We start from the raw sequence: 243,793 nt of genomic DNA, 5'->3' as shown, positions 1-243,793 counted from the left end.
CGTCGGCCGGGTCGCGGCGTCCTTCCTCCGCGCGGTCTGGGCGCGGAGCGGGCGTCAGGACGGCCCCGCGCCCCCGCGGCCGGGCCCTCGGGCTCCCCGGCGCGCACACGCACCTGCTCCGGGCGTCCGGCCGCCGCCGCCGCCGCGCTCGGGCTTCGGAAAACGGCGCCTCCGCGGTTCCCGCGCCGCAGACGCGCTTCCCGGCACCGGCGCCCGCCGCTTCCGAAGTGGGTTACGGGAAGCCGCTGCGGCCCCGGGCTCCCGCCGCCCACGCCCGGACGGCGAGCGGAGGCCCCTCCGGGACGCTCCGGGACGCGAACCGGCGAGAAGCCGCTGGCGGGGACGCGGCCGGCGGCGGGTTTACGCGTCCGGAGGGTCGCGGCAGCTCCTCGCCCAGACGCCGGCCCGGACGCGCGGCCGGCGCGGGAGCCTCCCCGCCCACCTCGACGCGGGGCCCGGACGCCCGACCCGAACGCTCGCCGCCGGGACCCCGGACGCGGGACCCCGGACGCGGGACCCCGACCTCGCCTCCGACCCCAGCCCCCCGCCGCTCCCCGCCGCTCCCCGCCCCCACGCCCTCCACGTGACAGAGCCGGAACCGTCACTTCCGGCGGCGCCGATCGCGCGCCTGCGCGGCCGCCGGGCCCCAGAGCGGTTGGCAGCGGCGCCGCATCGCCCACGGCCGCGAGTGGCGGGCGGCGTCGGTCCGGCTGCGGCGGCGCCGCGGGCTGCGGTCTGGGGGCGCGCGGCCGGAGAGGTCCAGCCCACTCCCCGCCGGCCCGGCCGCCCCGCCCCTTCCCCGTCTCCCTCCCCGGCGCCGCCCCCTTCCCGGCCCGCGCTCCCGACGCGCCGAGGGGCAGCTGGGGCGCCCGGGGCGCTCGCGGAGGCGGCGGCGTCGCCCCCGCGCCGGCCCCGCCCCCTCGCGCCCCGCCCCGGCCCCGGCCCCGCCCTCCCCGCCGCGCTCTGCGGGAGCCGGGCAGCTGCAGCGGAGCCGCGGAGCGGGCGGCGGGGCCGGCGCGGTGCGCTCGCGCGCGGGATGTGAGGCCGCCGGGCCGCAGCGCGCACGGACGCTCGCACGGGCGAGGGCGGCGACCCCTCGCGGACGGCCGGCCGCGCGCCGGGCCGCGGACCCGCTCCCGCGCTCGCCCTCGCGCGCCCCGCGCCCCCCAGCGCGCCGGCGGGACCATGAAGAAGTTCTCGCGGATGCCCAAGTCGGAGGGCGGCGGCGGCGGCGCGGCGGGGAGCTCGGCCGGCGGGCCCGGGGCCGGCTCGGGCGGCGGCGGCTCGTCCGTGGGGGTCCGCGTGTTCGCCGTCGGCCGCTACCAGGTCACCCTGGAGGAGTCGCTGGCCGAAGGTAGGGGCGCGGGGGCTCGGCCGCAGGTGAGGGGGGCCGGGGCGGGGTGGGGCGGCGGCTGGCGGCGTCCGCCCGGCCCGGGGCTCGCCCGCTCGGCCCGGGGCTCGCCCGCTCGGCGCGCTCTCCCCGCTCCTGCCCCGGGCCGCGGGGGCCGTGACGAGCGGCCGGGCTGGGTCGGCCCCGCTCTCCCGGCCGGGCTCCGGTCCCGCGGCGCGAGGGGTGAGCGGAAGACGCCCTCGCGGGCGGTGCGGGGCGCGACGGCGCCGGGGACCCGCCGAGGGGCCGGTCGTGCGGGTCGAGGCTCGGCCTCCGCCCCGGTCTCCGCCCGCGCTGCGGGGTGAGGACCCTGCGGACCCCGAGGTCGAGCCGCGGTCGCGCCGCTGGGTCCCCGGGGAAGCCGGCGCCGCTCTGCGCGCTCGTGTGCGGCCGGCGCGGTCCCCGCGGTGGGTCGGCGGGAGCCCGGAGCAGCGCGTGGGCTCGGAGTCCGCTCGTCCCGTCCGGAACCGGCGTCGGACCGCGGCTGTTCGTGCCCTCGGGGCGTCTCTGGCGCTGGAGACGGGGTCGGGAGCGCGCGCGGACTCCGGCCCGCCCGGCTGCGCGTCCCGCCCTCGTCACCGGTCCCGGGCGCCGGCGGCCGATCGGGGCTCCGGCGGCGGAGCTCGCGCCGGGGAAGCGCCGCCCCGCGCTCCGGTGTGGAGTTTCCCGTGCGAGCGGCGCGCGCGGAGGCTTCCTGGAGCTGGAGCGTCTCCCGCGGAACCGGACCGGTGAGGACCGGTGAGGACGCACGGCGGGCGGTCGGCCGACCGACCGTCCTTCACGCTCCTGGTTGCGAGAGTTGGAGGGAGCGGTTCTGGCTCTGAAAGTCGGACGCTGCTGTGGTTTGGACGCAGCAGACGGAGATTCCACTTAGGCTTTCTGAAATGCCATAAACAATAATGCATTAGTGCAAAAAAAAAATCTGAAGGTTTTTGTCTATAAAATATTTAAAGAGAAAGAAATGCTGACTTATTCGGGGATGGGTGTCGTTTTACAAGCCACTGCCTCTAGTGAGGAGCCAGGCACACCTTGGAGGGGGGAGAAGGAGCCTTAGCTTTTAGAGGGATGAATATATGTGGTCATTGGTTTTGATAGATTTACTGCATGTAAAATTTCCTAGTTCTTTGTTATACCTGGATGTCAAATGTTGGTTTAGATCGAGTTGTGGCTTTTAAGAAGACATGGCTGTTAAGTTAATGCTGCACTTACACTTTGAATTGTAGTGACTAATGGAAGTGTGGCTTGAGTAGTATTACAGTCACTTCATTTCACAAAATCCCAGATGGGTTTTTTTTATAAAGTGGAAAGAAAACATTGACATTTCATCGAACTAGATTTTGGATTTGTGGCTTCTATCACTGCCCTAAGCATATCCTATCATTACCCTAAGCAAGTCATTTTCAGGAAAAGTTAAGTAATTTTGGAAAATGAAAATAAGAATTTCAAAGGGAGTGTTCATTCAGCCACAAAACATTAAAAATCAGTTAAGGACTAATGTCACTGTTAGAGTGTTCTGCTAGCTTCTGCTATAAATTTTGCCATTTTTCTTGGGAAACTCCGTAACCAAGTGCTAGGACGAAGCAGGAGCTGAAGAAGCTGTTTTGGAAGGTGGGACTTCCCTTCCCGACCCTCCAGCTCTTGGATTAGACTTTTATTTCGTAGTCGTTGGATGGGAGGGCAGACTTTCTTCCCTTGTGTATTTCTTTTCTCTTTACACATACAACTGAAATTACCCGTATTCAGTTTACTTTTTTATCCTGACAGTTTCTTCTTACTTCAAATGCATAATATCCTTTCTTTTCCAAATAATTTAGACAATTTAGACAGGATGTTTAAACACAAAGTCTGGTTCATACTCAAGAATGATCGTTCAGTAATTGACAGATACATGTGCTGAATTACAAGGTCAGGGCAAGTGGTGTGGAAAGGCATTAAAGTTTAGAGTACCTGAGTTGGGCAGAGGTATACCATTTAGTGGGACAAGGAATAAAAACAAAGACCAAAAAATGAAAAAATGAACTTGGTAGGCTCCTTTTTTTTTTTTTTTTTTTTTTTGCTTTGGGTCCTTGTTGTTTAAACAGGGCCAATATTGTAGGTGCTGTGCCCTGCCCTGAGGTGTTTTTGCTGTAGGCATCTTGTTCAGAGTGACCTCTGTAGTGTCTTTGAGTCTTCAGTAAATCTACTGTTGTTTCTCTCTGTCTCATATTCTCTCTCCTCTTTCTAAGTATAGTTGTTTGTATTTACATACTTGCCTCTCATTGTTCAGAGTAGTTGTGTTTTATAAAGTCATGGGGCAGTGAGTAAGTACTGAACCACTGCCCTTTAGAAATACAGGTGTGCGGTCCTGCAAGCCCCTGTTGACAACATTTTTGTCATTTTTGTTTTATGTGGGTTTCTGTTTAAAGATCTTTTTTAACATATATTGTTGACTCATTAAAACTGAACTTACGGCTTACAGCGCTGTAACTCATTTCTAAATAAAGCTTATCTAAGACACATTATTTTCTCTGTAAGGAACAGTGCAGCCTCCTTGAACTTAGGAATACTAGATGACACTTTGGCACTATGCTTGGGCCATTTTAAAAAATGAAATCAATAAAAAGCACAAAAATGAGAAAAACATGGCACTAAACAGATTTCAAAAAGGGCCCTTGTTTATAAACAAGGCAGAAAGGTATCTTCTTGTGTCCAGCCAGCCTTCTCAGAATTTTCAGCACTGTGCTTATGTCTGCAAATGATCTTGAAAATGCCATTGTATTGATTTTTGGGAATACAGATAAGTTTTAGTGACTACGTGAATTTACAAATATGGAGTCCCCAAATAGTGGCAATCTCCTATGTATGTATGTGTATATGTATGTATACATACGCACGCATAATATTTCTGAGTATAGATATTAGGTCACATGTATACATGTAAGTACATATTTATATATTATATATTTATTTAAAGAAATAAGCAGATTCTCGGATATATACTTATGTTGTATGTTTAAACTGTTGGGAGTAGTTTCTTCTCTGAAATAGGTACTTGTATCATTGTCTCTAGTTAAGCATGTGTATGTTTGAAATGCTTATTACACCTTATACCTTTTTAATTTCTGCTCAAAGTTTAGAGAACTAATACCGTGGAACACTTTCATGTTTTTTTTCAAAAACACTTTCGTCTTTTCAGGAGTGCATGCTAACTAAATCCAATTTGGGCCTATAGGAATCTGATAGAGCCATATGTAAATTTAAGCTTGAAACAGAGTCAGAGTGTCAAGCATATGTATTTCAGTGTACTCTTTAAATTCTAACAAAACATAGGACTGGCTTTTTGGTCACATGCTAGTCAGAGCATTTAATGTTGATTGATAAGGTTCTCAATGTGTTTGGTTCTGTGTTGTTCTAAATGTGTTTGGTACAAAGTGCTTAAATAAATGTGGAACCAGGGGACTGCGACACTATCATAATTTGTTGAGGTCATCTAATTATGAGGTTCTCGGGTCTGGATAGGAATGGTATTTTGCATACAGTTTCACGGGTAAGGATGAGACTTTCTGTCATGGGCATGGGGGTTGTTGGTGCTGTCAGTGCAGGTAACGGTGAGACCAGGAATTTGCTAGAGAGTTCTGTGGAAGGAGCTCAGTAGCTCTCCGGTTAACTGCTTAGATTAGGGTCAGTTAATATAGGCTAAGTGTTAGCCACTTCTTACTGTTAATTTTACAGGAAGGTAGTAAAATACATTTGATTTTGCCATGTAAATCAATCTGAAAATGAGGGATTTAAGCATGATACTTCATAAGCAGAAATTGTCTTGGCTTCCCAGTAACTTGTAAGTCAGTTTGTGAGAGGACAGAAGGGGAGGATTTAACAGAAATAATGACGAGTCTTACTGCCCTGTAACTACTTATGAAATGCCTTTCGTGTGCCAGGCTCTGTACTAGTCATTATTTATACAATGGAAAATGAAACAGATATTTCTCTGTCCTTGTGGAATTTCCAGCCTAATATAGAAGATAAAGGTTAAACAAAAAATCATCAAGTCGTGTAGATAATTTTAATAGTTGTCACGAGAAGAAAGCATAGGGTTTAGTGAGAAAATAACTGATTCATTTTATACTGAAGGATCAAGGAAGACCTTTTTTGGTATTTTGCCAGAGATATGAAGCATGAGAAAAATTAGGTAAAGGCAGTGTGCGAAGGTGTGAAGGTGGGGGTGGTGTGGGGTATGTCACAAACGGAGAAGTCTCTGTGTGAGGAAGTTTCAGGAACTGAAATATGCCCAGAACTGGGGAATGTAATGATTGAATCCCTTTGGAGGAAGGACCAAGATGATGTTGGAAAGATGACCAGGGTCCAGGACTTTAGGATTTTAGGTTTTATCTGAAAATGCAATGCGAAGCTACTGAAGGATTGGGGCAGTTATAGGCTCTGATTTGCCCTTTGACAAGATCATGGTGATTGCTCTGTAGAGACTGGTCGAGAGGCGGACAGATTCGATGGCTGGTTAAGATGGTGGCAGTGGGAATGGAGAAGAGTGCTCAAGTGGGAAGACCTGGTGATAGATTGGGTTGGGGGAGGGTATTGTAGGAACTGGGAAGAATGACTGATGCAGCTCTTGGGCTTGAGGTACCATTTGCTGAGATGGGGAAGAGGAGAGAAGGAACAGACTTTTTGTGGGGAGGGAGAAGAGTTAGGAGGACATCCAGGAGTTCCAGACATGTGTAGTTGAGCTGTCTGGGAGGAAATCAGCGTCAAGTGGGAAGCTGAATGTGTGGTCTGGTGCTCAGCAAAGGTGTCTGGGTTTAGAGAGAGGTATTTTTTGGTAAGTGAACATTTGGCTGTTATTGAAAGGCCCGGGAGAGGAGAATGTAGGGAGAGAGTGTAGAATGAGAAGGCTCTCGCTGAAGGACTCTGGTAGAACACTGGTCTTAAACATTAGTGTTCATCAGAATCATTTGGGGGGGCTTGGTAAGCCCCAGGTTCCTGAGCCTGAGCCCCCACGGTTTGGTTCTGTATGTCTGGGTGCGGCCCATAATTTTCATTTCTAACAACTTGCTCACTGGTGCTGCTGCTGCTGGTCCAGAAACCATACCTCAAGAAGGGCTGATTTAGAGTAAGCAGGAGCTGCAGGAGGTATGAAGAGGGCCCGGAGAACACGGTGCTTTGAAAAGGAGGGAGTGACTTGTGTGTCATCTTGATCCCAGTTTTTGGCCACACACTCACAATTACTCATGCTTAGTTATTATTATTATTTTTCTTTCCAGATTTTATTTTTAAGTAATCTTTACACCCAACTTCGGGCTTGAACTCAATCCTAAGATCAAGAGTCACAGGTTCCTTGGGCTCAGCCAGCCAGGCGCCCCGCCCCACCCCAGTTCTTAACCTACCTTCTAAATCTGAGCTCTGGTTATTTCCTGATAATACTCTGCTCCAGCCACCGTGTGCCATTCCCTGTTCCTTACCTATCACTACCTTTGCCTGTGTAAGCCTATTCGCCTCACTGCTAGTTAGGATCACTCCCTTCTTCCTATGGACATTTGTAGCTATTTTTTTTTTTTTTTAATATTTTATTTATTTATTTGACAGAGAGAGAGATCACAAGTAGGCAGAGAGGCAGGCAGAGAGAGAGGTGGAAGCAGGCTCCTGCCGAGCAGAGAGCCCGATGTGGGGCTCGATCCCAGGACTCCGGGATCATGACCTGAGCCGAAGGCAGAGGCCCCAACCCACCGAGCCACCCAGGCGCCCCCATTTGTAGCTATTTATTTGCTTTTTCCTTCTTATCACATTTAATCTTTTGTCTTGAGATACAATTATGTAAGCACGTAGAAATACTAAGGTGGTTATTATTCCTGTCTCATTTCCCTTAACAGATAGTAAAATTCTTGAGGCTAGAATTACTATTAATTGCTTTTTAAATCACACAAATTGCCTTGTCATATTAAGGACCTTCAAATTCTTTACAAAGGAAACAAATTTTGACTTAAAAAAAATTTTTTTTTTTAAATGAACACAGATGGAGTTCTTCCGTAGAATTTAAGACCTAATTCGCAAATTGAAAAGCACCGAGGGAGGGCTCTTTAGTTCTTGTCCCATCAGAGGTCTTCTGCTTAGGTCAGGGGACCCTGAATACTTGTGCGAAGACAGACTTTTTTCTTTTTTATAAACCTGCACATTCATGTTTACAGCACCTTTATTCATCAGCCAAAAACTGGAAACACGGATGCTTGGTTGGCTCAGTCAGTTAAGCTTCTGTCTGCTTTCCACTCAGGTCATGATCCCAGGGTCCTGGGATTGAGCCCCTCATCAGGCTCTCTGCTCGGTGGGGAGCCTGCTTCTCCCTCTCCTTCTGCCCCTCCCTCTGCTATGTTCTCTCCCTTTCTGTCAAATTAAAAAAAAAAAAATCTTAAAAAAACAAAACAAAACAAAAAACTAGAAACAGGAGGAGTCAGCATCATGGTAGTATAAGATGTACCTCTTTTTTTAAAAAAATGTGGGATTTATTTTTTTTAATTTTAATTCCGACATAGTTAATATACAGTGTTTTATTAATTTCAGGTGTATGGTATAGTGGTTCAACAATCACATATAAGTGAAGACAAACTTTTGAAGACAGCATTTAAGGCTAAGTGTTATTTTAGTTAGCCTCCTTGAAACCGCAAAGGAAGATAACCTCAATGTCCTCTTAGAGTTATCTTTCTCTGTTGGCATATTTTTCTTTATTTTGCAAAGGTGGCTGAATTTAAAGAAGGAAAGTATCGTTACATGCAGTTGTGTGTAATATAATTGGTTTTTGACAATGAGCTCTTTGAGGGCAGGTTCTCGTTTATCTCCGTATCTTTAGTTTCTGTCCGCAATTTTGTTGTTGTTGTTGTAGTTGAATTAAACTCTCAGAAAGCATCATTTCCTCTTTTATAAGATGGAGTTAATATTTATTATGAAGAGTAATAGTAATATGTGCTGTTAAGCAGATAATGTAGGATAGTACTTAACAGTGCATGCCAAGTCTTTCAATAAATGTGGGCCAGTTTTAGGTTCAGATTTGGTTATCAGCTTTCTGTGAAATCTGCTTCTGGATTTGTGGTAATTTGCTTGTAGAGTAGGTATTTATCTTGAATTTATCTTGAATTATAGTTGTAAACATTTTGAATTATTTTAATTAGATAAATATTTTATGTCATTAGCAATATATAACTTTTCAGTTTCAATCAGCTATATAGAATTTTTACCTTGATAGCAGCATACTCTTTGACGATGAGATGAAAGTGATTTGTAGCAAAAGACATTACATAGACTCTGACACGCTTCGCTTGTGTGATATGTTATCATTGTGGGGATAGTTCTTTGGTTGTAATTTTGATTGCTGTTTTCTCTAGAAGTGGCAGTTTTATTCAAGGACACTAAAGCAATTCCCAATTTTCAATATTTTGAAAAAAGTGTGGAAATTATGCATTTATGTCCAAAAAAGTGCTAAATTGCACTAACATCATATTTCTTTGCTTTTAGCTACAGTCAGCTTTGTTCGGTTAATACTGACTTTGTCATGCTGAGCAGTTCAGGAAGGTTGACTTTGGTTATTTAAAAAAGAGTAGAAATAAGTTAATACTTGTTAATACGTCTTTCCATTATGGGATCTGCAGGAGGGAAAAATAGAAAAGATCCCTGAAGTTACTCATGTTACGGAACATACTGCGAGGTGGAATTGTTTGTCCTTAGGTTGATTCTGGACCTTTAGTGTGCTTTACTATCTTACTTGTGCATTATCTTGTTCTCTTTAACTCCTTCTCTACCCCCTTTTTTGGGGTCAAAATTTGAAGTACATCATTTATTAGAACCTATTTGGTAGCTATCAAAAGGATTCAGGGTTTGACTTGGAATTCTGAAATTAAGAATCCTGAGTGGTGATTTCAAAGCTATAGAAAGGTTTCATCAGAAGGAGCTGTGACTGTTTATTCTTTGTTTTATCCTGGATCCATCTCGTGAATCATCCATCTACTCACAAGTCTACTATTTTTAGGAAACTGAGTTGGGAAGTTGAGTGGTTAATGACCGAACTGTTTTAAGTAGTTGGGCACGTAGTTAATTTGGAGAGTCCTTTGTCTGCGTGTATCATCTTTACAAATGAGGTCAGTCAGCATATTTCTGCTAACCGGCTCACGTCTCTCTGCAGGAAAGTGGTTGTATTGGGCTTTTACACAGATACTTTTATTTTGGAATTTTTGGTTCTTGTCTTGTAGAATTCCAGTAAAGTTTAAGGGCATAGTTTGGGATGTAGCCTTTAGAGAGGCATTTTGCAGTGAATATTATTAAAAAATATGAAACAGTTGTTGCTGCCGATTTGCCTGTTTTAACTTTTCATTAAATCTTCAAAACGGTGCCTTCTTGGAGGCAGCTATTAAAAAAAAAAAGGGCAAAACTTGGAGCTGGGCCAGCTGATATTCTGTTACGCTACTGACTTGCATTGTGACATTTTGATTTCACTCTCCTTAAGAAAAAATGAAGTGGATAAAAATGAATCTGTAACATCTTTTTCCATTTTAGCATTCTCCCATTCTGTTTGTGTAATGGATTCTTCCTGCTTCTCTGATCTGAGAGGAGCTTGGGAAAGGAGGGATAAAGATAACAGTTTTAGGACCGAGACCATAATGAAAGGATTATGTGTGATAATCATGCATCTGAGTTCTTTGACAAGTATAGATTAGCAATTTATTTTTTTATCCCACAGTATACAATTATTTCTTAATCCTTGTGAAAAAGTCCTTTCTAGGAAGTTGCCTTATTTAGTACCCTTTAAGATAAGGGGATTGGTGCTCAGATAAAATCCTGTGGCATTTCAGAGTACTATTTAGTTTCAGAGGATATGCCACCTTAATAGATTCTTTTATCATTTTAATCCTTTGTGTTCTCCAAGTGACTCATATTTTGGAGGGTATCTGGAGGTAAAGAAATTTTCGTGTTTTTCAAGTTTTATTTTGGAAAGAATGTATAAGGAAGAGCTACGACAGTACTTTGTCTTAAACAGTACTTTCTCTTAGTTCGTGGATTGAAAGTTTACCCGTGCAAATATGTGAAGAGTTGGCGACTTTTGTTTCCAGTGCTGTCAGTTCTAGTTTGGACCCTCCCCCCACCCCCGACCTTTTTAAAAAAATATATTTTTATTTATTTGTTTGACAGAGAGCACAAGCAGGGGGAGCAGCAGGGAGAAGGGAGAGCAGGCTCTCCCACTGAGCAGAGAACCCGACGTGGGCCTCAACCCCAGAACCCTGGGATCGGACTCCAGCCAAAGGCAGCCTGCTGAGCCACCCAGGCTCCCCTCTAGTTTGGGGTCCTTACTAGCTCTTACAGAATTGGGTTTTCACTCAGACTGTTCCTCCCCTTTTATTTACCAAACCACCTCTTGTATTCCTCCCAGTTTTTCTTCCTGAAGTGGACTTCTGATCATTTGCCCAACTCATTACTCTGGGATTCAAGGCCCCTGTGCGGTGGGACCCCAATGCCCAAATCATTACTCTGGGATTCAAGGCCCTGTGTGGTGGGACCCCAATGCCCAACTCATTACTCTGGGATTCAAGGCCCTGTGCGGTGGGACCCCAATGCCCAACTCATTACTCTGGGATTCAAGGCCCTGTGCGGTGGGACCCCAATGCCCAACTCATTACTCTGGGATTCAAGGCCCTGTGCGGTGGGACCCCAATGCCCAACGCAGGTCTTAATCTCTCTCTCACTCCAACCCTAGGACTTGACATTTCCTGTGCTTTACTCTTGCTTTGACATTCCTGTTTTTCAGTTTATGTTGTTACATTGCCTGGAATGCAGACACCTGCCTCCCCACTCTATTTTAAATGTATCTTGTAGGATACAGTTAAAATACAGTTACTTTCTTGCAGTCTTTATTTTTCTATGAAACCCCTGTGTGCAACCAAGTGAGGGTAATCCTGCCTTCCTCCGAGGCTCTGTGTTGTAACTGTTGCTCCTATTGCCCTTACTTGTGGCAGCTTTGTTCTGTTCGAAGACAATGTGTAATACAAAGTTTCCTCTACTGCAGGATTAGAAGTTCCTTTAAGATTTGACTTGTATCCATCTTATCTCTTATCTCTTTTCTCTTAGGGTGCTGTACTCATGTAGGTATTTAGTACATTTGTAAGAGATTAAATTTTTGAACTGAAAAGCAGCCAGAGAGGCCTGTAAACATTTACTATAAAACAATTGGAGAACAACATACTTGACATATCCAAGTTTGGTTGATGCTTGGGAGTAGGTTGGCCCCATTTTTCAAGTTATGTCCTTTTACAGAAACTGAAATAAGTAGAGATATTTGCTGATAATACAGGTACAGCATTATCTAGATGAATGAAAAAAAAATACTACCAGATTTATTTCTGGATTCCTGGCCTGTTTCATTTCTGTAGTTATTACACAAATAGTCTATCTTTGTTTTGTGGGTACTGCGTTGCTCCTCTTACTAGGTGTGACTCTCCACAGTGTTCTAGCCGAGTTCCCTTGACCCATGTCGGCTTTAGAGAGAGCCACTACTGTGGGACAGAGAGGATAGACAGGACTAAAGTATGTGCTCCAAATACCTAATCTTACAGTGACAATGTTGGAAATGCTCAACTGGCTATGGGTTTCTCTTGAGAGGTTGATAGTTACCAAGGCTTAATGGGAGAACTGCTGTCTGAGAGAAAGAGAATGAAGAAGAAGGGGATCTCGTATCCTCAGTGCCCTGGGGAAGAAACTACTCGATTATGACCTTGCGGGACCCCTCTAACTAGTATGTCTAATATTGGAGGTGCTTTTCTCAGTAGAGAGACTTCAGTTTTCTTTTAGATTAGGGAATTTGTAAGCCTGGCATAAGAGACCAGAGGGAGCAAACCAAGGCTTCATGCAGTTCTGTTAATAACTAATCATTATCACCCTCGACATTCTGTTCCTTCTTTGGTTTGGGAGAGAGGTTTCCAACACACCACTTCCCCTGTCTAATTGCTGTGTTTACTTATTTTCCTTACTTTTTTTGTGCCTGGGTTATTGTTAGAGCTGGCTGGAGCTTTTTACACTTTTAAGTATTCTCTTTTGAATGAGATTGTGTGTGGTTGGTCTAGATTTTACTACTCATTCTGGAATCATTAAGATATTAGTATTAAATAATTTACATATAATATAGTAAAATATTTTACTTAATGAATATTGTCAGGACTCTTATTAGGGAGTGGGATTATGCATCACTGGCCATGACCCACTTTTTCATTCTCTTGCCTGCGTAACAGAATCTCTCCTACTGAATGTTAATGGTCTATTCTTTGTATATAAAAAAATGATGGCACTGACTCATGATCAATAGGACATAGGTTTTGAGTTCTTTTTCCAGAAGTAGGATGTGTATATGCTCTCTATACATAGGCCTTTAATGATCTCTTCTCTGATCAATAGGAGAAGTTTATAAGATAGTTTATTGGTGTTGTAAGCAATAATGAGATCTGAAGAGTTTTGTTTTGTTTTATTTTCTTACCAGCTAGCCTAGTTCAAATCCTAGTGAATAGTTAACTGTTAATTTTTTATCTTTTAGCAAAATATCGTTTGTATAATCCAAACGAGGAATTCTAAGGATCTCAATTCAAATTGATATATATTTTTAAAATATACTGAAACTAGCTGTTAGGGGTGACAACTCAAGAAATGTTACAAATCCATGAGTTTTTTTGTTTTTAAGTATATGTTGTGTTTGTGTCACTTTGCTGATGGTACTCTGTCCTTGCGCAGTATTGGAAGCGAGTTTGCGAGGTGCTGTACGAATCCGTAGTGTTCAAAGTAGAACGGAACTAATGGCCATATGTTGTGGGGTCAGTTCATTGATTTTTGTTTTTTGGAAAACTGAATACAGGGCTGAAGGCGTTGGGTGGTGTACACGAATCTAAATGAGGGTAAGGTCTTCTTGACTTCCTTCAGAAAACATTTTGAAATATTATTCTAACTGGTATTGTTGGATTAACAGTCTTTCTTTTAAAATGCTAGTGCATCCCAGAGTCACACTGTTAGTGTTGTGGAGGGAGGAATTTAGGTCTTGTGACTTCAAACTCTTTCCACTACATGTGGCTTCCTTAACTGGCTCCTGTGCACATACAGGCATTGGCTTTTGATTGCAGTGGGGACTTTAAGGAGGCTTAAGGGACTGGGGGGCTTTTACTGTTCTGGAGGCAGCTGGAGGATTCGTGGGTGCCTGCAGGGGCTGAGGTGGAAGGCGGTGCTCCCAGCCAGCTTGGAGTTAAAGCTTTCCCCTTCGCTTTTCCCTGAGACCATCAAACCATGCGGTGCAGTTGTTTAGGACGTCAGGATTCATTTTACAAAGTTTAAACAAAATTTTTACAAAGTTTAAAATCGCAGTTATCCCCTAAATAAAATTGCAGCTTACCCTAAAATGAGTCTCTTGTCTCGGCGTAGAAATGTTCATTCGTAAATGAAATAATGTATTTGCGAACTGTAAAGTAAGTAGCATAAAGTTGCATGACTCTAGCTCCTTCAGTTGAATGTACCATGGCAACATCTAGAACTGCTATAAAACACGAGGAAAGTGAAAGAAGAGACGAGCTGAATTCTTATTCTCTACTTCCTTCGGTTCCTGGTTCAAACTTAGGAACTTTAAGGCTTAGTGCTGTCATGTCAAATCCCTTTTTGCATTCCATTTAACAAATTTGTGCTACATGTATTTAAAATAAAGAGGAACAAGGTTTTGGCAGATTTTCATATTATTAGATCATGGTACAAATACATTTGACTTACACCTGGAATAATGATCTTCTGAGTGTTTGCAGGAGAAATGAGTGCCTATGGCATCATTAAACAGTTTTCTTAAAAATGACATGACAATGCTTCTTTGATACATATGGCATATTTTTATACACATACAGGTGAAAAGTCAGAAGAGTTCTTGATATATGATTTAAAAATATTAAAATTTCTAAATTTTTTGGTTAAAATGCTACAGTTATTCCTGTCATTATCAAGAAGCATATATCTAGTGTCTCGATTTTTCTGAGTAGGAGAGCTTTTTAAAATTTTTTAATTTTATTTTATGTTTTAATTTTTAAAGATTTTATTTATTTATTTGACAAGGAGGAAGAGGAGAACAAGCACAAACAGGAGTGGGTTGGAGAAAGGGGAGGAGGAATGGTGGAGGGAGAAGCAGGGAGCCTGCTGTAGGGCCTGTTCTCAGGACCCTGAGATCATCACCTGAGCCGAAGGCAGATACTTAACCGACTGAGCCACCCAGGTGCCCCTAGGAGAGCTTTTTTTTTTTTTTTTTTTTTAAATTGAGATATAATTGACATAAACAGTTTCAGGTGTATAATATAATGATTGCATCTTTGCACAAATTGCAAAATGATCACAGTAAATCTGGTTAACATCCATCATTCATTTTTAGTGTAGTTACAAATTTTTTTTCTTGTGATGAGAACTTCTAAGATCTACTCTTTCAGCAACTTTCAAGTATAGAATACAGTATTAACTACAGCTGGCATGCTCTGCTGTACATCTTGAAGCCTTAGAGCTTTTTTGTATCAAATTATACCCCCAACCCCATTCTACCTCTGATTATGTCTCTCCTTTACTCCCAACTTCAGAGGCTGTGTCCCTGATTTATCTAATCTGCCCTGTTTCTTTCTCTATCAACTATCTGATTTTTCTTGTTTTCTGCTTGTTTTTAAAATTCTTATTATATCTCATGTCTGCTCAGCATTTTTAAGCCTATTTGTTTCTCTCATCTTAAAAGGTCAAATAAAAACAAAACTAGAACTAAGTGATCTTTTATGTTTCTTTTTCTTTTCTCCCCCCCCCCCCCCAACATTAATTGGCTTTTCAAAAAGAACAGGCTCAGTAATGGTTCTTAAAATACGGCTTGTGGGCCCCAGGAGGAAGGATTCCCCAGGGCCCTTCGAGGAGTGCTTTCAGGTCAGAATTATTTTCATGATGCTACCAAGACATTTTACACTGCATTGGCATTTGTGTTGATGGTCCAAAAGCAATAGTGGTGGTGGTAAAACTTTTATAATATCTTACCACAAATCAAGACAGTTTGCACTCAGTTTTTTTTATTGTTTTTTAAAAATTAATTAATTAATTAAATTTATTTTTTTAAAAAAGATTTTGTTTATTTATTGAGAGAGAGGCAGTGAGGGAGAGCATGAGGGAGAAAGTCAGAGGGAGAAGCAGACTCCCCGTGGAGCTGGGAGCCCAATGCAGGACTTGATCCCGGGACTCCGGGATCATGACCTGAACCGAAGGCAGTTGTCCAACCAACTGAGCCACCCAGGTGCCCCTGTTTTTGTTTTTAAAGCCAGTTTCCCTTAAGAATATCCTGGATAAAGGTGTAAAAACCCTATCAATCTTGGCTGCTTGAGTACATCTTTTTTTTTTTTTTTGGTTGTGGTAAAGTGTGTATAACATAAAATTTACCATTTTTATCATTTTTAAGTTTACAGCTAAGTAAGTGGCATTAAGTACACTCACATTGCCATGTGACCATTACCACTACTGATCTCCAGAACTTTACTTTCTCTAACTGAAACCCAGTACCTATCAACCACTGTTTCCCATATCCCTTTTCCCCCAGCCTGTGGTAGACACTGTTTTACTTCCTGTCTCTATGAATTTGAGTATTCTGAGTGCATCTTATAATAGAATCACCCAATATTTCACCTTTTGTGTCTGGCTTATTTCACTTAGAAATAAAGTTCATCCATTTTGTAGCATGTATCAGAATTTCCCATTAAGTGAATAATATTCTGTTGTATGTATATATCACATATTGTTTATTCATCCATCAGTGGGCACATTTGAGTTGTTTCTACCTTCTGGCTATTGCAGATGTTGTTGTGAACATGAGTGCACAAGGATCTTTTCAAGCCCCTGCTTTCAGTTCTTTCTAGTATATATCCAGAAGTGGAATTGCTGGCTTATGTGATACTTCTGTGTTTAATTTTTTGAGGACCTACATTCTATTTTCCATAGTAGCTGGATTTTTATTTAAAAATTCCCACCAGCAACGCACAAAGGTTCCAATTTTTCCCATCCTCACTAAAACCTGATATTTTGCGTTTTTAAACTTTTTATGAAAGTCCATTCTAATGGATGTGAAGTGGCATGTCATTGCAGTTTTGATTCATATTTTCCTAAATATAAGTGATATCGAACATCTTTACATGTTTTTATTATTGGCCGTTTGTAAGTACACATCTTTTTAATGTATGAAGAAGCGGGAAGTGTACACAAAACACGTGCTGCATAATGAAGTATGATAGTATAATGGAGGAAAAGTGTGTGGGTGATTGAGTTGTGTCCTAGACCAGCTGCTTTTACATAGAACACTATTTTTATTTGAAAGAATGACTGACAGACTATGATTCATTTAGATCTGGGTATTTGGCAGATATTTTCACTATTAAGTAAGGCTGTCACTTCAAGGAAAACACCTGACAGATGTTATTAATGATGGAATTTGAGCTTTCAAAAAGAAAATAAGAATTTTGGAAGACTGTATTTGCCATTGTGGACTTGACAGCTTCCCATTACATAGGCTTTTCTGAGGAGATAGATGATAATGTTATTTTCTTTTGAAAAAATTGTGTAATGGAAGATCTCTTTAACTTAATGAACTGATATAATATTTTCCAAACGTATGATGTTACAAATGTACAGTACGAAACTGACCATTGGATTTTAGTTTAACAGTGCGAGAATTTAGTGATACTTGCAACTAACCTTTAAGAAACTACTGTTTTGTTTTGCTGTAATAGCGAAGAAGAATATCTGTACTTATTTGAAAAGACTATTAAGATACTTTTCACCTTTCCCTCTGTGTATGCGTGAGGCTAGATTTTGTTCATATGCTTTATTGGGCCCAAGCATATGATAGGAGATTTACTGCAGAAACGATTATGAGAATCCTGCAGTCTTCTCCTAAGGCAAATATTAAAGAGCTTTGCAAAAATGTGAAGCATGCCATTTTTCTCTCTAAATTTTTAAGAAATAACAACTATTTATTTATGTTGACAAGTCATGTCTATTATTTTAAATGAGTTAGTAAAGATTTAAAAAATTCTCAGTTTTAATTTCTAAAAATTTATTTTGGAGAGAGAGAGTATAAGTGCATTTGAACGTAAGCATGGCACGAGGCAGCAGGGAAGGGAGAGGGTCAGACAGACTCCACACTGAGCGCAGAGCCCAACGTGAGGCTCGATCTCACGACCCTGAGACCATGACCTGTGCCAAAATCAAGAGTCGGACGCGTAAGCAACTGCACCACCTGAGTGCCCCTCTCAGTTTTAATTTCTAAAATGGTAATATGGATTGATACGACCATAGGAGCAAAAGCTCTCTTGGGTCTGTGATGGATCCTGAGCCCAAAGGGCTCAAGAGTTGCTGGATGGTGTATAGTTTAGCAAGACTGTCTAACACAGTCCACTAGCTGCATGTGGCTACTTCTTGAAATGTGGCAGGGCTGAATTGGAGTGTGTCACATATGTAAGATACACATGGGATTTCAAAGCCTTAATGTGAAAAAAGGAATGTAAAAGATACTATTAATATTTAATATTGCTTACATGTTGAAATAATAGTATTTTGGTTGTATTGCATTAAATAAAATGTATTATTAAAATTCACCGTGTTTGTCCTCTAGAAAATTTGAAATTGCTTATGTGTCTTATTACATTTTGTTGGACATGTATCGGACAGTACTTGTCTGGACTGTGCAGTTTGTATGGACGCTACACTTCGCAGTTGGGGTAGTTCACCTGGGGTTCATTGACAGCCATGTGCTTTTTTCTTAGGCAGGGGTTTATGGCTTTCATTGTATTTCCAAGGGACACATGACCACAGTAAAAGTAGGAACCGCTGTAGAAACTGGAGACAACCTGTTAGAGTTGCTGCTTGTAGTTACTTGGGTACTGTTAGTGGCTTGGATCTGGGGCAGTCTCTTTCTCAGTGGTCGGCTGGGCAAAACCTGCAGTGTGAGGGGTGTAGTGAGATGCATTCTCGGCTTCTCGCGTTGGAACTCTGAATGTTCACACAGAGATGTTTCTATAGAGGGGCATGAAGGCACGACAGCGCTGTTAGAATAGAGTGCAGGTTGACCTGAGTACCTCATCATCAGATGGAGGATTGTTTGTGAGGGGAAATACTCTGAAAGCCAGAGTGTGGATAGGAGCTGTCAGAGCAGAATCCACTACAAATTGGGGGATTTCCTACATGTCATGTTGGGAACCGTGATCGATTGAGGAACATTTTTCAGTTGAGCATTCATAGAGGTTGCAAATAAAATGCATATTATTTGGTTGTACAGTATAACCAATACAAAACATGTATTAAAATAAAGTAGTAATACATTCCAAAGATGAAGATACAGGGTGCTTGTTTACTGTGTATCCCTAATCCTCAGTGGGATGATATAAAGGAGCCACGGAATTGGATTTGTGGATTAAGTGGTTGCATGTTTTGCTTGAGTTACATATGTGATGCTGTTTATGGGATAGATTTCCCGACGAATGTTGTCAGTTCTTATCTAGAAAGTCTTCCTAAAACAGTGAAATTTCAGGGCCCGCTTAAGTGAAAAAAGAAGGCTGGATTGAGGGTATATCAAATATAATTTCATTTCAACCCTTTGCCACCTCAGTGACAAGTGCCCTTACTGTATTGTTCATCACAATGTGCCACAATATTTTTGTTTTTCTCCTCCCGAGAGACTGTAAACTCATACATACCGTGTCCTACTTAAAATGTGTTCCAGAACCTAGCACAGCCACTTACTAGAATTTGTTGGAGGGGCACCTGGGGGGCTCAGCTGGTTAAACATCTGATTCTTGATTTTGGCTCAAGTCATGATCTTGGAGTGGTGAGATGGAGCCTGCTTAAGATGCTCTCTCCCTCTCCTTCTGCCTACCCCCAACCCCCACATGTACTCTCTAAAAAAATTGTTGGGAAAAAAAATAGGAAGAGCCTCTATCTGATGGTTAGCTAATTGTAGTTCGGGTGAGATGCAGGAGTGTGGTAGCTGGGTGAAGAGACCATAGGAGGCTGTCTGAGAAGGCGGATGATGGATGGGTCTTGGAGTTGCAGAATCCCAGACCTTATTGAGGTAACTGGGAAAAGTTTAAGATGTAGGTTTCTGTTTTTACCCTCACGAAGCCAAAGAGTCCCAAGAAGAGGTTAGTATAATGCTGAATTTGGGAAGAAAAGACAAATTTAATAGCAGTGTGTAAGAATTGGCTAAAATTTTGGTGCTTTTCAGTTCTGCTATTTCTGGTGAGAATGAAACTGTGAAATGGGTGAGAGATGATTGAGACCCTAAGACCCAGGCTTATGAATGGAGGAGTTTTGAAATGTAAGAAGGGGAGAAAAAAGTAGTTAATGCAGTTATGGAAAAAAAAAAAGAAAGCATTAAACATCTAAGATCCGACTTTCCCTATAGGAAAGAAAATGCGGATAAAGATGTCATGGCTGGAAATAAAGGAAAATCAAAAGATGGCGACTTCCTGCGGTCTCATGAATGGGGGTGATGATGCGGGACCCTTGGGGCTGGTGCTAGAACAGGGAAGTTCAAGAGGAATATGAATGTCCCTTTACTTGAATGGCTTTTTTTTTTTTTAAAGATATATTAATTTTTTAAAACATTACCATTCTGGAGAGCCTTATTCTTTAACACACTGGTTATCAAACTAATAAGTATGTAAATCATCTGGATGTTTATTAAAATACACACTCCTCTCTGCTAGATCTGGATGCAGCATGAGGTTCTGCACTGGGTCAGCTTTCCAGGGATGCCAGTGCTGCTGTTGCCACAGGTCGCATTCTCCTCTAGCCAGTCTCCTAAGATGGGGAGAAAAAATACCCCCCAAAGTGGTCAGATCAGTTCATGAATACAGGTCTCCCTTGACTTATGATGGGGTCCCATCCCCCCAAACCCATTGTAAGTTGAGGATATCATGTTAAAACTGTAATACACCTGCCTCCTGAATGTCATAGCTTGCTGTGCCTGCCTTAAACGTCCTCAGAACACTTGAGCATTAGCCTCCTGTTGGACAAGATCATCTAACACAGAGCCTGTTTTATGGCAGAGTATTAAATATTATGTGATTTGCCAAATACTGTCCTGAAAGTGGGGAAAAAAAGAGTGGCATGTAGCGGTACTGGAGGGTTGTGGGTGTGTCGGCTGTTTACCCTCATGATTGCCTCGGCTGACTGGGAGCTGCGGCTCTGCCATGGCCAGTGGCAGGAGAGGGTATCGTGTCACATACTACGCGCCGAGGAAAAATGCACAGTGCCAGGTGGGATGTCTAGTCTCTGCTGAATGCATTTTGCTTTGGCACCATCGCAAAGCCGAAAAATGGTTGAGTTGAACAAGTAAGTCGGGGATGGTCTGTATCTGCTTTGTTAATGGCCTTCAGGTCAGACTTTAGTAGATAACAGGACTAATGCAAAGGTTCTTAACTTCATACGGTGCTTATTGAAGAGATTCCTGGACTTGAATCACAGAGAATTAATCCTCGGTTTAGAGAAGGGTCCAGAACACTTCAGGTTTAATAAGCATGCCATAAAATTCTGCAGTTGAATTTAAATCGGCATTACATGAAGACTCTGTATTATCTCGGGACTGTAGGTGAGGAGAGGTCCGACCTGTTGATAGTATTGTGTGTTGCTTTCCAGGAACACACTGTGTCTGTCCGTTTGGTTAAAACTTGTATGTTTCTTAGTGAAGTTTTTCTTCATTTCGGTCCTGCAACTTCATATGCTTAGTCCTGTGTGCTCTATATTATATTGTAAATGGATTGTCCATCTCACCAGTACAATTTTTTTTTTCTTTTGATTTTTGGAGAAGATAATTTGCCTTTACTTAGGAGTATATTCATAATACTTAGGCACGAGGAATCAAAGCTATAAAAAGACACGGACTCTGTGAAGATCTTGCAGTTTGGTCTTTTTTAAAGAACTGGTTTCCCCAAATGCAGGTAGGTCAGTAGAGGAAAAACAAATTAAAGTTATAAATGTGAGAATGATAAATCCTTTAAGATTTTGCTTGAAAGAAACAAGGGAAAGGGACCTAGTACTTCCTGAGTGCCTGTGAGAAAGTAGATTGTACTGTTTCAGAGGCTTTCTTATCTTAATACATGGGTCCTTTAAAGTCAAAGGGGACAGTCCATTAAATATTTTTTAGGTTATGGGAATACTTTTACAAGTATTGTTAGCATATATAGAACTGTACCAAGGGAAGAAATAACTCATCTTCTTTCTTTGCATAGCTTATTAAAATTGCATTTTTATAAATCATTTCACTCTGAAAAGAATTTGTTCTTAGAAAAGCTATGATTATGTTCTTTCAAAGGTATGACTGTTTCTTGTAGTAGTCTCTGAACAGAGCAGTGCAGGTGGGCAATATTGTTATTTATTTGTTTTTTAGGTTAGTTTCAGGAGTAGAAGTTAGTGATTCATGAGTTGCATATAACACCCGGTGCTCCTTACATCATGTGCCCTTCACCCAATTATCCCCAACCCCCCACCTCGCCCCTCCCCCACGCATCTCCCCTCCAGCAGTGGTCACTTTGTTTCCTAGAGTTCAGCGTCTTTTATGGTTTGCCTCCATCTCAATTTTCGGCTTATTTTTCCTTCACTTCCCCTATGTTTATCTGTTTTATTTCCTAAATTTCATATATGAGTGAAATCATATGTTATTTGTCTTTCTCGGACTTACTTCGTTTAGCATAATACCCTCTAGTTCCATCCACATCAATGTAAATGGCAATATTTCATTCTTTTTGATGGCTGAGAAATAGTCCATTATGTAGATGTGTATATATATATGTATATGTACACACACGTGTGTATTTATGTAAAGAGGATGTGATCTATGTATATATATATCTATAGCTATAGTTATATCTAGTATCTTTTTTAACCATTCATCTGTTGATGGACATCAGGGCTCTTTCCATAGTTTGGCTGTTGTGGACGCTGCTGCTATAAACATTGGGGTGCACATGCCCCTTCAAATCATTATGTTTGTATCCTTTGGGTAAATACCAAGTAGTGCAATTGCTGGGTCATAGGGTAGCTCTATTTTTAACTTTTTTGAGGAATCTCCATGCTGTTTTCCAGAGTGGCTGCACCAGCTTGCATTCCAGGGAGACAGTATTTTTGAGGAAGTGGTGCCTGGAATTCTCTTACCAAAGAGTTTCATTGAAGTTCTTATTAACTAAAAAGTGCACAAGACCACTGTCATGTTCTTTGAAGTAAAATATATTCTGAAGTAAATCTACATGTCTTAAAGATCCACAAGCTGAATGAGATTACTACAGCTTGCAGTTATCAAGCACTGGGTATCAGTGCTTTTAAGACAGAACTTGTTATGTTTTAAGTGGTACTTGTTTTGTCTGAAATTGTAAGTGTCTTTTTTTTTTTTTTTAAATTCTTAAAAGATTTTATTTATTTATTTGGCATACAGCGATCACAAGTAGGCAGAGAGGTAGGCAGAGAGAGAGGGGGAAGCAGGCTCTCCACTGAGCAGAGAGCCTGATGCGGGACTCCATCCCAGGACCTGAGATCATGACCTGAGCTGAAGGCAGAGGCTTAACCCACTGAGCCACCCAGGTGCCCCTATAAATGTCTTTATAGACCATTCTAACAGGTAAAAATATCAGTGGTGAATATTGTTAAATTATTTTATATAGACATATTTTGATAGAGACTTCCAGCTAAGAGGACTTTCTCCTGTATTGAAATTTAATGTGGAAGCCCGTTACATAGACATTTTAAGGACCAGAATTCAGAAAACATTCTGTTGCATGTTTCAATGAAAGTAGTAAAACTTAATTTTCTTTGGAATTGTGTATTTTGTTCTGAATCTAATGAAAGTTGTATACATACTGTACTTCTGTTTGGTTGGATATTCTTGTACCGATGCAAGTATTTATGTGTACGTGTGTTTAAAGAGCTCTATGTACATTTTTTTCTTTTTTTCAGTGTGATGGGCTTTTCTATAAAAGTACATAGATGTTTTTAGGGCTGTATCTAGTGTTATCTCTGAGTATCAGAAGATTTGACCAAATTCTTCCTTACTGAGGTGCTGTGGTCATATTGTGTACCACGGATGGCTTAGAGGTACGCCGAGATGGTTCCTCCCCCGCCCTCAAAGTAGCTTCACTGTCGTTGGCGGTGGGGGGCGGGTCCCTGCGGGTTATCTCACACTGAAGGTGGACTCCCATCATTTTCCCCTGGGACCAGCCAAGTAGTTGGAGAGCATGACTGGATAGTAATACTGGAGGGTTTTCCATTAGTCGGACTAAATCTGTACTTCTACTAAAGTACAGATTTGATCAAAGGAGTATTAAGCCCGGGGAGTCATGGAAGCCGGGGAGAGGGAGAAACTGTCCTGGGCCTGACAAACCTTATGAACCCAGAAACAAACGTGAGCTATGTGTGGGAAGGAGGAATCGCACAAGCTACTCTTTCTTGTTTGAGTTTGGGGACATCAGGATAAGCTGATTTGAAGCATTGTAAGTGCGCTTTTCTTAGTCATACCCAGAATGTTTAAATATGTATTTGTTTTCTGAGCCAAGGCTTTGGTATCAGGCCTTGAAGTAATAGATCCTGGCTCTGTGCTGGTCCTTTGGCTCTGGGCTGTGATTCTTCTCAGTGGGCCCCCGCTCTGCCTTCCGAAGTCATCACAGAAGGCGCTGTGTTTACTTGGCACGCTGAGGACGGTTAGCCGGGGTGCCTGCATACGCGCCAGCGGGCTGGGCCGCTTCGTGGTAAAGGCCAGTGCCAAGAGGAGTCCTGTCCAGTTCGCACTCTGTATCTTCGGTGACAAAAAAAGTTTGTCTTACTTGGGTTGGATATAGAACTTTGTGCTTTGTACTTCCTCATGCACATTCATTTATGAAGTTTTTAGTGGTTTTTGTTTGCTAACCACAGGCTGTTTTGTGTGATTTTAATTCTTCCCTAACGAACTAAATCTAGAATGTAGTTATGTGGGCGAGTTGTTTGGTGTCAAGGTAGCTTAATTTCCAAGTGTTCTAAAAAATGGGTTTTGCTTTCTCTGATGATTTCATGTTAATATTTTAAATCTGTATCGCTTGAACTACAACTGTTTTCAGAACTTTGAAACAGCTGTTTTTGTTTAATAAGAATATAATTTGTATTATAAAGTAAATATCTAAAATAAAAAATGGCAGACAACTTACTTGTTAATGGACTGTAGATTGAATCACCTTGCTTACATATAAGAATTATCTAAATGTAACACATATTAAAATTGTAAACATGTTTGGGGGGATGACATATTCTAAAAACTTAGTGACTCAGTGTATTTCAAAACAGTTTTTTGTTTTATTGTATGTATTTTATTTTTATTTTTATTTGTTTGACAGAGAGAGAGAGACAGTGAGAGAAAGCACACAGTGAAGGGGAGTGGGAGAGGGAGATGCAGGCTTCCTGCCGAGCAGGGAGTCCAGTGTGGGGGTCTGGTGTGGGGGTCTGGTGTGGGGGTCCGGTGTGGGGCTCCGTCCCACTGTTAACCTCCTTGTCACTGAAGGCGTTGTCGCCCCGGAGTTTGCGTCCATTTGCACTTTAGTCCATCAATAAGACATGCTTATTGTTTACAAGTCATGTTTAATAGCGTAGTTCATCATCGTTTCTTAAATGTCAGACCTGCCATCTCTGCTCACCTGTTTTCACTTTGACATCCCTTTAAAGTTCCTTTTAGTAAAGGTCATTTTGTTAACCTGAACATTGTTTTTTCAACTTCATTCTGGAAGGCAGATAGTTTTTTTCTTTCAGTATTTTGAAGGTACTATTTTACTGCCTTTTAATTTTCTTTTACTGTGGACAAGTTGCTGGTTACTCTAATTGCCTCTGTGGGTAATCTGTCTTTTCTCACTGGTAACTTGGATATCTTCTCTTTGGTGCTCTAGTCTTTCACTGTGGTGGTCTAAGTTTGGCTTTTCTGTTATTTTATAGTTCTTGGTTTTTCTGAACTTGGTAATTGACATGAAATTGATGATGATGAAATTGTCTTTCATCAATTTCTGGAGAATTCTCAACCGTATTTATTTTAATAATGCCTCTTCCCAGTTCTTACAGTTGATAGATGTGTATGAAATCTCCCCCCTGTATCCTCCAAATCTCATAACCTTCAGTCCCGTTTTCCATCTTCGACCCTTGGTGCTGCACTTCGGTCCACATCATGGGCATCACACTCTGCATTCAGAGGCGTCTTCCCAGTTCTCTTTCTTTCCCTGTGCCGTCCTCTGCTGTTTACCCTTTTCAGAAATTCAGTTTGTGTGTAAATTGCCTGGCCAGTTTTCTGTTTTGAGCCTGTCAATTTTGATAACCTTTTAATGTGTTTCTGTACTTTCAGTTTCTTAGAATATGAAATACAGTCTCTGATGTCATTTAACAATTTTTAAGATAGTTTTCCTATATAAATAGCTCTGTTTCTGAGTTTTTGTTTGTTATTCTGTGGTCCTTTGTCTCTATGCCATGATAATGTATCTTATCAGAGTTTATAATTTGATAATTGGTAAAGAGACTAACCCCACTCCTTATTCCTTTTTAAAATTGTTAGCTATTGGGGTGCCTGGGAGGCTTAGTGGGTTAAGCCTCTGCCTTCGGCTCAGGTCATGGTCTCCTAGGATCGAGCCCCATGTCGGGCTCTCTACTCAGTGGGGAGCCTGCTTCCCTTCCTCTCTACCTGCCTCTCTGCCTACCTGTGATCTCTGTCTGTCAAGTAAATAAATAAAATCTTAAAAAAAAAATAAATTGTTAGCTATTGTTAATTTTTTTGCACTACCGTGCGAATCTTAGAATCAGCCTATACAGTTCCATGAAAAACTACTAGGATTTTTATATGGATTACATTGGATTTATCAAATAATCTGTGAAAAGTTAAAAACCTTATAATATAGAACCCTCATTTTCATAAAGAAATTTATGTATATGTATCTTTAGCTTTATTAAAGTTTCATAATTTCTCTCATTAAGTCTTCATTTCATGTACCTCAATTGATTCCTAGATGCTTTTGTTGTTGCTGTGGTCATAAATAGTATCTTTATTTTTTTCTGTTTTTCTCTTGGTTGCTCTTGTCTAGGAATGCAATACCTAGAGAATTATTTTTTATGCAAATCTGATGAATATAAACCTTTGCTTAAAATTCTTCTATGGTTTCCTCATGTTTTGCAGGACAAAGTTCAAACATCTTAACATGATGATCTTAGCGATGATCTTTCATGATCGAAACCATCTCTAACTCTTTACCATGCCTCATTTTAATATTTTGTAGCCTGTGCTTCAGCTTAATGGAGTTAGTTGTAGTTTCTTGGACATGTCCTGATTTTTTAAAAAACAAGAACTTTATTGAGATAGAATTTACATATCCTGGAATTAATTTAATTTTTTTCTATTACCTATGCTATACTTTGATCTCTGTGATTTACTTGTTTTGTAGCTGGAGGTTTGTACCTCTTAATCCCCTTTGTCTGTTTTGTTCATCTCTCACCCACTTCCCCTCTTGCAACCACCAGTTCTCTGTATTTAAGGGTCTGTTTGTTTTGTTTTTTAGATTTCACATGTAAGTGACATTATAGGATATGTGTCTTCCTCTCACTTCCTTCACTTAGGGTACTACTGTCTGGGTCCGTCCATGTTGTCACAAATGGCAAGATTTTATTCTTTTTTATGGCTGAGTAGTATTTCATAGTGGGGTGTGTGTGTGTGTGTGTGTGTGTGTGTGTGTTGTCTTCTTTATCCATTCATCTATTGATAGACACTTGGGCTGTTTCCATATTTTGATCATTACATATTTTGGGTGTTGTAAGTAATGCTGCATTAAACACAGTGGTGCATATATCTTTTCAAATTCGTGTTTTCATTTTCTTTGGGTAAATACCCAATAGTGGAATTACTAGGCTGTATGGTAGTTCTGTTTGCCTTTGATCATTCTGTTTGCCTTTGGGTTGTCTTTCTTATTGTTCAATGCTAAGAGTTCTTCATGGATTCTGAATACTAGATCTTTATCAGATATAGTATTTGTGAATATCTTCTCACGTTCTTTGGATTATCTTTTAGCTTCCATAACAGTGTTCTTTGAAGCACAAAAATTTTAGATTTTAATGAATTCCAATTTCTTGTTTGATTGCTTGTGCTTTTAGTGCCATGTCTACAAATATGTTGCCTAATCCAAGGTCACAAAGATTTATATACCCATGTTTTCTTCTTAGAGTTTTATAATTTTAGTTCTTATGTTTAGGTCTTTCATCCATTTTGAATTAATATTTGCCTATGGTGTGACCTACAGGTCCAACCTCATTCATTTATGGGAATACCAAGTTGTCCTAGCACATTTTTTGAAAGACTATTCTTTCCTCACTGAATCGTGTTCACTCTTATTGAAAATCAGTTGACCATGAATGTGTGGGCTCAGTTCTGTTCCGTAATCGGTATGTCTAGCCTTATGCCACTATGACACTGTCTTGCTTGCCTTAGCTTTGTAGGTAGTTTTGAACTTGGGAAATAGGAGTCCTCCAAGTTTGTTATTTTCAAGATTTGTTTTAATTAGCTGTTTTGTTTATTAAGTTGTTTTGTTTCGTTTTGGGTCCCTTGCATTTCTATATAAATTTTAAGGTCAGCTTGTGCAGTTCTGAAAAGAAAAAAAAAAAACCAAAACGGATCTGATAGGGATAGTGGAGGTTTATGTTTATTTGTTTTATTTTTAGATGGGGATTTAAGGGTATTTGAGGAGTATTAACTACCTTAATTTGCTGTTTCATTCTATGAATGAGGGATGCTTTTCCATATATTCATTTTTTAATGTCTTTCAGTGGTGGTTTGTAGTTTTTAGTATGCAAATCTTTCATCTCTTTTGTTAGATTTATTACTGTCTTACTATTTTTGATGCTATTGTCAATGGAACTGTTTTAATTTCTTTCTCAGATTGTTCATGTTAGTATAGAGAAATACAGTTGTTTTTGCAGTAATAAATGGGTATCCCATAACATGCTAAACTTGTTTATTAGCTCTGATAGTTTTTTCTTAAGGATTTTTTAGGCTTTTCTATGTACAAGATCATGTTATCTACAAATAGAGATAATATTACTTCTAATTCAATTTGAATGGTATTTTACTTATTTTTCTTAACTACATTACTCTAGCTTAAATCTTCCACACAATATTGAATATAAGTGGTAAAAGCAAACATTCTTGTCTTACTTCTGATTGCAAGAGGAAGGCTTTCAGTTGTTCATCAGTGTGTATGGTTAGCGGTGTGTTTTGGTAGATGCCGTTTATCACATTGAGAAAGTTTCTTGCTATCTTAGTTTGTTGAGTGTTATCATGAAATGGCACAACTTTTTCAATTTTTTTCCTGTATTTTTTGAAATGGCTTTTTTTTTTTTTTTAAGATTTTATGTTTTGACAGAAAGAGACACAGTGAGAGAGGGAACACAAGCAGGAGGAGTGGGAGAGGGAAAAGCAGACTTCCTGCTGAGCAGGGAGCCCGATGTGGGGCTCCATCCAGGACCCTGGGATCCTGACCTGAGCCCAAAGCAGACATTTAACCACTGAGCCCCCAGGCACCCTGATCATGTGATGTCTTTATTTTTTAATTAATTAATTTTTGGGGAAAGATTTTATTTATTTATTTGACAGAGAAAGACACAGCAAGAGAGGGAACACAAGCAAGAGGAGTGGGAGAGTGAGAAACAGGCTTCCCGCCAAGCAGGGAGCCCATGTGGGGGCTCCATCCCAGGACTCTGGGATCATGACCTGGGCTGAAGGCAGACGTTTAATGACTGAGCCACCCAGCCGCCCCATGGTTTCTTTATTAATATGTTTTATTACATGATTGATTTTTGAAGGTTGAACGAACTTTGCATTCCTGGGATAAATCCCACTTGGTCACAATGTATAGGGTTTTTTTTTTTAGTTGTTGTTGTTGTTTTGTTTTTGTTTTTGTTTTAGTTAACATTTTTGGATTTGGTTTGCTAATTTCTTTTTTTTCTTTTTTTTTTTTAAGATTTTATTTATTTATTTGACAGAGAGAGATCACAAGTAGGCAGAGAGGCAGGCAGAGAGAGAGGGGAAGCAGGCTCCCCCTGAGCAGAGAGTTCAGTGTGGGTCTCGATCCCAGGACCCTGAGAACATGACCTGAGCTGAAGGCAGCGGCTTAACCCACTGAATCACCCACCCAGGTGCCCCCATAAATGTCTTTATAGACCCGGTTTGCTAATATTTTGATGATGTCCCCATCTGTATTAATAAGGGGTATTGATCTGTAACTTCTTTTTTTGTGATATGTTTGTTTCATAGAATGGATTAGAAAGTGTTACTTCTATTGTTTGGAAGAGGTATGAAGGATTGGTGTTAATTCATCTTTAAACATTTGATACAATTCCCTAGTGAAGCCATATGTTCTTGGGCTATTCTTTGTTGGAAGTTTGTGTGTGTGTGTGTGTGTGTGTGTGTGTGTGCGCGCGCGCGCACGCGCGTGTGTTTTTGGTCACTCAATCTCTTTATTGGTCTAAATTTTTAATTTCTTGAATTAGTTAGGTATTTTGTATTTTTGTAGGGATTTATTGATTTTATCCAGGTTATTTAATTTGTTGGCAAAACTTGTTTACCCTGTAATCCTATTTATTTCTGTAATGTTGGTAGAACAATTTTTCCTTATTAGTCTTTCTGTTTCCTATTAGTTTTTCTGTACTCTAAGTTTTATTATTTCCTTCCTTCTTTCAGTATAAATTATCTGCTTTTTCTAGTTTTTAATATGGGAAGTTTTTTGGTTTGAGATCTTTCTTCCTTTTCATTGTGGTTATCTGCAACTATAAGTTTCCCTCCAATAACTGTTTTAACTGCATCCCATAAGTTTTGGTATGATGTTTCTTCATTTTGATTCATCTTGGAAGTATTTTCTCATTTCCTTTGTAATTCTGTCTCTGGTTCATTGGTTTTTTATGAGTATGGTCTTTAACTTCCACATATTTGTAAATTCCTCAAATTTCCTTTTTTGATTTCTAATTTCATTTCATTGTTGTTGGAGAACATTCTTTGTATGATTTCAGTTTTTAAAAACATATTGGGACTTGTTTTATGCTCTAACATGATCTTTCCTGGAGAATGTTTCATATGTGCTTGATGAATGTGTATTCTGCTGTTGAGGGGAGGGCTCTACAACTGTCTTCTGGGTCTAGTTGGTTAGTAATGCTCAAGTCTTCTTTTCATGTTGACCTTCTGCCTACTTGTTCTATCCATTATTGAAACTGGGGTATTTAATTCTCCAACTATCATTGTTTAATCGTCTTTTTCTGTCTTCAGTTCAGTCAGTTTTTGCTTCATGTATTTAGGGCTTTTTTGAAGTGTTTATGTGTTTGTAATTGTTACATGTTATTGATAGATTGACCTTTTCATTATTATAAGAATGCTTTTCCTTGTTTTTGTAATTACATTTGTCATAAAGCCTCATTTATCTAATACTAGTTTAGTCATTCTGGCTCTTTCTTTGGTTGCTGTTTATATGTTGTATAGTTTACCATCCTTTAACTTTCATCTCTCTCTTTTTTTTTTTTTTTTAAAGATTTTATTTATTTATTTGACAGAGAGAGATCACAAGCAGACAGAGAGGCAGGCAGAGAGAGAGGGAAGCAGGCTCCCCGCTGAGCAGAGAGCCCGATGCGGGACTCGATCCGAGGATCCTGAGATCATGACCTGAGCAGCGGCTTAATCCACTGAGCCACCCAGGCGCCCCAAACTTTCATCTCTCTTAAAAAAATAATTTCTGACTCTTTATTGATACTCTCTACTTGGTGAGGCATCATTTTCATACATTTGTTCTTTAGACATGATTTTTTATTAGTTCTCTGAACATATTTGTAGTAGCTGATTCATCGTTTTTGTCTGGTGTGTCCAGCATCTGGGTTTCCTCAGAGGCAGTTTCTCTTGACTGCTTCCCCTCTACCCCTAAATGGGCCATATTTACTATTTTCATGGCTCATAATTTTCTGGTGGAAACTGGGCATTTTAAATAGCTTATTGAAGTGACTCTGGAAATCAGATTCCTCCACTCGCCAGAATTTTGTTTTTGCTATTTGTTTAGTGACTCTCCTGTACCGATTCTGTACAGTCTGAATTTTTTATGGGAGCCACTCGAGTCTTTTCTCAGTTCGGTTAGTTGTCCGCTCACAACAGGACAGGTCTTCCCTGAAACCTGCAGCCCGCGCGTGTTCGGCTGTAGCTGAGGGGCCCTTTCTGTGTGTGCGCATGAGTTCAGTGCCGCGGGTTCCAGCTTTGCTTTAGCCTTTACTTTTCTCGCTCAAGAGTCTCAGTGTCACCCAGGGGGGAGAGGTGGGGCCTTCTCATCTTGTCTGGGCATACGTTCATCCCTTCGCATGCAGACGGCCTTCTAGATCCCCGGGAATGTGTTGGAACTTTCCAGCGTCCCATATAGATACTTCATTTCCAGATTTCCCCCGTGCTTTTAGCCGGCCTCTCATTATCCTGACTCGGCTGGCGGCCCAAGACCGCCGCAGGGTTGTGTGGTTAGTTGCTGCTGATTGTTTTCAACACAAGTTCTGGTGATCGTGATTTTTGCACATTGAATCTGAGTCAGGTCAGATACATTGAATCTGAGTCAGGTTAGATACAGAAAGCTCCAGAGAATGGAGCTTTTCCAGGGAGCTTCCTGACAGGTCTTGTGTTTTTTTGGTGAGGCCAAGCCTGTTTTGTTGATGCCAGTATCTGCTGGTTTTTGCAGTTACTGTTGTTGTAAGGTGTATTTTTTCAAGACTACCATGGAGCTGGGAGAGAATGATAGGAACAGGACAAGTTAAAATGTCGCAAAGCTCACTGTTTTTTACTGAGATTCACTTTGTTTTGAATAGAAGCTTCTCAAATTGTTGCAAACTTTTGGGTAGTTTCAGAGTTGTGAAAAAGTTGATTTTTTAAGTTTTTTTTTTTTTTTTCCCCATTAGGAATGAGATCATAAGTGGGGGGAGGGGCAAAGGAAGAAGGAGGGAGAGAGAGAAGCAGACTCCTTGCCAAGGGTGGAGCTGGGTGGGGCTCAACACAGGGCTCTATCCTAGGACCCTTAGACCATGACCTGAGCTGAAACCAGCTGAGCCATCCAGCTTCCCTGAGTTCACCTTTTTGATAAATACGCAAATAAATGAGTATTGTTTTGCCAAGTGATCTCTATTAAGAAGCTCAGTTTTTGACAGTTGATAAAGACATTTCTTTTAACACATTTTAGAAGTCATTTAAGAAATTTCTATACCATCTTATAAAGTACACAGCTTTATTGATCTGTTGTATCAATTTCCATATACTTTTTTTTCTTCCTCCAAAAACCTTTGAAACCCATCAAAAACTTTGTTTTCTCTCTTCATTTAATTTGTTTAGGAATAACTTATAAGTGTTTTTGAGATTTTGTCCAGTCTCAAAAAGGGGGAAATTTCCCATGTTGTAGTTACTGAAAAGAATTTATGATGGTCTTTGTAGTCTGTTTCAAACAGAACTATGTTAAATTATGGCAATGATGTGAATAATCCATGTCAGTAATTTTGGAGACAGCGTTCATATCTGAGTGTCTGGGCATATAATACCTATGAAAATATATAATTCCTTTTGCTTCATATTCTAAAGTGGATCCCAAAGTGGCATTAAGGATTATAGGACGCTCTCTGTGGTATTGTCCTGCTTTATCTTATTGCTACCTGATACCCCAAACACAGGAGTATCATTGATGGTGTCTGAGTTTCTACCTTGGAAGCATTTTAAATACATAGTTCTCAGTTAATAAGGAATTCATGATATTTACATTCCTATAGAAATAATCTCGTTAATGTTGGCTGGCTTCCAAGGGCTGATCCAAAGGCTAATGTAATTGATGCTTTAGGATTCTGAACTGTAAACAGAAGGAACCCATCTCAGATTAGTTTACCAAAAGGGAGTTTTACTGGTTGAAAGAAACTTGGTGTCCTGAATTCAGTTGTATCTGAAGACAATGAGATTATTTTGTTTATAGTATATTATGTTATGGTTATATTAGCATTTTTGTAATGCCTACATGAAATGTCATCCCTTGTAATGTTATTTGCCTAGTTATTTGCATTTTGATAGAAATAGAGGTTTCCATATCGTCACTAATTTCATTGTGGTAGAATTTTATAAATAAAATCACGAGGCAAAAAATATGAATATTTTAAGGCTCTTGTGTATGATTATGGTGGTAATATTTTACTAATCTCCACATTCAACAAGAGCATATAAAAAGATGATAGAAAATTATTGATTTTAGAACATCCTTGCTAACACATATAGTGATGCTTTACTATTAAGTAACTTTTTTTTTGGATACAGGAACACAGCTGTTTTCATTGTGTCTATAAATGATAATAATAAAGAAGATATCTCTTGCTTTGGTCTCTTCTCTGGACTTTATACTTGGAAATCTAATTGTCACTTCCATGTCTCCAACTGAATGTCCAGTAGGCATCTGTGACGTAATGTGTCCAAACTGCACTGTTGATATTCTGCCCAAGACTTTCACTGTTTGTCAAGAACTCTTCAGAGTTTGAGATTTTACCTTCCTTGTAATCTGACAGGTTAGCCTGCCATTGTTACACGGATGCTGTCAGAAGACACAAGACGAAGGATTTTATTACAGCAATAGCTGTAGCCAGAGTATCAGTGTTTTCTCCGGTTGCCAGAGCCTCAGTTCCCACAGGACTGTGGAAAAGGGCCCAGGTAATGCCTGTGCATACGGTGGATTGTATTATAGGAGAGGAAGCCCGAGTTAAGGGAACTGGAATCTTTTACGATGTGTATCAAGTCTGTCCCAGAGAAGATGGGGGGGGCATTATTATCTTTATTATGCTAGGCAGTCAACTAAACTGCTCTTTGCTCCAAGGAATATATATAGTCTGTGTCTGCTAAAGCTGTCACTACGCAATCCTGAAAAGACAGTCCAAAACAAAGGTAGTTAGTGCCTCTGCTCACAAGATAAGTAGAAATGAGAAACCTGTGTTGCATTGTTTGCCACTACAGTCTTCTCGGTCTCAATTAATGGTGATTTCATCCTTCTAACTCCTCGGGCCAGAAATCTTGGAGACATTTTAACTCCTCTTTTTCTCTTATATCTCACATCCAGTCTGTCAAGAATTCTTGTCCAGTCTACCCTCAACATATATCTAGAATTTTTTCATTTCTCACTGTTCCCATTGCCTTTTTCAATACCACTATCATTTTTTGACAGAGTTACTGTGGTAGCCTACTACCTGGCTTTCCTACTTCTAATTTTGCCTTCACTCTAATCCCCAAACAGTAGTCAGAGTGGTAATATTAAAATAAAAGTTCAGTCATGTCACTCGTCTACTTAGAACTCTCCAGTGGCTTCTCATTTTACTTGGAATGAAAGCCAACATCTTTACTCTCATCCGTACATAAGACCTACATGGTCTGGATCCCTTTTATGTCTTTGAAATATTTTTTATTTTTATTTTTATTTTTTTTGTTTTTTGTTATCTCTTCTTTGTTTGTTTGGCTTTAGGTTTTCTGGTCCCTTTGCTGTTCTCCAAATGTATCAGCCAGGCTCCCCATCTTAGGACCTTTGCACACCCTATTTTCTCTACCTGGAATGTACTTGTCCCAATAGTGGGACAAGTGGGCTCGTCCCCTCACTTTCCATCTTGACTCGGAAGTCACTCCAGGCCATCCCCGTGCATCTAGATTAAACATTTCAATTTCACGCCGCCCGCCAACCCAGGTTTCCAGTCTGCTGTCCTTCTCAACTTAACTTTCTTCTCAGGATGTAGCACTATCTCCCGTATAGTGCATATTTTATTTATTTTGTTTCAGTCCCTTTAGAAGTAAGCTCACAAAGGGCAAGAGGGTTTCTCTGAATTTTTTACAGGTCATCTTGTTTCTTGTACCTAGTACAGTACTCAGCACCTTGTGAATAGTTAGTTAATATATATTGTTGAATGAATGCGTGATTTACATGGTGCAGAAGTGAATTCCTGTTTTCAGAATTCATGCTGTAAATGAGAAGTGTAGTGAACAACAAAGGAAAATGATCAATCAGATTCATTGCTTTTTATTCACAGAAGATCAATGTAGTCGTTGTAACTTACCAGTTAAAATTACTTTTGGCAGAACCATTTTCTTAATGTTAAGTTGTGCACTTCAATATTTGAGTGTCGGACGAGGTGGTACTCAAACACGGATGAAAGTGTGATAAGAAAAATGTTTTTTGTGGAATTTACATGCAGTTGAGGAGACCGGCATTGGATGAGTATAACAAGTGTACATACTGCGGCAGGTCAGTTCTGGGAAGTTCCTCTTGTAGGGGTTGCAGACTCCGATGGTGCCCAGGCCAGGCGGGCCTGTCGGCGTGAAGTGGGCCAGGGAACGCGATGAAATGGCGGCGAGCAGAGAGAGTGCAGATGCCCTGCGGAGCGCACGCGCTGTGTGAGGGCACGCCGGCTGACAGCTCCATGTGCGTGAGGCCATGTAGGAATGAGGGCCCACTGTTTCCTTATTTCCAAGTTTTTAAGAGAAGTTGAACATGTAGGTTTTCATCTGAAATGTCTGCTAAGGCGCTGAGCAGTCCAGTCAAACATGGTTTTGACTTGCGTCGTCATTATGAGAAATACTGCCTGTGACCTGCGTTTCTATCAAGAGGAAACCCTGGGAGTGGGGAAGGCATGTTTTCTCTTGGTTATCCGTTTTTCTTTTGTTCCTCCTCCGTTTTAATGTTTTTCCTAGGTCCTCCCATTTGTAATTCTATAGTAAACTTTTCTTCTGACACAACTGACACGGACGGATGTGGATGTAAAAATCATTAGAAGGCGAGATGTATGGGGGAGGGAGGAAGACTCAGTTTTGGGTTCTTGGACTGACTGCTCACCTTCTAAGTGTTGACTTTCTTCCTCGTCTGGACGGCAGGAATGTCGGTTAAACTGCCTCGTGATGTTGTGAGTGGTAAAAGAGGTGATGACTCGGCAGTTCTCTGTACGTCGTGAGGGCTGTGTGAAGGCCGCGCGCCGGCCTGATCTTCTCCACTCCTCCTATTTCTGCCTCGTCAGATGTCCCTGACACATTCTTTCATTGCCTTGTACCAGATAGCACTTACTGACATGACAACTTCGGCAAAAATTTAAGTTAGTAATCCTCTTTAGGAGTATTTTCACTTTTAGAAGAAACTTCTGAAGTCATTGCCGAACTTAAAGTGATGAAACTCTGACGTGTCACAGGTCAGTGGGCATTGGTAGAGGATCATTCTTCTGGCTCAAATCCCACAGCAAAATAAGTGCCTGTTCCACTTATTTTGAAGATTGTTTTCAAATGACATTGTTTTCTTTGGCAATGGTTAAAACCAGAAGTTGCTGACAGCTTGGTATTTCCTCTGTCTTGTTGATTTGCGCGATGTGTGATGGTACACACGCTACAGAAAGACCACATGTAATTCTCCCCTTCCGTCTTTCCTCTTCCGTTCCCTAGGAAGACAAACTCGATGGGGTAAACGCTTCTAAAGCCCAGTCTTTCAGAAGCATGAGGTGCTTGTGTGTGTCAGGATGTCCGAGCTATAGGTTTCTAGGATACTGTAAACATTTTCTGTGGCAAGAGACTCATGGTGCCTTTGGGGAAGTTGGCGTCTGTATAATCAGAGGCAGTGTCTTTTCTTTCTTGTAAAAGAATAATTCTCAGTGGTGGTGGTGTGGTTGTTGGATGGCAAGGGAGGGAGCAGTTACCTGGGGAAAAACATCTGGCGTTTCTCGTTTCTTCCAACTTTGTCATGAAAAGTTTACAGTGATATGAAAACTTGAAGGAACAGTATAATGAATAACCAGGTTGTTCTTCATCTACATTCAACTACCAGTAACATTTTATAGTATTTTCTTTATAAATTTTTGAAAACACTTGGATAATTTTGAATAATGGCTGTGTATTAGGAGGCCTATTGTTCATTTTCTTAGGTGGGTGAGAGGTACTGTGGTTAAGGAGGAAAACGTATACGTTTTAAGAACATATATGTGTTTAAATAGCAATTACATACTAGTAAGTAAAATGATAGTCTACCTATTACTTCCTTCAGACAGTGCACCACCAACAAAAAGGGTTTATGGTTTCTTTCACCAACAAAAATGTTTTATGGTCTCTTTCAAAACTAGAATTTGATCAAGGATTATGTAATGCATTTCATTGTTATGTCTTTTTAAATCTAGAATAGGGACGCCGTGGTGGCTCAGTCAATTAAATGTTTGCCTTCAACTCAGGTCATGATCCCAGGGTCCTTGGGTTGAGCCCCCTGCTGTCACTCCCCCTGCATGTGTTCTCTCTCTCTTTTCTCTCAAGTAAATAAGTAAATCTTTAAAAAAAAAATGCAGAATAACCCTACGCCCCTCATTTTTTTTACTCTACCTATGGAACACTGTGTAAGACAACTAGCCAGAGTCAGTATCTTGGACTTTGGTTGTTTCTCTGTGTTAGCACTTTCCTTATTCTTCTAGCCTCTGTTTCATGTACGCTGGAGTTGGGCCTTAAGATTTATCAGGTGAAAAGTTTTTTGTTTTTTTTTTAAAGATTTTATTTATTTACTTGAGAGAGAGAGAGTGAGAGAGAGCATGAACGAGGAGAAGGTCAGAGGGAGAAGCAGATTCCCCATGGAGCTGGGAGCCCGATGCGGGACTCGATCCCGGGACTCCAGGATCATGACCTGAGCCGAAGGCAGTCGTCCAACCAACTGAGCCACCCAGGCGTCCCAGGTGAAAAGTTTTTAACAAAATTACTTTGTAGGTAATCAGGAAACACGTAATGTCAATATTAATGCAATATTAATGACTCCCAGATTTCTCCCTTACAAGGGAGTTTTTTCCTTGTGATACTTTGACATCATGGGAATATCCTATTTCTCATCACACTTGATCTTGAATTTTGGGCATACATAGATGATCCTTACTGAATCGGTTTCTTAGTGTTGTACTTCTCGATTTTGATACCTTTTCTTCCCAACTCCGTTGGCCGTCTCTGTCACTTTTTGGGAATGAGTAGTGTCTTCCAATGTGTTGGGCAAGAAAGTAGGCTGAGAACCATGGTTATAAGAAACATTTAGTGGTAATTCTTTATTTATATAACCCCTGCCAACTTGGATTTTCTGTTCTCTGGAAAGAAGGTGCTAATTAGGAGCTAAGAGACATTCACTGAATGTAAATTATATGGATGAAATTAATTTCTTACAGTGATTACAAAACTTGTCAGGTTTTGTCAAAGTGTATCATAGTTTTATCGAGGCATTTAAAAAATACCTCGTTTTTTTCATTTCAGAAGAGTTTGGTTACTTCAAAAGTGATTGAACTATTACGTTATGAACACATTTTGATTATTTTGCATCTATTATTGTGTGAAATTGTCATCAAGTTGCTTACTACCTAATGGGAGAGGCAGATTGATGAACAAAAGAGTTTGAAAGCAGTGCAGTATAGCTTGTAGGGATGTCTCATTGTATAGACAAAGAAGTATTTACTAAGTACTTAGTTTAGTATTGTATGTCTCCAAAATACCTGATGTTGGCCTCTAGACCTCTAGACCAAATCCATTTTGAATTACCGTTAGGTTTAAAAGTTTTTTTGATTGTTGCTTGATATGGCATACTTCTCATCTTCCCAAGTAGAAGATGAAATACATTCATAACTACTACTTTTAGGTAAGCAGTTACATTCTGCCTGCGGTTCTCTGACACTAGCTGGGGGCCCCTCAGTTCAGTTTGGACACTACTAGACTCAACCCACGCCTTAAAGGGCTCAGTCTCAGATGATTGCCCCAATTTCAGATGCCTGGAGGCCTTCAGCACTTCTGGTGGCTTTCTTGACAGCAAATTTGGGGTTTCTCATGATTCCTCTGCAGGTTTGATAATTTGCTAGAATGACTCAGAATTTAAGAATGTGCTCTACTGATGATTACCATTTTATTACCACGGCTACAGTGAACAGCCGGGCTGAACAGGTGCATGAGGCAGGGGTATAAGGAATGGAAGGGCCTCGAGTGCAGGGGCTTCTGTCCACATGGGGGCAGGGTGGGCCGCTCTGCGGATGTGAGTGTGTTCACCAACCAGGAAGTTCTCGGGGTCTTGTTAGTCAGAATTTTTATTGAGGCCACTTTACGTAGGCACAGTCGGTTAAATCATTGACCATGTGATTGCACTCAGTCTCTTAAACCCTCTCTTCTCCTCAGAGGTTGGCAGGTGGAATGGAAGTAGAGGCAGGCGGCTGAAAAGTTCCTACTCCAGCCATGTAGTAGGTCTTTCTGGGGCCAGTCTCCAGCCTGAAGCTGGAAAAACGCTAAAACTGGTAAAATGATGCCATCCATATATAATATGCTTATTTAAAAGTAGTATGAGCTTAATTGTGCTTACACATTCACTCTCTGCTGGTGAGATGGCCAGATAAGGGTACAGGGCCTGAACTGAAGCAAATGTGCAACCATTCAAATGCGAAAAGATTTTTTCTTTATCCTGAACCTTCTGAAGTTTCTTGATGATTAGCCTTGATACGGTGTTTTTTTTGTTTGTTTTTGTTCTTGTTCACCATGCTTGGTATTTGCTGGGTTGGTGCTTTTTTTTAAAATATTTAAACTTTAATTAAATTTTAATTAAATTTTAATTAAATTTTGATTTTTTAAAACTTCCAGCATAATGAACACGCATTGTTTCCTTTGCTCCAGGTGTACAATGTAGTGATCAGGCAGTTGGGCACCTCGCTCAGGGTTCGAGATAAGTGTACCCTTTCTCCCCTTCACCTTTTTCACCTGTGCCCACCCACTTCCCCTCTGCTGTCCACCAGGTTGTTGCCGATACTGAATTCATTTGTTTGTCTCTTTTTTGTTTGTTTGTTTTTGTTTATTAAATTCCACATGTGAGCAAAATGATGGTATTTGTCTTTCTTTGACTTAATCACTTAGCATTATACCCTCGAGATCCATCCACGTTGTTGCACATGGCAAGGTTTCATTCGTTTTCATAACAAATACTCCATTGTGTGTGTGTATGTAGGATATACTCTATATATCTATATATATGGTTAGCTTTTTACTTACGGAAACCCATGCACATCAAGTTTGGAATATATGTGTGTATTATATCTTCGATATACTTTTCTTCTTAGAAATATTAAGAAAGAAGAAAGAATAAATATTATTCTTAATTATTTATTTCTTCTTTATTTTCTCTTTCTGGAACTTCTGTTACTGTGATAGTAGATCTGTTACACTGGTCCTTTTATGTTCCTGTCTTTTCTTATTTCTTTTGTCTGGAAAATTTCTGGAAATTTTCCTTAATTTTATCTTCTAGCTCCTCTGTTGAAGTTTTCCCCTTTTGATCTCTTAGTTTTAATTTGCAAAAATCATTCCTCATTCTCGGAATAGCCATCCCTTTTATAGGACCCTGCTCTTACTTCATGACTACAGTATTTTCCTTACACTCTGAACATGTTTGTAGGTTCATGGATGATTTCTTTAGATCCTAGCATCTGTTCAGAGTTCCTTTTTTCCTGTTTGCCTTTTTTCATCTCTTTATGTTGGAGTCTTTCTGTGTCTGATGAACCTTTGATGTCTGGTTTTTGTTTTTGTTTTTGTCTTTTTTATTTTTTGAGTGAGGTTCTTTAAAGTGATGATTGGAAGGGCTTTTTGTAAATTGTAAGGGTTTCTTAATTCAGGGCTTCACCTCAATGTCATGAGTCAGAAAGCCACTCTGTTTTCCTTCTGTGTCTCCCAAATTTCCGTATCTGTATTTTTTTAATCCGGTTTCCAAGAAGAGAACTTCTTTGATACGACTAGGATGTACTTACTGTCTGGTGCTTGTCGCTGAGAAATGGTCTCAGACTGAGGTGGAGATTCTCTTTACAGCGTGTAGACTTTTATTTAATTTTCCTGTTTTTAGGACTACACCTTTCTCTCCGCTTCTGTCCGCATGCCTACAAATGGTGCCTAGTGTCCCAGATACTGGTTTAACTCATCTGGCCTGGAGGGGGAGGAATGGGGTGGGGTGGGGAATCTAGAGGTCTGATGCTTTTATGAAGACTTTGATCCAGTCTTCCTATTTCCTCATTGCTATCCCTGCATTCACAGGGCCCCCCATCATTCTGTAGTTTTTTAGTTTTTCAGGTTTATGTCATTAGACTAGTCTTGCTTCTTGCTCATTCTTGCTCCCTCTCCCTCCCAGTCAAATGCTTGATGTGCTCTTTCTCTGTTCTGTTTAGTCCTATACCATGTGTCCCTAAGTTCTTCATCTTCCAAAATTTTGTTGACATGTCTTGTCTCTTTCTCTTTGACCTTATGGATTTAAGGCTTTAAAAAAAAATCCTTTTATTTTTGTTATGGAGGAGTACAGTGGTAAATGCTACCGTTGAGATCACAATATGTTTATTGGAAATCTTATGGCTTTGTGTGACCTCTTTTGTATGCGCTTTTACTGTATAGTGGTGGAAAGTACCTTTCCTTTATCTGTTTTAAGTTGATGAGTTCTTTTCTCATTCATTTAAAAGATATGTTCTACATTATTTCTCTAAAAATTTCCAATAAAACACAGCCCCCATGCAACATCCAACACTACAATGATATATAAAGAAAAAATTAGGGGTGCTTGGGTAGCTCAGTTGGTTGAGCATCTGCCTTTGGCTCAGGTTATGATCCCAGAGCCCTGGGATTGAGCCTCGCATCAGGCTCCCTGCTTGGCGGGGATCCTGCTTCTCCCTCTCCCCCAGATGCTTCCCCTGCTTATGTTCTCTTACCCTTTTTCTCTGTTAAATAAAGAAAATCTTGAAAAAAAAGAAAAAAATTAAGTTCCTCTTCCCCCATTATATGATTCTGAATCAAGCTTTGGTGTGTGTCCTTGATCAATACCAAATGGAGCCAAGTGGTAGACCAAATAGGCACACCTTCATGTGTCAGGCGAATTCTATAATGCTCTCCTACAACGGAAGGAAAGAGAGGACCCTTTAGAGAAAGAGACCAGTGATACGAAGGCAAGTCATGGAAGAGTGGACACAAGTGACCGGCAAAAAGAGGCAAAGAGGCTCAGTTTCACTGGTAATGAGAAGAATGAAAGCTAGAAGTAACAGAGCCACAAGTCTTTCCCAATCAGACTGGCAGAATTTTAAGTGCTCTGGTGAGCATGTGAGAAAAAGGACTCCTGTTGCTGGTGAAAGTTGCTACAGCCTTTCAGGGTTTAGCCTGGCAGTATTGAGTCTGTGTTTTTCCTTTGGGGGACTTACCTTGGAAATCTATGCCACGGGAACAAAAGTGCTAGTCTTTAAGAATGATTGTACAAGGGTGTTTAATGCAACATTTATTGTCCGTACTAGCAAGAGACAGATAAAACACCAGACTAACCTGGATGACCATCACTTTGGAGATGATCAAATTATGGTATTTACATGGTATAGCATACTCTGCCGCTGTTAAAATGGGGGAGGGATGGGGTGGCCGGGTGAGGGACACTGGGGAGCGTCTGTGCCATGGGGAGCTGTGACGTGTGTGAGCCTCATGACTCACAGACCTGTGCCCCTGAAACAAATAATACATTATATATAATAAAATAATACATTATATGTTAATGTTATATGTTAATTAAAAATAATTTTAAAAAATGAAAAAACAATGAGTTAAGTCTTGTGTGTACACTACAATAGTCCCTACCTAGAAATGATTCTTTTTTTGTCAAAAGGTATGGAGGGAGGAAGAGGCTAAACCTTATATATGGGTATCTGTGCTTTGTTTTTTATTTTACTTTATTTTTTAAAAAAGGTTTATTTGAGGGGAAGAGGGAACGTGTGCTCGCGTGGTTGTGGAGGGAGGGGGAGTGAGTCAAGCCGACTCGGGGTGCGGTGCCCTGGAGAGGCTTGATCTTACAGCCCTGAGATCCGGACCTGAACTGAAACCAAGAGTTGGGCGCTTTACCAACTGTGCCACCTAGGTGCCCTGGTATCTGTGTTTTAAACCAGACACTTCTGTAAAGATTATGTGATAAAACCTGTGTAAAATACCTTCAAAACAAACTTTATCAGTACAAGGTAATTGGAGGATTTCCTGGGTGGCTGGCATTTGAGATTAAATGGAGGATTGTTCATTTTGATTTATCTCAGGTTGATTATAATGTAAAACTAATATCTTAATCCAGGTCCCTGCTTTCTTGTTTACCTAACCCAGTGGACTACTTAGTAGTGTTCTCAGGATTATTTTGTTACTGATGAATTTCTACTCCTTTGGGTACTCTTAGTTGGTGAATTAACATCTGAACCCGAGGAAGTGCAGGGAAGATAAAGAAACTGGTTCCGTCATTCATGTCTTCCTTCTTTTTTTTTTTTTTTTCATGTTTTCCTTTTTTTATGTTATCTTTCTGAACACATTCGAGGAGAGTTACAAATAAATGCACCATCAGTAAATGGAAAGTAAGACAAATGAAAGCATGGAAAAATAATGGCTTTTAATAGGAGGAGTGGTTTATCAGGAAAAGTTAGGCTGTAGAAATACATGCCTTCCGTGCATCCACAATTACCGAAGGCACCTGGCGTCTCTAGAGCCGTGCTTTCGGTCAGGTGCAAGCTACATTGTCATTATTTTAATACTGTTAACTGAAACAAATTTAGGTTGGCTTCAAGCTACTTCTTCATTGAAATATGATACTTTTTGTGTTGGGTTGTGGACAAAGGAGATGATATTTGAATTTGACGACCTGTGCAGTGGTTTCACATGTGAACTGCATGTCTAACCTGGAAACAAACTGGGGGAGGCTGATAATCATTGCTTTTCAGAATTTGTACCCACAATTGGAAAGGAATGCCTATATTATATGATTTATAGATTACAAAAGATTTCAGTAATTTTCCTTCTCGTGTTAAGTTGTGTAAATATACATTATTTCCCATTTTACTGTGTCAGATCAGTATCTGTCATTAGTTTTTTTACTCTTGGGATTTGGGGACACATTTGGAATGCTTTATAATACCCTTATGGCTCCAAATTTGGAATTATAAATATAGCTTTAATTTAACAACTGTGCCTTTGCTTGGAATTGAACAATATATTGAATTGGACGTAGAAATATATAAAAAGGGGAATTTGTGGTTAACTGCTCGTAATCTTGTGATATATGTATGTGGTGAGTTGAGAATTGAAGTACACAGTAATGTAGTCAAAACCCTAGGTAAAAATTCTGAAGGAATGATGCATGATGAACTTGAATGGGGTTGGTCGTGTAAGACTTCCTGAGGAAACATATGTGTTGAAGACTTTGGTAGGTGTGGATGGATTGATGGCAAGCAGATGATACTCCTCTCTTGGATTACTGTAATTCTTAACTAATTACCACTGAATGTGTTCTTCAAGCAAATAATATTAGCTAATTAACAATCAAATTATTGGAAAATATAGCATTTGGAGAAATATAAATAAATTACTTCCCTTTCATTCTCAAAGCAGGCACTATTAATGACCAATTTTACCTAGTTTAGGTATAAATCACAGTTAATGAACATATCTCTTTAGAAAAGCTAACATCTGGTGGGATTTAGGTCTAATTTCAAATTAGTGAAATCAGCAAGCTTTAACTTTAAGGAATATGGGTTTTATGAAGAAAATTAAAATTTTTCCCTTAGTTTCCCTAATTCATAGGCATAAAGTTACTTTGTTAGTGGGTGGTTGAGAACTGAATATATAGGATCCATGACTCCTCTCAGAACTTTATCTCTGGTTCAGTGGATGCTCAGCTAGGGTGTACATCAGAACCAACTGGGAGACTGCTGCCCAATTCCCCAGTTAATAACCAGTTTACATTATTATGTATTTATAGGAACATATACCTAAGTAGAATAATATAAAGTGTAGGGACACACACACACACACACACACACACACACACACACGGCCTGCTTAGGCTTTCTGACTCTGACTTGGGGCAGAACTTGGAAATCCATTCAAGATAAATTCATTCTCTCTCTCTAGAAAAATATCTCAGAACAAATTCTGTTTAAATAATTTATCTTGACCTATACTCATACTAACTCTACATAGAGACCCAACTTTCAGCATTTTCTTTAAATTTTTAAAAATCAAATAAAAATTTGAATAGTTGAAGTAGTACTTTATTAGTGCTACTAATTTCTTAATGTTTGTATATGAAATTAATGCTAAGTGAACTTCTTTTAAAAAATTTCCCTGCATTGTTAGAGCTTTTATTTCAAGTACCTTTCCCAAATACCATCTTTTTATTTCCTGGTAACCACCTTGCGAGTTGGATGATTTGACTTTCCCTACATTGTGTATATGGCAATCCAAATCTACGACGTGGGAGTTTTACAGTTTCTTGGAGCTGCAGTTGGGGGATATGAAGACTCTGGGTTGAATCCATACTGGTTCTGGAGTGTCTTAGGAACTCTTCTTCCCTAGCATTTATCCCCAGTAGTTTACTTTTCCTCTGACTGTTTTGTGTTGAATCAATGCAGGTGCCTTATAATTGATCAGGATGCTGTTTTATTAGGGCTATCAAACTGATAAAAGTGACACAACCATTTTTTGTTTTAAACTACATTAAACAACATAATATCCTTTACCAGGATGAGCTTTAAAGACTTCAGGTGGAGTTTTTGTGTAGATGTGACAGAAATAATTGTTCTTTAGAAAGCTGAGCAATGTGTTTTGGATCTGCTTTCTCAAATACAGTTAACAGACTGTCCAAATAACGGTGGCATGTATCATGAGGACGCTTACATCATGCTAAGACTTCTGGAAGGAGATGGTTCCAGAGTTGTCTAATGCAGTAGCCTAACTGTGTCAGTGGTTTAGGTCATCTTTGCTCTGATCCTTTTGGTCCATCATGGTCCCGTCTGGTCCATCCTGCCCACAGATAGCTACAGTAGGTCTGAACATCATATTCATCTATAACAAAATCCAAAAGCTAGCAGAAGAGCTTGGCCTTCTTCACAAGTCTCTCTCTTTTCTGGGTGGACATTCTTTCCCTGCAATCCCTAGCCAATTTTCCCCTTATGTCCCATAGCAAAATTGTTTACATACCTAGTCCTAAGTCAGATACTGACAAGAGGAAATGAGATTCATTATCTCCGTAGAACAGTGTTGGTTCATCCCCTGGAACTGGAGGGGAACCCACCCATCTGATTCTGTTGCTATCTCAGATAATATCAGTGTTTTGTTATCACAGAGAGGAGGAGGCTGGTGATTAGACAGTCACTAATATGTGCCAAACTATAGTAATGCAGTTATAGTGACATTTTCCACATGTTACATAAGAGGCAAAATGAAATTTTAGTATTTTAACCTTTAAAAGAGAAGCATGTTTATTTGAGGAGCATGCTATTCTCCATGTACTACTTTGTGATGGTCATAGGAAGCCAGAGTTTTGGCTTTTAATCTAATAAAATAGTTGCTTGCTATTATTTTTGTCTTGTTTGCGGTTTATTTCTTAGATTAAGCTCCTCAGTGATACTGCATAGTAGTTTCTGCTTCTTTGTAATTAACCGGTACTCATTCTCCTAGGTGGATTCTCCACGGTTTTCCTGGTGCGGACACATGGTGGAATCCGCCATGCATTGAAACGAATGTATGTGAATAGCATGCCAGACCTCAACATTTGTAAAAGGGAAATTACAATTATGGTAAGTGAAAGTGTAATTCCATTTGAAAAATTGGCTGTATTTTCTTTTGATTTTGCACTGTAACAGTAGCCAGGTTTTAGGCAAGCTGCTTACTGGTTTATGCAGGTCTAGAAAACCTTTGAAGTGTATTCTTTATAGTCCTCCTTAGGGCTAACTGTAGTCAACTACTCCTTAATCCTCTCTTTCTGATTGTAGTTCAATGGCAAGGACTCTGCTTTTTCTTTTTCCCCCTTTTAAAAATACATTTTGATTATGAAATAGTTTGAGAATAGAAAAATTAGGGAATTATGTAATAAGTACCAGTTTATGCACTACCCAACTTAAGAATTAAAATTTTACAGATAGAGTTAAAGCCTCTGTATATTCCTGCGTAGCCATATCCTTATGCTGTTCTCATCCAAAAAGAAACCATTGTCTTGAATTTGGTGTTTACCTTCCCCATGGTGTTTAATGCATTCAGTGTAATGTGTGTGTCTACAACAACATTTTGTTTTGCTTTTCATTTTAAAAATCATGTTATAAAGTTTACTGTTGTTATTACTTTTTTGGGGGGTGGACTCTACAATACATGGAAAGAGAACCTCCAATAAGGGAAAGATTCTTTTTAAATGTTAGGAAAAGTAAAAAATATTTTAATAGGTTATTAAAGAAATGTCAGTAACTGGGTTAACTAAACAGTTAAAAAAATGTACCAAATAAAAATATTCTTTTTTTCTAAGTTATCTTATTCTCAGTGCTCTGTGTGGTTTCTTGTTTTTCTCCTCCTCCTTCTCCCCTGGTCGTCTTCTCTTACGTCTCCTCCCTCCCCTCCCCTCCGCCTCTCGCTCACCCCCCATCCTTCCCAGCTTCCTCCTCTTCGTTCCCACCCTCTCTCCTCCCCCTGCGCTGCCTTTTCCTCCGCCTCCTCTTCTTCCCCCTCTTCTCTTTCTTCCTTGCCCTCTCCCCATCCGTCTCTGCCCATCTCTTCTTTCTTCTCCTCTCCTTCCCCCCGCTTCCTGCACGTCTTCCTTCTCTTCCTCCTCCCCGGCTCTTGTCTGCGGCTTATCAGATGCTAATATATGTTTAACACTTTTGTCTTATTGAAATGAAACTTTTGTTTGATTTATTTATTTATTGCAATCCACTATTTTAAAGTGAACAGTTCGGGCATTTAGTGCATTCATGATGATGGGCAGTCACCACCTCTGCCTACTTCTGAATCTTTCCATCACTCCAAAAAAAAAAAAAAAAAAAAAAAAAAATGAAACCCCTTGCCTGGCAAGCAGTTGCTCCCATTCCTACCTTGTTCCAGGCCCTGGCAACCACCCATTGTGTTATGTCTCCATAGATTTACCTATTCTGGATATTTTATGTAAATGGAGTCATGCAATATGTGACATTTTATGTTGGCTTTTTTCACTTAGCATGTTTTTGAGGTTCATCTACCTGGTATGTGTGTATCTAACTGTCTATCACAGCTTGTTTATTCATCTTTTGAGGACTTTAAAAAAAATTGATGGACATTTAGGCTGTTTCTATTTTTTGGTTTGTTGTGAATAGTGCTGCTATGAATATGTGTGTATATATATTTATTTATTTGTTTTCAGTTTTTTGAGTTTGTATTTAGGAGAGGAATTGCTGGGTTATGGTAATTCTGTGTTTAACTTTTAGGAGCCACAGAACTGTTTTCCATAGCAGTTGAACCTTTTATGTTCACACCAGCAGTGTGTGGGGTTTATGTTCACACCAGCAGTGTGTGGGATTCTGGTTTTTCAACGTCCATGTCAAACACTTGTTAATATCACTGCTACTGTGAGCTGCCTAGAGATTTCCTACTTTACATCAACATCATTAGCAACATACAATTTGATCCCTTTTGTTCAGCGATAGGTATACTTATACAACAGGATTTATCTGATTCGGCTTTATTCTCCCTACTCCCTACTTAGACTAGAATTGACTAGGCTTTGAGATTTGGTTTTTAAAAGCATTTTAGAAAAGCTATCAGTTGAAAGGGTGAAGAGATTTACCCCCAAGATAATTGGCGTTCTTAGAATAAGTTCTTGAACTTGAGTTTAGACATGGTACTGTGTACCACAGTTCTTCCTTTCAATAGAATTTGTGTAATTTTTTTTTTCTTTTTAAAGATTTCATTTATTTATTTGACAGAGATCACAAGTAGGCAGAGAGGCAGGCAGACGGGGAGGGGAAAGCAGGCTCCCTGCTGAGCAGAGAGCCCGATATGGGGCTCCATCCCAGGACCCTGAATCATGACCTGAGATAAAGGCAGAGGCTTAACCCACTGAGCCACCCAGGTACCCCGAATTTGTGTAATTTTGATATGTAAAATATAGTCATCATCAGTAGCAATAAAACTCAGGTTCTCTGCTTTCGAACACAGAATTTAGGGTAATTCGTTCTTTACAGCAGTGGTCTTGTAACTTTTTGGTGCCCATCTACTATTATATTTGTGTATTTATGAACCAGTCACATTACAGCTTCCAAATTACATGGTTAAAATAGGGTTTATTATTAATGGTAGTGGGTGTAAATTTATTTTTAAAAAGTATTGTTGATAATCGTTTTTTAATTTCCAGACCTACCTAAGTAGATGATTATTTTGAACCTCATTACATGCTGATCGTTATCTTTACCAGAAACACAAGTGGCAGATTTGCCATTTTTTCCTTATTTTCTTGTACTTGTAATATTAGTATTATTTTTAACCTGTGGTTTCTTTTCTTTCCTTTTTTTTTTTTTTTAAAGATTTTATTTATTTTTTGACAGAGAGAGATCACAAGTAGACAGAGAGGCAGGCAGAGAGAGAGAGGAAAGCAGGCTCCCTGCCGAGCAGAGAGCCTGATGCGGGGCTCGATCCGAGGACCCTGGCCTGAGCTGAAGGCAGTGGCTTAACCCACTGAGCCACCCAGGTGTCCTAACCTGTGGTTTCTTAATAGAATTTTTTTTTAGCCACTTGTTTGTTTTGTAGGTTATTTAGTTAAAAGTATATACATTCATAAATCCACTTAACTAAGTACACATAAATTGTAGTATGTTGCAGGGAAAACCGATTAGAGTGTACTTGTTAGTTCATAAATATTAGAGCTTAATTAAAAAATATTTTTAGCTAAAAATAAATAAAAGTTCTGGTATTATATTCTTGAGTCCCGAAGGACTATCATGCACACTTTGGGAGACTGCTGGTTTTGAGTGAACCATCTCTTTTGTCCTGATTGAGTTTAAAAATTAGTGTTCATTGAATATTTGCCTGTTAGAAAATGGCAGGCACATGTAAGGAAACTTTTCATTGAAACTGTAGAAACCTTTTTGAAATATGTCAGCTTCCATATTTATTCTTAATTTACTTTTTGAAATTCTTTAAATATATTAATTTAGACTTTAAACTATTGCTAGTAGAGCTTGAAAATGTATGTTTTTAAATTATTTTTCAGAAAGAGCTGTCTGGTCACAAAAATATTGTGAGTTATTTGGACTGTGCTGTTAATTCAATAAGTGATAATGTATGGGAAGTGCTTATCTTAATGGAATATTGTCGAGGTAAGTATTTTTCTGTATTTGTTTTATACTGAAAAAAAAAATTGTCCTTAAAATGGTTTACTAGGTGTCTTGGTTTCTCCCAGGACAGTTGTCATCTGATTACTTCTTGTAATCCCCAGCTTTAATTATCTAATTAAGGAATGCTATTAAGAAATATTTAAAATTTAGTCCTCGTTGCTGCAGTGATGATAGGAGCATGTAAGTGACAATTAGAAAAATGCTGTTGTTTTAAACAAGAAATCCAAGCAGGTGAAGAGCAGTTATACTTCTTCCTCCCTATATGTTTCATTTATATGCCAACAAAGGAGAGCATCATTTATCAATATTAGTGTTGTCAGATTTTCTCCAGTACTCTATAATGTTAATTTTCAATATATATAAAATATAATAAATTTAGTTGCATTTTGATCTATAATATTTATAAACTTACATAGTCTTTGCGGTTCTTTTATAAATATCAGAAGGTTAAAAACTATTTTATTTGGATATCATGGTATTTCAAAGAAATATTTACTGGTGTAGTATGCCTTAATAATTTTAAAACTTTTTAATGTATTTGGAGGAGGCAATTAATTCATTTCCAGTAAACTTGCTTTTTTTTTTTTTTTCTTTTAAATCAGACTGTATCTGGCAATTTTGACTGTAGCGAGCCTTGATTTATATTTAGATTCTCGTAAGACAGTTATGATTTTTAATTATATTAGGAACACTTGTCATTTCCTGAGTAATGGAAGAAGAGGAGGTTGGTGATGGTGATGGAGAAAATACAGTCTCATTTACTGTAGTTTTGTAAGGAGGGAAGGACGGGGGAAAAGGAAGTGAATCTGTATTATATCTATTATGTTATACTTGTAAATTATTTCCATATATAATATAAAAAATTAGATTTTTAAATTTTATTTATATTTCATACTGTAAAACGTGATCTCTTTAAGGAGAAGATATTGATGTTATTTACTGTATGTTCCTGAGTTCTAGCATTTGTGGTGCTGTTAGCTGGATAGAGTAGCCCTTGGTTACCTGTAAAGATAGCCCTCAGCTATTTTTTTAAAGATAATTGTATCTGGGAGGAGCAAGATGGCAGAGGAGTAGGAAACCTTAATTTCATCTGGTCCCAGGAATTTGGCTAGATAGTTATCAAACCATTCTGAACACCTACAAACTTAACAGAAGATCAAAGAAGAGAATAGCAGCAAGGTAGGATGTGCGGAGAAGTGAATTATTTGAGACTCACTGCAACAGGCCCCTCCCGCAGAAGATCAGCAGGAACATCCAGCCAACACCAAGATTACTGCTCAATGAGAACTGCAAAGCTCCAGTGCTAGGGGAATACAGCACATAGAATTCATGGCTTTCCGCCCATGATTCTATAGTCTTTCAAAGTTAAATTTTAAAAAATTTCCTTATTTTTTCTTTTTCTATTTTTTTGAATTTTTCCTCTTTCCTATTTTAACCAATATCTTATCAATTCCTTTTAAAAAATCTTTTTCAATTTTCATTTTTACAATGATACTCTATCTCTTCATTGTATTTAACCTTATTTTTTGTTTATATGTATATATTTTATATAACTTTTTATATGTTTATAAATTTTAAAGAAAGAAAAACATATATATGTTTATATATACATATATATGTTTATATATATATACATATAAACATATATATATATACACACACAAAAGTGTTTCTTTTAAGTTTTTCTTTCTTTAAAATTTTGAGATACAGTTTATTCTAACAGACCAAAATATACCCTAAATCTAGTGTATGGCTTTGTTCTACTCTCCCGCCTGATCACATTCTTTCCCTTTCCTTTTTTTCTTTTTTTTTTTTTCTACCAACTTCTTATCAATTCTTTTTTAAAAATCTTTTTAAATTTTCATCTTTACAGTCATATTCCATCCCTTCATCGTATTTACCCTTATTTTTGTATATATATAGATTTTTCCCTTCTTAAAATTTTCCACTTTAAAATTTAAAATTAAAATTTTAAATTAAAATTTTAAATTTACCCTTATTTTTGTATATATATAAATTTTCCCTTCTTAAAATTTTGGGAGGCAGTTTCTTCTAACAGACCAAAATACACCCAAAATCAAGTGTGTGGCTCAATGTTCCATTCACCTGATCATATATATAAATATATGTGTGTGTGTGTAGTTTTTTTCCTTTCGTTTCCCTCTGGTTTCAGGTCTCTTCCAATTTGTTGAGTGTATATTTTTCTGGGGTCGTTGTTATGCTTTTATCATTTTGTTCTCTCATTCATCTATTCCTTCTCAGGACAAAGTGACAAAGTGGAAAAACTCACCTGAGAAAAAAGAACAAGAGGCAGTACCAACTGCTAGGGACCTAATCAGTACAGTCATTAGTAAAATGTCAGCACTAGAGCTCAGGATGACAGTTAATAAAGATACTAGCTGGGCTTGAAAAAAAGCATAGAAGATATTAAAGAATCCCTTTCTGGAGAAATAAAAGAACTAAAATCTAACCAAGTTGAAATCAAAAAAGGTATTAATGAGGTGCAATCAAAATGGAGGCTCTAACTGCTAGGATAAATGAGACAGAGAATTAGTGATATAGAAGAACAAATGATGGAAAATAGGGAAAATAAGAAAAAGAGATAAACAACTACTGGATCATGAGGGGTAGAATTTGAGAGATAAGAGACAGCATAAGACAAAATAATATTAGAATAATGGGATCCCAAAAGATGAAGAAAGAGAGAGAGGGGAAGAAGGTATATTGGAGCAAATTATAGCAGAGAACTTCCCTAATTAGGGGATGGAAACAGGTATCAAAACCCCGGAGGCACAGAGAACCCCCCTCAAAATCAATAAAAAGAGTTCAGCACCCTGTCATCTAATAGTAAAACTTAAAAGTCTCAGAGACAAAGAAAAATCCTGAAAGCAGCTCAGGACAAGGTCAGTAACCTACAATTGTAGAAATATTAGATTGGCAGCAAACCTATCCACAGAGACCTGGCAGGCCAGAAAGGACTGGCGTAATATATTCAGAGGACAAAACGAGAAAAATATTCAGCCAAGAATACTATATCCAGCTAGACTGTCACTACGACAAACAAAAACTAAAAGAATTTGCAAACTCCAAAAGCAGCCATATAAGAAATATTGAAAGGGGTCCCCCAAGCAAAGAGAAAGCCCAAAAGTAATGTAGATCAGAAAGGAATGGAGACAGTGTGCAGTGACAGTCATCTTACAAGCAATACAATGGCACTAAATTTGTATCTTTCAACAGTACCCTGAATGTAAATGGGCTAAACGTCCCAATCAAAAGACACAGGGTATCAGAATGGATAAAAAAATAAGACCCATCAATATGCTGTCTGCAAGAGACTCATTTTAGACCCAAAGACAATCCAGATTTAAAGTGAGGGGGTAGAAGAAAATTTGCCATGCTATAAACATCAAAACAAAGCTGGGGTGGCAATCCTTTTACCAGATAAATTAGATTTTAAGCCAAAGCTATAATAAGAGATGAGGAAGGACACTATATCATGCTCAAAGGGTCTGTCCAACAAGAGGATTTAACAGTTTTATTATCTATGCCCCTAACATGGAAGCAGCCAGTTATATAAAACTATTAATAACAAAATCAAAGATACACAAAATGAACAGGTCTTATAAGCTAAAGATCATCAAGGAAATAAAGGCTTTAAATGACATACTGAACCAGATGGACATCACAGATATATTCAGAACATTCCATCCCAAAGCAACAGCAACAGAACACACATTCTTCTCTAGTGCCTACGGAACATTCTCCAGAATAGATCAAATCCTGGGTCACAAATCAGATGTCAGCTGGTACCAAAAGATTGGGGTCATTCCCTGCATATTTTCATACCACAATGCTTTGAGACTAGAACTCAATCCCAAGAGGAAAGCTGGAAAGAACTCACATACATGGAAGCTGAAGAGCATCCTATTAAAGTATGAATGGATCTACCAGGAAATTAAAGAAGAAATTAAAAAAATCAATGGAACTAGGAGTTTGTTCTTTGAAAGAATTAATAAGATTGGTAAACTCCTGGCCAGACTTACCACAAAGAAAAGAGAAAGGACCTAAATTAATAATAAGAGCGGTCACAACCCTACACCAAAGAAATACAATTAGAAGAACATATTGTGAGCAAATTAGACAGTCTGGAAGAAATGGATACATTCCTAGAGACAAATAAACTACCATAACTGAACCAGGAAGAAATAGAAAACCTGAACAAAGCCATAACCAGTAAGGAAATTAAAGAGTTATCAAAAATCTCCCAACACACAAGAACCCAGGACCAGATGGCTTCCCAGGGGAATTCTACCAAACGTTTAAAGAAGAATTAATACCTATTTTCCTGAAACTGTTTTCAAAAAATAGAAATGGATGGAAAACTTCCAAATTAATTTTATGAAGCCAGCATTACTTTGATCCCAATAAAGGAGAATTAACCAATATCCCTGATGAATATGGATGCAAAAATTCTCACCAAAATACTAGCCAGTAGGATCCAACAGTACATTAAAAGGATTATTTACCATGACCAAGTGGGATTTTTTCCTAGGCTGCAAGGTTGGTTCAACATCTGCACATGAATCAATGTGATACAATACATTAATAGAACAAGAACCCTTTGACACTCTCAATAAATGAGAAAGTACAACATCCTTTCTTCATCAAAGCTCTTCAAAGTGTAGGGATAGAGTGTACATACCTCAATATCATCAAAGCCATCTATGAAAACCCACAGCAAATATCATTCTCAATGGGGAAAAACTGAGAACCTTTTGCCTAAGGTCAGGAACACAGCAGGGATGTCCATTATCACCACTGCTATTCAGCATAGTACTAGAAGTCCTAGCCTCAGCAATCAGACAACAAAAAGAAATAAGAGGCATCCAGATGGGCAAAGAAGTAGTCAAACTTTCACTCTTTGCAAATGATATGATACTTTATGTGGAAAACCCGAAAGACTCCACTCCAAATCTGCTAGAACTTGTACAAGAATTCAGTACAGTGTCAGGATATAGAAATCAGTTGCACTTCTATACACCAACAAGACAGAAGAAAGAGAAATTTAAGGAGTCGATCCCATTTACAATTCCACCCCAAACCGTAAGACACCTAGGAATAAATCTAACCAAGTAGGCAAAGAATCTGTACTCAGAAAACTATAAAGTACTCATGAAAGAAATTGAGGAAGACACAAAGAAATGGAAAAACCTTCCATGCTCACGGATTGTAAGAAAAAATATCGTGATAATGTCTATGCTACCTAGAGCAGTCTATACATTTAATGTATCCCTATCAAAATACCATCAATTTTTTTTCAAAGAAATAGAACAAATAATCCTAAAATTTATATGGAACCAGAAAAGACCCCAGATAGCCAGAGGAAGGTCAAAAAAGAAAACCAAAGTTGGCGGCATCTCAATTCAGACTTCAGTCTCTATTACAAAGCTGTCATCATTAAAACAGCATTGTACTGGCACAAAACCAGACATATAGATCAATGGAACAGAATAGAAAGCCCAGAAATGGACCCTCAACTCTATGGTCAACTAATCTTTGACAAAGCAGGAAAGAATTTCTAATGGATAAAAAAGACAGTTTTTTCAACAAATGGTGTTGCGAAAATTGGACAGCCACATGCAGAAGAATGAAACTGGACCATTTCCTTACACTACACACAGAAATAGACTCAAAATGGATGAGAGACCTCAGTGTGAGTCAGGAATCCATCAAAATCCTTGAGGAGAACACAGGCAGCAACCTCTTTTTCCTCAGCCATAGCAACTTCTTCCTAGAATCATTACCAAAGGCAGGGGAAGCTAGGGCAAAAATGAACTATCGGGATTTCATCAAAATCAAAAGCTTTGGCACATTAAAAGAAATGGTCAACAAAACCAAAGACAACTGAAAGAATGGAAGAAGATATTCGCAAATGACGTATCAGATGAAGGTCTAATGTCCAAAATCTGTATTGAATTTATCAAAGTCAGGAGCCAGAGAATAGGTAATCCAATTAAGAAATAGGCAGAAGACACGAACAGACATTTTTCCAAAGACATCCAAATGGCCAGCAGACACATGGAAAAGTGCTCAACATCACTCAGCGTCAGGGAAATACAAATCAAAATCACAGTGAGGTACCATCTCACGTCAGTTAGAATGGCTAAAATTAACAAGTTAGGAAAGGACAGGTGTTGGTGAGGATGTGGAAAAAGGGAAGCCCTCCTACAATTTTGATGGGAATGCAAGCTGGTGCAGCCACTGTGGAAAGCAGTATGGAGGTTCCTCAAAAAGTTGAAAATAGAGCTACCCTGTGACCAGCAATTGCACTACTGGGTACTTACCCTAAAGATACAAATGTGGTGATCTGAAGGGGCATGTGCACCCAGATGTTTATAGCAGCAATGTCCATAATAACTAAACTATGGAAAGAGCCTAGATGTCCATCAGCAGATGAATGGATGAAGAAGATACACACACACACACACACACACACACACACATACACATACACACACACACAATGGACTACTATGCAGTCCTCAAAAAACTGAAATCTTGCCATTTACAATGATGTGGATGAAGTAGAGACAATTATGCTAAGTGAAATAAGTCAATCAGAGAAAGACAATTATATGATCTCATTGATATGAGGAATTTGAGAAACAGCTCAGAGGATCATAGAGGAAGGGAGGGAAGAATGAAAAAAGATGAAACCAGAGAAGGAGACAAATCACAAGAGACTCCTAATTTCAGGAAACAAATTTAGGGTTGCTGGAGGGGAGGTGTGTGGTTGGGTGTCCGGGTTACAGACACGGAGAAGGGTATGCGCTATGCTGAGTGCTGTGAATTGTAGTGTGAGTGTTATGGGTGCTGTGTGTATTGTGTGAGACGGATGAATCACAGACCTGTATTCCTGAAAGAAATACTACATTTTATGTTAATAAAGAAAAAAAAAAGAAGATAATTGAATCTGGCATAATCGTAACCTTGGATGAGTTTAATTAGTAGTCATCCGGAAGACATTTTAAAAGGGAAACCAAATGAATTTCAGTTTTTTGGGGACACAATTTATTTTTTAACTTTTATTTTTAAATATTTATTTGAGAGAGAGAGAGAGAGAGTCATGAGGAGATCACGACCCTGAGATCATGCCCTGAGCCAAAATCAGGAGTTGGATGCTTAACTGAATGAGCCACCCAGGTGCTCCCGGGGACAAATTCTAAAGTAGGAGCTGTATTTTGAGGAAGACACGCTTTTGTGTTGTAAAAAATTAAATTTTTTAAATCTGGTTTGAATTAGCAAGCTGATTGACATAAAACTTTTATTGTTATCAAAGTGTAATTCATATATATGTTTTAAAAAGTCGAAGGGTTTTGTTAAGTTATGGCTAAATCATTATCCTCTTGCCCCGTCCCTCTCCTCAGAGGCATTCACTTTAAAAATCCTTGAGATATTTCTCCTCATATTTACTTACAGATTTTTCCACTTAATTATGTAGAGGAGAATCTGTAGTTTTAATGAGATCCTTGGGGTATGAAAAAGAGGGAACTTAGAAAATGAGGGGAAGTATGTGATTCTGGGCATGAGAACATTCTTGAATTCGTTTGCTAGCGCTCTTTCTGATTTTATGTTTTAGAAAATATCTCCAAGTAAAGATGAGGATTTTACTGTTAGAATTTGTTTTTAGATAAATTAGTAATTGGTGTTTAAATTATTTTGTCACTTAACTGTGATATGTAATAGTTTATAATTACATTTTCTTTCTTGTACTTTAAAATTCTTTTCCTGGAGTTGTTAATTACTCCACTTTTCGTTTGCCTAATTTCCTTCTCAATATGTAAGTATTTTAGCCTCACATTCCCCAAAGGAATTATAAATCTTTATACACAGTATGCTTAAACATTTAAATACTTGTGTCAATTTTAGTTTTTCTTCCATAGAAACGTCCTTTCGGGAGACTTCAGTTCTGCTTAATTTTGAACAGCATTTAGCTGTCACTCTGGGACTTCCCTTTGTCTTCCTACTTTGGGCTCCCGACTGCTCATGCCTCTCTCTTTGTTTTTAACTACCTCCTTGGAATAGAGTATGTTTTTCATTAGCTTTTTGATAATTGGTTATGGAGGAAAACATTTTTGAAACCTTGCTTATATAGAAATATTTTTATTCTGCATCTATATTTAATTATTAATTTGGCTGATGAAAGTGTTCTAGGTTGGAAATAATTTTGTTCTAGAATTCTGAAGGCTCTATTCCATTTTTTTTCCCCTAGTATTTGCTACTGTTGAGAAATCTGATGCATTATGATTCTTCAGTGTTTTTTCCATGGACAGTTAGGATCTTACCTTTATCTCCAGCATTCTAAAATCTCAGATACATTGCCTTGGTTATGGGTCAGTTTTGCTGTCTTTATTTCTTGGCAGTTTTTCCCCTCTCTTTCATATTCTTTGTTCCTCTCTTTTTCTTCTCTTTTTATAAATTCTGCTTGTGTTGGGAGCATTCCTTAAATGTATCTTTCAGCTCCTCTATAGAATTTGGTGCTCTGTTATTTTTAATTTCCAGGAACTCTTCCTCTTCTCTCAACATTGTTCTTTGTTGAAATGCACCTTGCTCTTATTTTAGGTGTAAATCTTTTGTTGTCTGTAGTTATTAATTAGAGTTTTTAAAAAGTTTTCTTTTGTTCCTTGTGTTTTTGTTTTTTTGATTTTTTTTCCTGTTTGTTATTACACCTTCTTTTCTATGTTAGAAGTTTTCTTCATATGTTTTATCAGCTAAGCTTACTGCATGTACTGTAGATCAGAATGTACTCTCGGAGTGGGTAATTGCATCCTAGAGAAGGGATCCAGAGGCTATGAGTAGAGCATGCTCAGTTCCTTTTTCTCAGATGAATCAGATAAGTTCCTTCCCCCCCCCCGCCCATGGGGAAAGAGAGAGTTGGAGGGGCAGAGAATGGGAGAATAATTAGCCTACCCTTACTTCTTCTATAGAAGCTAATTATATTGCATAAAATTGTGTAAGAATGAAGGTACTTTTGGAAGGCAGTCAGTGTTACCAATATAGATGAGGTACATTGATTTTGATTAGGTAGGGATAAAACTGTTCATGAAGTAGAAGAATGTGGTATGTAGCTGATACGCCCCATCGTGCTTTCAGGTATGAAATGTTGGCAGTCATCTTTTGTAATTAATGTTAGATCTTTGTCGGTTTGTGATTTGAGACTGCTTCATTTGCTAATACTCTGATGTATATAGGTTAAAGAGAGATTACATGCTTTAGGTAAAACTTCAGACTTCCAGAATCAGAGTTGAATTTGAATATATTTCTACTTTGTATAAAAAGAATGTTTAGGTGTGTGGGTAGCTTAGTCAGTTAAGCGCCTGATTCTTGATTTCCGCTTAGGTCTTGGTCTCAGGGTCCTGAGTTCAAGCCCCTTATCGTACTCCTCACTGGGTGGTGGGTGTGGAGTCTACTTTAAATGAGAGAGCAGGCGTGCACGCGCTTTTATTTCCAGGCGGTGTTTTACAGAAATTTCCATGGATAATATACCTATTGGCTCTTACTTAATAACAAAACATCCCAAGCTCAGTAGCAAAAAGCAGCATTCACTTATTATTATTACTTGTGTAGCAGTGAGTCACCTGTCCTAGACTGAGCTTGGTGGGATGGCGCTGTTCATGTTGATTGGGCTCGTGCACGTGAGGGCGGTTTGCTGCTAGGAGAGTGACTCTGGTTCTTACGTTTCTCATCCATTTCCCTGGCATAGCAAGCTGTCCTGGGGATATTTTTCTTATAGAGAGAGTAGAAATACAAATATACCTTTTTAAAAAAAATTATTTCTGAATCTTTTTTTTTTTTCTTCTCATTAGAATAATCTTAACTTTAATTTTCAGGGTGCTTTGATTTTGCATAATGAAATTTTATTTGTTTCTGCATTTGAAATGCAGTTCAAATACAGCTGTTAGCTTTTTCTGGGGACTTGCGTTTTGTGATTCCAGACCTCTGGGGGGCACCTGGGTGGCTCAGTGGGTTAAAGCCTCTGCCTTCGGCTCAGGTCAAGATCTCAGGGTCCTGGGATCCAGCCCCGCATCGGGCTCTCTGCTCAGCTGAGAGCCTGCTTCCCCCTCTCTCTCCGCCTGCCTCTCTGCCTACTCGTGATCTCTGTCTGTCAAATAAATAAATAAAATCTTTAAAAAAAAAAGACCTCTGGATGGAAGAAAGAGAATTAACGTTTAAAATTTATTCTGCTTGTTGCACTGAAGGTTTGAGAGAGGATCTCAGCTCTTGAAAGAGTTTAAGGTTAGGATTTCTTCAGCTATGAAATACTTCAAGAATGTGAAAGAGCACCAATAAAATACTTTTTATCCTGTTTAATTTTTGTTTAAAACAAGTTTCTGTCGAATACACAAAAGGATGGAGGAAATTGCTGCCTGGTCAGGTGCCTCAATCTTGAGATACTCAGAATAAATTGCAGCCAAATATACTTGATTGTTCTGAGACTTGGGGATTGATAGGTAAAATTTGATATTTTTTCTGCTTTAAGATTTTAAAAAGAAACCCATCTGTTTCAGAAAATATATTAGCATGCTCTTTAGACAGTAATAATAAAAGGAACAGGTGTGTATGCATCTTCTTGCAGATTACAAAGTAGTAATTCATTTGTCCAGTCTTGTTAAAGGAAATTTTCAAGTTAATATAAGTTTGCCTTTTTAACCCACTGAGCCACCCAGGCGCCCATAAGTTTGCCTTTTTAAATTCTCAAACTTATTTTTATTAGAATGCCTTCTGAATGAATTACATTTTTACTTGTGTTCTTAAATGATGGTAAACTTTTTCTTAATAACTTAGAATTGCCATTAGGCTGTTGATTGTCTTGGTAAATGTAGTATATAAGCATCCTCTCAGGGCTTGTTGGTATGACTGTTGAATTTAGTTAAGTTATTCTGCCCATTGTCTTTTACCTGAATTAGAGCACAAGCCTCTTAACCCGGCTCTCCATTTCTATTCTTGTGATTCCCCCATAATCAAGGAGATCCTTTAAAAAGGTAGAAGAGGTGGTTTCCCTGGTTGTCAAGATAAAATCCAAAATATGGCTGACGGATAGCTGTCTTGTCAGTGTCATATCACTCTACCTCTTCTCAGCTCCGTAGACCGTACCTACCTTGGCTTCAAGTTATTCAAGATTATTAAGCTCTTGTCCATACTGGAGGCATTTGTACACGTTGCTTATTGTTGCTAGCATGCTTTTTCTCACAGATCTCGGCCTGGTGGGTTCCTAATCATCCTACAGTCTCAACATAAGTATTACTTCCTCAGACGTACCTCATCTGACGCCCTCTCCTCCCCATCTTCCTTCACCAATTTGAATTTAGGTTCCTCTCATGTTATCTTTATTGTATATAATTATATGTATTTATTTGTATATGGTTTGTTGTTTATCTGTGCCTTTAGATTATACATTCCATAATAATCTAAACCTCGTTTTTGCTCACCACTGTTTATCCAGTGGCTTGCACAGTGTTGAAGAAGTGTTTCTTCAGGTCCATGATGCCATCAATTATAAGGTATATCTTGATTTCAGAGATGTTAAAATCTTTAAAAATGACCAGTAGCATCTATTTTAAGATGTTTTCATTCCAGAGATGTAAAATATGAAAAAGTACATGTCACTGAATCAATAGGGTATGGTACAGAAAGGCTCCTTACTTGAGCATTATGAAAAAGCCAGTTCCCCATTACCTGAGACAATATAGACATTTCTTAATTTATTAATGGCAGTTTTTTTTTTTTTTACTAAAAGTACGTCTTCTCAAAATTTCTGTTTTGGTTAGCCGGGCAGGTAGTGAATCAGATGAATAAGAAGCTGCAGACAGGTTTTACGGAGGCAGAAGTGCTGCAGATACTCTGTGATACCTGCGAAGCTGTCGCAAGATTGCATCAGTGCAAGACTCCAATAATTCACCGGGATTTGAAGGTAGGAATTTTAGACTGTTACGGATGAATACATTTTAAACTTTAGCACTGCAGTGTCTTGAACTATCTTCCTCTACACTAGGTTTTCTTACCAGCCCTGAGAAGGGTCTGTCTGTCCCAGGCTGTAGTTACCGAGGCCAGAATAGAAACTGTGCTTTCCATGACCCTGAGGGCTTTTAGTATGGCTGTCGAAGGGGATGTTGTATCCTCTGCTCTGCTTCTGTGTTACATAGTGGGCTTCTAAAAGGTTTCTTGTGAGCAGAAATGTGAACTTCCGTGATGCAGGTTTATGTCCTTCTACACTCTTCTCTCCCAGTTCAGGTCTCCTCCTGTTTCCTGTAATCTGTATTAAGCATGAGGATGCTTTCCAGAGATTTGGGAGGCAAACTTGAATGGGTCTTTTTACTCATTTATTTATAATTTACTATAGCTTTCTGTAATTTACTATAATTTGGTGGTGATTGTCTGTAAGGTCGTTTCATCTTGGCTTTTTCTGGGCTCTGATCTCTTGTATAGGGTACCCACTTGTTACACTGGAAAAAGTCCCCAAACGATTTATTCCTGGTATCACATTTCTCAAAATATCATTGAATATATCATTTAAAACAATGGGTGTCTTCCTTGATGCCCACAAACACTAAGATCACAAAAATCTCTCTTCCCCAAATGCTGTATGCTCAGATATCCCATGGCTAGACTCTCACCCTGCTTCAGGTGTGCTCAGATTCACCCTCTCAGTGGGTCCTGTTTTACACTGTCTTATTTACAGTTCCAGTCCAACATTCCTGCTCTCTGCCCTGCCCTTTATTATCACTTGTTACCTCGTAAGATGCTGTATAACTTGCGTACGTGTTGTGCTTGTTGTGTACTTCCCGTTCTCTCCCACAGAATGTAAACTCCCATGTGGGCAGGGATTTTTCTCTTTTGTAGTGATAAATCCAAGTACTTAAAATGGTGCCTGGCACATAGCCAGGGTCTCAATAAATATTTAATGAAGGAATGAATCCCAGTTCTGACTGATTATACAAAATTTATGCAAGGTGATAATAAAATCCTCTTAAGATACAAGAGAATAGAAGGTGTCATTTAAAATGCAGGTTGTTGGGGCGCCTGGGTGGCTCAGTGGGTTAAAGCCTCTGCTTTCGGCTCAGGTCATGATACCAGGGTCCTGGGATCGAGCCCCCTTTGGCTCAGGTCATGATCTTGGAGTCCTGGGATCAAGCCCCACGTCGGGCTCTTTGCTCAGCGGGAAGCCTCTTTCTGCTCTCTCTCTGCCTGCCTCTCTGCCTATTTGTGATCTCTGTCAAATAAATAAATAAATAAAATTAAAAAAAAAATGTAGGTTGTTAACCATGAAAGTGTCATTTAGGAAAACCTATAGTAATAGGTTACAAATTTAAGCCAAGGTTGAAATGCATGAGTGCAGACTTCTGTCCTTTTATTTAGTTAGCCAGTGTAGTTCATTTCAGTACTTTTGAATATGCGGTGTTTGTGTTTTACCTAATAATTTGGCACAACTTTGACACGTAAAGTCAAAACTGTTTTTTAGTTGAGCATTTTAGATAAAAATGGAATTACAGGGGCACCTGGATGGCTCAGTCATTAAGTGCCTGCCTTCAGCTTGGGTCATGATCCTGGTCTTGGGATTGAGCCCCTCATCGGGCTCCCTGCTCAGTGCGAAGTCTGCTTCTCCCTCTCCCACTCCCCCTGCTTGTGTTCCCTTTCTCACACTCTCTCTGTCAAATAAATAAAATCTTTAAAAAAAATGGAATTGGTAGTCAATCAGGTAGAATTTTAATTGTTTTTATGACTTGTCTATGATAAGCTGAAGTGTCAGAAAAAGAAAAATGGAGGTGCAGTATAGACTTCGACAGCTGCTAGTTCTTTTTCATAGAAGAGGTTTAAAGAGGATTTAAGGCTTCTTGGCCCCTGCAAAAATCATTCTGGGATGGGAGAAGTACTTCTCTGTTCTTAGTAAGAGGAACAGTAGACATAGTCAAGTTTATTTTTGGTCTGATTCATTTGTCCTTTATTACCTCCTGTGTCTGTCTCTATAAATGGCACAAACCTTTCAATGTTTATTTTGTAAAAACATGGTTGTAAAAATATAATTTCATTTTGAAAATACTACTAATTATTTATTTTTTCTGAAGGTAGAAAATATTTTGTTGAATGATAGTGGAAACTATGTACTTTGTGACTTTGGCAGTGCCACGAATAAATTTCTTAATCCGCAAAAAGATGGAGTTAATCTAGTAGAAGAAGAAATTAAAAAGTAAGTTTCTGTCTTTATTGTGCTTTGTCTCTTGAGAATTTTAGTTAAGTCTGTGGACCAGTTCTGCTAATACAAATTTTTTAGGTGCTCGATTTATAGATATCTTTAAAATATTTCTGTGCTGTAGACATTGACTAATTTATTTCTGCTCTAGCTCAGTAGAAAATACATTTTACCATGCATACAGGTTTTCATGTACATTGTAAATATATTGATCTAGAAGTTTGTTAAGCTGTAGTAATTTGTGGAATCATTAAAGGTAGTTTTAAGTGATTGTTGAGTTCAGGTAAGCATATTTTTACTAATACTGAGGATTACTGCTTGTTAGGAAGACAGTTATTTGAAATGAGGAAGATTGACCTCTTAATATATTGAAAACTGTGTGGAAAACATGTTACTTTGTCATAGTGTGTTAGAAAGCTCTCTGGTAGAAATAGGTCATATCTGCTTTATGTTTTCTTAATTTTGTACTTTCTGTGGTTGCTAGAGTACGAGTACCTGTAAGTACCTTTCCCTGACTTTTCTGTTTTCTAGTTTTAGACCATAGAACTGTTTGTAAATCTTAGATTACCTTAGTACAATGATACAGAATGCCCAAAGATCTGTGAGATAGGCATTTCTGGGTAGTTGTCTTTTCGAAGTTGTCTTTCTTCACTTCTCACAAATTCTTAGTTAAGACTAAGTGCTATCATTTGAACTGCAGTGTACATTTTGAATTGACTCAAGGAGAGCTGATCTTACTGTGGCCCATTTGTATAACACTGTGGGTTTCTGGGCTGTGTATGACTACTCAGGAAACTTAGCCTACGATGATTATATTAGATTCTGTAGAACTTAACTCCTTAGTAAACATGTAAATGTCCTGAGAACACAAGAATGATTACACAAGAATGAATTGGTTTCTTGGGGATCTATATATATGTATCTATTTACATATCTATCTATCTATCTATCTATATATATATATACACACACACACACACACGTGTGTGTGTATATATATATAAATATATATAAATGTAAAAATTAAAAAATTACTGGGTTGTGATATATAATGCCTGCTTTAGGATCTCTGAGTTGCTGAAAGTTTCATTTCTTGCTGTTGAGACGTTAGGTGTAGTGGAATTCTGCAGTCAGGATGAACGCAGGCTCGTGAGGCTCTTGTGCTTCGTGGCTCCGCTGAGGAGTTAATGGTCTAACCGTGTATTCAGCTGAAGGCGTTTGTTCAGGGCCTCCAGTGTAGTGGCCGCTGTGGTTGGTGCTGCAGCTTGGCAGTGAGCAGAAGCCCTGCCTTCATGCACTTTCTCTTCTGGTTTCTCCGGTTGCTCCTCTGTAGTGTCTCACCAGTCAGGGTGATTTTGAAAACATAAGATGATAGAATGTTGAGCCTTAAGATATTTCATATAAAACAAAACATATCAATACTCAAAACTGATCTTAAATTACCCATGATATAGGAAGTCCTTCCATTATCTAATAATTTCTGCCGTGAAATTGAGTACTACTTCATTAAAATATTCTGTTCATAATGGATTTAGAATTTTTATATTGGTAACTATTTATTCACAGTATCTTTTAATTCCAAGTAGCTTACGATGACAGTTCTAGAAGTGTTCTTAATTAGTGTAGTTAGGATTATGACAACTAGGTTACTTTTAAAACAATAATGATAAAAATAAACCTAAAGGAGATTGACTTCTATGTGCCAGGAATTATATTAGAGCCATAAAAACAAACTCCTTAATAAACGTATAAATTATTTTTTTGACAGGGTAGCAATATTGCTTTTAATAGACTAAAATATTCTGATAAGAATAATTTTAGAGGCATATTATTTAAAATAAATTCAAAGAAAACCATATTTTCAATCCATTGTCTTTAAGATTTTTTATTAAAGAAAATTTTTTATATAATTAGACATGCTGTTGCACTTGTTGAATAAAAATGTTTATGTAGATGCTTTGTATTGTTAAATCTTGATGGACTTTTATTGAGCTTTTTGAAAATATTATTATTTCTATAGAATGTTATTGAAACTAAAAGTTTTTATAGTATTTTATATAGAAACAATGTAGTATCTATCTTTTTCTTTCTTTTTTTCTTTTCTTTTTTTATTTTTATATCTCCACTCCATTTCACTTATTTACTGCCAGGTATACAACTCTGTCATACAGAGCCCCTGAAATGATCAACCTTTATGGAGGGAAACCCATCACCACCAAGGCTGATATCTGGGTAAGGCCAAGAAAGGTTAACATTTTCTCTAACCAAATTAAAAAAAAAAATCTGAGTTCAGTTGATTATTATCCCTTTGTCCCCCAAAAGGTATTTCATAATAAGTAGAAGAGAAGTAATAAATAGTAGGGCTGCTTATTGAGAAGAAAAAGATTATCTTCTTAATCATGAATTGGAAAGCTTAGGTATAAAAAAGTAAATAAAGGACTTCCATATAATGTAACATTTCTACCACAGTATTTTTTAGAATTTATATTATATAGAATGTTAATATTTTTTTGATTGAACATAGATTTGGTTGATTACAGAATGGAACAGCTGGTCATAACTCTTAAGTAGCTTTTAGAAGTATTTTAGGATCTTTTTAATGGAAACTAAGAGGAGTAAAACTTTTCTCTAATTAAAATCATACCATTGACTAACTTCTACAAATTAGGATCTTATCATTTAACATGTACAGTTGACCCTTGAACAACATGTGTTTGAACTGTGTGGGTCCACATAATATGCAGGTTTTTAAAAATAAATATATTGGAAAACTTTTTGGAGGTGAAAAAACTTGCAGATGAACCACAATAGCCTAGAAATACTGAAAATGTTAAGAAAAAATTACCTATTATTGTAAGAATACAGTATATAATACGTATTACATTATGTGTGTTAGTTAGCTATGTTATTGGTAAGACTTCTGGTCAATAGTAGGTCATTATTAGTTTCTGGAGGCGTCAAGTTAATGTGGATTTTCAACTGCATAGGAGGGTTGGTGCCTCTATACCCCATGTTGTTCGAGGGTTAACTGTGTATCTGGGTTGAATTATTAAGATTAATCATGTTTCTGTATAATTGAACTTTATGTTAGAATGCCAACACTTCTTTAGAACTTGTTTCATAAGGAAATCTATTTTGGCTATATTTGATAAACTAGCAAGAAACTATATTTTAAATGTAAATTCATTTAAATCAACAAAGATTTAGTCATATCTACCTCTAGTAACCGTATTAGGGATGGAGGAAAAATATTCCTTTGGAAATAGTTCTAGAGTTTACAAGAAAAGCCATGTTTGTTTTATTTTTGAACGTATTTAGAGAGTAGTAAAGCGCAACGTGTGAAACCAAGAGTATCTCCTCGGTCCTTTTCTCCTGGCTTCCTCCTTACAGGGTCTGCAGGGTAATAATAAGAGCATGTCTTTGATGTCCTTTCATCTGTGGTGATACATGCTTTTGCAGCAGTGATTCTTAAATCTTGTGGTAGTTGAATTTTTAACCATATGCCTAGTTGAATCAAACCTTGGGTAAGTTTGATTTAGTTAACGTGATAGCTGCTTGTAGATCACCAGCTTGTGTAATTCAAATTCAGTTTGCTTTTCTCAGCATTAATATTTGACCTTTTAAATGGCTTATAGTATAACGTACAGAGCAAATCCAATCAGATCTTAATTTATAAAAAGGTATTAGAAGAGGTGGTTGTGGAAATCTTCTGTAACCGAATTTTATGACGGCTGGTGAAATCCATGTCACCTAAGACTATTTCAACAGCAGAGGAAACAACAGACAGCAGAGCTTAACTACAGTTTGGAAATCATCAAGGCTTGATTGAAAAAAAGCAAGGAGTCTCTAAGCACGCGATGTGTTACCCAGTATCTTAATAAAAAACGAGGGAAACCTTTCAGACTTCGTATGCGTGCCAGGCAGCATACTAAATTGTGATAAGTTTAAGCTTCATACAATTTATAGATCAGTATAGGGGTATTATTTCTGTAATGGATATCTGGAGATAGCTGTGGGGATACAGAGAGATTACCCAAAAATGAAAAAGAAGAAAAATAATAGAAAATAGAATCTATGTTTATATGCTAGCTAGAAATAAAATTTTAATTTTCATGATCCTGTTTTTTTCTTGTCTTAGCTCAGGTGCAGCAGAAGTATGTTACAACATTTTAGGTGTGAAGGAAAGAATATCCAGAAAAAATATTCAATTCATGCTGGTTAAGAATTATATTTCTGATTCTATTTCAGGTAGTACTGATTCAGGGACTTAGAATATTGAGGTTAAAGTATTCATTTAGCACTTTATATTTTGGGAAAGAAATTTTTTTTTTTGCTTGAAATTTTTCATTGCAGGTAATTTTCATCCTGATTAGTAGAATGTTGATTTTATAAGTATTAGGAAATTCAGTGACAGATGCTTCATGTTATCTTTTAATAAGGAAAATTAAAGATGATGATACTTAGCTTCCAAAATCAGGTCATTTGTTTCCTCCTGTTTATTGAACAATTCTCATCATCAGAGGGATAAGAAGGAGAATGCATTTGGTTTGAAAAAATTAGGACACCTAGTTGTGTTCACACTGTGTGAAGCAGAGTATTTTATGTTTTAAGATTTATGTTTTTAAGTATACTGGCATTGCTATCTAAAACTGTTGTCTGGGGACTCCTGCAACACTTACTCTAACAGAAGACATGTTACTAAAGGTTTGATTTATAAGATAAAACTGGCGAAGATGCAGAGCTCTCATATTTGACTGTCATCTGGGAAGGAGAAAGGTGTCATTTAATGTAGATATTACACCATTGGTAGAATTTTTTTTTAGTGCTATTAAGGAAGCCTACAGCTCAATTTGTTATATAAATGCCGAAAATATCTCCCTTACAGAGAAAAGCATTATAAATATTTTTAAGTGACACGGGACTGGTTATTTCCATTCAGAATCTTTACCATTTCATTAATCATAGTAATGCTTTGAACTTACTAGAACTACTCTTCTAGAACTGAAATTTCTAGAACTTTTAAAATTATTGTTAGAAGACTATTTTGAAACTAATGTTTTGTAAATATTGTTGAACTTACAAAGGTGTTTCTGCATATTATGATTTTCATGGTGGTCATAAAACTTAGTGTATTTGTTAGTTGAGCGCGCTACGTTGACGGGTGGAGAAAGTCCAGCAAAGGAGAGCTGATAGAGCCAGGCCGACTCTGTCTCCTGATGGAGTTGCGCACTGCCTGTGGGAGAATTTTATTACAGTCTCTTTAGAATTAGAAATATCTTTAAACTCTTAAAGGTTGAGGTGATATTTTTTATAACAACAACATGATTTCTTGAGCCAAAAATCATTTTATTACTGCCCCCCCCCCTTTTTTTTAAACATTACTGCTTCTTAGATTTGAGCTGTTAGCAGCTCGGTAGCTAGGAATTTCCTGGGCTGCTTTTCAGAATGCAGTTTGTGTTGTTTTCGGGGGTTTTGTCCTCATTGTCAGCAAGCAGATTTATTGGTGCTGTGCTGTCTAGGAAGCCATGCAAGTGAAGCAGACTGAGCCCTTCCCTTGTGAATTTTCTTACAGATTAGCCAAGTACAAATATGAAGAGTATGTTTAGAATAAAAATTTTGGGGTTATATGTGGAAGTAGAGACGTCATTTTTATGATATGAAATAATGACATGTTTAGTGAATAATCAATAAAACTGTATTGATGGTTGTCTGATAAATTTAACTGTGCTGGCTAGCTCATATTTGGAACCTCAGGATTTTAAAACGTGTTTTACAGTGTTTTTTTTTGTTTGTTTGTTTGTTTGTTTTTTTTTAAAAAGGTTATTAGAAGAAGCCTTGTGATTACTTTGTTGGTCATATGCTAGTTTTATGCTGAATATATTTTTTCCTTGTGAAGGAAATAAAAATACAGTTTTTTTCCCCAAAGGCAGCCAGCTAGTTCCAGTTTTGGTTACATCATTCATGATTTAGAGTTCAATGATAGCTTTAATGCAGCCAACTAACCACAGATGTGATAGAAAAATACGAGAGTGATACAGTTAAATATCTTTTCAGAAATTAAGGACATAAATTGGTTTAAGCAGTAATTTGTGAAAAGAGTGATCCAGTATTAGAAACATTAGACTTTTGTTTTTTTAGTAACATTTAGATTTTGGTCTGGGATTGTGTTTTTGTCTTGTGGTTGATTACTGGAGCTCTGATGATATTCATACTTGTTTGTTTTGCAGGCACTGGGGTGTTTACTGTATAAACTTTGTTTCTTCACTCTTCCTTTTGGTGAGAGTCAGGTTGCTATCTGTGATGGCAGCTTCACCATCCCAGACGATTCTCGCTACTCCCAGAATATACATTGCTTGATAAGTAAGTACTTGGAAAGATTTATGAAAGAATCATAAGATACTGTACTTAAGGGTGGGCTGTTTACATCTCTTTACCTAAGCCTAGTCTTTTCATTTCGTGTATTATAATTTTGTGAAACTGTTGTAAAGAAAAACATGAAAAAATGTTTACAGGACTTTTATAGGAACGAAAGCAGCATAATTACTGATTAGTGCATGGATATTTTTAAGCCCCCTAGATAAGCTTTTGTAGAACTAGAGATTATGTAATTAAGGAAGCTGGAATTTCTGGGAAAACTTAGAGTAAAACATTTAATTACTCAGTCTTTGCTTTTTGAAATCTAAATATCCAGATCTGTTGCTCTTTTGTATCAAAGTGTTACCGGTCGTAGACTATAGCTTATTTGGCCAGCCTTTTAAATAGTTATTCTTGATTGATTATAAAACGTTTATTGGAAACCAACCTAAGTGTAGTACCAGGGAGGAGTAGACCTATGGGCCCTTGACTCCAAAAGAATGCCTGTTTTCCTTCTAGCCTCCGTTAAGAGATGTTTCTTCTTTTGGATGGTGTTATAATTTAATTTTTTATATTCATACATGGCAAAATTTCTTGAAAAGGTGATTGAGGGTGGGGAGGATGGCTATCAGATATTAAAATTAAAATATTGTGAAGCTGCCGTATTTAAACAGCACCTCTCACCATTGATTTAATTAAAATGTTTCTAGCATGTCTCCTCTCTTTTTTGCATTTTAAACATCCTCTGTCATAGCCTCCAGCCACACAGATCAATGCAATAGAAAAGAGGGCTAATCTAAACGTAGTTGATGTTTTGTATTATAAAGATGGCCATTCAACTCAATGGGAAGAATTAGATGGAAGTACAAAAAATTATTAGGCATTTGTGGACAAAAAAAAAAAAAAAAAAAAAAACAAGCTGAAAATCTACCTCAGACTTTATGCTAAAAGTTCAAATAAATCAAAGACCTGAATATAAAAAATAAAGTTAAATGTACTTGAAGAAAATAGGCTTGAATTTATTGATAACATTGGAGTGGGTAGTCTATAGGTATTAGACCTGAGAAACTAGGAAAGAAAAGATGAATCCATTACATATGGGTTTAAACCATTAAAAGTACCCCCCCTCCAACAAAACCCCTATTAACCCCAGCATAAAGTCAAATAATAAATTGGGAAAAGATATTTGTTACACATCTGAGAAATGGCTAACTTCTGTAATCTATAAGGCTCATGTAATCAAAAAGGACAACCACTCTAGTAGAAAAGTGGTCAAGAGAAAACGGATGGTAGAACAATATCTAGCCTTGCTTTGCAAGCTTATTTAAAGAATAACCTTTTTATTTATGTGGATTTGCTCAAACATGTTCAGAATTGGAGACGTATGTCAGTTGAACACAAACTTAACATTGCTTCATGTGGATTTGTTTTCCTAGGCAGACGGAACCAGATTAACCGGGTAGGGTAGGTGGTGGTATAATTTTTAGGGGAAAGCAAGTAGCCCTAAGCTTTGCTGCTGTGCTGCCGGTGTGAAGACTTTTAGCTCTCACCGGAGAGCATTAAATACCGGTGTTTGTACCTGGGATGATCTTCACAGAGAGATCTACCTTTATTTCCTGTGGCTCCCTACTAACGGGTGCCCCCTGGATAGTACCTGTGCTGGCTGAGAGTTCCATTTTTATCTTTATTGGTTAGCACTTCCCAGCCTTATTTTGATGTGTTTTCATATCCGTGTGGCAGCTTCCAGTCAAATTACCTTCCCAGGTGCCCGTTACGGTTTTTGTCAGTGCTGCGGTTGACAACGTCGTGTAGTTTTTCAGGGGTCTGACCCAGCTCTGTTTTCCCATTATCCCTGTTATTTTTAGCCTGCCATTTTACAGAATGTGATTTTTTTAAAAAAGCAAATATACCTTTAGATTGTATCTGAATAAACATAGACCCATAACCCCTCTCTTCCGTGCTTTCCTCCTTCATTGTCCAGAAGTTAGGGCCTTAAAAGCGTGATAGAACTCGGATTTTACTTTGGCTGTTGTGTGTTCTGGCTAATTGAAGTTTAACCTTTTATTGAGGTCCTTGTACTTCACTGTAACAGTGACTAAAGTTTTGTTGCTGATTATAATGTTTTTATTACGACTAAACCGAGGGGTTGGGGACCTTTCAGTGTCATAGAAACTCTGAATATTCTCAGTGGACAATGCTGTATGAGAGACTGGACAGTATACACCCTGATTAGTGATTTAATTTGCTTATAGTGATGAGACCTTATTTTCTTGAGTTACGTTTTTTTTCCCCTCTCTGTGTATGTGTGTAGGGGTGTTTGTGTGTAATGGGAAGGTGGAAAAGCTAAACACTTGATAATTTTAGGATCTGATTGGACTCTACCTAGTTCGTTGATGCTTAACTGTTTTTCATATGCTTCCTTTATTTTCCAATAAATGTGTAGCTTTTAGTTCTTATCAATGGTAATATAATTTTGACCATCTATTAATGTCTTTGAACTTATATCAGAGAGGTGAACAAAACAGTCGAATAAAATAAAAGTGTTCAATTAAATGTTGGTGTTTTATTTCCTGTGAAAGGGTTTTTATGGATTTTACTTTTTAAATATTTGCATGAGTAATAAAAGCTTAACAAAGTAGAGATTTTTTAAACAAGAGCATACCTACAACGCAGTGTTTTTTAGAAAACACTTAGATTCTTTGCAATTTTATTCTTTATGTTTTTTCATATGTGACCTTGCCTGTTTCCTGCAATCCCACTTAGGTTTCTCTCTCTGCTTTTAAAAAAAAAAATACACAAAAAGATGTTGTGTATTTATTTGTCAGAGAGAGATAGTGAGAGACGGAACACAAGCCAAGGGAAGCTGGAGAGGGAGAAAACAGACCAACCCCCTCTCCCACCCAACCCTGAGCAGGGAGCCTGATGTGGGGCTCAATCCCAGGACCCTGGGATCAGGACCTGAGCCAAATGCAGATGCTTAACAGCTGAGTCACCCGGGCACCCCTCTCTCTGTTTTTATAAAATATAATGAGTAATCTTCATTAAATTGGGAATTGCCTAGTTGTTCTCATAGTTTTTGAAGGTGAAATATTTTATTGGCAGTTATTCGTGCAATGTAGTTGCCTCCACACCCTACATCAAGAACTAATGATGTCTGTGCTCGCTAATTGAACATAATAATAAAAAGATAAATGAAAACATTTATCTTTTTAGTATTAACACTTTTACTAATGCATCTATTTTCTATGACTCAGGACTTTTGAAATGGCTATGCCTGATCTTTGTTAAAATTATATGGCTTGTGATTACACAAGAATTTGCAAATACTTTCAATTATCACCAATTTTGTTAAGGGTAATTATTATTACCTACTGTCCATAAATCTCAGTTTAACTAATTTTTTTTTAAAAGATTTTATTTATTTATTTGACAGAAATCACAAGTAGGTAGAGAGGCAGGCAGAGAGAGAGAGGCGGAAGCAGGCTCCCCACTGAGCAGAGAGCCTGATGTGGGGCTTCATCCCAGGACCTGGGATCATAATCTGAGCGGAAGGCAGAGGCTCAACCCACTGAGCCATCCAGGCGCCCCAATAAATCTCAGTTTAACTATTAATTTCATTATGTTTTCCTGCTTCTTAAAAGTAGCAGAATCAATTATTCAGAATTTTTCTTCTGAGCTTCTGTTAACTTTCCCAGCAGACAGATAATGGAGGTGAATTGAGGGATGAGGAGAGAAGCATTTTCATGATGGATCCGAGAGCCGAAGAGAACCTACAGAGTGTTTAGAGAGAACGAGAAGCTTAACTGATGGGATTGCTGAATATGATGATGAACGGATGGAGGGCTGGCTGCCTTACCTTCCTTTTAGCATCTGGGTTGTAAGGTGGTTAAGGTAGTATGCTCTAGAGGTTAAGAACAAAGTCTTGAGCCAGAGGGCCTGGGCTCACATCTGCTCTGCCACTTACTTGGTCCAGAACATTGGGCACCTCCATTTTTCCTAATAACGATTTTAAACTGACCATATTCAAAGTACCTGCTTCTTAAAGGTTATTGTGAGAATTAAATGAATTATGGAAAAATACTTCTTAGCATGTGTATGTGTTCAGTAAGAGATGGCCTTTAATACTACCATCATAACTATTATAATAACCACCATTACTGCTGATATCATTGTTACGATTCTTTCTAGTTAACTGAGGTTTTGATTTTCTGGGTAAGGGGCAGGGCATTTACTTTCAGAAACTCATTAGAATGTATTTCCTCAGAGATTTCTTTGGATGCTATAAGCAGAGCTTGGCCTTGCAGATTAATGGTGGCTGTACCAAAGGCTTACTGTAAGTTAGATGCTCAAGAACACACTGATCAATGTAACTACTAAGTTTTTTTCTCACTGCTTGCTTTGTGCAGTGATTTATACAAACAGCAGGAAAAGCTTTGTTTTTCTCACTTTTGGGTCTGTCTTTGTGGTTCTGTATCTTTGCTTTGTGGTTCTGTATCTTTGCTTTTTGCAGCTCATCTATTGGGCTTAATTTTTTTTCTTGAAATATAGTTGACATGCAATATTCTCTTAATTCCAGATGTATGATGTCATGATTTGATGCATGTATATATGGTGAAATGATCACCACAGTAAGTCTAGGTAACATATATCACCTCACATAGTTTACCCCCGACTCCCTGGGACGAGAACCTTTAAGACTCTTATTAGCAACTTTCAAATAATACAGTACAGTATTATTAACTACAGTCACTGTGCTGTGTGCAGTATGTCCCCAGAACTTACTTTCACAGTAGCTGGAAGGTATGTTTGACCCCTTCACCCGTCACCTGTTTGCCCACCCCTCCCCTTTCCTCACCTCTGGCAACCACTGATCTGTTCTCGTATTTCTGAGTTTGTTTCTCCCTCCCCCCCATGCAGGTGAGATCCTACAGTGTTTGTCTTTCTTTGTCTTATTCCACGTAGCATAATGCCCTCAGGTCCATCCACGACAAGATTTTCTTTCTTTTTAATAGCCAAATAATGTAAGGGAGAGCGAGTGAATTTGTGTGTGTGTGTGTGTGTGTGTGTGTGTGTGTGTGTGTGTGTGTGTTATATTTTCTTTATTCACCCATCAGTGGACACTTAGCTTGCTTGTATTGTAAATAATGCTGCACTAACCATAGCGGTGCAGATTTTTTTTTTTTAAGATTTTATTTATTTATTAGAAAGAACAAGAACACGAGAGCGGGGGATGGGCAAAGAGAGAGGGAGAAGCAGACTCCCCACTGACCCACTGAGCAGGGAGCCCGATGCAGGACACCCTGGGATCATGACCTGAGCTGAAGGCAGACACTTAACCCACTGAGCCATGCGGACGCCCCATGCAGATACCTTTCTGAGCTGTTTTTGTTTTCTTTGGGTAAATACCTGGAAGTGGACTCGCTGGGTGATACGGTAGTTCCGCTTGTCATGTTCCCGAGAGCCTCCATACTGTTCTCCAGAGCAGCTGTTCCAGTTGGCCTGCTCACGCCCCTGCCCAGACGATTCCTTTTCTCCATGTCCCCACCAAGACTTGTTACTTCTTCTCATTTTAATAGTAAATAAATTTATTTTGATACCTATTTCCTGTGGGAAACTGGGAACTCACTTGCTTGTTTTAATACATAAATTTATTATGGAAGCAAGAAATACACAAATAGAGGCAGAACAGTTCAGTGGATTGTGTACCCATTCCCCAGCTTCAGGAATTACTAACTCATGGTCAGTCTTCTCGTCTATAGCCTCACCCACTCTTTTTTATATTATTTTTGAAAATAATCTTGGGCAATTTGCTGTACCTTTGGAAAGAAATCAGTGGCTAAGGGAGGAATTCCTTGGAGGTTTCCAGTCATTGCTGCTGGGTCGCCTCTTGGGCAGGTGTAGAGAGGGCTGTGATCCATGACATCTGGGGGGGCTAGCAGGACTCCCCCAGATACACTAACTGGGCATATTGGTAGTGCCCTTTTAGTGTTTAGGTTATTTATGATTGAACACGGTCATTACTGGTTATTAAATTTGGTTTCATTCCAGCAGTCCGTAGAATAAGTTATGTAGGATCCCTATACTTAACATGCAGGTTTCTAATACAGATGGTTCTGCTTCTGGTTTTTCAACTGTACGATGACGTGAAAGCTATACACATGCAGTTGAAACCATACTTTGAGTCTTGAATTTTCATCTTTTCTCGGCTAGCGGTGTTCAGTGCACTAACTCTCTCGTGATGCCGGGGGGCGGGGGGGGGGCGCTGCGTTGGAGCTCCCAGTCACTGCCTGGCTCATGGGTGCACGATGATGCTTTCAAGCATTCTGTGCCCATGCGGTCACTTTTTCCATTTCAAGTACAGTATTCAGTAAGTTACATGTGGTACTCACACTTTACTGTAAAATGGACCTCGTGTTAGATGATTTTGTGCAACTGCAGGCTAACGGTAGGCGTTCTGAGCGCATCCAAGGTAGGCTAGCCTACATTCAGTAGGTTAGGCGCATTAAAGGTATTTTTGACCTACAGTATTTTTAATTTATAATGGGTTTATTGGGATGTAACCCCATCATAAGTCGAGTGGGATCTGTAATAATTTCCACAGGCTAACAGATAAAAATGTTAATGTTAATGTTTAATGTTAATGTTTAAGTTAATGCTTGAAGTATTGATAGTTGTAAAATCAGAGTAGGTGTATTTTTTAGGTGTATTACTGTAAGGATAGTAATAAATAGAAGTCTTTGGGAAGGAAAAAAAGTTCTTCATGAAAGGAAAACAATTTAACAGCATTTTAGGCAGAAAAATTCTTTAAGACCTCTGTTCAAAGTATTTTCCTGTTAAATTTGTTGAGCTATCAGAGAGGCTGGTTTGGCTTTTACTTAGGCTCAGGGATGGATCTTTCATTTTGTATAACTTGAATGGGAACCCCTTTATGTAACTTTTGGCTTGAGTCCTTAGTGAAGCTGTAGTGTTCACTTGGTCGCTGCCGCAGGGGCAGCAGCCCCTTTAACAGCTCTTTCTGTTGGCATAGGCATGGATGTTTTACTTTCCTCTACACTTAGTTATAAATGTAACCATTTCAGCTGCCTTGGGCAAGTGTTTCAATTTTTATTTTTTTTTAAAGATTTTGTTTGAGACAGTGTACGCCCAGGTCAGCTGCCTTGGGCAAGTGTTTCAATTTTTATTTTTTTAAAAGATTTTGTTTGAGACCGTGCACGCCCAGGAGCGGGAGCAGCGCTGGATGGGTGGGAGGCCGAGGGAGAAGCGACTCCCCGCCGAGCAGGGAGCCCAGTGCTGGCCTCGGTCCCAGGACTCTGAGGTCATGACCTGAGCCGAAGGCAGACTGAGCCACCCAGGTGCCCCACAAGTGTTTTCTAATAGGCTATGTCTGATACCTTAGTTGGAAATAGCATGGTGGTTTAATTATACACTACCTTCAGGGCTGAGATATTTTGTGTTCTTGGGTTATGTAAGTGGTGTTTGTATCAACAGGAAGATTCACACAATTAGGAACAGAGAAATAGCCTTTCATTTCTATGCAGCCGATGTTTTAAAAGTTGATCTTACATTTTCAGTAGAATCAAGGTCAGTGGGACTGTCTCATGATTCACATGATCACTTTAAATTGGGTAAACAAGGGTGTATTCTAACTTCTCTGCCCCCCCCCCCCCCTTTTTTAATGAATTTAAACACTTTTGGATGAACTAGACACATGTATTTCTTAACCCGTTCTTTCAGGAGCATATTATTATGGGTGATATGGTTTTATTGTCTTTGAAGTCAGAGTTAATAGAACACTAGACTTGAGGTTTAATTATTATGAGAGAAAACGGGCAAACTACTTAAAAACTGAGGTTGTCATTCTTGGCAGATGTGTCTCGGTGTTTAGCTGGATTAGAGCTGTTACCTCTGTACTCCAGATTATATCGTTTAGTTATCGAGGAGTACATTTTGCAGCATACAGTCCTCGCCGACAGTTTGGGAAGTTATATTATTTAAATTAAATGCTTCATGGTGCCTTATTGAGTGCTTTTCCTTTTTTCTTTTTTAATGGCTGGTAATATCTAATATAAAAATATTCAGAGACAAAAATGTAGCCATGTTCTTCCTATGGATTTCAGCCTCCTCATACTTTTGAAATAGAACCAAATCAGAGGGACACAGGAGCTCAGTCAGATAAAACTGTCGACATTAATACTAAAAATCAGGTTGCAGAATGAAATTTAGATCTGAAGGCAAATGGGCCTGTTGATCTGTGTTTAGTCCCCAAATGTACTTAGCCATAGGCAGTGCTGGAAAGCCACAGATTCCCTCTAGAGAAGCAGACCGTTTACCAAACATGTTTTCAGAGAGAATGTTTCTGTCTGGAGACTCATCCTGAAAGAAAGTCTCAGAAATTGATCCGTGTGGGTGCTTATTTATTTTTGCTAGCTAACAGTTAGACAAATCACTCTTTTCTTCCTGGAGAGGAATGAGTTATAGTAGTAGAGAGAGGTAACTAGTACAGTAGTTTTCACACTATTTGACTGTGGTCCATAGTGAAAAATACATGTTAATTATGACCTGGTGCACATACACACATGCACATGAGGCAAGTTTCTTGAACTATTGCTTATGCTTACCGTAATAATGCACTCTATATTTTATAGTCTGTAAAATAAATGACAGTCGTGACCTTTTAAATTGATTTCGCGTTCCGTAAATGGGATCCGTACAGTTGGGCAAACTGGACTGGCTGTAGCAGATGTAAACCTGGGAGTGAGAGTTCCTTCTGTTTGGTTCTGAGAAGATCCGGCTTCTCTCCACAGCTTGCTTACCTAATCACTGGGGGATGTTGTGCTGTGCTGAATTTGGGACATAGGATTACCTGTAAAGATACTGCTTAGAGAACATAAAATCTCAAGTTTATTGGCCCTTAATGCTTTTCATTACTATGAAAGAAAAAAATATATAGGATTGCCGGAAGGATCATTCTTTTCCACTCTAGATACTTAAAAAGCTTTTCCTAAGATTAAGTCAGACCAGAGAAGTATATTGTTGTGTTGAGCTGTTCTCTGTGCTTACGGAATTTCTTCTGCTGAACTGCATTTAGGTGTTATGTTACCGGTCATCACAGAAGGAACGACCCATTGCAGTTTCTTAAGGACATTATTCATGCTGTATGAACTTTTCTTTAGAAACACTTGGGAGAATTTACTCTTTACCATCAGTATTAGGAATAGTGCTTTTTCTTAACACCTGGTTTGTTTTTGTGCTGAGGATACTGTGATTCTTGTAATGGATCATGTTGTTGTATTTATGTTGCCAACTAGAAGAAAGTAACTAAATTTTTGGCTTACATTTATAGGGCCAAATCTTTACTGACATTATGGCAGCTTCTTTACTGACATTATCCTGTTTTTTTTTTTTTTTTTTTTTTTTTTTTTTTTTTTGTGGGGGTGGGCACGGGCTCTTAGCCATTACTTTTCTATTAGTATTAATTTTCTCATATACTTAAACTCATAGTTTTGGGGCACCTGGGTGGCTCATTGGGTTCAGTGTCTGCCTTTGGCTAAGGTCATGATCCCAGGGTCCTTGGGTCAAGCCCCACGTCGGGCTGCCTGCTACTCTCTTTCCCTCTGCCCCTCTCCCTGCTCGTGCTCTCTCTGTCTCTCTCTCTCTGCTCTGTTTCTCTCTCTCTCAAATAAATAAAGTCTTTGGAAAAAAGAAAACAAACCCCAAACCTCATAGTTTTGTATGCTTTTTCAGGTCTCTTATAGGAATAAATATTTATAATTAGCTACAGTTGAAATTAGATTTTAAAAGCCACATAAATTAATTGTTAGTATAGAAAAATAGATTAAGTTTGTGAATTTGATAAGTTTCTTGTGATTTGTTTTTAAAAAAGTATATGAATAAACATTTATTGTTAAAAGTCTGTTTAAATTTATTTCTATATCATGTGCTGTTATATTTTTAAAACATTTAATATTTGTTGGTATCAAGATCAAATATGATTTTGGAGGATAAAATAAACCTGTAGATGCCTGAATCTTCTCTGGAATGTGGTTGAATACAAACTAAATAAATAAATGTTTTTGGTTATTTACATCTAACAATGGTGACAAAATAATGATCAGTTTTATAAGTGACCTATTGTAAGTCTATAAAGTCAAGTTACATACAGAGTATTGTTTTTTTTAAGATTTATTTACTTACTTTTAGAGAGAGAGAGAGAGGGAAAGAGAGTGTGCACGCATGCATGGGTAGAGGGGTGGAGGGAGAGAGACCCCAAGCTGGTTCCTTGCTGAGTGCAGAGCCTGATGTGGGGCTGGGTCCCAGGTCACCGAGATCATGACCTGAGCTGAAATCGAGTCTGATGCTTAACCAACTGACCACCCAGGTGCCCTCATGTAGAATATTTTTAAAAACTGACTTTTTAGAATCTCCTGAATCAATTTCTAAGTTTGTACTTAGTGTCATTTGAGGCACACTGTGTTTTTAACCTAAGTTTATCCTGCTGTTGGAGATGTAGAATATGTTGTTTGTTCAAATATTACTTAAATTTGAAAGGAAGATTTAATTTTTTTTTCTAATTTTAATTTACCCATTTATATACTTAGATCTTTCTATATATAATTTTCTTAGCAAGTTTCAGAAGATTATCTAATTGATGCTGTGCATTTTTTATTCCAAATAGGTTTAAAAATGATTTGAGGGGTGCCTGGGTGGCTTGATTGATTAAATGTCTAACTCTTGGTTTTGGCCCAGGTCATGATCTGAGAGTCCTGGGTTTGAGCCCCATGTTGGGCTCCACACTCAGCGGGGAGTCTGCTTCAGGATTCTCTCTCTGTCTCCCTGTGTCTCGCCCCAACCCCCTCTCACTCTCTCTTTGTAAAATAAGTAAGTTGTAAAAAATGATTTGAACATTGTAAGAACTTAGAGTTAATCAGTGAATCAGAGTTAGAACATGGAGATGTTATAACAAAATATGAACTTTCTAGTTATAGAATTGAGTGTAGAGGTCAGCGTTCTTGTGAACTTGTGAATAAGTGATGTAATAGAAAAGTAGTCATTCGGTTAGAAAAAAAGATCATTTTCGTTAGGAAAAAAAGTCAGGTATTTCAAGCAATGTTGTAAGACTGGTGTGAAATCTGTTTATAATAGAACCATAAAGCTTACTCATACTTTTGAACATGATGTGAATAATATGTAGAAAGAAGAGCTTGGGTGAATATCGTTAACATCAGTATGGGAAGAAAGAATGTTTTTGGAAAACTGTTGTGTCAACCCTGAACTACTTTGTTAAACATAATGCACAAACAACTCAATCTTTTCTCAATGATTCGGGATCATTTGAAAATTAGTGGAGGTATTTTAGATAATAAAATAAAGACCTCTACTGTGGTTTTGGAACTTTCTTGAATAATTCCCTGGTGTTCACTAAACTCACTGTTTTGTGTCACTTTCTGAGAAGACCATTTCTATTTGTTTATTTATGCAAATATATTTCTATTTATGTATTTATACTTCTGGTGCAGAGCTCTTCCGTGACCATTTTTGCTTCAGTTAATGCTTCAGGTTCATGTAGAAAATAACAATTTCTATATTTTCTAGAACACGAGTGAAGTCTACTAGAATCACTTGATCTTAGAATGGAAAAAAGTGTATATTCATTTCATTGTTTTAATGTGCCCCTACATAGCTTCTGTGTATTCCATGAAACTTACCAGTTTAATCTGTTCTTTCAGGGTTCATGCTGGAACCAGATCCAGAGCGCAGACCTGACATATTTCAAGTGTCCTATTTTGCATTTAAATTTGCCAAAAAGGATTGTCCAGTTTCCAACATCAATGTGAGTAGTTTTTCTTTTTTTTTCTTACATACATTTATTTATTTATTTTTATTTCTTTTCAGCATAACAGTATCATTATTTTTGCACCACACCCAGTGCTCCATGCCATCCGTGCCCTCTCTAATACCCATCACCTGGTACCCCGACCTCCCACTCCCCGCCCATTTAAAACTCTCAGATTGTTTTTCGGAGTCCATAGTCTCTCATGATTCACCTCCCCTTCCAAATGTGAGTAGTTTTTCAAGTAGGATATGAATTTAAAATCTCATTTCTTTTTTTTTTTTTCTTTAAAGATTTTATCTATTTGACAGAGAGATCACAAGTAGGCAGAGGGGCAGGCAGAGAGAGGGGGGGGAAGCAGGCTCCCTGCAGAGCAGAGAGAGCTCAATGTGGGGTTGGATATCAGGATGCTGAGACCATGACCTGAGCCAAAGGCAGAGGCATAACCCACTGAGCCACCCAGGCACCCCATAAAATCCCATTTTGTATGTATAGGTACATACATTTTCAGAATTACTTGTTTTATGACAAGCGGTCTGACAGTGTGTTTGTGATTAGTATTTTTATAAAAAGTCACAGTTGCCAAACTGCGCCGAGGTGCCCTGGGGGCTACAGCAGACCTGGGATCCTGCAGGATCTTTTTCCTTTTTGAGGGACACACAGTGACCTCTGTTTGACACAGCACAAACTGCTTTTATTCAGTTGTTTGGGCCTCTCTGTTCCATTGGGAGGTGCCTCATGAAAAATTGCTGAGGCGCGAAGTGCTGGGTAAAAAGTCTGGTTGCCTTTGGTATAAAGAGCGTAGCTATTATACGTGGAGACACCTGGCTTCAGTTCTGTCAGTGACTGGTTTTGTATGTTTTGGGGAGTTACTTACTATCTCTTTCTTTTTCTGTGAAAATAATACTTATGAGGATCACAAATAATAAATGTGAACCCTGTGCTTCATCCTGGAAGGTGTTGAGTTGATGGTAGTTAGCATTATTCTGAGGCTTTGAGTTCGTCTGCACAGTGCACCTGATCCCAGCACATTAACTCTGTATGGCAAGTCTTTGATGATTTTAATAAAGGTCTGTGTTTATCACTGACTTTAAGCCAGTCTCAGCTTTTTTTTTCTTTTAAAGATTTTATTTATTTATTTGACAGACAGAGATCACAAGTAGGCAGAGAGGCAGGCAGAGAGAGGTGGAAGCAGGCTCCCTGCTGAGCAGTGAGTCTGATGCGGGACTCGATCCCAGGACCCTGAGATCATGTCCTAAACCGAAGACAGAGGCTTAACCCACTGAGCCACCCAGGCGCCCCCAGTCTCAACTTTTAAAGATTATTCTGGCTTTTGTTCAGATAGGTCTTTTTGGTGTATAAAACTTCGTCCATCCTACTAAAAAAATAAGGAAGTTGGTACTATTTCTTTTTGTTTTTTGAAGCTTCAATGTAATATATTCTCTGTCGAAGCTGAAAGTGAGGCAGTTCTAACGTAGTCATGAAAGTAGGTTGATTTGACATTTGTGGATTTCTAGCTTTTCATTCAGCAAATATGTATTTGGGTGCCTGCTCTAAGACAGACATTAGAGAGCATGTGTTTGGTGACCTTTACGAGCGGTGTGAGGAGCGTATCTGCAGTAGAAACCACACTTCCCTCTGCTCTTGGGGTTCACTTCTTTTTCCAAAGTCCTTTGGAAAATAGTCACTGATTTACAAGTATACTGTAATCCTTCTTTTAATCTGATATTTACTGGTTTGTAAAGTGGATCTGATGATGATGTTCTGTTTCTTTTCCAACGGTGTCTGTGGAACATGAATATGAAAGTGACATTTGGGGAGCGTGCAGTGATATTTGCAGATTAGATCTGGCAAATACGTGTGGGCATGTCGTAGGCATCTGAGGTGCAAGTAGTATTTCCTTGATAGTACTTTTCAAGGGTATATCCATACTGTTTAAATGAAACTTTCTGCAGTTAAAATGAAAACGAAAATGAAAAGTTTTATTTTTTTCTTCCAAGAATTCTTCTGTTCCTTCCGCTCTTCCTGAACCGATGACTGCTAGTGAAGCAGCTTCTAGGAAAAGCCAAATAAAAGCCAGGTAGGCAAAGCTGTGCTGAGATCGGAAAAGACCTTTTTTACGAAGTGTATAGTTCCTTTTTAAATTCTAGCTAGTATTGTTGATTAAATGTCATTTTCACACACAAAAAATGTATGTTCTTTACTGCATGTGATGAATAGCTTAGATAGCAACTATAAACTGAGCTTTTTTGCATTAGGTATGGGATTTGACATCGATCTTACTCGAAATGCTCACCCTCAGCAGTTAGGAAGTGATTATGCAACAAGTGATGTTCTGTTGGGTCATTTTGAAGGGTGTCATTATTCTATCACATGGTAACTCTCATGAAATTTTTTTATTGTGTTTATAGCTAGTATTTTTTTTTTAATTTAAGGAAAGAAATGACTTACAGCAAACTAAAGTATTCTAAATTCATATGTTCTTTTATGTATTCTAATACATATTTGGAATATGTATTGCTATGTATAACTTACAATGAATGGTTATAACTAATTCTTTTAAGGCTGATAAAGAAGTATAATGTTTTAAATTATCATTCATAGTTTTTTATTGTACCGGTAAGTTTGATATGTATTATGTAGGTTAAGATGTGTGTCTGATCAGTGATTGAATTAATGATTTTTTATACTATTTTTGTCTATAAAGGTTAATAAACAGGATTATAATTTAGATTTTCAGATAATATTGCATGTGGGGAGATATCTTGGTCATGGCTTTTTTTCCCCCTTTTCGTAAAGGTTTCTTTATCTGAGAGAGAGCATGAGCTCTCGAGTTGTGGGGGTTGGAGGGTGGCAGAGGGAGAGAGCAGAGCGTTGGAGACTCCCCGCTGAGCACACGGTGCATCTCAGGGCTCTGTCTCAGGACCCCTGAGATCAGGACCTGAGCTGAAGTCAGGAGTTGGACACTTAACTGACTGAGCCAGCCAGGTGTCCCATTCAGAGCTTTTTTTGTATTTTACTTAGGTAAAGATTTTATTTGACATGAAATACATAAAATATGTTTATTATGCACCTGTTATATGTAAGATAGAGATCCTGGAAACACAAAGAAAAAGGAGCAGTGTTTATTCTCAAGGAGCTCCCATTCTAATGAAGATAGACAAGAGACAGTTACATGTACAGACACCGCGTTACACAGGTAGATGCACGCGCAGCTACTGTGCAGCTCTGAGAGGGGGAAAGGGCGCGCAGGGAGCAGAGAGAGCCGCCTCTCCCTGGGGCCGTGGCTCCTGCTGGGTGGACATGCTGGGGAGAGAAAGGACAGCAGACAGGCAACTCAGGCAGGAAGAAGGCCCGTTGTCAGCGTGCCGGGCCGAAGCGTAAGGGGACAAGAGACGGCAGTGGTGGGAAGCGGCAGCTAGATGCCGGCCCCAGCAACTGGGTCTCTGTGTCATGCTGAAAAATCGGCACTTTGGGCTTGAAGCCGGTGGATTTTCAACTTTGCAGTCTGCTCTACCATTTGGGACTTCGTGTGAGATGTATTGTTATAATAATAAAAAATAATTTGTTGTTTGTAAATTGTTAAAATATCATTTATGAATGACTTTGTTTAAAAAATATGCCCTCAGTCTAAAAATATTATCTTCGCTCTCTTGAATTTTAAAATACTCTCTCGAGTAAGAGACAGAAGGAATAAAGTTCCATCTACCTTGCGGGAATCTTCTGACCGACGGTCTCCTCTATGGCACAGCTGTAGTTGGCAGCTGCTGTTCGAGTTGAGTCGATGAATTCCCATAGGACATGTCAGTTCAACTTTACTGTGGTCTTTAAAATTTTATTTATTTTTTAACAATTTATTTGAGAGAGAGAAAGAGTGTTAAGCGGAGGGGTGGGCAGAGGGAGAGAATCTTTGAAGCAGACGTCCTGGTGAGCTGGGAGGGGCTGCCGCTCCGCTCCAGCCCAAGACTCACGACCTCATCATGGCCTGAGCTGGAACCAGCAGTCCGTCCCTTGTCTGACTGAGCCACTCAGGTGTCCCTTTTGTGGTTTTTAAAGTAATTATTGTGTTAATGATGAAATCTGTAAGAAAGTAGATACAGATTTTTTAAGAAGCATGAGTCAAGTTAACAAAAATGATGCTTTGAGTATCTCCTGAACCATGACCGAAGTCCTAGCTATACAGTTACAGGCAAATGAAAGAGTGCAACTAAAATTCACAGTGCTATCCATGTTAGGTTAAATCTGTACATTACATTAAAAAATTAGGTTCACTGGTACTTATGGTCGATAATATAAGTCTTCTCTTTATTGACAGAATCAGTAAAGTACTTGAAAAAATTTCAATATGTATAAAACCTAATTTAAAGATTTAGTTAGTCCTTTTTTCATGTAAAAGTCTTCTTGATGGAGGACAGGGGATTGGAGCAATCTTTAAGTAGCTTTGCATCATCGTTGACAGGTTTTAGAGCTTCTGTGAGTATTCTCCATGTACCCCGCCTTTACTGAGGGACACAGCGCACTGGTCTCCTTCTTTCTTAAAAGCTCTTTTCTACCTCCCTGAAACCTGCATCTGCTCTTGGGATTGTTAAACATGGCAGACTTGTGACTCATGTCTGAAAATGGGAAGATTGAGAATTACGGTCCTGGCAGATGGAAACACTAAAGTATTTTAAGAGGAGAGAGTCTGTGTTTAAGAGATTGTTCAGGAGACAGGGAATAGGAAAGACAAGGAGGGAAGCAAATAGCTTTGTCTACCCTAATAGGGCGGATGAGTCCTCACGGTGGCGGTGTTACCAGTGATTACTCAATCTTTTGTTCCAGGCGAGTTTGTGTCTTCATGTTGCCTAATCTGCCCAGGCATTTTCTGCCCATTTCTGCACACAGAACGCTTAATTTCTTTTTTACTGTCTAATGAACGTGTGTTTATTTTTACCCTCCAGTGCCTACCTGAAGCCTTCATAGCCAAATTAGATTAAGGGTAGAATTACTCCTCTGTGAAACTGTTGACCGTACTAGCTTGACACTGGTTATTTTTACTGTCTTGTATTTATTTTATTGTATTTTCATGAACGCATATCATATCTTCCTGGGTATACTGTAAATTGTCTGAAGATGGTATTGTGCTCTGGTTGCTGGATATCAGTAATTGTATAATAGGTCTTGGTACATTGGTAAAATACATTAGGAAACGCTACACTAAAGTCTGTAGAACTTTGAACATGCTTTTTAGAGGTTTGCTGCCCTCGTGTATTGTGAATCTCTACAGAGCAATTTATAACGGGAACAAGGCAGGGCAAGGCTTGGCCCCTCCTTTCCACTTAATAAAGAACGGATAGACAGATGAAAAGACTGTACGGGATACACAGTCCCCAACTGGAACTTAGGGAGTACAGCATTGGTTTTAGTGTCATATCTAATTTGAACTCAGTAAGTACTTGATTATCATTACGATGAGATACAATTGGTTATATGTAAACATGATAATTTTATTGCCTTTAATTCAGTCTTCATGACTTGTACTATAACCCATCGATCCTAAACATAAATGTCATTTTTAGAAAACCGCACACATACAGTGTATTTCTGTTACTATCTAAAATCTTCGATTCAGTTTCAGTTCTTTTCTCTCTTACGAAGCTAGTTAAGAGGCTCCCTCTTGTGGTATGCACAGACGTAAGGGAGAGCCCTGGATCTGTACGGTTACTGTGTATCGGACATTCTCCAAATGCAGCAGATAGAACTTGGTAAATCATGTGTGCAGACTTTCATTTCCAAGTCTTTGGAAAAGGTGCTGAGGGAACTTGGTGAAGAGATTTTATGGCAGCCCTGTTGAAAAGTGAACATATGATTAGAAAGTAATTGAATTTTTGTACTGGATTTATAGAAAAAATAAGTTGATGAATATGTGAGTTAAAGATTTCCCCTGGCTTTTTTTTTTTTTTTTTTTTTAAAAGAAAAGAAAATGTGTCCTTTAGTGTTCTTGCTTTCAAAACTATGCTTACCATTTTGACCATCCCTGTCTGTGGCCTCAGCTAAGTTCTGGTGGGGAAAATGTTGCGTAATTTCCATTCATTGTTCTCAGGAAAGCATGTTGAAGATTCAAGAAATTGAATGTGAACAGGTGGCTCCACTCTTTGAAAGTTTTGGCTCTTTTGTGAGTTCTGGAAGGCAGTCTTTTCTTTCTTGACCTAGAGTCTAAGCTAAGGGAGACTGTTATTTTTTGTTTCTTGTTTTTTATTTTTCGGACTGGTTTAGAGAATTGACTCCTGATTCTGTCTAGAACCTTATGAGAAGGTTTCTGTTTGTTTCCTTTATTTTGTCTCTTTAAGAGCAAGCCTGTATTCTTTTTCTATCCGCTTCAGTGACGGACTATGAATTGTAGCAGAGCATACTGGTTTAAGGAAAATGGTTAGGTTTATTTTATTTACTTTCCTACCTTTCTTAAACATTTAACACTTGAGAATAGAAAGGAAGAAGCCAAGAGGACTAATATGATCGTCAGTAATAATTAAAATGCATCTGCTGAAATAGAGCCTTTCTAGACAAATACTGAATTAGAAATAATCCCAGGATTTGGAATGAAATAGATTCTTCTGTTGTAGAATAACAGATACCATTGGACCAACAGAAACCTCAATTGCACCAAGACAGAGACCAAAGGCCATCTCCACACCTGCCACTCCCAGTGTGCTGACCATTCAGAGTTCAGCAACCCCTGTGAAAGTCCCCGCTCCTGGTGAATTCGGGAACCACAGACCAAAAGGTAATAACAGCCCTGCCAACCTTGTCACCTTTATAGTTAACCTAAACCTTATGGCTTGATTTCCTAGGAGTGTAAATTACTGGCAGCTTACTCTCGTGAAGCAGGTCACTTAATGCTTAAGAAACTTTCTACTGATGTCTGATAAACTCAACCCATTGTTTTCCTAAAGTTGTAGGCAAAAGCGGTTACTGGTAATATAATAGTTTGGTACAAACAAAGCTTGCATTTTGCTTATCCATAGAGTCTTCAGCTGGTAGGGTTTGAGGTTGGTAATAAGGTTCAGGGGTATAGACAATTCTGTATTGTGTTGGAGGAGGTTGAAACTCGTGTCTTAAAAAGTTCTCTGTCTTTCCCCTGTGTCCAGAACCCTGGCGGAGGAGTGTGTCTTGGGTCCTGTGGAGAGCATGACACAGAAACTGTCTTCTCATCTGATTTGAGAAGATTTATTTTTCTGATCTTAAATATCTTCAAAGCATTATGATATAGTATAGGACTTAAAAAAAAAAAAATTCCCTAAGAAAATCTCTAATATTAGATAGTGAACTTGTCCTGTCAAGGGTCTGGGGTTATAACCTGTAGGCTCATCTCAAGAAAACACTGTTTTGCACTTTATTTCATGATATGGCTATTTTGCTTTAATGTTAAAATGTTTTAAATAAAGGTGTTTTCAGCTAGTATACTCTAATGGTTAAGAGCCCATACTTGGAGCCTCATGAACCTGAATGTGAGTTCTGTTTTTCCCATTTCTTAGTAATGTATGTTATAGAAGTTCTGGTACCTGTCTTATAGCATTGCTGTGAGGATTACATAACTGCTTAATATAATCCCTTGCCACATAGTATGTCCTTAAGAAATGTTAGCTATTAGCTACTATTACTATTAACTCTATACTCAGGAAAGGGAATGTTTATGTTACCTGATGTGTTGCTCGTCCTTCTGTCGTGATCAGGCTTACCAGATGGAGGATTGTTTCATGGAAGAGGGAAACTAGGGGAAGTGGAAACCTTTTGTGTCTGTTTCTTAACCTCATTGTTCTCTTTTGTAAAATGAGAGTAAAAGCTGTTTTTCCTGTTACAAGAAATACATGACAAGGTGTGGGGTATCTGGGAAGGTTCTGTTTTGTAGCAAGCATTCAGTGTTCGTTCTTTTGTTCGTTCTTTCTTTCTTTCCTACCACTTTGGGTTGGCGGTCCTATTAGTCTTCTTTATCATGTATCAGTGCCCTCCAGCCAAAGAGCACTAGGAACACTTGTATTTGAACAGATTGGGTTTATTACTCACACATCCTGGGAGTCTGTGGGAGTGTCTCAGTTAGATGCTGTTTGAAAGACTTACTGAAGGATTTGGGCTTGTTGTAGGTATTTTGGGGGAAGCTTGAAGGAAGTGGGACTTTGCTCTGGATTGAATGCTGTCAGGAAGTGAATATATCATAGGTATTTCGATAAATCTTACTTCTCTAGAAGGAGGGAAGCCAAAGCCTCACATTTTTTGGTGTCCAAGCAAGCAGCAGTCAGCCATAGAGCAAGGCCCCACCTGGGAGAGGTCTGGTCTTTTTTTGGTTTGGACAGTGTTCCTGCACCTGGCGGTGTTCAGATGCGGTGACGGAGTGGTCGCGCTGCCCGGGTCCGCCATGGGGATAGGAAGCCTCCTCTGACGTGAGCATCTGTGAAATTGTTGAGTAGGAGCTGTGAGGGTCAGGCCTGCTCCCACGGCAGGGACTGCGTTTCTTTTTGTCATGCTTCCAGCTTGAGTTGAAAAAGCAAAATTCCTTTCCTCCTGCCATGTATGCATCTTTTAACATGTCTCCCCCATTAAATATTATACGAGAAATGACCCATGGATACGTTCTTTTAGACTATTCAGAGGGTATGGTAGTATTCAGGGAAAAATATTAAAGTCTCCGTATTTTCTTCCATGGAGTGAAACTAGCAGCAGGTTAGTATGCATTTCCTGGGTGTATTTTTTTATGTTCTTGCACGCACCTGTCTGGATACGAAACACTTAGGTTGTGTTTAAGGTAAAGGGACTCATACTATACCTAGTTCTCTGCAAGTTGAGTTTTTTTTTTTTTTAACTCTTCTGCTTAGGAGAGCTTTGCCCGTTAGTGCGTACACATCTACCTTGTAGTTTTTAAAAGGAGATGATATTCCGCAGTGTAAATGTACCAGTTTATGTAAGCATTCAGGTCATTTCCAGTATTTGGAACATCCTTAAAACAGACTGTTGATTTCCACGTTAGAGCATTTTTCTGGGGATGATATTAAAGAGGCAACGCATTTAAAATCTGTCAGCTGCTGTCGCATTGCCGTCCAGAAGGACTTAGATGTTCACACTCTCAACAACAGTGAGTGTCCATGGATTCTTATTTTTGCCAATACCTGATAGTATTGGTTTTTTAAAATATTTCCCTTTTGATAGGTGAAATATCTGTGTTTTTGTTTTAATTATTGATTAATTGATTAATACCACGGTTTCATGTTTACTGTTTACATGTTTTCTTCTGTGAAGTATCTTTTGCAGTTTTCTGTGACGTTGCTTTATTTCTGTTTATTTTTTATGCCCTTTTGTGTTTCCGTCTTCTGAATAGGAGTTCTTGGCCATATGGATCGTAACGTTTCTTACAGTACGTCTTTGACTGTCCCGGCCAATCCACGTCGCTTCTCTGAGCCTTCGTTTTGTCCCCGAGACCCGGGGTGATGGCTGTTGCTTCGCGGGCGCACTCGGAGCGCCGTGTCCCGCCGGGTCGCCGCGCCGCTGCGCCGGGGCCTTGGTTGCGGGCGGGGACGCCTCCTGGCCTGCGCTGACGAGAGGCGGGTCCCCGTCCCCGTCCGTGACAGCGGCCGCACGAGTCGCCGCAGGACGCGCCCTGCTGCGGCGGGTCCCCGTCCGGTCCGGCGGCCGCACCGAGACCTCGGGGTCCTCGGAGGCGCCCAGCGCGGGCTCCCGCCTTGGCGGGTCCCGAGGGGAAGCGATGCGCGTCACGGGGACGGGGTCGTGTCTCTGGTCGAGTCACGGTTCAGCCTTCTCCCGAGCGTGTTTCTGAGAGCTTCAGGGCTAACTGTGACCAACGCGCAAGACGCGTGTCCGGCGGGTCCGGCGGGTCTGGGACCCGAGGTCTGGGCGGCGACGCTGTCGGAGCAGAACCGGCTCCTCGCGGCGGCCCCGCGGCCCACGGAGCTGCGCGGGGCCCCTGGGCGCAGAGTCGGGCTTTCCGCGCCGCCTTCCGCTTCTGTGCGCGTCTTTGGTCGGTTTCCCGCGCTCATTCGTAGGACGCGCCGGGGGCACTTCCGCGGCTCACCGGGATGCGCCCCCGGAACAGCGGCTCCGCGGCGCCCTCGGCCCCGGGTCCTTGTCCGCCCGGCCAGGCCCGAGTCGGGGACCGCCGAGAAGGCGCCGCGCGGCAGAAGGAAGCCGTGGGGACCCGGGGAGGCCCGAGACGGACGCGGGGAGGGCGGGAGCGAAAGCTCCAAGGACGGGACGAGCCGCGGCCGGGGGGACGGAGGGAATCGCACAGGCAGACGGGGCCGTGTAGACGGAGGGAATCGCACCGGCAGACGGGGCCGTGTAGACGGAGGGAATCGCACCGGCAGACGGGCCGTGTAGACGGAGGGAATCGCACCGGCAGACGGGGCCGTGTAGACGGAGGGAATCGCACCGGCAAAGACAGACGCACGCGATCGTGCGGCTGGTGGAGAAGCGCGGAGCGGGCCGAGGCCGGTGGGCTCGGAGACCTACGCGGGGGAAGGCGCAGCGTTTCCAAGAGGCCGACTGGCTCAGGCTGTGGCGGATGCGGGCACGTTCGCGGGGCCTGAAGCTCCGGGAAACACCGCGTCGGGCCGTGGGCTCGTGTGCACGCGGGACAGAAGAGGGACCGGCCTTGCCCAGTGGGGCTCAGTGAAGCAGAACGGAATGCACCGTTCTGTTGAACTCTTGTATGTTAACCTGCATTTTTCAAACCTCTTTTAGGAGCCCTGAGACCCGGCCGTGGCCCCGAGCTGGCGCTGGGTCAGGGGCCGCCGCAGCAGCCCCCGCAGCAGCCCCCGCAGCAGCCCCCGCAGCAGCACCGCGTCCTGCAGCAGTTGCAGCAGGGAGACTGGAGACTGCAGCAGCTTCACCTCCAGCCCCGGCCCCCGCAGCCGCCGCCGCAGCTCCTCCAGGACGCCTACGGGCAGCAGGTCACGCTCCACTTTCTGTACACAGGGCGGGGGCACAGGGGACTCTGGCTCCAAGGCAGCCTTCACCCCGTTAGCACACTAGTGAAGAAAACGCATTTTCCTTGCCTTCGTGAGATTCTTTAAGAATCTCCTGTTGAAATAGGTTGCATCAGGACTGCATGAAGCCAAGAAATGTTTTGTCATTGGGCATTTTGAATAAGCATGGCCGTTGACGATGACTGTCATCTTTTTCAGGTTATGTTTTTAGTTAAAAAACAACTTAAGAATGTCATTGTTGGAAAGGTGGCATTTAGGCTCTCAGACATAAAACTGTCTTGGGGTTTTGTTCTAGGTATGCCCCTGCCCTCCCAGGCCTGGGTTGGGGTGTGTGTGTGTGTGTGTGTGTGTGTAGGGGTGGCATTTAGACTTGGGACACAGACAAAAAATGACCTTAAGTTCTGTTCTGCACTTTGCCTTACCAGAACCTGCAAATTTCTAGTTTCATTTAGCTGTTTCATATTTAATTACTTGTCACAATTCCTTCTCTATCATTTCCTGAAATGTGTTGAGCCCAGTAAACACATGGCACCTCTACGTGGGGGGCTCCCTCTGCTGGTCTTGATGCAGAGACCCGGAGCAGAACAGTTAAATGGAGGGTGCCATTGCATTGCCGGAAGGCATCGTGGAAGGGGAGATAGAAGAGGTTGGGAATTTACTATGAGTCCTGGACCCAGATCATTTCAGGGTCCAGCGGGGAAGTGTGTTCAGGGTTAGTTTTCTTCCAAGCATCCTTAAAGTGCACTGGGAATGCAATTCCAGTGAGCACATCTAAGTTCTAGTCAGTTATGGAATAGGGTTTTTGTACATTGGTGCTTGGACTCCTAGTACTGAAATCATTGTTATGATGGTGAGCTCAGTACTAAAAAATGTCCCCCAAGCCAAAAAAAAAACCCCCGATGGCACAAAAAAGGCGTGCCTGATATTGATGAATTTCTTTGTTTTTTTCATTGTAGTATCAGCACGCAGCGAGGCAGCAGCAGATGCTCCAGCAACAGGTTTTGCTGCATTCCGTGTATCCGCCGCAACCTTCTGCATCACAGTATCCTGCAATGGTAAGTGTTTTGTAACTTCTAGATAGTTCTCTCTGAGAATACATTCCAGTGTGAGAATTCCCAGTATGAATGGTATTATTCAGAATTTAATTATTCAGATTTGACTCAAGTCAGTTAATTAACACATTCTTAACAAAGCCAGTAGTGTGTGTTCTTAAGCAGTCTGGCATTGGTCTGACCCATAGCACCTGAACTTGGAACAGTGTAACTGACTGATGATATTTTTCTCTTACCTCATCATATAAGGGAAATGATCTATTTCCCATGGTCTTTTGGTCATATGTCTCTTTCATTTGGCACATGTCTGTTGAATAAAAAAATAAACTCAATGAGAAATTGCATTTGCTTCAGAGCAAATTTATAGCAATTGCTGTACTAGTGGCTATAAACTCCTCTTGTCTTTTTCTTAGACTTTTCAAAGGTAGATCTTTGAATCCTGTCAAGTGAGCCTAACCTCACGACGTTTTTTTTAATTGAGGTATAATTGACATAGCATTCTGTTAGTTTCAGGGATACAGTGTCGTGATTTGGTGTTTGTATATTTTGCAAATGATACCGTCATACCCGCAGTCAGACAGCTTCTTAAATAGACTTCTGTCTACTGCTGTCCTGTTGGAGCCGCAGACTGCTCCCCCGCGCGCACGCTGCTTTTCAGGCCCCGGACTTTGCTGCCGGCGTGCAAGGGGAAGAGCGTAGTAAGCAGGGTGGTGCTGACCGGGCTCCAGTGACCTTGAGCCCTGTGTGGCACGGCGTCTCTCGTTTCAGGTGCAGCAGTACCAGCAGGCGCTCCTGCAGCAGCAGGTGCGGGCTCAGCGTCCGCAGCCCCAGCCCCAGGCTTCACCCGAGTTTCTCACGTCCCCTCAGGAGTTCCCGCCAGCCTTAGTTTCCTACACGTCTTCCCTCCCGGCTCAGGTTGGAACCATAGTGGACTCCTCTTATAGTGCCAACAGGCAAGTATCTTTGCGGCAAATGCAGAAGCCGTGATCGTGGAAGTGGGTGTGAATGCGGAGTGGAGTCACCAAGTGGCTCCTGACTTGCGAGCCCATCTTTTTGCTGAGTCCCCCTTTCTCGCACTAGTCCTCTCTTCCCGACCCTGAGGATCCCTGTCCTTCCTTGCACTTCCGTCAGTCAGGTCTAATAATTGCTATTTTCAGGTGAGGCTTCGCAGTATCTAGCAGCATTTAAGGCTAAGGAAATTAGTGACTTATATGTTAAGACAGTCTTTGTAATTTAAATAGAAACAAAGCCCTAACAGGCTACTTTAGTAGTTTAAAAAAAGGAATCCTTGTAGACAAGTTAATTTAACTTTGTCTACTTATATATATTATTACTTTCAATTAATTTGATAATATTCATAAAGTTTGTCTAATTTGGTTTAATTTGAAGAGGTGCAAAAAATAATAATATGTCATTTGGTTCATTTATAAGATCGTGCAAGCTTATTACAACCACAGCCTGGTGTATTTTGGTTATTTAGATATATTGGTTAGAGTTGTTTTTCATGGATCATGCATGTTGGACACATGACGGTAAAGAACTATGCTGTCAATTTTCTCAAATTCAGATTTGAATTGGGAAGTGCTTTAGGATTTTATAGTGAAAGATCTATTGACCATTATGAATATTTCCTAATATTTTTAGATATGTAGGAGGAAGTAGTATTAGAACTTTGATTATGGGAATGCTGAAGAAGTTCTCATATAATATTATTTCAGTATATGAGCATTAGTTGGGAAAAGGTGTCTGCAAGCTTCGGCTAGGACTTAGGCATGAGAAAGTGCAACATCAGTAGCATACTGATTCAGTGAGCCTGTCGAGAGGGGGGTAAGATATACAGTTTGCTGTAGTATACCTCCCAGCCTCTGTGTGTGTGAGAGAGAGAGAGAGAGAAAGATAGGGAGAGAGGAAGGGAGAAAACATGGATTTATTGAAGTATTTTCCTAAATCAAATATTTAGATGAAGGAATTAGGACAAGTATGTCTAAGTGCAGAGCAGGGCATAAGATCAGAGGCTAGTTTAAAGATCCAGATTGGTATTTGCCAAACTGTTATTTGCCTACTCTGGTATTTCCAGGCTGGGTTGAAAGAGAGTTAACCAGGGGTTCTTAAGTTAAGAAATCATTAGACTCTCATCTTCTCTTAAGAGCCAAGAGACCTTAGTAGATAACTTTCATAAAATGAGAGGTTCGGGCCTCCAGACTATGTGGATACTTAAGATACAATGAATTCCTTATGATGTAGAAAATAACCCTCATCTACTTTTAGCTGATTCATGAAGCACTCCTTGGTAACTATGTAGAGAACACCTCTGTAAACGGAGAGTTGTCGCGGTGTCTCAGCAGAGCCGGGACGTGGGACCGTCTTATTCGGTGGTGATTTTAGACGGATCCTGTTTGACATGGCACCTGAGTATCGCTTTAGGGCTACTCCCTAGGATCATCATAATACTAAGTGCTGGTTTTTTTTTCTAGACACCATTCTCTTGGCTTTTTATGTATTAAGTAATCTCCTTAACCTTATGAGAGAGATCGAGTGCCTCCTGTTGTACAGATGAGGAAGCTGAGACAGAGAACTTACGGAGCTTGCCCAAGGGTACACATCACAGCAGTTCAAATCCCAGGGGGGTTGTCCCATCTGTGCCCAGATCTGCCGTCCTCGTCATCATAAAAGCATCTGATTTTCCAGGTTGGTTAGGAAGAATGAACTAGGGCCCTTGAGAATTTTGAATTCTCATGTATTCTCTCTTCTTTTCCTTTCTTAATTATTACTACAGGTCAGTCGCTGATAAAGAGGTAGTTGCTCATCTTCCAAGTCAGAGGAACGTCAGTAACCCACCTGACATGTCGGGGTGGAACCCTTTCGGAGACGATAATTTCTCCAAGTTAACGGAAGAGGAACTGTTGGACAGAGAATTTGACCTTCTGAGATCAAGTAAGGGACACTTGAAGGCTTATTTTGCTTCACAGTAAAATCACAGTTCTGTAATTATTCAGCAAGGCCAAAGACTGTTTTGAGGTGGTAAATAGAAAATTCTTTTTGTGCATTTGAGGGCAAAAATCAGGCCGTCTTTTACGTATACTGTTGAACTATGTTGCGTCCTTTTGAAATCAATTGCTTGATTAAACCCAGGATTGCTAGTAACATGCTGATTCCTAGCACTTAAATACTGCATATCTGTGAATGTTAAATTCAGAATATCTCTAAAACATGGAAAATTGATACTTAAATGAAAAGGGAGATATCCGAATCTTGCTTACTAATCATTTTGCAGCTCTCTTTTCTTGCACATGCGGTAGAAGACACTGTGGGTCTGAGATGCCCTTTGAAAGTGCCTGAAAGAAAACATGGGCTACTACATTATGTTAATGTTCTGTAATGCCCTTTTAATGAGTGCTGACATAAAAGGGCTGCTTTGTTGTCCTGATATGGCAAAAGTTAAATAAATTATTTTCCACTTTGAGTCAGATATCTCAATGTTTTACTTGGAATCTTTGCCTTTTCTTAAACTACCTACTGTATATGTCGAGCCTTACCGCACGCATTTTAGAAAAGCTCTTTCTCGGAAAAGGGAAGTGTGGAATGTTTTGAGGAGGTTGCAAAAACTCACTTCTGGAGTCTAGATAATTTTCAGGTTTCAGAGGTTTGTACGTGTGTGCGTGTGCGGGCGTGCATGTGCTCGCGTCTCCAAGTGTGTTTTCCTGTGTTGCATGTGAGAAGAAGGTCCTAACGGGCTGTCATCATAGTTCTGAGCTTCTCTTCTCTTGTAGGCAGCTGGCTTTATGAGAACAATTATTAGATGAGTTGCTTTGTTCCCAAATGATATATATTTTATGTAAAATTTATAAATGCCCTAATTCATGTAAGAATAGTTGTTTGAGATTTAAATTTATATTTTGCATATTGGTTATATGACTATGAAAAATTAAGTTGATGATTAATGCATATATAAACATGAGTTTTGAACCTTTAATAAAGGTTTGTCAACTTTGGTAAAACCAAACTTACATCTTTTTATTAAAGTTTTTTTTAAACCACGACTTTTTTGTAGGCATTTTTAGTATACCTTATGTTGAGTAGCCCGAAAAGCTAAGTTCTAAAAAAGGAAATAAAGTATCTCTTTCTTTTGGGGGGATGGCAGGGTGATATATGGGTTATAACCAAATCAATATAATTTATAGGGTTATTTTGAAAGCAAAAGGTAAAATTAAAGTATTCATTTTAATGTGTTCCAGGATAGTAACTGAGGGTTTGCTAAAGCAATTTTCTACTATTTGGGTAAAATTCGTCCTTTTTCTTTTCTTTCTTTTTTCTTCTTCCCATCAGTTATGGAATGGGTAAAATATATTATTTTATACCTTATAAATAAAAATATAAAAATATTTTATATATAAAATATAATAAAATATTTTATTTTATACCTTATAAATAAAAATATGTCATTCTAAGCTCCATAGAATTTGTAACGGTAAGCAAGTTTTATTTAATTCACATAGGGAAGAATGGCATATAAAATATTCATGTATACATAACTTCATAAAAATTGGGTTTAGCCTGTGAAACTCTTAACCAGCTATTTGCTTTCAGACTTCAAGGTCAGATAACATGTGTCATTTTTGTGTGTATCTCTCACACATGTCTGTGCCAAAGAATTTAGATTTCATTGCATGCTAATTATGGAAAGATATTAATTTCCAGATGAAAGTTCAGGAGAGGAATTTCTCGGAAGGTCAGACTTGGAGCAACTCAGCTATTTGGGCAAGTGTCTAGACAAGCTATTGAAATCATTTCCCTGTCACAAGGCTGATGTGCTTAAATTGACATCTAGCACCAGAATTCTCAACCTTGGCAATGCCATTTACCTAGGTTGTAATCTCAGTAAGTCTCTTAACTGCTGTCTCACTTCCTCACTTACGAGCTGGGTAGAGTGATGCCTATCTCATAAGATGATCAGGAAAATTAAAGGAAATAATGTCTTGAAGGAATGTGGGTACTCCATAAATGTCACTTCCCTGTTCCTCGTCTTCTGTGTAAATCTTTAGGCTCCAACTCAAGGTTATTGCCCTTTAACCGACATTTAAAAATTGTATCTAAACTATCAGGTTTCTCAGCTGGCAATTAGAAAGCCAGATTAGAAGGGGTTTTGTGGGTGGATGACATCAACAGCAGAAGTGACATATGACAGCAAGAAAGACGATGGAAATTATCTGCCTTCTCCTTCATAACTGATAGTCGTAATAATGGTGCTCATAAAAGGTGAAATGTCTTTATGAAAGTTTATAAAGAAATCATTAATATATAGAGTGTCATTTAGAAAAGTTTCTTCCCAAAGTGTAACTTAACTGTCCTATGTTCAGTCATCTTTAACAGTTCTTCCATTCACAAGCAGTAAGCCATCTGATACTCAATCCACTTGATAGGGGCTAAATTACCTGCGGCATGAAAAAAGGTCTTTCGGAACCTTCAGAGTCTCGGCGGAAGACTGACGGTGTAATGGAAATGAACTTTGGTCATTACTGGTTGTTCTTTTGTCCTTAAAAACTTTTTTTTAAATAAGAAAATTATTGATGCATTTGGAATAGCAAATTTACCTTTTATCTCAGCACAGATTTTGTCAACAATTTTCCAGAGTCTTTTCTGAAATAATTTACATTAGGTTTCTGAAATGCTCTCCAGTGAGAAACAATACCTGTATGTATGGTCCTTAAAAATACGGGCGTTGCCCATGTAATGATTGTTCAGAAGAGTACATTGCCATTTGAGTTTTTATTTTTGCGTCGCCCATGTAATGATTGTTCAGAAGAGTACATTGCCATTTGAGTTTTTATTTTTAAGATGGGAAATATTATTTATTAAAATGAAAAAGGATAATTGTGTCTAGGAAATATTTTACATGTTTGTATTATCCAAAAGGTGACTTAAAAATCATAATACATCTTGACATACCAGGATTCCAAAATATTAGTAATTGTTAACAAAAAATGGTTTTTCAGTGATCTTTAAGAAAACAGTTGTTGATTCCATTCAGACACCAGTTAGCAAAGGAGTTTAACATATAAAATAAACCAGATTCTTGCTTTTGCTTTCAGTGTAACTGAATATTATTTATGGTTCAGAATTTTTCATCTGTTCTACTTAAAGTCAAAATATTAACTCAATATAAGTTGATCTCAATGACATTTTTAAAGTTTAAAAACTTGTATTTTTCTTTGTCTTTCATATCAAAACTTCCAGATTAGTATGTAAACTTTAGATATCTAACTGTGGTAAAATTTAATACATTAAACACTAGATTACAGGGGTTTGCTTTGGGAAACTTTTTAACTTGCCTTTGTTCAAATAGTTGTGTAGCTCTGCATGCTAATTAAAAGTAATACTTAATGGAATATTATTTTTTGTTAATGATGATTGTTTCTTTTTCAAACTGCATCACAATAACTGAAACGAAGAATAGAAGAACCTAAAGACTGTGGCTGCTTTGCAAATTCTACTGAATGTGTTGTTTTTTCTATGAAGCCACAGAAAGAAATAGATGTAAATATCTATATTAGTTTGTTGTAAAGCATTAACTCTCACCATTTTAAGCTAATTCAGGTGTATTGCTGTTCCTTTAGTGCAGAATAACAGAACTTTTCAAATAGAATAGTTTCAAAATTATCAGATGAAGACTATACTTATAAAATTTATTCATTAGCCTTTTTGGCTACTCAAGCCATTACCCAAATAAACTACGGAATTAACTTATTAGAATATTTTAATTTTTTGATGATATTGTGGAATATAATTTTACTCTAGGATTTTTAAATCATTTATATTTTGCCATCTGTATCAATTAAAAATCCTGAAAAGATATTGTCTTTATTCATCAACACAGTTCTTTTGGGAAGGCGGGAGGTAAGTCTCTTAATATTGGACAAATCAGGCTCTGGTTTTGCTCTAATGTAAAGCAGTGATTTGAAAACGGAACTTAAATTCATTTTAAGAGTGACTGTGTATTTGAAAAGTAGCTCTTACACCATTTCATTAGTTTTTAATTATAGGTAATTAATAATTTAAAAAATTGATATATGTATTTATTTTGTATTTTGTGCCCTGGGACCCAGATTATCCTGTGAACTCTAGAAATCTAGATGATTTAACAAAAGACTCCTTGGATAAATTGATCCTCTGTTTTGTGAAACAGTGAGAATGTGATTCATTTTATAGCGAGTTTATTCTGATTCCCATTTTGAAATAATTGGGGGAATGAACTTTGCATAGAACGGTGTCTCCATATTTTAAAATTATGGGACTCACTATATAAAAAATGTTAGTTTATCCCCACATGGTAATGTTTGTATTCTTATTCTAACTACACAGTGCTATTCTACATTTATGTGAATTGAAACCATAACTTGATAGAGATAATCTACCAATGCATGAGGATTCAAAGAACCTTAGTGGTAACTGCATTTTTATATGCTGGGAACCGTTGGTACAGTGCTGTTTTTTTCTAAATCTGGGGAGTATGTTAAAGTGTAGATTTCCAAAGTCCTGCTCAGATAAATCTGATGCATTAGGTTTGTGGCGTAGTGCCCAGATAACTGAGTTTTATACAGGAATCCTAGCAATTATACTGCAGACGGTTTGGAAAGGAAGTTTGGTCCTAATTTAGACCTGAGTACCCACACATACGGTCTTGATCTTCAAGAGCGAGGGATCTTGGACACTGATGTGCTGGGGCTGTCACTCTGAGATAGTCTCTTCCGTTTGTCCTTTCCTTACTTCGTCTTCCCGTTGTCCTCACTCTCCGTCCACCCCAGAATTTCCATTGTTATCCATTACTCTGTTGGATTTGAAAAGCAGCTCTTAAGTCTTGGAGCTTCTGTTTGTGCATAAATCAGTCATCAGATATGTTGCCTTCTCAAAATATTTATCATTTATTATATTATCAATGAAACTTTAAGTAAAATTTCAGATAATCCAAAGTTTCATGTAGATATCACATTTCATGTGGATATTAGTTTTAGCCATAAAAGCTGATAAGTATGTCCATTGTCATAAAGGTGTTTAAAGAATTGTCCATCGCAGCGTCTTGGGGATATTATAGACACCAGGGCGTTGCCTTCTCAAGAGTGTGTCCCTGACCCAGCAGTATCACATCACCTGGGAGCGTATGAAGTGAAGCCCAGAACCTTCCAGAACTGTCCAGTCAGTGTCTGCATTTTAGCAAATGCACAGTTCACTGGAACGCACCTTCAGTTTGGAAGCACTGTCCTAAGGGATTGCTGCTTTCACTTGGGGCTTTTTGCTTCATTCTGAAGTTACAAGTCATTTTTAGGGAATTCTAATTATATTTGGATTTTCTCTGCCTTCCCTGCACTTTCTTAAAACTCAAACGAAACCAGCGTCATTGGCCCATAGAGTTTCTTAAACACGAAGGGTATAGTCCTGGGAGTACTTAAAATTCCTGAAAACAGCAGAATGTGTTGCTAATAGTGTGTGTTGCACTGCTCAGAATCAGACGCTAGGGAGGCAGCGCACGGAGATCCGGGAGTCCCCGCCGATCCAGTGCCTGTGATAGGCGGCGTCAGAGCGAGGAGAGCTAATCCGTACTGCGGCTGCTGTGTCAGGTGCGGCAGGGCGGCTTCTGCTGGAGCTCCAGCCTTTGCCACAGCCCTTCCCTTGTCCGCTGGGCTCTCCCCCAGATGTCCCTTTGCTGCTTCTTTGACGTCTTTTCTCACCTGGTCCCAGTCAGAATCTCTGTTTATTACTGTGACTTGTGCCCACCCCCTTACCCCCTTTCCCCCGGACTGCAGTTTTCTCTGTAGCTTGATTCGTAACATTCTGTATATATGTCTCCTTGTGCTCACTGCTTTCTCTTGGTTTCTCCACACCAGCATATAAACTCCCAAGAAGGCAGGACTCTGTTGTGTTCGACGTCGCCGGCCCATTGCTTAGAACAGTGCCTGGCACACGCTGGGTCTCAGATATCCGCGGGATGAAGTATAAACTCTGTCATTAGGCGTTTCATAGTCTCTGTGTGTATGTGTATGTGAATGATTTAATATGCGAAATGAACATCAGTGTAATAGTTAATTACTTTTTATTGCTGTTGAGAAATAAGATTTGCCCATTTTATGAACAAATGACCATTTGCAATCTTTTTTCCCTGAGTATTTTTGGGAGAAAATCTGCCAAATAATGCCTCTGTTTAGTAAGCTGCGTTTAAGTTCAGGTCCAGTGTGTTACAAGTTGAAGAAAACTGGGGATTTAGACTAAGTTACTTATTGGGCTAATGGTATTTGTGAAATCTGGCGCTGAGATGATGAGAAGCTTGCCTGTGTAGCAGCAAAAGTGTCTGTTAACTCAGGGCTACCCCTCATCCTAGTAAAAATGAGCTCTGACTCTGGTATTTTTCAAAAAGGCTGTTGCTTTGTTTAATTTTATTTATACTGTTACCACTTTTTTTTTTTTTTTTAATTTGAAGACTTTTTATTTTATTTTATTTTTTTGTTTCATCTTATTTTCGCAGACAGGCTCGAGGAGAGAGCACCCCCAGATAAGAATGTAGACCCACTTTCCGCTGCGCATAACCGTCCTGCGGAAGATCCTTTTGGTTCTCTTCCTTTCGTTTCTCACCCAGGCAAGTCACGTATGCAACATTGTCATCATCAAAAATTCACGCGGAGGCAACAATAATAAAAAGAACAACCGAAAACCCCTTATTAATATGAGGCCAAAGTAAGGATGAGGTGTGAGGTGCAGAAGGCGAGACTCATTTTACCTTTGCTGCCGCAGTCTTCCTCACAGTCTCCTTTCCACTGGGTGACTCAGGTGTGTCTTTTGCCAACATAGAAAAATGCTGACATACACAGTAGAGCCGTCACTCTCTTTTTCTCTCTATTGTTGGGTATCAGTGAAACAGATTCATGCATGAATATCTCTTTTTCTATATTTAAAGATCTTTTTATGCTCAGCTTTTGCTTAAAAATTCTGTATTTTCCTAGTTTATACATTCTCTTTTGTAGTTGTATTTGAAAAGTATTCGTGATTTTGTATCATGTTGCTCTTTGTATATCCTCACTTCAATTTCTTTTTTTTTTTTTTGCTTTGATTTCAATTTAGAATTTAAATATTGTTATTACCATTAAAAACTATCTATAGTAATATTTTCTAAATAATCCCCCAGCTGGCACCGTCAAATATACTCAGCTGGAATAGGGTCCTGCTTTGTTGTAAATGTGTGTGTGTATGTGTGTGTGTGTGTGTGTGTGCCTAATGGAAAAAAATGAGTTTGAGCTTAGAAAAAGGAGATATATTAGAAGAAATAATGAGTCGACAGATGGTTCTAGCATTCTTTTCCTAATATTTCTCACTCAGGCACGTTATGTATATATATGTAATAACATCATTGCTGTCATTTAAAAATGCACCCAAGTGAGAAAATAAAAAATGACACACCTTATAAACAAAAGAAAAACTTATTTAGAAGTTTAATAAGATATAGGTGTTCAGGATTTCTGATGACTACATCGAGGCAGTGTTAATAGCTTTTCAGTATTTAGATTTGGTTATTCAGGATATGCACAAAAATAAATAGGAATTTCTACATATTTTCATGTTCTGTGTTTTACTCTTTGCCATTTATTGAAAACAGTCCATTTTGTTGTCATTTTCTGCTTGCTTCTTTCAAATTGTTTCTAATGAATGGCATGACAGCATTCGTTGAGTGGGGAAGGCAGTTTACTGTTTCTACTTCATCTGCACACGTGTACTCCCTCACACCCCCAATGCTAATGCTATTTCTTTTTTCAAATGAAATATAGTATCTCAACATGGTCATTAGAAGCTCTCAAGAATGTAAGTATTGGGGGCGCCTGGGTGGCTCAGTGGGTTAAGCCTCTGCCTTCGGCTCAGGTCGTGATCCCAGCGTCTTGGGATCGAGCCCCGCATCGGGCTCTCTGCTCAGTGGGAAGCCTGCTTCCCCATCGCTCTCTCTGCTTGCCTCTCTGCCTACCTGTGATCTGTCTGTCAAATAAATAAATAAAATCTTAAAAAAAAAAAAAGAATGTAGGTATTGATCTGTTTGTGGTTGAAAATGGTTTCTTTACTGCTGGCTCTTTTTTAGGCCCTGGAAGGGGTTGTATAATCCTTTTCAGGTTTGCACGTATCTCTGCAACTTTCCTGTTCTTTACAAGTTTCTGAAAGAACCCTGGAGAAATGAAGACTGGAATCAGGGCCTAGAGTAAGCCTCAATGATTGGCTCTTTCCTTAGGTACCCTTGTTTTGGGGTTGGCCTAAGATTTTTATAGTTAGAAATAGGCTCACAGATTTTAGCTTGATTGCTGTCACTATTAGTTTTTCTTTTCACTGTGGGCATTTAATTTCTCCGTTATATTTTAAACTTACCAAGGGTAGAAAACGTGAATTGTCTGTCTTTGAATCCTGTTCAGTGGCCAACCCAGTAAGTATCTAATAACAGTTTTTGGGTGTATGATAAAATTCTGACTATTCCTAAAAATTCATACTTGTAAGTGTTAAGAAAGTGACCTTAAAAAAATGATCTTTTTTTTTTTTTTAAAAGATTTTATTTATTTATTTGACACAGAGAGATCACAAGTAGGCAGAGAGGCAGGCAGAGAGAGAGAAGGGGAAGCAGGCTCCCCGCTGAGCGGAGGGCCCGATGTGGGACTCGATTCCAGGACCTTGAGACTATGACCTGAGCTGAAGGTAGAGGCTTATCCCTCTGAGCCACCTGGGTACCCAAAGAAATGATCTTTACCCTAAAAGTACCCCTCCAAAAGAACCTTGTTAGATTTAGTGTAACCATGTGCATTGGAATGATTTGGTTATGAGGAATTGAGCTTACAGAATGGAATAAAGGATGGAATGGTCACAGGTGAGATGTTCATCTAGAAAGAGAAGGAAGGGTAGTCACTTGGCTAATCAGCACTGTTAATTTGTGTTCACCAGATCTAAAGTATGTAATTAAGTTGAAACTAAAAATAACAGATTTGCACTGAGTGAACTATTCATTATCAAGCTTCGATACACTATGCATAATTTTTCAGTTACAATAAACTATTTGGGGTCATTCGTTTTTCTCATAATAAAATAATGGAATCTACTGGAACAAATATTGTCTTTTCTGTAAGATTTAGGAAGAAACTGGAAAAATAAAAATGAATTCTGCTCAGTGAAAATACACTCTACCTAGCATTGGGAGCGTCTGGAGATGCGTAGGACTGAGAGAGAGAGAGTGTGTGCGCATGTGTGCGCGTGTGTGCGTGCGTGTGTGTGTGTGTACACAGAATGCAGAATGATAGGTGTATGTGATAAACCATCTTACTTCAATCTGAGGGTTGACAATTACTGAATATAACTGTATTTTATGTCAACCAGATGGAGAATGCTACTTGAGAATAAAGCAAATTTAGTCATGAAGCAGAATGCTATAAGAATTCAGCAAGTTTTAACTCCATTGGGAAAGTACGTTTAAGAGGAAGTTCCATTGTCCTAAATCTAGTGTTCCTTACACTGGTTTTGTTAGGAATTGTGCTCTTTTTATTTTGAAAGACAAAATTTCTGTGAGAACTTTAAATCTTAACTTTGAAGTTATGATGGATTAATTTTTGCTTTGTTTTTCTTCAGTTTATCATAAGTTTACAAAATTAGTTTTTAAACTTAATTTTATTAATCAAAATACTTATGTACTTTAAAAAGTTAGATTTAACAAGTTTATAATGAAAAAATTCACTTATCTGCCTGCTGCCTCCATGCCCCCATCCCTGTTCAGATTCCATCGAGATGATTTTTCACTTCTGATATTTAATCCATCTTACTCTGCTCTCTTACGCTTACTCTACACCTCCCAGCCGGGCTGCGGGTCTCCTTTCTTCCCTTGGTCTGTAGGCCAAGCAACCCTCGACTAGTTTCTTGAGAAACTGTGCATGGGAGGACACGTTTTAAGCTTTTCCGCCTAAAAATATCTTTTTTCCTAACGGACACTTGACTGATAATTTGCGTAAATAATTCTACACTGGATGTAATTTTCCCTGTGAATTTTTTGAGGTATTGCTTCATTGCATTGCAGCTTTAAAAAAAAAAAAAAAGGCTTCAATTAGTCGGAATATTCTCTATGTCCCTACCCTGGGTCCCATAGCCTCTCCTCTTCCAGAATACCTTTCTCCCCCATTTCTGTAAGAGCTGCGTGTACTCCAGAGCTGATACAGTCGGCTGACCACCTTGATCTGTTCACACAGACGCTTCTTTCTGATTCGCTGGTGCATTAGATTATGCTACTGCGTTTTCAGGCTTTTCGGAAACTTAGGTGGAGATAACATTTTGATAGATCGTGTCTTAAATTGTTCAGACCTAGCTTTTCCTGTTCTTGTTTTTAAACATTTCTTTATGGGCCAAATTAAATTTTGTACATATCCATTTATGCAGAAATCAAATAATTATATCAAGAATATGTTTGGTGCTGTATGTAAGGGTAATATCGTATTCCCTAAGATGATATTTTAATTATCATGGAATTATATTTACCTTTTATGTCAGGTTACTAAACTGTTAGTAGAGTGGTATATCATAATCATAATACTGTAATTCCAAAACAACTTTGGAATTATGAAGTCCTGGGTATAAATCTTGGTTGTATCCCAGATTAGCTGTGTGATAGCAGATGTTGCCTCAGTTTCTTGGAGGGTTTCTTTATCTTAAACTGGAGATAATATTAGCTACTTGATGAGATTATTGAAAGAATCAAAGAGGAGTGTTACACAAAACACAACATTCTCGGTGTTGTTGCTAGCGTGACTGTTGTTGGTAGTGTTAGTACATAATATGTTTACTCGTTACTAAATTTAAAAATTTTTTTTGTTAAATAAGTTGTAACTGCTGTCTAGCTAGTAGTTCTACAAAATTCCAGTAATAATAAGCTAGGATCCTCTTAACTACTGGTACCTTGAAATAACATGTACAGTCTGGTTTTGAAGGTTTTCACTACCAAGAACTATTTGGATGGTGCTATTCCTATTCTTATTAAAGCATTAACTACCAGTACACACATAAAACTTTATTAAAAGCATGGGATTCATTCCCCCATCAAACCCACACACTCTCCCTTCTCCCACAGGCATCATTTTACAGTTAGTTTGTATACCAACACGGGAATTGAAGTGCGAACTGCTTGATTTTAATAAACACAACTTCTGACACACAATATTTGAAGAATTTTGTTGACAGGCTGTATTAAGTTACTGAAGTTTTAGATTTCATATATTGCATTTCATTTTTAATTAGGTTTGGTAGTTACTCTTCCAAATCCCAGATCCACTTCATGGTTCTTGTGACCGAACAGGAGGCTAAATTTGAGTTTAAGGTTAGGAAAGGTCACATTGTGTATAGCGAATATTTGTTGGGACGTAGACTGTTGCAGGATCGTCCGTTCAAATGCTATGTCGTTTTATAAGTGATGATGAATGTATTGCTTATATTTTTAGATTCTAGTAATTCTTGAAGATCAAGAATTTTGCTCTTCCAGGGTGTCAGTGATAATGGTTACCATTTATTAAGTTCTGTTTTATACATACAGTCAAAACTGAGGCTCAGAGAGTGCCAGTGACTTGGTTAAGGTCAGATAGTTTAAGTTTATAAGTAGGAATCCAGCTCTGTCTGCTTCTAAACTCTCTTCTGTAAATAGTAGCAAAACAAAGATGTTGAGTAGCCTGTTTTAAATAAAAATCTGCATAATAAAAATGTCAGTTTTGTAGCATTTTTAATTTGGCTGGAAAATACTGTTCATAAGTAGCATGATTCTCTTTTTATACTCAGGCCTTGTCACTTGGCCTGTATTCGGAGAAACAGTACAGATTTGGATAAAGTCTCCTAATGCACTGATGCTCAGTCCCGGCATGGCGTGTTGCTGGGGAGTGACAGCAGGCAGGATGCTGTCGGTTCAGAGTGGGCTTTCAACTCCCACAGCCCCTCCCTTGTTCCCTAAATGATGAGACAACAGAAGGCATGTAATTACAAGAGCACTTTCCAGCCATTCATCCTCTATAATCTGATAGCAAAGAAAAGAACATCAAAATAAAATTTCCTTGAAGCTGGAAGCTTCTTATATGATTAAAAATGTACCACCTGTTTTATAACTGAAAGAGCTATCGTCTAAAAGATGGGAGCCTGATGAGAAGAGTATGATGCAAACAAGCCCCCCCCCCCCACTTTTTGACATTTTCTAAATATTTTGAATTTTCTGATATAGTTTATGAAGGTTAATTTATGTGACTGAAGAATACATTGTTTGCAATATTCATTTAAAATAATGTGGCATTAACTAGGATTTCACGCTTCTCCCCAAAGAGTATGAAAGAATACTGTAATAAATATATGAAAACTGACCTTAGAAATTTAACTTTTGAGTTTGGAATCTTCTCTGGGGCTGGGCAAGACTATGGTATTTTTGAAATTTTAACATCTAGAAATTTCTTTTTATGAAAACTCAGGCACGAAATGGATGGAATTATGTTCTGATATTATTTGGCAGATTCATGTCAGTTTATTTGGTGAGTTAGGCTTGTTCCTCAGACCCTCCCAGTTTCTACCGGGTTAGTCACTTCCCGGATGGCGGGCATCGGGAGGAGCAGGCGCGTTTCCCTGCTGCTAAAGTGGACGGTCAGCTTCCCGAAGCCGGGAAATGCTCTCTTCACCTTTGTGTGCCATACAGGACCTTGAGAAGTAAGGTCATTACTTTAGTAACCGAATATAATCTCTCTTTGTACACACACACACACACACACACATACCCTAGTATTTAATGAGATTTTACTAAGTAAAGTGAATATTATTTAATGTTCAGCTCTATCACATAAGTTCCGTTATTGCCTTTATTTGATAGATGAGGAAATGGATGCTTTTTTGGGTGTTTATCTTCTGTGGATTTTGTAAAGTTGAGTATTGGTTCATTTGGTGATGAAGCCCTATAGTAGTTCTAGACCTCAGGCCTACAGACTATAAAACACTCAGCCCAAGATAGGTATTGTACAGTTCAGCAAAACACTGTTTGCTGAAGTGGAAACAATATGGGGCTTTTTTTTTTCCCCCAGACACAGCTTTGTAAAGGAAATCGAAAGAAGTTCAGAACAGGTCTGTGGCTTCATTTTGTTGGGTTGACAATGAGCTGTGTGGAGTATTTGCTGGTGGTGATATTCTACTGGTAGTTTAATTGTAGGATTTACAGGTGAGAGTTTTACACTAGTGTCAGCTGAAGTCTCTCTGACGTTGGGGTGTATGGCCTTAAGCTTGGATGTTAGTCAACTTCTTCTAGCTTCATATGCCTCATGTATAAAAAGACTACATCTCTAAAAACCCCTTCTTGTTTTTTGCTTTCAAATATAGTTGCAGCTATGAAATAGGATCAAGGTCACTGGCAGAAACGGAGAGAAAAGGAAAAGCCAGGCAGAGAGCTGGAGACTAACAGTGCGGATCTTCCAAGTGGCAGGAGGGCAGGACCGTGATCTGACGTAGAGTAAGGGGGACATTATCGAAGATGTAGCTAAGAAAGGTGAAAAGATCATAACAGTCCTTTCAAAGCATTTTCACCCTGAGTTGTTGTGGGAGCCTCATGGTGGGGAGTTAAGAGAGAATGTCTGAGAGGCCCTTGGCGCCGCGCTCGTGTGCTTAACAGTATTTGCGCCTGTCCTCTGGGATGCGTTTCTCAGAGTCACTGAAGCATATGGCGGGCACTCCATAAATTATCCTGAAACGATGGTGCGCTATGCCTGCCGCACTGGCTCAGCCCCTCCCTGAGTCCCCGCCAGCAGTGTGAGAAGCCCCTCGCATATGTTCTCGCTTTAATCCTTGCGACAACTTTCAGAGGCGAATACTGTTGCCCTCTCTACTCTACAGAGGAGGGAAGTGACCCGCAAGGCAGTGCACGAACCAGGCCAGCACAGGGCACTTCCATTCAGTATCTTCTGCAGATAAAGGAAGGGAAGGATGCTATGTGTTGTTATATAAACAGTTATCAGAGGGCCAATGTGGCGTTTAGATATGTAGTAAATGCACTATACTTGCAGTACTGAAAAACCGAAGCATTGCTCTAGCTGGTTCTGAACTATTACCTTGCCGTTCTGTATATGACATATTAAGCCAGTGAAATACCTTTAATCAGCAGGATCTGTGTGTTTAAGTATACTAGTTCTCTTGACATTTTAGTGATTTCACATTGTTGTAACTTTTTTTTTTTAAAGATTCTATTTATTTGAGAAAAAGAGAGCACACAAGCCAGGGGAGGGGGCAGAGGCAGTGGGAGAAGCAGGCTTCCCGCTGAGCAGGGAGCCTGACATGGGCTCCGTCCCAGCCCCAGGACCCTGAGATCATGACCTGAGCCGAAGGCACATCCTAACCGACTGAGCCACCCAGGTGTCCCTGTTGTAACTTCTCCCCCCAACACATTACTTGGAATTTTCCTGAGGGACCATTTACATGCTGCACAAGACAATTAAAAACTTTCATAACCCTTTATTGAATAATTTATCCAAATCTACATTGTCTTAGTCACTCCCTTTATTTCCAGGATTTTGTTCTGATTGGATTTTGGCTATTTGCAGAAATCAGACCAACCTCAAAAGATAAGCATTACTCAAAAAGCTGAAATTTTGTAGTCTGTGGTTCCAAGGCACAGAGCAGAAATAATATCCTAACAGAAGCCATCCAGGTCTTCTAATGTATTTAGTTTAAGGAAAGAAGAATGCCCTACTCAGAGCCAAAAATAAAAGTTAGTCAGCATATGAGAATGTACAGTGTTTTATCAAAACTGATTCATAGAGAAAGATAACTGAGGTATCTTTCTGGGCATATTCTAGACATTTTTTTATTCTTTAAATATATCTTTCTAGTGTTATTCTAAATATAGCTTCCCTTCCACCCACTTGAAAAACAGCTATTTTTTATGTTAATAATACAGTTCTCAGTAAATATAGGGATTATTAGGATTTAAGATATATTGAATTATAAGGAAACATATTTAGGCTGTACTTTGGGGAAATTAAATAGTGAAATAATCCTGATTTAAATTTCATAGTAAATCACATGTGTAATATTTACTCTAATAACTAGAAGAAGCAGTCTGGCCCCAGGAGCAAACAGTGGGAATATCTGAATTCTTCCCTTTTCTTTTTTTTCCCAATTACAGGACTATGTTTAGGCAAAGAAATAGAATGTAAGAGTTGATGGCATTTAACTGTGAAGCCACATTTTAAAGTAGTATACATTGTACAGTGGATAACCAACTTGATAACCGTAGTACTTAATTTGACAGTCTTCCGTGCCTATGGAATAGCACTAAAAGCCTTAGAAATATGAAATAACCTCAAATTTTGTAAATTTCCCATTTCTTTCTTAGTTCTACTATAGTTTCACAATGAAGACAGGATGCTTCAGTAGATCACTTTTACTGCAGAAAGTAGAGCCTTCTCTGGGATTGCTGTAACAAACAGCCTGGAATTTAACTTTCCCTCAGCAGGAGGTACTGGAGAGGGAGGACCGCATGCATTTACACTGTTGTAATGTAACAATGTAAATTACAATTACAATTACAACAATTACATTGTTGTAATGGTGCTTAACATTGAAGTTGCTTTTAGTATGCTGTCGGAAAAGTTAAAGTTCATAGCTGCTCCTGATTCTCTTGTGAAAATGTGGGAGAAGAAAGGAATTCGGATTAATATCCTTGCTTGTCTTAGTTTTATAAAGGGGAGACAGTAAAAGAAAGAAAACCCATTTTTCTATAACCAACAGAAAATTTCCCCCGTTGCCCATACTTTTTCCAGGGTTGTAATCTGAAACCGCAAAGATGGAATAGATCATGGTGTGCGTCTGTTCTTGGGTTTCTGAAAGCAGTCTTTTCAGTTTCTTCTACTGTGCCCCCAACTACAGCTGTTTAAAAATCAGAGACAGTTTCCAGGATCCAGTATGCACCCTTGTATGTGGATATACATTTGTGTGCCTACTTTTTCCTGGCCATTAAAAATATAGATATATGTTTTATGTAATCTCTACACCCAGTGTCGGCCTTGAACTCACCATCCTGATATCAAGTCACATGTTCTTCTGACTGGCCGACCCAGGCACTCATTTTCTGGCCGTTTCTAAAGGTGGACCTGAACGCCTCTTGGATTAGCCGCACCAAGCTGCACTCATCTCTGGGGTGCCTGGGGGCTCAGTCGGTGAAGTGTCTGCCTTAGGCTCAGGTCCTGATCCTGGGGTCCTGGGATCCAGCCCCACGTTGGGCTCCCTGCTCAGTGGAGAGTCTGCTTCTTCCTCTCCTGCCTTTCCACCAGCTTGTGTGCTCACTGTCTCTCAAATTAATAAAATCTTTAAAAAAGAAAGAAAGAAAGAATTGCACCCCCCTTCCCCCTGCACTTATACTCACTGTTGACCACTGGGTCCAGACAAGACCCTAGAAGGGCGGAATTTGGGGGATGAAGTAATTGAGTTCGGCCTTGTTCTGGAGGTGGTGCTGGTCGTGTACTCTGGAGTGATTGTTGGGCCATCTTCTAAGTCCTTTCTTTGTAACAATCTGATGAGTAGAACCTGGAGTTACATTATTCCTTCATATCATGATAATTTGTATATTTCCTCATATTATGCTTGAGGATACAGAGGGTACAGAGCTACGATCTTGTCAGAGATTGTTACTGGATTAAAGTTCATTAGCTCTGTATTAATTATGTATAATGAATATGTAGAATGAGGGAATAACAGTCAATCCATAAAGTGAAATTGATATTAAAAAAGGAGAGTTTTCTTATTCCTTTTTCCCCTCAAGGAAAAAGTATATGATCATGGTTCTAGTTAAAATGCTGAAAAACTAGAAACAATCTAGAGGTAAATATAAATCTTAAAATGTTACACATACAATGCTTTGTCATGTTCCTGTCAGTTAATAAGTATATTGATGCCTGTGAACATGCATTAAAAGTGGGGCATGAAAAACCCCACAAATTTTTATTCACGCTGAAAATTTAAAAAATGGAACTGGGGGTGCCTGTGTGGCTCAATGCGTTAAGCACCTGACTCGATTTCAGCTCAGTCGTGATCCGTGACGGGAGACCGAGCCCCAAGCAGGGCCGAGCGTGCAGCTGCTGAAGATTCTTTCTCTTTACCCCCTTCCCACCTCTCCCACCCCGCCAGTGCTCGCTCGCTCTCTTAAAAAACAAAAACGAAAACAAACGAAAACAAAACTGTATAGCACTTAACATAAATCTATGTCTATATTAAAACAACTTCAAGAAACTGACAGGGTGGACAGAATGAGTAGGAAATGACGTATGTGTCTTGGAAGAGCACTAGTGGCCAGCTGGGTAAAGGAAACAGTTAATTTAGAAGACTGGGATTCAACTAGAATAACAAAGAGAAAGTCAACTGAAGGACTGTGTCCTATGTTAAATTTTCTAGAAGATCTCTATGCCCTAGAAACGGAATTTCCCTAAGAAATTGTAGAAACAGGGCTGCCTCGGTGGTTCAGTCGGTTGGGCCTCTGCCTCTGGCTCAAGTCATGATCTCAGGGTCCTGGATCGAGACCCCCCACCCTTGGGCTCTCTGCTGAGCAGGAAGTCTGCTTCTCCCTTCCATTCTCCCTCTGTGCTCTTCCTATCTCAAATAAATACAATCTTCAAAAAAGAAAAAAGTTGTAGTAGTAGTATTTTTTCAGAGTGTATTTTGCAAAATCGTTTATAAAGTTAATAGGTGCTACTTGTACATAAAAGTGTTTATAGTGAAGCAAATTTGGGAAGTCCTGGGTTTCACAAGATGAAGCAGATTTTTTTTTGTATAGGACTTGGCCGCACCTTTAGTGAGCATTTTCCAGGTAGAGGCATATTAAAGGCAGCATTTTATAAACTCCGGTACCTGAGACCATAGAGCTGTTTGGTTTTTGTAAGAAGAAACATGTTCTGTGGATACAGGTTGGAAAACATTCTGGAATGTTCCCGGAGGTGTCCATGAGCAGGCGTGATGGGTACACACGGTGGAGCTCTGGGTGGGTAAGGAGCTTGAGGTAGTAAGTTAAACTCTATCATAGAGGAAATGCCCACAGTGAGGGATGATTCTTAGTCTTTGCCGTTACACTTTTTTTTTTCTTTTGGATAAAAATTCACAAAAATTTTATAGCTAATCTAAAGGTAATCTTTGTTTTTAGTAAGTAAAAGTAAGCTGTATGGAGGAGAAGTCGAACTCGAGAATCTGCATCTGATTGGGTTTTAATCTGTTAGGATTTCAGATAAGCCTGTCATAAATTTGTAAAGAGACAGCATTTAGCTCCTGGCTCGTTTCGCGGAACTGGTAGATGAATAATGGATGATGACATTGAAGTAGAACCTGACGGTAGTTCAGTCTCCTTTCCCCCTCCTCAGCCTGGTCCTCGCCTCACGGCTGCCAACCAGCTGCACGGGCTGACCGGAGCCAGTGGCCGCTGTCCGTTCTCGGTTCTGCCTCCCCGGCTCCATGCTCCCCGCTGCCCCGGGCACCCCCCACCCCCTCGGCTGCCCGGGCACGTGCTCCCCGCTGCCCCGGGCACCCCCCACCCCCTCGGCTGCCCCGGGCACCCCCCCCACCCCCTCGGCTGCCCCGGGCACGTGCTCCCCGCTGCCCCGGGCACCCCCCACCCCCTCGGCTGCCCCGGGCACGTGCTCCCCGCTGCCCCGGGCACCCCCCACCCCCTCGGCTGCCCCGGGCACCCCCCCACCCCCTCGGCTGCCCCGGGCACGTGCTCCCCGCTGCCCCGGGCACCCCCCACCCCCTCGGCTGCCCCGGGCACCCCCCACCCCCTCGGCTGCCCGGGCCCTGTGCCCGCCGGTTGCGGTGCTGCTCTCCGACTTTGCGGTTGGCTCCGCGGGCTCGTCTGCTGCCCGCAGCTGTGACACCGGCGGCGCAGTGCTGCGGCCCCTCACTTCCTCGGTCAAGTCCTCCAGACTCGGAACTCTGCGTGCCCTCGCCCGGGGGGACGCCCACATCTCCGGTCTCCTGCACCTGTTTGCACCTAAATGCCTCGGGGCAGCTCAAGCCCGGGGTCCAAAGCCAAGTCCTTGATGATCTCCGCTTCCCTCTTATCCGTACTCTCGTGCGCGGCGGCGCTACGTCCTCCCCAGGTTCCCTCCCTCAGGCGCTCGTCCTTCGCGTCCGCTTGGCTGCCGCCACCGTGCAGGCCACCAGCATCCCGGGCTTGAATTTCTACCGCTTCCCCTTCCCCGAGCTTCTCGCTTCTCTCCGGCCTCGCTTCCCGTACAGCGCTCCGTGGAACCCCCGTCTGAGCAGGACACCCATTTTACCGCTTTCTGTTCCCTACCGAATTTAGGACAAATTCCAGACTCCTCCTCGTGCCGGAAAGGCACCGTCACAGGCCGGGGGTTTCCCCTCCGTTTCCTGCCCCGTCTTCCGTGGCATCTTCCGTGGCCTGTCCCTCCCACCGTGGCTGCCTGTTGTCCTCGAACGAGCCCATTGCTTTCTTGCAGTCGCCGTCACGCTCGCCCTGGCTCCCCCTCGGAGCAGCTTGCTGCCTGTCCTTTGCATGCCTGGCTCCTTGTTACTGCTCAGTGTCAACCGTCCTCTCCCAGGGAAGCCTGTGCTGACTTCCCAGAGTAGGCGTCTGTGGACCCCTGCCCCCCCCCCCCACCTGCGCCACTGCCCTGTCACTGCGGAGGGAGCTTGAACTCGTGTCTCTGTGCTTGCGCTGGCTCCCACCCTCGACGGTATACCTGGAAGGCAGAGACTGGGGTAACCAACATTCTCAGTGTAACCAACATTATTATTTTTTTTTAATTAAACCTAAAAAAATGCAGTGACTGAATCCTGAGCTGAAAATCATCTGCAAATGTAAAGAGTTCATTTTTGAATGTGTCTTTCTTTCTTGTGTTCCGAGTGTATTGGGTGCGCCCGTGGCTCTGAGCGCAGAGCAGTCACTACTGTTCATTCGACAAGTGCCGATTCGTGCTAAGTGAGGTGGATGACAAATAGGACCGTGTCTAGGAGCCCATAATCAAGGAGGGAAAACAGACAAGCAGACAGTAATCGTAATACAGTGCCATTGAGGCTAGTTCTGAGTTCATCATGAGCCCCCAATATGGGCATTTTTCTAGGGGTGTCTTTGCAGGGCCCTGGCATCGGCTGGGTCTTGAAACACAGCCGGGTCCCCGAGGCCAGTCAGCTGGGAGTGGGAGTGCCGGAAGGACGTTCCTGCAAGGGGCGGTAGGACACCGTAGGAAGATGTTCAAACAGCAGCAGTGGGCCGCTTGAAACCCAGATCTGCTGGGTTCCTCAGTCTCGGATAGCAAACGTAGAGGTTGGGTAGCAGGAGAACTCAGCGCTATATACTCGTGGAAGACATCAGGGTCTGAGGCTAAAGATGTGGGAGCACAGGATCTATAGAAGGGCGCCCTGTGCTGGGCTAAAGGTTACGGCTTTAGAGAGCCACTGAATGGGTTTAGGCTGGAGCCACATAATTAGTGTTTCAGAAAAGTCATTCTGGTGGCAGGATAGAGGAGCAGTTTGAGGGATGCCATACTGGAGGGAATAGATTCAAGAGTTTAAAAACACTCTTTGGTGAGGAAGGAAGATGATTTCCAGACTTCTGTTGATTTGCAGAACTAGTTAGACATGTTGTTTACTAATTTAGTAGGAACTGGTGAGGAGCACATTTTAAGAGGAAAGACACTCTCTTGAAATTGCTGAGTTTGGAGTAATAGTAGGATATATATTCATAAGTATTAGATAAGTAAGATAAGTATTCATGGTCAGTAGTAGAGAGATCCAGTCGTGATGGTTAGCATGTAAGTATTTAAGACCACAGGAGGACATACAGAAGGAGAGAGCCAAGGATTGAACCCAGGGGAACATCCATGCCTTTGGAGATGTTGGTGAAAGAGAAGTCTCTGTGTGTGTGATCCGCAAGGAATAGTCAGGGAGGTGGGAAGACAGTAGTACTGACTCCTAAAGAGAAGATAAGAACTCAGAGTGTCCTATGCCACAGGGACCACGTTAATAACGGGAAAGTGACCTGTGGTTGGATCAGTTAAAACTGATCCCTACATCTGGAAAATCAATTCAATACATCAGTGTCTTGGGGTGGCAGGATATCTTCATGTCACTAATGCAGTCTTTATTATATGCCATACAGTGAAATCGTAAGGCACTATATTTGATGCAGTTTTATGATGCATCGTACAGTGAACATATTGGTAGGTAAGTTTTTTTTTTTTTTTTTAAAGGTAGCATGCTTTTAATGGAATGTTTAGTAGTGAAGATATGATAGTTAAAGGAAGATGTGGCCTATAGAGAAGGTAGGTGTCCTTGGTACGGTCTCAGTTCAGTACCTGGTCCTTGTCTTTGATCAGATTAAGGGGTTGCACTCATTCATGTTAGCTCAAGTCTTAAGCTGACCAGAGGCTGATTTAAAAAATTACAGTGAAACATGACTGAGCAGACAAGCTCTTCCTGCTTGTTGATCTCTCTGGGAAAACTTTGTAACGGCCTTGAAATATAAACAGAAGGGGGTTTGGTAAATGTGGGATTCTGAGGAGGGGCGATTTGCTGAATAATCTTACTTTGAAGGTGGGAGAAGAAAATCTGCCTGTGCTTATTCAGAGGCCCCTTCTGGGTACCGTCAATCAAAGCCAGCACCCAGGGCGGGCCTGTGGTGAGTGGGAGGTGTGTAGGGCACAGAGGCCAGTAAATGCGTCTGCACTAGAGGACCTGAGCCCAGTGAGGGAAGAGGGAACTGTCGTTTGCTGTAGGTGAGCGGGCAGGAGGCACTTGTCACGCCTGTGTCCTCGCCTTGGGTTTGGAGCCGCTGGGGCCCGAGGTGTGCTGGAATGCCCTAGTAACTGTTCTCTGACCCTGCAGGTTCCCCGGAGAAGAAAACGGAGCGCTCACCCGTGGGGGGCGAAGACGGCTCCGCGGACCCGATCAGGCACAGACGAGCCAGTCCGGTGGGTAAGGACCCGCGGGCCGGGAAGAAGAGCGCAGAGAGCCCCTCGCTGCGGGGTCCGCCGCGGGGTCCGGTGCAGCGGCGGACCGAGGAGTCCGACAGTGACTTTGAGTCGGACCCGCCGTCCCCGAAGAGCAGCGAGGAGGACGAGCAGGAGGACGAAGAGGCCCTCCAGGGGGAGCAGGGCGACTTCCACGACGACGACACGGAGCCGGAGAACCTGGGTCACCGGCCTCTGCTCATGGACTCGGACGAGGACGACGACGAGAAGCGCAGCTCCGACTCCGACGACGAGCGCGCCGAGGTGCGGGGCGGCCGCGGCGCGTCGCGCTCGGACGGGGCCGCGGACGCCGCGAGGCCGGAGGTGGACGTGTTCGGCGCCGTCCCCTTCCTCGCGGTGCGCGCCCTGCAGCCGCGCCCGGGCCCGCGCGGGGAGCCGCGCCCGCTGGACGCCGGTGCCGCCGCGCGCCCCGAGCCCGAGGAGCCCGACGTGTTCACGAAGGCGCCGTTCGGCCGCCGGGGAGGCGAGGACGACGGCCCCGGCCGCCCGCGGAGCGTGGACGCCTTCGGCCAGACGCCCTTCCAGCCGGTCCCCGCGCCCGCGGGCGGCAGCGGCAGCCGCGAGGACCTGTTCGGGCTCGTGCCGTTCGAGGAGCTCGCGGGGGCCCCGCCGCCCCGGGCCAAGCCGCGCGGCCTGCAGAAGCTGTCGTCCCGCCAGCGGCGCCCCAAGCCCGACGCGGCCAGGGCCAACGGCAAGCGGCACCACGGCGCGGCCGCCGCCGCCAGGAAGCCCGCCAAGCCCGCCTTCCGCACCCCCGAGCGCGCGCGCCGGCCCCGCAGGGCGGGCCGCCGCGACTCCCAGAGCAGCAACGAGTTCCTGACCATCTCGGACTCCAAGGAGAACATCAGCGTGGCCATGCCCGACGGCAGGGACCGGGGCGGCGGCCTGCAGCCCGAGGACAGCCTGCTGGACCCCTTCGGCGCCAAGCCCTTCCGTCCGCCCGAGCTGCCCTGGCTCGCCCCGCACCACCCGCCGCACCCGGGCCTGAGCGACCCGCGGGCCGACCACGGCCCCGTCCTGCCCGGGCGGCCCAGGGCGAGCTCGCGGCCCGGCGCGCTGCACAGCCCCGAGGCGCTGCGGACCGACGACTTCGGCGCGGTGCCCTTCACCGAGCTGGTGCTGCGGGCCGCGCCGGCCGAGCTGGACCCGTTCGGGGCCGCGCCGTTCCCCTCCAAGCAGTAGCGGCCGGACGCGCGCGGGCCCGCACGCCCGGCGCCAGAGCGGGGGTGGTTGTGCGGATCCGCCAGGAAACGCGTCTGTCCGTGTGTCCGTCGTCCCCAGCCCGTCGGAACAGGCCATTTCCAATAAGCCACATGGAGAGAGGAAGGCTGCGCGCGGGGCCGGGGCGCCAGGAGAGCCGGGGCCCCCCGCATGCACGGACGGCGCGGGCCACCTCTGCAGCCGTGTCGCCCCGGAGCGGGCCTGGACGGTCCCTCGTCTCCGCGCGGCGCGTCCCCGGGTGTGCGCGCTGCGGGCTCCTGGCTCGATCCGGCGGTGAAGACGGAGCGCGTGGGCCCGAGCACCGGCTGCGCTCGCGGAGCTGTCGGTCTCTCCCCCCGCAGCGGTGTAGACCCCGGTTCTCCGGAGAAGCGCCGAGCTCCGTCTGCGGGAGCGGAGATGCCGGTCCCCGCGCCGTCCCCGGCGTCGTCGCGGAGCCAGAGCGACGGGCTGTGGCGTCCAGCGCCTCGGACGGTCGCATTTTCCAAGACAAGTGCCATTAGGACGGAGCACCCCGCGGGCGTCCCCGACAAGCCCGGGGAACACGGGGCGCGCACGGGGCCCGGGAGGGAGACCGGGAACTTCAGGACACTCTGGTTCCCGAACGGCTGCTTGCTCCCAGGGTCGCCGTCGTGCCGGAATAAAGCCGATCGTCGGGAAACGGGGAGTGAGGACAGGGTTGCAGGGACACTGTGCTCCAGGACAAACACATGTACCGAAACCCCGAGCTTTTGAGCCGTTTACAACATGAAATCGTGTTGCATCGAGTAATGGACTGTCCCGAAGTACCACCTTCCCGGGACATCCCCCAGCCCCGAGCAGCAGCTCCCGGCTCGGTTCGGGCGCGAGTCCTGCAGCGCGGACCGGCCGAACCCACGAAGCCTTACGGGCCGGACCCCGCGTCCTGCCGCAAGTACCTCTGCGCTGACCCGGCGGACGCTCGGGCGGCTCCAGGGGTCCGCGGGCGAGGAGCGAGCCGCTCGCTGCCGCGGCCTGACGCGTCCGTCTCCGGTGACCAGAGAACGCAGCTACCAAATTGCCTTTTTTTTTTTACACCCCAAATCCTAATTAGAAACTTGAGATTTTATAGAAATTGTTTAATAAGATAGAAATTACTATATGAATTAATGTGAATCCGGTATCTGTGCTTCCTGTGTCTCCGGCTATTTTAAGTTATAATTAACTGTTCTTCCCTGTCAACATTTAGAAATTTCTAGAACTGTTAAAGCTATTTACGAAAAGGGGTGGAAACTAATTAACTGGCGCTCTTCTTGATTGCTATACCTTAAATGAACTTTTTTTGAACCCAATTAAAGTCTATTTTATGAGTATTCTTATTAGAATCTCTTAATTATAGTGCCCCAGATGGAATGAGCTGTTTGCCTGTTTTCACAATTCTAAACTTGGAAAGAAGCAAAGTATATGTGACTAAACTATATATTCATGTTTATTGTTTTTTTCTTTGATGTTTGAAATCAGATATAAATTTGTGGACCAATAGGGAAGCAGTATGTGAATCACAGTGTAGCAGCGGCAGACCAGGCATTGTGTTACTGCTTAAGAATCGTATTTTTAGAGCCCCGACTGCACCAATTACTTGTCCTTGTGCCAAAGGCAAATACTATGTTTGCACCTTCTTCCCCCCCCCCCCCCATTCTCAGGTTGATTAATACTGCTAATGCAAATGCTCAAGTAGATATTTTTCAAAACTTTACAAGGTAGACTCAAGTGATACTTTTCTTTCATTTAGTAAATTCATGAACTATATATATAGTAGGTTTGTATCAGATTTTTTTTTTAATGAAAATTTGTTGGTGGATGTGTACACAGTATGTTGACTATTTTAGTCCCTTGGCCTTAGTCTCTGCTAGACCTCATGAGTTTCTTAATTTAAAAGAGGCAGTAGATGAATCAATGTGGTCTCCTTGGGATGTAAACATGAAATACTTAGATTGTGTCTGATACCAAGGCCTTGCTTACACTTGCTTTTCAATACACTGAACAATTTTAAGTGACTTAGACAGATGAGGACGCTTCGGGCTTACAAAGCTGGATGGATTCTAAGGAAGCAGTTTTGACATGGTTTAAAATATTCCCATCCTTGTGTTTCTTGTATCACAGCCCAGTGACTTTCCTCTCTTGAGATTGTAGCTCAGAGGAACTATTAGGACTCAACAGGTGACCTAACAGGATAGACATGGGGAGATTCCTGTGTGCTGACGTAAAGGCATTTTCCAAGGAGTAGAGGATTTGGGTTGCGTTCCATTTTTCATTATCTCCTCCCACTATTGTTAGGACGTAGGCCACTCAAGCAATGCCCAGGTGGTTCCCTCATGAGAGTTAGGAGGCTGGAGCTCCCAAGGCACGGGAAAGAGCCTAGCCCATACCTGGGACACAGCTCTCAGTAAACGTTTGCTACTGTTCTGGGGTGGCCCAATGCTCGTTTAAGGAAGGAAAGTTGAAATTGTTTTTCCTGTTATTAATCAGGTGTCCTCTGTGCTTTTGTACGTAGTCCTAACAACCTGTAATACTTGAACATCACTAAGGGAAGTAAATTATGAAACTAGCAAAAATCTGAGGCCAAAGTTATTTCTGTCCTAACAGCTTTAATAATGCTTGTTGATTTTGAATAATCGTTGTTTAAAAGTGGACCATTAAGTTAACTTTTTAAATGTCACTTCAGCACAACTGTGTTTAAAAGATCAGCTTTTATGGCACTGAAGAATGTACCTGCTGAGACATGAAAGTTGCTTGGTGTATGTATGAGGTAGAGGAAGAAGGGTTTTAGGCCAGATGAAAAGTTAACTATTATTCAGAAGTATTGACTGGGAAATTCAGAAGACCCACGTCCTCCCTGCATGTGTATTTGGGCGCAGTTATGACCTTTTTTGGAGTTGTAGACAGATACACCTTCTGATCGCACCCACTTATTGTTCTAACAGTGATAGATTGTTGTCCTGAGGCTGGTGGAGAAGAGTCAGGTGGAACCCCTCCTCTGCTCTGATGTTCATAAGGCAGAGCCATTTTCTGCTTAGTTCAAGTTTTGGTACTTCATATAAGCATTGCTAGAAGGTACACACATGTATTAGTATCACTAGTTCTGAGGAGTTTGGTACATTTGTTTTAATATGTGTAGAATGTGCAGTAAACTTTTTCTTCCTTTTAGCAAACTCACTCATCATTGTTAGGTCTGATACTGAGCTGACAGATCTACTGTGACAATGAGATGACGTATCTACTGTGAGAATAAAAATTATGTTTAAAAACTTTTATGCACCAGGGTGTTTATATATTGAGGAAAATATATAAACACACGCATGCATGCAAATGTCACATCTCTACTGTGGAGTTCATGTGAACTTTTAATTTTAAATGGAATTGCAACCACAATCATTACTAAAAGAACATTCACTCCTAGGGAGGTTTTACAAAAGCCACTAAAAGAATGAGGTAGATGAAAATGCAATGGGTTGTCATTTGGGGTTATTTTTATTTAAAAATTGTGCTACTTTTGAAAACTGTTTTTATTACTACTCTCTTTGTGATTGAAAGGTCATCTAATAGTAAGCAGTATAGTAATAGGAAGCTACTTTTTAAATTGCTGGCAAACAGCTTTAAGTGCACTTTCTTTGATTACACTTCCATTTTTTGTTAAACTTGAATTTTCTGAAGCCTTTTATGTACCACTAAGCAGATAACTTTAACTTTTAATAAACCTGATTTACATGTTTATTATATTTCTAAAGTAACTTCAGTCCTCAAATCTAGCTGGGAAATTGTTTATGAGATAGAATCAATTGATTTTTTTTTCCTGTCTACATCTAATTAAGCACTAACTGATTTTACTACTTTATTGCCTTTACATTGCTTATTATTGACTGAATTCTGTCCCTCATTCACTTTGTTTTGTTTGAAATTTGAAATTATTTTCTTACTGTATTTATCATACCTACTGTTTTAATAATCTGCTTTCTTTAAATGCAATAAATCCCAAATGGATGGCATATTCTTTGTAATTAGTGACTGGAGTTTTTCATTATTTGTCTTCAATGTTTTGGGTGTAGACTTTGATTCAGCTCTTTTATTCACACTGCAGACATGAAAGCACCTATTGTGCTCCAACTAGTGGAATAGAAAAATGAATAGGATTAGATTTCTGTTCTTAGGCTAAAGCTCACAGTGTGGGATTTAAGTAGGAAAACATTGTAACCTAGCATCCTTTTTTTTTTTTCCCAAAGATTTTTATTTATTTATTTGACAGACAGAGATCACAAAAAGGCAGGCAGAGCGAGAGAGGAGGAAGCAGGCTCCCTGCCGAGCAGACAGCCCGATGCGGGACTCGATCCCAGGACCCGGAGATCATGACCTGAGCAGAAGGCAGCGGCCTAACCCACTGAGCCACCCAGGCGCCCCATAACCTAGCATTCTTGCAGCAAAAATACTTCATAGCACAATCTGTTCAGGAACTACAATTACGGATTATTACAATGACGAAGGTAAGGCAAAGCCTGACTCTGAAGTACCTTGTGAACGTCCGACATTGTTTTTGCATTGTGTCTAATTTATTGAAGCTTTTAAAATCTGGTAACATATAACTTAAAAATTAGTTGGTTAAATAAAATACTGTAATCCTTGATTATATCAGAAAAGAGGCTTTGGGATGTTAAAGAGAAAACTTGTTTATTGGCCTGGTGCTGGTGGGGGCTATGTCTGGCGTCAAGACCACATCATCTTAGGTTGTATTTCACAAACAGGGGCCTTTAGACTGGTGGCTTGGGGAAAGATTCGTCTTGTTATGAACTTTTTTTCTTTTTTTGACTTAGTAACATCTAAAGTTCCACGGAAGAATAAGGGCCCTGGGTCTTTTTATGGTACAAATGGTACAGAGTGTGGAAAGCACCACTGTTCCAGCTGAGTTACGGTTCACTTCTTTAGAGAAAAACATAGCCCGCGATTAGAGCTATTTATATCCCCTTTTAAGGTTATAAAATGATATAAAGGATATAAATGCTGCCAGCTCGGGCATCATCGGTAAGATGTAGTCAGTCATTCTCGTAGAGGAGTTTTCTGTTGCACATTTACAAACAGCGGCCTCTGCCACAGACGGCCGGCGCGACTGCAGTTACACGCATGTTCCGGACAGAGTTTCTGATCCCAGACTTCGCAGCTGGGCGAGGGCTTTGGTGGCTGCCATTCCTACCCTCTAAGGCGAGAGTTGCCACTTTTCACTAGAGACCCCTACCTACTGCTGTCACCTGTCCCTTGTGAAAGTGTTTCCTTAAAGGTAGTTTCGGTTTTGGGTCACTCCCTCACTCCCTACTCAGGACGTATCGGGAATTTCCGGGCACATCGGTACCAATGGCCTCTGCACCTCTTCTGAGGACACACAGTAACGGTGCTGATGCTGGGAGAAAGACATTCCGTCCCTCCCCGAACAGCGGAGCTCTTGATTCGCGCATTTTGGCAGGGCTGGGACTACCCAGAACGACGACTTTCAGGTGGACACACATCTGCTCAGCTCAGCAGCTGGCAGGAACCCAGAAGTGCAGGCTTTGCCCCTTGACCTGGACTACAGGGCAAAGGACAGCTCTAGGGAGGGACCTGCGGAGCGGCGTCGCACGGCTTTCCGCCAGTCGGTCACAATCTTCAAATCGGTTACTCTGTTCGGGCAGGATGCCGACGGATGGCACAGAGACTCCCTGAGTCTTCATTCCTGATTCTAAAATATGATTTTGAAGCCGCTACGTATTATAAAGAATGACAAGCAGCACGTAATACATTTAGTAAACCAGTTTATTTACATCACACGTATCTGCCATGCAGCTTACTGAATTGCACTCTGTGTCATAACAAAAAAGACAAGCACTACCTTTTGAAAATGGCTTTATATAGAAAGATAATTGCCTCCAATGAATTAACTACAACCTTATAGATCACAATAGACAGTTTAAAACCGCCACAGATAGTTTTAAAATGCACGTGTAAAGTCTGTAGGTAAAGAGCTTTTCTAGTTTACACACTGTAAAATTAAAACCAGTTTTTTTAGTATGGTAGCTGAATAGTGTACTTTTAATCTTATTTCAGTAAATCTATAAAACCAAAAATAACTTAAATATACATTATTACAAGGCTCAGATTTGTAGGCAATTTTTAAATATTCTCTCATGTTAACAATGTCTTACAAATTTTGCCAGTAGTGGTATGCACACAGTAGGTGGTCAGTAAATGCTGACATACAGAAGTGTTTATAGTTGACAGCAATCCACACTCATCCATTCATTTCCTACTTTATAATAAAATATTTTATAGTAAAGATGAAAATGAGAGAGGATAGGTTTCTTACAGTATTTAACATTTTCATAAAAAGATGAAATGTTCCCATGGTAGAATTCTCCCTACAGTCAGACTTGTAGGCCTTTTAAATTAAAAACAAAAAAACAAAAAAACAAAAAAAACAGTCAAACATAGTATGCCTTTTTAACCCATTAATTTGGATGGCAAGTATTAGATAATTCATACACTCGAACAAAAAACCAGGAATGTTTTTAAAAAATTTAGAGAAAAGAGAGCTTAAAGTTCAGGGTTTCTATTTTGAGAAGATTTTATAGTAAAAATGGTACCAGGCCTAAAATAACTCGACTTTTCTATTTTTAAATTAATTCTAACTATTCTCAGTGTATTTTATTGGGCCAAAATGACAAAATATCTTATTTAAAATCAACAATGCCACGTTAGACCCCTAAGCGTTGTTTTGGGGAAAATACATCCTATTATCATTACAGCAAAGTCTTTTTTTATCACTCAGCATAGGAATCAAATTTGTGGCCTTATGAGGCAAAGTAGCCATTTTCAAAGTAGTGTGTTCATCACCATAATGGTACAATACAGTGCCCTTAGCCTACCGGGAAGATTCTCCGTGCTGAGATGCTAGCATGGGGAATTTATACTCCAAAAACACTATACTGAAAAGAAACCAAAATTTTACAGATATATAAACTGAGGCACATTAAAGTAACATCCCTAATATGAGATACAGAAATGGCAATGTGGAAGTAGGCTTCACCCTCAATCAACACGAATTCCAGTGCTCTGAAGCTACACCAGTATTTAAAGCAGCTCATGTGAACCCATTAAGAAATCTGGATAATATTTTATATCCCGATGAACGTGTTTTTGTGAATGCGTCCAAAGGGATCTAATTTACACACATGAAAAGACCAAGGAACGAGAAGACTATGTATGCTGGGGTGGTGAGATGTATTTCTTAGGTGTATACATCAAGATGAATCAATGCTTCAGGCCCAAGTATGAGATCGTGTTTACCAGCACTCTGCGCGGTCAGTAAAATGCTCTCACGCAAGGGAACACGGAAAGACTAGAGTACAGGCAATAGTCCTGTCACCAACTGGGGCATCTACATGACTTTATTATTCTAAGGCTTAACGTTCCTTTCAGGGTCAGCCCTGGGCCATCTGGACTCTGTGGCCTAGAAAGTAGCACCCATATAACTGGGAACCCCCACCCATCAAGAAATTTAGCAGGACTGCAAATTCGGAGAGGTGAAACTCTCTATTTTGCTACAGGAATTTTAGAACGAAAAATCTGTAATCCACTGGCAAGAGTGCCATTATTACATGCAACTTAGTAATAGTCCTTGAAATTAAAAAAGCTTAAAAAAAAGCTGAAAAGCCTTGGTTATTAGACCACAGAATTTGTGGCCTGATCGTATCAGTTTTTAATGTGATTCTCATGGGATGGGAAATGACGATGCAAGCTTTTTCCTCTTAATGCCTCTCTCAACTCAGAGGAGGGAAGGTTTCAAGTTTTTGTTCTAGCAAACTAACAAATTCAAAGCTCCCAAGAAGAAGGGAGCCTACAGCTAAAGGAGATCAATCATACGTTAAGTGCCAGTTCTCACAACCCGTGTATTTAAAGGCGAGTGATGACTCAGGATGGCGCTCCTGGCTGTGCTAAGCACAGGCTACTGCAACCCTGGCCTTGAGGAGGCACTTCGACTGGATCCACTACTGTAAGTATCTTCTATTAAAGGAACCACACAGGATGACTCCGTTTTATAACGGAGGTGAAGCCCTTCCTAGGGAAATGAAGCTGGTGTAAAGCAAAACTAATACTATTTCTACACTGCTTTCATGTTCATTGCTGTAACTGTCAACTAATTTTCACTTTCTGTACAAGCAGCAGATTAGTAGTTTTAAGGGCTGGAAAGCAGTTATTACAGATTCCCAAGTATATTTTTCCATTTTTATAAAGTACTACTCATGATATATTAAATAGGAGAATAAAGGAAAAACTAACATGAATCTTAGAACAGTGGCGCAGACAACTCCCCGTGACATATTGCTTACCAACTGTATACAGCAGGTGGCCATTCCTGCGTTCACAAATGTGAAGCATAGTCCGGGCATGGCTTGCTGTGTCTGTACTGCATGACGTACACCGTAGACTGATGCCACCAGTATAACATCACTACGGCAAGGACGTGCCAGATCTGGTGGCTTGATCCGAGGTAGTTTAGTTGTCCTAGAAGGGAAGGCAGAGAGACAAGAATACTGACTAATATTTTGATATTAAAATATGAATGTATTTTCATCTCTGGACTTGGAAATACGGCTTCAGAAAAAGATTTCGGCAGCGTCAGAGCACCTGGAGACTGACAGGAGATTCATTCAAACCCAAAGGCTTTTTTTTTAAAAGGATGAATTCATATTTGGGTCTACTTTAAGGACATTGGTGAATTCTGGAAATACTATTCCAAATGTGTCTTCCAAACTAATTTGGTTAATTTCAGGAATCTGATTTTTCGTCTCCTGGGTCTCCTGTGTTACTTATCTGGATATATGTGTCATGGACTCATCCACAAAATGTAATTACTACGGCTTCATCGTTACTGAGGTTGATTAGTTCATACACACACACACACACACACACACACACACACACACAAAACTTAGAACTATTTCTCTTTATGCTTAGATTCCAAGGGGATTAGATAATTAACATGCGAAAGCTTCTTGAAAAAGAACAAAATAAATGAAATCCAGAGCTGTAGAAATTTAGATTAACTCTCCTCATGTCACGTAAACATTCTCACAGTCACCACCTCTGTCTCTTTTTACCAAGAGAAATAGTACAGTGCGTAGATTTTAAAGTGTAAGTCCACACAATCCTTTCTGTAGGACTTCCTAGCCTTTTTTTGGTGCCACGGTGTACTGTGACAGTCTAGTGAAACCCACAGATTCATTTTCAAAAGCACAAAACACAGAGGATTACAAAGAAAACTGATCACATGGTCAGATAAATATCACAGATATATTTAATTGTGTTCACGGACACCTTTGGGGATCATTGGACGCCGTCAGATACCACTGTGCTGTTTCTATATCCGTAAAGCTGTAACTGAGCTGAAAGTAAGTTCTTCAGTGTCAACCTGTTGCTTTCATAGTAGTCAGCCACCATTCTCACCACTGCACGGTTCTCTCTACAGCCAGGTCACAAATGGGGACTGGGGAGACCCGGTTTCTAAGCCACTCCTTCAAGAGCATCTGAGCTATCACTTTTATCCGTGAAGCTTTTCATCTCGTAGGGTCTCCGGATGTCTGCTGCTCCTGCCGTGCCTGCACCGCCACACACTCAGCTACATGGGGGCAGAGTTTAAGTCAAGCTCATCTGGGAGAAATGTTAAGTTATGTAACATTTGGCCTTTTACCAGGATCCTATGTCAGACAACTGGAAACTTCCAGTATCAAAGTTCTGGCATCAAAAACTTCTGGCATAAAAATACTATGGCTACAATTATGTAATGTAGAAAAATGACACAGTTCAGTTTTCTACATGTACTTGTCATGAAAAAATAAGTAATAAAAGAATTATTAGGGGCGCCTGGGTGGCTCAGTGGGTTAAAGCCTCTGCCTTCGGCTCAGGTCATGATCCCAGGGTCCTGGGATCGAGCCCCGCATCGGGCTCTCTGCTCAATGAGGAGCCTGCTTCCCCCTCTCTGCCTACTTGTGATCTCTGTCAAATAAGGAAATAAAAAATCTTAAAAAAAAAAAAAAGAATTATTATTAAGGTGCCACAAAAATCTATTTTGCTAGAACCGTTTCCTGAGGAAAATTGTGGCTCTCCCTGAAGGAGGGCTGGTCTTCAATGTAGGGTCACGTCCCAGTTATGCTCTGGAATCGGAATGTTTACCCTCAGGTTCGTCTTACTCTTATTTAAAACTCACGGGTGACAACCAAGTTCATGGAAGAAAGCCTGTGATCTATACATTCTCTAGATCAGGGTTTCTCATCCTTTTTCTTCCCAACATGCACTATGAGGAGCATAATCCTATCTTCAATTCACTGTGGAAGACATTCTTAACCCAGGAAGGAGGGACAAGTCTGCGGTTTGCAAGTGAACACTGTCCGACGTCTAGCTCCTCACACAAAAAATCACTGCTCTATGCACTCTGTTCTCTTGACTCAAGCCAAAGATCCCTAGACTTCTATCTCGCTGCCCCTTACCCAACCGTAACCTCCACTTCCGGGACTGAGGTCGAGGAAGGACCATCACAATAGCTGCTGACTTGTACTGAGTGCTTACTACTCGTGAGGAACCCTGCTAAACGGTTCACGTACACTTTCTCACGTAATCCTCACAGTAACACCATCAGAGAAAGTATGATATCCGGGCTCAGATGAGGAAATGACCCGAAAAAGAACGAGTAGTTTCTTTAGCTTGTGCAGCTAGTAAGAGGGTGACGTGGATTTGAAGCCCAGCAGTCTGACTCCAGACCTAAGATCCTTAACAAGCAAAGACAGATTTTGGACAACATTATTCATTCTACCCAGTGTCCTCTTGGTTATTTTCTATCAAAGGTGGTTTTTTTTTCTGGACTGAAGAATCAGGGCAATCTGTCCTATTGAGGTACTGGCTTGTGTCTATCTTGCAGACGTGAAGACCCTTCACTTACGTTATTTTCCCTTTAGCACTGGGTATTAGGAAGCTGAAAGGCAGATTGGCGGCCTTTATCTATTTTTAGAACCTCAGGATGGATATATGGTGAAGTGATCCTAACCCTGGCTTCTTTTTGTTATCTTATTTTCCTCTCTTTTCTTATTTCTTGTTTTGTGGATCTCTACATACATATATTACTTTTTAAGCTGAGCTGGTTTATAAAGAAGTCAATGGTAACTGATAATAGCATTCCACAAAAAAAGCAGAGTTTGGGAGTCAGAAGACTCCTAGCTCTGTCACTAGCTCATCATCAGGAAATGGTGGGAACTCATCTACTGCACACGAAGTTTGTGAAAGTCCTTTGAAAGTTAAGCTTTTAGATAATATTTGACAATAGGAGAGCTATTCTGTAACCAATAATATTGAAAAAAGCTAACTTTTGATACTCAAGCATATACTTCTACCATATATTTAGAAGAAAGTCTCGAGATCACCATGAAAGTGAGACTCACCTGGAAAGTACCGCTCTGGAACTTTGGAGATGTAGAACAGGAAAGCCAGAAGAGCGATCACATACATCACAATCACACGGGGTGCAAAGTCCTAAAAAGCAAAACATTTTTTCACAGATCTTTTTCCTGTGACTGAATTCCTCATTTATTAGGAATCTAATTCACAGACTATGTAGAAGTCATAAGTGGAATTTAGCCTTGTTAAATCTTAATCGAGGACAGTGTCCAATCACAGAAGTCTTGTTCTCGCTACTGTAGGAGACGGGCGCCCGGCCGGCTTCGTCCGTGAAGCGTCTGACTCTTGGTTGTGGCTCCGGTCATGGTCTCAGGGTTGTGAGACTAAGCCCTTGTGGGGCTCCCTGCTCCGCACAGAGTCTACTTGGGATTCTCTCCCTTTCCTTCTTCCTCCCTGTAGGAAATGGCCCGCAGAAGTGGAGCGGAGTGCTCTAACGGTGAGGGAACTAAGGGAGCCAGACTGTACCACGGTTGAAGGTCCTAAGGACACCCCAACTAGAGGTGTGCAGGAGGAACGCGTATGGACTGGAGGTACCAGCGGAATAAGCAAAAACTGAAGATGAGCGGTGCCTGGGTGGCTCAGTGGGTTAAAGCCTCTGCCTTCAACTCAGGTCATGATCCCAGGGTCCCGGGATTGAGCCCCACATCGGGATCTCTGCTCGGCGGGAAGTCTGCTTCCCTTCCTCTCTCTCTGCCTACTTGTCGTCTCTGTCAAATAAATAAATAAAATCTTTTTTTTTTTTTAAAGATTTTTATTTATTTATTTATTTGACAGACAGAGATCACAAGTAGGCAGAGAGGCAGGCAGAGAGAGAGAGAGAGAGAGAGAGAGGGAGAGAGAAGCAGGCTTCCTGCGGAGCAGAGAGCCCGATGCGGGGCTCGATCCCAGGACCCTGAGATCATGACCCGAGCTGAAGGCAGCAGCCCAAACCACTGAGCCACCCAGGCGCCCCAAAATAAATAAAATCTTTACAACAAACAAACAAACAAACAAAAAACAAAACTGAAGATCAGGGACTTGTGGTTAAAAAGACACAAGAGTGTTGGGAGCATCTGGGTGGCTCAGTTGGTTAAGCCTCTGCCTTCAGCTCAGGTCATGATCCCAGGGTCCTAGGACCCAGCTCCAGGTCAGGCTCCCTGCTCAGCGGAGAACCTCCTTCTCCCTCTCCCTCTGCCCCTACTTGTGCTTCTTCTCCCTCTCGCTCTCAAATAAATAAATAAATAAATAAAATCTTTAAAAAAAAAAAAAAAAAGAGGTTTGGCCCAACAATGAAATGTGTTCACCAACCCGGTTAAGTGGTCCTCCTGAAACTGCTGTGTGAAGCAGTCCCTCTCTCAGCTCTAACTGGAAAGCTTTTCCTGGCCCTAAGAAAATTAGCCAGCTAAAGTTGATTCATATTGATCCTAATTCTGGTTGTAAATTCACAAGAAGCCATTTAAGAAATAAAGACAAGGGGCGCCTGGGTTAAAAAGCTCAGTGGGTTACAGCCTCTGCCTTCGGCTCAGGTCATGGTCCCAGGGTCCTGGGATCGAGCCCCGCATCGGGCTCTCTGCTCAGCAGGGAGCCTGCTTCCCCTCCCCTCTCTCTCTGCCTGCCTCTCTGCCTACTTGTGACCTCTGTCTGTCAAATAAATAAATAAAAATCTTTAAAAACCAAAAACAACAAAAAAGAAATAAAGACAAATTACTTCTGTCTACACATGGTTGACAATCATCCTGGCCCTCCCGAAATCCTACATACTTAGAACGATCAACACGAGAACACAACCATACCCTGCTTCCCAGGATTAGCCCTTCTGGAACTTTTCATCTTTGGTTAAGTCTCTCTCTCTTTCCCCATCTTTTAAAAATTACAGCTTACTGGAGAATTTCTCAGGAAGTCTCCCGCTGCTGCTTCACTGCAATGATCTGTGATCACATTAGATTTCTATCTTTCAGAACCACTTTTTCCCTCAAACCTATTTCTATTGTAAGATTTCTGAAACCAGAAAACCATATTTTTCTGAATTTCTCAAAAATGTACTGGCTCAACAGGTCTGGTTCTCCTCATTATAAGCTTAGAAAGGATGTGTTTATGTCATATCAAATTCTGGTCCCTTCTCTGTCAATAACCAGTTACTCATTTCGGGTTAGAACTAAATCTAGATTGTAGTTCACCATCGTACTTTCTTTAACTTATATTCAGGGAATTGAAATTGGCAGAGAAATGAGGTTTTCAGTTATCAGGATCACTGAAGTTCATCACCACTGTCTCACCTTCTCCCAAGATTTAATGGTATGAAGAAAGCATCACCCTGTTCTCCAGCTGACAAAGTGGCTGGCCAAGTCACAGCACTCGATTTGCCAGATCACAGAACTTCCTTTCTTTCTAGTTTTATACCCAAATGCTTTCCACCATGCTGTTGCCAGCTTCATTGAAGCACACGTAAGCCTACTATTAGTTCTTCTAAAAAATACGTGATCCTTTTGTGTAAAGCCTGCAGTTAAATCCTCATATTCCAGAGAAGACCCCATTGCAACGAGTATATTACTTCTGCTAGATTTTCTGGCCTATTTACTGATGTTAAAAATTCCTTTTCTTTAAAAAAAATATATATTTTATTTATTTATTTGACAGACAGAGAGAGATCACAAGTAGGCAGAGAGGCAGGCACAGAGAGAGAGGGAAGCAAGCTCGATCCCAGGACCCAGAGATCATGACCTGAGCCGGAGCAGAGGCTTAACCCACTGAGCCACCCAGGCGCCCCGTGATGTTAAAAATTCTTAAGTTCACTCTCAAGTGCTTTCTTAAAGCATTTTTATGTGGATTTCTGAGATCTTAAGTCTTATTTCTAATCCCTTTCTCCAGAACATGGAGGCATTCTCATGACTTGCCCCGTAATACCTAACTCTAAAAGCTCTTCTTTTACTTGCCAGTATGTTGTCCTTGGTGGGTGGGACATGCTCTCAGGGCTCCAATACAGTAATGATTTTCAAATCATGATCACTGGTCTCCAACTGTGACCTGAGCTGCAATTTCATCTCCACCTTTATGTCCCACGGGTGCCTCCAACTCAACAGGTCCAGGGAAAAAATCTTTTCCAGTTCCTTTTCCTCCCCCAATTCAATCAATCAAATCAATCAATCCATCCCTTATTGCATATTTGTGTTCTCACTGGCATTACCCTTGCCACAGGTAACAAAGTTGGAAACTTAGAAGTTCCCCTGCACTGATAAGCACTTGGGCATTGATACCCTGAGGGTAGCAGAAGGAGAACTAAGACCGTTATCATTTCACAGAAAGACATCTGGGGAAAAAAGCAGTAGTTATACTTCTCTTTCCTGCAAGGCATGCTAATTTATAAAGATGTGAACATGAAGGTATTACTATGCAAATACATGCATTTTGTCAAAGGATAGAGACCCACCCACCTGGTCCGATTACAGTACTTTACCCAAAATGAATACAATGGAAAGGACAAAAAAAAAGAAGAACATGGACCGCACTCAACCCACCTGTACAATAGGAGCCCCAAAGCCTCCGTTGAGCCAAACCCAGTGCAGCGTAGGGATCACTCCGTAGCCCGAAACGGAACAGAAGATGACGGAGCGCAGCCGCTGCCACTGCTGCGTGAGGTAACTGGGGTGCGTCTGCGCGAAGAACACGGCCAGGATCATGGCGAGCGCGGTGACCAGGTACACCTGACGCCAGTACTGGGCGCAAGGAAACCGGGTTTTAGTCGTCAGGCAACGGAAGAGACGGACAGAGCCAGGCCGGGTCTTACATCACACATTCCAAACTTATTCATGGTTTTTTCCCTTTCTGAACATAACTGACTCCCTTCCTTCGAGCCCGGCGACCCCACGAGCACGAGGTCGCTCCGGACGGCAGCGGGCCGCTAGAGGCCACACCGATCCACACCGAAGCCTTGCGGAGGACCTGCCACCTGCCAGGGGCGATTTAAGTCCCGCCGGCGACGCTGACGAGGACGCGGCGCCCCCAGGGGGTGAGCTCGGAGCCTGTGGGAGCGGCCGGGCCGGACAGACGGTCAGAATCCCCAGGATCCGACGGGGCGCGCTGTCGCCGACGGGAGACGACGCTGCGGAGCCCCGGGCCGGGCCGCCGGCTCCCCGCGGCAGCGGACAAACGCGCCACGGGGCAGAGGCCGTCCAACCGGGCCGCCTGAGGGGCCACACGACTGCGGGCGCAGAGCCGGAGGACCGTGAGGCCCGGGGCTTGCGGCTCGGCGCGCCGGGGCGGGGACTTCCAGGACGAGGACAGGCCTGCTTCTCCCACTGACGGGCCAGGCGACGCCGACCTCGCTGTGAAGGCGACAGTGGGGACGGGAGGCCGGCGGGAAGATGCGAGAGCAGCCGGCTCAAGACGGGGACGGGGGCTTGCACGCCCGTCGAACGAGGTACGGACGCGAGCAGCAGAGGCCGAGACTTGAAAACCAAACGGGATGTGTGAGAAGGCGGGACAGGGCGGCCAGGCTGTCTCCATCGCGAGGGGCCGAGCGCGCGAGCAGGTAGGCCCGGTGCGGCGCGCGGTGCGGGAGACACGGGGAAGGCGAGCCCGGGCGACCCGCGGCGGACCCGGGCGACTCGCGGCGGACCCCGGCGACCCGCGGCGGACCACGGCGGAAGGGCGCACGGGGTACTCGGGTCCTCCCGCTGGGCGGCAGGGCGCTTCCCGAGGCCGCAGGCCCCACCGTCCGGGTCACCGACACCCACGTGCACTCCCCCGGATGGGGTTCAGAGTTTCAGTCTCACTCTCAAAGCAGCCTGCGTTCCTTCAAAAATAAAGAGCTGCTACGGCAGCTGCGTATTCGGAAATGATTAGGCACCAGAGGAAAGAAAATGATTTTCCTTTAAATGATCATTAACCCTGGTGGTTCTCTTCGCTCTTGGAAACCGAGCTTTTCTGAAAAGAGATTTAGTCTCACTACCCTCCTGAATTATCGGGTATATGTGGGAAAAGGCAAACAGAAAACAGGTCAGCTTTCAGAGAAAGACTAAAATAAGTCAAACAATTCAAATAGGACATGACTGCACTCACAAGCTCCTACGGACCAGCTGATACCGAATTTTCTAAAAGATATAAATGGTTTCCTGCAAAATGAGTAAGTGAAACCTGAGCAGATACAAACAACTTACCATTCAAATCAAATCAATTTACAAGGTTAACTGCACATATATTTAATTAGATGCTTATGTTCCAAAGTAATTAGGCCTAAAAAGCAAATGGCTCATATGTTAAGTAGCTATAATCAATAATTCTTACTTCAAACCAAATTCATGATTTTTCTCTTTGCTAGTTTTACACTTCAGCTCAGTTCTATTACTGTGCAGAGACAAAGGTCCCACTTCGGAATTCTCAGTTCAGAGGGATCCTGCGCTACAGCCGATCTTCCCAGGACGTGAAGGCCGGGGGGACGGCTCGGAGCACCTGTTACATGTGAGGGCTCGTGGGGAGGAAGGCTCCGGTCTTTTGCGAACAGGACTACCAGCACCTAGAATGTACACTGCCCCTGCACAGCTCTGTCCTGCCTCTGAAAGGGAGGGAACTAAAAGACAAAAGCAAACGAAAAGGGTAAGTGTAGGCGAGCAGGAAGAAGACAGAACAGAGCTGCTGAGGACTTCCGGAATGGGAGGCCTTCGGAAGTACCGGGCCCAGGGGAAAACTGTTTACCCCCTTGGCGGGGACATGAGGTGATGGGACAGGATTATATTTCTGTTCGCTGGGCCAACATAATCCGAAAGCAGTGTTTCAAATGCTGCTTTGCACAGGGCAACAAGTAACTTTTGTGACATCAGAATCAAAAGCACAGTTGATCTCTAACTCAGAAGAGACACCTATTTAAGTCACTCATCACCCAGCTGGTCTGTCTCCATGCTTACCTCCAAATATAAGACTAAAGAAAGGAAAACGTATTTCTTACAAAGAACTTAGTCGACACGCTCGCAGACAAACCCTTTATTTTTTTCACTGAGAGAGGACTAAAGGATCAGAGAAAATGGAAAGCAGCAGGCAGCTTCATAATTTTATCAAGCACTAACTTTAACTTCAGCTCTATACACATAAAAGACATGTAATGTGCATCTGAAGAATCATGTAGTTACAGGGATTTAGTGGAAACATTAATAACTTACTGTTTACATCCATTTTCAGAAATAATCTTTAAATATATATTTCAATGGAAAATCAGTAAAATGAGTTTGGATCTAGTAATAGATATTAGAGATCACAGGGGCCTTCTAAAAAATGAGTTTATACATATATAAGACTCATATTTCTTCTATAAGTTAATTATGTATTTATTCGGAAGTTCAAAGGAACCATGGCAAGAAAACAGAAGACCTACCAGAAAAGTAGAATGTAAAATGTTTTAAGTTACTTACGTTATTACAATAAAATGCATAGAACACCCCAGAGACGTAGCATCCCAGTATTCCAATAGAAATTCCTGCATAATCTAATGCCATCCATCTTCGACAGGTTTTTTCTGATCGATGGCAGGAAAAAAGATGATAGCCCACAGAGCAAAGCATACAGACCTATGGACAATAAAACAAAACTTAGCGAAGTGAAACAAAAAGGAATGAAAGCAACTCATGTGTGATATTCAGTGAAGTGGTTAGGTCAAGTCCAGACTTTCTGGCCAAACAAACTTGAACCTGGATTCTGGCTTTGTGCCATAAGGCCAGCCATGTCATTTTTCTGTCTCAGGTTCCTTATGGGTAAAATGAGGCTAACAGTAATAAAGAAATTTAAAATGGTAGCTGTTTTACAACATGGAATTTTAAATAAGTAGCACAGCAGTGGGAAAATGATATAATGTCAATGTTTTTAAAATATTTGGAAGCTTATTTGGATTCACGAATGAGTTTCCTTTTTAAAAAGCACCCACTAGTAGATCAAAGGACATCAGATTGTGTGATGTAAAACCATAAGGTCCTCCCACTTAGCTGCTCCCCAGCAGCAGCTCCTGATAACATGTTACGTGTCCCAGATATCTTCGTCGAAGGTATCGAACACCTACGATCTACAAGGCCACACATTCAAACACACGCTGTACACTTTTTAATCAAATGGAATCATATAATACATTCCGTTCTACAATTTTGCTTTTTACGCTTAAGACTTCCCGTGTCCATATGAAATTTCATTCACTACAGTTTACTTTTGGGATGTAAGTTATGCACAGCTTTGTTGTGTCCAAGAAAAATATAACTGACTTATGCTGACTTTTTAGGTTGCCAAATTGAGAGCAAAGCCAGTCTGACTGGAGCAGCTGCTCTGAAGATTGATCAGGTTTCCACGGCCGAACTCCCTCCAGCCATTCAACACGTGCCGTGAGGCGGGCCCTGCGGATACAAGGAGGAGACCTCAACTGCCAGAAAGGTTTTCGGGAAACAAGCGGACAAACGAGCGGCGCTCCACAAGTCACAGTGAGGGAGCCCAGCAGGGAGGGGCCCGGGTCTGTGGCTGTGTGTGCACTTGTTTGGTGGGGGACGTGGCGGGGAGAAGAGCTTCACAGAAGGGCTGCCACCGGAGCGGGATCCTGCAAGGCCGTGGCAGCCGTCATCTAGAATAAATACAAACACAGACGCCCCGTGTGTGCTGGAGGGGCCACAGGAAAAGCAGAGTTGAGAGACACAGAACCATTAAGGAATGTCGTGTGGCCCCTCAAAATACAATTGTGACAGAGTTTTAGCGTCAATATTATGGACAAAGTGTGATCCTATTGAAGATTTAAGTACCGCCTTCCAGAAAGGCTGAGATGGGAGGTTCCAGGAGTAGCCAGAGAAGCCCCAGAGAGCGACGACAAGAGCCTACTCAGCCAGTGACGGCAGGGGGGCGGCAATATGAAGCATAAATGATAGGAAGTAGATCAAATAAATGTTTTGTAAGCAGCTGCTCAGGTAGAAAAATGGTCAGCTAGCCAGTCTATAGTCTGGTCATTAAACAAACCTAATCAGGCTCCACAGCTCCGATATCAATACTCAAAACAACGTACTTAGCCACAATGTCATTTCTTCGTCCACAGTCGGAAGCCCTCATCAGTCTGTGGCTTAGGCTAGGAAGCCACAGATCCGAGTTCCTGACCCAATGAAACACAGCTCTCGGAAGTTTGGTTATTGTTTCCTCAGATTACCCTTGAGATTAAACACCGTTAAGTCTAGAGGACACCACGGTGTGTATTCTTGTTGACAAGGAAAGATCTCATTGTCACAATGCTGAGTGACCCAAAAAAGCAAGCAGAGATGATCAGAGCTCAGAAATAGGTAGGCAGGTAGATGGGAGGCAGCTGTGCCTACACAAATGCCGAATATGGCTACCTCTGCAAAGCGGAATGGCTTTTACTTTTCTGCATACACTGTTTTGTTTGAATTCCGACGTGAGTATATTTTAAAGTAATAGTAAGAAACAACAATAAGGCTAATTTCATTGTGAAAAGGAAAATAAGGAGAAAAGTTACACTTTTTAAAAGGAAATTAAAATACATAGTGTTAACAGAGAGCACTGAGTTTTTAAAAAGTAAACCTATATTTAGCATCTGTTCTAAAAATTAAAAGAAATCCATTTTCAAAGAAATGTGTTATTATCAGAATTCCTTAAAAACAAAAAAACTGAAAAATGATCTGGCAAACTGAATTTAGACAAAGTTTTCTGGAAACTTTCCTTCTGTGGACTATCTCACTCCATCAAGGCAGAGAGATGACTGGAGGGCGACATCCTACGTCTAATCTCCTTGGCACGATCACCAAATACTTTCCAAGTACTCTCGGGCTCCTTCCTCCCTCCAGCCTCAACTTTCTTCAGTCTCCCACGAGCCGACCACAAAGGCCAGCCCCCACCAGTCCAGAAACTGTTGGACAGTCTCTTGCTTCCGGGCCTTTACACAAACTACTCTTATCTGCTTAAGTCCCTGCCTCACTCTCCCTCCCGCCCTCCTACCTAAGTGACTCAGTCGCTAGGACAGGCTGGTTTTGCTCAGCTCTACATGCATGACGCCTAGCTTAATGCCTAGCTGTAGATTATGGAACTTAATGCAAATGAACTGAATCTAGGGAAAGGCATTCCTGGGTTCTACTCAGGGCCTAAGTCAGAAAGACCTCTGGGAAAGTTCAAAGCCCCTGAAATTTCATTCTACTATTCAGGATGTACTCTATTAAATCTGGTTCGTGGGAAGGTACTAAGCATATAATAAAATGGTAGAAGTGAAAGAGAAAAAAAATATTAAGTCTTTTAAATTAAAATTAAATGTAAATCAATTATTTGCATTTATTTTTTACATTTATTTATTTAGAGAGAGCGAGGGGAGAGAGAGAAGGAGAGGGAGAGAGAGAGAATCCTAAGCAGGCTCCACACCAGGAGCAGATGCCCAACATGGGGCTTGGTGCTAAGACCAGGAGGTCATGACCTGAGCAGTCTTCAAAAGTCGGACGCTTAACTGACTGAGCCGCTCAGGAGCCCCTAAATGTAAATCAATCTTAATTTGTGGTTTACCATGCCGCCTGCTGACTCTAAGAATTGGAGAAAACTGAGTCAACAGGTTATAAATTTAATAAAATAAAAATAATGGAGATGGCAGCTTTCAGTTGGGAAAATCTGTCTTTAGTATCTTGCTGCCTTTAGCAACTTCTGCAGTGTAACAAAGATCACTGCACTATTTTACCGTCCTGCTGAATAATCCTGAGCAAGTCGCTGTAACATATTTTGGGTTTTTCTTCATTGGCAGTTGTAATTATTTGTTTTTTAGTTCTGCAATGCATTGTTTTCTTAAACCAGTATGAAGCTTAATATGCTTTCCTTGAACTCATGTCAGTCGTGGCTGGGTGGTAATGGAATAAAGCGCAGGCCCGGGGGTAGAGGAACACGTGGGACTTTCCAAGGAGATCCTACTCATATAGTAACAGGAGAGTATAAAGCAGTTTTGCTTATTAATGGTTACTAAGAGCATCTTAGTCTGTAAGATACATCTAAAAATTAAAGTGTAAAGAAATTGATTGATTTCCATTTTAAAACCAGAGATGGCATCTAAGAGAGGTTTAGGCTGCAATGCGGACAAAGTGCGTATACTTATACGTGTAAATAATCAAATAATAATAATAACGAAGATACAAGAGTATTCTTTCCCTCAACGAAATTCAACATATCATTCTAAAAACTAGAATTAGGAAAAAAGGGGAAGGGTGGTGTTCCCAATGTGTTCTTAGTCTTTTAACTCCGAAGTGTGAACTTGAGTTGAATGATGGTCTGAAATTAAATGACCTCTCACAAAAGCAACATCTGAGCAGGGGCAGTCTGGTACAGAAGCACCTTGCCACGGGAGCCACGGGTTCACTGCAGGGGGCGCTGGCCTGCACTTGCAGGAAGCAGGGAGGGGGTGACAGCTTTTAATGTGTATGTTTTCTGTACTCGCTTCATTTTTTTTTTTTAATTTTAAAAATGTCAGCAGGATTTCAGCCCACATTTGTTTTCTTCTTTAGAATTGTTTTTAAAACTATTCTATATAACTTTTAAAGGAATTTTACCAATCCTTGAAGAAAACTGTAAGTGCTAGGGAACTAACAAATATAAAAGGAAAGAAAGGAGAAACTGAAAGTATTTGAAGCCAGGCAAGCATAAAAAGACCAAAGGAAATGAACACTAAAGCAAAAGAAAAGATCACTACCAGCAAAATAAGACATTCAAATTAAGACAGATACATTTATATATGCATATAAATTACATAAATTTATTAAATTTAAAGATAAAACTAAGACAAATAAGAAATCACAGATATATAAATAAGAACAAGATGGGAAATCTTCTGAAAAAAGTTTTAAGCAGTAACTAGTGTTCTATCTCAGCCAGAAAATAGAGTACAGAGGTTCCTATCCCATTATTAGTCTTAAAACAGAAATCTCAAAAAAGGGAAGGAGAAAAGGAAAGGCATTATCTCAATCTTTAAAATTTACTGCATTTCAAGTATACTCTAACAGTAAAGCCCAAATATACTCTCATAAAAACACTTCTGCTGCTTGTATGATGGAAATGAGTGAGCTAGCCTATGTGCTATTCTGGGGGCTGGCTGTGCTGTAAGATCACCTGCCCAAGCCTCTTTGCTCTTTACCAGTAATAATGTTTCTGAAATGACTTACCTGGAAGCAGAAAAGACAAATGGAACAAATTACGAAATCTTCTCTGGACGCGCTTGCCGAAGGTAACACTGACGTCATGTCATATATTCCCAGAGTAAAGAAGAGGAAAAAGCCCAGCAAATGACTCCAGATGTTTACAGTCTCATTCGATAAAATAAACAAACTGGAAAACAAACAGACGTGCATCTCAGATTCGTACTGGCTTGCTCACCATCAGCATCTAGAAGGCTAGGGACAGTTTTGGGGGCAGTTAGCCAACACTCGCTACTGAAGCCCTTAACTGTGTCTCTGCCTCTGTAAATAGGATTTCTCGTTTAGTTTATGTTCTTCCGCGTCTCCACCAGTCCTGAGGTCTTGGAGCTTTTTGGGGCTCACCTCTATTATCATAGTCACCACTTCCTTCCTCCCCTGAGGTACTGATGTCGGACCCCATCTCACCCTCCAGCCCATCTTCTCCCTACGGCTGGCACCGGCCGTCTTTATGACACCCCTGTCCCCGGCAGAGTACTTGGCTCAGATCGGACGCTAGGTGTCTACAGAAATGAACGTGCGGATTCAAACTGGATGTTCGCTACCATACTTTCATGTTCAAACACAGGTACCTGAAAACCTGCTAAGTATAAGGTTAGCCACAAACTTAAAATACCTTTCAGCACACATTACAGGCTAACGCAAAGCTAAACAGACGTGAGAGAAGCAGAATAAATACAAACTGTTCCACTGGAAAGGCTCTTACGATAGGCGTGCTGGAACAGCTTTGCTGTGGTTGTGTGAAACCAAACCAGTTCCTAGGTGGCATGAGTTTCTCCTTTTTAGGAACAATAGGTTACCTTGAGTATCGGTACCGTTTGCTCACTGAATGCCCAGCTGGTCTGAGCAGTCTTAGCAGCACAGGGTGCTGGAGACTGGACCGCAGCAGCCAGGAGTCCAGAGGCTCACTGCCCCTCCCTCAACTCTCACCCTCTGCTACAAAGTAGCTCTGCGATCATAAGTCACCTAACTTCTCTGGCTTCCGCTTCTTCAATTATAAAACAAGGGAGGTGAATGAGATGCTGCTGCAAGTCCCTTCTAGCTCCTTCACTTTGTGAAATGTTTCTCTAACTATAGACAGAACACAACTGATGATTTATTGTTTAAAATTCTCTTGCATTTCTCTTGTGAAATCTAATCTTTTTGTTTGAATTAAGGTCTTTGACATTTGCTGGTTCACATTCCTTATTAATAAGCATCGATGTATCACTCTAACCTACTGAATTTGTAGGAATCACCATGGTTCTCACTTTCCCGTTTTTATACACCATAAACGTAACAGGGTCTCACACTAGCAAACGATCATCAGGAATAAGGTGAATCTTTTTATCATGAATTTTGGGCTTTATCCTGTACAAGCATCAAGCGTAAGGACTACTTACACCGGGGCAGGGTGGAGATGCAGGGATGTGACCGAGGGTATTAACTACAGGACTAGATCGATGGTCAGCACTCTGCTTGGCCTCTGCCTCAGAACTTCTCACTTTGTGAAACTCGGCGAGACCTGACTGACTGAACCGACAGGCAGAACCTTGGCACGCTCCTTCCAACTAACAGCGTGCTGGCAGAACAGTTGTGACATGCAAAACCTCTCCTTACATCCAAAATCTGTCCTGGTCACTCTGACAGCTAAGAGAGGGCAAAAGCTGAGCTTGGCCAAGACCAAGCTGGTGGGAAGAGCACTTGCTAGAATCCTGCCTGTGGAGAATCTACTCTTACTCTGTGAGAAGTTCTGCTTCTCTGTTCAGCTTCAACATCAGTAATTAGGGTGGTAACAAGTCACCATTAATTGAGTGCCTGTTAGGGGTCATGCCCTGTGTAGCATTTTATATACATAATCTCATTTAATCCTTACTGCTTTTTGAAGCACGAATTTTGATTACCCTCGTTTTCACAAAAGGGTAAAGTAAGATTCAGAGAGGTCAGCCCTTGTTCAAGGTCCTGAAATGGTAAAGTGGCAGATCGGGGCTTTTTGACTCCGCAGCCCAAGACCAGAGCATTACACATATTTCACTTCTCAATCCATGAGATTTGGACCCTCGTACCAGAATCCAGAGGACGACTGCTGCATGGTAATAAAATACTTAAGGGCATTCACGACCTGCTGTGTCCTTGTGAACTTCACCGGCATAGCAGGGCCCGGCTCTGGTTTCTTGTATAATAACTTATGCAAAGAAGACACTGGGGAGGCAAATAGTACTTAGGATTCAAATTGTGAAGGCCTGTGGGCCATCCACGGAGTAGGGATGGGCGGAATGTGATGTCACCTTGTGGTGATGAGTCCAAAACACTTTCAAGGCAGGGCGGAAAGATCTGGGGAAAGCCCTTGCTGAAAAGAACACCAAGAATCAGATGCGGAACTGCCTCCCGAGCAACTCAACAGCCCACATGCCAGCACAGTGTGTCACTACCACATCCTACAACTCACCGATACCTGTTCCTTCATTCCCTTAAAGTGCGGCTCTGTATTTAAGTATATATAGTGAGTTTTAACATAAATCTAGTCTAACAACCAGAACACTGATTTTTTTGGTTTTGTTTTTTTAAAATCCAGGCACTCAAGGGACTCAAGGTTTTAAAGGTTTAGATGATCAAGAGATTCCTTTCTCAGAGGTGCTTCTAGGGTGCTCCGGTGCAGGGCGGTGTCGGTGTCGGTGGCCGCTTCTCTCTGCTCCGTCCGTTCCCTACACCGCGTTTTCCACAGCGGTTATTAAGCAAGAGCGTGATCACTCTGAAATGTGTGTCACTCGGACCAAACCTTAGTAGTTTCACAAGAACAGGGCAATAACTGCTGTTCTGGGCATGGCCTGGTACAGGGTCTGGCACCTGGCAGGGGCTCCCAGTACCTGCAGAATGAATGAATCAGGGCTGCTCTGAGACATCTGTCCATCTACCTGCACACACACACACACACACACACACACGCACGCACGCACGCGTGCGCATACATATTCACGCATATGCCTATGGCACCGTGACCTGTGTCCTATTATATTAATACAATTTCCTATCACACGTCACATTGGGCCCAAACCACCGGAATTTCCGCAGGGCTCATCTACAGACAGACAAAGCTTGGGTGTGCGCCGGGCAAGGACCACCGGCCGTCGTCGGCGGGGGATGGGGGGGCGGGGGGGCTCCCAGCGGCAGCCAACGCGGAACGGGCGGCGGAGCGCCGCAGGGGACCGCTGCGCCGGCGACGAAAGCCCTGCTAACTGTCACTCGTGCTCCTGGGCCAAGCACCGGGCGGGGGAAGAAGACCGGGGACGAGAGGGGAGACGCGGGGGAAGGAATGGAACGCCCGGCTCGGGGCGGCGCAGGGACCCCCGACCAAGGGGCGGGTGGGGAGGAGGGCCCCGGCGCCCCCCGCGGCGGCGGCGACCCCGTACCTTTTGATACACAGCCTGGAGGGCAGGTAGGCCCGGTAGCCGTCGGTGATGTACGGGTTGTCCTTGAGCGACACGGGGATCTGCTCGTAGGTGTAGAGGCGGATGCCGCGGGGCACCAGGACCGGCCAGTACTGGTAGCTGCCCAGCTCGATGTAGTGCGCGCTCTTCAGCAGCTTCTGGTGCATCCTTCCCGCGCCGCCGCCCCGCGCCGGGGAGCTCGTCCGGGCCCCGCCTCCCCGGGGAGGGGGCTTCGCCGCCGCCGCCGCCGCCCCCGCCCCGGAGCCCGGGAACGCGGCGCGAGGTCCTACGGTCCCGCCGCCGCCCAGGCCCCGCTCCGCGATCGCACCGGCCGGGCCCCGCCGTCCGCGCCCCGGCGCACCCGGCGGCGTCGCAGCCTCCTCTGACGTCAGCACGCCGCGGCCGGCCCCACCCCTCGGCCTCTTCCTGGGCGGGGCCGGCTGGGGCTGGGGCGGGGCCGGCGGGCGGGCCGGGGGCGGGTCAGGGGCGGGGCCTGCGGGACGCGGGAACGGATGCGCGCGCGGGGGCGTCCGGGTGGTTTCCGACCCGCGAGGCCGAGGCGCGGGTCTATCTTGGTCGGTGAGAAGAGCGCGGGGCCGTGCGGTCGAGGACCGGCGGCGTTTTCCTCACGGGCCGAGGAGAGAGCTCGCCGGGAGCGAACGGAGAGCGAGAGCGGAGTCGCCCCGGCTGCACGGTGGGGGTCCGCGGGGAGCGTCGACGGACCGGTTCTCCGAGCCGCGGCCGCTCCGTCCACCGCACCACGGCCCCGCACCACGGCGGAGTGTGGCCCAGCCCCGGAGGAGCCCCGCCGCCGTCCCGGGTGCGTTCCCCGACGTGACGCGGTGCGCGCTGACCGACGTCGACGGCTCGAGGCCAGAGCCGGGCCGCGCCGGGGCGGGGCGGGGCGGGCACGTCGCGGAGGCGCCCGGGGAGCCGGGGACGCTGGGGGCTCGTCTCTTTCTTTTTTACTTTTTTAAGATTTTGTTTGTTTATGTGACAGATCACATGTCGGCAGACAGACGGGCAGCCAGGGAGGAGGAAGCGGGCTCCCGCCGAGCAGAGAGCCCGACGCGGGGCCCGATCCCAGGACCCTGAGGTCGCGACCTGAGCCCAAGGCAGCGGCTTAACCCACGGAGCCCCCCGCGCCCGCGCCGGCGCCGTCCGTGTCCTTCCTGGGCCCTGGGCTGGGCGCGGGGGGCGGCCGCGGTGCGGGGCTTGAGGCGGAAGCGGAAGGTGCTCGGGGACGGTCCGAGGCCGAGACGCGCGGGACGGCGGCGGGAGGAGCCGAGGGGGCGGCCGCCCCACCGCAGCCGCGTGCGCCGCGGACTCCCGCGGGGCCCGCACAGCTTGCGCCCCGTGTCGGCCCCTCCGGTCGCTGCCGCGGTTGCCGCTCGTCCACACTCGCGCGGGTCCGGCGCTCGGAAGGAGGAAGCGAGCGGCCGGACGGGCGAAGCCGGCAGTCCCGTGTGAGGCCCGCGGACGGGACGGTCGGGCGCGAGACGCGGACTTTCCCCTTTCCTCAGGCTGCCGGCGGGGCAGCAGCGGCCGCGCGGCGGGGCCCGTCGGACACGGGAGAGCCCGAACGGAAGGGCGCGAGGCCCCCCGGACGGCGGGCAGCGGCCGCACCGTGAGGCCTCCGGACCTGCGGCCGGTGCGACGGCGGCCCGAGCGGCCTGCTGCGGGCCTCGCACCCCGGCGGGCTCCGGCCCCCGCGGAGAGGTGGAGGCAGCCGCCGCCGCCGCCGAGGGGGCTCCGGGGAGACGCGCTGGGAAAGCGGCGGCCGCGCGCCCTGCGCCGGGAGGCGCGTCCCCGATGTGGAGACTCGAGGTGGGGGAGGGGGCGCTCGCCGGGCCGGGGCCCCGCGTCCTCGGGCCGTCCGCCTGCCCGTGCCGGCACGTGCGCGAGCCTCGACGGTCCCGGGGCGGGCCCGGAGCGTGCAGCGTTTGGGTGAGTGAGCTTCCTTTTCCTTTTTCCCCTTTACTTGCCCTTGACTTTCCTCCGTCCTTCCTGCGACTCTGCAGCCCTCCCGGCGCCGAGTGGGACTCTCGGCTGTCGACATGGGCACCGCAGGGAGTCCGGCTACGCGCCACGGTTTCCTAGACGGGAAGAAAACAGCAGTGAAGGCGTCTTTCCCAGGTCCAGCAGCATCGGCGTTTGACCCTCCGCACCCCCGGACTCTCCTTCTGGACTTCGGGGAACATCTTGCACCTGGATTTTCCCCTTTCCTCCCTGGCGGGTCCCTCCCAGAAAATGTGACCCCTGCGGTTTCTCGACGTGATCTTTAAGCCTCAGTGTTTCTCAGGATTCTTTCTTCAGTTTTTTTTTTTTTTTTTTTTTTTTAAATATTCTGTTTTTACTGTTTATACTTTCTTTAAGGTAAGCTGCTCACGTTTGGAGTTTCAGGCCAGATCTCCTTTCTGGGCATCTGGGTTCACATTTAGAACTGGACATAGAAACTTGAAATACTAAAAACGAACTCATTCTCTTTTCTCCTAAATCTGTTTTTTCTCCCTTATCCCTATTCACTCAGTGTTTTAAGCCTCAGAGTTCTTTCCTCCCCGGCCCCATTTTATTAGTATTTTGCTTTCTGCCTTTCCCCATCACCTTTAGCAGTTCCTCACCAATGATGTCATCTCCCCGGCCTCATTAGGCTGATCTGAAAATGCAAGTGAACAACAGAGAGTTCATCAATTTAACTATATCTTCTTTAATCCTACACTCAGGTTTCTGAAGACAATGACAGAAGGGCAAGGGTTGCTATCACTACAAATTCATCTTCCGTCTCTGTGGAACTTCCAACACCACTTTGGGTATTTTAAACATTCACTGAATACTTTATGCCCCCACCCCCCGGTATCAGCAGATAACCCCTTTCCTGTTTCACAGAGGAAATAGAGAATAGAGAGTGGGAATTTCCTCAACTTTCTGCTGTTAGCTCTCCATCTCTACGTTCACCACAGATTTTTGTTTCCTTTCCATTGTCTCAGTAGAAATGACCACTTTTAGCCTCTTACTTACGGTCAACCTGCTACCTGTTTTTGGTATCACATTCCCTTCAGTCTTCTCTTGGATTTTGCTCTGTCAGTTCTCCTTCTCTCAAATGCATCTGCAATGTCCCGCTCTTTATTTTTTATCTCCCTTTGGCACATAAACCTGTTCAAGTCTCATTCATTTTAAACCAAATGATCTCACTGATAGGAGGAATTTGAGAAAGAAGACAGAGGATCATAGGAGAAGGGAGAGAAAAATGAAACAAGATGAAACCAGAGAGGGAGACAAACCATAAGAGACTCTTAGTCTCAGGAAACAAACTGAGGGTTTGCTGGAGGGGTGGGGGGATGGGGCGGCTGCGTGATGGACACTGGGGAGGGCATGTGCTATGGGGAGTGCTGTGAGTTGTGTAAGACTGATGAGTCACAGACCTGTACCCCTGAAACAAATAACACATTATATGTTAAGAAAATTTATTAAAAAAATAAACCAAGTGAGCAAAAAGAAAAGAGAAAACTTCTTTCTTTGCCCTGTGTCATCTTAAACTTACACCCCTCTCCGCTTCCATTCTCAGCCGCGCTTCTACCAACACAAGTCTACATTGGTGGTTCCCATTTCTTACTTTCCTTTTGTTCCTTATCTCACGGCAGTCTCACTTTTGCTCTACGGTTTTATTGAAGCTTCTTTTTCCAGAAATGCTAAACTCATTGGACACTTAAAAAACAAAACCAAAGAAACCTCTAGGAGTGCCTGGGTGGCCCAGTCAGTTAGGCAACTGCTTTCTGCTCAGGTCATGGTCTCAGGGTCCTAGGATTGAGCCCCACATCGGGCTCTCTGCTCAGCGGGGAGCCTACTTCTCCTTCTCCCTCTATCTATTGCTCTGCCTACTTGTACTGTTTTTCTTTGACAAATAAATAAGTAAATAAAACTCTCTTAATTCTAAAATAGAAATACAGGAACAAACATACCACAAGAAAATGGCCAGTCACACTAGTATCCATATCATGTTCTTCATGCCAATCACAATCTTTAACCTTCCTCTAAAATAATCAAACCCTGACTTTTCATGAGAGACTGTGGACTCCCAGAAACAAACTGAGGCTTTTAGAGGGGAGTGGTGGGGAGGTGGATGAGTCGGCTGATGGTTATTAAGGAGGGCACGTATTGCATGGAGCACTGGGTGTTCAAACAATCTTGGTACACTAGATTAAAAATAATGATGTACTCTATGGTGAGTAACATAATAACCAAAAAACCAAAGGCAAAAGTCACCCCCTTGGGCTTTTTGATGTTTTTTTATCCAAGTGTACATCCCTTGACCTGTAGCTTTAGTCCGCCCATTTTAAAAAAATGTGATCTATCTTTTAATCCTTTTTTAAATGTACAGGTTTTCCTTCATTCCTTTCATTACTTACAGTTTGTCTGTGAAAGAACTAATACATTTTCTCATAGTGTGTATTCTGCTGTTTGTAGAACCATGGCACAGTTCCATATGTTACTCTGTCCTCTGTATTTTCTGCAAACTGCCAATGAGATCCAGAAGCTCGATCAGATTCCTGTTTGATCCTTTTGGCAAGACTATAGGTGGTAAGGTGTTCTCTCACCTGAAGACACCTATGTCCGGTTTTGTTCTTTTTTGATATTATCAATCATTGATGTTCAGTGCCTACATCCATTAATTCATGGTGTTTGCAAAATAGTGATGATAAAATTTTGTGACTTTGTTTCCGTATGTTAACTGGAATAATGTTCATAAGGAGATACTCCTTATCTACTGTTTGGTTACTTAGTGTTATAGGTCAAATAAGCAAAGGGAGATTGTTGATTCTTTCATTTTATTTACCTAGGTTTCAAGAGAGCAAGTTGATTCTTGTTATCTTCAAAAGGACCAATTTAATTAAAAACATGACCTTGAACCCATGAATTTAAGGGTATTTAATCATTTTAATTCATTATGGTTCATTTCTTCATCGATACTCAAATTGTTTCATCTTTGATCAGTGGGAACCTTTGCAGATTTGGCTCCTCAGTCCTTATGGTGTGACTGTAGTAGTCTTAATAGCTTCTTTCTTTCTGGTGTGTCAAGATGGTCCTGGATCATCATGTGGATTTGTGAATTTACTTCTCTAGATTTGTAATCATTTCCCCAGAAAGCCCTTGCACAGGGATCAATTGTAGCCTTCAAGAGATGTATTCAAGTCTTAACTGTTGGTACCTCTGAATGTGACTTTACTTGGAAATAGGACCTTTGCGCATGCAGTTAAGCTTAAGATCTCCAGGACCTTAAATTCAATGACTGTGTCTTTATGAGAGAAGGGAGAGGAGGATTTTAAACATGCAGGCCCAGAGGATGAACATGTACAGACAGAGGTCCAGAAGAAGGCATGTGAAGTGTTAGAGGACCAACCTGGTTTCTCATTGTTGCTTAAAATGTGAAGGAAGGAGATGAATGGAAGAAAGGAGCTGTTAAGCAAAAAAGATTCAAGCCCCTGATGATTTGGGGAGGTTCTCCCAAATCTAGGTCACAAGGATACCAAAATGAGAAAGTTCATTGTTGGAAAAATATATTCTAGAGAGAGGGTCAGGGATGTAGCCAGGCAGACTTTTGCTTAAAAAAAAAAAAATAAAAAATAAAAAATTAGGCTTGTGACTTGTGGATTTACTCAATCAACTCAGCAGAAACCAGGAGCAGAGAGATGGGATCATCCAGGAAACATCTGTGAGACCTCTCTTGTCTAATGGAATAGACCTCCGTGACATAGATAGGTGGCCCATCAGGACCCACAGGGGCTACATTTGAAAATGTAACATTAGCAGAAACACTGGCAGCTTGGACTGGAGGGCACAGAGAGAGACAAAATGAGGGAAGGCTTTTGGACTTCCAAGATCCTACAGGTAGGAAACTGCCCAGTAGAGTTACTTGGCTGCAAACATGTTTTATCTTTTTTTTTTTTTTTTTAAGATTTTATTTATTTATTTGACAGAGAGCGAGAGATCACAAGTAGGCAGAGGCAGGCAGAGCAGGGGAAAGCAGGCTCCATGCTGAGCAGAGAGCCCGATGTGGGGCTCGATCCCAAGACCCCGAGATCATGACCTGAGCCGAAGGCAGAGGCCTAACCCACTGAGCCACCCAGATGCCCCCATGTGTTATATTTTGAGAAAAAGGAAGAATATCTCCAAGGGCAGGGCCCCAATGGCACAGAGCCTGGTAAGTTCCCATCATATGCTCAGAGGCTTAGCATTGGGCCATAGAGGATTCTTTTCAGGCCTTGAAACCTAAAGGAATTTGTTCTTCTGGTTTTGGAATTTGCTTGGGACTGGTGACCCCTTTTATCCTTCCAGCATCTCTCTTTTGCAGTGCAAGTGTCTATCTTGTGCCTGTTCTACCACTGTGTTTTGGAAACAGATAATTTGTTTTGTACTTTTACAGAACTACAGGTGGAGAGGAATTTTGTCCCAGGGTGGATCATACCTAGCATCTCATTCATACCTAATTTTGATGAGATTTGGGGTTTTTGGGCAGATGATATTTAGATGAGTTTTTACAGTTGATGCTGTAATTGGATGAGACTTTTGGGGATGTTGGCATGGAGTGAACATATTTTGTATGCTGGTGGACATGAATTTTAGTGGGCAAACCAGTGTGGTGAGTGGTGGCTCCTCAAAAGATATGTCCTTCTGGATCCTGTGAATGTGACCTTACTTGGAAAAGTAATCTTTGTAGGTGTGATTAAATTAAAGGATAGAAGAGATCATTCTGGGTTGAGTTGGGCCTTCAGTCCAGTGATACGTTTCCCTGTGAGAGAAAGAAGAGGATAAGACAGACACATAGGGAAGTCCATGTGAAGACAGAGGTAGAGATTGTAGTTATGCTGCCAGAAACCAAGGAAGATCTGAAGGAACCAGAAATTTGGAAGAGACAAGGAGTAATTCTCCCCTAGCACTTTCATGGGAAGTCTGGTCCTGCTGACACTTCAATTTCAGACTTCTAGCTTCCAGAACTATGAAAGAATACATTTCTACCCTTTTAAGCCAGAAAGTTTGTGGTAATTTGTTACAGCTGCCCTAGGAATCTAGCACAGCCTTGGTTTTCCTTAGTAGAAAATAGTGTTTCAAGACTACAATATGTGCATTGATATATTTAAAGATTAGATACCATAGGAGTTCATACTGATATTTCCAATTAAAATTCAGCACTACAGGGATTTATCTCTCTTCCTGTCCCTCTCTTTTTATTTTCTTTTTCTTTTTGTGATTTTTACTTATATATTAGAAAGAGAGCACAAGCAGGCAGAGAGGCCGAGGGAGAGGGAGAAACAGACTCAGTGTGGTGCAGGGAACCCGATGCTGGGACTCCATCCCAGGACTCTGGGATCATGACCTGAGCCAAAGGCAGATGCTTACTTAAGCAACTGAGCCACCCAGGTGCCCCTCTTCTCTCTCTCTCCCTCTTTTTTTTTTTTTTTTTAAAGATTTTATTTATTTATTTGACAGAGAAAAATTACAAGTACACTGAGAGGCAGGCAGAGAGAGAGAGAGAAGGAAGCAGGCTCCCTGCTGAGCAGAGAGCCCGATGCGGGGCTTGATCCCAGGACCCTGAGATCATGACCCGAACCAACGGCAGCGGCTTAACCCACTGAGCCACCCAGGCGCCCCTCTCTTTCTTTTTTTTTTTTTTATTACAGTAACTTTGTTTGGGATTTGACCTCTATTTTTTATTGTTCATTTTTATGCAAATTTATTTTTCCTGAACTTCAGAGGGCTGCTTGTTTTAGACAGTGTTCCTAACTTTTTGGAATTTCCTCTGCGGTTGTTTCTATATACAAAAATGGAGAGCTTTCCCTGACATTTCCTGACTCAGCTCATCTTTTGCACTTTTCTCTGAACCTTTTCTTTTCTTTGTCTGGTTATATCTGTCTTTCTTAATTTCTATTGTGCTCTTGGCAAGCTCTCTCAGAATAGGTGGGAGCTCTGTCCTGGCTGAGAGCCTTGGGGGGTCAATCTTAAGCATACATAAGGGCTAGAATGCCCCAGCCCTTCTGTGTCATCCCGCACACCTCTTATGTTCCCTGGGCTGGACAGAGTCCCTCCTGGGCTCAGCTGTGGCTGTCAATTTGTTCTGCATCCTTTCCAATGAATATCTCTCGGTCTGTCAGGTGCCTTGTGGCCTCCCTCTGCTTTTTCCTTCACATATACCTGTAAAAGGACACAAAGTCTTATGATTTGCTCATGTTTTGAGATTTGTAGGGATATTATAGTATGTATTTATTTTTATAACCTTTTTGTGTATTTTTTGTTTTGCTCTCTAGCTCTTCTCATTTTCTGTAAAGATTGCAGAAAACCCAAAATCTGTGATGGGACCACCACTGCCGTCGTCTTTATGTCTCTGTCGACAGGTTCTTTTTAATCCTCATTTTTCTGACTTATCTGCAGCACTTATTTCTAACCACTTTGCCTTTCTCTCCTTCTTTGGTGTCAGCAACCATGCTTTCCTGGTTTTCTTTTTATTTTTCTTAGCATATTATCTCATTCTCTTTTGTGGTCACTTCTTTTGTCCATCTCTCAAACACCCGTGTTCCTGAGGGTTCTGCTCCTGATCCTTTTTTCCTTCACTCTTTGTACACTGTAATTAGACTTTAATCTTCTGGACTCTATGGCTTAATTTCCACGTATATGGGTACTGATACCCAAATCTCTACCCTTGCAACATACCTCAATATCCAGTTTCCTACTAGATATTTCCACTTGTCTCTCATGACCATTGGACTCAGGAACATACCAAAACAAGTTCAAAATTTTTCTCTTCAATTCTTGTTTCACCTATTTTTATGGATAGTACACCCATCCATCTAGAAATTCAGAAGTCAGCTAACGTAAGAGGTAAAAAATAATTACAACTTACTTGCTGACCCTCATAGATACGTAGGGGCTTCTGGGAGAGTTGATTTGAGCTGTGAAGAGTACAGTTATTAATAGGGATGTCTGCCCTGGGTTGAGGGTAGCATCCTAGTTTCACTCATTTGCAGTTGCGTGCTAGAATCTTCCCGCATTTTCCCTTCTCACATTCAGACAGTCGCTGTGTACTGCTGGATTCTGTCCCTGTGGAGTCTCTCAGTTCCACCCCCTTTTCATTCCTGTCGTCACTGCTGTCATTTAAATCTCAGCCGTGTCTCACCAGCTCCTTCTGGTCCCCATCTTCAACTCACTCCAGTCTCTTCCCCTGTGCCCTTTAAAACCTAAATCTTATTTGTTGCTATAAACAAGCAGAGAGACAAACCTGTAGTTTCTAGCTATACCCTACTGGATTTACTTCAAGCCCTTTAAAATAAGGGCTTGACCTAGACTTTGCGTTTGGATTACAGTGAGCCCTGTCTCACTCAGCTGCCTCACCCACCACTCAAATGAGATACTGAACTACGCAGAGTTTCCCGAATGCCCCACATTACTGCGGTCTCCTTTGCACATGTTGTTCCCTTTGCTAGAGGCTCTTGACCCTTTCTCTCCTTTCTGGGCCGGGACACTCCCACTAACACTTGAGGTCTCTACTGCAGCATCACTTTTCTAGGAAACTTTTCTATTTTTTTAAGAAGGGGAAAGAGAGAGAAAGAGAGGGAGGCGCGCGCGCGGGCACACACACGCCCCCCCCCACCCCCCCGCCACGGCAGAGGGAGAGGGAGAAAGGGAATCTTAAGTAGTCTCCGTGCTGAGCCTGATGTGGTGCTGACTCTCAGACCCCTGCGATCATGACGGAGCCCAAATCCAGAGTTAGGTGCTCACTGGACAGAGCCGCCCAGACGCCCCTGGGAAACTTTGTGTCCCTTATTCCAGCTAGAGGTTCAGTGCTTTTCCTCTGTGTCCCCGGCATCTGTGCAAACGATAGGATTGAATTTACTGTACTCCAAGGTAATTGCCTTCTTTCCTACAGGTATTTTATGTCCTTTAAGGGGTCTTTGTAGTTCCATTGTCTTAGGTGTTCACTATGATTTTTTTTAAATAAACTCTTTATTTTGAGGTCTTTGTAGACTCACGTGCAATTGTAAGAAATAATATATAGAGATAGCCCTGTGCCCTTTGCCACAGTGGTGACACTGTCACAATCGCGATATTACATTGATGCGGCCCTGATTTGGACTCTCCGTCACCACAGACCCCTTCCTGTTGTCCTATTATAGCTTCACCTACTTCACTCTTATTCTCACTGTCTCCTTAACCCCTGGCACCTGCTCTCTTGTCTGATATTTCTATGATTTTGTCAGTTCAAGAATGTTATGTAAATGGAATCATGCCGTGTATATAACCTTTTGGAACTGGCCTTTTTCATTCAGGATGGTTACTTAGAAATTCATCCAAGATGTTGTGTGTATGACCAGTTCATTTTTTTTTTTTCAGTTGCTGAGTAGTGTTCCATGACATTTATGTGCCACCATGTGTTTAACCGGACACCTGTTGAAGGACATTTGGGTGACTTCCAGTTTTGGGCTATTATAAATGTAACTGCTCTGAACATTTCATTTAGAATTTGGAACATTCTGAGTGTACTGGAAGATACCACAGAGCAGAAATCAGTAAGGCTTGAATGTGATAGGCATTTCATTACTTTAGGGGTCAGGGTTTTTTAGGCTAAACTGTATACAACAATAGTGAGGTTTAACTTCTCACAAATGATATAGAGACACTACACTAAAATTTTTAATCTCCAAATGGCTGCACATTGAAAATTATATTTAATAGCCCCCATAAATGATGCATAGCTTGTTAGCCATGAATGTACATTCAAGATGTAACCATAAGTCCTTTCATTTGTTTTTTCTATTCCTGTAGAAAATAATTTTTATTTTAGTGTTCCACTGGAGTGTTGGCCTTGGTAGGATAGTTTTGCTGGGAGTGAGGAAGGTTATGAGAAGTTCCCAGCATGCAGTGTTTATAAGGAAGATCAAATGAGGAGCTGAAAAAGAGGTGAGAGGAGTCCTGGGTGGCTCAGTAGTTACGTGGCTGACTCTTGGTTTTGGCTCAGGTCATGATCTCTCAGTTCACGAGGTCAAGACCTGTGTTGGACTCCCCACTTAATGGGGAGTCTGCTTCTTTCCCTGTGCCCCTTCCCCTGCTCACATGCTCTCTCTCTCACTGTCTATCAAAAATAAAATAAAATAAATTAAAAAAAAAAAAAGAGGTGGGAGACAGGGAAAAGGAGGCAGGAACACCTGAAGTCTTGCATGATCAGCAGACAGTGAACCCGTCAAGGACAGGAAATGTTTCTGGTTCACCGCTGCACTCAGGTTAGAGGACAGTGCCCGGCACATAGTAGGTGCGCAACAAATGTTCACTGAACAGATGAAGGAAGGTATGTTCTAAAATGGGAAGGTGGTGTCTATTCTGAAAGGAGAGATAGGGGAGTTTCTAAACTAAATTTACATCCTTAACTAAGTTTCCCTAAGCTTGGCCCTGTGGAAGATTACAGAGCCATAGTGCTGACGTGGGAGGCTGTGGAATTTTCCTTCTACAAGGTCTTTCAAAAGAAGATAGATGCTTATGTGTCTGGAAGGGTTCCTATGAAAAACAGAACATTGATCTGAGTAAATGGAATAGCCTCTGGCCCTTTTTTTCCTGGGGCTTGTTTTGCTTTTTAATTTCAAGAAATGCAATGCAAAAGCTATACCATTACCATCACACAAGCGACAATAACATTTGTTGAGCGTTTAATGTATATCAGGCAGCGGGCTGAGTGTGTCATCTGTGTGCTGATGAGTTACTGGATTTTTGAGAATTCTTGTGGATTTCGCTGTGTAGTAACACAGTATTCCTGCAGATGTCACTCTTTCCCCGCAGAATGTTACCCCTTGAGACCTTAGTCTTAGCACCGAGATAGGGCTGAGACACAAGTGATTTTAGAGTCAACTTACTAAGATTCAAAAAAAATCAGCATGTTATCTATATTTGAATTGACGTTCCTAAAGAAGAATCGCCCTTCCCACTAGAAAGTTACATATAAAGAGTTCATTTAAAGTAGAAAACTTGGTGATCAATTCATACACTTTTTAAATGGCTTTTCCATTTTTCCTCTATCTTTATCATAAAAGAAGGTAATTTTTTGTCCTACTTCCCTCAGGAACAGTAAACAAAGAATTTTTTTGAAAGGCGGTCTTCGGCTCAGACAGTGGATGGAAAGCTCCTCCCTCCCCCTGTATTTCATTTTGTGCCGCCCTCTCTATCTCATTTCTGACTTGTTTTCCTCCTTTGGTGGGGGGTATGTGCCTGACCTTGGGGAAGTGGCTGAAGCCAACTGTTCCTTCGTGGAAGCCCAGGCCATCAGCTTTATTTCCCCCCAGACCTTAGCTTTTCCTTCCAGCTTGTGGCCATAGCTGGCACCGTCTCCACTGCCTTTTGGAAACACACAGCTGCAGGATTGAAGAGTGAAGCAGAATGAGCCACATGCCCAGAAAAATAGCATTTTCTTTCTTACTATCTCATGGCATTTGCAAAAACATGCTTTTCGGCTCACATGACTCTCCTGATGCTTCTGGGCAAATGCACAGAGCGGGTCTTAACTCTGCCGCACTGCACAGCTGGCCAGTACTCAGTATTCACGATGAGTGACAGCCTCTAGTTCTCTGATACATTTTTGAAACATTTAAGGTTTCATATCCCAGAGAAAAATTCTGTGAAATCTTTCTCTCTTTCCTCAGATCCCTTGGTGGAGCTCTGAGGCAGTGCTTCGAGTGTGCTCTGTTGATGGTCTTCATCTGCATTATGAGAGTGTTTGTTTAAAATAAAAAATAAATTAAAAAAAAAAAAAAGGAGGGCAAAATCTTAGACCTGTCTCTCTTCACAAGCTTAGAACTAGATTCTCTGGATAAGATTCTCTGGATAATTTATAAGAAACAACATCAATTCGTTCTCTCACTAAGGTTTGAAAACTGCTGAAAGACAGACAGTGTTCTCAGGAGCTAACAGTTCCCCAAACACAGATCAGAATCTGATTTGGTCCTTGTCTCCAACTGCTGCCCCTTCTCACTGGGGGTTCTCTGAAGGGCTCTCCCACATTCTTCATCCTCAGAGTTTATCCCCAGGGTCTTTATTTACTAAAGATGATCTGAGAATCCCTCAGTTCCGTGCATTTTAATAATGTTGCCAGTACTAGCTTCAGGGGACCCTAAGTGCCAGCATGTTTATCCTATACTAAACCTTGTACAGTCAGAACTTCATGCTTGCTTCTGTTCTTTCTTTTCGCTAGACTGGTGGTATTCCCAGCCATCCCTTTTCTTTTATACTCTTTACCTAGCAAGAAATGAGCTTTCAAGATTGTCCCAGTGTCTGTTCTTGGGGAAATTCCTCAAATCCTCCATAAATATGTGGTTGACCAGTCACAGAGCCAAGCACTTACTGCCTCCTTCTTTAATCTGTTTGTTTCCCATCAGTTTCACATCAAGTAGTTTTCATCTTCTTTGTGTCCTTGGCATGGAGCCTTTGTATCCCTGGCATGGACATGGGGAATGCTTCATCAATGTGTGTTGACTCACTAAAGGATTTTTAAAAATCTCACCTCCCACTTCTGTTCCTTTAAACCAATGTAGACCAAATAACAAGTAGGCTCCTTGAGGATTAGGTATATGGGCTTTTTGTCCATTAGTGTGAAGAAATGAACCTGTGTGTATCCTTTATTTTTCTTTCCATATACCAACTTCAGTTACTATTTTGTGGAACTCTAAAGGTAAGGGCCGTATCTTATTGATATCTAGTTCTTGGCACACTAGCACATAATAACATGGGCTAAATGTTTGTTGAAATACAACTCAAGAAGCTACCCACAAATTAATTTATGTGACATCAAGCAGTACAGCAACAAAAGATAGCCTCATTTTTATATATGTGCTTGGAATGTTCTCCTAAACAGAGAGTTTAAGGGGTTTGTCTAGAGTGCTGCACTATTTAGAGGGGATGAAAACTAGAAAGCAGGGCTCTTCAGGCTTAGAGGAATTATTCAGACACAGAGCAGAGAGACCGTTAGGTGGTTCTCACTCTCCAGAGATGACCATTCAGTACACACATGTCACCGTCTACCAAGCAGTTTTGCTTGCCCATCCTCTGACTGTAGTCTAGGGGAGGGATATAAGAGGCTTTTGTAAAGGCTAAAACCTATTAAACGATACTGTTAGTATGTGTGTTATTCTTTCGCAGGTGGGAAAAACCCCATCTTTTTGAGCAGGCTGTAATGCAACATGTAAAGGGTAGGGGGCAATGCTGGGACACAATATATATGAAAGAGGCAGAATTTATTGAGAGGGGCCTTGGGCAAATTTAAGGGCTCCTTTGCAATCAGCTGGTTGAAACATTTCGCTGTAACGGGACCACTACCAGCGCCAGCGCCAGCACCAGCACCAATATCAATGACCGCCTCTTTCTTGGCTGGTGAGTGGCAGCATTGATTTTTTGAACCCAAGTCCACTAATTCAGTATGTTTTTTATTATATTTTATTATGTTTTTTTTTTTTATTATGCTTGCTTTCAATAAGGTTTTTGTTTGTTTGTTAAGATAGTTACATATTTTTCCTGATTACAATAATAGTTATATTATCCTTATAAAATTCGAATTTAGAGACACGGATGTTTAAAAAGGTAAAAGTTTTCCTCATTCCAATCCCTTCACATACAAGTAATGTTAACAACTCAGTATGTATTCTTACAGTCTTTCCTATGTATAGACCTACCTCTATCTTTCTAATGGAAATAGTAACATAGCATGGCTACTTTTTCCTTCATGGCAAACTTTACGTGGAGTGACCCTTGACTTGCTCAGAGCACTGTCTGGACTAATGTGTCATTGAATTTTTTGCACAGCTTTTTTGGGTCGCATATACGTACTTTACTTTTTAAATGTTGGTCCTGTAGCTCCTAACGATTGTTTTTTTTTTCCTATTCTTTTCCATATTAACATTACTGTGATTTTAGCCCTTTTAATTTGTAACACATGGTGTGATTCAAACCACTGAGTCTTAGCATCTGTCAATGATAAGATCATTCTTTTTAGTGATACGAGGATGGTTGCCAATAATGTGGCAGAATTTGGCTTTTCATTGTTATGTTATTAATGACTGCAAAAAAGAACTTGTGGGTAATATGTTATTTTCTACTTAGGCTTCAGTCAGGGTTCTGAAATCTCTCTTAAATTTCTGCAGATAATTAAAACTAAGGTGGTCTTGAATTTTGCAAAGCAAAACTATTTTTCTCTATCCCTAAAGTTTGTGTTCTAAATCATTTAGGTCAAGCTAACTGACATTACTCTCTGATGCCTGGAAATGTTGTCTGCTGCATGGAATGGGGAAGTCGGGCATAAACAATAGACGGGACCACAAGGGAGTCCACCGATGCGCTTTGGAGAGCACGCATTAGGAGTACCCTTGCAAGAGAGTTGTGACCTGTCTCCTGGGTCACAGGGACAGTAGTTCCTGATGTTACTGATTTAAGAGTTTGGTTCTTCCCTTTGAACTCACTTACTCTATTTAGAACTATTTATTTCTCATTTTAGTCCTTTGACTTTAATTTTTGTGCATATTGTTTTCTGATGTAATTTATCTCTATGTAGAGGTATTATATGAATATGGTGATATTATTATGCATAATGTATGCACACCTTATTAATACAGTATTATTTATAATTTTAAATAAGGAGATGCATATTTTTGGTACTGGGTGTATGTGCTCCAAGATCTTTTTTGTTGGTGGTATTCAAGAAAAAAATTTGAGACTACCATACAGTATTATGAATTACTTGAGGACAGGGATAATTTCTTTTCTTCTTGATATTCCTAATTGCTTAGGATAATGTCTGGCTCTTAACAAGTAGATGATAAGTACTGTTGTCTGCCTGGGTGTCTTGCTGGATAGATAGATAAATCACGTGATTATGTTTTTCCTTATGAGTAGGAGGCTATCTTAGGTTACTACTTCGTACTTCAGGTACTAAGGACATATCTGGGTGATCAGACAACGAGATTGTGGTAATTGATCTGGATGCTCTGTTTGGATGTATTAAAAACTGATTCTGCTTGCCACATTTTTCAACAATCCACCAGACTGATGGATTACCACAAAATAAGTGGTGAATATGATTGAGAAATTTTATGAACTCTGCTTCCTTGGATTCATTTGTCTTAAATATTACCAGTATCCTACCTAGGGCTTAGCAAAGGACACAATCACAAGCCTCAATTAGATTTCTTTATATTTCTTGTCCCTTTAGGGAAAAGGTTATGTGATTAGAACACTACAGTGACATAATCAAGGATGATGTAAGTGAGGAAAAGTCCTAAAAAGATTTGTGGAGCTCATTTGCAATTGAAATGTTAACCCCACTAACACTAAGTCTTCTCGTCGCCAACTTATTACAGTATCGATGATGGAGCTGAGGGTCTCCACCAGGCAACAGTGCCCCCAGCGTCGTTTGGCTCCTCTCCTTTGGCTGATTCTTTCCCACATCACTGTGACTCTCGATGTCCATTTTTACCGTCTTACTTGTACAGAACAGGACCCAGTACATAGTACAGACTCAGAAAACATTTGTTGACCAACTAGATCCCGTCCATCTAGTGTATGTACATGCAGTTGGCAAACATGTATGTCTTTTGACGGTGGACGTAGCAGTCCTGCGCTGGCCGGGGTAGACTGCGGAGAGCAGTTTCCTGCCCTCCGTCAGGCACCACCCAGGCAGCCTGTTGGTTGAGGAATGATAATTTTGTGTTCTGCACTTTTATCTTTTATCCTCCTGCCCTGTGCAAATAGAGAAGTAAACAAACCAAACCCAAACAAAACAGGCTGAACACTATTAAAAAAAAAATCTGTGCTCTTTCCATCAGAATTTCCCACAGAATTCAGCTGATATATTGCTGATGTTCTTTTATTTCGCATTTTTTTAACAATTTGGATAAAAATACAAGGAAATATGAGTTGCTGTAAATTTGAGCATATTTTGGAGTTTATGAGTTACATGAGTGTGTAGTTTTGGCAGAACCGTGTTCTCCCTCTTGCTTTTCTTTTCTTCTCATGCTCAAAATCACGTTAAACATGAATGCTCTTTCTTAGTGTTGGGACCATGATATACCTAATCAGCTTTGCAAGGGAAGAACACACATCGAGACAGAATGGTTTCTACAACAAAAGGGGTAAAAGTTACTTATACTCTCTTCTTTTCATTTTAACTCTTTAGCTAATTTTCCAGAAAAGGTTTTAAGTACCAATTATATGTGACAGTGATTTCCTTTATTTTTAAAAAATATTTTATTTATTTGACAGCATATCACAAGTAGGCAGAGAGGCAGGCAGAGAGAGAGGGGAAGCAGGCTCCCTGCTGAGCAGAGAGCCCGATGCGGGGCTCGATCCCAGGACCCTGAGATCATGACCTGAGCTGAAGGCAGAGGCTGAACCCACCGAGCCACCCAGGCACCCCAACAGTGATTTCCTTTATAGTGGATGTGTTAGCACATGTTATGATACAGCTGTCTTACACTGAAAGAAGAATCTAAGTCTTCTTAACAACCATAGTGAAGGGCACCTGGGTGGCTCAGTCAGTTAAGTGTCTTCCTTCGGCTCTGGTCATGATCCCAGGGTCCTGGGATTAAGTCCCACGTTGGGCTCCTTCTCAGCAGGGAGCCTGCTTCACCCTCTGCCTCTCCCTCCTGCTCATGCACTTGCTCTTTCTCACTTCTCTCTCGCAAAAATAAATAAAATCTTGGGAAAAAAAAAGAACCACAGCAGAGAAATTTTTCTTTATTGCCTACAACAGGTACAAAGTATAAGCCTACAAATTCAGACAGGCAAAAGATAGAATTTTATTTTTCTAAATTGTGCCTAACTTCTATTATAACCTGTAGCTGTGTTGAATAGTGTCTCCCCAGATTCATGCCTGCCTTGGATGTGAGTGTAACCTTATTTGAAAAATAGGGTCTTTGCAGATATAATCAGCTTAAGATGAGGTCGTGCTGGTTAAGGTGGGCCCCAATAATGAGAAGTAATATGAACATAAAGTGGAGAAATGTGAAGATGCAGGCCGAGTTGGAGAGACGCTCTACCAATAAGCAATGTGCATTGCTGGCAAACACCAGAAGTTGGAAGACATAAGTAAAGATTCTTTCCTAGAGACTATGGCCCTGCTGAGATCTTAATATCAGATTGCTAGTCTCCAGAACTAGCTTAGATCTTTGAAACAAAAAGAGTCAGAAAGATAGGTCTTTTTTACTTTGTTTTCCGCAGTTAAATTCTTCGGAGGCAATGAACAGAATGTCTTGCTTTTGAATGGTGAAAGATTCAACAGTAGAAAGGAAATACTGGGTAGGGCAGATTGACCATTACATCAAAATTATTCTGTCTCTCCTAGGGGAGGTACTTAAAAATACTTCCCAATTCCTTTTACACATAAATAAATTATTTATATTAAAATAGAAAGTAGAGCATTAGCAGTTATCTGGGACTTCTGGACTGACTACAAATCCAAACCACTTAATTCAGGAAGGAAAAAAATCCATTTGGAGCCCAGACTTTCTTGATTGTCTAGAGTGCCAAATGACTTAGGAAAGAGTATATTTTAGGTAATTCATGTCAGGATGGGAAGAACATTGGGCTGGCAGTCTGTATACATGGAGTCCAGTCTTGATTCTCATACCAGGTGCTTGAACGGGCAACTTCTTTTCTCTGGGCCTCAATTTCCTTATGTGTTAGAAGTTTAAACTACATTATTTCAAAAATTCCTTCCATTGAATTTTCCCATATGATTTATACCAGAATGGGAAAGAAAGAATTTTTCATGTATAGATTCTTAAAGGCACTCATATAAAATTATCTTTTTTCATACCATTTTTTATAAATATGGAGGAGATTGTTAGTTGCCCAACAAAATTTGTTCTCTTGTTCTGTGTGGTCATTAACTGGGATAAGAGGATAAGTTGCTATATTAGAAAGACCCAGCAAAAGAGTGTTTCAAAGATGGGGCGCCTGGGTGGCTTAGTGGGTTGGGCCGCTGCCTTCGGCTCAGGTCATGATCTCAGGGTCCTGGGATCGAGTCCCGCATCGGGCTCTCTGCTCAGCGGGGAGCCTGCTTCCCCCTCCCTCTCTCTCTGCCTGCCTCTCCATCTACTTGTGATTTCTCTCTGTCAAATAAATAAACAAAATCTTTAAAAAAAAAAAAAAAAAAAAGAGTGTTTCAAAGAGACTCGACCACATTTCCCGTAGTCCCTTACATGTGGGTGTGACCAGGTTCTCACAAACAGAATGAGAAGCAAAGTGCAGTGTCTAAACTCATTCTAGTCCTCAAGGTAGTGGGCCTTTCTCTTTTCATACTTTCTTTCCTGTTTCTTGTAGCTAGAATTCCTGGTCATTTCGCTTTAACCATGCAGGTGACAAAGATGTCCTTGGGGAGGGCAGACAATGGGACGGAAGGAATCTAGAACCTCAAATGATGGAATGGAGCAGAATCGCCCCACCAATTGGATTGCTTATCTGAGAGCTGTTTCTTTTCTTTTCTTTCTTTCTTTCTTTTTTTTTTTTTTCCTTGTATCAGTGGTGCTTATTTAGACAAATTTTAATGTAAATCTTTTTTTTTTAACATATAATGTATTATTTGTTTCAGGAGTACAGGTCTGTGATTCATCAGTCTTAGATAATTCACAGCGCTCACCATAGCACATACCTTCCTCGGTGTCCACCACGCAGCCGCCCCATCCTTCCCACCCCCACCCCTCCAGCACCCCTCAGTTTGTTTCCTGAGATGAAGAGTCTCTTATGGTTTGTCTCCCTTTCCGGTTTCATCTTGTTTCATTTTTCTCTCCCTTCCCCTATGATCCTCTGTTTTCTTTCTCAAATTCAGAACTGTTTTTGATGAGAAACATAAACTTTTTTTTTCTTTTAGTCATTATATTGTTAGTTGTTTTTATTATAGCTGCATACATAGCCTTTACTATAGTAAATAGAGGAATTCTCCACGTAATGACTAAAACAGCAAACTTCAAAAAAATTAGATTCTTATATACTCAGTATACAGTCCTAGTGTTGACTCTTTTTTAAAAAAAAATTTATTTCTTAAATTACTCTTCAGTGTACTACAATTCATGTTTATGCACCACACCCAGTGCTCCATGCAATATGTGCCCTCCACAATACCCACCACCAGGCTGGCCCAACCTCCCACCCCCCGCCCCTCCAAAACCCTCAGATTGTTTTTCAGAGTTCATAGTCTCTCATGGTTCATCTCCCTCCTCCAATTTTCCCCAATTCCCTTCTCCTCTCCATCTCCCCATGTCCTCTGTGTTATTTTTTATGCTCCACAAATAAGTGTGTTACTTTTAATACCTCATTACTAAAATATAAGTAAATATTTTAAAACAAGAAGAAGATATTGAGAAGATAAGGTATATCTTGTTAATAATCTCTTCTTTTCTCACCTGGTTCTGTACCATTTTCTCTCGTAAGTGCTGCACTAAAAAACAATCCTCATAAGCCACTCCAAATTGGCCTTTTTAAAAAAGGCATGACGTCTACCTTCAGAGAATTAATCAGTTTTTCTATTTAGAACTGTCCAAATTTTAGATCTATTGTATTTCCTGTTGCATTATTCCTCTTACAGCTATTTCTCTCCCTGTTCTTGGTGCTTTTCTGGAATTCCGAGTGTGTGGCTCTCTTCCCAGGATCTGCACAGATTGTGCCCGGTGGACATTTGGGAACACGTGGGAAAGACCTTGCCCCTTTGTGCTGTCGGAAGGTAGACACACCGGGAGCAGGGAACGGTGTTTTACATCAGCTTGGTCTTTATTGGAAAGGCAGCAACTTCTTAACTTCTCAAAAAAAAAAAAAATCACCACTTTCTATCAAATGTTCTCTTTGGCTTCTTTTCATTGCCACTAGGTAGTGGTTATTAAGTACTGAATATTAGTTTAGATATTAACCTAATTCTGACTCTGAACTATTTTCATGTTTAATGAAAATGCCATTTGTTTTAACTATGCAAACAGGAACTGTTTCATTGGAATAGATATTAACTTAATTACAAGATCATGAATAAGAGACTTGAAGTTGGGCGCCTGGGTGGCTCAGTGGGTTAAGCCGCTGCCTTCGGCTCGGGTCATGATCTCAGGGTCCTGGGATCGAGTCCCGCATTGGGCTCTCTGCTCAGCGGGGAGCCTGCTTCCCCCTCCCTCTCTCTCTGCCTGCCTCTCCATTTACTTGTGATTTCTCTCTGTCAGATAAATAAATAAAATCTTTAAAAAAAAAAAAAGAGACTTGAAGTTACATATTTAATTTTTCATATGTTCAAATGTGGACAACTAGTTTAGTCTCTTATTGATCTTTTTCTATTTTAAAAGATAAAGGTGATTAGCTGAACTGTGATCTGAATGGAAATGGTTTTGATCATCTTAGCAACATTTCCTTTTAGCTTTCTTTAAATAGACCTATCTTGTATACTTGATATAGGACAGCTTGTGATATGGTTGCTCTTTGAAATTAAAATCTTTCCTTGGTGACTATGGAGATTTGGGTTATTGTTGGTTTAGTGGCCCCTTTTTAAAATCAACCTGAAGTGTAACTTCCCTTTATCATTTTAAATCAGTCCTTTGGAAAGTAAACCTGTTTGTAAGTTTAATCTTGAGATTAATTCATGCAGGCCTACATGATAGGTTTTTATTTTTCAAGTGACAACATGGGAGTTGAAATGAATGCTTGCTGTGACTTCATTTGGGTTGGAGTAGGAGACCCACCTTCCTTTTATGCTCAGAGTAGGCAGCTGTGGATGGCTTCACAGTAAGAAAAACCCCAATACGGAACTTTCCGGAGTTGTTGCATTTGCTCTGTATGCTCTCCGTGTTTTGATACACTGAGCAAGGAATGTTGATGAGACATGAGGCAGAACAGCTTGTTCCTCCACAGCTATTTTGACTTTGCAATGCTGGCAGTAGTAAAAAAAAAAAAAAAAAAGAAAGAAAAGGAAAAAAAAAGTTTAGTGTGTTAACTAAGCAAACACATGGGGCTTGGAAGAAGGCTAGGGAACAGCGAGGCTATTCTTGGTATCAAGAATCCTATTGCTTAGGAACTTTTTATTCCAGTTCACGAATGCATAGGACTTGGAGTCCTGAAATTCTCTAGATGTTCTCTGTCTCTCCGGGTGTTAATAGGAACAAATGGTATCACTAATGAAGTCGACTTCAAGTTGTGTTCAACAGTCCATTTTAGTCCAAGAAAGATGACTTTGAAGAAGAGGTACTTCAGAGGATTCAGAATGTGATTATGTTGTTAATAAAAAGATCATCCTGAAGAAATGGGAAATATCAGCAGTGGGGATAGTTTTCCTAGCAGTGTTGCTAGGGATTTTAGAAGGTGAATGTGGATCATAAGCTTGTTTTGTGAGTTATTGTTGCTGTTTTTCACGGAAGTGACAGTATAGCAACATTTAGCTGAGGCTCTAAGAGGCATGACCAGTTTCCGTTGGACTCTCTTGTGCTCCTGCGATTGGCCATAAGAAGAACATGTCACCAGTAGCCACAGTTCCTTTTGCCTGCAGGCCCAGGGTCAGACAGAAGGAACCAACCTAACCATGCATCAAGCCAAGCCTAACTGAGTCTAGTCAGTCCACTGTTGACATGCAGATGTGTGAAAGAGAAATACAGTTTTTTGTTTAAAACCATTGAAATTTGGCAGTTGTTTGTTATGCAGCATTATTGCTGCAAAACCTGACGAATACGCCTTTAGAGAGGTCTCTAATTTCAGGCTGTTGGTATGTGAGAACAAGACTGTTATGGGAAACAGATCATATGTCCTGCCTCAGACTCTCTCGACAGTGCTGGGCTGTGCTGTCAGAGGTGTGGCCGTGCTGCACACTCTCTCTGTCTGTGATTGCTGCAGTGCCGTCAGATTCCCGGCCGCAACTCAGCGGTTTCCGGCATCTCCCTTCACTTTTAGACTTGAAAGAAACCCCATAGTAGTGGTGCAGTATCTGGCATCTCAGGGGGCCACCTAAAGCACTAGATGCCACAACACAGAACTGTGCTGTGCTAATGCCCATGGAACAAACTTTGACCAATGGGAGAATGGAGAGGGGAGGGGAATAAATGCTCCTATCCCCTTCTTTGCCTTTCCCATGGGTGGTTCCAGCTGCATAGTCACAAGCACATCTAAAGAAGCCCTGCAGAGTCAAGCAGCATCTGCTCAAAGATGTGCTGTGTCTTTCTACAGCTCATTACGGAGCCGTGGGCAGCAGAATGACAAGCCCTTCCCGTGGCTTTCTGTCCTTCCTTGCCTCTTCCCCCTTGGCCTCACTTTCCCTGCCCTACTTTCGATGCCCCAGAGTAAGTACCAGCACTTCATCTGGATTCAGGCTTGGTTTTCTAAGGAGCCCAAGCCAAGATATGGAAGCACCTAGATCATCATGGAAAGATGAAGATGATAAAAATGGTGATTATGGTGATGTCAGCCAATGCCTAGTGCTATGCATCAAGCAGTACTCTGACTGCTTTTTTAATATGCACTACAACTCATAAACTGGGTAACAGGATTACTTCATTTTACAGAGGAGGAAACCAAAGCTTTTAAAAGAGGTTTATTTGGTCAAGGTTCTATAGCAAGTAAGTGGAGCCAGAATATACACCTATATATTTCAGGTGTCATGTCTGATGAGTTAAAGCCCCAAGTGACACAAATAAACTGCAAAGTAGGTAACAGGTGTCAAGTTACAGTGTCTTTTGTGTTCTAGTATGATCCAGAGCACTTCATATTGTATATTACATATAGCATATATTCAATATATAATTTGTTGATTTAAAAATAGTTTATTAAGCTTCTACTTATTAATAATATTTTGATAAATCTAGAGTTATTCTACATTGCACTCATAGATTGTCAGTTTTTGAAAATTAGACTGAAGAAACATATTTAACAATAAACCATTTTGAATCAAAGACTTTTTAGAATTTTATAGGGCCACAGAGGCACCAAAAAATTATTTTTGTATATTGTTTGAAAATAGTAGTATTTATTTGAACCCGATGTATTTGGGATAAAAGGACATTTATCACAATAGGAGTACTTTTTTATTTTAATAAATCCTTGTTGCCTCAGGGAAGCAGTTCATTGTAGTAGAAAAATAGTGTACTAAGGAAACAGTCAAGAAAACAGGCAACCCACAGAATGGGAGAAAATATTCACAAATGACACTATAGACAAAGGGCTGATATCCAAGATCTATAAAGAACTTCTCAAACTCAACACACACAAAACAGATAATCACATCAAAAAATGGGCAGAAGATGAACAGACATTTCTCCAAAGAAGACATACAAATGTCTAACAGACACGTGAAAAAATGCTCATCATCACTAGCCATCAGGGAGTTTCCATCACTAGCCATCAGGGAGTTTCAAATCAAAACCTCACTGAGATAACACCTTATACCAGTTAGAATGGCCAAAATCAACAAGACAGGAAACAACATGTGTTGGAGAGGATGTGGAGAAAGGGGAACCCTCTTCCACTGTTGGTGGGAATGCAAGTTGGTGCAGCCACTTTGGAAAACAGTGTGGAGATTCCTTAAGAAAGTAAAAATAGAACTTACCTATACCCTGCAATTGCACTGCTGGGTATTTACGCAAAAGATACAGATGTAGTGAAAAGAAGGGCCATCTGTACCCCAACGTTCATAGCTGCAATGGCCACAGTCGCCAAACTGTGGAAAGAACCAAGATGCCCTTCAAAGGATGAGTGGATAAAGATGATGTGGTCCATATACACTCTGGAGTATGATGCCTCCATCAGAAAGGATGAATACCCAACTTTTGTATCAACATGGATGGTACTGGAAGAGATTATGCTGAGTGAAATAAATCAAGCAGAGAGAGTCAATTATCATATGGTTTCACTTATTTGTGGAGCATAAGAAATAACACAGAGGACATGGGGAGATGGAGAGGCGATGGGAGTTGAGGGAGATTGGAGAGGGAGATGAACCATGAGAGACTGTGGACTCTGAGAAACAAACTGAGGGTCTTGGAGGGGAGAGGGTTGAGAGGTTAGGTGACCCTGGTGGTGGGTATTAGGAGGGCACATATTACATGGAGCACTGGGTGTGGTGCATAAACAATGGATTCTGGAGCACTGAAAATAAATTAAAAGAATAGTGGACTAAAAATAAGTGGACCTGAATTCTTCCCTTGAGTTTTTCCACTTAATAAGCTTGTGGTTTGGGGAAGGTTTGTCTGGGCTTGGGCTTCAGATGCATCATCTATGAAATGTAAAGTTGGCTGAAGAGCTTCCAGCTCTGACTAGCATCTGTGATTTTCCTGAAGTTACTGGGGAACCTGTAGCCAGCTGTCATCTGAAGGAACAGTTGCAGCCACCCTTTTAAGGATATGTGATGTTCTTTCCCTCTTCTAAGATTTTAGCCATTCTGACTGGTGTTAGGTGGTATCTCATTGTGGTTTTGATTTGTATTTTCCTGATGCCGAGTGATGGGGAGCACTTTTTCATGTGTCTGTTGGCCATTTGGATGTTTTTGCAGAAATGTCTGTTCATGTCTTCTGCCCATTTCTTGACTGAATAATTTGTTCTTTGGGTGTTGAGTTTGGTAAGTTCTTTATAGATTTTGGATACTAGCCCTTCATCTGATATGTCATTTGCAAATATCTTCCCCCATTGTTGGTTTTCTTTTGATTTTGTTGACTGCTTCCTTTGCTGTGCAAAACCTTTTTATCTTCATGAGGTCCCAGTAGTTCATTTTTGCCCTTGTTTCCCTTGCCTTTGGCAATATTTCTAGGAAGAAGTTGCTGTGGCTGAGATCGAAGAGATTGCTGCCTGTGTTCATTTGAGGGCAATTTTTATGATCATCAGATTTCACTTTTCTCCTCTAAAGATGTTCTTGTTATGTAAATACATTTACACATGAGACACACATGAGGCTGTTCATTGTCTTCTTTGCAGTAGCAAGAAACTGGAATTAATTGTATTTGTCCTTTAATAAACAAATAGCTAAATTCTCCTTCTCCTCCTTTCTTTTTCTTTCTCTTCTCCTCCTCTACTAGTGCTCTGCTGGTTCTGCTTTCTCCTCTCCACTAATGTTATAACCACTGCATCTGCCACCACAAGTAACACAATACCGATACCACTAACAACAACAACGAAGAGCTTACTATATTGGAGAAGGGAGTGGGGAGACAGTATTTTGGATGGTGGCAGAGGAACTTTTTGATAATAATATATACTTTTTGATAATATTACATATTTTAAAAGGACAAGATGTTCTTTTTTAAGGTTAGTGATTTTATTTGTTCTTTTTATGAAATCTTTACCAAGTCTAAGATTATGAAAATACTGTCCTATGGTTTCTTTGAGAAACACTATGGTTCTAGTATTTATGTGGAGTTCTATTTAGAGCTCTTAGTTTTTTTTGTGCATAGAGCAATGTAGGAGATGAGGTTTAATTTTTTTTCTACAAGGATATCTAATTGTTCCTAGTACTTTTTACAAAATGATTTTATTTCCCAGTAAATTTTCATGCAACATTGGTCAATAATCAATTGACTGTATACATGTGGGTGTATTTCTAAACTATTTTGTCCATGTTACCCCTAAGCCAACACTGCAGCTGTCATACTACAATGTCATACACTGATACTTTATCAGCTAGTGTAAGCCTTGCAACTTTGTCCCTTTAAAATACTATTTTATGTAATTTGGGTCATTTGTATTTCCATGTAAATTTTAGAACCAATTTTTCAATTCCTCCAAAAAGTATCCTAGGAATTTGTTTTGAGTAGATAGATTTATTTGGGTAGAATGGAAAACAGCAATCTTGAAAATTCAAATCTATGCATATGGTATATCCATTTATTCAAATCTTTAATTCTTATTGGAAATGTTTTATAGTTCAGAGTAGAGGTCTTGAGAGCTTTCAATAAATTTCTTAGGTATTTTATATTATTTGATGCTGTTTTATATGATACTGCTTTTTAAAATTTTTATTTTTCCATTGCTTATATAGAAATACAAACTGAGGGTTGCTGGGGGGAAGGGGGGTTGGGAGAAGAGGGGTGGGGTTATGGACATTGGGGAGGGTATGTGCTTTGGTGAGTGCTGTGAAGTGTGTAAACCTGGCGATTCACAGACCTGTACCCCTGGGGATAAAAATATAAGTTTATAAAAAATAAAAAATTATTTAAAAAAATAAAAAGAAATACATTGTGTGGGATGCCTGGGTGGCTCAGTCGGTTAAGACGATGCCTTTGGCTCAGGTCATGATACCAGGGTCCTCGGATCGAGTCCCACATGGGGCTCCTTGCTCAGCGGGGAGCCTGCTTCTCCCTCTGCCTCTGCCTGCCTCTCTGCCTGTTTGTGCATGCTCTCTCTCTCTCTGACAAATACATAAATTTAAAAAGAAAATAAGAAATACGCTGTGCTCCGGGGTTTTACATTGCTCCTTCCTTTAAACCCTCCTTACCTTCCTTATGTCTGTACAATCTTCGATCTGCTTTTGGTCACTGTACATTAGTTTGCACTTCTAGAATTTTGTATACATACAATCATATAGATTATATTCATTTTGTCATCATCAGCATAATTACTTTGAGATTCGGTCGTGATGTAGCTTGTATCAGTTTATTCAGTTTTGTTGCTATGTAGTATTCTATTTTGTGACTATGCCATAGTTTGTCCATGAACCCATTGATGGACATTTGGATTCTTTCTAGTTAGGGGATCAAAAATAAAGATATTGCTATATACAAATCTATATATGGCTATATTCTTTCATTTATCTTGGATAAATACCCAAGAATGAAATGGCTGGATTTGTGATAACCTTTAAAACTGTTTTTCAAAGTTGTACTATTTTATAATTCTGGCATCCATGTATAAGAGTTCTAGTTCATACCTTCATCAACACTTGCTATACCAATCTCTCTTTACTTCCTTTTAATACATAATTTTAGCCATTCAGATGGGTGGATAAGAGTATTTCATTGTGGTTTTAATTGGCATTTCTCTCACTACTAACAATGTTGAGCGTCTTTTTATTTGCCATTCATATATTTATATTTTGTTGAAGTGTCTGTTCAAATCTTTAGTCCTTTTAAAAACTGAGTTAATTGTTTTCTTATAAATTTTGAGGATCTTGGGGCACCTGGGTGGCTCAGTGGGTTAAGCCGCTGCCTTCGGCTCAGGTCATGATCTCGGGGTCCCGGGATCGAGTCCCGCATCGGGCTCTCTGCTCGGCGGGGAGCCTGCTTCCTCCTCTCTCTCTCTCTGCCTGCTTCTCTGCCTACTTGTGATTTCTCTCTGTCAAATAAATAAATAAAATCTTTAAAAAATTTTTTTTGAGGATCTTTATGTATTCTGGATACAGGGTTGTTTTTTTTTTTAATTCATCTATATCATTTGATACTATATTCTCCCAGCCTGTGGCTTATCTTCTCACTTTGTTAACAGCATCTTTTTAAGACAGAAAATTTTAATATTGATAAGTCCAATTCATCAGTTTTTTTCTTTCACAGATTGTGCTTTTGTTGTAAATAAGCAATCTGGCTATCACAGGGTCATGAATTCATTCTCCCATGTTTTCTGCTAGAAGTTTTATGATTTTACGATTGTATAGTTAGGTCAGTGATCCATTTTGAGTTAATTCTTTCAGGTGATACAAGGTTTGAATAGTTTATTTTTTGCCTGGGGATATCCAGTTGTTCCAGCATCATTGTTGAAAAAACTATTTTTTCTCCACTAGATTTCCTTTGCATCAGTGTGAAAAACATGTATGTGTTGATCCATTTCTTCATTGGTCTACTGGTATATATTTATACAAATACCACATTCTTTTGATTACTTATAAGTGTTACTGTCAGGTAGTGTTAAATCTTCAACTCCGTTCTTTTCCAAGATTGTTAACTGTTTTAGGTTCTTTGCTTTTCCGTTTGTGTTTTGTGAATTCCAATTTGTCAATTTCTACAAAAAGCCTGCTGAAATTTTGATTGGAGTTGCCTTGAATTTGTAGATGAATCTGGGAGAAGTGACACCTGAACAATATGTAGTCTTCCGGCCCATGTAGATGTTTTATCTTTCGGTTTATTTTGGTTTTTATTTAATTCCTCTCAATAGTGTTTTGAGGTTTAGTGTACAGGTTTTCCACATCTTTTGGGTGATAAATCCTTAAGTATTTAAATTTTTTTTTTAATTTTGAAACATTGAATTTCTAGTTACTTGCTAGTATGCAGGAATTCACTTGATTTTTGTATGCTAATTTTGTATCCCAGAACTTTGCTAAATTCACTTTTTAGTAGCTTTTACTTTAGGTCCTATTAAATATTTATACAGATGATCAAGTTTTCTGTGAGTAGGAGTTTTATATGACCTTTAATCTGGTTTGTATGCCTTTTGTTTCTTTTTCTTTCCTTATTGCATCAGCTAGACTCTTCAGTAAAAAGTTGGAGAGTTGGGTATTCTTGTGTTGTTCCAGTCTTTCATCTTTAAGTATGATTCTTGTCTGTTTGTTTATTTATTAAAAGAATTTATTTTATTTATTTGACAGAGAGAGACACAGCAAGAGAGGGAACAAAGCAGGGGGAGAGAGAGAAGGAGAAGCAGGCCTCCTGCTGAGCAGAGAGCCTGATGCAGGGCTCCATCCCAGGACCCTGGGATCATGACCTGAGCTGCCCGCAGATGCTTCAACTGAGCCACCCAGGTGCTGAGTTTTAAGTTTTTTCCTAGATGTCTTTTATCAGATTGAGGAAACTCCCTTCAATTTCTACTTTGTTGAGTGATTTTATCATGAATGGAAACTGGATTTTTGTCAAATGTTTTATGTGCCTATTTTGCAAAGATTATATGGTTTATTTTCTTTTCCTTTTTTTAATGTTAATATAATAAATTATGTGGATAGATTTCAGATATTAAAGCAACATTGGATCCCTGAATAAACGTCATTTGTTCTCCCTTTTCTAATATATTATTAGATTCAATTTGCTAAAATTTTGTTAGAATTTTATGTATTTTTATGAAGAATATTGATCTGCAGTTTTCTTGTAGTGTCTTTTATTTTGGTCTCAGTATAATGTGGGAAGTATTCTCTCCTTTTCAGTTTTCTAGAAGAGATTATGTAATATTGGCATTACTTCCTTCTTAAATGCTTAATGGAATTCCCAGTGAAACCATCTAAGCCTGAAATTTCCTTGGACAGTGGTTTTTAACTATAAATTTAATTTCTTTACTTAATATAGAACTATCCAGATTATTGACTTCTTGAGTAAGTTTTGGTAGTTTATATTTTTCAGTTTTATTCATCTTATTTGATAAATTCACTGACATAAAGTTGTTCAGAATTTTCCCTGAGTATTATTTTAATTTGTATAACATCATTGCTAATATTACTTTAGTGTTTGTTTTTTTCTACTTAAATAACTTAATTTGAACTCATATTTCTTTTGGATTCTTAAGGTGGAAATTTAAATTATTGGTTTGAGATCTTTCTTTCTTTCTTTTTTTAAAAGATGTTAATTATTTATTTGTTAGAGAGAGAATGCACAGTCAGGGAGAGCAAAAGGCAGAAGGAGATGCAGGCTTCCCACAGAACAGGAGCCTGATGCAGGACTTGATCCCAAGACCCCGGGATCATGACCTGAGCTGAAGGCCGATGCTTAACTAACTCAGCGTCCCAAGAGATTTTTAACTAACTAACTTAACTAACCCAGCTGTCCCAAAAGATTTTTATTTCAAATATAACATATTTAATACTTTAATTTTCCCCCAAGTTCTGCTTTAATAAAATCATATAGTTTAAACTTTTCTTTCCTTCCTTTTTTCTTTCTTTCTTTCTTTTCTCTTTTTTTTGGGGGGGGGAGGGGTCTGGCTTCTTGTATTAAGTATAATTATTTTGATATTCATCCATGACCAAAAGTCCTCTATTCTTATCCTGATTTTCTGTGTAATTTTCCAGTTACGGAGAGTGGAGTATTTAGATCTTTATCTACAAATGTGCATCTGTCTAAATTTTTTTTTTGGTTCTATCTGTTTTGCCTTTTGCATTTTGAAGTTCTGTCATTAGTTCTATAAAACGTTAGGATTATTGTGTCTTTTTAATTATTTTACTCTCATTGCAAAATGATCATCTTAATTTTGGTAATATTCTTCCTTCTGAAACCTATTTTTTGTCTGATACAAATATATCTACTCCACTTTAGTTGTTATTAGTAAGTTTTATCTTTTTACTTTCTTTGACTTTCAGCTTATTTATATCTTCATATTCAACAAATGTTTCTTGTAGGCAACATTTTAGTTGGGACTCGATTTTTCTTTAAATTTCAGTTTGCCAAACTCTAGAATGTTTAGACAATTTATTTCAGTGTGATTGTTACTGTGGTTAGGTTTTAGCTTATCATCTTGTTATTTGTTTTCTATTTGTTCTACCTGTTCATTGTTTCTTATTTTTTAAGTTTTTGTTTTAATCTCAGTTAGTTAACATACAGTGCAATATTAGTTCCAGGTGTATTGTATATGCAACACCTGGTGCTCGTCACAAGTGTTCTCCTTAATTCCTTCGCCCATGTAACCCATCCCCCATCTCCCCTCTGGTAACCATCAGTTTGTTCTCTGGAGTTAAGGCTCTGTTTCTTGGAGCCACCTGGGTGGCTCAGTTGCCTGAGTGTCTGCCTTCATCTGAAGTCATGTTCCCCCAGCCCCGGGATCAAGTCCTGCATTAGGCATACTGTTTGGTGGGAAGGCTGGTTCTCGCTCCCCCTCACCCCGCCGTCTCTCGTCCTCTTTCTAATAAATAAATACAATTTAAAAAAAAAACTCTTTTGCATTGCCCCTCCGTCTTATTTTTCCCCTTGGCTTGTTTGTTTTCTTAAATTCTACATGTGAGTGAAATCATACGAGATTTTGTCTTCTATGACTGACTTATTTCACTTAGCATCATACAAGCTCCAGTTACATCATTGCAAATGGCAAGATTTCATTCTTTTTTATGGCTAAGTAATATTTTATTGTGTATAGTTTAATACTAATCTTTGGGTGGTTAGCATATACTTTACTTTCATATATGCTATAATCTGCATGCTACATCGTTATTATTTTTGTGTAATAGTCAATTAAATTTTCAGAGATTTTAAATAAGAAACATATCTAACATATTCAGTCAAGTGGTTACCTTTTCTGTGCTCTTTATTCTTTTATATAGATCCATATTTCCATCTGGTATCAATTTCCTTCTTCCTGAAGGACTTTCTTTAACATTTCTATGGTGGGTCTCTTGGTGATGAATTCTTTTAGCTTTTCTGTATTGAAAAATTCTATTCCACGTTGTTCTTGAAAGGTATTTTCATCGGATATAGAATTTTATTTCATTATTGTTTATTTATTTAAAGATTTTATTTTCTTTATTTGAGAGAGAGAGTGGGGGAGGGACAGAGGGAGAGAGAGAATCTTAAGCAGACTCCACACCCAGCTTTGAGCCTCACACAGGGCTCAATGTCGTGCTCCTGAGATCATGACCTGAGCCAAAATGAAGAGCTGGACATTTAACTAACTGAGCCTTTCAGGCACCTCGGTTATAGAATTCTAGATCCACACTTTTCTTTAATAAAGATGTTGATTCACTATTGTCTTACTTTATTGATTCCTATGGGAAATCTGTCACGAACCTTATTTTTGTACCTTTCTCTGTAGTGTGTGTGTGTGCACATTTATTTTGATCGTTTTTAATACTTTCTCCATATAACTGATTTTGAGCAGTGAGATTATGACAGGCCTTGTTGTAGTGTTTTATACTCCTTATGCTTAGGTTTGTTCATGTTTCTTGAGCTACTTAAATCTGTAAGATGTTTGTTTTTATCAAATTTAGATAATTTTTGCCATAATTTCTTGAAACTCTGTCTCATGCTTCTCTCCTCTCCTTTGTGAACTCCAATTTCACATATTCTAAGCTGCTTGAAGGTGTCCCATAGTTCATGGATGCTCTACTCATATTTTAAAAATTCTCTTTTCTCTGTTTTTATGTTAAACAGTAGTTATAGCTTCAAGTTCACTGTTAACTTTTTCCCTGTTACTGTTTAATCTGCAGTTAATTCTCTCTGGTATATTTTTCACTGTGCACATTGTATATTTCATCTCTAAAAGTTTGATTTGGATCTTTTCTATATGTTGCACATCTATGTGCAATTTTTCAGCATATGGAATGCATTTACAATAACTCTTAAAATAACTCTTTGTCTTTTAATTCTATAATCCGTGCTATTTTTAATTAGTATTCAATGAACTGTTTCCTACTATTTTATATGCCTGGAAAATTTTGATTTCATGTCGGGTATGAGTTTTACCGTTTTGCTTCCTGGATATTTTTTCTCTAAATATACCTGAATATTGTTTTAGGATTCCATTAAGTTACCTGGAAATAGTTTAATCCTTTGGGTCTTGCTCTTAAAATTTGTTAGGTGAGGGCTTGAATAGTGCTCATTTTAAGGCTGTTTTCCATTACTTCGGTAAGACCTTCTTGTATACTCTATCCAAGGCCCTGTGAATCTTGAAGTTTTCCAGTCTGTCTGGTGGGAACAGGCATTACTACTTACAGCCCTGTGTGGGAGCCAGGTACTCTTTCCTAAGAGTGATTCTTTTCTCGGACTTGGGTAATTTCCTCACATCTGTGCTGATCAGTACTTTGCTGAATACACAGTGTAACCCATAGTGGATCTTGGGTTTTCTCTCTGCGTAGCTCTTTCTTTTCTGCAACAAGTTCTTGCTACCTTAAGGGTCTTGGGCCTTCAAGACTATCTCCCGAACTCAGTGTGTCTCTAGGTCTCTGTCTTGAGTTTCTCCCATAAGAATTTCTGTCTTGAGATATGTCCCAATCCTAAAGCTTGCCTCATTCTTCCCCCACAATCACTAGGAATCTCTGTTCTCTATTTGACAGTGACTTTCAAACCATTGTTTTATATATTTTGTCTGTATTCTATTCATTTTACTCGGGAGGATAAATCTAGTCCCTGGTTACTCTGTCTTGGCGAGAAGCAGATTTACACTGATTTATTTTTTGAATGTCAAACCAACTTTGAATTTCTTCAGATTCCTGCTAACTTCATACACACCATTTGACCATGATTTTTTAAAATAATGCTGGTTTTAGTTTTTTAGGAGATTTTTAGGATATACACAGAATATTGGCCTTTGATTTTGTTTGTTTTGTTTTGGTCAGGTTTGTCAGATTCTTTGTCAGGCTTTTGTTCCAGAATTATGCTGGTCTCATAAAAATGAGTTGGAAAATGTTGATGCTATTTCATAAAGGAGTTTTCTGTATTTTTTTCCTTCCTTAATATCTAATAAGATGTATGTGTCAAGCAAACTTTGCTTAGCATTTTCTTTGTGAAAAGAAAGAAACTGTGTTTATTGACATAAATCTTTTTCATAGTATTTCAGTATCATTTTTTTTCAAATCTAGAAGATCTGTCCTTCTATTCCTTTTTTAATTCCTGATAGTGATAATTTCATTTTCTCCTTTTTACTTGATCAAACTTACTAAGAATATATTTATTAACCCTTTCAAAGAACCAACTTTGGCTTTATTGTTTAATCTTCTCTTTTAATTCATTGATTTATGCTATAATGTTTATTTTCTTTTATCTACTTTAGGAATAATTTATTATTCTTTTCTAGTTTATTAAAGATTTAATATTTGATTTTACACTGATTATTTAAAAACCTGTTTAAGTTACAGATTTTTAAGCACTATTTTAGTTGTACCCACATGTTTTGATATGCTGTGTTTCTCTTTTAATTTCAAAGCATTTTTAATTTTCCATGTGTTGTTTCTTTAATCTGTGGGTTGGTTAAAAGTGTAATGCTTATTTTCCAGATATTATATTTTGTTGTTATTGATTCTAACTTATTTCATCATGGTCAGAGAAAATACTCTGCCTTTGGCTCATTAAAAATTATTGGGACTTATTTTAAGGAATAGCATATTGTTTATTTTGGAGTATGTTCTGTGTGTGCTGAAATGCGTATTCTGCTATTGTTGAGTGTTGTGTCTTATAAATGTCAGTTAAGTCAAGCTGGTTGATAGCATTGTTCAAATATTCTATATACTTCCTGATCTTCTTATTTTGGGGTTTATATATACTATTAATTTTTTGTGAGAGAGATTTTAAAATCTCAAACTATGAATGTAAATTTGTCTATTTCTCTCTTTAGTTCCATCAGTTTTTGTTTCCTTTACTTTGAAAATCTGTTGAGTTGAATATACGTTTACGATTCTTATGTATTCCTAACAAATTGATTGTTTATGATTTTGAAATTTTGTCATTCCATTTTCTTCTGGAATTCATTGTTTTTGAAGAGATGTAATTCTAATCATTGTTCTCTATGTAATTTTTTTTTCCTTCTGGCTGCTTTTAACTTTTTTTTTTTTTTAAACCCATCTTTGGCTCAGCATTGTGACTCTAGTGTAATATGTGTGGTTTTTTTGTGTGTATCTTCTTTTGGAGTTATATTTTTTTTCATTAATTAAAAAAAAATTCTTGGCCAGCATGTCCTCAGATATTTCTTTTGACCCATTTTCTATTCCTCCCAATTCACTTGGAAGCTTATCAGGCTATTTAATATTGCCCAACAGATCACGGACTTGTTCCATTTTTGCCACCTTTTCCTTTTCCTTTTAGTTCATTTTTGGGGGATAAACTTGTCTTAAGTCTACTGCTTTTCTTTACTCTTGATTGTTTCTTGTTAAGTTCATAAGTGTATTCTTTTTTTTTTTTTTAAGATTTGATTTATTTATTTGACAGGCAGAGATCACAAGTAGGCAGAGAGGCAGGCAGAGAGAGGAGGAAGCAGGCTCCCTGCTGAGGGAGCCTGATCCCAGGACCCCGGGATCATGGCCTGAGCTGAAGGCAGAGGCTTAACCCACTGAGCCACCCAGGCGCCCCGATAAGTGTATTTTTATTGTTGATGCTATATTCTCATTTCTGGCATTTCAGTTTGGTTCCGTTTTACAGTTTCCATGTCTCTGCTGAAATTCTCCATCAGTTCATGAATGTTGCCAACTTGTCCACTAAATTCTTTGACATAATTATCATATTTATGATGAAATTATTTACCGGAAATTTTAACATCCTGGTTCTTTAGTGATTCTATTAACAGTTTTCTTACTAAATTGCTCACATTTTCTTGCTCCTTTGTGTGTGTCATAATTTTTTAAACTGTGTACTGGCCATTTTGAGTGAAAGAAAAAATAAGTAGAGATTGAGATAATGAGTATTTACCCCAGAAAAGGACACACCCATTTTTCTATCAAGTCTTAGTTTAGGAAGGCTGAGTGAATCTGATATGTTTGAGATGTGTGACTATTATTTTAGTTTTAGATTGGCTGGCCACTGATTTTAAATGTTTTGAGACAGAATCAGTACTTTTTCAATTAGGGCTTATAATTTCAGCACTGGCAAAATTTTAGAAATCCCTTAACACTTTGGCCTATTTCGTTTGTTTGGGAGTCCTCTTTGTTTTCCTGACCCTGGTTTTATTGTCTTTCTTCTTCCTGACACTCAGCTTCTAGTCTTTGGCATCCAGTGCATTGTGCTTAATGAAGGTTCACAAAGCCTCCAGGAATTCCTCTCATTTCTGTCTCGGTTCTGGTTTCGGTTGCAACTGTCTTGACTTAGGTGAAAACTCAGATATTCTCAGACAAATTTCTTCCAGCTCCTCTGCCCTGACCCCAACCTTTATCGGGATGCTGCTTGCCTTTAGGGAAGACCTTATATGCCTCAGGGGTCTCCCTCTTCTATTTCCTGACATTCCTCAGTCTTCAGTGTAGTGCTCCCAGGTACTTGATGAATGTCTACGTGAAGTGTCGACAAGCAGACGCAGCCGTACTCTGTGGTTGGGGTTCCTGCTATCGAACATAAAAGCAAAGAAACTTTATTAGCATTTTATAGCTCGTAAGTGATGGTGCTGGTTTGGGGCCCAGAGAGTCGGGATCTAGATCTTGTGCTCATAACATCTCTGCTATATTGCCTCCTGGGAAAGGATCTTAGTACTTTGCTTGTTGTGTCTGTTATTATTGTTCTTATTTTTAAAATGTCATTGGTGGTTTGTGGCTGTGAACTTGTATTTGTTGGATTTCTACAGTCTTTGGTTCTGGCTAAGCTTAATCTCCGGCCTTCCCCGCACCGCCATTCTTGTTGTTGTTTTTTTTTTTTTTTAGTTTAAGAGATTTTTTTGACAATGAAAATAATATATATTTAAGGTGAACAATCTGGTGTTTTGAAATACATATACATTGTGAAATGGTTAACATAATCATGGTAATTAAAATACCTATCACCTCACATGGTTATTCATTTATTCTTTTGTGGTGAAAACACTTAAAATCTACTTTAAAAGCAAATTTCAAGTGTATAATACACCATATTAACTACAATGCCCTCCTGTCCCTTAGATTTCTCAGAACTTATTCATAAAGCATGACTGAAACTTTATTTCCTGACTTCCCCCACCTCCCTGGCAACCACCGTTCCACTGTCTGTTTCCAAATTTGACTATTTTAGCTTCTGCCTTCCTGATTGTCACCTGGGCTTAGCTGGAGCTTTTTATTACCTTTGAAATGGTAGGCGAGAATTCTACCACTGAACTACCAATGCCTGGTTGTTAGCTTTGAAATGAAACTGAATTCACAAAACACTTGTTAGGAGGGCTGCTATTGGAATGACTCTATTTGGGAACTACCCTTCTATTTTCTGTCTGTAGTGCATTGCCATCAGAACTAAAGATACCAAAAAATATCAGTAACAGTGTGGTAGTAGCTCCAATAGTGGTGGCAATGGAGAACGGGGCTGAGTCCATGAATGAGGTAGACAGATTCAGTGATGACAGAGGAGACTCTGGGATTTCACATTTTTATTTCTTCAAAAACTGTTACTGAACGCAGATACTGGGTCCTGGAAGTATAGTGGGGAATAATACAGAGATAGCCCGTTTATGCGCTTTACAGCGTAGTGAGGAAAGACCAGCAGCTCATGGATAATACCAGCAAACAACACTTGCATTAGAACTTGCTATGTGCCAGATGCTTCCCCAAATGCTTTACATGAGTTGTCATACCTGTTCCATTCGATGAGCCTCAGAGGTGTGTACTCTGATCTCCAGTTTATGGATGAGGAAACTGAAGCACAGAAGGTTAAGAAACTTGCCCGAGATCTCACAGCTAGTAAGGGGCAGAGCTGATATGTGAACCGTGGAAAACTAACTCCAGAACCTGGTTCCAAACATTACCCCAGTTGATGAAGAGTGATTAGTCACTTGACAAGTGTAGTGAGCACTGCAGAGACCGTGAGAGGATGAGGGAATTGAACCTAGTCAGGAGGGTCTGGGAAGACTTGCCTGGTGAAGATGAGGAAGGGTGAAAAGAGTTATCCAGATGAGGGTGTGTGTGTGTGTGTGTGTGTGTGTGTGTGTGTAATAGGGTCGGTGGCTGCTGAGGAACTGCAGGAGCATTTCAGACGGGGGAGAAGCTCATTTGTAGGGCATGTAATGGAACACATCTCTAAATATTTTCAAAGCAAATGGCAACTTGTGATGCTTTTAAAGAAAATTCACTTCATGTACAGCTTTCAGGTCCTATTTTGCAGCATAATTCAGAATGTTGCTGAATTTGTATATGATTTTAAGCCAACTGTTGCTTACGTACCCCTGGTGTTTCCTGCTTTATCGGCAGTGAATGGTCAACAGCTGAACTTGAGAATCCTGGAAAGCTAAGTCCACATCCCAGCTTCTTAGTCAGGGTCATTTCTCAATTATTTGGGGTTGTGTTCTCTATTTTCTGGATTAATAGAAGGTGCATTAAAATGCATGAAATATAAAAATTACCTAAAATTACTTTGCTTAAGCTGTCTGGTAACCATCGAACCCCTCCAGCTAGGTAATTAGTTTGGTTCTGGGCTCAGCCAATGGGCCCTTAAAGAGGAAGGTGTCATTTACTCTGAGTAAAGACAGAATTTGGAGGGCCATGGTTTCAAGCACTGTAAAGACGGGGGAGAGAGCAAGTGAGAGAAAAGAAGAAGAAGACTGAAGCACCGAGAATACTTTTTGCCCAACTCTGTTTTGTTCTAACGTTTTTTAAAAAAGGATTAACTAGGAAGCAAATAGAAATTAGATTTTAGCAAGTTTTTAGCAGTTTCTCATCAAGTGACACGTGTGGTATTTAGTGTTCCTAATGAGTTGCCCTAAAATTATTTTTACAATTCTGGACATCTGTGGCGTGGTAAATGTGTTCCTAAATATTAGATATAATTACAAGGAAATATGTTTATATAAATTCATTTGGTACCAGGTTCTGACTAGTTTTAGTTTTAATCAGCGTTTTGGGTTATACATGACTTTCTTTCCTCTCCCCTTTTATCCTCATTAACGGAGAGCTGACCGTATTGGGTGTCTGAACTGGAGTGGTTATCCACATCTCTTTGAACCTTGGCTTCTGATAAAAATGAAGCCAATACCCCAATCAGCCCAGATATTTGTAGAGATGACATAAAATAATATGCAGCAAAATAACTTGTGTGAGGTCTGGCACAGGATGAAAGGTCAAATCATTTTAATTCCTTTCTTGCCTGCCTGCCTTCTTCCCCTTTGGCAGGAGGGCAGAAGGCAAGGAGATCTGGTCTGAGCTTTGCTACTCAGAGGCTGGTGAGCTTGACTTCATCTTTCTGCTCCGTAGTTTTCTCACTGTTAAAGGGAAAGAATTCATTAAGTGAGTCTCCAAGGAGCCCTGCGGCTGATCCAACTCCACAACTCTATTTTCTTTGATTCTTGAATTACACATGAAAATATTTGACTGTACTTTCAGGCACAAAGTTGTTTCGGTTTTTGCCCATCTAAAGCTCTCCACCCCATACACCTGGGAAAGATTTTCACAAATACAGCTTGACTGAATTTGTTGCCTCCAACTGACTTAACAAAACCCAGGCAGCTGAATGGATGGGCTTCTATTAGCACAGTGATGTTTGATTATGCAGCTGAAGCACTGGGGAGAAGAGACTGAACCAGTATTTATGAGGTGGGACTGTGATAGGAACTTTAAGACTAGCTCTCCTGGAGGATTTAGATCATTCTTTTTCATTTCCTTGAAAAAAGGAATACCCATGTGTGGTGCACTGAGTAAAGCCCTCCCTCCCCCAGGATGTCCATTTTCTTATGCTTAAAACCTCTGAATATGTTAATTTATATGACAAAAGGGACTTTGTAGGTGTGATTACATTGAAGATTTTGCGATGGAGAGATTATCCATGTGGGCCCAATTTAAAAGCACAAGGTACTTACCAGAAGGAGCCAGGAAAGTCAGAGTAAGTAAATGGTGATATAATGATAGAAGGAGAGAGAGGGTTGGGGCTTGGGGAGGTGGCTTGAAGATACTATCCTGCTAACATCGAAGATGGAGGATGGGTCCACAAGCCAAGGAATGTAGGCAGCCTCTAAAAGCTGGAAATGGTAAGAAAATGAACCCTCTCATAGAGCCTCCAAAAGGAACACAACCTTGCTAAATCTTGATTTTAGCCTGTAAAACTTGCTATTGTTTCACACCACTGCATTTGTAATAATTTAGTAAGCAGCAACAGGAAAGTAATACACCGTGGCCCCCGAAGGAAACACTCTAAGACGTTTATTCTTCTTCCGGATAAGGAGGCATCAACAGCTCTAAGGACGGGAAAATAATTTTACCTATTAACACTTGGTGGTTGGCGAAAGGACTTGGGGAGTGGAGGAGACCTAGACTCTTCAACACTTTGAGGTTAAAAAAAAACAAAAGGTCTGAAATGTTTAGGTGCTGTGGGGTCTCAGTAGGCTGCAGCGGAAAGCTTCATTCAGGGGAGTTACTGAGTCAGTGAGGTGGAAATTAATTAGACTGGATCTGCTTCCTATTGGGAATCCTTATAAGATCTTCAGTTTCAGCTTTATTTTCCCTTCCTGCTCCAGGAATATGACCAAGATTACCCCAGAAAGGCCACTGAGTATTGAACCGAGATTGTATTGAGACCATATCTCCTTTCCCCAATCCCACTTTTCTATAAAGCTTAGTAAGGTTTCTTTCCCTTGGTAGAGGCAGGAGACTGTTAGCAACAGGGGGTCTGGTGGAGCACTAGGGAGGGGTCACTGACAGCACAACTGCCACGGCAGACACTGGGTGGTTCTCAGTGGGGCTTTTCCTTTCTCGGTTTCAGTCTATCTTTGCTGTAAGGTAAGAAAGATCCTTTTATAGGTCGGGTTCTGGGTAGTCAACCGTGAGTCAGATATTTGTGGGCATGAAATTTATTGGAGAATCCCTTAGGAACAATACTCATTTGAGAAGCAGGGTTGGACAGAAGGACAATTCAGTTGCAATAAGGGTTGCAACAGAGCCCTCAGCTGATCCCACGTGAAGCTCTCAAGCTTGAAAGGCCCCCAGAGATGTCCTGCATTGAGCTGAGGGTACTGAGGGAGCAGAAGGCTAACTGCGGGCAAAGCACAAGCTGACACCGTGCACTCTCCCCACCCCCCAGGGTGTGATATGTGTGGCATTCTTTCAGGAAGCTCCCAACTGTCTTAACGTTTGCTAGAGGGAAAAACAACCTTAACTAGACAATGGCAAGGACTCCAATATCCCATGTCTTCTTTAGCATATGAAAATCCTTGTGAAACCTCCTGTTACTTTACCTCCCCCAACTCCCAAGTATATAATCAACCACCCCTCACAATCCCGGGGGCAGCAGCTCATTCTGCCCACAGGTCCCGTCTCCTTGCTTTAATAACGCCACCTTTTTGCACCGAAGGCATCTTAAGAATTTTTTCTTGGCCATTGGCTCCGGACCCCACCCCGCCAAATGTCACCTAGATTCCAAAACCACATAAAGAAGACTGGGCCTTTGTATCCCCACAATGACCAGTGTGACTGGATGTCTGGCTGCCCTGGGGTTAATCTGGGGTGAGGCAGCTCCCTTCTGCTGAGGACAGTCCCCAGAGTCAGCTATGACCCACAGGCAGCTAGCACAACAGACAGCTGGGAAAGGAGAGCCTCAGTCCTGAGGCTGGGGTTACGCCAGAGCTATTGTACAGATCAGTGAATGAGTGTGGAGAAGGGGAGAGCACAAAACTGAGATCAGTGTTAAAAGAAAGATTTATTTAGAGGTTCTGCGTCATTGGCTTCACAAAGGTATTTGCTGAATTACTTAATTCCACTTCTAGCAATCACCCTTTTCATTGCTTGTATATCACCAAGAGGGTGAAGAAGGTAGAACTCAGATAGTCGAAAGTCAAAGATCAGCCTTATTTTAAATCTCAGATTTCAACCTTGATGAAAAGCATTTCCTGGGGCCTTCTCGCATTTACCTTCCTTGAACATTTTCAGCTTTGCCCTTCGTCATCTACTGTGATTGAAATAGTATTAAGCAAAGTAATTGTGTAAAATTGGGCATAAGGAAGGAAAATAGAGGCCTCTAGGTGGCTCAGTCAGTTAAGCGTCTGCCCGCAGTTCAGGTCATGATCTCGAGTCCAGGATGGAGTCCAGGATCAAGTCCTGGGAATGAGCACCACATAGGACTCCCTGCTCACCAGGAAGTCTGCTCCTCCCTCTCTCTGTGCCCGGCAACCCTGCTCTCTCTCTTACTCTCTCGCAAATAAATAAAATCTTAAAAAAAAAAAAAAACAAATAAACACAAGTAATGGACTTAAATTCAGTGCGACATATATTTCTGTCCAGACCAAATATTTATCTTCACTGATGATTTATTTTAGGTGGTAGAAAATCTGGAGATGGAGTCATCTTTTTAAATGAAAGTGCAGCAAGAATGGATTGAATGCACATTAAGGTCAGGAGACTCTCTTTGGAAGTTCTTTATCCCTACAGGTTATTTAGTTTGTTGTTAAGTTGTTGAAAATCCATTTTCCTCTGTAACTTAAGTAACAGCGTGAGGACTACTTTACATCGAGTTACCGCTCGGTAAGGCCTTTTCACCCAGTTGTTAGCCTTTCTTTTTTCTGCCGTCTCACTTTTATGTTTTACAAATCAAACCCACCCACCGTATCTTTATTATTAATTCATTTAGCGTCTGTTGCAAAGAGATCAAGCATTCATTCCTTTTTGAATATTCACTTCCCTACGAGCTTAGAAATATTTGACGGACAGCACAGCTATCCCCATGAAGGCTGTGTAAACATGAGTTTATGGGCTGCTGTGCAGGCATCTTTGGTGATTTACTTTCCGGTTATTGGATTTATTTATTTTTTGATGGACTGGTAAATTATGAGGCCATGGACCTTGCCAGGTTTTCAGGTATCAACTTAAAATGCCTTGCTGGAAAAACTGTGGTTGGCACAGCAACACAGGGAATGACCAATGATGCATCATATTTTTTTAATAGAGATAATGTTTTAATAAACATTCTCCTCCTAAAGCAATGGATTTTAAAATAGGCTTTTGCCTTGAGCCATGTAGCTACCCAGCTGTGAGTTTTATAAGGCAACAATCTCCACATCATTAGATGTTATGACTAATATTCCAGTAACTGAAATAATAGCTATTTACACAAGCATAAAAAGTTAAAATGATATTTAAGGTGTACTTACACTCCGAAAAGTGTACTTGTAAAAGTGATGCCTCAAGTTCCTCATTCATTTTCTCCATATTGACTTGTAAGAGTTCTTTGCAAGCCACAGGGTGCCTTGGAAAACTTAGCCCAGGGTGACACCAGGGACCTCTCCAAACTTGGGAGCAGGGTGCGATTGCTTCTCACCTCCAATCCCCCTGCCCTTTAAGAGGTTAGGCTTCCTGAAGATCTCTGGTCATGTTGCTGGCTCATGGCTTAGTAGTCTCTTCCCAGCTTTGCAAGGTGCCTCTGATGTTTTTCTTCAAGTTACTATTTTGCTCCTTTATTGATTTCTATATTAAACCCACTCATATCAATATTTGCTGACCTTTTTGTGGGTTTTACCAAAAATTTGGAAAATGTCAAATAGTATACCCTATAGCTGTCTGCCACTTCTGCGGTCCTACCTATTTCCCTCCCTAGCTTTCCCCCATCACTGCAAAAACAAACACATCTCTCTCCCTTCTCTTACTCAGAGCACTGCTGGGCCCTCAGGTCTCAACTCCTATTTTAGCACTCAGCAAGGTGTTGTCCCCTCGCCCCAGTGATGACTCTAGTGCCAATTATAAGTATAGAATTACTTTCCCCATCTTACTCCATGTTTGAAGACTTTTATTTCCTATTTCTACTATTTTGCTCATAGGCATGCACTGGTTATATGGCCATGGAAGGGAAGTTTCTCTTGATTTTCTATTGATGTTTTCCTCTTCTGGCAGGTGAAGAAAGGAAAATATACCAGCGAGAGGTTCGAGATGGACAGCTTTTAGAGGGGGAAATGCAAGTGTTTTGTGTTCTTCTCTCTAGTGCTACATGAAAATGTTTGGTCAGGAGAAGAGAAGAGATTTGCTTCTACTCAATCCAGCTGGCTCAGGCTTAGACACAGGCCCTTCAATCTCACCTACTTTTGACCTGGAAATCTTTTTCATCAAACACAACTTCATTCTGTTCCCCTTGCTACTTTGGCTTATCACGTAGAGATGCTGCTCCTCCTGGAAACCCAGAACACAATCATTCTTCCTCTTGGCTCCCTCCATGCTCTTCTCCCACCTTGCCGTGTGTCCCTGCCAAACTCACATCCTAATATTCGGTGTTGTGGTGTTAGAAGATGGGGTCTTTGAGAGGTAAATCAAGTCATGAGGACAGAACCCTCACGAGTAAGATCAATGTCCTTGTAAAAGAGGCCCGAGAGAGCTCCCTCACCCCTTTCCCCTGTGGGGGCAAGAAGCCCGTGCTCCAGAAGCGCGCTCTCACGCGAGCAGGCTGGCCCCTCATCTCAGACATCCAGCCCCCAAATGGTGAGAAATAAACTTCTGTTGTTTACCAGCTGTCTGATCTGTGGCATTTGGTTATAGTAGCTCAAATGGATTAAGGCACGTCTCCTAAGTGATTTCTCCTGTTAGAAGCAAAACCGAGCATATTTGGCTCAGCCTCTGCTGTTTCCTCTCAATAAAATATTCAAATGTAGCATAAATATCTGATCGGACTATGATAATGTGAAGGGTAATTTATTTCCTAAACTTAATCTAGTTTTCGTCGTATAATCTAGAAGATTGCATTTGATATGAGGGAACTGAATTTTATTCAAAAACTAGGTTTTTAAAGTAACGGACTTCAGTGGGTTCTATGGTAATGTTTTCTTGTTCATCATGTGTAAAAGAGGCAGCTCTTTCCCTCGCTCCTGGAGAGTGTAGACTAGGTATCAGTGACAATGTCAAGCTTCTTCGAAGCTTTCATTTATTTTAAACTATAATGTTGGTTGGTGGGTGGGTCATGTTGTTTTTAGGGCCCTTGTAAAGTGAGTGAATCTGACTAGATCATCTTCTATCCTATTCCACATTCTAATTTTGTCAGAATATGAAATTCCTCTGAGTGATCCAATCCCCCCTCAGTCCCCACCAGGTCGGCAGATATAAATTCTTTGAGAGACTGAGACTGAGACTGAGTCTCCTTTATCCCCTCGTCTGTTTGTAGCCTCGCCCATAATAGGTGATCAATTCACTCTACAGAGTGAATTCTTCTTCTCTTAATTTGATAAGGGAGCATTAGCCCCTGAAGCTGTTTTTCCTGCAGTGGTTTGTGAGTATAGAAGGAATTCTCCATGCTCTTACACTGGACCCATCTTCCAGCAGGCATCCAAGAATTCTTTACTTTCCTAACTAAATTGTAACACTGACTGTCCCTGAACACATCACTCCCTCCTTAGTCATTTGAAATAAAGAATGGAAAAAAAAAAATCAGAGCCCCTTTTCTTAATTCTCTATAGTTTTATTAATATTAATGAACCAGCACAGAAAAGTTACTTGAAGAGAAAACAAAGCAGGCCAGTGGGTACCAAGAAAATAGAGTTGCCTTCTTGTCAGCATAGAATCTCGTTGCCTCAAAAAGCAGGAGAGGTCTGTCTCGTGATTTGATTTCCTCCCCGTCTTATCTGTAGGAATCCCAGGATTCACGATAGAATCATCCTGGCATATGCTTTCTCCTTCACTGTTTTGATACTGAAAAAGGAGTACCGCATTGCCTAGCACAATATTTGCACAGCATGCCCGTGGCTTCAGCTGAGTCTTGAAAGACTTTGCGGGTTATGACATTCCCCTAAATGTGCTGAGCTTTCTTTAACCTTTCATAAAACACTGTGATCTTTATGGACTGTATCATATTGTGCAGTAATGTGCTTTATTGTCCACAGAATAAGCTTTTCTTAAAGATAATTGGAAAGCTGGAAATGGCTGCTATCGGCTGATTTTTAAAAAATACATTATTTCTGAAATGGGGCTGGTGTAATAATGACCCTATCTGTTCAAGATTTAAGATTTGTCTTGGCAGAGAAAATTGATCCATTTCACCTTTGTCTAATGGAAATTTTTATCTAGGATTATCTGTTTATGTAAATGAATGTTCCTCTGAAAAGGGAACTTGAGGGGCTGTAAATCTTGGTGACACTTCAGTTTCATAGGGGAGAAATTGGAAAGGATTCTAGTATTTATCTGCCTGAAATTGGTTATAAAAACAAAATTATCTTCATGTACCTGCAGCATCTGATGTTTCCTGGAATTTCATTATATTTTTGAATAATTCAGTGCAATATTAAGAATGGTGTTTCTATATTACCTCATTCAGAAGTTGTCTTTACTTGGTCTATTTTCCAGTTCCTTTCTAATGCTGACATTAACAAGGAAGCGGAGCCTTTTGCTTACCCACATTTTTAGGGATGGGATTTTTTTTTTTTTTTTTTTTTTTGGCATAATCTTAATAGTCTTTAGCTATCGTGGGCTTGTTATCCCTAGTTATATTAAATGTGTTAGCAGAATAGCCATCACTTCTTTTTTTAAAAAACAAAGGTTTATATGGGTTCTGATCTGTTGACCAAAATACTGACGCTATTAACAGAGTTGCTCTACATTCAACAAAATATTTCGGTTCTTCACAGTGAGTGATCTTTGGGCCAAGTTTAATCTACAGTACTTGGCAGTCATAAGGTGATATAACTTTGAAAAGTCATCAGTGATGTGACCATTTCTTTTTCCCCAAGTCAAAGGAAAATTGGAGAGTAAGATGAAGTAGTTTAAATACCAGGGAATCAGAGAAAAATGAAAGGAGTTAGAAATGTAATTGTATTAACTTTTTTTAAAAAATATTTTATTCGTTTATTTGACAGAGATCACAAGTAGGCAGAGGGTAGGGGGAAGCAGGCTCCCCGCTGAGCAGAGAGCCCGATGCGGGGCTCGATCCCAGGACCCTGGGATCATGACCTGAGTCAAAGGCAACAGCTTAACCCACTGAGCCACAAGGTGCCCCTTGTATTAACTTTTTTGAAGGAATGCATTATTTCTTTGTAGAGACAACTAACTTTATTATTACCTGGTAATTATCAGAATGACACTGTTTTATGTTTCTCTTGCACCTACTTGCTTAGAAGTTTTTCTCCCTTAGGTAATATTTGAGTTCTCTTACCAGGACTTGGGGAAAAAATGTTGTGGCCCAAATATGACACGAAGGTAGTTATTTAGCTCTGTGGGATATGGACTAAAAATCGCTAACAAATTGTGTTTTTTCAGTATGAATCCATTCATAAAGAGTGTGCAACGGCGACAACGAGGAGTCGGCTTGCTGCGCGGAGTGTTCGTGTTCAAACGACATTTGGGACATCCCTGCTTAGGTTGATCTTTGCAGCTGTCTTTCAGTATTAGAAGGACGTGAGTAGTAAGTAGGGCGTACAGTCACCTTTGTTTCACAGGAACTGGAAAGAAAAAAATGGAGCCGTGTGGAGTAGAAGACAGGGCCTGGGTCCGGCAGCTGGAGAATTGTGTGACTGTGGGCGACTCACAGCACTTCTCGAGCCCTAGTATCCTCATGTTTAAGATGTACATTGAAAACCTGTGCTGAAAAGCAACTGTGCTGTGAGGGGTCAGAATAGTGGTTTCCTGGGGTGTGGGGAGGTGATGGGACGGTGGGGTGCGCAGCCACGGCTGCGGGACGTCCAGGATGCTGCTGGTGGTCTGTGTCTTCAGCTGGGCAGGATTTACGCAGTGGTGTTCACACCCTGGCCACTGTTTTGCTTGTATATATAGTTCAATTTAAAAGTTCCCTCAAATTCCTGCTGTTTTCATAAGATCACCAGGGGACACCATATTTAAAAAACATGTAGGATATAGTAATGTGCGTTCCAATTTTAGGTATAATCCTCTTCAAATTTTGTAGCTTTTTTGGTATAGATCACATGAATAATTTTCCACATACCTCTCACCTGACTTCTGATTTTTTATTCTGAGTGTTTCTGTACAGTATGCACTTCAGTACCTGGACCATATGAAGATCCAGTAAGTTTATTTTCTACTTATATATACATATACCTATAATGTGTGTGTGTGTGTGTTTGTGTATATCCACATATGTAAAAATATATGATAAGCTCTCTCTATATAATAAATTCTACTCTAGTTAGAGTATTGGTTAAGAAAAAAGACCCCTAAAATACACTCATTTGTAGAACCAGTGACATTATCCAATTTGAGACTCTAAATATTTCCTTTTATCTGGAAGATTCCCTGAGCTCCCATTGATTGATTCCAGCATCTGCTTGACAGCTTTTAAGGACATAGATAGAAACAAACTGTAATTTAAATAAACTTTAATTTTCATGCTGGATGTGACCTTTTAAAACATCCAGTTGTAGTCCAAACTTCTAATTTTAAAGATAAAAAATGTGTAAATTTTTAGGTTTTCATGTCAATATTAAAAAGTAGATCTTTGATAAAAATAGTTACAAAATTCATATGCTCTAATAAACCTTTCATTTAAATATTTACATTTATAAAAACATAAGGGACAATTATTTGAATCAAGAAAGAATTCTTTACAAAATTTTTCCTTTAAATAGCCAGTCTCCTCCCCCAGTGCAGTAAAAATTATTCCCATATACATCTCTTGTATGAAGCTAGTAGTAGACATTTAGATTAATTATTATGAAGACATATTAAGTCAGGATGCTTCTTAGGAACATTCCAGAAATGCCAGGCCTTTAAGACGCAGATTAAAATGTTAGGTTTGTGTTAGGAAGTAGGTGTTTTGGGGACCTAAGAGTGAACAGAACTTTCCAGCTGAATTGGAACTCTCAAGAATCAGGACTGTGCTGTTTACCTTTATGAGTTTTGAGGTGGCGTCAAACAGGAGGGGAAAAGAGCTCCGCGGAGGCTAACCTGGGTTTGATTCTTATTAGCCAAGTGGCTTTGGACACATTTCTAAGCTTCATTTTCCATAGCAGCAAAATATGCATGGGGACACTTTTACGTATTAGAATTGTGAGCACTCACCGAGAAGACCTTGGTAAAGAGTCAGCTCTCATGCACGATACGTGAGTTCCCTCTCCTCCCTACCTGAAATCTTGTGATCTGACACTGGGTCTGAAGGAGTCCAATGAATAATACCACCTTCCTTGCCTGAAGACCAATTCAGAGCACAGAGATCATAATATATAATGATACAATTATAACTATGTATGTATGTGTCTATCAAACATCCATTGTGAAGTATGTGTGTATATATACACACACACATATATTTGTATGCACTTCATATACTTTATATATATAAAGTATATGTACTTTAAAGTGTGTGTACGTATATGTGTGTGTGTGTGTGTGTGTGTATATCTCAATATATATATCAGCTTTATTACTGATACAAGTTGACTTAGAGAAATGGCTTAAATATGCAGCAATCAGGGAGCCCAATGCAGGCCTTGATCCCAGGACCCTGGGACCATGACTTGAGCTGAGGGCAGAGGCCTAATGACTGAGTCTCCCAGGCGCCCAGTAAGGAACTTCTTGATTCCGAATCCCAGAACTACATGACACAGGTGGTCAGAGACAGCACTAACTAGTCTTGGGCCTCCCCATGTGGGGGCCTGCCCCGCTGACTGAGGGTGTTGAGAGGACGTATGTTGAGAGGATAGTATGTTACTATCAATATCACTTAAAATAGTCCAGTTACCCTCTGACATGGTCAGACCTGTAAGTGCTTCTGCCCTCAGTGAGCGCCAGTCCCTGTCCTGTGTCTGTGCCAACATGTGGATTTCCTGACGTTGACCTTCTTTGTCTGTCTGGTGGGTGCAAAATGGTATGTCACCATGGTTTTAATTTTAAGGCAGAACATCTTTTCATTAGTTTCTTGGCTGGTCTAGTTTCTTCTGTGAATTGTGTGTGTATGTCCAAGGTTTTGGTACCATTCATTAGCATATTGATTCATTCTACAGTTGGAAGACCTTTGATTTGTTTTCTGTATGTGGCTTTTGTGAATCATGCTTTGAATATTCTTTGACATGTCTTTTGATGTACAGATTCATTAATTTCTGTTGAATATACCCTGAGGTATAGACTTTCTGGGTTAACATTAGCAGGTACAGCTGAATGGTCTTCCTGTGTGGTTGTACTAATTTTCATTCTCATCAACCATATACCAGAGTCTGAATACTCACTTTTCTTTGCTAACGCTTGATATTTTTTCAGAAGTTTAGTGACCATTTAGATATGTCTTTTTATGAAATGCCTATACAGTGCTTCCTGTCCATGTTTCTTTTGGGCTATATGACTTTTTATTTATAGGAATTCTGTGTACATATGCACAGCTTTTTGTCAGTTATAGGAGTTCATAACCTTATATCCATGGTTTGCTTTTTTTGTTCTCTTCATGGTGTTTTTTTTTTGATGAGCAGAAATTCCTATTTTAACATCATGTTTATAAAAAAATTAATGTGTTTGCACCCAATTTAATATCTTTCCTCATGTGACATTTAGAGACCCTCTCATAGTATCTTCTGGGAACTTTACTGTTTATCATTCCTATCTACATCTGTATTTTATTTACTAATGTTTAGTGTATGCTATGAGGTTAAAGTAAGGTGTATTTTTTCCATGTGGATATATGATTGTCTCAGCTCCACTTACTGATGTTTTCCCGCAGTTTATTACACATTAGTCATAAGTCAGGTGCATGTTTACACAGTGGGTCCTTCCAGGACTCTCTGATGTATTCTCATGATCCATTTATCAGCCCTTACACAAATACTAGAATTTCATAATTACCTCTGCTTTATAAAAATCTTGATATCTTGTAGAGCAAGTTCTCTTTATGAATGTGTTGTCCCTTAAGGTATTTCCCCTAGATTTTAGTAATGTTGGTGTTATTTTATTTTTTTTTAATTTTTAAAAGATTTTATTTATTTATTAGAGAGAGAGAGATCACAAGCAGGCAGAGCAGCAGGCAGAGGGAGAGGGAGAAGCAGGCTCCCCACTGAGCAGGGAGCCTGATTAGGGGCTTGATCCCAGGACCCTGGGATCATGACCTGAGCCGAAGGTAGCCGCTTAACTGACTGAGCCACCCAGGTGCCCCTGTTGGTGCTATTTTAAATATCTTTTTTTAGATTGCCAAAAAAAGTAGTCTTTAGCTTGTTACTGGCATATAATATAGAGTTGGTTGTTGAATATTGCTTTTGAATAAGTAACTTTGCTACATTATTTTAATAATTTACCTGTAGATTCTTCGGATATTCTACATATATAGGCATTCCTGCTGTAAGTAATGACAGTTTCATTTGTTACTTTCTGTCCTTATATATTATTACTTTTTTCTTCTCCTATCACACTGGTTAGGATCTTCAGGACAATGTTAAATAGAAGGATAATTAATAGATATTTTGTAGTTTTCCTGATCTAATAAAGGAAATCTATTTATTTATTTATTTGAGAGAGTATGCAAAAGTGAGGGAAGGGTAGTAGGGGAGAGGGAAGAGAGAGGGACATGCAGACTCTGCACTGAGTGCGGAGCTGCCGTGAGACTTGATCTCATGACCCTGAGATTATGATCTGAACTGGAATCAAGAGTTGGATGGGTGCTCAACTGACCAAGCCACCCAGGCACCCCAACTTTCAGAATTTTAAATATGATGTTTGCTGTAGATGTACTGTGGCTAATTTCCCTGTTTCCTCCCTGCTCCCCCAGATCTGCCATTTATCTTTCTCTGCTCTCATTTTTACCCTAGTCTTTTGTACTGCATCCTCTGGACCCCTTATCTAGTGATTTCTGGTTGGGTTTGGTCAACAACAGGCAGAGGCAGAAAATCAGGAGGGTCAAAGCAGAAACAGGCATGGTCTTCCCCCTTTCAGACACTTCCCTGTTGGACTGGAGGAAGTAACTGCCCTCATCCGTCATTCTGAATTCCTTTCAGCAGGACTCTGGTAGCTACATGGTCTTACAGAGTCCAGTAACCGTTTCCTCCTATTGTTCTTTCATGGATGTGACAGCTGTTCTCTCTGATTGTTAGCTAGGAGGTGCCTCGCCATTCTTTGTGGGTTTCCTTATAAATATACCTTTATAAGTAGTTCCTCTATTAACCTTATTGAGTGTGCTGTTTCTTCTTGTTACCCTACTATAATTGTCAGATTAAGGAAGTTTTTTTCTATTCTTTTTGCTAGTATTTAACAAAATCGTGATTGGATATTAAATTGTATCATTCATTTTTGTCTTCTTTTTAATGATTATATGATTTTTCCCCATTTACTGTATTAATGTATTGGATTACGTTGGCTGATTTTTCTGTTTTTCCTGTTTACGATCTATCACATAGTGAAATACATCACTACATACTCTGTTTGTATCTCGCTTGGGCTAGTACTCTCTTGGCGTGTAGTGACCATCCCTCAGAAATGAGATGGTTCAAAGATGGACTGTTCACAGACACTGGTGACACAATATGCATACTAGGAGAGTACAAAAAGGTTTATGATCATATTATGAGGCTTCCTGGGAGAGAAGGGCAGGCCTCCCTAAATTGTCCAAAAATGGCTCGAAAAAGTAGGGAAAGTAGTGGTGGTTATGGCATGGGAAGATGGTTAGGGCATGGGAAGTGCTGAGAGCTCCTGTGCATGAACAGGGGTTTACATATTTTGAACATCCCACTGGTGCCAAAGAAGGGAGCACCTGGGTTTTCTTATTAGTTTTCCCAGATATGGGGCAGAAAGAAGCGAGGGAGGAGGGAGACTTAGAACCTATAAGGAATTACACATCAAAAATACAAAGTCACACTTTTGTAGGGATTATGTCACTAATTAGATACAAAATTAGATTCCTTTGTCTTATTTTCCTACCTCAGGACTGCTATTTGAATATATTTAATTATTTTTGGGAAATTCATGAATTATTTCTAAGGGAAAACAAGTTATTTGTAAGGGAAAAATTAGATTGTTATCGGACTTTTCAGCAGTGATGTATTATGTCCTTTCAATATACAGTTTCAGGTTACTTTGACTTCAAGGAAGTTTTCTTGAATTATAGTTTCTAGTATATGCTTTACCCAATATTCATATGTTGAAGCCCTAACCTCCAATGTGATGTTATTTGGAGATGGGGCCTTTGGGAGATAATTAGTTTTACATAAGTTCTTGAGAATATGGTCCTCATGATGAAATTACTGTCTTATTTTTAAAGAAAGAAACGAAAGAGCTTGTTTGTTCTTTCTATCTACCATGCGAGGTTATATTGAGAAAATGGCTGTCTGCAGGTTAGGAAGAGAGCTCACCTGAGAATGGAATTGGCCAGCATTCTGCACTTGAGCTTTCCAGACTCCAGAACTGTGAGAAATACATTCCTGTTCTTCAAGCCATTCAGCTATAGTATTTTGTCACAGCAGCTGGAACATATGTTAGATCTTCTTTTCCTGTCTTTTATATCTAACCTTTTTACTTGACCCTTTTTACTCTTTTTAAGTTTTTTTTTTAACCTTTCCTTCTTTTCATTTTCTACTAAGTCATTGTCCATGTGTTAATTCACTCCTGCATTCTTTAAAATTTAGCCTTCTAGCATTCTAAAATCTAAAAATTCTATTTTCCCTTTTATTTCTAATTGTTTCCCAAGCCCTGTTACCTCTCTTTTTAGAGGCACCAAATGTTCCTCCTTTTTAACCACTATATTTGTATTTGTTTTTCTAATTCTTATTTATGTTTTTTGCTCATACTTCTATCATTTCTTCTAATTCTCTTTGCTCTCTTTGGTTATAATTTTCACCTATTTTGTTGATATGTCTTTTCTGATATGTAGGGTTTTTTCATTTCATTTTTGTAGGGATGTTATATTATTGATTGTTCTTTTTTCTATAATATAATTTCATAAAATTTGACTGTGATTCTTTACTATTGCTAATTTTATGAGTCTTCTCATAATTTTGAGAGATCAGATATGGCATGACGTCTTTTGTAGCTTCACTGCTTTAGCGCTCTCTCATGTTGTTCTCATAGTGTGATGTCTGTATACAGTTGACCCTTGAACATTGTGGAGTTTAATTGTGCTACCCCCCTGCACAGTGAAAATCCATGTATAACTTTTGGGTCTTCCAAAACTTAACTACTAATAGCTTGCTGTTGACCAGGAGTCTTACTTATAACATAACTAGTTAACACATGTTTTGTATCATATACTACATTCTTAAAATAATATAGAGAAAAGAAAATGTTATTAAGAAAATCCTAAGGAAGAGAAAATACATTTACAGAACCATACTGTATTCACTGAAAAAAAAAAAAAAATCTACGTGAAGGTAGACCTGTGCAGTTCAAACTCATGTCATTCAGAGTTAGTCCTTCTTCCTTAATTCTGCTTCTGCTCTCCTTCCACACTGGCCTTTATCTTTTTTTTTAAATTAAATTATTTATTTTCAGAAAAACAGTATTCATTATTTTTTTTACCACACCCAGTGCTCCATGCAATCTGTGCCCTCTATAATACCCACCACCTGGTACCCCAACCTCCCACCTGCCCCCCGCCACTTCAAACCCCTCAGTTGTTTTTCAGAGTCCATAGTCTCTCATGGTTCACCTCCCCTTCCAATTTACCCCAACTCCCTTCTCCTCTTTAACACCCCTTGTCCTCCATGCTATTTGTTATGCTCCACAAATAAGTGAAACCATATGATGATTGACTCTCTCTGCTTGACTTATTTCACTCAGCATAATCTCTTCCAGTCTGGTCCATGTTGCTACAAAAGTTGGGTATTCGTCCTTTCTGATGGAGGCATAATACTCCATAGTGTATATGGACCACATCTTCCTTATCCATTCGTCCGTTGAAGGGCATCTTGGTTCTTTCCAGTTTGTCGACCATGGCCATTGCTGCTATAAACATTGGGGTACAGATGGCCCTTCTTTTCACTACATCTGTATCTTTGGGGTAAATACCCAGGAGTGCAATGGCAGGGTCATAGGGAAGTTCTATTTTTAATTTCTTGAGGAATCTCCACACTGTTCTCCAAAGAGGCTGCACCAACTTGCATTCCCACCAACAGTGTAAGAGGGTTCCCCTTTCTCCACATCCTCTCCAACACATGTTGTTTCCTGTTTTGTTAATTTTGGCCATTCTAACTGGTGTAAGGTGATATCTCAATGGATAGAAGACCTCAACGTGAGACAGGAATCCATCAGAATTCTAGAGGAGAACATAGGCAGTAATCTCTTTGATATCAGCCACAGCAACTTCTTTCAAGATATGTCTCCAAAGGCAAAGGAAACAAAGCGAAATAAACTTTTGGGACTTCATCCAAATCAAAAGCTTCTGCACAGCAAAGGAAACAGTCAACAAAACAGGCAACCCAGGGAATGGGAGAAGATATTTGCAAATGACAATACAGACAAAAGGTTGATATCCAGGATCTATAACGAACTCCTCAAACTCAACACACACGAAACAGGCAAACATATCAAAAAATGGGCAGAAGATATGAACAGACACTTCTCCAATCAAGACATACAAATGGCTATCAGACACCTGAAAAAATGTTTATCATCACTAGCCCTCAGGGAGATTCAAATTAAAACCACATTGAGATATCACCTTACACCAGTTAGAATGGCCTTTATCTTTTGCCTCTATTATCTCTGTCCTGCTCAAGTAAATTCTACTCCAAGCTTTTTCTTTTCTTGGTGTGGGATTTTGTCTTGTAAATGAGACTCATTATGCTAACTTGTACTGGGCTGAGCTGATTCCAGCGCTATCAGATCTTACTGCTGTCCCCTTGCGTGCACTCCTGAACTGGGTTCTATGAACATCTTTCAGTTTCAGGTGCTGTTCTCTCTTGCACCACTGCATTTATAGGGCTGGGAAACTGAGTCTTCATCTAAAGCTATCACAATTCCCATTGCTTTTCCTTGGCTTTTCCCTAAACTGCTTCTGATACCACACGGATCTTGTAGCTGCTACTACGGTGATCAGTAGTTTGTCTATACCTATTCATATTTTCAGGTTTCTGAGGATTCCACGTTACTTGGTTTTGCTGTAGAAGTTGTCTGGGAGTTTTTGGTTTTGCTATGGTATTTTCAGTGTCTATTTTCATGAAGGAGTCTAAGGGATATTAAAGCAATAACTATCTTGTTGCAGCTTCTTTCTTCCCAGAATCTTTCTGATCTCTGCTCTTTAATTATTTAATTGACATTTTTCCCTCATTAGAATGATTTTGAGGCTTTTTGTGCAGAAAAAATGTCCACTTTTAGAAAGTAATTTCTTATTTTGAAAAAAAAATACATTTGAACATATATATACCAAAATGAATAGTTAAGTAAATAACTAAATAAAGTAACTATGTGAGGTAATGGATGTGTTAATTAGCTTAATTGTAGTAAAAGTAAAAAAAACCTATAATACAACAACTACTGTGTAACTTTTTCCTGGATTTGCTGATTACGATTATTTTGCCCTTTTTGCTTTACTACTCTCTCTCCACTCACACACACAGATATAAAGATCGTGTTACTATTGTTATTGTCTTTGCTGAACAATTTGAAAATGCATTACAGACATCTTCCCCCTTTACATCTAAAAATAGTTATTTACAAATAGTTATTTTCTGTTTTAAGGAATGAGGTGATTCTCTTATGTAACACATACATTGATCAAATTCAAGAAATTTAATGTTGAAATGATGCTATTATCTAACATAGTCACGCTTTACTAGTTGTTCAGTTAATGTTCTTAATTTTCCAATTTCAAGAGCCAGTACAGGATTTCTTATTACATTCAGTAGTCAGGTCTTATCAGCCTCATTTAATTTAGTGTATGTTCAGGGTTCAGACTTTCTTTGTCATAACACAGTCATTTTTTTTTTCTTAAGGGGATCCAATTGTATTGTAGAATGTTCCTCAAATGGGGTTTGTCTATTTGTTTTTTCATGATTACATTGTGCATTTTTGTCAGAAATCTGACACAACACCAGTGATGTTGTGTACCTCTCAGTGTATCGTATCAGAGACATACAGTGTCAGTTGGTTCCATTGCTGGTGATACTAGTTTGATTGCTTGGTTAATGTGACATTCATTAGATTCTGTACTTTATAGCTCTAATTTTCCCTTTTTTAATTAATAATTTATCTATGGGGAGACAATATAAGACTCTAGATATCTTACTCCCCATCAAGTTTTCACTTTGTGTCTTTAGCATCTCCTTATGGTTTTTGTGTGTATCAGTTATTACTGTGATGTTTGTAAATAATAAATTTTATGACTGTATCACTCTTTCTATAGTTATTAGTTGGCATTTTAAAATAAAGAAGAGTTTTCTTTCTATCGCTTTTCATTTTTATGCTCAAATTGTCTTAGATTTGACTAATGAGAGCCCCTTTAAGCTGGATCCTAGGTTTTTTTGTTTAATATTTCCATAGTTTTTGAGGACTTCCTTATTTTTTGGAGCAAAATGACATCCCTGGAAATTCATATGGCAAGGAGCCTTGGCTCTTTTTAGTAGAGAATGATTTTTAGAAACCAAGATCTTATGGCTATGCTCATGGATATTGCAGTCACATTGTTTTGAGACATTCCCTCTCCTTTTTTTTTTTTTTTTTTCAGAAAGAGCTAGAAAATCTTTTTCTATCTTTCTTTTTCTCTTCCTTTCTGTCTCCATTACATCAATACTTCTTAATTCCAATCCAACACTACAGAGTTATTCATTACTTTCTCCCATACCTTATTTGTATCACTTTTCTTTCACAGTGAGATCTTCGGCTTCTCCAAGAAGAAATTTATTTTCTCAATTTACTTATTTGCATAATCGCATTATACACTTAAAGTAGTCTCAGATATTCTTTCTTCACCAACATTGACAACCAACCTACTAAGTAGAGTTCATGATTTCTTTGTGGTTCTTGTTATCTTTAGTCTTTAACTCTGTAGTCAAACAGCCTTCTGTCTTCCTTCTTTTTTATGGCTAAATTATATATATAAAATCACATTTTTGTTATTTATCCGTCAGTGGATACTTAAGTTGTTTCCATATCTTAGCTATTGTAAATAATGCTGAAATGACATGGAATACATATATCTTTTTGAGTTAATGTTTTGTTGCCTTTGGACAAATATACAGAAGTGAGATTACTGGATCATAAGGTATTTCCATTTTTAATTTTTTGAGGCATCTCAAATAATGGCTGTATCAATTTATGTTCCCATCAACATTTTACCACAATTCCTTTTCTCCACATCTTCACCATACTTGTTAGCTTTTGTTTTTTGATTAAAGACATCTCTCTCTCTCTCTCTTTTTTTTTTTTTTTTTTTTTTTTGATGTAGTCTCCACACCCAGTGTGAAGCCCAGTGTGGGGTTTGAACTCAGTAGCGCAATTACTGGGTTGTATGGTAGCTCTACTTTTAATTTTTTGAGGAACCATTTTACAGTTTGCCACAGTGGCTGTACCAGTTTGCATTTTAACCAGTTTGCACAAGGGTCCCTTTTTCTCCACAAACTTGCCAACACTGTTGTTTCTTGCGTTTTTGATTTTTACCATTCTGACAGCTGTGAGTTGGTAGATCATTGTAGTTTTTTGATTTGCATTTTCCTGCTGATGAGTGATGTTGTATATCTTTTCATGTGTTTATTGGCCATCAGTATGTCTTCTTTGGAGAAATGTTTGTTCATGTTTTCTTCCCATTTTTTAATTAGATTGTTCATTTTATGGGTATTATATACTTTTTAAAATGTATTTTAGATACGAACCCTTTATTAGGTATGTCATTTGCAAATATTTTCTCCCATTTGGTAGGTCTTCTTTCAATTTTGTTGGTTGTTTTCTTTGCTGTGCAGAAGCTTTTCATTTTGGTGTAGTCCCAATAGTTTATTTTGCTTTTATTTCCCTTGCTTAGAGAAGACACATCTAGAAAAATGTCATGGCCAATGTCAGAGAATTTACCGCCATGCTCTCTTCTAGAATTTTTATGGTTTCAAGTTTCATGTTTAGGTTATTAATCTATTTTGACTTTATTTTTGTGTATGGTGTAATAAAGTGGTCCAGTTTTTTCTTTTGCCTGTAGCTGTCCAGTTTTCCCAGCATCAGTTGTTGAAGAGACTTTTTTTTTCCCCCAGTATATATTCCTGCCTTGTTTGATGAAGGTTAATTGGACATATATTATTGGGTTTATTTCTGGGCTTTCTATTCTGTTCTGTTGATCTATCTGTCTGTGTTTTTGGTCGGTACCATACCATTTAAATCTGGAATTGTGATACTTCCAATTTCATTTTTCTTTTTAAAGATTGCTTTGAATATTCAGGGTCTTTTGTGGCTCTATACAAATTTTAGGATTATTTTAGTTCTTTGAAAAATGCTGTTGGTATTTTGATAGGGATTGCCTTAAATCCGTATATTACTTTGGGTAGTGTGGACATTTAAACAATATATATTTTCCTAATCCATGAGTATGAAATGTCTTTCCCTTGTGTCGTCTTCAGTTTCTTTCATCAGTGTTTTATAGTTTCAGAGTACAATTCATTCATCTTCTTGGTTAAGTTTATTCCTAGGTATTTTATTATTTTGGGTACAATTGTAAATGGAATTGTTTTCTTAATTTCTCTTTCTGATGTTTCATTATTAGTATATCAAAATGCAATAGATTTCCGTACACTGATTTTGTATCCTACAACCTTACTGAATTCATTTATCAGTTGTAGTAGTTTTTTGATAGGGTCTTTTGGGTTTTCTATATATTGCATATCAACAGCAAATAGGAAAATTTTACTTCTTCCTGACCAGTTTGGATGCCATTTATTTCTTTTTCTTGCCTGATTGTTGTGTCTAGGACTTGCAGTAGTGTGTTGATTAAAACAGATGAGAATGGACATCTTTGTCTTGTTTGTGACCTTGGGTGAAAAACTCAATTTTCGCCATCGAGTATGATGTTGTCTCTGGGTTTTTCATATGTGGACTTTATTTGGTTTAGTTATGTTTCCATAACCCTAATTTTTGAAGGTTTTTATCATAAACGGATATTGTACTTTGTCACATGCTATCTTGCATCTTTGAAATGATCATATAGTTTTTATCCTTTCTCTTGTTGATGTGATGTGTGTTCATGTGATGTGACATATGTTGATGTGTTGTGTGTTGATAGATTTGAGAATATTGAACCATCCTTGCATCCCAAGAATGAATCCCACTTGATCATTGTGAATGATTTTTTAAAAAGCATTATTGGATTTGGTTTGCTAATATTTTATTGAGGACTTTTGCATTTATGTTCATCACAGATACTGGTCTGTAATTCTCTTTTTTGTGATATCTTTATCTGGGTTTTGGTACAGGATAATGCTGGTCTGATAGAATGAACTTGGAAGTTTTCCTTCCTCTTCTATTTTTTTAGAATAATTTGAGAAGGATAGGTATTTAACTAAATGGTATAATTTGCCTGCGATGCCATCTGTTCCTGCACTTTTGTTTGTGGAAGTTTTTTTGATTACTTATCCAAAACTGCTTTAATTTTGGTAGGTTATATAATTCTAGAAATTTATCCATTTCTTCTAAGTTGTCCAATTTGTTGGCATGTAACTTTTAGTAATACTCTGTTAAAAGCCTATGTATTTCTCTGATGTCGGTTATTTCTCTTCTTTCATTTCTGATTTTGTTTGAGTCTTCCCTCTCTTTCAGTCCTTCTCTCTTTCTTTTTTATTTTTATGAATATGACTAAAGTTTTATCAATTTTGTTGATCTTTTCAAAGAGCCAGCTCCTGGTTTTCTTGATCTGTACAAATCTGTACATTTTTTTTTTTTTTTTAGTTTCTATATCATTTATTTCTGCTCTAATGTTTATTATTTTCTTCCCTTTGCTGGTTTGGGTGTTGTTTGTTCTTCTTTTTCTCTCTCCTTTTGGTGTAAAGTTAAGTTGTTTATTTCTTGCTTCTTGAGGTAGGCCTGTTTTGCTATATACTTTCCTCTTAGAAATGCTTTTGCTGCACCCCAAAGACTTTGTGTTTTCATTATCATTGTTTCCACATACTTTTTGATTTCTTCTTTGAATTCTTGGATGACCTATTTATTGTTTAGTAGCATGTAATTCAACTCCCATGTATTCATGGTCTTTCCAGGTTTTATCTTGTGGTTGATTTCTCATTTTATAGCATTGTGGTTAGAAAAGATGCATGGGATAACTTTGATCTTTTTGAGTTTGTAGAGTCTTGTTTTGTGGTTTAATATGTGATCTGTTCTGGAGAATATTCCATATGAACTTGAAAAAAATGTGTATTTTGCTGTTTTAGGATGGAATGTTCTGAATAGATCTATTAAATCAATCTGTTCTAATGTGTCATTCAAATTCACTGTTTCCTTATTGACTTCTGTTTGGATGATCTGTCCATTTATGTAAGTGGGGTATTAAAGTCCTCTACCAATATTGTATTACTATTAATTGGTTTCTTTGTATTTGCTTTTAACTGTTTTGTGTACTTAGCTGCTCCCATGTTGAGTGAATAAATATTTACATTGCTTTATTTTCTTGTGTGATCATCCCCTTTATGATTACATAGTGTACTTGTTTAAGTCTCTTGTTATAGTTTGTTTTAATGTCTGTTTTGTCTGATAGAAGTATTGTTACCCTGACTTTCATTCCATTTGTATGATAAATACTTCTCCATCCCCATACCTTCAATCTGCATGTATCTTCAGGTCTGAAGTGAGTCTGTGGTTGGCAACATATAGATGGGGCTTGTTTTTTATCTACTTCATGTCTTTTTGTCTTTGGATTGGACCATTAATCTATTTACATTCAGAGTAATTATTAATATGTATTTACTGACATTTTGTCAGTTGTTTTATGGTTGTCTTTGTAATTCTTGTCTGTTCTTTTCTTCCCTTGCTTCTCTCACAAGTTGGCTTTCTTTAGTGATATACTTGGATTCCTTTATCTTTATTTTTTTGCATATCTATTACTAGTTTTTAAATTCAAATTCAATTAGCTAACACATAGTACATCATTAGTTTCAGAGGTAGAGTTCAGTAATTCATCAGTTGCATATAACCCCCATGCTCATCACATCATGTGTACTCCTTAATGCCCATCACCAAAATACCCCATCTATTACTAGTTTTTAATTTGTGGTTACCATTAGGTTTGTATATAACCTCTTCTGCATATAGCAGTCTATATTAAATTGATGGTCATTTAAGTTTGAACCCATTCTTTACTCCTTTCCCCCCACTATGTTTTAGTCATATGATATCATACTTTACATCTTTTTATTTTGTGAGACCCTTCAGTAATTTTTACAGATTTCCTTATTTTTACTGCTTTTATGTTTCTTACTCCATTCAAAGACTCCTCTTTAACATTTTTTGTTGGTCTGGTTTAATGGTCATGGGTCATGGATTCCTTTAACTTTTGTATGTCTGGGAAACTCTTTATCTCTCCATCTGTTTTTTTTTTTTTTAATAGAGATTTTATTTATTTATTTAAGAGAGAGAGAGCATGAGAGGGGAGAAGGTCAAAGAGAGAAGCAGACTCCCTGCAGAGCTGGGAGCCAGATGCAGGACTCAATCTTGGGACTTCGGGATCATGACCTGAACCAAAGGCAGTGGCCTAACCAACTGAACCACCTAGGCACCCTCTCCATCTGTTCTTAACGACAGCCTTGCTGGATAGACTATTCTTGGCTACAGATTTTTTTTTCCTTTCATCACTTTGAATATATTATGCCATTCCCTTCTGGCAAGTAGCATTTTTGCTGAATAATCAGCTGATAACCTTATGGGTTTTCCTTTATATAACTATTTTCATTTCTCTTGATGCTTTTAAAATCTTCTTTTTTGTTACTATTTTATCCATTTTAATTACTGTGTGTCCTGGTGTGGACCTCCTTTGGATGATTTTGTTAGGGGAATCTCTGTGCCTCCTGAATCTCAATTTCTACTTCCTTTGCCCCTTTTCAGGAAGTTTTTAACTGTTATTTATTCAAATAAATATTTTGTTCCCTTTGCTCTGTCTTCTTCTTCTGAAATCCTAATGGTGTGAGTTATTATGCTTGATGGAGTTACTGAGTTCCTTAACGCTACTCTCATTTTGCACATTTTTTTCCCACCTGCTCCGCTTGATTACTTTCCATTATTCTGTCCTCCAGGTCACCAATTTGTTCCTCTCCTTCCTCTCATCTGCTCTTTATTCCATCTAGTGTGTTTTAAATTTCATATGCTGTATTCTTCATCTCTTTTTTTTTTTCTTTTTAATCTTTGTTGAGGGTCTCATTGACTCCTCTTTTCTGAAGTCCAATGAGAATCTTTATGATCATTATTTTAAATTCTCTATCAGGCATATTACTGATATTCATTTCACTTAGGTCTCTTGCTGTGGTTTTGTCCTGTTCTTTCCTTTGGAACATATTCCTCTGTCTCCTCATTTTGTTTACTTCTCTGTGTCTGTTTCTCTGTGTTAAGAAAATTAGCTACATCTGCTTTTGAAAGTAGTGGTCCTGTGAAGAGGTCCTGTAGTGCCCTGGAATGCAGAGTCCCCTGTTTATTGGAAACTGGTGATTCCTTTTGAGAATCCCATAATAAGTATATTGCTTCTATTAATGGTGTCCTATGACTCTCATAGTCTCTCTTTCATTTTTCTTTTTTTTCTTTTTTGTTCCTCTGCTTGGGTAATTTCTAGTAATCTGTCTTCAATTAACTGACTTTTTTTCCCTTCTGCTTAATTGAATCTGTTATTGAAGCTCTCTTTTGAGTTTTCCAGTTCAGTCATTGCATTTTTTAGCTACAAAATTCCCATTTGGTTCTTCTTTATGGTCTCTGTATCTTTGTTGAACCTGTGATTTTGTTACTATTTTTCTGATTTCACTTATTTGTCATACTGTGTCCCCTTAAAGCTCACTGACCCACTTTAAGGCAGTTATTTTGAATTGTTTTGTCAAGTAACCTGCAGATTTACATTTATCTGTGGTCAGTCATTGGAACTTTATTTTTTTCCTTTGGTGTTGAATTTACTTCATTTTTTTATGTTCCTCTAAGTTCTAAGTTCCTCTAAGTTTTTATGTTCCTCGCGTTGCTGACTTTACATTTGAAAAACATTCACCTCCTCCATTCTCTGCCGACTGATCTAGAGGGAAAAACCTTCACTTATCAGCCCATCTAGAGATTCTGAAGGTCTCTCAGATTTCTTCAGTGGATCTGGCCACTTCACTTCTCTTATTCTTTTTTTGAGTGGTAAGTCATAGATTTGTGTGCCTTCTTTCAGTCCTATGAAACTAACCTGGGTGCCAGAGGCTTCAACTTATTTTGCCTTGAAATGTTGAAGGTTATATGCCTCCCAATCCAACAGAGTCAAGTTGCGGCTGATATCCATTCACTGTCTGAGGAGGCTACCATGCTCTATTTGTAGAGGAGCATAGAGTTCTGGCTATCGGGTAGATATGTGGAGTGTTGGGGGCAAGCAAAAACTAGTTGTTGGGGTTCACAGTTGAGGCATCCTATGAGGTTCATAGATGGGGCTCTTGGTGCTGACTGTGAGCTGTTGCTATGATCCATAGCTGAGATCCACAGTGAGTTACTGTGAGCCCCTGTTTCTTTCCCCCCAGCTACCCTCAGATTATTCTTTTGTGTTCATCCTCTATGTGTTTTTGGTAGAGTGAGACAGAAGTGGGCCTTTATCAAAGTGTCCCATAAGGCTGGAGAAACCACATGCTCACTTGAGTTTTACTTTGCTCTGTGGCAAAAATCGTAGCCTGAAGGGGTCTCTCTTTGAATAGAGTTATGCTGTCTTAGGGGAGGGATAATATGAATGAACTTCCTAACTTCTTAGTGTCTCTATTCTCAGATTTTTTTCTGTTGCTGGATCCTCTCATTGGACTTCAGGGTCTCCATAAATGTTTTCTCACCTGTGGGTGGTTGTTAAAATCGGTGATTCTGTGGGGGCTTGGGGACTGGAACCTATTATTCTGCCATATTGCTGATATCGCTGCATATTCATTATTGAATGAATAAAGTCTATATTTAATTTTTGGTAGTTTCTCTCATCCTTATTGATTTAATTATTCTTTTGAATACATAAAACACTAATATGTTTCAAAATATCAAGACTATAATAAAATATTCAGGAAATTGTCACTTCCTCTTCATCTCTTTTATCTTGTTCCCACCCCTATTCCCAACACTCACTAGTAACCAATTTGATTGATTTTTAGTTTTCCTTCTTTTTGTTTCCTTTTGAAAAACAAGTATATTTTCTTTCTCTATCTTTCTTACCCAAGGCTGCACATTTTATATGTTTTGTATACTTTTGTATGTTATATACTCTCTTTCCCCCTCAACAGTATAGACAACAAATCTCTTCCTAAAAGTTCATAGATATCTTTCTTATTCTTTTTTACATTGTGTTGATATATCATCATTTATTCAGTGGTCTTTTTTATGTGAGCATTTAGGATATTCCCATATGTTGCAGTTACAGATAAGGCCACAGTGAATAACTATATATATATATATATATATAGTTTTATTATAATGTTAGAAGTGCATTTTTCAGGACAAATTCCTAGAAGTGTTATTGCCATTTTTTTTAAGTTTAAATTCAATTAACCAACATACAGTACATCATTAGTTTCAGATGTAGTGTTCACTAATTCATCAGTTGCATATAAAACCCACTGCTCATCACATTACATGCCCTCGTTAATGCCCATCAGCCAATTATCCCATCCCTCCACCCACTTCCTCTTCAGCAATGCTCAGTTTGTTTCCAAGGGTTAAGAATCTGTCATGGTTTGTCCGTCTCTCTTTGATTTCTTCCCATTCAGTTTCCCCTCCCTTCCCTTATTAATATGTGGAATACTGCCATGTTAAAGGGCAAAAACATTCAGAATTTTCTTGGATATTATTAAACTATCCTTCCCACAATATACCATTCTGCATTCCCAGAAGTAATATATATGAGTGTCCATTTCTTCATAGCCTCACCAGCAGAATATGCTATCAGACTTTTGAATTTTTTCCATTCTGACATGTTAAAACTATTCAGTGTAGTTATATGTGTATGCCATTGAACATCTTTTTGTATATCTGTGATCTATTTTTAAATAATTTTTTTTGTCAATTGTCTATCTGTGTATTTTGCCCTTTCTTCTGTAAAGTTTATAAATCTTTCTTTCCCTTGAGTTTAAGAATTCTACTTACTAGTGAGGCACTTACCGGGTTGCTTAGTCGCTTAAGCATCTGTCTTTGGCTCAGGTCATGATCCTAGGATACTGGGATCAAGCCCTGCATTGGGCTCCCTGTTCAGTGGAGAGAGCCTGTTTCTCCCTCTTCCTCTGCCATTCCCCCTGCTTGTGTTTTGGTTTTGCTTATGGTATTTTTATTAAATGTGTATATAATAAAATCCATCACTATTTCTTTTATGGAATCTGAATTTCAAGCCATAGTTAGAATGCTTTTTACTATCTGCTCTCTTCTATATTTATAATTTCACTTTTTGCATTAGATCCTTGATCCATTGGTGTTTATTTTTGTATATGATGTTAGATATTCTACCTATTTTTAAAATATGTATTCTGTGGTACCAAGCGATTTATTAAAAAGTATATGTACACTAATGATTTGAAATGTTACCTATATTATGTATATTTGAGTCTATTTCTAGACTCTCTATTCTTCTTTCTTAACTTTATATGCACTAGAGTCTTCCTGTTTTATTTATAGTGTGTAAAAAGTTCATAAATAACAGAAATAAAACCAACAAAACACCAAAGTAGTAATTAGAAAAAGTTTATTGTGGACACACCAAAAAGGCAGTTTGCATACTGGGAACTTTTAAACCAAAATAATGAAGCTTGGCCGCATATTGCTATAAAGAGCTTATACGGTGGGAAGGCAATGATGTTTTCTTCCTCACAGGGATTAGTTATAGTATTAGAATTTTCTTAGATAATAGAGAATAAATAGGTTCATGGTCATCTCATACCAATTTTAGGAACAGTTTATGTTTTGCTTTTGATTTTCAGAGGCTTAAGCAAGACATGGTCCAGGCCAACTTAGTCTTACAAAATAAGCTAAATTAAGCTTGTGTGACTAAACTGGTTTTGTCTGATCAAGGAATTTTTAATGCTGGTCTCGGTTTTTATTTTAACAGTATGTTCAATATCTTTCATGTCTCATTCTCCAATAGCTCTTTTTTCTATTGTTTTTTGTACTTATTTTTCACGTTTTCTTTTAAAATCTGATCTTTAATATCAATTTGTCTCATTGCACAAAAAAATTCATTGTTAATTTTATTAGTTTTGCTTTATGTTTGAATTTTAATTATTGTTACGTACTTAGTACTTAGCATGTTGCCAGGCTTAAAACAGACATTTAACAAATATATGTTGGATGAACAGATGAATAAATAAATGAATATTTTCATGGTTTATGCGTTTTATAACTTGACTCAAACAGGCATATTCTTGAATATATTTTATTTTAATTAAGAGGTAAAAAGCATGTTCTTGTGATAAAAGAAATAACTACAATATTTAAAAAATATTTTTATTCATTTATTTTTTAATTCCAGTATAATTAACATACAGTATTATATGGGTTTCAGGTGTACAATATAGTGATTCAACAATTCTATACATTACTCAGTGTTCATCATGATAAATGTAGTCTTTATTCCCTATACCTATTTCCCTCTTTCTCCTACCCATCTTTCCTCTGACAACCACCAGTTTTCTATATTTAAGAGTCTGCTTTTTTTTGTTTCCTTTTTAATTTGTTCATTTGTTTCTTAAATTCCACATATGAGGGGTTCCTGGGTGGCTCAGTGGATTGAAGACTCTGCCTTCAGCTCAGGTCATGATCCCAGGGTCCTGGGATCAAGCCCCGCATCAGGCTTTCTGCTCAGCAGGGAGCCTGCTTCCTCCTCTCTCCTCTCTCTCTGCCTGCCTCTTGGCCTACTTGTGATCTCTGTCTGTCAAATGAATAAATAAAATCTTTTTTAAAAAAGTCCGCATATGAATAAAATCATATGGCATTTGTCTTTTTCTGACGGACTGACTTCATTTAGCATTATACCCTGATCCATCCACATTTTTGCAAATGGTAAGATTTTACTCTTTTTTTTCTTTTTCTTAAAGCCAGAGTACCATATGATCAAATAATTCCACTGCTGGGTGTTTACCCAAAGAAAATGAAAACACTAATTCAAAAAAGTATAGATGCACCTCTATGTTTATTACAGCATTATTTACAGTAGTCTAGCTATGGAAGCAGGCTAAGTTGTCCATCAATAGATGAATGGATAAAGAAGTTATAGCATGTATATAAAAACAATAACAATATTAATAAGTACAATTTTTTAAAATATGTATTTATTTATTTTAGAGAGAGTGAGCAAGTGGAGGGAGGGGCAGAGGGAGAGAGAAAATCCTGAAGCAGAGTCCTTGCTGGGCGCAGAGCCTGACAGGTGCTCGATCCCAGGACCCTCAGATCAATACCTGAGCTGAAATCGAGAGTTGGCCACTTAACAACTGAACCACCCAGGCACCCCAACAAGTGCATTTTTGTCTTTAATATATATATATATATATATATATATATATATATATATATATATGTAGAATTATTAAGAAATAATCACCAACCTGCTCCAATGGCAATTTTGAATATAAAGGGTGCCTGTGTGGCTCATTGATTGAGCATTAAATAAATAAATAATCTTTGATCTCAAATAAATAAATACTCTTAAAAGGCATGCTTTCCTCAAAATCTTTACTATCATTTGATGGAATATTATCATAATACCCTGATTTATTTAAAAGGATGTTGCTTTATTATTTAAATAAATATATAAATATATGATTTATCCTGTGGCTAGTTCCCCTTCAGGTCATACAGTGTGCAGCACTCATGGGACTATGTTGTGCAATAGTGTTTAAAACAGATTTGAGGTGGGCTAATGACAGGAGCAATAATAGTGCCATTTTCGCCTGAAGAAGAGAAACATAAAATATTAGAAATGGGTAGATTGTTCTCTAGGTTTTTTCTTTAGGGATTTCCATTAGCTTATCTGTACTCTTTCATGACATAATCCATATATCCTAGCAAGAGAAGGTTTACTTATACCCTGTTCCGTGTGTACACACAAGCACAAAATTCCTTTAATTTTTAGAATTCCCAGTAGGCTTTTCAGTCTCTTTGTGCCTCTTTCACTGCTGAAATGCAGCTGCCTCAGCTATGGAAGACAGCAGCCAACTGGCACAGAACAAGAAGTACAACAGTTGGCAGAAAGGAAATTCTGTTAATGACACCAATAATGTGAGTCAGTTTTCCTGTGAAAAACTGCATGATTAAATCTTTGAGGGAGCAATGGCAAACTTTTCTTTTAGCCATCTCTTAACATACATGCTAGTCTTTCTTACATGTTATTTTTCAATTTCAATATACTTTTTTAAAAGAAGGGTGGAGGGGAAATCAATCACCAATGAAAGGTAAAAGCTGTAAACATTGTTTGCCAGACTGTGTGTGTGTGTGTGTGTGTGTGTGTGTGTGTTTATGAGTGTAAACTATTTTCATTGCAATGCCAGGTGATCAATTAGGATTTCTCTGGATTTTGGGGAAGTTTTCCTCACTTACAATTCTGGGTAAAGTTAAAAGTATCGGGTTTGAGAGCCAAAGACTGGCATAGCTACCAGAGTCTGTTTCATTCTTACATCATAAACTCCGTGGAAAGAGTTAAGGAATTGTAATACAAGTGTGCACGCTGGTCCACTGTTTGGAAAAGCTCCCATGAGCTTTCATAAGGCACCTAACTCATCAAGAGACAATCTTGCATAGTGGTTAGAGGCAAAGAATTTGTTGTTAGATGGACCTGGTTCATGTCTTGTCACTGCTGAAATATTTTAACAAATTAATAAACCAACTCTTCTAAATGTTAACTTTCTCATGAGTGAAACTGGGATGTGGATACGATAAAAACAGTACATTTGTGTTGTGAGTGTTAGAATAGGGAATGCTTAGCATTTTGCTAAGGAAGGTTAGCTGTTTCCAAATGTGAGCTAGTTAAATAAATTAATGTTAATGTAAAAGTAGATGTAAAGTAATGTAAAGTAAAGTTAATGGAACCATACATTTGTTCCAAGTCTATATGTCAAAATGAAAGTCTAAATTAATATTCAGTTCCTTAAATTGTCTGTTGACAATGGTCACCATGGGTTTTCAAGTTTTCTTAGGAAACTTTCAAGTTTCTTAGGAAACTTGATACTATAGCAAAAAAAAAAAAAAAAAAAAAAAGAAACGTCTTGTAGGATGTTTGAAGTCAGAAAAAAAGCACTGAGCAACTTAAGAGTTGTTAAGAGTCCGTAAAAATTGTGGCAGAAATATCCACACTGATTAAACCATTTTCCCTGGAGACAGTACTGTTCAATAGAAATTTCTGTGATGATAGGAGTGTTCTTTTTCTGCTGTCCAATAAACTAGCCACTAGCCACATGTGGCTATTGAGTACTTTATATGTGTCTAGTGTGACAGAAATAAATTTTTAGTATTATATAATGTTAGTTACTTTAAATAGCCAAGTGTGGCTAGTGGCCATTGTACTGGAGATCATAGCTTTATGGTGTCCAGTCCACAGTTGGAAATATAAATTATTCTAAAAAGAAAGTGTTCTTTCATTTACCAGTTTTTAAAGATCAATGGTATGCAATGTGCCAAAGATGGTTTTCTGCTGGGTAATGTTTGTGCAGCATAATTTTTGAGACCCAGTTCGCCAGCACTGAATAAGTATAATTCTGTAAATTTGGTTTTTAGATATACTGTAGTTCAACAGGGCTGAATACTCACCTGACTAGGGCAGCTTGGCTGTGGAACCTTCATTCCCCCCACCCCCAAGAGCTGTTATAAACATGGGGAAAAAATTGTGGACCATCTGTGGCTGCAGATGGGGATTTGTGGACGGTGTACAAGTTGCAGTCATGGAATCGGCAGAGATGCCCAAAATTTGTCATCCAAATTGACCAGTCAGGATGGCGAGTGGGACATTATCGTGTTCAGATATTTGGTTTCACAGCCCTACCCTGGTGAGTGGGCCCTTCGTGGGGTAGCAGTCTCCTCCTCTTTCCCAGTCTGTGATTGTCCTACTGCTGCTTTAAACTTTCGGCGGGCCGCACTCAGTCTGAGGGACGGCTTCCCGGCACGGCTATCTGAAATATCACAAAATGGACTGCTCTCGTCATTTTTTACCATTTGATTTTTGATGCACAAAATAGATTTTGAGCAAGTGATCTTTTTTTTTTTTTTTTTGATATATTCAAGCTCGCTTTATTTCTTTTTTTTTTTATTTTTTTTATTTTTTTTATTTTTTATAAACATATATTTTTATCCCCAGGGGTACAGGAGCAAGTGATCTTTTGACTTATTTGGAGCGATAAGCTCTGTGGGAAGTGGACTATATTGATTTGATTATGTCGGTGAAGTATTTTTTATTCACCATCTTTGAGGTTTTCTTTTCTTTTTTTTTTCTTTTTTCAATCTTTGAGGTTTTCTTATGTGGACCTTCTAATATATAGCATTTTGCCATGCCAAGCTTAAAAGTACGTTGAGGTTAGTAGATTAAACTCTTTGAATTTGCTGAGAAGGCCGTAGTTAAATAGGTAGTTTTCAGCCTCAGACCATGAGGGCCATTTAAAGAAACTCTATTTATTTGTGAGGTAAATGGTCCCTTTCAGACCTAGAGTTTTATACTTCACTAAGATGTTTTGGTTTGGTGGATTCACATATCACATGTATCTAAGATACGTGGCAGTGATACTGAACATGGGCCAGTTTGAGGCTGTGAATCTCGTAGAACGATCCCACAGAGAATTCCAATGTGGGTGTAAATAAACCAGAGCAACCCTTGCCGAGGTCGTTATTGGAGAAGGCTAGGTTTAGGAGACTCTGAAAGAGCATTTGAACTTGGAGAAAGATGTGGAATGTTTTTGAGACTTAGTAGGAAGGGGCTGGCAAGAGGTCATCCAGGTTCCGGAATACTTCGTGACGTACAGTTCTCGGGGGACATGGAATTTGTTCTGTGGCCGAGCAGTGATTGTTGGGCAATTTGGATCTTATCAGGAGGGTTGGAGAGGAGCAATTAGGGGCTGAGCCCCTGTGAAGGAGGACGGGCAGGAGCAGCGGCAGGGCACTAGGGTGTGCAAGGCCGCTGTGGAACCCACAGTCCTTCAGGATCTCTCATAGCAAGTTAGGAAATCAAACAGTTGAATGGTGCTGTCTTTCAAGAAAGCAAAATTAGGCTAACATGAAACCCATAGTTCCTTGAGTTTTAGTGGACTGAGACATACATATTCTTAAGTGGAGTCTGAACCAGACATTCTGGGGGCCCAGTGGCTATGGCCATGCCTGGTAGGAGCACTTACTCCCTACTCCTGTCTCCAGGGAGGAGGTTGATTAGAGGATCCCTGCTGGCCCTTCTCTGTCTCTGGAGAAGGAGAAGAGTCTGTCCTGAGAGGTGAGTCAGGAGGAGAAGCAAACAGCAGGGCCCAGTTGTCCCAGGCCTGCGTAGGGAGTGCAGTCCAGGAGGCTCACCTCACTCGGCAGTGAACTTGGCAGCATAGCTCTGCCCTGTGCCGGTCCAGGTGCCTGTGTCCAGGTGTGTGTTTCGTTCAGGGGAGTGTCAGCCAGCTTTGTGGCTGCAAAGATCACCCGGGTTCTTCAGCCCAACTTTATCAGTAATACAATTGACATTTTGATCTCCATCTGTCTGACTTCCGCGTCTTCTACTTTATTAGTTCCAGGCTCAGGACAGAGAACAGGGTGATTTCATTATTGAGCTGCCAAACCCCAACAGGTCTGATCTTAAGTAATACTGCTTGAATAATACTACAGGCATGTAAAGAAAAATATATGGGTGTGATCTGGGCCACTTTCCAAATCAATAACTAAATAACAGCATTAGCAACAACAATGACAACGGTCACTAATTAAATACTTAATAAGTGCCAAGTAATGGCCTAAGCACTTTTTTTTTTCTTTTTTCTTTTGGTATAGAATGTAAGCAGCCTAAGAACTTTATGTTATCTTGTTCTTACAACACATGTGTTAGACATATATGATTAATCCCACTTTTTCAGGCAAAAAACTGAGGTTTAGAGAGATTGAGTAGCTCCCTCAGGGCCATGCTGCTCTGAAGTGGTCAGTAATGCTGCATAGTTTCTCATCTGCTTGAGCTCTGCACCTGTCTCCTTGTTCTGGGCTCATCTAGGCTCTCGGTGTTCCCTGGTGACTCATACATGTGGCCGCTCTGGGGTATGGCTTTGAAAGTGGCTTCGCCTTCCTCCTGACTCCCTTGCATTTGCTTTTGTCTTTCTGGTTTCCTATTCAGATTCAGATAGATGCCTCTGACCCCAACTCCTTGTCTTTTTTTTTTTTTTTTTTTTTTTATACCTTGGCTTTCTCTGCAGTATCTTACTTTGCCCATAACCTTGGCTTTGTGGTCCAAGTTACCTTGGTTATAAATAGCAGCTACGGTTTTGGCTTTCTAGAACTCTGTCTCTCTTTCTTCCTACAATAGGAATATGATTCAGGCAGGTTGAGGGAGGGGTAAAACTCTTACATACATAGCATTTGAAAAAGCTCTGTGATCCCGTCATCAGAAAAAGATTATTCCTCTGTATTGCTTTAGTACAGAGCCATGTCTTCTGCCTTTTAGAGAAAAATACCCAGCCCGTGATCATGCATTGCTGTCAGTGAAGCAAGAGTAGCCAAGGAGGGGCTGAGGTACCTCAGCCCCTGAGGGGTTCAGAGTCAGGTGCCGGGAGGCAATGGAGGGCACCGGGAATGGTAATCAGGGTGGAAGCAGGTAAGACACTGTTGGTGAGCTCCCTAGAGAAATCCAGCTCATACTGTAAATGCGAGGACAAAATTCAGGAAGATATGATGTCAAAGTCGGAAGGGGTGCATGAAGAGGAGAATTCTGGGAGCTGGTGGAGGCCCAGGGTCCCTTTTGAAATCCAAGGTCTGCTTTGTCTTGAAGGTGCAGTCCTCTCACTATGGAGGCTGCTAACAATCTCCCAGGTACCAGGAACTCACTCTTAGTTTTTAAATTCATTTTGCTCATCTGGGCGATCAATGACTATTGAGTCTTTATTTTGTGCACAGCACTTGCAGGGAGCCAGTGATCTGCTAGTGAACAAATTTTAGATGCTAGTGAGGGAAACAGAGATGAGTAGTCAGAATACAGCACAGGAAGTGCTTTTATAGGGCTCTTAAGGGGTCCCAAGGAGGGAGAGACATCTACCCAGCTGTCCTCGAGAGGTCAAGGAAAGCTTCCTGTTGGCAGTGCTGTCTCGTCTTTGACTTGTAGGATGTGTAGGGTCAGCAAAGTTTGGGGAAAGGACAATGAGTATTCTGGGTAACATGCTGGAGAGCCCAAGGGCAAGGGAGGTCATGGTGCACTGAAATTACCCCAGGACGTTCAGTACAGCTTGGTCATAGAATGTTACATGAGGAATGTTGGGGATTAACTTTGGAGAGGACAGCCTGAGGCAGATTAGCCAGGGCCTATGGCTCATGTTAAGGGGTTCTGGAAGCCATTGAAGGATTTTGAGCAGGACAGTACCTGGTCAGGTGTTTGTTTTAGAGAGAGGGAGCCGGTAGGCAGGCTGCTCTGCTGAGGAAAAACCGAGGCTGCTCTTAGAGCCGTATTCTCAAGTGGTTACATGTGGTGTCAGGAACATGGGACATTTGTCCAAACTGCTGCTTAGTAAGAAGGGTCCAGGCCTCAAAAACCAGTGTCACTTCAAATGGTAGCTACACTTGTGAGCCTAGCACCACCTATGCAGAAGTTGAATCACTATGTTGTACACCTGAAACTAATGTAATGTTGTGTGTCAACTATACTCCGTAAAAAATTTTGGAAAAAAATTAAAAAAAAATCATTGTTAGTGTTCTGTTTTTTGATTGATTGATTAACTTATCGAGGTATGATTGACATAGCTACTGTCAGTGTTCTTTTTGAGTCTTCAGGTTTTGGCTTTCAAAATCCCAAGTGGTCTAGAATTCTCAATCTGACTTTCCCATTCTGGATATTAAGATTCTGAATCATTTGCACAAATATAAAACACTCCAAGTCCATCCTCACGCCTAACAGAAAACGGAAAAAAACCTTTAAACTTAAAGGGTTTTCAGAAAATAATTTTTAGTTCTTATATTTAAGTTTAAAATCCAAAAGCTTTGATTTAAAGTCTAGTGAGTAAACAGTTTGAGGAAATGAATGGCTTTTTAAAATGAGCTTCAGTTTAAGGTAATATTTAGAACTTTACATTCATGTTCTTCAAGCAGCAATTCACATAAGGCTTTACTAAAGCAATCTGGCTACAAACTATAAAAACAGTTTTTAAGCAAATTTCAAAAGAGTTTTTTTGATTTGCTTTGTTTAATAAAAGATCCCTTTGTCTGAATAGTCTACGGATTATTGTTTTTTAAAATTATATTCTTGTTTCCTACCCAAATTCCCTAAATGAGAGTTCTTGTCTGCTCAAAGTTTTCATGTTGAACCATGAGCATTTGTTTGTATACATATGAATCTCTGTGTGTTTAAATGTCATATATAAATAAAGGCAAAGCATAAATATATTTGGGCTCATAGCTTAGAACTGATGGAAGCACACACAGAAAAGAGGAGGAGTGTTGGATGTTTTATCTCTGCTTCCTCTCCTCTTGTTTCTACATCTCTCTCTCTCCCTTCTGTTCTTTCTCCCCACACTTCTCACCCTTACCACTGGTCCTGCCCTGCCCAATAAAGCCTCTGCACCTTCCTGCTTGTAATTTGTCGCTAATCAGCTGTCACTGTCATAGCCATGATGAGAGGTTCATCTCTGGCTGAGGGTAATGGCCTTAAAAGTCACAGAGTCAATGTCAATGGGACCGCTCCAATTCAATCACTGAGCTGAATGAGCGATGGCACCTGCTGACATTAGCACTCATTTTGAGCTCAAGCATCTGGGCCCCAGTAAATAACCATCAGTGGGTGGGTCTGGGGGACAGGTCATTAGCCCCACGAAAAATAAATATCGCTTCCCTTGATGGCTGCGAGTAATTTAGCTCAGACGAGGAAATTTCACCCTAGATTAAGTATGATGAGCCAATATCAGTCAGAGGAGGCCAAACAGTGAGAGCCTGATGAGATAGAGGGAAATTTATATTCAGCTGGCTGCATGTGAGATGAGCTCAAAGAAATGACTTACCCTTCCGGCCCATCTTCATGTGCAGGCTCAGTGGTGGGCTTATCTTATCGCTTGCCTTTTGTTGCTTGATTTGGAGGGGCTGGTGTTTGAGGTGGAGACTGGAGGCTAGTCGGGGGTGGAGAAGGAGAACAGGTTTCAAATTTCTCCCCACTTTGCTTTTGTGATTTTGTCCTCTAGCATGTAATGTCACAGCCTAGCCCTTATGCCAGCACTTGGCTAGTGGAAGGGCTTTGCCATGCCTGCCGGCTTTCCCATGCAGACCTCCCCTCCTGAGAGAGCAGACCCAGCTTTAATTGTTTTGGAGGCCCTGGAGGCTCCTTTCCAGCACTAGTAAGTGGGTTGGAGGGAGTGTAGGGGTCGGGCAGGATCCCTCCTTTTTGATCCTTAGGCAGGACGAGCCACCACCCTCGATTCACAAGAACATCTTTTTATTTGTCCCACTGACGTGATCCATCAAATCCAGAAGTGTTATTAACAGAAGGTCTTTATTAGAAGCAGTTTAGCTCACTTTAGAATCATATTTTATATCTGGAGGGACCTGCCCTCGGTCCACCCTCTCCCTCATTGAACTAGGTATATCGCAAAGCTGGGTGGATCAGGTTCCCAAGCAGTCTTTTGCAGTAGTAACTGGAGACAGTATTATTTCTTCTGCGGCTCCCTTTGATAACAACACTTGGAAGACTTCAATAAGCAGGTACCAGCCACTGAAATATTTTCAAAGTCATCCGCTCCACTGATAATCAGCCAAAAATTCTATAGTATTTTTTAAAAGCAAGATTTTTGATTCCTGACTTGTGTATATGAATTTTGTTCTTATCATTCTGGAAACAGTTTCATTACAGAGGAGTGGGCTTTAGTAGCATGGACACCTGGAGGATGGTAAAGCATGTGTGCCCTGATAGTAAAAGGGGACTCTTGTGCAGAGGCATGGGGTGCAGAAGAACTCTTCCTAAGGGGACAGGATCAGTGAAGACCTCAGGGAAAGCTCTTACTCTCGTAAGAGCTCAATAAATATTTCTTGCTTGAAATCATAAAGACCTGCTATAGTGACCAAATGCCTTTCACATAGGAACTTTGTTTATTCAGAACAATGGTCACAATTATACATAGAAAGATATTTGGGGAGTTATTCATTTTTGACTTACAGTGACTATTCAATGGATAATTGGTGAACGAAGGGTAAACAAATATTTGCTTTAAGTTTCCTCTTCTGCACAGTACATTCCATAGGAACAAAGACTGTCTGTGTGTCTTTGACTGCTATATTTCTATGCCTAGCTCAGGGAATGCTGCATGATAGGTGCTCAGTAAATACTCAACGGATGAATAAAACTTCTTGTGGAGCACTTCTTATATGTCAAGTACTTTGTGAGGTACTAAAACTCATGGTCTATACAAGCTGGGATTATTATTTAATTGAAGAAGAAAGCTATCCATATATATAAGAAAGCTAAAGAAAAAACCATTTGAGTACAGTGATTTTATACTTGATTCTTATTAGGTCAATGCCCTCAGGATATACTCTTGTTGAACATGTAAGACTAGTAAAGTTCTTCTACTCCTTGAACTGGTAGGTTTTTGGTGAAAGAAAAGACCCACAAACTTTGTGATAGGCATTGAGAGTGTATTTTATCAATCATTCAGGTGAGAGAGAGAGAGAGAGGAGTTAGCTGCTCAGTGCGGCAGACGAAGCTGAAAATAAAGGCGGGTCTTTGTTACTGAACAGGTCAGGGAGTGAGGAGGGCGGTGTAAGTTCTAGTGTGTAGCTCATCCGCAGAATACTGGGCTACCGTTGTTGTCCCTCAAAGTACCCTGATAGACACGCAAAACAAAATTTATAAATCATTCTCTTATTGTAGATATTATTATAGATACTTTTGTATGCTCCGATTAAGAAGAAAATTACTAATTGGCTAATACACTAATACACTCTGGAACCATAATGGATGAAGTTTTCTGAGTCAGATTTTTTATTTTTTTAACGTACTCGCTGTGCTTCCGGCAGTCTTGGAGGTGATTAAAACAGCCCCATACTCCTTTTTTCAATGATCTAAAGTCAAAGAAATTTTTCTATACAAGAATCTTTGATATAGCAGATCCTATTGATTGGATCTTATATTTTTACTTTTGATAGAAATTGGATGACTCTGATTCTATACTTTTGATTGTTTTGGAAAAAAGTTCAACATAATTTTTATAGTTTGTATTTTTTAAAATGTAGAATTTAATATTTCAAATTTTAATAAAAATAAGTTCATACTAATTTTAGGAATTAAATTATTTTCTTGTTTTTGGCAGAGTATCGATGACTTTTTTGATTAATGATATCTTGAAAATGTTTATTTCATACAAATATTTTATAAGATGTATGTGTGTCAATTTGTATGTTTTGTATACCAAAGTGGAAGTTGTTTTGGAATCAAATGCTGCTGTTTGTATGACTTGCAGGTTGTCTGTTTCTTCTGATTGTCCTTCTTCAGTCTAAGAAATAGCCATTAAAGTGTTACTGTCTGATGTGGAATCCACAGAGGCTCAGGGATTTAATTTCTCAAATATTTATATTTGGTTTTTAGTACTTTGCAAAATCACAATATTATTTAGCTTAACTTGGTAGCTGAAAAGTGTTTATTTTCATTTGGTTTCCTAATTTTGAGAAGGTTTTGTTGCCAAAAGGTAAAAGGTAGTAGAGCCAAATATGCATATATATTTATATACATATCTGTATTTAAAATGTGTGACTCAGATTTGGTAACTTAAATATGTGGGCCAGTGTTGTAGCTAAAATAGTCTTGTGTCACTCCGAGTTATTTGAATGAATTAAAACCAAGTATTGAGTGTGTATGTGTGTGTGTGTGTGTGTGTGTGTGTGTGCGCGCGCGTGCGTGTGAGGTAGATGGAAGGGAGAGGATTGTGAAATTAACTGTCTCTTCACATCTTCCTTCTCCCTGTACTCCTCTACCCACTTTGACCTGGGAGAGAAAGATTTGGGGGGCAGGTGGAGGAAAAAAACAAGAGGAAAAAAAGGTGGATAAGAGAAAGAAGAAAGAAAAAGCAGTTGAAGCAAAGGCAGAATTAAATATAGAATGATTTAGAAAAAAACAACAAACTGACCTGGTACAAAGACCGCTCTAGGGAATGAGATGATCATATTCTACAGGTCAAGGAACAAGATGCTATGCACTTTACATACATTATCCTATTTCATAAAATTCTTTACAGGAATTTATTATTCCCATATTATATATGAGAAAACTGAGGCTCAAAGAAGTTAAGTCAATTGTCCAAATTCACATGATTAATAAAAAACCGTCTCACACGTGGAGCCCAGGTCTCTGATTCCAAAGCCTGTGCTTTTAGCCACAACATTAAGGAAACGCTTGGTCAGTTGCATTGAACGCACAGTGATGCAGGTTTTGTTTTATGTTATTTGGTGTATGTGGTCGACTATAATAACAGAGAATGGCTGGAATAGGTATGTCAGAACCATTTGGAGAAATACATATTTTAGGCCTTATCATTGGAAAAAAGTTTTTATTCTGCTGAAGAAGCAGGATAATATATTATGTTTTGAGAGTTAGGCAGAGAAGTTGATACAAATGGTAACTATGGTTATTTTCAACCACGTGAAACGTCACCATTATGGCGGAGATGAGCAGCTTTTCCATTAGTGTTACATAATAAGGGCCTTCTGGTTTCCTTTTCTTCAAGGGAAAGCATACCCTGTTCCTAAAGCCTAAATCAAGGGATGAGAATTCAATAGAGCTGTGCATCCTAGATCTTAGTAAAATGTGGCCACCACTAGGTTATTTAGGAATTTGAGATTATCCATGTTCCTTGGCTTTCTTCTCCTTTGTACTCTTTGTTTTGGGGGGGCGGTTAGGATATGTCACTTCTTCTTTCCTGATAAATGACCACAGGATGTGGTCAACTAGCTTTGCTAGTTGTTACCAGATGTTAATAGGAAAAGATGAAGCTCATATTCTGTGGTAAAATGCAGTTAGGGATAATTTGTATATTGAAACTTTCCATGTTTTACCTCTTCTCTCTTTACATAGAGTCCTGAGAATTCTTTATTTTGTAGGTTTGAAAATCATCACTAAATGTTTGCCAGCAACTTTTGTAGGCACACCCACCCCCTCAACCCCAACACACAATAACACCAGCTCTTTGTCCCTCAGACTCAATTTACAGAGCAGAGCTCATTAAATTTTCAGAGCTTGTATGGTTTTTCTTTTTCTTTTCTTTCTTTCTTTCTTTTTTTTTTTTTTAAGATTTTATTTATTTATTTGACAGAGACAGACAGAGTAAGAGAAGGAACACAAGCAGGGGCAGTGGGAGTGGGAGAACCAGGCTTCCGGACACAAGCAGGGGCAGTGGGAGTGGGAGAACCAGGCTTCCGGCAGAGCAGGAAGCCCGATGAGGGGCTCGATCCCAGGACTCTGGAATCATGACCTGAGCCGAAGGCAAATGCTTAATGACTGAGCCACCCAGGTGCCCATTGTGTGGTTTTTCTTAATCAAATGGACAATGTTGCCATGACATAGTGATGATATGGTAGACAGGACCTAGGTCAGAGCAATGACCTAAGTAAACCCAAGGATAAGTGGACTAAATTAGGAATTTGTAGATTTTAGTAGTAAATATGTTTCCTAAAAGTTATATTTACCTTTTCCAAGGTAAACCCTATACAAAATCCACCAGAAGGATTTTCTATTAAAAATAACCCTCAAGGGGTGCCTGGGTGGCTTAATCAGTTAAATGTCTGCTTTCGGCTCAGGTCATGATCCCAGGGTCCTGGGATCAAGCCCCATGTCAAGCTCCCTGCTCAGCAGGGAGCCTGTTTCTCCTTCTCCCTCTCCCTGTTGCTCTCTTTCCTTGTGCACATGCTCTCTCTGTCAAATAAATAAATAAAATTTTTTACAAAAAACAACCCTCCGACACCAGTTTATAAATATAATTTTAAAGGGTGTATTCTCTAAGTGTATTCATTTTAGAAGTACCATTTCCATTTATTTGAATGTCAGTGGCCCATCCTGTAAATGTGCTGATTGTGATAATGATGGGGATATAGGTTAGCAGCATTACTACAAGTGTCATTGCAGGATAGTATTAGTAATAACAAATTACTGCAGCAATTCTGTTGTAAGTTTCTGAAATGATATTTGGAGGCATAGAAGTTAAGAGACTTTATCAAAAGGAAAAGATTTAAATTAAAAAATATTTTTTATATTTCTCTTTTAAGTCTTATTTACATTGTTCCTCCTATTCTGTAATGGCTGGCATTTACTATGATTTGATATCTGTCTGCAGTGTTTGTGCATGAGAAACTAATGAACAAACAGTTGACAAAGTCATCACGACTAAGAGGCTGATGATGAATTGATTGCCATCACACAGGTATTGTGTGCGCTCTACCAGTTGACATTTTGAACTTCTCCCCTAATGCAGGTTGCTTCCTCTCATCTAGGAAACAGATAAAAGTCAGACATTCCCAATTAAGCCTGGTGAGATCCCATACCTTCTAATTACAGGCTAACTCACTGTGTCTAACTGTAATAGACATTTTGTTAGCAAATTGCTTTGAAAACCCAAGTATGCCCAATCAACAAATAGGAAAGTATTAGAATTACTAGCAAAAGTGTTCAATGTATTGAATTTTACTAATGAATGGTTTATAGTAATCTCTTAGAGTCACCTACATTTTCTTTTGCTTTTCTTTTTAAAGGATGTTGTAGTTTGGCCAGTAATAGCAAGATTGTGAATTTAAAGTGATAGGAAGGAAAAAAAACAAAAAACAAATGACTTACCAACTAAAGGACTCAGAAGAATTGCGAGAATATTGTAGAGGGGAATTCAAGTTTGTAGTGATTAAGAGTTTTGGTGGGAGGGCACCAGTGGGTTAAGCCTCTGCCTTCAGCTCAGATCATGATCTCAGGGTCCTGGAATTGAGCCCCGCATCAGGCTCTCTGCTCAGCAGGGAGACTGCTTTCTCCTCTCTCTCTCTCTCTGCCTGCCTCTCTGCCTACTTGTGATCTTTGTCAAATAAGTAAATAAAATCTTTTTTAAAATTTTTAAAGATTTTATTTATTTATTTGCCAAGCAGAGATCACAAGTAGGCAGAGGCAGGTAGAGAGAGAGAGAGAGGAGGAAGCAGGCTTCCTGCTGAGCAGAGAGCCCGATGCCTGTAAATAAAATAAAATAAAATGAAATGAAATAAAATAAAAATAAATTTAAAAAAAGTTTTGGTAGGAGATTGATAACAAAAAAGCTCATATAAATTTCATCAAATTGTGTAATCAGGATATCTGCAAAGAGTGGATTGGAGACTGAGTGCGTAAAAAAGCATTATTTTACTTTTTGGAACTCTTTATTCTGTTGCATTTTTAAAAAAGATTTTATTTTTTGTCAGAGAGAGAGGAAGAGAAAGAGAGAAACCACAAGCAAGGGAGGGGGGCGGCAGGCCGAGGGAGAAACAGGCTCCCTGATGAGGAAGGTGCTGGATGTGGGACTCCCTCCCAGGACTCCGGGATCGTGATCTGAGCTGAAGGCAGATGCTTAACTGACTGAGTGACCCAGTGTTCCAATTCTGTTGTGGTTTTTTCCCGTTTCAATTTTACATTGAGAGTGAGTCAACGGATTCAAATTTATATCATTGTGATACTGATAAAATGGCAAAATGTGAGATTATGGAATGTTGTTTTCATAAATAAATTGCATTCCATTTTTTTTTATTTTTAGACATTTTGCAGAGACATAGACAAAGCAGCTGATAAACTAGAGAATGGTGGTGGTTGTTCAGCCACTGATGGCTGAAAAGTAAAAAAGTATCTTTTCTCTTACTTTTTGCTACTTTCATTAGCGTTTGTTTCTTGTAGTGCTCTCTTTACCTTTCTTATTAGGATTTGGGATACCAGAGCATCATCTTCTCTAGACATCTTTGGCACGTTAATATTTATTGGATTCTGACTCTAGTGATGGGGTTAAAGTCATCCTTTTGTGTTTTGATTCTAGGCTTGTTCAACAAACTCTGGGAATAGGCCTGAGAAGGATTCGCTGGTAGACACACTGATATGCACGTGCCACCTTTGCTCTGCACACATTTTTAGATTTAAATTTAAATTTAACCAAAGTTCATTGAGCACTTATTCCTTCACTTTGTGTTCTTTAGTTTGTGAGGCAGTTTACATGGCCTGTTATAGTTTACAGGGAATACGGAGTGTGTATACCTCTTACAGTTTGTAAGGAATATTCATCATCTATTCTCAGATGACATCAGCTCTACATAATTGAGTGGCACATTCCTAAAGAAACTGCCAGTCAAGTTGAGAAGGTAGTCATAAACATAAACAACTTACCACTCCATTATGGAACTTCAAAATAACCCTAGGAGGAGATTTGGAAATGATAAAGTAAAGTTTAAGTACATATCAAATTTGATACTTACTTAAATAGAAATACATGGATGGGCTTGCTGTTAGATATTTGGAAATTTTATCTGAAGTCCTCTATATTTTAGAATTTCTACATCAGATACATTGTATTAATAATGGAGATAATATACCTAACTCTCATAAAACATGTGATACTTTTTAAGGAGCTTTTAAATCTTGGATTTCATTTTATCCTTATTAATGTGATAATCTGCAGAGGTTCTTTTTTGTCATTGATTTGATTACAGTTGCTCACAGCAAGAAGAGAAATGGAATCACACTACATTAGATCTTGAAGGAAGTATAAAGATAATCTAATCTAATGCCTTTATTTTAAAAATGAAACCGGGGCCAAGGTTAAGTGACTCATCTTAGGTCACATTCCAAATCCTCTGACATTAAATCAATCACGATTTCTACCAAATCACACTGCTCATGTCCAATATGGGCTTTTCAGGTCTTCTGCCATGGAAGACCCATGGATGTAGGCATAAATTATCCAGTTTGACTCTCTGTCCTACCCAAATGTACTGCTCACTGCTTCCTCTCTCTTTCCTTCTTGTCTTCTCTCCTTCTGTATTTTTCTTCTTATTAGGGTATTGTCATTCACCTATACTAGACAATCATCTATAGAATCTGATTCATCTCTGCTTGCTAATGGATATGAAATTATTTGATCTTGATACTATGGTATTGGAAAGTCTGTTCTGGATATTTGAATATTACAATTTTCCATTTCTAGAACAGAGAAGGAAGGCTTATGAAGTAAACCCAGAATCTGTAACACTTGAGTGAGATCCTCAAGAATTTTTGCTGCTAGAAGAACATATTAACAATGGATACTTATGATCATAGATACCAACGTATTTCTGATCCATGGTGAATCTAATCTGGTAGTCTCTGTCCGTTGGGGATATCAACGGAAGTTTGGTGCAGAGTCTCATTGTAACCTTCAAAAGGGAAAAGTAGGTTCAAACTTTTATTACAGTGGTGGGGTAGGTGTACTCTGGGTTCACATCTCACGTTCATGAAAGACCCCAATTTAGACTTTTAAGATCATTTGTACACAGTCTCAGAGATATGTGGACAGCTTTGAAGGGCTATTCATCATAAACCTTAGCCTGTTGTTCCCTTACCACACTTCAGTACTGTTCTATGAGTTTTAAAACCATAGATTTATGACTATCTCAGTAATATCGCTTTGCATGTTTTTCTGCTAAACATATTAATTTGTCAAATGTGTGCCTTTTAGGGGCACCTGGGTGGCTCATTCTGTTAAGTGTTTGCCTTCAGCTCAGGTTATGATCCCAGAGTCCCAAGGTTGAGCCCCGCATCAGGCTTCCTGCTCCACGGGGAGTCTGCTTCTCCCTCTGACCCTCCCTGCTCTCGCGCTCTCTCTCTCTCTCAAATAAATAAATAGTATCTTTTAAAAATGTGTGCATTTTACATGTATACTATAATCTTTCTTAAAAACTTTTAATGTATTTATATTCTCAGTAAGAGATGGCACAGACTGTTTTAAACTTTGTTAATTCATTTTTTAAAATTTAATTCCTCGTATAGTCCTGTTACAGATTTACATGTAAGTTGATCTGAACTGTTTTGTCTAGAATAAGTCTTTATTTGTTCTCTCTAAACATCTCCTCAGTAATACAGATTATAGTGCTACTAGCTATGCTGGGGAATATCTTATTTAAAAGTTCCGTCCTTTTGCCTTTGGTGAGATTCAGTCCCAGTTTTTCATGGTGTGGTGACTGAGTCAGTGGTCATCTATATATCCTTTGTGATTCTATACATTTTAGTAATACATCCTGTGTGCTTCTTAGTTATAAAAATGAAATATACCAAAGCCCTTGATTCTTTAGGTGTCATCCCTGAAACCTTTACAATACCAACAGATTTTAAATGTCATCTGAGTAGGAAACAAACAGTGCTGCGGGCGGCTCTGGAGAGGGATGGGGGGATGGGGTAACTGAGGGCTGGACATTCAGGAGAGCACCTGTTGTAATGGGCACCGGGTATTAGATGAGAGTGATGGATCACTGACCTCTACCTCTAAAACCAATAGTACATTATATGTTAATTAATTAAACTAAATAAAATGAAAAAAAAAGTCTGATTTTTTTGATCCATAGTCACATTGTTTCAGAAATTAGCACACGATAGTCGTGGAGTAGAGTATTTTTATTTATTGGGTTTTTTTTTTTTTCATTTTTCATTGTGGTTATGAAGATTATCAAAAACAATTTTAAAAAGTTTAAAATCAGCAAAATTCTTATCATTAAGTTTAGTGTTTGAGTTTCAAAGTTGACATAATTATGAAGGTAAGGCACAGGTGTTATAAAAATTCAAATAATCAAAATATGCAAAGTAATACATCAAAGTTGTCCCCCATTTCTCAGTACAATTTTCATCATCAGTAACTCGGTGGGTACCTTTGCACATTTTCTTTTCTATGTTGTCATACGAATACTTATTAGGTCTTACCATTAAGTTATACTTACTTGAAGATGGTCAAAAAGATTTCATTGCCAGGGCACCTGGGTGGCTCAGTGGGTTAAAGCCTCTGCCTTCGGCTCAGGTCATGATCCCAGGGTCCTGGGATCGAGCCCCGCATCGGGCTTTCTGCTCCGTGGAGAGCCTGCTTCCTCCTGTCTCTCTGCCTGTCTCTCTGCCTGCCTCTCTGCCTACTTGTCATCTCTGTCTATCAAATAAATAAATAAAATCTTTAAAAAAAAAAGATTTCATTGCCTACTCTTCAGTAATTTATATTCTGTAATTGCTTCTTTCCAAACATGCCTTAAAATCACTGACAACAATACCAATGATGGAATTGTGATGTAGTAGAAATAACCCCAAATGCTGCAACAAAAATCCTGAATTTTAGCACTTACTAGCCTCATTAATGGTGTGACTGAGTAAATCTTTAATTTTGCTCATTTCTGAGATGTCTTTCATTTTCATAATTCTATTAATTCTCTTACCAAATAAGGAACACTCATATGTGGATTTTTCTTTTATAAGGAAAATAAAGCACTTTATGAATAATGAAGAATGCAAAATTCAGAAAATTTTTGCCTCAGGAACTACATGGCAAAAATAAACCTGAATAATCTATAATGAGACGAAGAGTTCAGTATTGACTTTACTTTGGTTTAAAGTAGGTAGATTTTTATTACAATCAATGTAACACATATACTCATTAAACTATAATCTTGGTTTTTAATATACTTTAGTTTTTCTTTAAAGAAAAACCTAAAACAGGTGAACAAAACATAACTGAAGGAATGGATTTTGCCTTTCTTCCTGTTTGAACTGTGACTCTCTTTGTAAAGCCATTATGTAAATTCTAAAGGACTGTAAGGTTATAAATTCAACTTATATTTGGAATGTAAGGTTACAAATATAATGAATGTAAAGTCGTAGTCTATTTCATATTGCTAGTGTTGGAAAATGAAATCAAGAAACAGAAAGTGTCCACAAATCTGAGGAGGTCTAGTGGATATGGCCAAAGAATTTCAGGTATAATTAGAGAAAAATATAATTAGATAAAAATACAGGTATGTTTTATCTAACAAGCAGACATCCCCATCAGTATTTTATGAAATGCGAAGATGGAAACTATATTATTCACTCCCAAATTTATTCAGAATTTATACTCTTTCTCATTAGAGGCAAGTATCAAATTTCATGTCTTTCAGGATTGTAATAGAACATTGCCACTGTATTTTTTTAATCTTTATTTTTTTTTAAATTTCTTTTCAATGTACCAGAATTCATTGTTTATGCACTGAGTACAGGCTGATTCAAACAAAAATGATTCCATGATGTATGGCCTTAATGGGTAGGAGAAAAGCCTTGGAGAGTTGGGTTTTATTTTACATTGTGTTATACCCCAGTTATACAGCTGTGATAGTTGGTACATTGTCCTTGGGTTTTCCTTAACCAGTTTAAGGAAGAAAACAAAAATGGGCATTTAGGTACCTGTTAGGTACATTCTCTTTTTCAGTGGTGGTTTTTTACAATAACTTCTGATGTTAATCATCCAAGCTAGCATCCAACACTGCAGGTTTAAGGATTTGGTCCCCAATAAGATTGTCCTCACATGAGGTGCCAGTTGAAAATATGGGGGCTTGAGGCCAGCTACACATTGGACCAACTGACTTCAATCCATGGGTTCCTGGAACCCCCTTTAAATTCAATAATCCACTAGAATAACTCACAGAACTCACATACTTACGATTATAATTTTATTACCAAGGATACAAATCAGGCCCAGTCAAATGTAGAGACAGGGAAGCAGGCTCCCCGCTGAGCAAAGAGCCCGATACGGGGCTTGATCCCATGACCCTGAGATCATAACCCGAGCCGAAGGCAGAGGCTTAACCCACTGAGCCACCCAGGTGCCCCAGGGAAGCTCTATTTTTAATTTCTTGAGGAATCTCCACACTGTTCTCCAAAGAGGCCGCACCAACTTGCATTCCCACCAACAGTGTAAGAGGGTTCCCCTTTCTCCACATCCCCTCCAACACATGTTGTTTCCTGTCTTGCTAATTTTGGCCATTCTAACTGGTGTAAGGTGATATCTCAATGTGGTTGTGATTTGAATCTTCCTGAGGGCTAGTGACGATGACCATCTTTTTAAGATGATTTATTTCTTTATTTGACAGAGGGAGAGAGAGGGGGGTGGACAAACAGGGGGAGCATCAGAGGGAGAGGAAGAAGCAGTCTCTGAGCTGAGCAGGGAGCCCAACATGGGCTTCATCTCAGGACCCTGGGATCATGACCTCATCCAAAGACAGCTGCTCAACCAGCTGATCCCCCCAGGTGCCCCACCAACAAATTTGACTGGCTGTTTAGTTAGGTCTGGTTGGCTTCCGTGATGGGATTCATTTCATTAATTTTGTTGCCTCAGGACTAGAGTTATTATTGTTTCCTTTTCAGGGAAACTTAAAAGAGGGAACACTCACTGTAAGATTAACTAAAAGTTCTAATTTTTCATGGAATATTTAACCTTAATGGAACCAAATTAAGATTTTAAAACATGCAAAATTTATTTTCTATTTTTGAAAACCATGTTCTAACTCAAACCATGTATTTCCTCTTGGTAGTGGTTGGATGGCAATCATATATGCTTTTGTGGTTTGTGGAGTTCTCAGAAGTCTGAAATGTGCACATTATGAGTGTTACAAGATGAAATGCATCCACCTTGATGTTAGGCATGGGGGAGTTAAATGAACTGTCATGAAAAGCCTCTTTAGATCAGGCAACAAATAGAGGTATTATTACTACTATTACCCATGCAGGGTTTGTTAGGAGAGTAAGTGACAGAGAGATATCATATGCTGAAATAATTTATTTGTTGCTAATAACTAACATTGTACCTATGGTTTAGAATCATGGTTTATTTTGACCAAAAATTTCCAATGACTTTCAAGGGAAAAAAATGCATTGAGGAAAAACATGGACATCTCAAGGTTTGAGAACTGACTATTCTTAATAATCACTTTGTGTTGTGGGCAAGAAATTGATATTTAGGTTGGAAAATGATAGCAATTTGGAGGGAAGTACAGAGCTGCATTTATTTTGTGTTTGGCGGCTATATTACTCGACACTGTGAGCATATTTTTTTTTTTTTTTTTGTACAAAAATGAATGTTTCTTTTGTGGAAGGGTGCCATTTTATGTGATGCTGAAATTACTACCCTACAAACTGTATTTTATCTTGGGAAGTGATTGGTGTCAAAAGTATTGCTTGTATCAAGATATATGTACAGAGTGGCGGTTGCTCGGTAATAAACAGCGCCCTGATGGTTTATGTTGATGGTGTACAGGCACAATTTACATCCGCCATTCTTTTTTACCTTGAACTGGAAGGAGCAATGGCTTCTGGATTTATATTTGTAAGACTTTAACCATTTAAGCAGTTCTTTTTAACCAATTCACACATATTTATGATATTCTAGTTCTATCTGATTTGAAGATAAATATAAAACAGCACTGCCTGTAAGGCCGTGAGCAGTTAAGGAGCTCTTTGACAGGCAGTGCAGTTGATGCAAGCCACACAAAAAAGCAGCAAACAGCAAGAACAACAACTGTTATTATTACTGTTTTTAACAGGTTACACTTAAAAGGATGCCCTTGTGAAGTAGGTTGGTGTAATGATTAGACACCTGGTTTCTGGAGTCAGACTGCCCACGTTTGAATCCCTGATCTGCTAGGCTTGTGAACTGGCCAGGTTGCTTTACAGTTCTGAGCCTTAGCTTCCTGACTTTCACAACAGGGGAGAGAATAAGAGTGTTGGGGGATTATATGAGATAATACACAGAAATACGTAGAATGGTACACTGTGAACTTGATGATGCTTTGCAACATCTCTAGTCCTTACAGCGACTCTGACAAGTTATTTTTTCCTCCAAATTATAGATCTTGAACTGAGTCTCAGAGAAGTTAAATGACTTGCCTTGAACACAGAGACGGAAAGATGGGAGTGATTGCCTCTGAATCTTGAATTCATTTCACTAAGTTTTGTTGCTTTAGGATTCAAGCTATTATTATTACTTTTTTAGTGAAACTTTAACAAATGAGCACTGTAGGGATATTTAAGTCCTAATTTTTCATGGAGTACTTTTTAATGGTAATGGAACCAAATATTCTATAGTATGCTGAAAGAAACCATTATCCAGCCTATAAATTGTTTTTGGGGAAGAGAGGATTAATATTATCCATGAGTTATAGTGTAAAATGTATGCAGTTGGGTTAAGTTGGAATTTATAATTTAGAGAAAATTAGAAGAATTTTTGAGCATGAATGTTGCACACAAACTGTCATACCCTAGAGCCAGTTTAAATGACATGCACTTTGATTATTCAATCTGAGTACCAATCCTGGTAAATCTTACTTTAAGCTCCTCTTAATATAAATACCTACTTTATTTCATTAAATAATTTATGGAGAGTATGAAAAAAGTTATCTCTGAAAGTGTTCCTCACACTCTCAAGACTTTTAGTGGCAAACACCATTGAAATGTGAGTGCCACCCCTCACATCATTGTGACGTCTTGCCATCTGGTTCAATCTATGTGTACTGTAGAGGGTTAGTGGTTTGTGGAATGGTTTTGTCAAGATTATGTTTTGTACAGCCTTTGCTCTCAAACGTTTTAGAACCACCGCTCTGGAGCTTTCAGCATTTAACTGCAGACTGATGTGTTTGAACATAATGTCAGCACTAGTAGACTGTGCAGGTCCTGTGATACCAAAGGAAAGGCAGTGTGAGACTTCCCCAATACTTAAGACAGCCCTGCTGTGGGAGTGGGGGCTGAATCCCAATGAGAGGACAAGAATCAGGTACACAGTGGAGTGCTTATGTTTATATTTGAGAACATCAGGTTAAGTTGTGATCTTATCATTTGTATTACTTAGTCCTGCCATGGTCTCTCACACCCAGGCTAACACCTGAGCCAGTGTCCTGGGAATAATCTCCCACATACCCTTTTTGTACACATCCTTTTAGTGATCAGATCCTGTTTTACTGCTCTGAATCTCAAACTATTCCCCATTCATCCCTTCTCATCATTGCTCTTGCTGTTACACTTTTTACAAATTTGGAACCACAGTATTTTTCTCTTCTTATGAATGAGCATTTTTCATACTATTAAATATCCTTCAAAACATGATTTTTTTAAAAAGATTTTATTTATTTATTTGACAGAAGAGATCACAGGTAGGCAGAGAGGCAGGCAGAGAGAGAGGAGGAAGCAGGATCCCTGCTGAGCAGAGAGCCCGACGGGGGGCTCGATCCCAGGACCCTGGGATCATGACCCGAGCCGAAGGCAGAGGCTTCAACCCACTGAGCCACCCAGGCGCCCCCAAAACATGATTTTTGTGTCCGTGTGCTACATTCTTATATGGTTCTACTCAGTGAAAAACATTACTTTATTTTTGTTTAGCTGATCTCTATTTTAGTTTTTATAAGTCATGTTTTTATGCAGATTATTTAGAAATATATCTTGGGCTAGGTTTCCAGAAATAGAATTTCTGACAAGTTCTCATTTACACACACACATACACACACACACACACACAAAATTAACACATAATGTATTATTTGCTTTAGGGGTACAGGTCTATGAATCATCAGTCTTATACAATTCACAGCACTCACTGTAGCATGTATCCTCCCCAGGCTCTAGAAACATAGAGGCATATTTCTTTTCAGAAAGGTTACCAATTTATTCTTTCATAGTAGTAGTATGGTATCTGTCTCACAAGAACCTTGATTATTCTTACCTAAAACAATCTTGTCAATTCAGTAGATAAAAAATGTTATGTTAATTTAAATAGTATTTTTGAATGCTAGTGAGGTCAAGCACTTCTTTTGTATGTGTGTGTCATTTGCATCTCTAATTTTTATAGTTTGTAATGTTTGGATAAGCATTTTGCATATTAACATAGTAAAATCTGTTTTTCCATTGGTTTCATACTGGTAAAATACTCTTATAAACCAACTATTGATGTGTTTTATAACATTTAAAAAATACTTAACTCTTTGATTCATCTGAAATACATCTTGGTGTACTTTGTAAAATGAGTTTTCAATTTCATTTTTCTGAATAGGAAACAATTTTTCCTTCAGTTATTTGAGGTGTTCTTTACTGTATATGCTACAATCTGTTTTATGGCCATCTAATTAGTTCCATTGGTATGCCTGTTGGCTTTTTCACAGGCTCTCAATTTGTTTTAAATACTAAAGCTCTAAAACTACATTTTGATATTTAATGGTGTGAGTGCCTCTTCATTGTTCTGATTTTTCAAAATATCTTTTATGTTTGTCTTTCTGTTGTCTGTTCATCCAGAGGAATTTTAGAATAAATTTATTATGCTTTTTCCCAAAGTATCCCACTGGAAAGAACTGACACATTTAAAGTATTTTGTGTCTCTTTATTTGATTAGATCTTATTATATATTCTCAGTTAAGTTGTCTAGTTTTAGTCATCTAAGTCCCACACATATTTTTGTCATAATTACTTATAGGCATTTTATTCTTGATTGCTACTCTGAATGGGATTTTTTTTCTATATTTTCCAGCTCAATTTACTGGTATACATCTTTTAAATAGTTTCAATAGTTCCCACTGTTAACTTGGGCACCAGAGGGAGCTGTGGTGTAGTGGAAAGAGACATTGTTGTGAGAAGGCCCAAGTCTGAGTCTTGGCTCTGTAAATTACTATTTCCAATGTAGCCTTGGCCAAATCGTCTATAAAATGGGAGGATTCTCCCTACCTTTCACAGTGTGTTGGGAAAATTCATTCAGAAGTCTTAATGTACATGGGCCCCTTGACAGATGATCTGGAGGGATTGAGTTTGGGAAAACCTTGGGAGGCAGGTATACTTACATTATGTAATCTGGGCACCTAATTACTTTATTAGGTGTGAGGCAGTGCTTAATGGGAAACATGGTTATCTTGAGATGGGGAAGAAAAAAAAAGTATCATTAACTACATTTTTTGGATTTGGTGGTAAAGTCAACATCAGCTTCTGATTTTTATCTGTTATAATGTCACATGAATCAAGAGGGTAGATTATTAGGATGATAGCATGATGTGGAACTCAGGCGACATGGGTTCTAGTCCCCACTGTGCCGCTTGTAGAGTGATCCTGAGTGGTACTAGATTGGTTTCTAGTGCCTTGGCATAGGTACATGATGCCTGATTTAGGTGGGCTTCCTGCATTCTCCAAGGTTATCATCATTGATTGATCAAAAATCATGGATCTTTCAGGAAAGCTTTTTTTAAAAAAATAAAACTAGAGTAAAAGTGCTACAGTCCAATACATTTTTTAAAATTCTTCAAATTATTTGTGTCTTTTAGTTTGTTAGAGTGTGGACAGACTCTTAACTAGTGCCTTGGGAGGAGCAACGCTCTAATCCAATGAATAATATCCACAAATCCAGGATCATGTTGGATATTATCACTCATTACCATTGTGAGAAAAGGATGATTAAACTAATAGTTACTGGGAGACATTTCTGGTGACAGGAGGCAATGATGAAAACAAACTGACTTCAATATACATTTAGAATCGGGAATAATGGGACGTGGCAGGAAGCCAATAAATGAACATGGCCCTCCGCTCTAATCAATGAATTACTTTCCCCTCTCTCTCCCTCCTCTTGAGAGCAGCCCAGGAAACTTAATGAAAAATCAATAGCCCCCTGTAATTCAAAACTGGAATTAGTTGTTGGACCTGCCTTTCTTTTTCCTTCCTGCCTTTCTTCCCTGTCTCTTTCCTTTTTCCTTTTTCTGTCATAAGAGAATATCTTCGCTCAAATCAGTTTAGTTTAGCCTGCAGAAGAAACCTAACAGCAGTCCACAATTTATGCCTGCTATCAGTGAGGCTTTTCTTTTCTGGCATCTCAAAACATGTTGGGCTTTAGATTTACTTCTCCCTGTAGGTCCTCCTTCTAACTCAGTCTTAAAAATTATATGCAATGATCATTTGTTTTCTTGATGAGTCTTATGACAGTTACTGCTACCAGTATTGCAGATGTTTTAAAACATAGGTTTCTAGATCTGGTTGATGTCTTTAGACCCATCTAGGACTGAATGGGAATCAATTTTTCGAGCAGCCCTCACTGAATACCTTCTCTAACATCTGTTAGCTGTTAAGCCTGTGCTCAAAGCAAGTCAGGACCCACAAGCCCTTGACCTAAAAGCAATTAGGACAGGCTAAAAGGGATACTGGAATGTAGGTTTTAAATGTGGGTCTTCTGCTTTTATTTTAAACCTATCACAATATAGGACAGAGGTCTTCCGGGTCTCTACTAACCCATGATATGCAGGTAAATCTTCAACAACTAGCTTTCTTATTGGAGATAGTCCTTCTTTGTAAGATTTGTTAATTTCCTTGTTATAAATACTCCCACCGTGGCTGATTTTAAGCTACCAATGTGACTGTCCTCGAACATGGGGTTGAGAGGAAATGCACACAATGGGCTAAGCTTGACAGCTGGGGTGAGCAAAGCTGTCAAGCTTCGTACTACAACTCTACCACTGTAAGGCACCTTTGAACAAATTAGAAAACAGTGCCCATTCTGGGTGGATACAGCATGGATTAGTGAATAGTGGGGGAAGATGGATTCAGTTCCTACTTCACCCCTTGGCCAAGCATGATGGTGTAATAGAGCAACCTGCACAACCATGTGTGATCTCTGGGAATTCTCAGCTTGAGGTCTGCAAACAGTGAAGGGCCCCTGGATTGGTTCCAGAGAATCTGTAACCACCTAATCAGTGTGTGTGTGTGTGTGTGTGTGTGTGTGTGTGTGTGTATGAATGGGCTTTTATCTGGGGAGCAGATCCATGGCTTTTATCAGATTTTCAAGAGTATCTTATCCCAAAAGTTAAATCCTTAAAAATTCTAATTACATTGGTATGAATCTGGGGATTTTGGAAGTATTTTTTTTTTAAGATTTTTTTTTTTTTTAAAGATTTTATCTTTTCATTCGACAGAGAGAGATTACAAGTAGGCAGAGAGGCAGACAGGGGTGGAGAGCAGGCTCCCCGCTGAGCAGAGAGCCCGATTCAGGGCTCCATCCCAGGACCCTGGGATCATGACCTGAGTCGAAGGCAGAGGCCTTAACCCACTGAGCCACCCAGGTGCTCCTTGAACTATTTTTAAATGCAATTTTGTAGGATATGAAACCATAAGCCCTAGTGAGAGTCCGGAGTTTGCAGTTTTCTAGAAATTAAGATGGCAAGATTTGGCAAAATGGAGGCAAACTAGAATTTTGATAGGCCTATGCATTTTGGAGTACCTCATAGATTGATGCAATATTCACATTCTGTATAATGGTCAGTCAGAAAGCAGCAGAATTTGTTTTTTCTGCATTCACACATACCAATCTCAACAATAGGCATTAATAAAATCGGGAAATATTCTTCCCTTTTTGTTTGTTGCAAGTGATACAGGACTTTAAGAATCATTGATTCTTTTTCTTTTTAATTTCTTTTTTATTTTTTATTTTGCAGTGTTCCAAGATTCATTGTGTATGCACCACACCCAGTGCTCCATGCTGTCCGTGCCATCCTTAATACCCACCACTAGGCTCACCCAACCCCCACCCCCCGCAAAAACCCTCAGTTTGTTTCTCAGAGTCCACAATCTCTCATGGTTTTATCTCCTCCTCTGATTTCCCCCAACTCACTTTCCATCTCCCAATGTCCTCTGTGTTATTCCTTATGCTCCACAAGTAAGCGAAACCATATGATGATTGACTCTCTCTGCTTGACTTATTTCACTCAGCATAATCTCTTCCAATCCCGTCCATGTTGATACAAAAGTTGGGTATTCATCCTTTCTGATGGAGGCATAGTTCTCCATTGTATATATGGATCACATCTTCTTT

At 40.2% G+C, this 243,793-nt stretch overlaps 2 protein-coding genes across 6 annotated transcripts; one reads left to right on the top strand and one right to left on the bottom strand.

Moving 5' to 3' along the window:
- Nucleotides 1-1,099: 1,099 nt before the first annotated feature.
- On the top strand, nt 1,100-121,442 carry BMP2K (BMP2 inducible kinase). 3 transcript variants are annotated; one of them, XM_059155963.1, is made up of 16 exons: nt 1,100-1,354; nt 46,947-47,065; nt 50,497-50,602; nt 62,449-62,591; nt 64,744-64,865; nt 67,019-67,100; nt 71,096-71,228; nt 82,949-83,052; nt 85,053-85,132; nt 89,655-89,815; nt 93,781-93,989; nt 94,982-95,080; nt 95,846-96,030; nt 97,854-98,011; nt 104,592-104,702; nt 119,963-121,442. In XM_059155963.1, exons 1-16 carry the CDS (start codon nt 1,186-1,188, stop codon nt 121,288-121,290), a joined length of 3,309 nt encoding a protein of 1,102 aa, XP_059011946.1. In that variant the 5' UTR covers nt 1,100-1,185; the 3' UTR covers nt 121,291-121,442. The 3 variants fall into 3 exon arrangements, with proteins under 3 accessions (XP_059011946.1, XP_059011791.1, XP_059011873.1); XM_059155808.1 differs by lacking the exon at nt 104,592-104,702; XM_059155890.1 differs by lacking the exons at nt 64,744-64,865; nt 67,019-67,100; nt 104,592-104,702.
- PAQR3 (progestin and adipoQ receptor family member 3) lies at nt 114,547-147,749 on the bottom strand. Of its 3 annotated transcripts, none has more exons than XM_059156227.1 (7): nt 147,359-147,749; nt 143,940-144,102; nt 139,191-139,346; nt 136,305-136,502; nt 132,795-132,885; nt 129,693-129,867; nt 114,547-114,658 (listed from the first exon to the last, which is right to left on the bottom strand). In XM_059156227.1, the coding sequence occupies exons 1-6, from the start codon at nt 147,541-147,543 to the stop codon at nt 129,725-129,727; spliced, it is 936 nt and encodes a 311-aa protein (XP_059012210.1). In that variant the 5' UTR covers nt 147,544-147,749; the 3' UTR covers nt 114,547-114,658; nt 129,693-129,724. The 3 variants fall into 3 exon arrangements, with proteins under 3 accessions (XP_059012210.1, XP_059012130.1, XP_059012055.1); XM_059156147.1 differs by lacking the exon at nt 114,547-114,658 and adding an exon at nt 127,102-127,741; XM_059156072.1 differs by lacking the exon at nt 114,547-114,658 and having other exon boundaries at nt 127,102-129,867.
- Between the last annotated feature and the right edge of the window lie 96,044 nt (nt 147,750-243,793).

This window comes from Mustela lutreola, chromosome 1, assembly GCF_030435805.1.
Source record: "Mustela lutreola isolate mMusLut2 chromosome 1, mMusLut2.pri, whole genome shotgun sequence".
In the NCBI taxonomy this organism is placed as follows: domain Eukaryota; kingdom Metazoa; phylum Chordata; class Mammalia; order Carnivora; family Mustelidae; genus Mustela; species Mustela lutreola.
This window is presented reverse-complemented; position numbering and strand designations above follow the sequence as displayed.

What these genes read in the sequence shown, in the direction of transcription:
- BMP2K (XM_059155963.1), top strand. Translation starts at nt 1,186, where the DNA reads ATGAAGAAGTTCTCGCGGATGCCCAAGTCGGAGGGCGGCGGCGGCGGC. An exon ending in GTCCAGTTTCCAACATCAAT is followed by an intron (nt 83,053 to 85,052) that starts GTGAGTAGTTTT and finishes TTTTCTTCCAAG; the next exon opens with AATTCTTCTGTTCCTTCCGC. An exon ending in AAAAGCCAAATAAAAGCCAG is followed by an intron (nt 85,133 to 89,654) that starts GTAGGCAAAGCT and finishes CTTCTGTTGTAG; the next exon opens with AATAACAGATACCATTGGAC.
- PAQR3 (XM_059156227.1), bottom strand. Translation starts at nt 147,543, where the DNA reads ATGCACCAGAAGCTGCTGAAGAGCGCGCACTACATCGAGCTGGGCAGC. An exon ending in TTTGTCTTTTCTGCTTCCAG is followed by an intron (nt 139,347 to 143,939) that starts GTAAGTCATTTC and finishes TATTGTCCATAG; the next exon opens with GTCTGTATGCTTTGCTCTGT. An exon ending in TTGGGGCTCCTATTGTACAG is followed by an intron (nt 132,886 to 136,304) that starts GTGGGTTGAGTG and finishes TTTGCTTTTTAG; the next exon opens with GACTTTGCACCCCGTGTGAT.